At 40.4% G+C, this 247735-nt stretch overlaps 2 protein-coding genes, 1 non-coding gene and 1 pseudogene across 4 annotated transcripts; 1 reads left to right on the forward strand and 3 right to left on the reverse strand.

Annotated features, from left to right (window-relative positions):
• Positions 1-567: 567 nt before the first annotated feature.
• INTS12 (integrator complex subunit 12) lies at positions 568-28202 on the forward strand. Of its 2 annotated transcripts, XM_028158605.2 has the most exons (7): positions 569-759; positions 9052-9216; positions 12961-13113; positions 17305-17492; positions 19065-19224; positions 22830-22976; positions 27515-28202. In XM_028158605.2, the coding sequence occupies exons 1-7, from the start codon at positions 658-660 to the stop codon at positions 28097-28099; spliced, it is 1500 nt and encodes a 499-aa protein (XP_028014406.2). In that variant the 5' UTR covers positions 569-657; the 3' UTR covers positions 28100-28202. The 2 variants fall into 2 exon arrangements, with proteins under 2 accessions (XP_054582818.1, XP_028014406.2); XM_054726843.1 differs by lacking the exon at positions 22830-22976 and having other exon boundaries at positions 568-759.
• A 7600-nt stretch (positions 28203-35802) lies between these two features.
• Positions 35803-183402, reverse strand: ARHGEF38 (Rho guanine nucleotide exchange factor 38). The gene is made up of 14 exons (XM_008150239.3): positions 183207-183402; positions 134286-134476; positions 110093-110216; positions 84368-84515; positions 76191-76208; positions 65420-65619; positions 61241-61374; positions 55930-56034; positions 53762-53884; positions 49186-49497; positions 46706-46849; positions 45683-45881; positions 45276-45535; positions 35803-36047 (listed from the first exon to the last, which is right to left on the reverse strand). Exons 1-14 carry the CDS (start codon positions 183400-183402, stop codon positions 35862-35864), a joined length of 2340 nt encoding a protein of 779 aa, XP_008148461.2. The 3' UTR covers positions 35803-35861.
• LOC103293859 (fatty acid-binding protein 5-like) lies at positions 52070-52477 on the reverse strand (annotated as a pseudogene).
• LOC114234682 (small nucleolar RNA SNORA28) lies at positions 112550-112669 on the reverse strand. Its single transcript, XR_003620871.2, has one exon. It is a non-coding gene; the product is annotated as a small nucleolar RNA SNORA28 (small nucleolar RNA).
• Positions 183403-247735: the final 64333 nt, after the last annotated feature.

A 247735-nucleotide genomic window follows, 5' to 3' on the forward strand; every position in this document is an offset into this window, starting at 1 on the left:
CTTTGGAGCAACCGTTAAGCAGGGTGCCCACAGAAAGCACTGATTCCTCCCACCAGGAAGGGTTGGAATGGAAAACTAAGTGCCAGTGGAAAAGAAGTTAAAGCGTGATGAAAGAGACCTTAAAATTACAGAGCAAACGGCTAACGGCCTCCCCGGCTCCTACGACTAGAAGCTGCTCCATCCCCCCTACCCGCGGAGGAAGCCCCGAGCCCCGACCCACACCCTCGGAACCTGCGGGCTCTGAGGGGCCAGAGGGAGACCCGAACACCAATCCCACGCCCTGGCCCGTCCCTCGCGGCGTCAGCCCTGTCGCCCGGGAAGCACAGAGCAGCTTTGGGGGTTGGCGGGGACAGCGGAGCCGGCGGCCCGAGCGCCCTCTTTACCTGGTCGCAGACGCGCGGCCAGGCAGGGAGGGTGCGGGAACGTATCGGCCACGCGGGCCGCCTGCGCCTTCCCGCCCCGCCCGGGCCGGGATCCCGAGGCCGCTTCCGGAGTCTTCGCTAGCGGACCCCTAGCTGCCAGAAAGCACCGGGGACCGACAGAAGACTGCGTGTCTGGGGAAACGGCAGTACCCTAGCCGTCATTCATAATCCGGCGGACCGGAAAGGGAGTGACGTCACTTCCTGCCGTGGCACCGCAAAAAACGCTCCCCCCTCGATGGTGCTTCGGGAACCTTTGTTTCCGCCCTCGGAGACTCCGGTGCCGGGACCGGTTCGGAAGGCTCTACGCGGGGAAAGGACGGAGGAGCGGGGCGGAGCGGTGAGTTGTGACGAGCGACCCCTCCCAGCCGCCTCTGGGAGGCTCGAGACCTCCGCGAGGGAAGAGGTGTAGTTCCCTGGGGGTCTGAGTCTCCTCGCTTCTTAAGGGGAAACCTAATTTGCGGGTGGTCGCGTGCCCCCGGCTGCCGCTGTCCCCTGTCAGCGGTGTTGGTGGATGTGCGCGCGGGCGGGGGGCACCGCCCCAAGTTTAAGCCCTGGGAACCCGTCTAGAATCTTCCTCCGAGGGTTTTGGTGACTTGACCGCTCCCTCTGTCCGTGGCTCTCGTCTTCTCTGGGGCTCCCCTCTCAAGAACCTTACCGCGTGCTAGGCCTTGGGTGTGCCTGGCTTCGAGCCAAGGATTGGCATTCCTACTGAGTGCCCGCTGTCGCTCTTCAGGTTCTCCGTCCCTTGGCTGTTTGGGGATTTATGTCCTCCTGCCTTCCCAGATGTGTCCCTAAGGCATCCATCTAGCCCAGGGCCAAGAACTCAGTGGAGGGGTAAAAAGGGCAGCATCTTTAACAAGGATACTTGTTAATTAGAAAGGGGTGCACCTTGCAAAGGCACAAAGGGCAAAGCTTTGTAGAGCCATTATGAGATGGCAGTCCCAATGTTGCACTCTTCCTGAGTAGGTTTGAGTGAAGTCATGCACTGCAGATGATCAACTTTGGACTTCTTTTAAGAGTGCCATGTAGGGTGGGAAAGGAGATCCTATGTAATAAAAGCCTAATATGCAAATCGACCCACGGGGCAGAACAACCAGCTGCTATGATGCACTGACTACCAGGGGGCAGACGCTCAACGAAGGAGCTGCCCCCAGCCCGTAGGCCCTAGCCCGGCCAGGGCAGGTACCAGTGGGGGTCCCCTGATCACCCCGGTTGACCTGCAGAGGGAGGTGACTGCTGATGGGGGGGGGGGGTGTCCGGTGAGTAGGCGGTGCCAGGCCGGCCAAGGTGGGTGCCAGCAGGACCACCCCCCCCCAATCACCCCGTTGATCACCCCACAGATTGGCCCTGATCGCCAACCAGTCCATGGGACCCTATGATGCACAAATTTCATGCATCGGGCCTCTAGTATACTTATATATGCAGATCCAATTTAGGTTGGAGAGATCACAGAAGCCCTAGAAGGTGTTAATTCAACAAAAATTGGTAGTTCATGCGATAAATATATTTGAGTACCTGTTAGGTACCAAGCACTAGGTATATAACTGTGAATTCAAAAAAAAAGGGAGGGGGGGAATAAAAGGGTCCCTGATCTCATGGAGTTTACAGTCCAGTGGGATTAATGAATTGAGGCCAGATGAAGGATTGGGAAGAGAGTATTGCAGATAGTAACATTGTACAAGTCCCCAGTCATGATGAAGGTGTTTTTGTTTCACTTTTACTTTATTGATACTTAGGGTTTTTTCCCCAGGGGGAGGGGAGTAGTGATAGGTTTGAGTTTTTGTTGTTGTTTTTGTGAAGGGACTTTGGAAATGATTAGAATTGAGTAGGAGAGAAAAGGCCATTACACTCTACTTTGATCACTTACTAATTCTATAGCCATTATTTTGTGGCACTTTGCAAAGTAGCAAAATAAATATAAACACTCCCCTTAAAGTACTCAGAGTTGTATAGAGTATAACAGTTGTGTGTGTGTGTGTGTGTGTGTGTGTGTGTGTGTGTGTGTTTTGGGGGGTGGGTATAGTTCAAGTTAGAAAGTCCCAGTACCATGAGAAAGCACTAAAAGACATACCAGGAGGGAGAAATTATTGGTTGTATTTGGGGCAGAGAAGGACGCACCAGCTGTGAGTATAGTCCTCATGAGAAGTTGTGTTTGAACTGGGTTTTGATAGGATTTGGAAATCTAAAAATGGTTAAAAAGCTTTCTGGGCAGAGAAAAATGGGAAGTAGCAAGGCCAGGTATTGACTCTTGTAAGGAAGATCAAGATGAAGAACTAAAGTTTTTTCGCTATCAAGAATCTTCTTAAATGCTAGGCCAAGAAATTGGGCTTTATGTTGAAGGCAGTGGGAAGCCTTAATTTTTGAGGAAGAAAAAAATGTTAATAAAAAATGTTTTGGAACATTAATATGGCGACAGTATTGAAGTCAAGGAGAATACTACTTTTGTAATACAAAAAAAGCTCACAAAGACCTGAATTTGAGTAGTAGCAGAAGTGAAAAACAGAGAAAATATGAGAAATGTTACAGAGTCCGAATCCACAGGAAAGGCCTGCTGATTGTTTGTATATAAGGAGCAGGGGGAGGACTCAGGATAGAGATTTAGGCCTCAGACCTGAGTAATGGAGAGTTGTGTCATACATGGAAAGAAATTGCAGAACGATAAACTTTTGGGGAAGATATTCATAATCTGAATTTTAGTCATAACTGAATTTGAGATACTATTAGGATAAGCAGGCAGACATTTCGATAAAGCAATTGGAAATGTGAAAATTGAGTTTAAGAAAGATTGAAGAGGGGAAAAACACGAAACCATCTGCCTAGATATGATAATTGGAAACATGATATTCAGGGGTGGGCAAAAGTAGGATTATAGTTGTGAGTACATGAGCGTTAATAAAGCTAGTGCAATAATCATCACCTACCTGTCTTTTTCCATATGAACAACTGTAAGCCTACTTTTGTCCACCCCTGTACATACAATTGCCAAGGAAGAAATTGGTTCCAGAACTAATGAAGATGGACAAGGACAGATACTTGGGCAACACCAAGAAAAACAAGGATGAGAAGATAAGCCAGAGAACGAGTTGTCAGAGATAGAAGAGGAAAATCAGAAAAAGCGGAATATAATAGAACTCAAGGAGGAGAAAGTTTTTTGAAAGAGGAAGTAGATAACATATTCACTTGGTCAGCATTTACTGAGTACCTGCTATCTGTCAGGCACAATGCTAGATATACCTTTACAGCAGCAGGTAAGACCAATCTAGTGCTGACCTCATGGAATTGACATTCTAGTGAGGGTGACAAACACTGTTTACATGATTAACAGTGTAGTAACTATTATAAATAAATACAGGATGTTTTGGGACCAGTAAGAATATGGGCAGAAAATGAGACTTGAAGAATGAATAAGATGGGGGATGGGACACTACTAAAGTGCTGAGGTAAAAAAGATATGTTGAAAGATTTGAAATATCAGTCAGTCATGTGGATACAACAGAGTGGGAATAGCTTGAGGTACTAGGTAACATTTAATGAGCATGTGCTCTGTGCCAGGTACTGTCATAACTGCTTTACATGTGCTATCAGATCATATAGCACATTGGAGACCTTGTTAAGAATCTTGTTCTTTAACCTTTGGACAGTGTGAAGTTTAAGGAGCATTTTAAGCAAGTGAGTGATATGAAATGATTTGGAGGGGACAAGAGTGGTTGTGGGGAGAGTGATTAAGCTATTGCTGTGACCCTGATAGTAGATGGAGATGGTAGCTTGGTCTAGTGTGGTGGTAATAAGTGTTGATGAATTTCAGATGTACTTAAGGTTTGGTGGTTAAATGGGGATGGGGGGTTTGAGGGAAAGCAGAATCTGCTAGGTAGGCTAAAGCACTTGCCTCCAAACTTTTCTCATCATTGAGTAAAAAAACCAAAAAAATTTTGAGCACACTTCCATATATGTGTATTTAGTTATCAATATATGCATATCCTAACTAATAAAAGAGTAATATGCAAATTGACCATACCTCTGCTACACCCACAAGCTACTCCCACCAGCCAATCAGGAGCGAGTATGCAAATTAACCCAACCAAGATGGCTGCGGCCACAGAGAGAGCAGGAGGCTTGGGTTTCCCCGGCAATGGAGGAAGCCAAGCTTTCTGCCTGCCCTGGCTGGCCCTGAACTCCACTCAAGGCTACAAAGTTTCAATTATACAAGATAAATAAATCCCAACAAAAATGGCTGCGGCCATGGAGCGAGCAAGAGGCTTGGCTCCGCTGAAGGTTACAAAGTTTCAATTATAGAAAATAAATAAATCCCAGATACCAAAGCCTCCACTTGGGTTGCCAGAGGGCGTGGCCAGCCTGCAAACCACCACAGGCCCCTCACCCAGGCTGCCCCATGCCCCAAGGGAACCCCCACCCTGATCTGGGACACCCTTCAGGGCAAACCAACCACCCCCCACCCGTGCACCAGGCCTCTATCCATCTAATCCTATCTAATAAAAGAATAATATGCAAATTGACCGCCACTCCAACACACAAGATGGCTGCCCCCATGTGGTCAAAGATGTCTGCCCTCATGTGGACACAAGATGGCTGCTACAAGATGGCCAGCAGGGAAGGGCAGTTGGGAGGGACCAGGCCTGCAAGGGAGGGCAGTTGGCAATCAAGCCTGCAGCGGAGGGCAGTTAGGGGTGACCAGGCCGGCAGAGGAGGGAAGTTGGGGGTGACCGGGCCTGCAGGGAAGGGCAGTTGGGGGGGACCCAGGCCTGCAGGGGAGAGCAGTTGGGGGGTACCAGGCCTGCAGGGGAGGGCAATTAGGGGTGACCAGGCCTGCAGGGGAGGGCAGTTAGGGGTGACCAGGCTGGCAGGGGAGCAGTTAGGCATCAATCAGGCTGGCAGGGGAGTGGTTAGGGGGTTATCAGGCTGGCAGGCAGAAGCGGTTAGGGGCAATCCGGAAGGCAGGCAGGCGAGCAGTTGGGAGCCAGCAGTCCTGAATTGTGAGAGGGATGTCCGACTGCCCGTTTAGGCCCGACCCTACTTGGATCGGGCCTAAACGGGCAGTCGGACATCCCTCAAGGGGTCTCAGATTGGAGAGGGTGCAGGCTGGGCTGAGGGACACACACACACCCCTGCACGAATTTCGTGCACCAGGCCTCTAGTACTACTATAACTGTATATTAATAGTTTATTTTAATAAAAATTTAAAAAGAAAAGGAAATTCTAATATTTTTCTTCTTGTATTCCACTGTAGAGATCACTGGGCTAGAGGGACATGTTAGTAATTTAGGGCACGGATACAAAGCTTTTAGTCTTATAATGTAGTTGCTGACTCTTGCCACTAGTCTGTAATGTAAACATTTAATCTCTGATTATGGAAATGCATAACAGTAAATACTTTGCTTCTGTTTTTCAGCATAGAATTTTAAGTAATGGTTTCTCTAATTTGTTATAAGCATTCTTTTAAGTATCAATCCTTTGGTCAGTATCTTATAAAATACTAGAGGCCCGGTGCATAAAATTTGTGCACGGGGGGGGGGGTCCACTCAGCCCAGTCTTAACCCTCTCCAACCCGGGACCCCTCCGGGGATGTCCGACTGCGGTTTTAGGCCCGATAGGACAGTCGGGCATCCCTCTCACAATCTGGGACCACTGGCTCCTAACTGCTCACCTACCTGCCTGCCTTATCACCCCTAACTGTGCCCCCTGATGGCCTGGTCACCCCCTAACTCCCCCCCCCCTGCCGGCCTGGTCACCCCAACTTCCCCCCCCCCACTGGCCTGGTTGCCCCTAACTCCTCCACTCCCTGCTGGCCTGGTCACCCCTAACTGCCCCTCTTGCCGGCCTGGTTGCCCCACGCAGCCTGCTGTTCAGTCATTTGGTCGGCCCTCACTAACCACCCTTCCAGCCTGGTCGCCCCATGCAGCCCGTTCGGTCATCCATTCAGTTGTTTCAGTTGCAACGGTCACTTAGGCTTTTATATATATATATATATATATATATATATATATGTATATATATATATAGTTTCTGGATAAGTAAACTACTATGCTCTTTAGGTATGAAAAGTTAGGTCAATATAAAGACTAGGCTGTGTACTCAGGAAGAGTGGCAATTTTACCCTTTTCATCATGGATATTTTAATGAGGAGCTGTTTTCTCCTCAATATATATGATGACCAGCTCCATGAGCAAATTTTAAAATAACCTTTCTGTACTTATTATTATATATTGGTGATGTATGATTAATACAGTTTAAAAAATGACAGAGGTTGCTTCTCAATTTTTGTTAAATTCTTATTAATATGGCTGAGGTAGGTTATTGTAGGTTATAGTCCTTTTGGTATTTACCTTTGGATTTCTTCTCATGGGTGATTCAGATTTTTAGTAGAGCACAGAATTTGACAATAATTTTGAGGCTATTAAATTGGTATCTAATACCTTCTAGAAAACTTTAAAAAAAAACTTGGGGTGTGTGTGTGTGTGTGTGTGTGTGTGTGTGTGTGTCCTGTCAAAGTTGGAGAGGGCTTAGGGGGGAAGTGGATGGGGAAGGAACAAATAAAATCCATTTTCAGGCTGAGCTTTCATATGCCGAGATTCAACCTACAGCAAGTTTTAATGGCTTTATAAATTCCTGAAAATGAGAGATTACTGTGGAATTGCTGACAGATTCTTAACACTAGCAGTGCAAGTGTGTTGCATTATTTTAATAGTAACCTCGAGGATTTCAAGCCCTAGAATATTGATCAAAGGATTGAACTCATAGTATATGTTTTTATTTTAACAATTCCTTGCCTGGAGAAATATTTGAAAAAGTGACAACCAGAAGTAGAAGCAAGCACGTGATAGCATTGGTATTATAATGGAAAACGAAAACTTTTTAATGTTTCAGAACTTCATACGCCTTTGATATACATCTTTACTATTTTTAAGCTCCTTAGACACAGAGCATTATCATAGGCACTATAGGTAGATATGGCACCATCCCTCAGAGACCTTGCTTTTTAAAAGTAGGTTAAGGCATGTGATACCACAATCTAAATGTGATCCAATGAGATTATCATTAGTATATTTTTTTGAGGCATTCAAAATTGGAGATGAGAACTAAGGAGACAGAGAGATAGCTGAGGTGAAAGCTGCAGCAATGCATCCTTTAACCATTACCCTGCTACCACCCTAAGTCTTTTTGTCCCTGTCATATAAATAAGGGTTGAGAAGACATTTTTATGTAAAATAAACTTTATCTAATACATCAAGTTCATGTATACAGAACTGTAAGTGTATATTTGTTTTATTTTACATATATATACATATATATGTATATATCCAATGTTTTATTAGTATCTAGAATCTCAAAAAATGTGTGTGTCTTATTAACTAACAATACCAAATAATAGAAAAAAGTCATCTCTAATTTATGAAATTAACTTGAAAATGGCAAGCGCAAGTCAGGAAAATGTTCCTGGGTTTTCAGAAAGGTGACATTTTTATGCTAAAGGAAGGCTAGTTACTCCGTCCCAATCTATATCATAAAAGGCCTGTGGTCGTGACGCTGTAACGTGCAACGACCAAACTACCGGTCACCAGGAGGTGCTGGAGCACCTCTCGGGCCCTCCTCCCCCCCTTACCCCGGGCACCGGCAGCATCCCTGGAGCGTCGTGGGGCACCGGCAATGTCTGCGGAGCGTGCGAGGCATCGCGGGGCGGGGTGGCAGCAGCATCCGCAGCGTCGCAGGGCAGCGGACATGGCCCTGATGGCAGCCTAGGCCTAGTGGACCCTACACACGTACAATTTAATCATGTGCTGGGCCTCTAGTCTCTTATATAAAAGGCCCGTGGCCGTCACGCCATAACGCCGTCACAACAAATGAGCAGCGGCTCTCGCGAAGGGCGGGGCAGGGCACGAGCTAATAGCAGTGGAGAGCTATGAGTGGCGGAGGGCAGGGCTATGAGCAGCGGATGGCGGGGCAGCGAGCTATGAGCGGCGGAGGGCGGGGCAGCGAGCTACAAGCTGTGATGGGCGGGGCAGCCAGCTGAGACAAGCTGAAGTGAGCTACTCACACACAGTTTCATGCACTGGGCCTCTAGTAAGATAATAACACCAGAAAAGGATTTAAAGAATAGTGGTTTAACTTTTTTGGAAAGCTAATCACTGTGTTTTAATAAAATAGCTCTTATGGCTAAGTAGGTCATAAAAATGAATGAAAATCATACCTTAACATTTTTCTTAGTATCTATTTTCACAAATTTAGGTAACCCTTTTCTTCACTGGTTCTTAATTTGGGTTGAGGGGGGGTGGTCAATGAAAAATGAAAGATATGTTCTTTCTCCTCAGAAAAAATACATTTGCATATCTGTAAGTATATATTTTAAAATGAAGTTAGGAGGGGTCTTTGTAGCATGGAGGAGCTCATCTGGATTTAAAACTTGGATATGGATACACAGAAAACTGATAACTCTTGCTTCAGGAAAAAAGAACTAGATATACCATTCAGAAGGATATTTACTTCTCTCTCTAATAACCTTTTGGATATTTTTAGTTTTGTATTATATGCACAGCATTACTTGTTATAAACAAAATAAATTGTAGATAAACTTTACTCATTGTCTCTAAATTACCTCCCTCTTTTTTTCTTTCAGGTGTTTGCAATGGCTGCCACTGTGAACTTGGAACTTGATCCCATTTTTTTGAAAGCACTAGGCTTCTTACATTCAAAGAGTAAGGATTCTGCTGAAAAGCTAAAAGCCTTACTTGATGAATCTTTGGCTCGGGGCATTGATTCAAGTTACCGTCCATCTCAAAAGGTACCTACATGAATAAAAAGCTTAGAGGGAGTTTTAAGGCCTGTGGTAGTACAGTTTTAACATTTAGACTATCTTAAAATATTCTCTCTGCCAAATGATCTTCCCTGTAGCTGAGGAATTATAGTCTTTAATTTTGTTTTCTTCCTTCAAGCTTTTAGAGAACTGTTACTAGTACACTACATAGAAAAATTAGTTGGGTGTAGGGATAGTCTGTTTTACTTTATGTGTATAGAAACCAACTTATTTATGATACATTTTAATTTCAAATTCTTTATGATCAGAGGGGTTTATAATAAAACTGTACCTTGCTTGTAATTATCTTTTAATATTTTAGGGGCAAAAAAAATGAAGTAGAAGGACAAGGGTTTTGCATTGAGGTGAATTGAATATTTGTGTAGGAAAATTTAAAGGGGAAAGGAGGTATGGATGAACTATGAGAACTGCATAGCTCCAATCCTGATCATAACAAAATGACCAAGCAGCTTTATGTGTAAAGAATAGACAGTTTGGAACCACACACACCTGTTTTAAATCCCAGCTTGCCTCTTACTAGTTGTGCGGTAATAGAAAACATATCCTGAACATTTACCTCGTCCCAGGTACTTTTCTGAGTGGTGTATGTGTATAATTATTTTTAATTGTGATAACTGTCCTTTCAGATAGGTATTATATATTTCCCTCATTTTACAATAAGGAAACTGAGGTAGATAGTAGCTTTATTTCATTAGACTGTTTCTTTATTAGTAAAATGGGGATAATAAGAACTGTCTTGCAAAATTGTGAAAATAAAAGAGATATATAGTGTGTAAGTCACCTAGTGTAGTATTTATGAGGTACACAGTAGGCATTTAGTGAATGATAGCTATTATATTCTCTAATACCTCCTAAAGCATTCTTTCATACCCTTCTAAATCTCTAGCCTGGAACTCCAAGTCATCCAGGTCTGTGAAACTAGATACCAAACTGAAAAGGTGGGGACAGAACTAAATGACTAGCTCAGTCTAATTCAGCTTCTCAAACTCAAGACAGGGCCAAATGTCAGGCTCAGGACCCAAGTAAATAGTGGCATTTTGCCCCCAGCCTTCTTTTTACATTAGCTCTACAATTCTCAGGACTTGTTATTGTGACCTCATTTTTCTATCATTCTCATTCTGGTAGGTTCAATGAGTGCAAACCAGCCAAGTTAATACAACTCTACAAAACACTACCAAGATTATTCCGCTCTAAGTATTGGTATTTTCCAAGTAAGAAAAACCTATTATTACTAAAGAAGCAGTATTTTGATATTCTAAAACATTGGTCGGCAAACTCATTAGTCAACAGAGCAGCAAACCGTGGCTCGTGAACTGCATGTGGCTCGCAAGCCGCGGTTTGCCGACCACTGTTCTCAAACAAAAGAAAGTTTATTAAAGTACAGGAAAAATTTGTGATTAAAAAGTCTGCTGTCCTTAAGTTTCTAGCTAGAAGTTACTTCTCTTGGTCATTTACAGAAAATACCCTGGGAGGAGGGGTATTTAAAAAGCACAGGTTCATTTAATTTTAGCCTTCAGCTGAACATTTCCATCTCTAGAATTGTGTGAGAATGATCTGTACCAGAGTTTTTCAAACTTTAGCATGCATAAGAGTCACCTGGAGACAGTGGTGTGCTTATAAACACTAACAGCTGGCTCTTCGAGTGTAGTTCAATGTAAAAATTGGTTGATATTTTCATTTACATCAGTAAGTCAAATCGTAAATAATGAAATTGGAACTTAAGTCATCTATTGATGACCTGAGCAACTTCTTTGCTGAATTAGATGATAGTTTTCAAATACTGCAAGACTGTGTTCTCAGTTTTTTATGTTGCAGATGCAATACACTTTAAAAAAAATCCTCACCTGAAGAGTGAGGATGTTTTTCTCATTGATTTTTTAGAGGGGGGGGGGGGGGGGAAGAAAGAGAGAGACAGAGACATATCGATTGGGTGCTTCCCATATGTGCCCTTACCTGGGACAAGGATCAGACTTGCAACCCAGGTATGTGCCCTTGACTGGGAATCAAACCTGCAACCCGCAGGTGCGCAGGCTGACGCTCTAATCACTGAGCAATGCTTGCCAGGGCCACACAACACACTTTCATATTTAATCTACATTATTGACATTTTCTCCGTCACTCTTAAGTCTATAGGAGTGGTCACCAAACTTTCTAAAAAGAGTCAAATAGTAAATATTTTAGGTTTTGTGGGCCAGGTGGTCTTTGTCACAGCTATCTTATTCCTCCTGATAACATGAAGGCAGCCATAGATATCCACATAAATGAGTGGCTATAGCTGTGCTCTAATCTAATTTTATTTATAAAAACAGGCAGTAGGCCAGATTTATCCTACAGGCTTTAGTTTTCCAACCCCAGTCTAGACAATCAGCTCAAGAGTAAACCAAGCCCTGCTACCAGTGAGTCTAGAGCCCATTTCTCATTGCTTCCTCTGCAGAGGCACCACTATTCTGAAGATGATAAGTAGCATTCCCATTTATATTTTTATACTTTTATGTATTATCATAGAAAAATAGACCACATTCAGATGTTTTACTTAGAATAGGGAAATGCACTCCTTTGGTGGGAAGGGGTGAGGTGCATATATATTAGCAAAGCTTTAGTGTAAGAACAAGGCTTAGAAGCTTAAAACAAAATGAAAAGACAAGCCACAGACTTGGAGAAAATATTTGCATATCATATAACTGATAAAGGACTAGTATCCCGAATCTATGAAGAACTCTTTAGACTCAATAATAAAACAAACAACCCCATCTTTAAAAAATGGACCAAAATTTTTAACACTTTACCAAAGAAGATTCATGTATGGCAAATAAGCACTTGAAATGTTCAATATTATTAGTCATTAGGGAAATGTAGATAAATTCATAATAATATCCTAGTATATACCTATCAGAAAGTCTAAAATTAAAAAGATTAGCTATACCAAGTATTTGTGAGGATGTGAAGGAACTGGGACTGTTGTTTAACCCTGGTGGAAATGTAAAGTGGTATACCATTATGGAACATGGTTTGGCAGTTTCTTAAAAAGTTAAAAACATATACTTACCACATGATTCAGCCATTTCAGTCCAAGACATTTATTCTAGGGAACATGGTCTGATAGTTTCTTAAAAAGTTAAAAACATATACTTACCAAATGATTCAGCCATTTCAGTCCAAGACATTTATTCTAGGGAAATGAAAGTATATGCCAACAAAAGACTTGTATATGAATATTCACAACTTATGTATAATAGCCCCAAATGTTATACATCCTAAGTGTCCATCAGTAGGTAAATGGATAAACAAATTGTGGTATATCCACTAAATGGACTGCCATTCAGCATATAATTTCTAGGAAATACAAACTGATTCATTGTTACAGAAAGTAGATCAGCGGTTGTCTGAGAATGAGAGGGAATAGTTTCTCTAGGTTGATACCTCTACCTCTACGAGTTGATACCTCTAAGGGCCACAAGGAAACTTTGGAGGGTGAAAGTATTGCTTGTAGTGATGGTTTTGTAGATGTGACTTATCAAATTTTACACTTTAAATAGGTGCAGTTTATATATCAATTATTTCTCAAAAAAGCTATTTAAAGAAAAGGACGTTACATTGGTCACAACATGATGTCTTAATTTTTAACTGAAGATTATTTAGATCTATGATCTTCTTTATGATATGTTAAATCTAAATATTTAATTATGGGTATCCTTTTATTTCACCTTTTAGGATGTGGAGCCACCCAAAATTTCAAGCACGAAGACTATTTCCATTAAGCAAGAGCCCAAAACATCATCCAGTCTTCCTTCTGGCAATAATAATGGCAAGGTTCTCACAACTGAAAAGGTAAAGAAGGAAGCTGAGAAGAGACCTGCTGATAAAGTAAGATTTTATTTTAATCTAGTAAAAACAATCAAACTGTGTAATCAGTCCTTTATAGGCAGAAACAATAGTTTGTGCTTACTTCTTTTAATAATAGTGCCCAAAAAGTACTTAATAACCTTTCAGTAAGTATATTTTGATAATTATAGATATTGATTTTTTTTTTAAATGGGTAACATTTGGAAATATTTTGAACTATTTACTGAAGTCATTGCCAACAAATATTTGAGCCAGGGAATGTACTAATTTAAAGTATAAACTTTAATCCACAACTCAAATATTCTGAATGAAACACTTGACAAGAAGAGATAGAGAGGAAAGAATAAAGAGTAAAGGAATAAATAAAAATTAAAAAGTAAAGATATAAATGACTAAACTGAAATTTGTTACAAAATGGCATGTACCTTAACAAGCCTACAAATAATTCTTGGATTAATCTATTTTGAATGATTCATGCATATAATTAATTTTTAATATTTTAGCACTTAGTAGTAACTACATTAAAATTTAATAACCCGTGACCTCAAGGGGGGTATATTAGTCCCATATGTTTTCATACAGTATTTTGCCTATTCATAAACTATATTGTTTGCTGTGCTTTTAAATTTATATAAATGCTATACTGTATGTATATGTGTGTATGTGTGTGTATCTCCATTCTTGGTTAACTTAAATTTTCCTCCACTCAACAATGTGCTTTTGAAATTTACCTATGTTGATACATGTAGATCTGAACATTTCAGTTACCATATGCTACTAATATTCATTTCATGAATAAACCAGCTTATCCATTCTCTAACAAATGAGTAATTAGCTATTTCTCCTTTTTCTCTGTTATAGTGGAGCTTCCATAAGCTGTTCTATACTTATTTCTGCACACATGATGATAGCTTCAATAGGATGTATATCTGTATCAAAGGATGTAATAGGACAGGTACATCTTCAACATTACTAGGCTGATTTCTATCCAAAGTATATTACACATATACTCTCACCAATAAAGTATAAGAATGCAAATTCTCCATGTCTTGCCACATTATTTAATTTTTGCCAATCTGACAAGTATATCTACAACACTTATATCTTAAAGCCAGGAGACAGAATTTACTTTGAAGCAAATAGAGCAGTGTTAAGTCTCCATGACTGGTAGATAGTTCATTATTTATTACAGTGGTTCTCAACCTTTTTAATGCCATGACCCTCTAATGCAGTTCCTCATGTTGTGGTGACCCCCAACCATAAAATTATTTTCGTTGCTACTTCATAACTGTAATTTTGCTACTGTTATGAATCGTAATGTAAATATCTGTGTTTTCCGATGGTCTTTGGCTCTACAGCAGCGGTTCTCAACCTGTGGATCGCGACCCACAGGTTGAGAACTGCTAGCAGGGTCGCCTAAGACCATCGGAAAACACAGATATTTACATTACGATTCATAACAGTAGCAAAATTACAGTTATGTAGTAGCAATGAAAATAATTTTATGGTTGGGGATCACCACAGCATGAGGAACTGTATTAAAGGGTCGTGGCATTAAAAAGGTTGAGAACCACTGATTTATTATTATTTATTTTCAATATATTTTATTTTACTATCTTTTTTTCAATTACAGTTTACATTCAATATTATTTGTATTACTTTCAGGTGTACAGCACAGTGCTTAGACAATCATACTTTACAAAGTGTTTCCCCGATATTTCCATTACCCACCTGGCACCATAGTTATTACAATATTATTGACTATATTTCCTATGCTGTACTTTATATCCCTGTGACTATTTTGTTACTACCAATCTGTGCTTCTCAGTCCCTTCACTGTTTTCACCCAGCGCCCAACACCCCTCCCCTTTGGCAACCATGAGTCTGTTCTCTGGGTCTATGAGTCTGTATCTGTTTTGATTGTTCATTTATATTGTTCCTTAGATTCCACATATAAGTGAAATCATATGGTATTTGTCTTTCTCTAACTGACTTATCTCATTTAGCATAATACCCTCTAGGTCCATCCATGTTGTTGCAAATGGTAAGATTTCATGCTGTGTGTTTTATGGCTTTTGTACCACAGCTATTTTACCATTTTGTATATTGATGAGCACTTGTGATTCCTCCATAGCTTGGCTATTGTAAATAACGCTGCAGTGAACACAAGGTGAATATATTCTTTTGAATTAGTGTTTTAAGTTTCTTTGGATATACACCCAGAGTGGAATCACTGGGTCATATAGCAGTTCCATTTTTAATTTTTTAAAGAATTTCCATACTGTTTTCCATAGTGCCTGCACCATTCTGCACTCCCACCAACAGTGCACAAGGGTTCCCTTTTCTCTACATTCTTGCCAACACTTGTTTGTTGATTCATTGATGATAGCCATTCTGACAGGTGTGAGGTGATATCTCCTTGTGGTTTTAATTTGCCTTATTATGATAATTAGTAATGTTGAACATCTTTTCATATGTCTGTTGGCCATCTGTGTCCTCTTTGGAGAAGTGTCCATTCAGGTCCTTTGCCCATTTCATCCCTTACCAGATGCATCATTGGTAAATATGTTCTCCCATTTAGGTGGATGTCTTCTCATTTTGTGGATGGTTTCCTTTGCTATGCAAAAACCTCTTAGTTTGATGTAATCCCATTTGTTTATTTTTTCTTTTGTTTCCCTTAACCATGGAGATCTATTACAAAAAAATATTATGAATAAAAATGTATGAGATTTTATTGTCTATGTTTTCTTCTAGGATTTTATGGTTTTGAGTCTTACATTTAAGTCTCTAATCTATTTCAAGTTTATTCTTGTGTATGGTATAAGAAGGTGGTCTTGTTTCATTTTTTGCATGTATATGTCCAGTTTTCCATTTATTAAATAGACTGTCTGATTTACCTTCTTTGTCAAATATTAATTGACCATTCTGTGTATGGGTTTATTGCTGGGCTCTCTGTTCTGTTCCTTTATCTATTTGTCTGTTTTTATGCCAGTACCATGCTGTTTTGATTACTATGGCCTTGTAGTATAGTTTGATACCAGATAGCATGATACCTCCAACTTTGTTCTTCTTTCTCAAAATTGCAGGGCTAATTGAGGTCTTTTGTGGTTCTAGTTCTGTGAAATACTCCATTGATATTTTGATAGGAAATACATAATCTATAGATGGCTTTGGATAATATGGGCATTTTAACAATGTTAATTCTTCTTATCCATGGGCATGGTATATGCTTCCATTTATTTGTATCTTCTTCAGTTTCTTTCTTCAGTGTCTTATAGTTTTCTGAGTACAGGTCTTTTACATCCTTGGTTAGATTTATTCCTAGGTATTTTATTATTTTTTTGTGCAATTGTAAATGGGATTGTTTTCTTCGTTTCCCTTTCTGATAGTTAATTGTTGATGTATGAAAATGCAACTAGTTTCTGGATATTTATTTTGTGTCCTGCTACTTCACTGAATTTATCAGTTTTAGTAGCTTTTTGGTGGAACCTTTAGGGTTCTCTATATACAGTATCATGTCATCTGCAAATAATGACAGTTTTACTTTTTTCTTTCCAATTTGGATGTCCTTTATTTCTTTTTCTTGTCTGTTTTCTATGTATAGGACTTCAGTACTATGTTGAATAAAAGTGCTGAAAGTGGACATTCCTGTCTTGTTTCTGATCTTAAGGAAAATGCTTTAAGTTTTCCCCATTGAGTATGATGTTAGCTGTAGATTTGTCATATATACCCTTTATTATGTTGAGATATGTTCCCTCAATTTCCACTTTGCTGAGAGTTTTTATTATAAACTAGAGGCCCAGTGCATGAAATTCGTGCATGGGCAGGGTCCCTAGTGGCTGCCAGCTGCCGGCCGGGGCCTCCCTTCCCCCCGGCTGCCTGCTGCTGGCCAGGGCTTCCCTTCCTGCAGTTGGCCGGACGGCCCTGCCCCCTGGTCAAACTCCTGGTCGAACTCCATGTCGAGGGGACAAAGAAAAATACAGGTACATACTAAGCTGTTCTGATTTATTTATTTCTACCTTGCTGGTTTCTTTTAACATACTGATTATGAGTTTGTTATAAATCTTCTACAGATCTTTAGTGTGTATGTTTGTCCCTAACTATGTAAAAATATCTGTCAAGTGGACTTGGTCATTGCATGCTGCCTATCTGTCTCTCAGTGATTTAAAGTTTGTTATAACATGTTACTTTCTGATTGGGTGCTTTTTATAGATGAAATCAGACACCACTGAAGGAGTTGACATTCCAAAGAAACCTAGATTGGAGAAACCAGAGACACGGTCCTCTCCCATTACCGTGCAAACCAGCAAGGATTTAGCCATGGCTGACCTTTCCAGTTTTGAGGAGACCAGTGCGGATGATTTTGCCATGGAGATGGGATTGGCTTGTGTTGTTTGTAGGTAAGTTGTGCCTTGCCACAGATTCTTTTGTTTCTTTCTAAAGAGCAAACAACTAAACAATAAAATGTCAGACCAATTATTGAGTGTTTATTTTGTTTTTATTATTTGTATGTGGGTAAGAGGTAAGTAGATTATTCCCTATGAACTGCCAATATAGCAATTTAACATCTTGAAAATTGTCTAATATTTTATTTTCCTGACTGTGGCATATTTAATCTCTTATGTTATAGTAATATTTTCTGCATTTTTGGGTTCTAGAGAGAAAGCAATTATTGCTGTATTCTTTAGTGAGGAAGAGTCTGTTCAGCAGACTCAATTATTTCCATCATTCTTTTTAAGAAGTCGGTGTTGCTTTTTCTTTTCCCTGAATGGTTGATAGTACTTATAAAGTAAACTGATATATATATATATATCTTCTTAAAACACCTTTAAATCTTTTCCAAAGGATAATGGAATGGAAGAAATCAGTGGGTCACAAAGGTTATTCTGAGTGTTGTTTTAAAACATGGATACATAGGTATAAAAACACAGATAATTATGTTTGTCTATAGCAGTACATATATCTTTACGGATAAGTGTTTTCAGATTTTTCGGGTTGATATTCAGAAGAAAGATTTCTGAGTTGTACAACTGAAATGTATATGATATTATTAACCAATGCTACCCCAATAAATTTAATTAAAAAACCAGAACAACTTAGATTTTAAATTCTTTGATGCCACAGCTATATTTTTAATTGCTAATGGCTTTCACTGCCTATCACAGCAGAAAAGATTGCTATATATTTTGTACTTTTATTCATGAAAACGTTAAATTCTGGTGTACTGGGACTAAGTAAATAAATTTTTGTAAACTTTAGACCCGATCTTGTTATATGTACTTTTGAATGGGATCATTTGTTAGGGCTTCATTGTTTTTGCATACATTTGTTTCTGAATGTTATTATTTTTAAATAAAGAAATAAATTGTAAAGTAATAACAGGGAGAGAATTAGTAACCTTCCTTCAGGAGACCTATTATGTGATGATTGCTTTTTGTGCTATTGGAATTTATACTTTTTTGATATACATATTGCTACATTCTGTTCAGTTGATAAGACATTTATTTATTGAACACCTTTGTTTGCACAGTAATATGCTAGGCACTGTATGTTAGGTCCAGTTCCCACTTTTAGGCAACTCATATATTAATGAAGATGATACAACAACCTGTAAGTAACAAATACAAAGGAATTTAACAGAGGTACAAAGAAAATGTTATGAGATTGTTGGAGGACTAGCCAAAGTCTACTACTTCTAGGAGAAATAAAAATATTATAAGAGAAAGGCAAGGAGAATATACCCAAATGTAGTTGCTAAGGCACCTTATATATTTGTTAATGGTTGAGCATAGCTTTAAAAGAAAGGAAGTGTTTGTATAGGCTACATGTTGGGGTTTGTCATTTTGCTTTTTTGTTTTCTGGTGTTTTTAATCATCTTTTATATATCAAACTTTCCCAAAACCACCTTAAAATGACTTTAAATTATTGCATACACTCAAATAAGTGCAATGTTTAATGTTATATTTCCTTAGGCAAATGACAGTGGTATCTGGTAATCAATTAGTAGAATGTCAAGAGTGCCATAACCTCTACCACCAAGACTGCCATAAGCCCCAAGTGACAGACAAGGAAGTGAACGATCCTCGCCTTGTGTGGTATTGTGCCCGATGTACCAGACAAATGAAAAGAATGGTAGGAATAATTTTTTTCTATTTTAAACAGTCTCTGTCAGTATTTTTGTTGCTATGGCTTTTCAAAATAAAAATTTGATTATTATATTGAAAAAAAAATAAATCATAAAGCTGATTATTTAAATGTTTGTTTATAAAATGTATATGTTTTATTTATGTGACTAGCTTAAAGACCGGACCAGGTAATATGCACTTTTCTCTTTCTGCTTTTACTTATTCTAGTATAACAACAAATAAACAGGATTGGAGATCCATAACATATGAATATTTCTTATTAGTATTTCAGTGTACTTCTAAACATTTAAAAATACTATAATGCATTGTGGGAAATGGTGAGATAGAAAGCCTGTCTTTGGTGATCTGGTAGGGAAATACTGAAAATGTGTTCCTGAGTAAGCTTGGACCACTACACTTGTAGTTGTGTACAAAAAATGTGTTTGTATGTGCATTGACAGATGTAGTTACTAAGAATTGGTAATAGACAAAATAACTGATTTATGATAGTAATGTGTCTGTCTTTAGTATATCTTCAGAGTTTTTTAAATTATTTTTATTTCACTGTATCTTAATAATCACTGTTCTCTAAGTTTTTTGCTCCCCATTTTTTATGACTTATTTTACACCAAATCTATGTTTATAATTCTAACCCTCTTCCCGGAGCGAATTTTGGCAACTGATAGGATAGCTTTCAGTTACTTTAAGTTTAATGTTTTTAAATTAAAATTGTTCTCTTTTCCACTCAATTTCCCCCCCAATTGCTTCAATTAGAAAACATTATCCTGTATACCTCCTTTAATTCCATATCCTGTTGTTTAATTCTGCTTCTTATATATTTCTCATATCTGTTCATTTTGCTCTTATTACCCTACTCCACAAATCTCTCATTTCTTGTCTGTTGCTTTAGCCTCTTAGGAGGTCTTCTTGCCTCCCTTCAATCTACTTCACTCACTGCAATATTTATCTAATTCTATTTGTTTAAGTATACCCAGGGGCTTTTGATTATTGATAGAATGAGATTATACTCATTAGAGTAGATATATGGGCCTTCTCTCTTTGACACAAGTCTAGTTTTGTATCCTCTCTCCTACCACCTCACCATATCTCATACATTCTGGCCATGGCAGACTAAGTGTATCATTCCCTGAGTATGTGGTGAACTTTCATGTCCCCATATGTTTTACTTCTCAGATTCTCTTCATCTGGGACACCCTTTATTCTTTATCATCTTTGTAAATAAAACCCCCAATTTATTTATCAGTAAGACCATGTCTTATTCATTGGCATAGTGCCAGAGCAGAATTCAGGACTGGACATGTCTTACATTCTGTTGTTCTCATTTTAAGATATGTATAATGGTGAAAATGTGGATTAGTTCCAGAAATCAATAAGTTTAGTCTGTGTGTCCAATAGTCAAAGTACTCAATGGGGAGCCATGACTAATGTTAGAACATTATTAGAATACACCAAGGATGGACCTGGGGAAAACCAAAAGGCATGATCTGAAGTTAGCTTGAATATCTGGATCCAGTAAACACAAGGTTTATAAGAGGAAGAAATCTGGAAACATTGGGGATGCTAAATCCGGTCAATCTAAGTATAATTGCTTTCAGTGAGATCCTTGTATGTGCATTGGTTATTTCTCCAAAATATCACAAAGATACGATAAATAATATCTTATATCTCCTTCCTCCTTGCACTAACTTCTCCAACTAGGACAGGTTTTGCAGTACACATTATTATAGGAAGACCTAGATTAAGAATGTTATGATAGTATCTGGCAGAGTCAAGGGTCCTTCTTCTCGTCTAAAATTTTCTCTCTACCAGGAAATGAGTTTTGCCTCAACACTAGCTAAGAGACTCATATGATTTATTGCAGTGGTTCTCAGTCTCAATAATAACACACACCTACTTAGCAGCATTTAGAAATATGTGGTATTTGTGATTGCTGCTTTACTGGCAATTATTGCCCTGAGTGGAGAATTACATACTTTCTGCAGTGTCTGAGGTAGTCACACAATGAAAATTGTAGTGCCTTTGTTGAGCAGCACTGAGTCAGTGATAATATCCTAGTTCCCTAAACTAGTATTACTAACAAAGGACAAAAGCTTCTGGACATTTCTTATTACACTTCTAAGACAGCTAGGTGAAATAGAGGAAGCAGAAGAACTAAACATGGCTTCTAGGCAGAGGCCCTGTCTGGGCTTCATTGTAATGAATCTTCATCTGCTAAAGCACACACGTTAGGTCAGTCTTCAGAGCCTAACCGCTGCAACAGTAGATGTGGGTGGATGGATGTGTAAGATGGAAAGCTGTGGTTACAGAACCATGTATTTCTGATTTACTCTGAGAGTGGCATTCTCAGAACATGGTTTTGCAGTCGAGTGAGATGGGCCCTCCTTTCCTGCAGCTAGGAGATGTTTTACCACAGATAATCTTTTAGCTTCTTAACGATATTCTTGACCTGAATGTTACTTTATAAATGATGTTTGAAAGTAGGTGCACTTTCAGTGGAAAGTATGTGATATAAAAAATGGGATGAATGGAGACTTAAGGACCAAAATTAAATATAATACATCAACCACAGCACAAAAAGTTTCCACAAAAAGCTCCAAACAAGGATAAAACAGTCTGTATTCAAACTTCCAGAAGTGGGAACAAATTATTAATAAATTTCCTGGTATAGTCCTATATGACCTTATTAGGTTTGTCAGAGACAATTGAATGGCTGGGAGCATTTTTCTCCATTCACTGTGTATGGGTTCTTCCAAATTCCTTATCCTTTGTAAATAATTATAATGAATAAATAGTAACTAATATTGTCAGCAACTAAAATTGTCAGCATTCAACATATTTCATACAATGTGCTAAACACTTACATGATCATAATTGATCCCCATAACCCACATTTGAAACAGATCAAATGGTAAAAAAAACAAAAACCTAGTTATATAAAATAAGAAAAAAATATTTATTGGTCAAAATAAAACTGAATATGCTTATAGAGGAACAATGGATGCAAATTTGTCTTTAATAACATAGAAATTTGTATTTATGAGCTTTCTCTAAGAATTCAGTGTGCTTGCTTCTATAGTGTGGAGAAACCTCAAAAAGCTTCCTCACTTATCATTAATAATTTTTCTTCCCAGTCTGTATTTGAAACCATATAATTGATCTGAATTACTTTTAACTTATTCTCAGTTACCCAGAGACTTATGCCTGAACCCCAAGAATGAAACTCCTAAGTCTTTACCCAGCCATAATAAGAAATAAATATACTGTATTATGGTTACAAATAGTTTGTGATTTTCCTTTTCTTAAAAAACAATTTGATTTGTCTTATTAAAATGGTATTTAGCTAACCTTAATCTGCATGGTTTTTAAAGCTTTTATTATCTTTATTGTTTAGAAATTAATAAAATGTATAAATGCATTAATATGATAAAAATAATTTGTCTGAGTCTATACTTTTAGTGTGATCACAACATTTTTTAATGTTCAACTATATTTCAACTTAATGAGTACTGTGATAGATTTTTTTTTATTGTCTTTTCTGTGCATTCAACTAAGATTTTATAGCTAATTTAATTTTAACACTAATTTCTACAGGCTCAAAAAACTCAAAAGCCACCACAGAAACCAGCTCCCACAGTTGTTTCTGTAGCTCCCGCTGTCAAAGATCCATTGGTTAAAAAACCAGAAACTAAACTCAAACAAGAGACAACTTTTCTAGCATTTAAGAGAACAGAAGTCAAGGTATAGTACATTTCATTTATATCTAAGACTAGAGGCCCAGCTCACGAATTCATGCACCAGTGGAGTCCCTCGGCCTGGCCTGCAGGATCTGGCTGAAACCGGCTCTCAGACATCCCCCAAGGGGTCCCGGATTGTGAGAGGGCACAGGCTAGGCCAAGGGACCCCACTGATGCAGGATTGGATCTGGGGAGGAACATGGGAGGTTGGCCAGCTGGGGAGGGACCGCAGGAGGGCTCCAGGGCGTGTCTGGCCCGTTTCACTCAGTCTCGAATAACCGGACCCCAGCAGCAAGCTAACCTACTGGTCGGAGCGTCTGCCCCCTGGTGGTCAGTGCACGTCATAGCAACTGGTCAACTGGTTGACTGTCTGCCCCCTGGTAGTCAGTGCACGTCATAGCGAGCAATTGAGCAGCCTTAGCATATCATTAGCATGTTAGGCTTTGATTGGTTGAATAGCTGACACTTAGCATATTAGGCTTTTATTATATAGGACTAGAGGCCCGGTGCATGAAATTCGTGCACTGGGGGATGGTCCCTCAGCCCAGCCTGCCCCCTCTCACAGTCTGGAGCTCTCAGGGGATGTCCTACTGACAGCTTACGGGAGCAGGCCTAAGCTGAAGTCTGGCCTCCCTCTGCGGGAGGTGACCAGGTTGATCAGGGGAAGGCGCTACCCCTATCACCCCGCTGCTGCTGCCACTGCCGGCCACCGCAGCCACCAAGGTGTTTTCATCAACATGGACTCCAGTCCCTTCACCACGAAAAAAATGACAACTTTCTTTAAGCATTTTCAAGATGTCTCTTTCATAAGATATGACATTGCTTTCTTTCTTTTCTTTTTATCCTCACCTGAGGATATTTTTCCATTGATTTTTAGAGAGCGTGGAAGAGACAGGGAAAGACAGAGAGAAACATCGATGTGAGAGGGACACTTCGATTGGTTGCCTCCTGCATGAGCCCTGACGTGGGCCCCGGCCAGGGAGGCGCCTGCAACCTAGGTACATGCCCTTGATCAGAATCGAACCCAGACCCTGCGGTCCACAGGCCGAGGCTCTATCCACTGAGCCAAACCGGCTAGGGCAGGATATGACATTTCTTAGCTCCTTCAGCAGCGGATTTTTGTTTTTTCCTCCAGAAATGAGGTGGAAAAATCCTAGGTCACCTTCTTGGATTCTTATTATCCAAGTTACCAAGAACACTGCGAGTGGCGTACCGGGAGCTTAGCCAATGAGCGGTCAGAAAAGGTATTTCCTCTGCAGCTCATGTGCAGAGGCAGGACTGCTGGCGCACTGCGGCTGGCACGCCCCCGGTCTCCGCTCTGGGCCTGCTCGGGCTGCAGCGGTAGCTTGGGCACGTCCCCTGGTCTCCTCTCTGGGCCTGCTCAGGAGCTGGTCGTGACTGTTATGGTGTCCTGGCTAATTTGCATATTATCTCTATATATATGTATATATATGTGTGTGTGTGTGTGTATATATATATATATATGTATATATATGTATATATATATATATATATATATATATACACACATATATATATATATATATGGAGAGAGAGAGATAGATTATCTAATATTTCATTTTTATTGTAATTTAGTTGATGAAACAATAGTTACTTGAAAAAATATTGAGGAATTTTTATATACTAAATGACCATAGGTTGGAAACTACGGTTGCATTACTATTAACATTAGGTAAAAATTATTTAAATTTTTAATATAATTATTTAATCTCTAATTATATAAATAATCTTAAAGTTTTTATTATCTTTACTGTTTAGAAACTAATGAAATGTTTAAAATCATTAATATGTTAAAAATAATTTGAGTCTATACTTTCAGTATGATCACAGTTTTAAATGTTCAACTATATTTCAACTTAATAGTACTGTGATAGATTTTTTTTAAAATATATTTTATTGATTTTCCACAGAGAGGAAGGGAGAGAGATAGAGAGCCAGAAACATCGATGAGAGAGAAACATCGACCAGCTGCCTCCTGCACACCCCCCACCGGGGATGTGCCCGCAACCAATGTACATGCCCTTAACCGGAATCGAACCTGGGACCCTTCAGTCCGCAGACCGACGCTCTATCCACTGAGCCAAACCGGTTTCGGCAGATTTTTTATTCCAAATTGACATTCTATGTAGTCAGACACTTAATCGCCATCAGGAATTGGCTTTAAATTCTAAATACCTCTGCCCTCAGTAGCAACAGTTTTGCTCCGCATATTACTTGAGCTGATTGACCTCATAGCTTTTTTCTCCCTACCTATTAGCTATTGAATAAATTTTTTTGCTTTGTCTTTTTTTATTTTTTATTACAAACTTTCATGGTACCTACCTCTATACTAAGGGACCAGGTTATTTAGTGAGAGTATCACCTTTCTCATTCCTAGGTTTGCATCCTTTAATTCACACTACATTATTATTAATATCCTGGCATTTTGATTTCATGGAATAAAATGCTTTTCTAATCTAATTTTATAACATAATTACTGCCTTTACTGAGTTTCACCCAATTTTAAGCAGTGTACTAATGATGGGGGGAAAAATATTAGCTAACCCCAGAAAGTTCTAAAGTTGACTATATTATTCCAAGTGACTGCTATATAAGTAACAAAGATCCAGAACCTTGGGATGATGATAAAGAATGTAAATATAAAGTAATCTGAGAAAGATACTAATAATTTTATTTGTAGATCATTTTTTAATTTACTAGGTAAGAGTTGATATCCAAGGGATATCTATTAATGATTTGTTACATTGAAACTTGGTGAGTTGGAATAGAGGTAGGAATAATTTATTGAAAGTTATTAGAGTTGCTGTATTCTATATTTAAGACACTTTTAGGTGGATATTTATACTAACCTGTTAATACTAAAGTTTATTTTTAGTCAGTCCAACATGAAATCATTTTATGGTAAATCAGTTAAGGCCTTGACTATCATATTTGCTCTGCTTAAGGGATTTTGTTGTATTTATGATAAAAGTGGGTAAATTTTTACTGTGAGAAAAATTGTTCTCATTCTTATATAAAGAATAAATGGCTTTCTAACTAGGATAATGGGCAAGAAAATATTTATAGTTAAAAACAGTTGAGAAATTTATACACTAAAGTAGTAAGGAATTTCTTGATATCCATTATTGTGTTCTTTACATTTGAGTGTTCTCAAGTGTTGTAAGCCATCTGTCATTGAAAAGCAATACCAGTAACAGCAAGCCATTAAAATAAAATGCCATGCATACAGAATTTACTTTCTTGTTTGTACTTCATAAGTATTGGTCTTTTTAATTACTTCAGATGGGTTTTCTTTTGTGAAGTCTGTTGAAAGATCATTTAGCCATATGGCAGACAGTTTTATGTTTAACAGAAAGAAAAAGGAAAAAAAATAGATCTTTCAGAACTGAAAATTAAAAGTTTACTGCACCTGTGTCTTTTAGCTTCCTTGAGTAACTTTTTCTCATTACCTATCTTCATTTCTCTAGGAATTTAAATTTATGTAGTTTATCTTCTCAGGATAAACTTATGTGATAGTTATTGTATGATTTTGTAAAAAATCCTATCATTTTCAGAATATGTGAACAAAAATCTAGATTCCTCTTAAAAAGTAAAGATATCAGAGTATTCTATTTTGACTATTTTTCTCATTGATTAAAAATGTTTACATGCAAACAGTATTGAAGGCTACTTTGTAAGAACTGAAATTACTTTATCATTTGATAAAAATCATTTTATCAACTTTTTTGAACTTCAGTTCTAAAAGACAACTAGATGTATTTTAGACATAATAACTACCTAATTTTTAAGTAAGATACTACTTGTAATGCTTTACCTTTTATCTCTGCATGAATTTAACACTTTTGTGAATCTTCTTAAGAATCTGAAGGTAGCCCTGGCCAGGTGGCTAAGTTGGTTGGAGTGTCATCCGTACACCAAAAGGTTGTGGGTTCGATTCCTGGTCAGGGAACATACCTAGGTTGCCAGTTCCATGATCCCCAGTCGGGGCCAATCGATGTTTCTCTCTCACACTGATGTTTCTCTCTCCTTTCCTCTCTAAAATCTTCATGTTTTTTTAAAATAGCCTCGAGTGAGGACTGAAAAAATAACAAAATATAAAGGTAGGAAGAGTGCCAATGAGAAGTTCAATTCTTAATTGTGTCAGCCTGCAGACTAAAGGGTCCCAGTTTGGTTGCGATCAAGGGCACATACTGTAGTTGCAGGCTCTATTCCTGGCCCTGGTCTGGGCACATGCTGGAGGCAATCAATTGATGTGTGTCTCTCACATCAATGTTTCTTTCTCTCTGTCTCTCCCCCTTCCTTCCACTCTCTCTAAAAATCAATGGAAAAATATCCTTGGGTAAGGATTAACAAAACAAAAAAAGAACTTAATTTTGGTAGTGTGATTTAAATTTCCCAAATCATTATTTTTGTAAAGAAGTCCAACAATTAAACTTGTTATATATTCAGAATATTATATTAGGTGTTAAATATACTTGGCTTTAAGTAATATTTATCTTTTATTTACTTTTATTTTTTCAGACATCCGGGGTTATTTCAGGAAATTCTTCTAGCACCAGTGTTTCCTCTTCTGTAACAAGTGGCCTAACTGGATGGGCAGCGTTTGCAGCCAAAACTACTTCTGCTGGTCCATCAACAGCAAAATTGAGTTCAACAACGCAAAACAATAGTGGGAAACCTGCTACCTCAGCAGCTAACCAGAAGCCTGTGGGTTTGACTGGTCTGGCAACATCATCCAAAGGTGGAATAGGTTCCAAATTAGGTTCCAGTAACAACACTTCACCCACTGTACCATTGAAACCACCTCCACCTCTAACTTTGGGCAAAACTGGCCTTAGTCGCTCAGTTAGTTGTGACAATGTTAGCAAAGTAGGTCTTCCTAGTCCAAGTAGTTTAGTTCCAGGAAGCAGCAGCCAACTAAGTGGAAATGGAAATAGTGGGACATCAGGGCCTAGTGGAAGTACCACCAGCAAAACCACTTCAGAATCAAGCAGCTCTTCCTCGGCATCCCTTAAAGGTCCAACTTCACAAGAATCCCAGCTCAATGCCATGAAGCGATTACAGATGGTCAAGAAGAAAGCTGCCCAAAAGAAACTCAAGAAGTAATGAGGCCAAGTAGGTTTTAATATCACATTACCCTAAAGATTAAAATCTTATTAGAACATAAACTGTACTATACTATAACTTAATAAAAAATTTCATAATGAAAGTTCTATTATTTCTTACCTTAAAATGCTAAGTATTATTTAGAAGAATTTGGAAATCTTTGTTATTTTAAACCTGTTGGACATTTTTATTTTAACAATTTCTACAGTATGTGAAAACAGTGATTAGAATAACTGATTCTTGGTGAGAACTTCCGGAATCCCAGAAGACTGGTAATATATGTGAATTAAAACAAAAAAGCAGTAGTTTGTTCATCTTCTAACAAAGCCCCAAGATTGATCCTGCTGAATAAGGTGCCTTACAAGGTGGTAGGGATGACCCACTAAAAAGTTTTCTATATTACCCCAGTATTCTTCATAATCAGTGTCAATCCCCAGCTTGATTCTCCCTATTCTCCCCAAATACTTCATCTCTCATTTTTCAATTAATCAATTAATTTTTCATAATTGATTTCTGACACCCCGATATTTTTACCTTTTTTATCACCCTATATCAATTACTTATCTATTTCTTTCAATAGATTGTGATCTACCATGCCCTTTTAATGCAATACTTCTCTCACATTGTCCACATTTCCTTACATTGCCAACGTAATATATGTACCCTAGGCGCCCAATGCACGGAGATTCGTGCAGAATGGGCCTTCCTTACCCTGGCTGCCGGCACAGCCTTTGCTCAGGCCCCGGAGCTGCATTTCTGCCTTCGCTCCGCCCGGAGCCGCCCTTCCACCTTCCCATGCTGCCCAGAGGCCCGGAGCAGCTGGGGCAGTGCAAAACGCCTGCGTCGTCGCCATGGCGATGGCACAAGTGTCCCACCCCTGGCCACTGGGCACCTGTGCATGCAAATTAACCCACCATCTTTGTTGGGTTAATTTGCATACTCCTGATTGTCTGGTTGGCATTGTGAAGGTACGGTCAATTTGCATCTTTTTCTTTTATTAGTGTAGATAGTACATATTTAATACATCTTAAATTTTGATCTATCCTGGTTACACACATCCTGAGAATTCTTGAGAAAAATACCCAAAAAGTCTTTGGGTGGATCATTTCTACTTGTTCACATACTGATAGCTTCTTCCTATACCATGAAAAATAAGGCTGTTTTGTTTTCACTACCCCAAAATGTTATAGCATTCTATCAAATTTAATTAACTTTCTTTAAAAGTAGCTCCTGTACAATTATTAAGGTTGTTTTGAAGTATGTATATATACATTGTTAGGTCAAAATGAGTGAAGGATCTTAGTTGCCTTATTTGCAAGCTAACACATTAGCCTGCGATTGTTTCATGTATACTGAAAGAAGACATGAGGCTTTCTGGATCATAGAAGCAGTTTATTACAGCAAAATACAGCAGCCATTTTGTACTCCCTGAATACATCATTTCATCAAAACTGGAAGTCTAACAAATTCCCACATTCACCAGACTGTAAACTAGAAGTCCAATAAATTCCCACATCCCTTCAACCTTGATGTGTGCCACTAAATCTTCACTCTATAGCCTTTGAGCTCAAATCCTTCCCCTTAATCCCTACAACATCATTATTCTAAAATATGTTGATAAATTATTTTTGTGAAGATAAAGCTCTTTAAATTGAGCTTGGTCTTTTTCTAAGAAAAGATTACTTTAAAACTACCTGTTAAATAATGGGACTAAATTATTCATGGTAAATTAGAATTCAAGATTGAGATAATCCCATTACTTACAAAGTGGAGTAATCATCTATTTACATGTTTAAAGTCTGCCTGCAGATGTTTTTGTTTTGAGAAGCAGATTGCTGTTGATTAAATATCAATTTGGCATCAACCTCAAATTCTCTTTAGGGTCAAAAGACCAAAAAAGATATATATACCCATCATTATTTGTTTATAGTTTATAGTTTGGACTAAACTGAGCAAAATGACCTGACACAAGCTCAGCTCCACAACTGTAACAGCTGATGTAACCCTGGTGCATAGGAAACATTAAAGCAGTCATGCAAACAAATTGCACATTGGCACTTGAAATGGAAAATTTTATCCCGTGTGTGCTGGATAGACTTGAGAAGCAATTATCTTAATTCCTACAGTACTTCAGAGAGGACTTTATAAGACTTGTTTAAGAAGTCATTTTTTGTGTAGCATAGCTCTTTGTGCATACGAATGTATATTAGAATCTGCACAAATGTATAAGTATACATACATCTAGTAATATAAAACTCATTTTGATATTTTTATACATGTGTATTTGGTGTAAGAGTTGTCTCCAATTGGCTCTTAGACCTTGATTTTTCCATATCACTAAGTTAGCAAGGCTTTTTAACTGAGCATGTGATGAAATGGCCAGCTTTATATTAATAGTATTTATCATTTATTTTGTTTTTCTTACTATTTAAGTTTTATGAGGGCAGGGATCTTTTTTGTCTTGCTCACTAGGGTATTCCCACTACAGTTCTCAATAAGTATTTATTGGCTCAGTGAATGAATACACAAATAATTAGGTGAGCCAGCAAGTAAGCTTTTAGGACTGTCAAATCCTATTTTAGTAGGAATCTGTTCAGTATCACTTTTCTGTTTTGTGTACTGTGCTTATTGTAAGATTATTTAGTCATATATTTTAGTAACTTAAAATAGGAAAGGAAAACATTGAAAGAATATATTAGTTAAAAGTCTGGAGACAGGGTTTTGAATCCCTGTCCCTCCATGTATTAGCTGTGTGAAACTCTGTTTTCTCCTCTGTAAAAACAGATAATAATTAATGAGATAAAATTGAAGGCATCTAATGTTCAAAGGTTAGGTGATTCTGACTTAACAAAGATGTGGTAGTACTGTTAGTAACTGATATTATAAATTATGATAGCCATAGGTTATAGGAAATACATCATTTTACAGAAATTTTTATTCAATAATTATAAAAATTATATAAGTAGAGAAAACCAGAAATGCATTTACATACCATAATCTAGCTTTTTAAGTAAGATAAGTTTATTTAATTTACTAAGAATCCACCCTCTAGACTTTTTTTAACAAGAACATCTCATTCCAGAATATGCTAAATGTGGCTTGTTTAACTGAACACCTAAAGCAAATCTTGCCCAGAGTGTAATGTCTGGCTTCAGAGACTCAGCTTGAATTCTAGTAATCTTGGAGTGCAGATTCATTATATTGGAATAATTATATATATATATATATATATATATATATATATATATATATATGTTATGCAGTATGTATCAAAGGAGGGAGGTAATTGAAAAATTAGACTTTAAAAACATTAGCATTCTATAAATAGAAGGATATCCCTAAAGACTGTAAAATCAAGTGTCCTTCCAGTTATTGAAATTTAATTACTTTCTCATTAACTATAATGTAAACATATGTGTCTAATTTAGCTTGAATTTGTGAGGTATAGATGTATTTAGTGTGGGGCAGTGCACTGAGTACCTTAAGAAACCATCGTTACAACAAACAGGATTTAAACAAAGTGGGTTTTTTGGCCATCTTAGAATATAAAGATTTCCTCTCTTTATTCACATGGATTTAAGAGGTTTTTACAGTGGACAAAAGGAAGCTTATGGGAAAAGTAAAAAGTTTTACATTCCATGTTTCAATAATGAAAACTGTAATTTGTGTAACTCATCTGAACTTTTCATCACAGATAGTGACAGGCACTTAAATGGTCATCTGTAAATGTCCAAATTATATTTTAGACAAAACATGGACTATGCTAGCAGTTACAGTATTTTATATAGTGCTGCATTCATATAGTTAACAATGTGCATTATATCTCTTCTGCACAAGGAACCTTCATAGAATTGTTTTATACTAATGAATACTAAAACAAGATATTCTGAAATACAAGGAATGTTCAAATAGTGGCTTTGTGATTCTTCCCACCCCCCCCCCCCCATGATTTAAGCACCCATGGTAATTTTGTATTACGGGGATTTTTATAATTTCTAAACTTTATTATATATATTAATTTAAATCATGTATTTAAAAATAAATGCTAAATAAAATGTATATATACACTTATTTGTTTTACAAAGAAAAATAGCTACAAAAATTTTCCCTTTGTTCTTGGCAAAAAGTACCTATTTCAGAGAATACTGTACAATAACATTTAATTTTAAAAATATAAATAATTACATTAGCATTTCTCACCAACAGCTTTATTTATGAAGACTTTTGAAAACTTATACACATCTTAACTATTTTGGGATTTTATTTCCCTTAGGCCCAGTGAAATAATGCCTGGCCTTAAAATTACAGTGACTTGATCTTAACATACTAAAATAATGAGATTATTGTATAATGTAAAAAATATTTTTTTTAAATAATGAAATGTAGTTGGCAAATGAAATGTAGGTTGTGGTTTTAAAATAGCAACAACATAGTTTTACAGTAATATATGTTCAGCACGAGAGTGGGGGACTGCAGTAGATGCTTCATTACAACTCTTGCTCAGCAGCTGACTGCAGCTATGATTCTAACGGCGTGGCTCCTTCGTAGATGAGACCAGACAGGAGGCATCGGTCCTAGGCCCACACAAATGGACAAAGCTTCTCGCATACATCTAGTCAGAATTTCAGCCAGAAAAGCAAATAAATGTGCTACTCATATAATTCTGCATTGGTGGTGGTGGTGGTGGGGGGTGATGGGTGAGTATTAACATCACAATTTAAATCGCATGTATATAAATTATAAATACATACATAAAATGTTCCCACTATCTTGGTTTTGGGGTATGTTCATAGTTTCTACAAGTAGCAAATTTGGATTTCCTTTTGCTTTACCCTAAGCAAACTGGAATTTACTTATATTTTATTATTGGGTACAAATAACCATTTCAAAGAAAAAGTTTCTGTACATTTAAAAAAGAGAGTCTTCTTTTGGTACCCAACTCAAAACAAGAAAAGAGTTCATGCAAAAATGAGTTACCAGTAGAACTTTATAAAACCATATTTAGATTAAGAATTTTAAGAACAGTACTCCTTCTTATCTACAGTTTCATTTGCCCGCAGTTAATCACAGTCCAGAAAATATTAAATGGAAAATTCCAGAAATAAAAACACAAGTTTTAAATCATGCTCCATTCTGACTAGTGTGATGAAATCTCATGTCATCCAGGTCTGTCCCGCCTGGGATGTGAGTCATCCCTGTCCAGCATATTTGCGTTGTTATTCTACCTACCTATTACTCACTCAGTAGTCTTCTAGGTTATCAGATCGACTGTTTAGTATCCCAGTGCTTATAGTAGCCTAATGCTACATCATAATACCTATAATGTCACCCATTCACCTCACTTCATCTCATCATTGTATAATCTTACATCAATAGAAGGGTGAATACAGTACAATAAGGTATTTTGAAAGTGAGACTACATTCACATAACTTATTAGAGTATTGTGTTAAAATTTTCCTATTATCGGTTATTGTTTTAATCTCTTACTGTGCCTAATTTATAAAGTACATTTGATTATAGGTACATATGTATAGGAGAAAACATAGTATATATAGGGCAGGTGTGGGGAATGTTTGTCCTACAGGCCCCATAAGGCCCACAATATCATTTGGTCTGTCCCTGCCCCAAAGCATTAGGGGTGAGTTAATTAAATTTTTGATCAAATATAGCAGGCTAATTTTTAAGTTGATAATTTTGTATGGCCCATGAATGATGTTATGAATATCCAAATGGCTCCTGGCAGAAAAAAGGTTCCCCACCCCTGATATAGGGTTTCATACTATCCGAGATCTCAGGCATCCACTGGGGTCTTACAAGATATTCCATGTGGATAAATTTCTGTCATGTAAATGTCTTATGACTATCTGTAGGTGTACATATATGTACACATATTAGTAAGTAAAAGTCAGCAACCCTTTGAAAAGCGGCACTTTCATTTTGTTATTTGTATTCCTCCGGAATAGATGTTACTGTACATTATACAGATCAAACCTTTTAAAATAATTTTAATCTTAAAGTTTGATGTCATATTAGCATATTTTATGTGGACAATGAAAGTCCACCTTATTTTGGTTCTTAAAGGAAACCACTAAGTCAAATTTAATTTAATGTTTTTTTTCTGTTCCATAGAAGCATCTTTAGTTTAATAAAATATCTTGACAAACTATGCCTGAGATCTTAGGGGACTGTTCTGAGCTAATCCTAAATTAAAGTTCAGTGTTCTAGGACATTGTGTTACAGCAAACGTTAACCTCAGTGCCTGCCTTGTCTTAGTACAAATCGGCAACCAAAAATATTTGCATCTTGGCTCAGAACAGGGAACACACATTCCCCATTCATTATCCAAATAACTGAGTGATCCAAAAATATTTTCTCATTAAAATATCATCAGCAATCATGTAGGATAGCTTTTAAACAATTATACTTTCAAAAATGTTTAAGCAAAACAGTAAAAATAAATAACCTAGATATGTCATTTTCTCTAGGCTAGTATCATGGAAGTTCTTGTAGCCCTTGATTTTGAAAAACTCCTCAATACTTAAACATGGACCTAAGAGGAAAATGTCCATTCTTTGCATCACTGAGTGCTTTGTGATAGCAAATGTCTACACTGAGTGGCCAGATTATTATGATCTCTGAACGCATAATAATCTGGCCACTCAGTGTATATATACAGTATATATATATTAGAGGCCTGGTGCATGAATTCGTGCATGGTTGGGGTCCGGCCAGCCTGGCCAGGGGGAGGGGACATGGGTGGTTGGCCGGCCTGCCTGCTGGTCGAACTCCTGGTCGAGGGGACAATTTGCATATTAGCCTTTTATATAGGATATACACTGAGTGGCCAGATTGTTATGCATTCAGAGATCATAATAATCTGGCCACTCAGTGTATACTCCTAGAGGGTTAGGACAGTGTAGTGCAGTGTGGACCCCAGAACCAGACCTAGGTTTGAGGCCCCACCCTACCACTTACTAGCAATGTTACTTGGGCTAAATTCACCTCTTTGGGCCACAGTTTCCTCACAATGTTATATCAAATAGGTTACCACATATGAAGCTTTTAGGGCAATGTCTGACATTTGGTATTCATTCAAATGTTATTCAATTTTTTTTCATTCAAAACTTAAAGAGAGGCCCCACATCAGATTTCTATTTGCAGTTAATTATCAATTCCTATTTTTATGTATTTAGTATACTCCCTGGTTCATGTATATATGTGTATAATCTATACCATGTAGTACACATATGTATATATAAACCATATAATGAATATGGTATACTAGAGGCCCAGTGCACGAAATTTGTGCATGGGTAGGGTTCCTAGTGGCTGCCGGCTGCCAGCCGGGGCCTCCCTTCCCCTGGCTGCCTGCCTGCTGCCGCCGGCCGGGGCCTCCCTTCCTGTGGTTGACCGGCCGGCCCTGCCCCTGATCAGGGTCAGGGGGGATCAAGGGCAGGGCTGGCCAGTGGCGGGGGGGGGGGGGGGGGGCTGCAGGTGGTTAGTGGGCCAGCCCCGCCCCCTGGTCGAATTCCCAGTTGAGGGGACAATTTGCATATTAGGCTTTTATTATATAGGATATGTGTGTGTATGCATGTGCAACAAAGAGATGAGAAAACATTTTTGAGGTGAAATACATAATACAGAAAAATAAAATACAGTAAATTGAAAAAAAAAACCTTGTCCTTAGAGTCAACCTTTCATGATGGTAAAGAACACACTCAGAATATCTCCACTTTTAAGTAAACCAGAAGTCTGATTTTCTTAAGCGTAAGTCATCTTTCCAAGGTAGTTAGCTGGCACATATCCTTTCTGCCCTCGAGCTTCAGCTAACCACCACTCTTTATTGCCACTTAGGTCACAAAATCTAAGTATGTGGACTCTTTGGTATTCCTGAAGACTGAGTTCACAGTTACTCCGTGCTTCAAAGGCATGAACTGCATAGAAAATCTAGACAAAGAAGCAAATGACATAATTAGAAACAGAGCCTACAAGTGGTGATAAATGTTAATAAAGATTGCCAACCTTTTAGAAGGAATGCTAGTTTTCTTACTTTCCCGAAATGATATTTCCTCAATTCCCACTGGATGTATTTTGCTAAAGTGTGGTCCAGATATGAATACAGTGAAATCAGCATTCTTATTGTTCTTTTGGGAGGAGTCTGAACTCTGCTTGAAGGCAATTTGGCAGTTTCTGTTTAAAAATTTTTTAAATATTCTTTTTAAAGAATAATAGCTCTAAGAATCTCTGCTACAGAATAGAAACATTGACAGATTTTTACACAATAATGTTACTGCAATACCCATTTATAAGGTGAAAAGTGGGAGAGGAGTGAAAATAACACTGAAGATTCAGCAAGAGAATAAATTCTAGACCATACACTAAGGAAATCAGTCGTCATTACAAGTGACTAATAATATGGCAAATTATTATGATAAAATAGTAAGAAAAAAGGACATAAAATCAGATGTACAATATAAGCCTAATATTGTTAGATTCTTTGGTAGAGTTAGAGGTGATTTTCACTTTCCCTTATTTGTTTCCTTATTTTCTAAACCTATATAATGACAATGTAATAAACTTACAATATTTAAAATATTTAAGTGATCTAGAAGAAACTAGTAAAACACATTTCCATCAAAAGAAATTTTCTCCAACCTCAAAAGAATACTTCGCAATTAGTAGATGCATAAGAAGCCCCTAAGTAAATGTTTAGTCCCTCTTCCACTAAAATCGTTAGACTGTTAATAAAAATGTTTTTCATTTTGGCATAAAATTAAACAATCTACTAATAACATGTATTCATTCATTTAATCAGAATTTATTAAGTACCTATTAAACACCAGATATGTTATCATAGAACTTGTAATGCAGGTAGGCGGGAAAATTAAAGAAAGGAGAGAGAGAGAGAGAGAGAGAGAGAGAGAGAGAGAGAGAGAGAGAGAGAGAGAGAGAGAGAGGAAGAAAGAAAGAAAGAAAGAAAGAAAGAAAGAAAGAAAGAAAGAAAGAAAGAAAGAAAGGAAGGAAGGAAGGGAGGGAGGGAGGAAGGGAGGGAGGGAGGGAGGGAGGGAGGGAGGGAGGGGGGGAAGGAAGGAAGGAAGGAAGGAAGGAAGGAAGGAAGGAAGGAAGAAAGAAAGAAAGAAAGAAAGAAAGAAAGAAAGAAAGAAAGAAAGAAAGAGAAAGAAAGAAAGAAAGAAAGAAAGAAAGAAAGAAAGAAAGAAAGAAAGAAAGAAAGAAAGAAAGAAAGAAAGAAAGAAAGAAAGAAAGAAAGAAAGAAAGACACAGGGGGAGGTGGAAGAGGGCAGAGAAGGGATAAATAGTGATGAAAAAGAGGAGGGAGGGAGGAAGGAAGGGAGACAAAACAAGAAAACACCCTATGCATGCAGGTGATATATCAGCTCATTATGAGCTGGTTTTTGGAATAAGTAATCTTTTATAGGTGGCACAAGGGGTGAATATATCATATTCAAAGGTACAGAGATGAATATATGAAAACAGTATATGAGAACGGCAAGCAGATTAACTTGCTCAAAATTTAGGGTCAATGTAAAATGAAACTGAGAAATAAGGTGACTTGTTGAGCAGGGAGAGACTGGGCGATGTGGGGAGGGGACTGTGGTAACAGTTAAGGTTGGATTTTGAATCTTACACTGTTATTTAACTTTTGGTAAAATTCTGATAGCACTGATTTGTGTACCATCTCAACAACGCAGCATGAGCCCACCTCCAGCAAAGGCGCCACATTTTCCCCATTGAGCGCATCAGAGTACACAGTAGTAATTCAAATACATGTTGATTTGACTTGAAAGTTAGCCTGAAAGGCTTATCATACAAGAACATATAAAAGATCATCTTGCATCATGCGAGATACAAGGCAGATTGTTGGGCATCGATTATTTTGTAATTTAAAAAGTAAAGAAAACAGCCTGGTTGGTGTGGCTCAGTGGTTGAGCATCGACCTATGAACCAGGCGGTCACAGTTTGATTCCAGGTCAGGGCACGTGCCTCGGTTGTGGGCTCAATCCCCAGTGGGGGCCATGCAGGAGGCAGCTGATCAATGATTCTCTCTCATCATTGTTGTTTCTTTCTCTCTCTCCCACTACCTTCCTCTCTGAAATAAATTTTAAAAAAATATTTTTTAAAAGTAAAGGAAACAAAAAGGGAGGTACCATAAATTTTTGAGCAGTGGAATAGCAGCAATAATAACTACTTTTTATAGCGCTCGTGAAAATTTACATGTCAAATGTGCTTTATCCTCAACGGCCCTGTGAATTGTGATTTGGAGAAGTAGCAACATGCTCTCAATCACAGAGCTAGTGGGTGCTGATAGGACCATATCCTTTAGCTCCTGTGCTTGGTCCAGTTCTCATAATACTTTAGGAGCCAAACTCTTGTTCTAGCAAAGATGTGCAGAGTGTATTCTTACAGAAAGAGATTGGGCTCTCTATTATGTTGCTGTTCTGTTTTGTTTTTTGTTTTTTGCCTTTTGTGTGTGTGAGTGTGTGTGGTTTTTGTTTTGTTTTGTTTTGTTTTGTTTTTTATTGTTTAAAGTATTACATATGTCTCCTTTTTCCCCGATTGATCCCCCTACCACCACTCCCCTCTTCCAGGACAAGCCTCCACCGCCCCAGTGTCTGTGTCCATTGATACTGCTCTGTTTTTGTTGTTGTTCAGAAAGTGAAGACCCTGAATAGATCCCCCAGAGCAAAGTGGAGGATTTGGCTTGCAAAAGCATTCAGGAGTATGATGTACCATAATACAGCTTCTGAGAAATAATCTGTTAAGAGCCCACATGAGCAGTTGCTAGCCATCTTTTGTAATTTTTATACATAATATATATGTTTTACCAATGCAGCTATAGATTTTTTTTAGCAGGTTGAATCACCTACTAGCATATTATTCCTAAATACAGTTTACCCTTGAATAATGTAGAGGGGGTGCTTACAGCACTGACCCCCTCCTCCTGCAGTTTAAAATCCACATATAATTTTTAACACCCGCCCCCTCAAAACTTAATTACTAAAAGCCTACTGTTGATCGGAACCCTTAACATAAAGTTGATTAACAAATATTTTGTATGTTATATGTATTACGTGCCTCATTCTTATCAAAAAGGAATCTAGAGAAAAGAAAATGTTAAGAAAATCATAGGGAAGAGAAAATACATTTTCTGTATTTATTGGAAAAAATCGGCACCTAAGTGCACCTACACATTTTAAACGTGTTGTTCAAGGGAAAACTGTACCTATGGCCATCTTTCATTTCAGCACATGTTCTTTTAACGGGAGTATTTAAACTCTTCCACCTTGACCTGTTTGGTCTGAAATTGTAACAGCTTATATTTTAAACACTAAATATTAATTCTCATGAAACTAAATTTTAACCAGGAGGTCACAGTTTGATTCCAGGTCAGGGCACATCCCTCGGTTGTGGCCTCATGGCCCTTGGCTGATGACCAGCAAGGAAATAGAGGCCTCAGTCCTACTGGCACTGAATATGTGCAAAATTATAACATATACTTTCAATAACTTAGATGATCGTGGTTCAAAATTAATATAGGATGAGCCGTTTTCAGTTTTTATATATGTTTATGCCCCCATTTAACATAAGATAGATACTCAAAATGGAAATAAGTCTACTTTCAAAGAGACAACAGTTCATAACATTGGATTGCAAGTTAGAGGTTTTCAACCTGTCATGGACTTAAAGCTAACAACTTTCTTATATTTAAAATATTTTAATTATTCCAGAATGTATCTTTCTTTCAATGTTAATATGTTTTTGTCCAGACACATTACAATTCAAGTCATAATCATCTGGTTCTTTTTCCTTGGCATTCCTTTCATTTTATTTTTTCCATCACCATTTATCCCCTCCATGCCCTCTTCCAACTCCACCTCTGCCCTGCTGCAATCTGCTCCACCTCTGCCCTGCCCACACTGTTGTCCATGTTCCTTGGCATTTCTTAAAATAATATCTTATTGTTGGCTTCTTTTTAAAGTTCTGGCTCATTTTAGGTACAATATTCTATGAATGCAATCCAGTTGTCCACAGCATTTGCTTTTTTAATAATACTTTGTATTATTATATTATGGACTCATACCCAATTTATTACCCACTGTTTATAACCACCAGATCATTCCCAGTCAGCATTTCCTTATTCTATATTAATGCATTTAATCATCCCTCCCTTAGTGATCCAAATTACCGGTCTTCACTGAATCTCATTTTTTTTTCCCATCCCATTTCTCCAATTAGCAACAACAAAAATCATAATATATTTTAATAAGCCTTTCCAAAACTAAAAATCAACTATAAGCCAGTATTTACCGTATTATAGTATATAGAGCTCAGGAAGCCAAAATAGTTATCTCACATTTTTTAAAATGCTCATTTTTCTTCCTTACCCTCCAGGACAAGCTCTCATGTACCTTAGTTAACAATCCTATATTATAAAAGGCTAATATGCAAATAGACCAAATGGTGGAACAACCAAAAAACCGAACAACCGGTCGCTATGACGTGCGCTGACCACCTGGGGGGCACGCGCGGGACATGGTGGGCATTGGCAGCAGGTGGCAGAGCGTGGAACATGGTGGGCATTGGCCGTGACAGGATGGTGGAGCAGGTGAGCGGGGGCACCATACCAAGATGGGGTGCTAGTCGCTGTCAGCGGGGTGAGCCCCTGGTGGTTACTGAAAATTCTTTGCTCCCACACACCGCGGTCCTGCCTGGTGTTCACACCTGCTGCTGGTGCCAGCCCTGCTCGCACCTGCTGCCAGCGCTGGAGCTGCCGCTCGCACCCGCTGCCAGCGCCCAGTGCTGGCCCTGATCGCTCAGCACTGTCAGTGGATGTGAGAGGTGGCTGCCGGCCCCAGTCACCCCTCAGGGCTTCTCCACCTCCCCCTGCTCCTGAGGGGCGATCGGGGCCGGCAGCCGCCTCTCGCATCAGCTGATAACACCAGCCCCAATCACTCCACACCATCAGTGGGTGCAAACAGGGCTGGCGCTGTCAGCATGTGGGAGCGGGGCTGCCAGCAGACAGGGGACCGGGAGGCTGTGGTGGTAGGGGCTAGGCAGGGGAGTGGAGGATGGGCCGAGACCTGCTCCTGTGCCCACGGCAGCCTCGTGGCCAACAGTTCTTTTCAAGGTGCCCTAATTCATGCCTGGGCTCCTAGTTATGTATGATTGTTACACAAGTAATTTTTATTAAAAAAATAATTTTAAATAAAGGTAAGCAAAAAAGAAAAATCATCCAACTGCTATTAATACCTTGCTTTCTTTGCTTACATCCTGTCTTTCTTTCTTTGTCCTTTATTTTCTCTTTTTTTTCCCTACCTACCCACCTGAAGTGCTAATAAACATACAATTAGAGTACACATAATTTTTGCAATCTGCTTTTTCACTTGAAAATATAGTAAAAAATCTTCTCATGTCATTAAAACGTTCTAAAGCATAATTTTAATGACTACTTAAATACATTAAGCTCCAGCCTGCTGACTTTTGAAGCATTTCTTAAACAATAATATACTACATATATAGCATTATTATTATTACTATAAGTAGTTGAAAATGTAAAGATGAAGGGCCAGACAATGAATTTAGAATTAGCAGCCAAAACAACTAACTTCTAAGAAGTAAAAAATTACGTCCTCAGCATTATGTATGTGGGGGGAAAAGAAGTGCACTTATTCTCAGACATTGAAATTCCCACCAAAACTGGGTTCTAGCTATTATTAAACCCAGTCCTTCTGAGAAGTACCAAAGATTGCATCACAGTAGTCCAGCATCCTGCTTGCCACACAAGGCATCTTAGAGGCTGTGGTGTTTGTGAATGTGATGGGCATTCCTGTGGTTATGTTATATGGCAAAGGTGAAGGGAATTTGCAGAAGTGCCTAATAAATTGCCTTTGAGTTAGTCAAAGCTTATCTTGAATAGCCTGACTTGATGAGAGATTTGAAACCAGAAAGATGCTCACCTGCTGGCCTTGAAGAAGCAAACAGCCATGCTGTGAACCGTTTGGAGATCACCACATACACATTTCTGAGAGCAGCCTCTCAGTGATGAGAGGCCTCATGGCCCTTGGCTGATGACCAGCAAGGAAATAGAGGCCTCAGTCCTACTGGCACTGAATTCATCCAACAACTGCAAACTTGGAAGGGAACCTCAAGTTTCAAAGAGCGCAGACCAGCAAAAGTCTAGGCTGCAGCTCTGTGAGATGCTAAGCAGAGCCCCCAGCTAAGCTGTGCCTGGATTCCTAACCATGAAAATGGTGAGCTAATAAATGTATGTTGTTTTAAGCTACCTATTTTGTGATAATTTGTTATGCATCATAGAAAATTAATACATATCATGCTGTTACTATTTGATGAGCAAAAGGGGGAATACATTATAATGGGAAAGCATATTTTTTTACTGCTTTTTGATATAGCATAGAGAGTAAAGAAGTTAAAATTTAAGTCCCTTATTATAAATCAGTCCTACCAGTTTGTGAATATCCATTGTTTCATCCCCATTATTCTACAGAGTCTCTGGATCATAAATTAGGAGAGCTTCTGAAACACTCAGAGAAAGTCCCTGCTTTCTGCCTGTGGTGTGCATGTAAGATTCCGAATGAGTTGGTACTGAGGCCCCAATATGTAGATTGACAATACCTCCCAGTTACACCTGTTTGGTGTCTCATCTGGTAAGCACTGTCTCTCATTAACAAAAGTTTTTCATTACAGGTAGCAAGTTATATTTTCACCCTACCTTAAGACTTCTGATCCACTATAACCATTCTAGGAAATGCTGAAAGCTCTTTACCCAACAATTTCTCTTGATTGGGTGGAAGAATTGATAAATAGAAGTTAAGCCTCCAGAGCAGTGGTTTCTACCCTTTTTCAATCAAATTTCCCTTTGAAAATCCAGTGAAAGATATGGACTTCTTTTACCATAGTTATACACATAAGCAGACAGTTTGGAACATATTTGAGGAGATTCATGAAACCTCCCAAATCCCATTCACAGAACCCTTTTATTTTTTGAATTCTTCCAGGTTAAAAACAGCTTTAGTGTAAAAGTCACACAGCCAATAAAGTCTTATGTCAATCAGAATTTGCCTGTTTCTGACTGATTTTTAGGCCCCACTGAATCCCCTGAATATCAAATAGAGGCCAAGGCCAACCATCCATCTGTCTTTCTTGCCAGGATTCACTACAACCAGCAATAAGGCTAGATTACAGCTGATAACCTCCCTTGACAATGTGCTGTTGCAATTCTGGAAGAGAGCAAGGCAAGTGTTGCTGCCATGGTAGGAAAGGATAGAGAAAGAAATGCTGACGCCAAGTGTCATCCAATTAAGGCAGTACAGGTTTCAGTTGATATTCCTGATAATAAAATAAAATCAAGAACAAAAGTCTAAATAGTCACACAAAAAAACTGCTTTGTAGGATACCTCAAATGTGCACATTACAATAAACAGTGTATTCTCACTGTTCACAAAGATGATACAATTTACTCCCACCTTTCAATCACTATATAAAATCAATTTATTAAAAATGGAGGTAGATAGTTTCTGTTGCCTAAGATAAATTGTTAAGTGAAAAAAGATTATTTAACACATGCATGTTCCCACTAATATAAATATGTGTTTGTATATGCACAATGTCTGAAAAGATCATCTGAATATTGCCTCTGAATCAGAGTATAACTGGGGAAGGAATTAATATATATTATATATACAACTAGAGGCCCAGTGCACAAAATTTGTGCGGGGGGGGGGTTGTGTGTGTCCTTCAGCCCAGCCTGCACCCTCTCCAATCTGGGACCCCCTTGAGTGATGTCCGACTGCCCATTTAGGCCCGATCCATCCAGGACTGCTGGCTCCCAACCCCTCACCTGCCTGCCTGCCTGATTGTCCCTAACCACTTCTGCCTGCCAGTCTGATCACACCCTAACCACTCCCCTGCCAGCCTGATCGATGCCTAACTGCTCCCCTGCTGGCCCGATTACCCCTAACTGCCCACCCCTGCTGGCCTGGTCACCCCCAACTGCCCTCCCCTGCAGGCCTGGTCACCCCTAACTGCCCTCCCCTGCAGGCCTGGTTCTCCCCACCTGCCCTCCTCTGCCAGCCTAGTCACCCCTAACTGCCCTCTCCTGCAGGCCTGGTCACCCCCAAAGCCCTCCTCTGCCAGCCTGGTCACCCCCAACTGCCCTCCCTTGCAGGCCTGGTCCCTCCCATCTGCCCTTCCCTGCAGGCCTGATCGCCCACAACTGCCCTCTCCTGCTGGCCATCTTGTGGGGGCCATCTGTGTCCACATGGGGACAGCCATCTTTGACCACATGAGGGTGGCCATGTTGTGTGTTGGAGTGATGGTCAATTTGCATATTACCTCTTTATTATATAGGATCTTTCTACTTTTTAAACTTTTCACAAATACCATGTATTACCCTTATAAAAAACAAAATTAATTAATAAAAAGCCACTAAAGAAAAAAGCAACTTAAAAAAAGAACCAGGTAATTGGGTAGTTGATCACCACTTGAGGATTAATAGTTAAATATATTGAAACTTTCTGAAGTAGAAAAAAGGAACTCTACATTATAGTTAACTTACCATTTTGCAGAAGAATCATCCCAATTGCCTTTGCATTGATGCATTGAGGGAAAAGTAGCTCTTAAAAAATGTCATTATATGTTATGTGACATTTTACAAGATTAAAAACAGCCAATTCATAGATAACTCAATGAAGATATTGCCCTCAGAAGATTTAGGAACCGTTTTCCACAGGCTACTGATGGCGGCAATCTGCTCAGTGTGAGCTGTTTTCCTCTGATGGGGGGAGTATCAGAAGACCATCTTCACTCTAAGTGCATCACAGCAGGGTAAGGCAGCACCACCACTTACTGAGTGTCACTCTGTGCCGGGCACTTTACATACCCACATTATCCCTACTCCTCACATAAACTCTGCAAAATAGGAACTACTGTCCTTATTCCTGCATTTGAGGAAACAGACTCAGAGAATGAATTCCCTGCAAATACCTGCACAGAGAGTAAGCGTTAATAGAGTTAGGTCTTGACGTCAAGGCTGATGCTCTTCCACCAAGTCTTACAGTAAGAAACAGCATCATCAGCGAGAACATCTTTCATGATTTGAACAGCCAAGCATCTTTACATCAAGGTTGAAATTCTTACCTGCTCATCTACCTCTTGAAAACTGTCAACATCAGTGCCATTTGTTTCAAACTTTCCACATGTGCCACTAAGAGATGAGCTGCTGTCACTTATGCTACCTTCTGGGGTGCTTGTGACACTGTCCCTAGTTGGCCGCGAAGACACAAAGAGGCTGATGTTATCAAAGTCATCATCACAGGACCTGATCTCAGCACCCACCTTCTGTGCTTTTGCCGGGTTGTAGGGTTTTAGGAAGGAAGAATACACATATCCTTTAATAACTAGACAGGAGTAAAAAGAAAGAAGAAACAAGGTCATTCGTATACCCTTTCCAAACATTTGTGTTTAGAGAAGCACACAGAGGTCCCTGGGAAAGACTCAACCAGAAGAGAGGCGATCGTTCCGTGCATCTTAAGCAAATCACTTACTTCCTGTGTCAACAAGCCACCTGCTCGTACTCCCCAATGGATCTTTCTGCTCCATCACAGCCACCAACTCCCCTTCCAGAAGATTGATGTCATATTCTTGTGTAGCATTGCATTTACGCTTAGCTTGGTAGAGTTCCTCTGTACTGTATGTGGACAGAAGTTTGGAGCGGTGAGTGTCAGTTTGACGTGGCACTTCTGGCTGGGAGAGGTAAGGAGAAATTTTGGTTTAGACAGCTGTGTTCTAAAATCCTCATTGGGTTGATAAATACTTCTCTGGAATTTTTTTAAATGTTGAAGCCATACATGGATCTGGGATTATTTCAGTGCTGAGGCATAGATTGGGCTATTGTTGTGAAGTATCCAGCTGAGTTATACAGTGAAAAAATCTCTAGTTAGCACATGAGGGCAGTGTTGTAGAAAAGAAAGAAAATTCAAAGAAAATAAGAAGGCAGAGGTTCTAATCCCTCTCTTATGCTGAACGTGTTTTACTTCTTTGTCATACTGTAGACATGTTCTTGAATATTAAGCACTTGATAAATATTTAATTAAGTAAATTTTAGATGTGTATGTCTTTTTCTGGGAAATAATATCAGTAAACTAGGCAGGAAGGAGTCAAGAGGCCTAGTCCCGTCCCAGCTCTGCCACTAAGTGACTTTGAAAAGGCCACTTCATCTCTGCAGCCTGGGATTCCTTATCTGGAAAAAGTGAAAGGTTTGAACTATACAATTTAGCTCTATAAAATTCTATTATTTTCTCAACAGATACTTATAAAGTATCTAGCTTATGTCAGACACCATTTTAGTTGCTTGGAATAAATACATCATGTACAAAACAGATAAAAATCTATACGCTTAGAGTTCATAGTGTAGAGAGTAAAAAGAGACAAAAGTGTCTTGCATAAAATAAGTGTGTAAATGACAGGATATTAGAATGAGGTAAGTGATATGGAAAATAATATAAATTATAGTTTAAATAAGGCAAAGAAGTGACAGTCATCATTGGCATGAATGTTACCAAACTCACCAGAATTTGCACAGGCTTCTTCTTTTCAAAACTAAGTTTTCTCTCAATAAATGTGGCACTGTTGTCCTTTATAAAATTCAGATTTTGAACCTCTTCTAGTACTCTATTCTGCATTTCAGATATGTTTGAAACCAACAATGGTACCTATAGGCAGAAATAACATGACATTGTTCCAAGACAACTACTTAACCAGGTTAGGTACTGAGTTTAGTAGAGCCGTGGCGAACAGTTGAGAAAGTACAGGGTAGTTCCACAGTGAACAATTAGGTCAACATTAGAATCAGAAATAAAAATGGCCTAATTTTCCATCTCCATAAATCCCATTAAAATGATAGGGATAATTAAAAAGAAAAAGATTCAAGCCCAATAAAAGGAGAACAGAAGGAAAAATAGCAATAAAGTTTTGAGGAAAAGGCTCAGGAATTGATGGCAGTAGTCACGTTTAATGTGTTGGGCGGGATAGTGGGAAGTGGAAAGAGGCTACATGGTTTTAAAACAAATCAGCAAATTTTTTGACATGCTTCCCACCAAGAGATGGAATCCATGTCCCCTCCCCTCAAAAACAAGGTGGGCCTTTATGATCACCTCTAGGAGTAGAATGTTGAAATGAATAGAACAATGGAAAAGATGCTGTCTGACTTTCAAGATTTGGCTAAAAAAGACCATACAGTGTCTGCTGGGTTCTCTTGGGACACTCATTCTTGGGAGACATTCATCACCATGGAAGAAGTCCAGCTGCACTATGCCACTGTACCAAAAGGCCATGTTGAAATATCAGTGAGAAGAGTGACAGAAGGATCTTGAATATTTATAGGGGCACTTCTCATAATAGCCCAAAAGTGGAAATAACCCAAATGTTCAACTGATAAATGGTTAAATAAAATGTGGCTTATCCATACTATGGAGTATTTTGGGGCAATAAAAAGAATTAAGTACAGAAACACACTAAAACATGGATGGACCTTGAAAATATGCTGAGTGTGAGAGCCAGTCACGAAAAAAAAAAACAAAAAACAAACCACAGATTGTATAATTCTGCTTATATCAAAAGTCCATTTCTGTCGATACAGAAAGGAGATTGGTGGTCACCTAGGGCTGGGAAGTGAGGGGGCAAGGTGGAGTCACCACTAAGGGTTCAGAGCTTCTTTTGGGTGTGATGACAATGTTCTAAAATTGACTGTGGTGATGGTTGCACAACTCCTGTGAATATACAAAAAAAAAATGTATATTTTAAGTAGATGGGCTTTATGGTATGTAAATGATACCTCATTAAAGTTTTTACCCTCAAAACAGGGGGCTGGTCCTGTACTATGTTACAGCTATGCAGTAGACCAGTGTAAACCTGTAAAAGGAATAAGGCAGCTCTCTGTGTGTGGACACGGATGCCTCCCAGGATGTTAAATGCAAGTTGGATGGGGGCGGGAGCTGGTGGGGAGAGGTCAATGGGGGAAAAAGAAGACATATGTAATACTTTCAACAATACATAATTTTTTAAAAAAAGCAAATTGCAGAAGGGTGCTATGACATGCTAGTTTTGTGTAGGGAATAACAATATATATGCAGATGTACTTTTAATGACTCAAAGGATCCCTAAGTGAATAAAGATAAACTAATAACCATGGGGTGGGAGCAGGAGATGGGATGGTTAGGGGACAGGAGTGGGTGTGCAACTGCTTATATATTTTACATAGTTTTGCCTTTTGAACCATGTAAGTGTAACAACTGATTATTCAATATAATTTAATTCAAAGGATAAGTTAGACACCCAATAAAAAAATAAAGTAGGAACAATTAATTTTCCTCCAAATGTCCATTAAATACCTAACCAGCTGAATGAGTACTAATACATGTGAAATTAGGGGCCAGGAAACCAAGATGATTTTCTAAAGTTGATATTAAGATGCAAATACTTTTCTTTCTCTTCAGAAAATAATTATAAAACCATATTCTAATGGAAGGCTAAATGAGTTATACACACATATTTTTACACACACACACACACACACACACACACACACACACACACTTTGGAGCAAAGCAAAATGAAGACTGGTTTGACAATTATCCTACCTCGTCATTCCACTGAGATGGGCTGCTTTTTGAACCTCATCTTAGTCATGGTTAACACTGAAAAACTATTGCATGGGAAGAGAAGGCAAAATATGAATTGAGAAGCTATAACATAGCATCAGGCAGGTGGAGCGACATTGGTGTCACCTGCAATAGCTGAACGTGGGTCGGCATTTGAAAAGGAATCTCCAAAACAAACTGCAAGTGTCTAAGTCATAGCAAACCCAAACTAGGAAACTATCTTTTCCCAGGAGCTTCCTATGGAAAACCGCACAGGCACTCACACGCACTCGCAGGCACTCACACGCACCACACTGGTGCAAGCTATGGACAGGGCTGTTTTGCACGGACACTGTCTCTCTCCAATAGATGCCCAGACCGAGGTGGCCAGGTGCTGGTGCTGTGCTTACCGGCCCCGCCGTGGAATACAGCTGCTGTTTCACCAGCGTCAGGTCCCGGAGGAGCGTGATGAAACTGCACAGACAGTTCAACAGAATCTTGCGTGCGGCCTGGTTGAACACCTGGAGCTCCTCCACAAGCTGGGCGTTGAGGGCCTCATACTCCTTTTTGGCCAAGTCTGACTCCTCCCCCGCTGCCCGCTGCAGGTAGCTGTTGTAGTCCAGCAGCTTGTCATAGCGTTTCTGGATGAGTTTCTGAGGCCCTGGGAACAGGGACAGCAGGGCTGACAGGGGCGTCAGGACGAGCTTCTGTAAGTGAGCTGCCTGCGGAGAGAGGAAAGAATCCGGTCACAGAGCAGCCAGCGCTGCTATCCATGGGCTTCCTTCCTCCCTGCAGGAGCAGCAAGGTATCTAGCCAAGTTAAAGAAGGGCCTAATCATTTTCCTGGCATTGGGATCATCTCCGTCCACGCTTCCCCCTTCCCTCTCTTTCTAATCCCCGTGCCAGCACGTGGAGGGAGGGGGTGGCCTCCAGCCTGTGACCGCCCAGACTGCATAAATGATTCACCTGTCATTTTGCTGGCAATAAAAGAGAGTCCATCTTAGAAGAGACATCTGCCCTGATTTCCTGGCGACCCTCGTAGCTAATTATGGTAGTGGAACTGTATCCCCTATACAGATAGTACCCCCTTGTTATAGGTATTTTGCTCCCGTGATAGAAACGACCACAGAGAGCTATTGCTTCCTCTTTAAATACACGGAAGGATTAAGCCAATGCTGATTCTGTGTCCTAAATTGTTTCATTTTTAGGTCTGAGGCATTGAAAATGAACGTCATATTAATGCCAAACCCCATGCCAGACCCTGAGCACCCTATGTTTCACTTCTCCTCTTTGCATTTCTTTCCTACCCTTCTATTCTGAAGGGCACTTGTACCCTAGGTTCACTGACCATCCTTTACCACACATGCTTGGCTTATGTGACTATGTTATGGCAATTTGGAAGCAGGTTTCCTTTTGTACCCCGAAATATGTCCTAGGGAATCAGACTGAGCAGCAGCTGCTATTAATTAACTTAGATGGCCTCTGGTAACTTTCTCTGAACTCATGGGAAATCTGGGAGAGAGGAGAAACCCATCTTTATTGGCACGAGCAATAGCCAACCCAGATTAAATTTGATGTCTAATTTATAAAATAATCCATATGCACCTGCAGACTGTTAAATGAGTCCTTTGGCTAAGCAAATAATCTGTTTCCTGTTCTGGAATAAATTGCTGTGTCTGTGACATGAATGGACTGTATAGGTAGTCTACTTACAATACTGCACTATAATTACAATATACTAGAGGCCCGGTGCACGAAATTCGTGCACGGAGGGGGGTTGTCCCTCAGCCCAGCCTGTACCCTCTCCAATCTGGGACCCCTCAAGGGATGTCCGACTGCCCGTTTAGGCCCGATCCCTGGGATCGGGCCTAAACGGGCAGTCGGACATCCCTCTCACAATCCAGGACTGCTGGCTCCAAACTGCTTGCCTGCCTGCCTTCCTGATTGCCCCTAACCGCTTCTGCCTGCCAGCCTGATCACCCCCTAACCACTCTGCTGCCAGCCTGTTTGCCCCCAACCTCCCTCCTCTGCCGGCCTGGTCACCCCTAACTGCACTCTCCTGCAGGGTTGATCACCTCCAACTGCCCGCCCTTGCAGGCCAGGTGCCTCCCAACTGCCCTCTCCTGCTGGCCATCTTGTGGTGGCCATCTTGTGTCCACATGGGGGCAGGATCTTTGACCACATGGGGGCAGCTATATTGTGTGTTGCAGTGATGATCAATCTGCATAGTACTCTTTTATTAGATAGGATAGAGGCCTGGTACAGGGATGGGGGCCAGCTGGTTTGCCCTGAAGGGTGTCCCTGATCAGGGTGGGGTACCCTTGGGGCTTGGGGCGGCCTGAGCAAGGGGCCTGTGGTGGTTTGCAGGCTGGCCACGCCCCCTGGCAACGCAAGCGGAGGCCCTGGTATCTGGAATTTATTTTCCTTCTACAATTGAAACTTTGTAGCCCGGAGCAGAGCCAAGCCTGGGGCTCCCTCCGACGCCCGAAGCCATTTGTGTTGGGGTTATAATTGAAACTTTGTTGCCTTAAGCGGGTGGGCCTGGCCAGGGTGTGTGGAAAGCTTTGCTTCCCCTGTTGCCGGCGGCAACCCTGGCCTGCTCTCTCAAGCTCCATTCTGCCGCCATTTGTTTGAATTTGTTTACCTTCTATAATTGAAACTTTGTAGCTTGAGTGGAGGCTTAGGCCTGCAACGGCTGGCAGAAAGCTTGGCTTCCTCTGTTACCTAGGAAACCTTGCTCTCTGTGGCTGTAGCCATCTTGGTTTGGGTTAATTTGCATGCTCGCTCTGATTGGATGGTGGGCGTGGCTCGTGGGCGTGGCTTGTGGGTGTGTTGGAGGTATGGTCAATTTGCATATTTGTCTATTATTAGATTAGATATGTCATGTGACATGGACATGAGCCAATTCACTGTGCATGGGAATTGTAGTCAGAACAACTAAGAATCAGATTTTACTTTAAGATTTTGTCCTATAAAAATGTGTAGATAAGTATCTCTCATGTTTAGATAAAAACAACTTCTGTGCTTTCAGATAGATGTTTGATTTTTAAACAGAGTTCAAATATATGCTACCAATAAAAAGTTACTTTCATGTTGAATATATATATATGGCATAAACACATTTATTTACTAACGGGAGAGTCGATCCTAATTAAACCAACTCAGAAATAGTTGCATGTAAAATGTTTGTGACAACTGAACACAGTAATGGGAAAAAAGCGTGGAGAGATTTTCTCATTGAACTGAGCTTGTTTATCCTCATGGCTAATTCCCATCCAGAAGGATGATGGCATTTTTACTCCACTTTCTCATAGATCCGAGTACAGTTGACGTTGTTCACGACGCCTTCCACCGCTAACTTCCCGCCTTCCCGCCTCCTGTGATGGTGCTCTCCTTCCCCTCCCGGCCCACTCCTGGTGCTGGACCAGAGCGCCTTGACAAAGTTGCAGACGGTCTGAGCTTTTCTCCCATCAGCTGTGGTGTCTTCAAACTTCTCGCCCAGGTTTTGTGAGAACTGTGTGATCTTCACTGTGCTCTCGGTTTTGATGGTGAGGTTTTTGCCATCGGAAGTGATGACAGTCTGGCATGGCCATGGCGCCCACTTCCGCAGAGCCGTTCCCACGCCTAATTCCCTCCTGTACTCCTGGGAGCCTTTGCTCTCCACTAAGCGCCACCTCCCTACCAGCTGCTGAATGGAGGCCATGGTGGGCGCGGGGTCGTGAGGGGACCTGAACAGAGCAGAGCGCGGTGATGAGAGCATGGAGGTCTCTGGAGCCTTCTTAATGAGGGAGAAGCTATATGCCATGCTTTTATATTGTGCTCAATAAATATTTATTGACTTAGTTAATGAATTGAAGTTAAACTAAAGAGCAAACCTTTAAGGACTTTTCTAAAATATGCTTGCTCCAATTAAGCCTAATGTATAAGAACTAGCCACACTCTTTCCATTTAACATGTCATAAAAACTTCTCGCCCTCCTCCCTCTCTCATTTACCTAACCTAGCATCTTAGTTCAGATGTAATCCTGACTTTCCATTTTACTGTGCTTGGAAAGCAAGGTGCTTCTCAATGTTTTTCTACTGTTGTGGAGGCTGTATCACTTACCAGGACTTGGAAATATGTGGGGTTGCTCATTGGATGTCAGGACTTGAGAAGGAGGGACATTATGGAGATTTAGGACCTGGTACATCAGGAATGCTAAACACCCTCCAACACAAGGGCCACTCAATGAAGATTTGTCTGACCCCAAATGCCAGTCATGCCAACACAATAATGCCACCTTCACGGACCTTCAAGATGATGACGGAAGCTATTGTATTTTATATGTAACACTTGAAATACTGTTATGAAATAACAATATCTATGGAACACAGGATGCTAAGTTAAAATTAGTATTATTCAGACTAGTTTACCACCCAAATATTTTATTGGCTCAAGTATCTCTTTATGATTACCAAACTCTGTTTCATTATGATTCTGTATATTTTACTGAACTCTTAGAAAACAAGTATTTACCACAGAACAGGAGATATAATATATGACTCTTATGTAAAAGCCCTTTCTCAATAGGAAGGCTTTACTGTTGAGCCTACAGTAGGTTAATAAAAGTCACATTTTCAGAGATTGTCTTCACACCCACCTGCGTAAGGACTCTAAGAAAATCGCAGCTTTCTAACTTCATAAATCCTCTCTGTATCACATGCACACTTAAACTAAATGTTGATTTTAGTTGCTCAGACACTTACTACCCCTAGAAACACAGTCTGGGACCCTCTTAATTTTTGGTTATAGTGAAATCTACACTAATCCACTTTAAAATATTTAATGATAAAAAAAAATCTCCTGTTTAAAATCTACTAATGTTGACATTAGTATTTGCTTTAGTGCATGTTTTATTTCTAATCAGAAAAAAAAAATAAGTGAAAATCGGCTTTTCTGTTAACCGTACTATTAAATTTGCATTTACCTATGAAGATAAATAACTTACAAAGTCATCACAGGGATATGGGGCATTCCTTGGGGCCTCTGGATGCCCCCCCTCTTCTTCATCTTTGGTGCTTGAAATCTCCTGGAGCTCCAGCACACTCTGCAGGGCAAAGTGCATGGCATCCTGAAACCCAGAGCAAAGGTACACAGAGGGCAAAGTTCCAAAGTTAGTACAATGACACTCATCCCAAATGGGCACTTTATCAGCATCACCCTCCATTCCCACCGAGAGGTAAGAAGGAAAAAAAAGAAAAAGAATTCATCATGAGTACTCCGTACAAGGAGGTTACCTGTAGCAAACTATTTCCTCACTTCCTCCCATGTCACTTTCTCCTACTGCTCTTGATGATCCCCTCTTTTATTAAGAGTCCATCTATTTGTTGTTGTTGTTGTTTATGTTAATTCTCACCCGAGGAAATCTTTCCATTGATTTTTAAAGATTGTGGAAGAGGAGGGTGGAGAGAAAGAGACACATTGAATGGTTGCCTCCTGCATGATCCCCAACCAGGGACGGTGATGGAACCTGCAACCGAGATACATGCCCTTGACTAGAATCAAATTCAGGACCCTTTGGTCTGTGGGCCGATGCTCTATCCACTGAGCCAAACCGGCCAGGGCAGGAGTCCTAGCAAGAATCACTGGCGATTCTTCAGCATTCAATTATTATAGATCCCTTATTTTAAAAATCACTCCTCTTTTATGTTTGTCTTCCATTTTCCTTAGTGAATTTAATGCTGTCTTTAAGTGAAGATGTTCACTTTTCTGTTGAATCAATTAGTGGAAATAGAAGACTTTCCTCTATTCCCAAGAGGCATTTACTCCTTGAAATTTACATCAAGGGCAAGGTTCCCACTGCCCTTTTACAACTAAGTTTTGGGTTTCGTTTTCCCAAATGGCAACGCTTTAGGAAAAGATGAGCAAACCTAATTGTAAAATCAGGCTTTGCATCAGTCAATAAATAAGGAAAGAATGTGGCTTGTTGGTTACATAGCATAGAACCTTGTCACCAAATCATTGTGCCTGACAATCCTCTGTTGTGATAACTTATCTAAGTGTTCATCTGCCTCTAAAAACTGGAAAATGGGAAGGGGACCATTGAACTGATATACATGTAATTCTACTAACTCTCTATGTTTCATCGTAATGACCCTGGTCAGGATGCTGTTAAGGACACTGTCTTCTTTATGAGATCCATCAGAACAAACTCCGGCCTGGTCTTCCTACTGAATATAATTATCCTGTTCTCCAATTGGTTTGTTTAAGTCTGATTCTCAACCAGGGCACCAAAACCTCATAGGGGACTGGAAATCTGTGGGGGTATTTTTGTCTTTTACTATGGTTGTGTAGGAGTATTTGTATATTTTAATTTGAGTTATTTTGTTAGAATTTATTTTCACTTATATTGATTTTCTTTTATGTATGACTACCTACCGAAGGTTGAATTTCTTTCAGAGCTGTAAAGGGCGCATTATGAAACACTGGATGTAAAATATATGCAGGCACTCAGTTTGTTTTAGGATTGTGTGATCACATGCCTTTTTGGAGGGTCAGCTGCTAGGTAGCAACTGCTAAATGTGAGACCCACCTGTGAGTTTTGTGGGTTTTTGAAATGGCCTTTATGTTATGCACTTTTTACTTTAAAACTTCTCTTCTAATTTCATTTTATGTGCCTCTTTGGTTTTCTTTCACTTCTACTCTTAAATTTGCAAATATGTGTTTCTAGTCCCCTCCGAGGTTTGCGTGCCCTTGTTGAAAATCAGACTTAAACCAACTGGAGTACAGCCTAGTTACATTCAGTAGAAAGGCCAGTCAGGAGTTTATTTAGTCTAACAACATAAACAACGAACATTTGTGCCTTGTCCGGAATTTTGAATTAGTGAGCTCATCTCCAGGGTAAAGAAAGCCTGTTGCTGACTCGCACCATGTGGCCATGGTGTGAGCCAAGGTCCCACAGTCTGGCGAGATGGATGGGGGGAAGATTGAGCAGGTAAGGGAACAAAGAACAAAGCCACAGCCTTTATACTGGCTTCCTTCACCAGCAGTTTGCCGCACCCCAAATTGGATACAGTAGGTGTCATCGTATAATGAATGCACAGTCGATTGACTCTTCAGAATTACCACGGACATCGGTACCTGCTGGTAGAATCATGGAAGTCATGTCTCCCTTACCTGTATGTGCTGAAGACAGAATGAAATGTTCTTCACACAGTGCCTCGCAGTCTTTTCTAAAGATCTAAATAGCTTTTCTTCTCTATTAAAGGTGCTGTCTTTCACCTAAAATGTAGATGAGATTATTTATTTTTATAACTCAAATGAATCTGGTGTTTAAAGAAAAACATCACACACCGTATTGGCCAGCATATTACTGGAAACTCCCGGCTGGGATGAAAATTTCTGCGCACTAACCCAATTTAATGAAAACCTCTGGTAAGCTGCCGACTGCCTCTAACACAGCTCTCTCTGCGGACTGCCACCCGGCACAGCTGAGGTGCAGCGAAGCCACGTGGCACAGCTTCACTTGCCGTTCAGTTGTCACGCAGCTTCACCTATGTCACAGCAGCGGTAGGAGGTCAAATGTTTCTCTGCTGCTCTTAATGACATGCATTATGTATGTGCCCTTAAATTATAGTATATCTGTGAGCTTATAAAATAATAAAAATAAAGTGAGAATTAAAAAGTGGAAAATAAAAAATTTGATCTACTGCCTGGAATTTCTTGTTTTGCTGTTATGTATGACGCATTCCAATTTATTTCATGGTGGTCATTTAGAAAATATTCTTAGGTTCTTGGCTAAAGAAATGTGATAATTTTTTATCAACTCAGATTTGAAAGATCATCTTAGCAAAACTAGCCCTCTCTTAAGAAAACTCGGCAGTTAAGGCACTGGTCACATGTATCCAGTTATTTTTTGTTATCTTATATGTTAAGCTTTCAGAAAAAAAATATGCTTTTTATATACTTGTAACCGTTTCTAGGAATGCACACCTATTATTGCCCTTAATGGTGAGAAGAGTTTCTTGTCAATCAAATGGCTAGAACCAGCCCCGTGTTGGCAAATCTGTGTGAACAGCAAATGTTTCATAGACTGTGGTATGTATTCTTCAGTGTGGCACTGGCTAACAACCCTAGCTGTCTTCGGTTCATACATTTGTTCATTTAAAATTATTGACCTTAGAACTGAATACATAGAAAATGATGACATTTTTATTTTTAACCGCCTTAATAATGCTCATCTAAAAAGACTTTTGCTTAAATGGGCGGCATAGTTCTTTGTAATCCACACAAAATTTAACTCTTTGCCTTAGGATTTCTGCGCACTAACCCAATTTAATGCATATAACAATACGCTGTGGTAGATTGTTTTAAAATGCAGTTTTAAAAAACTCATCCCCAGCTATTTTGTTCAGTATATCTTGGCTGGTACCCAGATGGTTTATAAAATAAGAGGCTCAGGGATCACACTATGAGAAATATGGCCCATTTCTCCTTCTCTGTAGTCAAAACAGGATGCTTTGTTTTGCTGGAATATGCTACTGTCTCTTTTCTGCTAGAAAAATTCTGTTTATTTTTTAAGGACTTGCTCAGTTGTCACCCTTCTACGAATGCTCCCTATCATTTCCATGCTCTCCACTGAGAAAATGAATTACTCCCTTGTATGTGCTCTCACAAAACTAGTCAATCATTTAAGCTATTCTCTCCAGTGATGCATCACAGGTATTTTGTCTTAATAATAATAATAACAGCTAACATTTATTAATCACTATGTTCCAGACACTGTGCTAGACCCTGTCATCCATTTGCTCATTTTAATTCTTATACTGTACAACTCTATGGGTAGGTGCCGCGATTACTCCCATTTTGGAAAAGAAACAGGTTTCAGAAGTAATGGCAGAGATGATTAACATTTTCTCTGTCATCCACTTTACTGATGGAATCGGCACCTCTAGTTTAAGGGAGACACCTGGCTGCCCTGCCAGTGCCTACCCTTCCCAGATTCCCTCGCAGCTGGCTCTGTCCTTGGAACTGGGTTTTTGTAAATAGGACGTGAGCAAAAGTGATGTGTCTCATTTCTGAATCTTGACCTTCGAACACCGTCCTTGGGGCTTGAATGAAGACCTGGCTGTGTCTCAGCTTCAACCAGGAAGATGAAGACAGTATGTTTAGGAGACAGCAACGCACACAATTGGGAGAACTGGGTTCTGAAGCATCTCAGGCAGAAGAGCCCATCTGGACCCACACGCAGGACTGTTACAAGAGGGAGACATAAATGACGGGCTGGCGGAAGCTTATGTTTTGGAATCTCTTGGTGACAGAAGCGTGGCCTTTACGCTAACTAACACAGGGAGTTAAAGAAGCTTGCGATGTTAATGGGTAGGACCAGGATTCAAAGCTAAGTGGTCTGAGATCAGAACCTCTTTGTATTCCCAGTCTCTCATACAGACCCTGGCACCTAAGAGTTCAATACATGTGTGATGAATTGAATAGAATCTTCCTCTTGGGTAATAGTTTTATATCCTAACTCCGCCAAATATTTCCCCTGAGCTGCTGACAAGTGCAAAATGGGCTGATTTGAGATTTATCTCTTCCTCAGTCCAGCCCATGCAGCTGATTTTCTGATTAACAGTAAAATGCTTCATTGCTGACAGGCCATCCTCTCAAAAGATTAAGGGGAAAATCTAATTAATATCCCTCCAGGCCACTTTCATGACAAAGCACGTTTAGCTCATGATTGAAAACTATCAGAAGCTGATGATAAATATGTTAAGGAATATAACAGCTTCTACAAAAGCCTGCCCAGAATGAAGCCGGGCCTATTGTTCCTCAGTGGAATTGTCTTAAATCAGAAGCAACATGTCAAAGCGTAGGGAAGGGTTGTTTGCACATATTTCCACACGCCTATGGAGGCTACCATCTCTTCTCACATGAATTCTCAGTTCAATTTTATGGCTGTTGTTTTTAGTGGCAATGTATTTTTTTAAATATTCACCCAAGGATATTTTTCCATTTATTTTTTTTAAGAGAGAGAGAGAGAGAGAGAGAGAGAGAGAGAGAGAGAGAGATCACTATGAGAGAGACACATCAATTGATTGCCTCCCACACATACCCAGATCAGGGGCCGGGGATCAAGCTTGCAACCATGGTATGTGCCCTTGACTGGAATCAAACCCAGGACCCTTCAGTCCAGGAGCTGACGCTCTATCCACTGAGCAACACCGGCCAGGGTGGCAATGTCTTGATTTTCCTTTCCCTGACCTGTGACCACACACCATAAATGTCCCAAACATCCCATATTATACCTCTACATTGAGAGGAGGGGCCTGGAGTTACCTCCTGTATGCAATGCACCCAGCGAGCCCCTAGAAAAATATAAAGATGTAAGCAGAAGGATAAATGAGCCATGTGTTCCCAGAAAGTCCATATTGGATACGGTATGGGAAAGTCATCGCAGCCGGAGGAGGAAATAAGAACAAGGCTCGGACAAAGTGCATTTACTCGCAAGTCCTCCCCAGCATGCAGGGTCACTAGGCTTGGTTAAGTGGCAGGAAGAAGCAAAGAGAGAGTCTAAGCCAGAGTCTTTATTGGAGTTTTTGTGGGGAAACCCGACAGACACAATGGGCAGAGTAAGCAGTTTGAGTAATTGTCCTGGGCTTGAGGCTATCCAGGTTGTCTCTGATTGCTTGGTACCTGGCCCCGGTATCGAGGGCAGAGGGATACTGGTGTGTGAATGAGATAGGGAGGTGGTGGGGGCTACGGATCCTGGATTGGTTGGTTTATGAAGGAAAGAAGTGATCCCCACTGAGCCCTCAGCCATCTCTAAAAACAGGCTAGTCCTGGGCTCGGCTCCCTCCTCAACCAGCAAGCTTCTTAAAGATGTCAAAGCACCATAAAATACAGAAAGTAAAAGACCTGATTAATACGCCATGCATATAGGACTTTGTATCCATGTGGCAAGTGAGAAGTCTGAGCGTTATAAAAGGTAAATAGTAATACAAGGTAATGATATAAAATCATGATGATGTTGGTGGTGATGATGAGGATGCCAGTATTTATTGAGGGCTTCCCCGATGCGTTAGGTACTTTCTTTCTATGCATCATTTCACTTAATCCTCACAACCACTCCATGTGTTAGGTCCTAGTATAATTCCACAATTTACAGATGGTTACATTGAATTTCAGTTATTTGCCCAAAGACAAATATTAAATGACAGAGGTAAGGTTCAAACGCAGGTATGGACGATTTCAAAGATTTTGCTCTTAATTCCTGCCCTGTGCTACCTCCTGTGATATGAACAGGGCCGCAACCGGGATCCACTCAGTGAGTTTGCCAGGCGGTCAGAGGAGGAAGAGGCCACTTTTAGCTCAGTGGTCAGAGAGCTACTGAGACCATGGAAAACGGAAAAAGAAGAACACAGCAGCTAGAGAGTGGGTCAGATAAGATGAGCCACCTAAAACCAATGCTGAGCCACCATCCGCTTGCCTCTAGTTAAAATTAAAACCTTTAGATAGAGAGGTTAACATAATAAGAGATGAAATCATGCAAATGAGAAGGAAAATAAAAAGTACTATATAGTATCTACTACTAAGTAGTATTTGCTACTTCCTGCCCACTTTTGGTTAGAAGCCCACTCACTGTATTACCACCTCCAGGCCATGAACTTACTATCTTGCGACTCTTGAAATGTGTCCCATGGATCACATACTTCAGGGTTATTTCCCTTCAAAACACTTGGAGTCTCTGTAAAAACACAGACTTCTAGGTTGTAGCCTTGAACCAGGTGGAGCTCTGGAATCTTGGAGCAAGCTCCCCAGCTCATTCTATGCACATCAATGTTTGAGAGCCTTTGCTACTTCATCTATTATGTATTAGGGGTCGAGGTGAACAAGGTTCAAGTCGGGCTAAACAGCTGACACAAAACAGTAACCTAGTAATAGGATGTGCATCTGGGAGTGGGAGGAGAAGGGGAAGGGGAAGGAGATACGTGGCAGGGGAAAGGGGGCACTAACGCGTGCACCTGAGCACTGTTTGCTCCGGGTGAAATGAAGAGAAAATGAATATCAAGGGAGCCCTAGAGGCAAGAGAGATTTTTAAAAAGTAGAAACAAGACAGGGATGAAAGGAGGGCATTGCCTTGGGTGAGATTATGTGCGGGGTGATGGCGAGGGTCAGGACTCCTGGGCAGCCCTGGTTGAGCTCTGTCTGTATGTCCTTATCTCTGCTTTGCCTGCTTCTGAGTGGAAGTACCACAGCAGGATAGTGTCAAACCCACCCTCACTCCACTGAGAGAGAGAGAGAGAGAGAGAGAGAGAGAGAGAGAGAGAAGGAGAGAAGGAGAGAAAGAGGAACAGCATAACAACCTTGGGCAATTACCTTGATTCACAGTGTTCTAGAAACAGCTGTGTACCAACAAGACAAAACCTCACACAAATACCAGCGTTCATGTTCCCAGGAAAAATGTATGTGGCCCTAGAAGAAACATTACCTGTGATTCTCCTCTGGTCAGAATCTTGAGATAATTTGTCACTCTCTTTGATTTCTTGCTAATTGAATGAATACTTAGTTTCGACAATTTATCTTTAAGTGATTCCTCCTCATCATTCTTCTTGTATTTTAGAACTAAAACAAAAGAATGCAGTGACATATCTGGGCTCGTGCGGCATAGAAAGTGTGTTTTACCCAAGCATTCAAGATCAACATTTACGTTTAAGATAAAAATCCACATGATGGTTGGCTCTCTGTAGCAGATGCCATACGCTCCAGCCCCACTGCCCAATCATAACTCCAGCCGCCCACCTCCTCATCCTTCAAAACTGCTCTCTGAGGGTGTGAGCCTCAAAAGCCCCAGGTTCACTTACCTCCCACATTAAAAGTACCCCAGATACTGAAATGAAGCTCTTCCTCTCTTCTCAGATAATACATTTACTCTCTGGGGTCTCCAGAATGAAGCATCAAGACCTAACTAATGAAAAGACAGCCAACCCAAGGAGTCCTCAAGTCCTAGAGTGGCTTTCTACTAGCAGACAGTTTTGGGGTAAATTGAGTCACCTCTCTGAGGTTTACTTTTTATATTTTATTGACATTTTTAGAGAGAGAGGAAGAGGGGAAGAGAGAGAGAGAGAGAGAGAGAGAGAGAGAGAGAGAGAGAGAGAGAGAAACATTGTTCAGTTGCCTCCTGTATGAACCCCGACCCGGGGCAGAACCAGAAACCTAGGTATGTACCCTGACTGGGAATTGAACTTGAAACAATTTGTTATACTGGCAGATGATGCTCCAACCAACTGAGCCACCAGGCCAGGGCTGAGCTTTACTTTTTTTAAAAAATTTAATGTATGTTTTTATTGATTCAGAGAGAAAGGGAGAGGGAGAGAGAGAGATAGAAACACCAATGATGAGAGAGAATCATTGAGCAGCTGCCTCCTACACAGCCTTCCCCCGCTCCCCGCACCGGGAACCGAGCCTGCAACCTGGGCATGTGCCCTGACTGGGAATCGAACTGTGACCTCCTGGTTCACAGGTAGACACTCAACCACTGAGCCACATCGGTTGGGCTGAGTTTTACTTTTTTATCTTTAAAATCATTTTTACTTCTCATACTGTTCAAATGTTAAGTATTCCTAATATTCCTTTTTGGTAAGGGTGTGAAGAGATGGGCAATCTCATATACTGTTGCTGAGGATTAAACTAACACAGTTTCAGTACAGAACAATTTGGCAGAATCTTATAAAAATTAAAATATTCATAGTCTATAACCAGGAAGTCCATGCTTTTCGTAAGCATACAAAGTTTGGTTTGCTACAGCAATTTTTTTCTAATAGTGAAATGTTGGAAACAATCTAAAAGTTTATCTAGGACCTAGAGGAATAGTTTAATAAATTATGACATGCTCATAAATGGAATACTATGGAACCATTAAAAAGAAGGCCACATTAACTGGAAGAATGTTCATGACATATGATTACGTTTTTTAAGAACCCAGCAAACTGTGGTATCATGCATGTTGCAGGAAGAAAAGAAGGAGAAGAGAGAGAGAGAGAAAGAAAGAAGAAAGAGAATAGAAAAAAAGACAGAAAGTCTGAAGAAAACTTGATTAAAAACTATGCAAATTAGAATCATGGGAGAGGAAAAGCTTTTCTCTTTAAAACTTTAAAATATTTTAAGCAAACACAAAAGTGAAAATAATAATACAACAGCTTTATCTCTGTCTCTGAGCTTTGTCAAATCTTAATTTTTCCTTGTTTCCAATCTTTTAATTAAAAAAGAAATTACATAACAGGTGAAGTTTCTCTGAACTCCATCTTTAATCCCTGCAGGAATTGTGATCTTTAAGAATGGGTTTATTGCCCTAGCTGGTTTGGCTCAGTGGATAGAGCATTGGCCTGCAGACTGAAGGGTCCTGGGTTCAATTCTGGTCAAGGGCACATGCCCAGGTTGTGGGCTCGATCCCCATTGGGGTGTGTGCAGGAGGCAGCTGATCTGTGATTCTCTCTCATCATTGATGTTTCTATCTCTCTCTCCCTCTTTTTTTCTGAAATCAATAAAAATATATTTTAAAAAAGAGAGAATGGGTTTATTATATCTGTATCCATTTTTATGCTTTTATTGTGTGTTTGCAGTCATACAATTCATAGTATTCTTTTGAATGTCAATCTTTATTAAAATGGTACCAAACTGCATATATTCTTCTGTCACTTTATTTTTTTTAAAAATACCATTTTTTAATTTATCCAATTGATGAATATACCCTAATTAATTTTTATAATTTTTATGTTCTCTTGATATCACAGTGTATAATACACAGTTTATCCATGATCTGAATAAATATGTAAGCCATTTTCTCTTTTTTACTTATTTGCTATTATGAACAATGCTAATTACTTATGGGCAAGAGTTTCTCAAATATGTAAAAATTGATTTTCTGGGTCTTTGGTGTGTGAATCTTCAACTTCACTAGAAATTATCAAATTGTCCTCCAAAATGGTGATTCCAATTTACATTCTCACCTGCAGACTGAAATTCAGCACTTAACATTATCCATTAAAAATCTTTTTGCCAATATTATAGGCTGGGAATAATATGTCATGATTTTAATTTGCATTTCCCTGATTATTAGTGAAACTTAGCATTTAAAAATGTATTGGTCTTTCTGCCCTGGCCGGTGTTGCTCAGTGGTTGGAGTGTCAGCTGGCAACACTGAAAGTTCGCAGATTCAATTACAGGTCAAGGACATATACCTGAGTTGCAGGTTTGATCCCCTGTCTGGTGGGGGGGCTCGTGTAGGAGGCAACTAATTGATGTGAGATGTATTTCTCTCATATCGATGTTTCTCTCTCTCTCTCCCCTCTTGTCCTCCCTTCCACTCTCTCTAAAAATCAATAGAAAAAATATCCTTGGATGAGGATTAACAAACAACAACAAAAAAAAAAAACCTTTATGGGTCTTTCTGTAAAATGTTTATTTTTATTGTTAACTTTTTTATTATTGATTTAATATCAATAATTATATATTCTAGATAGTAATCCTGTGGCTATGGGCTGTCTTTTCATTGTGTTTATGGTGTCTTTTTCTCTGCAACTTTCACTTTTTACTCAGTGCCCTTCTTTATAATTTATTAATACAAATACATACCACTTTTTGAATTATTAATACAAATACATACCACTTTTTGAATTAAAAAATTAGAAAATAAGTGGAGTGGTTGGACCAGTTGACTCCAAAGTCCTACCATTATTTTAATGTTGAAGTGAGATTTGATGTTAGAAGTACAAAGCCAAAAAATAAAAATAAAATAAAAAACCCAGAAAAAAACTTATGGGAACAAATCCCACTGAGAGATGACCCACGATCTATCCCAATGCACTACTACAGGGATGGTGTAATTGTGCCTCCTGATTTGAAATCTACATTCTATGTTAGACACTAATTTTACAACTCAGCTAACAAAGAGTTAACAGTACTTTGTTGATGTGAGAAAGAAATACACTTGCTCCTTCAGTGGAACCACTATTGCCCCCTAAATCTCCCTTCTTTGTGTGCCGGAACCAGGTGAGCTGAAGTCTTAGCTGGCGCCCCTCACTGGATCTGCACCATTCACCACCGATTGAAGGCTCTAGCTTCTCACTGCTCCAGCTAGCCGGTCTTGCCATGTCTCCTTCTCACCACATACATTGCCAGACACAGGAGGACTAGAGGCCATGGGTGTCTTTAGCCCACAACATGTCATCAGGCATGCAATGGTCACAGGAGGTTAAGTATAGGCCTGTTTGATTTTTCAAAAATATGTTTTTGTTGATTTCAGAGAGGAAGTGAGAGAAAGACAGAAACATCAATGATGAGAGAGAATCATTGATTGTCTGCTCCCTGCACGCCCCCAGCTGGGGATCAAGCCTGCAACTCAGGCATGTGCTCTGACCAGGAATCAAACCAGGGACCTCATGGTTCATAAGTCGAAGCTCAACCACTGAACCACACCAGCCAGGCCGATTTTTATTTTTTTTTAATGGTCATTTTTGTGCCGTACGATCTTCTCCTGAACCCAGCTGGCAAGGCTACACTCTCTTCCTGATCACTCCAACTGCTCTCACCGCTCAGACATGCTGATTCTCTGAAACAGAAACAGAGCACGCCAGTCGTGGAGAGCACCAAATTCATCGTGTCTTCTTACCCAAATCTTTCCGTCTTTTAAGTTCATTGATGTTTACATTGATGTCTTTCACCGCAGTAAAGGCATCCTCCAGGGCTCTGAAGTCGGGGTGAGCGGGAGGGGTAGAATTGCGGAGTTCGCACAGTAATAGGGGGTATTTCGTCACACGCTGAATTGGTTTGATCAACAAGGAGCTCATGTTAGTTAGGTTCGGTTTGCCTCTACAATAGAGATAAGTAATGTCAGTTTTGCGAACATTGGTTTTATTATCTCCTTTTAAGGTTTGTGATTTTTTTTAATGTTTAATCCCAAGCTGTTTTTCCTCCCTACGCCATCCATTTGGCTATGTACAATTTCTAAGTGAAAGCAAGAGAAGTGAGTGACTGAACGATCATACTACCAAACAAAAACTTAAAAAAAACACACACCCACACAACAAAACAAAACCACACAACAAAACAAAAGCTGAGTACATCTGTCCACCAAAAAGGATTCAAAGCATCGTTTCCATCCATGTCCCATTTACAGGTTTTTGTTAATAACAGGCTTTATGATAATAGCGGGAAGCAAACAATGTCAGAATACATTTTTCCATGACAACCAAGAAAAATTCTTTTACCAATGGCACTTTTCTGATTATTAGTGAGGAAAGTAAACTCAATATTTTAAAATCTAAACAGATGACTTGCCAACTATAGTCAAAAGAAAGCACTGTCTTCTCCCTTCTACCAAACTGAGAAGTTGCCTTTATATTATTTCAGAACTTCTATCAGTCCCCAAAGGAGATTTATAAGAATTGCAATAGTTCTCTAAATACTATTAATAGTATCACTGTCACTAATCATTGCTGTCCTACAATGACATGCTGTGTGGAATTGTTCTTAGCCAGCAAATCTTCAAATGGCTACACAAAAGTGAACCCTCATGCCTGACTACAAGCTTGGTCATGTCATTGTCCAAGCCACTGTCATTCATTTTTCAGCCAGAATGTAGTAGTTTCTAAAAACCTCTGTGCAAAGAGGCAAGTAAAAAGACATTGTAAATGAAACATGGATGAAAATCATACTTTGAGTACCTTTTGGTGGACAGATATATTTGCTTGCTTTACTTTCTGTTTGTATTTAGTAGAGAATACAGACACTGTTTTCAAATACTGATAGGTAGATTTTCCATTCTTCAAATATTATTTTTAAGTACAAATATGGATAGACAACAGACCACATGACTGCAATAATGAAATAATCTAAAAATCACTGAACAAAATGAGAAAAGTTGCCTGTTAAAAAAAGATCTGAAGTCACCTTAGATACCATCTAATTGAACTCTTCATTTGAATAATGAGAAACTAAGGAACTTTGATTGTTATTTGTATGTGCATACATGTGCCTGTGCGCACATGCACGCACACACACACACACACACACACACACACACACACACACGTCACTATCAAATTTTCCATCTTGCTTCTTTATTTGGTAGTTTATGCTGAGTTTTTCTGTCACCACTGTATCTCCAGCATGACATATAGTGTTCTCTCAATGAATATTGGTAGACTGAGTAACAGATTTCTCAGATTTTTTGTAATGTGCTTTTATTTTACATTGAACTTATTTTTCTTCCCAAAATTTCCAATGGTCCTAATAACTGAGGAATTTTGTTCATGTACTGAGCAAATGATGATACCACGATAGAAGCAAAAACTGAAGCAGACCAAAAAGTAGCTTTCTTTTTTTTTCAGGAAAACCAAAATAAAAAAGCTTTTCAAGGGAGTAAAGGGTTGCTTTACATGACTTATCTTGTACTTTCTACCCATTGGCACCAAATCTATTAAGGAAATGAGGTAAGGAGACAGGGTAGCAAAAAAGAAATGAGGGGGAGAGGAAGAGAGAGATGTTATTGGTTTCCAAGATAATTAGGTGAAGCAGATGGAAGAAAATATAAATATTATGAATACTAAAAAAATAACAAGTAAAAACATATTTCCTAACTGATGCTGTATCAATAGCTGAACCTTTGCTATGAAGAACACATTTTATCACATTTCTTAAGCAAAGATGCTTTAACAATACAACAATGTAGAGACTTAAGTAGACTTATAAGTTCCTTAATTAAGAACAAATTAGAAATATAGAAGGTATTAACTAGAAAAAAAAGTATTATCTATATGAATATGATCAGAATTACTTCTGAGTTTTTCAACTATCACCAAGTATTAGTTTATTTAATCTGCTAAAAATCACTGAAAATACCGTCAAAATATAAATATAGTCAACAATTCAACAAGAAAACTCAGTTTTAATAAGACAGTTTATCAGTGTGGTCCATTGTTATATATATTTTTATTTTTAAATTCCCCAAATATATTAAAGCATACCCTTGTTTTTTTGAGCTTCCCTTTCTTCTTTATTAAGATCTGTCAAAAACCAAAGTAGGCCCTTCACTACTTCTTTTCCCATCACTCTTTGGCATCAAAGTTCTATTCTCTCCCTTTTATGTTTCAAATGACAATAATAACAATGATAAATGATTATTGTTTCTCTTAAAAGCATCACAAATGCAAATATTAAAAAGGCTCTTTCAAAAACAAGAGCCCTCTTTTGTCTTCAGACTTGCACTTTGGACAGTTGCCCAAGTGATGAGCAATGATGTTCTGATACCCGCATCACACAAGCAACGTAGTTAAGAAAATAGAGGACGTGTTAAGATAATGACACTCCAGGCATTCGGTGCCACAACGCTCACCCATCTAAACCCTCCCAATAAAATTAAGTTCTGATAACTTTCAGGCAGTGTATCCTATGTGTGACACCACCAGGCTCAGCCAAGCAGCCAATTACCACATACCTCCCCCACAGAAAGTAGCTGAATGTAACAATTCCCCAGATACATTGAGTTGAAAACTAAGGTGGTTACTAATTTATAATTCTGTTTCATCTTCCTCCTTCTTATCATAAATACTTTGGCATATATTTGGTACCATAAGTAGCTATACTAATCCTACCTAATAAAAGAGTAATATGCAAATTGACCGCACCTTCGCTATACCCACAAGCCATGCCCACCAGCCATACCCACCAGCCAATCAGAGTGAGTATGCAAATAAACCCAACCAAGATGGCTACAGCCACAGAGAGCAGAAGGGAGGCTTGGGTTTCCCAGGCAATGGAGGAAGCCAAGCTTTCCGCCTGCCCTTGCGGGCCTAAGCCTCCACTCAAGGCTACAAAGTTTCAATTATAGAAGGTAAACAAATTCAAACAGAAATGGCGGCAGCCATGGAGCTGGAAAGAGCAGGAGGCTAGGGTTGAAGGAGGAAGCCAAGCTTCTGCAGCCCTGGCCGGCCGACGCCTCCATTCCAGGCTACAAAGTTTCAATTATAGGAGGTAAATAAACCCTAAACAGAAATGGCTGCTGCCGTCAAGCGAGCAGAAGGCTTGGCTCCACTCCAGGCTACAAAGTTTCAATTTTAGGAGGTAAATAAATTCCAGATACCAGGGCCTCCACTTGGGTCACCAAGGGGCGTGGCTGACCTGCAAACCACCACAGGCCCCTCGCTCAGGCCACCCCACGCCCCAAGGGAACCCTCACCCTGATCCGGGACACCCTTCAGGGCAAACAAGCTGGCCCCCACCTGTGCAACAGGCCTCTATCATATCTAATAAAAGAGTAATATGCAGATTGACCATCACTCCAACACACAAGATCAAGATAGCTGCCCCCATGTGGTCAAAGATCCTGCCCTCATGTGGACACAAGATGGCCACCACAAGATGGCCAGCAGGGGAGGGCAGTTGGGAGGCACCCGGCCTGCAAGGGAGGGCAGTTGAAAGGCACCAGGCCTGCAAGGGAGGGCAGTTGGAGGCGATCAACCCTGCAGGGGAGGGCAGTTAGGGGTGACCAGGCCGGCAGAGGAGGGAAGTTGGGGGCAAACTGGCTGGCAAGGGAGCAGTTAGGCATCAATCAGGCTGGCAGTGGAGTGGTTAGGGGGTGATCAGGCTGGCAGGCAGAAGTGGTTAGGGGCAATCAGGAAGGTAGGCAGGCGAGCAGTTGGGAGCCAGCAGTCCTGGATTGTGAGAGGGATGTCCGACTGCCCATTTAGGCCCGATCCTACCGGGATCGGGCCTAAATGGGCAGTCGGACATCCCTCGAGAGGTCCCAGATTGGAGAGGGTGCAGGCTGGGCTGAGGGACACCCTCCCCTCCATGCACGAATTTCGTGCACCGGGACTCTAGTCTCATTATAAATTATTATTGGGACTTGACAAAATAAAGTAAACACAGCTGGCTTTGCTTTCTTTTAGCAACATCCAGTTTTGCTATAAAGAGCTTCACATATAATACAAGAAAATAGTTCCACAATGAAAATAAAAATGACATTTAAACAAAGTAAAAACTATGATGGGAAACAACACTGAGGCACATCGGTATTTCTTAATTAGAAGGAGAAAATGAGAGAAAGGAAAAATAATCATGTAACTATTGATCATATTAGTTTGAATTTCCTCTATTTTACGACCATAAGTATCCAAAATTTAATATTTAATTTACAGTAGCCACAAACCAACTACATTAGGATTGATTTTTTCAATGTACAGTGTTCTCCCTTTAAAACACATTAAGTCAATTTTAGAGGAAACTGTATATTGCTACTAATAACAACCAAATAACATTTGCCATAAATTAAAAATAGCTGTGAAAATACAGAACTATCAGTAAATGTTAGAAGATGTAAAGAAAATGAATGAATGATAAATTGATATAGCAGACCAGAGAACCAAAAATATGGATAGGTAATAATTTAATTATTCTTCCAAAAGTTCATTAATTAGAGTTCCTGAGAACCTATGGTAGTAGAAAGAGAGGGAGGTGGGGATTATGATAAGAAGGGACTAGTTGAAAAACTGTTTAAGAAACAACCTTTTTTAAGGGTGCCATACAAATAAAGGGGATCATCTGAAGGACTAAGAAAGACCTGTTGGAAATTAAGAGATAATAGCAGAAATAAAAACTCACAGTGTTAGGGGAAAAAATATTCAGGAACTTTCCAGAGAGAAGAACAAAAATATAAAGGGATTGAGAATAAAAGGAAAATACAGAAAATTAGAGGACTGTTTTAGGAGGGCCAATATAAAAATAATAAGAGTCTGAAAGAGAGTAGAGCTTATATGGGGAGGAAATCATCAGAGAAGTAACTTGAGAAAAGGACATGAGTTGGCAGGTTGAAAGACCTCACTGAGTATCCAGAACAATGGATGAAATGGATTCATTCCCTGGAATTCATGAAACTTCAGACTTTTGGGAACAAAGAGAAGATCCCACAATCCTTCAGAGAAACATATAAACAAACAGGTATAAACAAATGATTAGGAATCCAAACAAGTTTCAGATTTCTCATAGCAACACTGAAAACTAGAAAACAATGAGAAATTACCATTAAAATTTGAAGATGAATGATATTCAATTTGGAATTCTCTATTGCTTAGAATTCAATAGTTTAGAACTCAAACTATAAATTAAGAGTGAGGATACAATAAAGATATTTTGGATATAAAAGTTATCAAAATTTTACTTCCCATTCATTCTTTAATGAATAGAAGAAACTATTGTAGGACATCCTCTACAAAAACAGGAAAGAGGCAAAGAGAATTTCCAGGATTATGGGAGGGGAATTCCTGAAAGACAGTTGTGCCCAGCGTCACTAGTCCAAACCAGCAGGCCAGAGGCCCTGGGAGAAGCTTCCTTAGGGAGGTGGAAGTGATAGTAGACAGAACGTATTTGGGTGTCTTGAAATATGTCTGGCTGTGAGTTTAGCATTAATGATTAGCAGAAAGAAAACTAAGAGGGAAAAAACAATAGTTAACTCACAGAAAGACAAGTAATCATTTATTTCAAGGTTTAGCTCTGAAAAGAACTTACTCAGATATCCGCAGATATAATAATTCCAACACTGATTATTCCTCTACTCCAAATTATAATGCAACTACATAAAAAGAATGGAGAGGTGGGAAGAATGTGCATGTGTGTGTGTGTGTGTGTGTGTGTGTGTGTGTGTGTGTAGAGGAGATGGGGTAGAAAAGAGAGATAAATTATTGTCTTCAACAGGGAAAAGTCAATACATAATACTCAAATAGGTGAAACCAAACATGTTTTCAGAGTCAGGAAGATAAATTCCAAAAGAGTCAACTAAAAGATGTGTTCCCGTGAAGAGCATTAACAGCAGGAAGAAAGTTGACTACTATTTTTTCTTAAATTCTGCCTTTTTAAACCATGGCACATATATAATTTTAACAAAAGAGAAACTTTTTAAAGAAAGAAACATGCAGGACTATCCAAGAAATTCTGAAATGAAGAGCTCTGAGCTGGGATAAGGTTGAGCTGGTATCTTACCTAATAATAGACAAACATGTAAATTGACTGTACCTCCGCTACGCCCACAGCCAATCAGAGTGAGTATGCAAATTAACACAACAAAGATGGCGGGTTAATTTGCATATGCAGGCACAGAGTGGCCTGGAGGGGCGGGATGCCTGCTATAAGGGGGAGGGAGGGCAGCAGAGGGAGCTACAGGAGCAGTGCTCCAGACAGAAGAGAGGACTTGCCGGCTCCCAGGCGGGCCGGGAGCAGGGCCGTGCCAGCTCCCGGGCAGCTGGGAGTGAAGCCAGGGGAAGGAAGGCCTATTCTTGCACGAATATTGTGCAATGGGCCTCTAGTTAAAACATAAAACTGCAAAAACGAAAGCAGTTTGCTATGGGTACATCCATAGGCAGATGATTAGCACAAAGTAGAAAAATCAAGAAATATATACAGGTCTGTATGAAAATATGTACACGGTAACTGTGACATTCCTACTCAGTGGAAAAATTAACTATTCAATATCAGGTGTTGTAATAATTAGCTAGCCACATAGAAAAAATAATAAAAAATAAATTCTTTTTTTAAAAATAAATTCTTTACACCAAAATAATTTATAGCTAGATTGAAGATTTAAATGTTAAAAATGAAACACTTCAATAATTTGTAGAAATCAAAGGATTACACTTTGAAAACATTCTTGGAGTTTCTAAGTAAGACACAAAATCCAAAAACCACAGTAGAAAAAGTGATAAATCTTTTAAAAAATTTACTCTATAAAACTGTACAGATAAAATCAAAACAGAATGAGCCATAAACTATGTTAAAAGTCAAATGATAAGCTGGAAAAATATTTATAGCACATAAGACAAAAAGGGGTTAATACATTCACTAATTAAAGAACCATTATCAATCTATTAGAAAAAGATGAACATCTCAATAAAAGTGAACAATCAATAAAAATAATTCATTAGATGAGAAGTGAAAATGATTACACATTCATGAAAATGCTAAAGATCAATATTAATGAAAATTAAAACAACACATTACTATTTTTTTGTCTATTACATTGCCACATGTTGCAAGGATACAAATATTAATTATATCTAGGGCTGGCAAGTAGCAGATAAATGGAAACTCACATGTGGGCAGTGGGAATATACACTGAGTGGCCAGATTACCATGATCTCTGAATGCATAATAATCTGGCCATTCAATACATATATATATATATATATTTTTAGAGGCCTGGTGCATGAATTTATGCATGGGTGGCGGGGGGAGGGGACATGGGCAGTTGGCTGGCCTGCCTGCTGGTTGAACTCCTGGTAGAGGGGACAACTTGCATATTAGCCTTTTATTATATAGGATATACACTGAGTGGCCAGATTATTATGCGTTCAGAGATCATAATAATCTGGCCACTCAGTGTAAATTAGTTCAACTTTTCTGAAATTCTCTGGTAATAAGTATCAAATGCCCTTTGGTCTAATAATCCCACTTTTAGAAATTCATACTAAGAAAATAATCAAATTATTGCACAGAGATCATGTGTAAGAATGAACACACAGCATCAATCTTCACAGGACAGATATACACAATTCAAGAATCTATAAGGATTTGGTAAACTAAGTTGTGGTCTGTACATCAGATAGAATATTGTGCAGTCAGAAAGTGATGGGGGTTTATGTTTACTGCATAGAAAGGTGTTTGGGATGTATCAAGTTGACGTACAAAAAATACATACATAGGTGTCTTATTTTAGTTAATATGTGTGCATGTACAGAAAAATATTGCAATAAAGTCAGAAAATTCACATTGTAACAATGTTACAATGGTTAACTCTGGAATGTGACCACCCATTGTCTTTACTGTCCTCATTTTAATTTTCTGTATTTTGCAGTGTTTCTTCAATAATTGTAAAAATACAAAGCTCGAGAAAAGAGAAAATAACTTACAACATGCTGAGATATATAGAAACTTTGAGATCCAAAGGCTGGAATAGCTGGCCAGACAGAGAACACATACAGAAAAGTGTAAAAACATGAAAATCAAACCCTGAGGTTGAGAAGAGATTTAAATAGGCATGTTTTTCTTGCTTTAGAACAGGGGACTGTACCAGACACTTTTTAGGGAGGGTGATTTTTGGTTGGAGAATCTTTGATTCTTGTCACTTTGATTCTTTGATGTTTACATAAGATTATAATTCAAAGTAATCACTTTAGAAGTTATATTATCTTTGCCTTTCTCTGTACTTTTAAAAATGTAGATTAGAAGAAAAAAAAAAAACAGAAAATTTACAGTTTCTATAAGGGATTGTTTTTTAAACCATTAAAAAAACCACCCCTGCCCTGCCGGCATGGCTCAGTGGTTGAGCACTGACCTATGAACCAGGAGGTCCCGGTTTGATTCCCAGTTGGGACACATGCCCGGGTTGCTGACTCAGTCCTCAGTGGGGGGGGGGGGCATGCAGGAGGCAGCAGATCAATGATTCTCTCTCATCTTTGACGTTTCTATCTCTCTCTCCCTCTCCCTTTCTCTCTGAAATAAATAAAAATATGTATATATTTTTAAAAACCACCCCTCCTAAATGCACTCTGGGCTGCAACCTTCCTGGCCTCAGCCGCTAAGGAGCTGAACAATTACACAGCACTTGATGCGGCCTTTTACCCTTTCATGTTGCAGCTCGTGTGCCTCCTGACCCCCGCGAGAGAAACAAGAAGGAAGACAGGGCAGACATGGCTTTGATGTTCATCCAGCCACACACTGTGAATACGCGGCCTCTTTTCAGTTCCTGATGCACAGAATAGGCCAGAGGGGCCACACACAGCCTGGTAACTCCCGCGCCGCAGGAGTGGCGCAAAAGCTAGTGCAACTTGTTAAGCAAGTGTTTCAATACAATGTACTGTTTGTTCCAGGTTTTCTGTATGGAGCAGCCTATGCATGCGAACTGTATTAAAATAAGTTAATCTCTCACTGTCCTCCTCTGAATATCGCTCGCTCTCTCTCTCTCCATTTTTTTGCTTATAAACATCTAAGCTTTAGGAAAAGAACTCTAAGCAGAATTTGCAGCATATTACGTGCTGTACTCATCCAGCTCAGTGACTCTCCACTCCTAGTACCATGATGCCAGGGGCATAGACTTTATAATGAGACCCCATTCCCTACCCCGCCCCCATCCTCATCAACTGTCATCAGAGAGAGACCAGGAAGGCCCTGGTGTGTGGACGGACAAAAAGCAAAAAGCCCTCTTGTCCTCTTACCCATATCTTCAAATTCAAGTGATTTGGGAACTCACTGAACAAACTTATTCATATCTGTTTATACTGTAGGATTTTTTCCCTTTGGTGAAAACAACGTATAAAGTGAGAGGCCTGGGTGCTTGTTTGGTATGTCAAAAGCTAACTTCTCAGCCTGGTTGAGGTATAAGGCCTTAGCCCGCAGGTCTCCTGGACGATGCCTGATGCCCACTTCGTCCGCTCACTCTGGAATTCTGTCTTTTGTCATGGTTGTTCTGCACCAAAGCATGAAAGACAGGTATTTACAGGTTAAATTAATATAATCTTTACTTCGTAAATTTTGTATTTATCCATGTAAAGTTTCCAGAGTAGAATTCACACACACACACACACACACACACACACACACAGAGAGAGAGAGAGAGAGAGAGAGAGAGAGAGAGAGAGAGAGAGAGAGAGTAGGAACTCAGGACCCTCATAGTTGCTGACCACACTAAGCCAAGCATGTGCTTTTTCAAGTCCTATAAATTTGAGTTTGTATGTATGTCAACACCATCCTTTCAGTAGTAGGCCAAACGTGCTTTTCTTATATAAAAATGGGCATCTTCCAAAGTGTGCATGTGTTTGTGTTGTTTTTGAGTGACCAACTATTTCATCTTAATATTTCATTCTCCTGCTATATATGTGGGTATGATTTTTTCTTTATAAATCATGTGAGAGTCCAATGAGAAGAAACCCAATATTTTGCTATAATGCATAAGGAGTCTTTTCTTTTGTACATTAATCAATGGAAACTTCAAAAACCTTACGGTATTAACCTGAGATTTTTTTAAAGACTATTGTTGCAGTCAGGAGAAAGAGTTTTGAACACATTAAGCTTCCTAAACATATCTATGATAAGTAGTTTCTGAAGAGTTCCTGGCCCCAGCAAACATGTGATTTAAGTGAATTACATCCCAGGATTCTTCTAAAAGTTAAGGAAAGTACATGTAATAAGAATTTAATATATAAGATCATCTCAGACAAACTGGAAATAAGTGCTCTAATAATATCTATGGCAAATGCCTTCAAAGTCTTGATTTATTTATTAAAAGCAATAAACATAATTGTAAAAACTAAAATGTCTGATTTGTACAGAAATATTAACAGCTTTTCCTCATGATTTTTACATTTGATTTTTATTATTAAGATAAAAATACTTACTCTTGCATGTATATGTTCCTGTAAGAGAAGAGAAAAAAGTAAACTCATGTAAATCCACATATGTGAGGTAATATACAAGCATTGTAAAATTTTTTAAATTTTATTACATAAAATAAAGCAATAAGTCATTTTTGTGAATGTTTTATAGAATCGGTCTCATTGTTTTATAATCAGGTCACTTAAACTTTATTTTAGTATATTTGCACCATTTTTGCTTTACTCCTTATAGTATAAGGTTAAAAACCATTGATCCAGATTATAGTTAATACATTTTCATTATTTGAAAATGGATTTAAAGATCAATTTTTGTTTACATTATAAAAAAGAATCTATTAAACATAATAAGAAAAACTGAGATTACAAGATTACGAGGGAAGGGGGTTGACTTGCAGAAAACCACACGTTCTGTAACATCTTTGTATATAGTGTGATGCAGATTAAAACATTATAAAATTCAACCAGGGAATTCCACGAAAACTTTCACGAGGCGTTGCTAGCTTTCTCCATTTTGCTCAAGTGAAACTCAAATCCTTCCCAGGCAATGTCCCCTGCCTCTCCTCCACCTCCTCTCTACCCCCTTTCCTGCTGGTCCTCGCCTTTCCCCTCCGCGCCAACCAACAGGCCTCCCGCTCTTTCTGCAGCTGGAAGACGGCTCCTGCCTGCAGGCCTTCGCAGCGCGGTGCTGCCTGCTCTTCCCCCAGGTGCGGCTCACTCCTCATCGCCTTCAGCTCTCTGCTCAAATGCTCCTTCCCAGTGAAGCCTTCCCTGACCAAGCCTGCCTCCCACCGAGCTCTTTATCCTCACCCTCTGCTTTATTTCTCTCCCTTATGCTTTGCCACTTTCTAATAGAGTATATCCTTCTCCCGTTCACTGTCTTTCTCTCTCCACTCACCGCTCCCAACGAGGCAAGGATGTATGCTTGCTTTGCTCTTGGGTGTAGCCCCAGGACCTGAAAAAGTGGCTGGCACATGGCAGGAGGGCAAAACATATTTGTCAAAGTAATTAATTAACAATAAAAAAGTGAGAATCATCCAAGTTAAAATTTCAGGAATAAGAGTAATGAAGTTTTCTCTAAAAGCCTCATGCGGCTCTAGAGAAGTCAAGTAATGACCGGTATTAATAACATGATCCCCTTGCTCTCTGGTTTCCAGTCTTTTAGAATACAATAAATGTTTTCAGTATAGAACACATTTTAAACCCATCCCATAACTGTAGATGGTCTTTTCATATTCAGTGATCGAGAAAAATTCAATGATAAATCCCTATGCTGAACTCAGTAAGTTTGAGGAATGTTTTCACTTCCATGAAGAATTGCACCCCCACTACCCCTTGCCCAATGTTCCCTTCCATTCACTGCCTTTAAGCTTACATTCTTCCCCCAATTTCTCTCCCTTTCTAATGAGGAATTTTTGTTTTTCCAGTATGCGCTGTGGATCATACATCAGAAAATTTGGGAGTGAAGTTGACTAAAAATAAAAATGCATTTTTCTATGGGAACAATCAAGTGAGCAAGGTGATCATTTGGGAACCAAAACACATACTTGAAAGTTTAAAAAAAAGATTGTTCTTTTCCCTCCTAGAGACAACATGGAAAAATTTTCTCCTTCTATTTTATTTATTTCAAATAAAATTTAAATATCATAACAAGTTAAATGCTGTGTTTAATGTTAAGTATAACATTTTATGAACCTCAGAGATCTTCAACACATTTTCCCTGTTGGTGTAGTGGCATAATGGTCCTACATTATCACATCTTTTTATGTTCTCTCTCTCTCTCTCTCTCTCTTTTTTTCTTCTAAATCTCTCTTTTAGGATAAAAGTTTCCTAGAAGTTAACCCCAGCCAAGGACAATTCAGGAGAAAGTTAAATCACTTACCCCTTCTGGTAAACTAACTCAATACGTCCACTGCCACACCTCCTACCCTCATGGGTTTATTATAATTTGACTCACAATTAACAGAAGTTTTTATGTGACTATTCCTTACAGATTAGTCTTTCATTGGTTCAAACATAATGCCACATAACAAGGAAATGAAGGAATTTCCAAAAGTGCTTTTAATTTTTATGTGGAACATTCCCTTAGAATAATATTAAGAAATACAAAATGTGGTAAACAAATTGAAACCTATTCCTTTTGAGTTTGCCTTGTGTGAACTTTTAACTTTCCCCCTGAATGGAGAAGTTTTTGCTGGAATATGATCAGCCAAAACATCCAAATGACTGTAAGTTAGAAGTTTTCCTTCTATGGATGATGGACTTAGGAAGATACATTTATAACAACTAGCGGTAAAGCTAGAAATGTGTCTTCCAGCTACCAAAAATTTTGGGGGAAAAACCCTTCATTCTTTATTATTATTATTATTATTATTATTATTATTACAAAATACACGCAGGGGAACACGCACAGCAAAAAATACTGCCCTAACATTCCCAAGGGATTCAAAATCATTTTCTGGATACAAATATTATTTTCTCTTTTGAAAGATACCGGGCTTCAGAGAATAGCCAAAGGTTATGAGCTCACATCTGTCACAGAACCAAACAATCTCTCTGCCATCTTCCTGGAAATTAGTCCTGAATCTCACCGTGCCCGCTCCTGCTGTGTTATTTACATTAACGCTGGCACTGTCCTTCAACTTTCCAGATGCTTTTGTTTATCTACCCAAGTAGAAGCTGTGTTCCTAGGAGGCAGGAACTACCTATGCTTATGCATATATTTTCTAAGTGACTTCAACATTATGTAGCAGTCTTAATAAATACTTATGAAGCCCTCAATAAGCTTATTTTAATTTTGGTTAAAATTCAACCTAAGTTTCTTAAAATTCCGCTTTAACTTCTGAAGCGTGAAACCACTTCTTTCATGGACATTGCTTCAAACCCACTTATTCTGATATCCCTTGCACGGTAGAAAATGGAGGCCGCACCTAATATTCATTAGACATTGGCACCTGGGCACTTGGGCTCTGTTATTTAGCCACAAGGAAAAAGGCAGAGTCACAGTAATAGCTTTGACTGATTACTTGGCAAGGGAAACCAAGCCCTTGGGTGTTCCAGACTCTCTTTGGCCTATAAACCTGTTTGAAAACCTGTTTCTCAGAATTTAAAGCTTAGCTCAATTGAGGTCAGTATTATAGTGATGTCAATAATTCTCCTGCTCTCCAACTACAGGCAGACCAGTACAATTCATCATTAACTTTATGTTCATGGAAAGGCAACTTTTGGGAAAAGAGCTCTAACTTAAGCTACTTTATTTTGATTTTCTTTCCCTTAAAAAATAGTCCTGCCAATATTAATTTCTTTAGATTTTGTGCTTTCTAAACCTTAGCACCTTCCAGTGCCTGAAATTATTCTCTAAAACCAGACTGGTGCTGAATACACAAGATTTGGGACATCACCAGGGCAATAACTTGAGGCTTTCAGAAAAAGATCAAATAAACCATTTGGGGGTCTGAAAGTAATTTTCAGTAATCCGGACTTCATGAAGTTTGAAGATTAACCTCTGCCTTTAGCTAGTTTTTAAGGGGTCTGATATGGAGCTCTACTGCCTAGTGGAATATTCTGGCAGGGTCGATCTCTTTCTCGGAGGACTCAAAAGCTTCACAAATAATACACGAATGTTCATCCCCTCTGAGCAGACAGCTCCACCTCTGGGCAGCTGCGAACAGCACCTGCCAAAGTAATGAACGGCATCCTCTCCCCGTATGGAGCGCCATTCCTGGGGTTGGAAATTGGACTGATGGTCATTAGCTGTTCTGCTACCATAAGATTTCTCTCTTTCATTCTAGAATCTGAGGAAGGGAAATGGCTCAATATAGACATTTATTGGATCAGATAGAAAAGGTGTTCATTCACATCCAGGATAACACCATTATTTCTCCCTAGGAATAAAAGGTATCTTTATATTTACAAGAGTTTTCTCTTAATATATTAATTTTTTAAATAAATCTTTATTGTTCAGATTATTACAATTGTTCCTTTTTTTCCCCCCATAGCTCATCTCCACCCGGTTCCCACCCCACCCTCTGCCCTTACCCCTCCCCCCACTGTCCTCATCCATAGGTGTATGATTTTTGTCCAGTCTCTTCCCGCACCCCCACACCCCTTTCCCTCCAAGAATTGTCAGTCCACTTCCTTTCTATGCCTCTGATTCTATTATATTCACCAGTTTATTCTGTTCATCAGATTTTGTATTCACTTGATTTTTAGATTCACTTGTTGATAGATATGTATTTGTTGTTCATAATTTTTATCTTTACCTTTTTCTTCTTCTTCCTCTTCTTAAAGAATACCTTTCAGCATTTCATATAATACTGGTTTGGTGGTGATGAACTCCTTTAGTTTTTTCTTATCTGTGAAGCTCTTTATCTGATCTTCAATTCTGAATGATAGCTTTGCTGGGTAGAGTAATCTTGATTGTAGGTTCTTGCTATTCATCACTTTGAATATTTCTTGCCACTCCTGTCTGGCCTGCATAGTTTCTGTTGAGAAATAAGCTGACAGTCATATGGATGCTCCCTTGTAGGTAACTAACTGCTTTTCTCTTGCTGCTTTTAATATTCTCTCTTAGTCTTTTGCTCTTGGCATTTTAATTATGATGTGTCTTGGTGTGGTCCTCTTTGGATTCCTTTTGTTTGGGGTTCTCTGCGCTTCCTGGACTTGTAAGTCTATTTCTTTCACCAGGTGGGGGAAGTTTTTTGTCATTAGTTCTTCAAATAGGTTTTCAGTATCTTGCTCTCTCTCTTCTTCTGGCACCCCCATAATTCGGATGTTGGTACACTTGAAGTTGTCCCAGAAGCTCCTTACACTATCTTCATATTTTTGGATTCTTTTTTCTTTTTGCTTTTCTGGTTGAGTGTTTTTTGCTTCTTTGTATTTCACATCTTTGACTTGATTCTTGCGATCCTCTAGTTAGGTCTCTGTATAATATTTTTTATTTCAGTGTATGCTTAATTTCTAGTTGGTCCTTTTTCATATCCTCGAGGGTCTCACTAAATTTATTGGCCTTTTCTAGAAAATTCTTGAAAAACCTTATAACCATGGTTTTGAACTCTATATCCAGTCATTTGCTTTCCTCCATTTCTTTCATTTGTGATCTGCTTCTTTGTCTCTACATTTTGACTGCTTCCCTGAGTTGATAGAGTGGCTTTGTGTGCTTGGTGTCCTATAGGGCCCAGTGGCTCAGCCTCCCCAGTTACCTGAGGTGGACACTCTTGGTGCACCCCTTTGTGGGCTGTGTGCACAGTCTTGTTGTAGTTAAGCCTTGATTGTTGTTGGTATCACTGGGAGGAATTGACCTCCAGGCCAATTGGCTGTGAGGATCAGCTGTGTCTACAATGGGAGAACTTCTGTGCTGGAGACACCCTTATGAGGCAAGACTTGTTTCAGTGGGGCATTGGTGCTCACTGAGTCTGCCCCTTGAGTGTGTCCCTTATAGATCTGAGGAGTTGTAATCTGGATGGTCCTACTCTGACCCCTTGGTACACTGGCTCTTGGATCTCCAAGGAGGCGCTAATTTAGCCTCTGCTGAGGCCACCCAGCAGGAGCTACAGAGAGATCTGCAGATTCCTCTTCTTTGTTTGGGTTTTGGAGGTGCCCAGATGAGGCCCAGCTGTGAAGCAATGCAAGCTGCTGTGGTTGCCTTGGGCCTTCTTTTGGATGTTCTTGGTCTCTCTGACTCAGCTGCAGTTTGTTAAGTTTAGATTTCAAAGGACCAGGTCATTCATATGCAATAGCCTCTGCACACAGCTTGGATTGGGGTGGAGTCTCAGGGCGGAGTAAACAGCAATGGCTTCCTGTCAGCCCTGCCCTAAGAGGCCCCTGGGTCTCAGTGTCCCTTGATAATCGCTGTAAGCACCTCTGAGAGAAAGCCGCCCTCGAGTTCAGCCCAATGCCAGATAGTCCAGTTTCTCCCCGTATGAGTCTGGGTCCAGAGTCTCGCCTGGAACTGGACTTCAGAGCAGTTGGGAGCTTGTGTCTCCCTCCGGATTGAAAAAGACAGCCGCGTACTCAGTTGCCAGCCCTCTCCGCGCTCGCACCTCCGTACTTCTGCACTTTACTTCCGCAGCTCTTCTGAGTCTCAGTGTGCTTTTCTCTTCCCTTCTAGTTGTAGAATTTGCACTTAGCCAGCCTTCCTGTGGTTCTGGATGATGTCCGTTTTGACTTTTAGTTGTAGTTTTGAAGTTGTTGTGCGAGGCAGCAAGTTCAGATGTTTACCTATGCCGCCATCTTGGTTTCTCTCTTAATATATTAATTTAATAATACAAATACAACTTCAAACTTTAAGGTTTCTGTGAATTAATTTGCTAACATTGAACTAATTTTCAAATAGTGGAGAAATAATGAACTGGAGCTGCTCATTACATATTATCTTTAAGAATTACCTGATCAGCCCTAGCCAGTTTGGCTTAGTGGATAGATAGAGCGTCAGCCCAGGGACTGAAGGGTCCAGGATTCAATTCCGGTCAAGGGCATGTACCTTGGTTGCAGGCTTGATCCCCAGCCCTGGTCGGGGCCTGGGAGGCAACCAATTGATGTGTCTCTCTCACAACGATGTTCTCTCTCTCTGTCTCTCCCTCTTCCTTCCACTCTCTAAAAATCAATGGGAAAAATATCCTCAGGTGAGGATTAAAAAAAAAAAAAAGTAATTACCTGATCATGTTGAGCTCCTACTGGTCAGGGTCTAAAACTTCTTTATTTTTGCATTTTCAGCACTCATCCCAGAATGATGCTTGGTGCATCACAAGCAATAAGTAAATTACTTAGATTTAGTGACTTAAATATATTTTCTTTTCCACAACATGGGCAGAAAAATGGTTAAAGAACTGTAACAACTTAATGACCAGTAGAGGGCAATAAACTAAAGTGGGTTTAGTTTTTAAACCCACTTTCAGTTCCAGCTTTCATCTGCAAAGACTTTCTCTAGAGTAGTCTCACTTAGTTTCCTGATTTCACTTTAATTCAGCTACCAGCCTTTTGTACTCTATCAGGACCCCCATTTGGGCCCCTACAATAGTGTGTGTATAAGGGGATGCACCAGAGGGTCAGACTGGCTGGTGTGCATTGATTTATACACCATAACTCTCTCTGTTTGGTTAATTCTCGGCCTAATCAAAACCACCTGACAAGAAGTAATCCTGAAAAAATGAAAGACCACAGCAGAACCACTGGGTATGATGTGGGCTAGGGCAGACATTTTGGCTTTAAGCTTCATGCGGTAGAAAACTGTATATACAATAAAATACCCAATTTCATGTAAAAGAATCACCCTCAACACATGCCCACATGTATGCTAATAGATAAGATCAGAAGAAAATGCAAATTGTGGTTATTAATACATGGTTTAGTGAGGAGTTAATACATGCAATAGCAAGGGTTTTTATCTTATTCATGTTTTCTTATTTCTTTCAGATTTTTATAGTGCATATATATTTCTTCTAGATAAAAAACAAAATATTATGTGGCACCTCCCACCAACAATTTAGGAACGAGGAGGAAGGCATGACTAATTTTCCAGAAACAAACTTTCACAGGGCCTGAACACTTTAACAGTGTTCGCCAGTCTCCCCTCCGTGGGAAGGCGAAGGCTATCTAGAGAGTCATGGACATGCCACTGACTTGATTATCCCATGTTCCCCAGGGGTCACGGAGCCACGTGTTGCCTCACACATTCCTCCATCTATGTGGAGCCGGCAAGTAACAACAGCTGTAGGGAGGAACTTTTCTCCTACATTTCACTTTTCTTTCTTTCTTTTTTTAGAGAGGGAGAGAAAGAAATATCAACATGAGAGCAAAACATGGATTGGCTGCCTCCTGAACACCCCCTTCTGGGGATCAAGCCCGCACGCCAGCATGTGCCCTGCCCCGGAATCGAACCCTGATCTCTTGGTTCCTGGGTCAATGCTCAACCACTGAGCCACACTGGCCAGGACATTTCACTTTTCGATGTTGCATTATTCTATTTCCACAGAGCCCGAGTTTTCTCCCATGTTATTTTTAGTCATCTTTGCACAGGGGGAAAAAAAGTCAATCAGGGTTTCTGGCACGCCAGCTTTTCATAAAGAGAACACAAAGTAGAGCTTCCCGCCAGTCCCATAAAACCCAGGATTTACGTGAGATCTTTCATCTGCATCCAGTTAAAATGTTCCCTGCTAGGAAATCATCATTGGAAAAGGCCTTACTGTAAGGACTGGACGCAGAGGCTCAATTGTTGCTTCAGCTCCTCCTCCTTTTCATAGGACTCGAGGACACTGTGCGCTTTGTCGTGGTGATAGCAGTAGATTTTGTAAGTATCTTCCAGTGGCCCTTTAATCTGCAGGAACACTTCTCCTGACGAATGTAAAACAAAGGCAAAATGATATCAAGTCAGACCCCACGGGGACTTCACATACTTATTATTCAGCAACACTAACTAGTTGGATGGGTACCAGTTTATCCTGAGGTTATTCAGCAGGGGTGGGAGACATTAGTGACCTTCCCCCCTTTTCTTTCCCTTTTCGCCTCCCTCTTTTCCCTCTCCCTTCTTTTCCCCTCCCTCCCTTCCCTTCTTTTATAAGCCAAGGATAATGAGCATAAGGGAGGGAGGTGGCCAGCGGAAGCTGGTTTTCTCAGCGGTGACTGTGCACCTGGCTGGTGTGCAGGAGCCTGGCGAAGGGCAGCCTTTTAGGGCCGGTCTGTGTGGGTTCGGATTGGGCTGTGCTGCCAACGTGGACAGGTTATAACTTGGACAATTTATTCTCACCTTCTGAGCCTATTTCCTCACTTATAAAGTGGGAACAATAACAGACCCAACTTCCTAGGGTCCTTATTAAAATTAAAGACACTGTGTGTGTGTGTGTGTGTGTGTGTGTGTGTGTGTGTGTGTGTGAAGTTCAGAGTCCAGTATTACATAGTAAATGCTCAACACGGAGCAGCTATTGTTATTTAATGGAAGTATGGGAAGTGACAGTTTAGGCACTGAAATGACATTTTCATATATATTCCACCAACATTTCCTGAGGTTCTCTGAAAGGCAAGCAATGGAGTTTAAATAAAGTATTTCTTTAAATGTTATAATAAAAAGATTTGGCCATTATTTCTGTTAAAATAAGGGACATAATAAATAATGTAATTGGATAATACTATAAACAAGGGTTATGACCGTCTTCTTCATAAAGTAACTTGGGCGAATTGTGTCCCGGCATTTAAGAAATTATTTTGATACTATGATAAAATTGGGTCTCTAACTGACAGCTCAAATAGGTATTGAACAATGGTTTGACTTAATAACCCACTCCTTCACTTAAAAATGTGTATTAAGCATTCATTACCCTACCCTGCACCTTGCTAAGTTGATTTGGGATACACTCAAAAGAATATGTGATAGGGTGTGCTCTCAAAAGCATTGCAGATTTGGGCTTGATAATGATTTGGGCTGAATTGTTGGGAGCAATATGGACTTACTAGTCTGGCCCTATTATACAACAACTAGTCACTCTTCCTTCAGAAATAGAAGTGCCATTTGTATGTATTTTCAACATGTTTTCCTCATATTAACCGCTCAACTCTCTGTAATATGAAGAGATACTAGTAAGAGGTTATTTGCCCTTATTAAATAAGAAGAGACAAATCTAAATTTAAAAGAAATAAATGATTTTCCCTAAGTCCTAGCAACAGGAACCTAAATTCCTAGTCCAGTACTGCTTTGGTTGGTGTTAGTGGAATAATTAGTGTAGATATTAGGATGATAGGTAGCAGGCGATTTATTCATTTTGTGTTCACAAATTGTCATTTGATCTTCATGATTTTTGTTGTTGGCAAAGCCAGGATTAGAGATTATATTCTTCTCTCTCTCTCTCTCTCTCTCTCTCTCTCTCTCTCTCTCTCTCTCTCTCGGCATTATCCCTCCACACTACAAAGTGATGCAGTTAGAAAGAATCAGAAATCACTGTCATGTAGCATTTGTGTGGTGACTTGAGGAATGACTTTAAAAAATTCTTTCCACCTCAGTTCCATCATTTGTAAAATAGAAATAAGTAATAGCATCTCTGGAGATGAGTTTGAGAATTAAATGGGATGTAAAGCGTGCCCAGCATTGACAAGTTGCTCAATTAATGTCATTTGTCTCTTAATGTTGCTCTATCTCTAGAATTAAAACACCAGTCCTTCTCTAATTCATATCCAGCCAATGAAAGGCTTTTCTTTCCTTTTCATTGTATGGGATTTCCCTGTGATTGTAGACTGTGTGTGTGTGTGTGTTGTGTGTGTGTGTGTGTGTGTTGGTGTGTGTGTGTGTGTGTGTTGGACTTCGTCAGAAACTTAGCAACTGTGAGAATCTTTGGAACTGGAGGTATGAAGAATTCTTGTTTTGTCCCCAGGATTGTACTGAGTTGATTGTTCTAGCAATGTAGGTCTTGTAGATTTGCTCTTCAAGACAGCAACACACACAGTAAGAAACAGAGTAGTTATAAGAAGAGAAAATAAAATAGGATAGTGACTAAATTTAGTTGGGCAAAAGATGCGGAGAGCCTCCCAGGGACAGAGCGGGGTGGCACCTGGGAGTGAGGCCTTGGGCTGGGCGGAGGAACTAGGCCCGGCAGTGGGCGTGAGCAGAGGCTCTGAGGATGCTCAGGAGCGAGTGGGGAGAGAGGCTCTGAATGTACACAGCCCAGCACAACATGTACGTTCGCTGCACAGCAGCATAGAAACAAAAGAAAGAAAGAGGCAAGGACGCTCATAAATCCACAATAGAATCAAGTCAGAAAGTCAAAAAACAAAGGGAAAGACATTTATTTCACACACAATGAAACCATTAATTGTAAATTCCTTTGTATTTTCTTTAACACAGTGGTCTTGTTTGAAAGAATGTATATCTCCCCTTCACAGCAGTCAAAGGTTTTATTCTTTCCCAAGGAAAATTCTCTTGGGGCTCTAATAATAATTATTAAAGTTAAAAGGTATGTACGTACTCTAATTGAAGCCGTTTATTCACCCAAAGGCCACTTACAGCACTGGCGGGCAGAATATTTGATTTCCTCCCAGCCCTTCCAATGTATTCTGCTTCATAACAGTGCAGATGAAGCCATGTGTCTGGCAGCAAAAAAAATGATTTCGTTTCCACGGTAACATAACTCGCGGCTGCGTTTCTTTAGTGGTGAAGGGCAGCTCCTCTATCTAATGTATGTGGGTTTGAAGGGATGATTGGAAGTGGTGAAGGGACTGAGCCAGGACCAGGGAAGGTAATTTCACTTCTGGCTGCCTGTCACAAAGGCACCAGAATCCTCTAGAATAAATATGACTGTCGTGTGCTTCTTTTTAAAAATTCTACAGCCCGACCTTCTGCACTGGCTGGCACGCAGAAGGAGGAAAAAAAGAAAGCGCCCTTTTAAATATCCTATTCATCTCCTTTAAAAACAAGTCCCAAGGATGTTGAGTGCATTTTCTGTCTTGGTGTCATTACGCCTGTGTGGCAGGTTGCTCTCTTCACTAATTGTAAATATATTCATATTCCTCTTGCTGGCCCATCTCTTCTTTACTTCCAGACCAGCATGTCCATGCCAGGATGTGCCAGACCAAACCAAGAGGCCTCTGAATTATCCTGACCCCACTCCAAGATGAACTTCCCCTCAGGGAAGTAAAACAGGGTAATCCAATGATAATCGAGCAATCTTCTTGTCCTAGGACAGTGGTCGGCAAACTCATTAGTCAGCAGAGCCAAATATCAACAGTACAACGATTGAAATTTCTTTTGAGAGCCCAAAACCGACTTCTGCGCATGGGCCACGAAGTTTCAATCGCACTGTATGTGCGCGCCCGCACGTGGTAGTTTGTGGAAGAGCCACACTCAAGGGGCCCAAGAGCCGCATGTGGCTTGCGAGCCGCAGTTTGCCGACCACTGTCCTAGGAAAATGGCATCCAATCAAAAGAAGTAGAGCCTTTGTCCTAATAGGTTTGGCTCAGTGGATAGAGCGTCAGCCTGTGGACTGAAAGGTCCCGGGTTCGATTCCGGTCAAGGGCATGTACCTTGGTTATGGGCACATCCCCGGTGGGAGGTATGCAGGAGGCAGCTGATTGACGTTTCTCTCTCATCGATGTTTCTAACTCTCTATCCCTCTCCCTTGCTCTCTGTAAAAAAAAATCAATAAAATATATATTAAAAAAAAAAAAAAGAAGAAGAGCTAACTCCATCTACCACACGATGTGGAAAGTATGTCAATAGAGCTATGAAACACAGAGGGTCACCTATTCTGCTCTTTTATTTTTTCAGCTGCTGGGAAGTCAGCATCTTAGCTGAATAGTATCTTTAACAGAAAAGTTTGTCCACATGTTATTTTAGTTGTTATTGTTAATCCTCACCCAAGGATATTTTCCCATTAATTTTTTGAGAGAGTGTGAGGGACAAGGAGAGACACAGAGAGAGACACATCGATGTGAGAGAGACACATTGATTTGTTGCCTCCTTCATGTGCCTGAACAGGGCCGGGGATGAAGCCTGCAACCAAGGTACACGTCCTTGACCAGAATTGAACCCGGGATCCTTCAGTCCTCGGGCCCAGGCTCTATCTGCTGAGGCAAACCCGTTAGGGCCCATTCTGTTCTTGAAGACCTTGAGCTATTTCCATAACAGTCTGCCCTTGAAATAGGAGCTGAGTGAGAGCAGAAGCACACAGACACATTGAGGGAGCAAGCTCTATTCAGAGACTGCAAGAGGGCTCATGTAGCTGCCGATGCCATGTTCGTGGGAAGTTTCAGAAGAGGCTGCACTGGCCGGCAGCGGCAGGTCCAGAAGGACCTTGCGTATCAGCAAGGAGCTGGAACTCCAGGCTGAAGGTGATGGAGAAACACTGATGGATTTTAGGCAGCAGCCTAACACAATTGGACTGTCTTCCAGAGAGATTAGTCTGGGACCCAGTCATATGAAAGTTGGAATTTGGGAAAGAGTTAGTGAGATAGGAAAAGAGAAACCAATTGAAAGGCTTCCATAATAATACAAGAAGTTAGCAATGAGGGCTAAAACAGGAAGTTATAGCAGTTAGGAGAGAGTGCTCGATTACCAACAACCATCCTCCAAATTCTGGTTTTACCGTTTACTCTTGTGACATTTTGGGAAACTGACTTGACTTTTCTGTTTCTCAATTTCCTCATTGAGAAATTGGAATAATAACAATTATAGGGTTGTGTGAAGATTAAACGAGTTAATGTATTTATATCAGCAGCTTGAATGTGCGAATGCTGAATAGTTGCTAGCTATAACCACTAAAGCAAAAGCAGGGAGGGTGGAGAAGAGGGAAAGAAAACGGATGTTAAGCACATGTGAGAGATGAAGAGGGCAAATTAGGTGTCCCTCAGGATTCTGGTTTCAGTGACTGTACGGATGGACAATGAGGACAAGATAAGGAGAGAGTTTAAGTGGAAAGATAATGAGTTTAATTTTAGATGGACTGAGTTTGAATCACTCAGAGTATATTCAAGTGGAAGAATCCTTGTGGACTTGTATACTGAACTCTGGGATTCAGGGGAAAAGGATCTGGGAAAGAGATGTAAATCTTGGGTAGTAGGATTGGTATCAGCAAAGCCAATGACAAAATAGTGAGAAAGGCTGCAAAGAGACGGAACAAGTTTGCTGGTAAGAGAGCCTGCTGTTGTCCCTTAATGTCAGCACTCCCCTTTCTCTCTAGCAACGGAATTTTTGCTGCCGCAAATAAAAACTACAATTACCAGCCTGCCTTGCAATAGTTGTGGCCTTGTAATTAAAGTCCTACAATGGGATAGAAGTAAACGTGTCCTGTGATAATATCCAGGAACTTGCTTTAAGAGGCAGCTGGCTCATCCTTTACCCCTCCTTCGCTGCCACACTTTCCTTCGTTCTGCTGCCTGTAACTTGGATGCTACCTTGTCCATGAAGATCTGGGGCTGGAAGAAGCTTGCATCCCAGAAGACTTTGTGGAGCAGAGCTGCCATGCAGGTCTAGACTTGAAATGCCTTTAGGCTTTTACATAATAGAGAAATGAACATCTTATTTAAGCTAGTGATGTTTTGTTTTGTTTTATGTTTCTCCCAGCTCAACTTAATTCCAATCAACACACTATGTTGTTTTCTTCTCTCATAGGAAAATATTTGGAGAGAAATCATGACTAGTTGAAAATCCTCTCTTTATTAGCCATGAAGTTTAATTTTTAAAAAATCTATGAAAATATCTCATGAACTCGTACTTATGAAGAGTGTTATGGACTAAATGTTTGTTTCTCCCTGAAACCCATATATTGAAGCCCTGACCCCCAGTGTAATGGTATCCCAAAGTGGGGCCTTTGGGAGGTACTTAGGTTTAGATGAGGTCACGAGGGGGAAGATCCCACAATGGGCTTGGTGCCCCCAATAAGAAGAGGAAGAGACACCAGAGCTTTCTCTCTCTCCACCAGGTGAGGATATGGGGAGGAGGCTCACTGCAAACCAGGGAGAGGGCTCTCAGCAAGAATCAGGCACCTTGACCTTGGTCCTCCAGCCTCCAGAGCTGTGAGAAGTAAATATCTCTCATTTAAGCCACCCAGTCTATAGTAATTTGTTATGGCAGCCTGAGCCGAAAAGACGGAGTTTAAAGTAGGAAGTTACTTGTATTAACAAGAAAAGAAAAAACACCCAATAAGTTTAATTCTGAAAACCAACTACCATGGTGTTAAAAGAGAATTTTAGTTAAAATAAGTAAAAATTAAGGTCTAAAATATATTCCAAAGGAAGTTCTGTGGTTCTAAAAAAACTTGTTGAGACAGTATTTAGAAGACAGAGAAGGGGTGGGATGGCTCCAAGGACAGAGGGTGGATATGGCCCACTCCCTGGAAAGAAAGTCTGAGATCAGGTGAGATCTTAACAGCCTCTGGCTGTCACTTCCCTGAGTGCCATACACAAGTGAAAGGAGTTTACAGCAGCTTTTACCCAGGAGTGCCAAGGAGAGCTCCCCACATCCGCTTATCCTTCGTGGATGAGCCCCGCTGCTGGGACCAAACAAGGCAGTAGGTTAGCCTGCCAAAATGCCAGAACACTTCTGTGATTTCTCTCTTTGAACAGCCTCCTTCTGTTCTCCAGCGGAGAATAAGGTGAGGAGGGGAAGTGAGAAGGAAGAGGATGAAAGGGTTAAAGATGCTTGCAGAAGCCACCATTCTTTGCCCTTGGTCTCATTTAATTCCTACCTCACTTGGGGACAAAACATACTAAAAAAAGATACCCCAGGAACCCTGATTAAGGTTATGAAATTCACACTAAAGGCAGGTGCCAGGTAGTGGTACATGCAGTTATGGGATTAAAGCAAGCAAATCCCGACTTCAAGATTAAGATGGCGACCGGCAAGAAGGTAGGGAGAGAGAGAGTGTGAGAGAGTGAGGGAGCGATAGATGAGTGTGTGGACATATGTGGTGTGTGTGTGTATGAGCTAGGGACAGTTAGATCCTGCTGGTCTTCCAAGGGGCTGCCAAACCGGGCAGTCTTAGATGGCAAAACTCTGCTGCCACCATGGACACTCCAGGGGCAGCCAGCACAGTCACAGAGACCATGCCATCTTGAAAAAACAGAGCTGCTTGAGACTAGGTTCCTGGCCTTAGCACCACCCAATCTGGTCTCAGTCACAAACCAGGACCCTACAGCCACTAGGGACAAAGACCTGCAACCACAGCTGCAGACCCACAGACAACAAAAATCCAGACATCCCAGTCACAGATTTCTGTGAGTCACAGAGCCCATCCCACTCCCCGCAGGCTCACTGCAGCACCATAGGAACTGCTAGACCCGCCCCTCACATGGGGCTGCAGCTCCACTATGGGAATTTGAGCCTGAGAGTGTGCAGATACTGGGAATCTGTTCCCAGCAACGCAATCAGGCGACCAAACCCCACGCCCACACTGGGCGGCAGTGCCACCTGACTTTGATTCTGGGCAAGCGCACACGGAAGTCTGTTTTCCACAGCACAGGAGTGGACCTCCTGCTGACACAGTGTGACTGTGCAACCAGTTCCCCAAGAAGACCCGGGACCCTGCTTCTCAGTATGAGAGGCAGCACTGAACACCACTGACTTGACTCTGTTTCTCATCGCATGCTCCTGGGATCCCTGATTCCCAGTGCATTCACACTAAGAGCCAGTGATTCTCCCAGTGCATTCACACTAAGAGCCAGTGACTCCAATTCTTGGCGCATGCACACACAGGGACCCTGATTCTCAGCACAAAGCTGCACAAAGCAACAGAGATTCTGATACTCGATTCTTGGTGCAGGCACAGGGGGTCTCTGACTCCTGGCATGCACTAAGGGTCTCTGATTTTCAACACATGCCAGTGGGGTCTCTTTTTCAGCGTGGCACAGGCAGGGTGCCTGATTCTAGGTGTGCACACGAGGCCACACTGAGCACCAGTGACTCTGAACCTGGGCAAGCCTGGCTCCCGCCAACTCATGGCAGCCACACATCTTGGTGTCTGAGCTCTTCAGTGACACTCGGGTGGTGTGAAGTCCCCACTGCACATGGCCCAGGCACACCCAACTGGACGTTTGAACCTTCTGGTGATAGTAAGAATGGGGAGACAATGAAACAATCCCTAGTGGCAAGAAAAAGAAGAATCGCCAATAAAGGTGATAAGTGAAACGGAAGCATACAACATGACAGAAAAAAGAATTCAGAGTAATAGTCGTACAGTTCATTCACCGGATGGATGAGAAAATCAACAACCTATGCAAAAATCAGGAAGAAAGCAAAAGTGATATAGCTACAATCAAAAACACCATGGAAGGTTGCAACAGTAGACTAGAAGAATCAGAGGACCAAATTAGTGAGTTAGATGATAAGGTAGAGAAACAAGCCCAATCTGAACAGCAACTGGAGAAAAGAATTAAAAAGCAGGAGGAGAGCCTAAGGGAGTTTTGGGACAACACAAAATGAAGTAACATACGTATAATAGGGCTGCCAGAAGGACAAGAAGAGCAGCAAGGATTAGAAAATCTATTTGAAGATATAATGACAGAAAACTTCCTGGATATGGGGAAGAAAAAAGTTACACAAGTACAGAGAGTTCCAAGCAAGATGAATCCCAAAAGACCCACACCAAGACATGTCACAATTACAATGGCAAATGTTGACGACAAAGAGAGAATCTTAAAGGCTGCAAGAGAGAGACAGAGAGTAACCTACAAAGGATCCCCCATAAGATTATCAAATGATTTCTCAACAGAAACACATCAAGCTAGAAGGGAATGGAAGGAGGTATAAAAAGTGATGCAAAGCAAAGGACTGAATCCAAGAATATTCTATCCAGCAAGACTATCAATCAAAATTGAAGGGGAAATCAGGAGCTTCCCAGACAAAAAAAGACTAAGGGAGTTTATCACTACCAAGCTAGCAATGCAAGAAATTCTAAAGGGAATTCTGTAAAAAGAAGAAATAGAAAGGGAGGAAGGAACACAGGCATAAAGCACAGAAATGGCTACAAACAAGTACCTATCAATAATAACATTAAACGTAAAAGGATTAAATGCTCCAATCAAAAGACATCGAGTGAGTGAATGTATAAGAAAACATGACCCATGTTTCCTACAGGAGACCCACCTCAGAACAAGGGACTCACACAGCCTGAAGTGAAGGGATGGAAAAATATCTATCAGGCAAACGGAAAAGAAAAAAAGCGGGGGTAGCAATACTTATATCTGACAAAATAGATCTCAAAGTGAATACCATAACAAGAGACAAGAAAGGCCACTTCATAATTTTAAAGGGATTGATACAACAAGAGGATATAACTCTGGTAAACATTTATGCATTCAATGCAGGAGGACCCAAATACATAAAAAAACTTCTGGAAGATATCAGGGGAGAGATCGACAGCAACATAATCATAGTAGGAGACTTCAATACCCCATTAACTTTACTGGATAAATCCTCTAGACAAAAAATTAGCAAAGAAACATCAATCCTAAATGACTCACTAGATGAGATGGAATTAATCGACATCTTTAGACCATTCCACTCCAAAACTACAGAATATACATTTTTCTCAAGCACACATGGGACATTTTCAAAGATAGATCACATATTGGGCCACAGGAAAAGTCTCTCCAAATTCAAGGGGGTTGAAATCATATCAAGCATCTTCTCAGATCACAATGGCATAAAATTAGAAATCAACTACAGTAAAAACAATCACAAAAATTCAAACACGTGGATGCTGAATGGCACACTATTAAACAATGAGTGGGTTACCAAAGAGATCAAAGAAGAAATAAAACACATCCTGGAAACAAACGACAATGAAAACACAACAATCCAGAATCTTTGGGACGCAGTGAAAGCAGTTCTGAGAAGGAAGTTCATAGCATTACAGGCCTACCTCAAAAAAAACAAGAAAAACTGGTACTAAACCATTTAACTCTGCAACATGAAGAATTAGAAAGAGAGCAACAAGAAAAGCCCAGTGTTAGCAGAAGGAAGGAAACAATAAAGATCAGAGCAGAAATAAATGACATAGAGACCAAAAAAAAAACAATACAAAAGATCAATGAAACCAAGAGCTGGTTCTTTGAAAGGATAAACAAAATTGATGAACCTCTAGCCAGACTAACCAAGAAGCAAAGAGAGAAGAACCAAATAAACAAAATCAGAAATGAAAGAGGTGAAATAACAACAGACACCACAGAAATACAAAAAATCATTAAAAAATATTATGAGCAACTCTACTCCAACAAACTGGTCAACCTAGAAAAAATGGACATATTCCTAAAAAAATATGACCTTCCAAAACTCAACCAGGAGGAATAAAAAAATCTGAATAGGCTGATATCTATGGAGGAAATTGAAGCAGTAATTAAAAATCTTCCAACAAACAAAAGCCCTGGACCAGATGGCGTCACAGGGGAGTTTTATCAAACATTCAAGGAAGAACTAAAACCTATCTTCCTCAGACTATTCCAAAAAATTCAAGAGGAAGGAGCACTTCCAAGCTCTTTCTACAAAGCCAGCATTACCCTAATCCCAAAACCATATAAAGAAAATACAAAGAAAGAGAATTACAGGCCAATAACCCTCATGAACATAGATGCCAAAATCCTCAACAAAATTCTAGCAAATTGAATTCAGCATTACATTAGAAAGATCATACACCATAACCAAGTGGGATTTATTCCAGGATGCAAGGATGGTACAACATCCGCAAATCAATAAATATAATACACCACATAAACAAATTGAGGGATGAAAACCATATAATTATATCCATTGATACAGAAAAAGCATTTGACAAAATCCAACACCCTTTCTTGATAAAAACTCCAGCATGGTGGGAATAGAAGGATCATACCTCAACATAATAAAAGCCATATATGACAAACCCACAGCTAACATCATTCTCAATGGGCAGAAACTAAAACCATTTCCCCTAAGAACAGGAACAAGTCAGGGATGCCCACTGTCACCACTCCTCTTCCACATAGTACTGGAAGTACTAGCCATTGTGATCAGACAAGAAGAAGAAATAAAAGGCATCCAAATTGGAAAAGAAGTAAAACTGTCCTTATTCACAGATGACATGATATTGTACATAGAAAACCCCAGAGACTCCATCAAAAAACTACTAGACTTAATAAATGAATTCGATAATATAGCAGGATACAAAATTAACACCTAGAAGTCTGTGGCTTTTCTATACACCAATAATGAACTCACAGAAAGAGAAATTTAAAAAGCAATCCCATTTACCACTGCAACAAAAAAATTAAGATACCTAGGAATAAACTTAACCAAGGAGACAAAGGACCTGTACTCAGAAAACTTCAGGATGTTAAAAATAGAGATAGAGGACAACATAAACAAATGGAAGAATATACCATGTTCATGGATTGGTAGAATCAACATCATTAAAATGTCGATACTACCCAAAGCAATCTGTAAATTCAACCCAATCCCCATTAAAATACCAATGGCATACTTCAAAGACCTAGAACAAATTCTCCAAAAATTTATCTGGAATTAACAAAAATTCCAAATAGCACAGTAATCTTGAGAAAGAACAATGTTGGAGGGATCACAATACCAGATATCAAGCTATACTACAAAGTCACTGTTCCCAAAACAGCCTGGTACTGGCACAAGAACAGACATATAGACCAGTGGAACAGAACAGAGAACCCAGAAATCGACACAAGCCATTATGCTCAATTAATATTTGACAAAGGAGGCAAGAGCAAACAATGGAGACAAGACAGTCTCTTTAATAAATGGTGCTGGGAAAACTGGACAGATACATGCAAAAAAATGAAACTAGACCACCAACTTACACCATACACAAAAATAAACTTAAAATGGATAAAGGACTTAAACATAAGATGGGAAACCATAAAAATCTTAGAAGAAGCCATAGGCAACAAAATAGCAGACATTTGTCGTAGCAATATATTTACCGATACAGCTCCTAGGGCAATGGAAACTAAAGAGAAAATAAACAAATAGGGACTACATCAAAATAAAAAGCAAAAGAAACCAGCAAAAGAAACCATCAACAAAACAACAGGAAAGCCCATTGCATGGGAGAACGTATTTGCCAATGTTATCTCTGATAAGGTTTTAATCTCCAACATTTATAAGGAACTCATACAACTTAACAGAAAGAAGATAAACAATCCAATCAAAAAATGGGCAAAGGACCTAAATAGATACTTTTTGAAAGAGGACATACAGAAGGCCAAGAGGCATATGAAAACATGCTCAAAGTAACTAATCATCCGAGAGCTGCAAATCAAAACAACAATGAGGTACTATCTCACACCTGTCAGAATGGCTATCATCAACAAATCAACATAGGACAAGTGCTGGTGAGGATGCGGAGAAAAAGGAACCCTCCTTCACTGCTGGTGGGAATGAGACTGGTGCAGCCACTGTGGAAAAATAGTATGGCATTTCCTCAACAAATTAAAAATGGAACTTCCATTTGACCCAGTAATGCCACTTATAGGAATATATCCCAAGAAAACAGAAACACCAATCAGAAAGGATATATGCACCCCTATGTTCATAGCAGCACAATTTACAATAGCTAATATTTGGAAACAGCCTAAATGCCCATCAGCAGATGAGTGGATTAAAAAACAGTGGTATAGCTACACAATGGAATACTACACTGCTGTAAAAAAAGAAGGAATTCTTACCTTTGCAGCAGCATGGATGGACATGGGGAGCATTATGCTAAGTGAAATAAGCCAGGTAGAGAAAGATAAATATCACATGATCTTACTCATTGATGGATAATAAAGAACATTACAGACTGTTGAACAAAAATAGAGGCAAAGAAGCATCGAACAGACTGTCAAACTACAGCGGGAAGGTAGGGGAGGGTTGCGGAGGTAAGAGATCAACTGAAGGACTTGTATGCATGCATATAAGCACAACCAACAGATGCAAGACACTGGGGGCAGGGGGACGAGAGCAAGTGCCACGGGGTAGGGGAGGCTGGGGGGAGGTTCGTTGGGGGGGGGTTGAAGGAGACATGTGTACTACTATTTGTAATACCTTTAACAATGAAAAAATTAAAAATTAAAAAAAATAAGCAAGCAAATCCCTTGAGTATCAATTTTATTAAGATATTTTGAGGAAAAACCATTATTTTCATATAAAACAGTAGAATTGAACATGTACATGAATTCTTAAGATAAAATGAGACTACAAAGTTATTTCATGCCTGTGACTTCAGGTCATAATTCTACATTCCCTGGGGCTCATCATATTTCTCTTCTGACAACAGGAATATTCCAGTAAAAGCGTTTCAGAAGCACTACAGAAAAGCATGTTCATTGGATTGGACAGTTCTGAGGTCTCTGGTGACATGGTAACAGCAATTTCAGAGGAGTGGTTTTAGGAGGGAAAGGGAGGTGAGGAATGGGACCAGTGCGGGGAGCTGGACCATACAGAGAAAAAAGAGAGAAAGGAAGGGAGCCAGAGTGGCGTGTGGGGCCTGGCCCATGACCACCACTGTGTCCATTGACAGAAAGGATAGTGTCATAACTGGCATGGAGTCTCTCAAAGGAGAGGCTATTCCACTGCTGAGGCAGCACCCACCCAGCACATCTGGCAGTGGGAGGTGGCCTGGCAGCTGGCAGCACACATGGGCACATTAGTGGGTAGTGAAGATGGATGGTATATAATACATAACATGGCCTGTGTTAGGAAGAGAGCAAGGGTTCCCTTCTGACTGTCCATAATTACTGACGCTCTTTGGGGCAAATCAGGCTCTCACTGTTTGTCTGAATCATGAGGTTGGACTGGATGCTCTTTAAATCCAGTGCTAAGTTCGAGAATACGGCTGTTTATGTTAATGGTAACTCACAGTCTCTTCCTGCAACTTTCTGACAGCCTGGATACTTTAACTCTGATAGGGATTGTGATAGCAACTGGCACATTAAGAAAACATTGGCTCTTAGAGGTTGGCTAGGCTTACTGTGGTGAGCATTTTGCAATGTATACATGTAAGGAATCATTATATTATACATCTAAAACTAATATAATGTTACATGTCAATTATACCTCAACAAAATAAGACACTGGTTCTCTGAGAGTTGAAAGTTAAGGTTTCCCCTGGCTGGCTTAGGAAAAGAAACCCTAACTTTTCCCTTCTCAAGGTTAGTAACAGTGAGGTCTCTGTTCTTAGACCAACCCGTAATTCTCCATTCATCACATCTTAGTAAGCACCTCTCTTGAGATGGCTTGCCTCTGCTACAGCCAGTTGCTCTATGCTACCCATCAGCCTTTGAAAACGGCCTGGGAAAAACCACAGGAAGACTCTGCGACAACAGAATAATTGCTGACTTCCCTCTGTGTGCTGGCCAGTATACTGAACACTTCTCATTATCTCCATCTACCATTCATTTCATTCATCCAGGAACTGTCTTTTGAGAACACTGTTTTAGGAGCAGGTGATACAACAGCAATAAAACAGAAAAGAATTCTCCCCTCATGGTTCTGTGTTCTGGAGGGGTGCGCCCCGTGTCTCGTATCTTTCTTCCATGGAGGACTAGCTATCCCCACTTGAAATATGAGCAAATGAATGTGGCATCCATTGTTAGTTGTTTATCCATTCTTCTTCTTCTTCTTTTTTTTTTTTCCCCAAACGAACAGAATTTAGAACAGCAATGTGCCCAGTTAAAAATACGAACTTTTTCCAACTTCTGGTAGGTAGGGGTGGCCAAGTATATATGCAAGTGTGTGTTTTTGTATAAATGTATATGTGCACAAAATGAAATGTGTGTGAAATGAAATCATGAGATATAGGTGGAGGTCACTGGGAAGGGCTTCTGTCCCCACCCCTCAATGAAAAAGCCTTGGGAGGAGGTGGTTTTGCTCTTATTTCTTGCAGGAAGCATGCTTGGCAGTAGAGTAACCATCTTGAGGCCATGAAGCCAAATGCCAAATACTATGAAGGAAAAAGCTGCAAGGAGCCAGTAGGCAGCTGCCCCAGTGAACTACTGAATTATAGATTTACTAGAGGCCCGGTGCACGAAATTCGTGCACGGAGGGGGGGCGTGTCCCTCAGCCCAGCCTGCACCCTCTCCAATCTGGGACCCCTCGAGGGATGTCCAACTGCCCGTTTAGGCCCGATCCGGGATCGGGCCTAAATGGGCAGTCGGCCATTCCTCTCACAATCCAGGACTGCTGGCTCCCAAATGATCACCTGCCTGCCTTCCTGATTGCCCCTAACCGCTTCTGCCTGCCAGCCTAATCAACCCCTAACCACTCCGCTGCCAGCCTGATTGATGCCTAACTGCTCCCCAGCCAGCCTGTTTGCCCCCAACTTACCTCCTCTGCCGGCCTGGTCACCCCTAACTGCCCTCCCCTGCAGAGTTGATCGCCTCCAACTGCCCTCCCTTGCAGGCCTGGTGCCTCCCAACTGCCCTCCCCTGCTGGCCATCTTCTGGTGGCCATCTTGTGTCCACATGGGGGCAGGATCTTTGACCACATGGGGGCAGCTATATTGTATGTTGCAGTGATGGTCAATCTGCATATTACTCTTTTATTACATAGGATTGTTATTTGAGGGGGGAAGTTCCTATTTGGTTAAGTCCGTTGGGCGATGTTTCTATTCCAAGCAGGAAAGTGCAGTCCTAACCCACCCACAGAGCTAGCAGTGACAGCACCAGAATTAAAACAGACCTTCTTGCTCCAAAGGCTGCGATCTTTCCGGGCTATTGTGCGCCTTCAAGGTCTGCACCTCTGCCAACCCACTTCTCATGTTCCCTCGCTGGCTGCTGGGAAAGTGTTCAGGGACTCAGAGGACTCTTGCACTCATAGAATGTAGTACTTTGTTTCCATGTGTTTTCTGTGAAGCATCTGACGTTTCACAGCTCCATTCAAATGGGACTGCCCAGCTACCCCACTGACCTTCATCAGCCAGCCCCAGCAGCAGAACATCCTAGAACGTAACACTCTCTTCAGTTAAGGAAGTGTGGAACTTAGTAACAACCCACCCTACTTCTGTTTTTATCACAAGAAATAAATCCTCATAGTCCTGGGATCCATGCTCACCACACTCCTGTCCTGGTGCCTGCCTTCTGCCGGCTTTCTCTTTCCTGTGTGGATGGATGTGTACTTGACCCAGAAGCCTTCCCTCTTTTTTTCTGTCATATTCCTTGAAGCTGACAGTTTTCCTGTTACTGCCAACCTTTGGAATACAATGCCCTGACCTTTCAGCTGCTGCTTCTGGGTCTCCCCCTGCCAGCCTCACCCATTCCAGCGCGCAGGACTCTCCGGACCTGTCCTAGCTGGGCGCAGTTCACTGGGTCAAGCCTGGCTGTGTTCTGAGTAAGACACACACACACACACACACACACACACACACACACACACACTGTAACAATAATAACAGTAGAAAAATTATTCAGGTGAGCTCATTTGTGGCAACACAACATGAGTTGTCAGTAACGATGGTCTTCTCACAAAACCTGCGAAAGGCACAGATCCTCTTCCAGGGACCTACAGGAGGCAGGGCCTAGCAGAACAGAGTGCTGCCGTGGAACAACAGTACATTACCCCCTACACCTTCAAAGAATGGAAGCCTCTTCAAGGGTACACTCACCCTCAGGAAGGACCTATGAGAAATTGCAGTTCCTGTCCCCCAACTTCTTTCAGCTCTGGTTCTCAGCCCAGTGTGCATTAAGTGGGCACATAAAGTGGACTTTAACATATTTGAACTCGGTTTTTTCGTTAACACTATGGAACATGACAACATTTCTTCAAATGCATAGAAGAAGGCACAGCCCTGTTTTGCTGGTCTATTGCTATGTGACAAGGCACCCTAGAATTTAGGGCCTTAAACCAACACCTGTTTTGATTTTCTCACAGGATTGTGTGGGTTGGCCAGCATCAGCTGTGGGGTTCGGCTCCGCTTGATGTCTCCTGGGGCTGCAGTCATCAGAGGGCTTATCTGGCTACATGGTCCAAGATGGCGCATTCTCAAGTCCGGCGCCTTGCCAGGGACAGTGGGAAGGCTGGGCGAAGCTGGGATGCTGGGACAGCTGGGCCATGGTCTCAGTCTACACACTCTCAGGTCTGATCTCTCTCCACGGGACCTCACTGTGTAATATTCCAGCAGGGTAGCTGGATTTCCAAATGGCAGACTTCCCAAATCATAAAAGTAGAAATCGCCAACTTCTCTTAAGACGTAGGCCCAGTTGTTGACACAGTGAGTCTCAGGGCCATCCACAGACAAAATGGGACTAGACCACATAGCGGTGTGACTACTGGGAGGCTTGGTCCATGGAGGACCATCTTTGGAAAGTGGCTACTGCAACTGCTATCCACTCTACCAAATGTCCAAAGGATGTTTGATATGTTAAATAGCCCAACAAGAAAAACACGTGTTGCCATATTAGGTATGTGAATTACCAAGTTGGATGTACATATATTGGTAGCATTTAGAGACCACACACACCCAGTGAATCTGATTTGTTTGAAAAACATGATTAGGATCTCTGGAAAAAAATTCACATTTTATTCAATTGTTACATACATAAAAAAAATCAAGCTTTGCAGATAGATAATATTCTCAGGATAATAAGTAAAATCCTCCTCCTGGTTTATCTAGGTATCAGGAAAGTTTCCCTTCGATGGTAGAGTTGTGAAACACAAACTCTTATGCGTGTCATCTAAGGACAGAGAAATGGGACACCTGTGTTTTTCATTTTGTGGTAACCTGATTTCGGAATACTTCACTAAGAATCAGTTTATCTTATGAAATGTAAGAACTCTGGTGAAAGATGTTTAGTGATGGAAATTGCCAGTGAACACTGCATTGATATGGCTACCACGGATGGGTCATGGAGGCTCCTTGGCACTACCCTCCAGCCACTTTTAAAAAATATATTTTTTTATTGATTTCAGAGAGGAAGGGAGAGGGAGAGAGAGATAGAAACATCAAATGATGAGAGAGAATCATTGATCAGTTGCATCCTGCACGCCCACCACTGGGGATTGAGCCCGCAACCTGGCCATGTGCCTTTGGTCTGCAGGCCGATGCTCTAACCACTGAGCCAAACCAGCCAGGGCCATTTTGTGTTTATTTATTTATTTATTTGGATAACATGGCCATCCAACTTATTGGTAATCAATTTGATAAATATTAAAAACATTTATTGGGGTGACAGTGGCTAATATGATCATGTAGGTTTCAGTGTGGGTTTCTATGTTACAAGATCTGTATATTGCACTGTGTGCATTTCCCATACTCTCCTGACTTGAGGCCTTTATGCCGTTTGTCATTTAGAAAGTCATTTGTTCCAATATCCACCTTCCTACATCCTTCAAGTCCCAACTCTAAACCCACTTTCCAAATTAAGTTTTTTCTCATCATCTGAGTTGAATTAATATCTTCTCGGTGTATTAATTGGCTATTGCTGCAATCACCCCCAAACTGAAAGGCTTAAAACAACACAGTTTGTCTACAATTCTTTGGGCTGACAATTTGAGAAGGGCTCAGCTGGGATGGCATGTCTCCATGTGCGCTGGGCGAGTTTATTCATACACTTGCAGTCTGTGGCTGGGGGCCAGCTGGCTGAGGAGGGCTTTACTCACATGGGCAAGGCCTTGATTGTGTTGACTGGAATGACTGGGTAATTTGAGCCTTCTCGCTCCCCATGCAGAGAGTGCATGTCACAATGCTGTTGCAGAACATCATTGTTGCCACATTTTATTGGCAAAAGCAAGCCACAAGGCTAGCCCAGATATAAAGGGTAGGGTGTGTGTGTGTGTGTGTGTGTGTGTGTGTGTGAGAGAGTGAAAATACGACTCCTACTTTTTATTTTTCAAAAATGGGCTTAATGTTTTAATATTTTATTTTAAATGATCTTCCTATGTTTTTATAATCTACCTCAAAGTATAACTTACGATTAGTAAAATTGAAATTCTGAACATCTTTGTTTTCTCTGTAAACCATAATGTTTTTAACTCTTTATTTTGAACTAATTTTGTACTTAGAGAAAAGTTGCAAAAATAGTACCAATAGGCTCCAAATATTCCTCACTCAGCTTCCCCAATGTCAACATCTTACACAGCCCTTGTGCCGTTGTCAGAAAAAAGAAATGAAGGTTGCTTCAGTACATTTAACTAAACTACACACCTCATTTGAATTTCAACACTGGTGTCCCTTCACTGTTCTAGAATCTATCCGGGCTTCCACTTGCGTTTATTTGTTACTTCTCCTTAGGCTCCTGCAGCCTTTGAAAGATTACAGTTTCTCAGTCCTATCTTATCTTTAATGACTGACATTTTACCGTAGAAGAGTACTGATCAATAATTTTGTCAAGTAACCCTCATGTGAGTTTGCCGATGTTTAGTGTGTTCTCATGGTTGCGCATATTTTGGACAGAAGTACCACAGATGTGATTTTTTTCCCCCTTTAGCACATCGTATTACAAGTTTCATGATGTGAATATGTGTTCTTTCCTGGTATCATTGACCTTGATCACTTGGTTAAGATGTTCTCTGTCTGGTTTCTATTGTAAAGTTACCACCTTCCTTCCCCTTTGAGATTAATTAATACTTAGGAGATACTTGGAAACTATTAAAAGTATATTTCTCCTCAAACTTTCATCCACTAAATCTAGCATTGATCAGTGGATTTTTGTATGTAACAATTATGATTATAGAGTTTGTCTAATAGTAACTTTCTATTTTCCTCTTTCCTTATACATTTATTCATTGAAATATATCATAAGGAAGAGCTTTCCTTTCTCCTCATTTATCTGTGTGGACTCGCTATTTATTTTATCCAATGGATTAAAATCTAATACAGGCATTATTTATTTTGCTGCTTAAATATGTAAACCATAATATTTTAAATTTGGAAAATACTCCCCTGTGAGCACAGAGGCACCTAATAAGCTCAGAGAAAATTCTGCTAAATAGAAGATATTCAAATTATGATTACAAATCTCTCTATATTAAAATATGTAAATATTTGGGTGCAAATGTTTTGACAGATACTGTCTTTGCCTCCATTTGTATGTGTGTGTGTGTTTTTTTGTTTTGTTTGTTTGTTGTTGTTTTTTTTTGAAAAATTAAGTTCACCAAATAAACTGTTTTTATTTATGGTTTTTGAATATTTTTCCAAACATAGATATTATAAAACCTGGTACAGAATATTAAATAGGAGCTCCATCAAGAGCTTCTTTCCATAAGTCATGCTTTCCAAAATATAATCACAAAATTTCAAAATTAAATATTTTATACAATATGAACTCTCATTGTTTAATTTTTTAAGTTAATTCCTTTTTCATAGGGATACATTTCCTTGTCTTCCCATTTGAATTTTTTTCAGTAATTGCAATTATAAAGATTAAAAAGCTGAAATTACTCTTTTCCTTTGCGTGTTGAATGTTTTAACTAAAAAGTTTTAAATAATTTTGAACAAAATGCAATTTCTAAAAGCTGATTAGTGACCACCAGCAAAGAAAATGTGACATGAATAGGATTATTTTTTAAATTAACATCAATTTTATCTTCCAAATATTGTATGTAGCTCTTTCTAACTTTGTACATATAAAACTATGTGTGAAGTTTTACTAATTACTATTTCAGTTAATGTAATAGCCCAGCTTTGTTACATGAGCACCATCATCAATCCCAGTACATTTCTGCTCCATAGATTTATTTTACAGTAAAAAAAATTATTTTACTGTGATGCTGAATTCCATCAAAATATGCATTTGTATTATCATTTGCATTCACAAGTTTAATTTTTAAAGATATGGTAGCCTTTACAATAACGTCAGAAAATTCAACTTTGACACAATCAACTTCCAATAGCTTTTCTTTGATTCTGTGAATTGAGTTAAACACTTTTAAGTTATTATTGGAATTGATTTTCTATTTTTGTAAAACTGTCATAATTGGACTGTCTGCAAACTTCTGATTATGATGTCAACTCATGAACAGCCATTGCTTTATATTGCTCACAGGCCCACCCAAGGAAACTTGGAATAAAAAATTATCTAAGTATAGGTCCTTTGTCTCCTTGGTTAAGTTTATTCCTAGGTATCTTAATTTTTTTGTTGCAATGGTAAATGGGATTGCTTTTTTAATTTCTCTTTCTATGAGTTCATTATTGGTATATAGAAAAGCCATAGACTTCTGGGTGTTAATTTTGTACCTGCTACATCGCCAAATTCATTTATTAAGTTGAGTAGTTTTTTGATGGAGTCTCTGGAGTTTTCTATATATAATATCATGTCATCTGCGAGTAAGGACAGTTTTACTTCTTCTTTTCCAATTTGGATGCCTTTTATTCTTCTTCTGGTCTGATCACAATGGCTAGTACTTCCAGTACTATGTCGAACAGGAGTGGTGAGAGTGGGCATCCCTGTCTTGTTCTGTTCTTAGGGGAAATGGTTTTAGTTTTTGCCCATTGAGTATGATGTTGGCTGTGAGTTTGTCATATATGGCTTTTATTATGTTGAGGTATGATCCTTCCATTCCCACCTTGATGAGAGTTTTTATCAAGAAAGGGTGTTGGATTTTGTCAAATACTTTTTCTGCATCAATGGATATGATTATATGGTTTTTATCTCTCAGTTTGTTTATGTGGTGTATCACATTTATTAATGTAAGATAACTATCACTTGACCTAAATGAAGTCAAGCTGCATGGAGTGACTTGTAAATACACCTTCTGCAGCTGCCATGAAAACATCATGTGCACTTGGACTTAAAGATATAGGTCAGATTTCAACAAGTTGGTACTTCCTCAGCAGATTTCTGTATTTTGATTGCCTTATGGACCCCATGGTGGATGGTGGTATTTTGTGTGTTCTTTGTTTATCATCAACTTTCTTGAGAAACAGAAAAATCGATACTTAATTTTTTTAAACATGTGTACACTAAACCTTGTTTCTGAATTGGTTTATTGCCAAGTAAAATAGTTATAAATTTTATAGACAATAAAAAGTTAGATTTAGAGCATAAGATAAATTACTAACCTACTGTAGTAGCAGCATCCAGATGCTCTGTAGCAGGACAGCTCAGCCCCTGCCACCCATACATATTGCACTTACACCTAATCTTTAATTCCGTACATGTCCCACTCAACCCATTGACTGTTATCCTAGTGGTTTCATGCCTCTTACAGGTCATGGCATGGGCCACCCAGCATGGGCTATGACACAACTGGCTGCTCAATCAGCGGACAGCAGGATCTGCAGCATCAAATGTCTCTCTCATCCCCAGAAGAACAGGTTACAGTTAGCTGTTGCTAGCTGTTCATGTTCAAATGCCGTTCTATCAGCCAGTGCCCTGCATGCTACACTTCAAAGGAAGATGTAAGTTTCCTTGAGACTAGAAAAGGTGGGGAAAGGAGAGATGGGCTGTCTTTTAGCGTTTACCATGTGTTGCAGCGAGAACTCTGTCAAATGCACTTGCCTCTTACCCTCTACTAGGAGACACTGTGTCAGAAGTTGAAGTACAATGTAGAGGTCTTACCAAATCTCTTGAAATGCAACTATTAATAATGATCCTCCTTTAAAAAGGAGAAAATCCAAGGCAAATGCCAAACTGGACTGAATGCTTGAACAATAGCCTGAAACCAGGATGTTCTAGGCCCGTGGTCGGCAAACTGCGGCTCGCGAGCCACATGCGGCTCTTTGGCCCCTTGAGTGTGGCTCTTCCACAAAATACCACGGCCTGGGCAAGTCTATTTTGAAGAAGTGGCGTTAGAAGAAGTTTAAGTTTAAAAAATTTGGCTCTCAAAAGAGATTTCAATCGTTGTACTGTTGATATTGGGCTCTGTTGACTAATGAGTTTGCCGACCACTGTTCTAGGCAAATTAGGCCACATGTCTCCTTCTGGGAATCGAACCCTGACCTCCTGGTTCATAGGTCAATGCTCAACCACTAGGCCACCATGGCCGGGCTCCTTAAACCTTGAATTGTCTTTGACTCTGGCATGTACAGTCAACCACTGAATCATCTTTATGCTTTCTTTATTCTTACTGTGTCCACCTTAGCCTAGATGCTGTTACCGCATGCCTGTATTCCTTATAATTACCTATCCATTGGTCTAGGAATCATTTCCTCATTCTATCCATTCTCTTCACAGCTACCATAGTTTTATTTATCCAGAAACTTTGTGTCTCATCACACCCTTGCTGAAAAAACTTTTAATAGCTCCTTATTACCTGCAGAGAAAATTCCAAACTTTGATTCTGAGTATGGTCTGTTCCTACTCTATACTTACAGATGCATTTGTCATTCCACCCTTGCATGAATTCCTCACTCCAGCTTGACTTGATCACTCCCCAAGTCCTAAATACACTTGGCATTTGGCATTTGCTGTCCATGCTTTTGTTCATGCTTCCATTCAGTCTTCTCAAGCTATACCTCACTTGTTGAAATCTGACCTATATTTTAAGCCCAAGTAATATCTTCAAGAGTCCTGCTCTGATTCCCCATCCAGGAATATTCTCTTTATCCTCTGAAGGTCTGCAGTTGTATAGAAACTACTCTGGTGGTGTATTATACTACTACCTTCAATTCAAGGAGCTGCTTGATTGCAAACTTTTGCAGGATGGAAATGAACTCTTTCATCTTTTGATACTGAGAATGCCATGCAGCATGAGTCTGTGAACATGCTGCTGCTTAATAACTATTCATTGAGTGAATTAATAAGTGAATGGCTAATAAATCCAAACTAAAGAGATAATGAATGAAGTCTTCACTCTAGAAAATATTTTTACAGTGTATTGGAAAATACATTAATTAACCCAGGCTGCCACAGCAAAATAACAAAGACTGGGTGACCTACACAACAGACATTTATTTCCCATGGTTCTGGAGGCTGTAGAGTCCAAGCTCAAGGTGCCAGCAGATTCAATTTCTGGTGAGGACCTCTGGAGGTCCTCACATGGTAGAGGGACAGAGGGAGGGAACTCTGGTCTTTCTTCCTCTCATTATAAGGACACTAGAGGGAGCGCCCCTTTGGAGTTCATCTAAACCTAAATTACCTCTCAAAGGCCCCAGCTTTAAACATCATCTCATTGGGATTAGGGCTTCAACAAATTAATTTTGGGGGAACACAAATGTTCAGTACATAACGAGGACATTTAATCACAAGAAATGATTGCATTTAAGCTTGTCTGTGGGAGAATCTTTTTGAGTGAATGGGCATTGTGATCTGTGAAGTCCTACAAATAGCCAGGTTGATTCACCCTTCATATAAGATCAGCCTTGTTTATTAATCTTTGGGTCATCCATAAATGCTAAACAAGATCAGTATCATGCCATTTTTATAACTCTGATTTTCACTAACAAATAAAGACACAATAGATAAAGACATAAGGTGTGTATTTGGGTCTCTGTGTCTGTCTCAAACAAAAGGATCCAGATCAAACTTATAATAGTGGCTTCTTATGGGGAAGACAGTGGCATTGCAGAGGTATATCACCCCGTGTGCTCCTGAACTGTTTTGATATTTTTGTAATGAGCATATTTTACATATTATGTTGAAACAGAAAAGTGATTTTTAAATCTTTTAAGAATTCTTGGCCTACATGGAACTATGTATATGAGATCCTAATGTGGCAACTGCCTTCAACGAGTTCATACACAGTATTCCTTTGGAAGCCCCAAGAAATGAAGAAAATAAAAACTTGGCTCAATGTATTTCCAATGATAGCTCTATTGCAGTGGTCGGCAAACTGTGGCTCGCGAGCCTCGGTTTGCTGCTCTATTGACTAATGAGTTTTCCGACCACTGACCTAGACTCTCGATTCCAATAATTACAGGCTGTTGTTGTTCCTTGTGATTAAGCCCCTATCCCAGTGGTCGGCAAACTCATTAGTCAACAGAGCCGCAGTTTGCCGACCACTGCTCTATTGTTTTCAAAAATCTTACCAGAATAAGAAAATAATCTTACTGTGAGAGTAAAAACATATCTGGAAAGCAAATATATAGGAAAAAAAAAAAGAAAAGGCATGGAAAAAGTTGAACTTGTGTGTCTCACAAATCATATAAACTCTTCACACAAAAAGAATTTACAATCCCCAAATGAATGGATTCATAGGCATAAATCTGAAAAACATTGTGACTAAAATCAGTAAAGCTATTAAAGTATTTAAATATTTAATTCTTTTAAGGATCAAGTACGTGTTAACCATAAAACAAAATGAGAACATCTGGAAGGCAAAGAGGTTGAAAGATTGAAAATAAAAAAGCAAATGGTGTGTATAGTGTTACTGAGAGACTTCAGCAAATGGATATCAACCCATTTCAAAATAAATACAGAGTTTGTGTAATTACAATGAGCCTGAAGAGGGGTTTACATTTATATACCTCCTGGGAAATTGGATGAGTCAGAAACATAAAACCAAAGCAAAGGAAGGGTATTGAAATATTATTTCCTGCTGCATTGTAGAACAGAGAAGAGAATAAACATACCGATTACTTGCATGGCCGGTTCCACGTCTGCTGTGGCCTCTTCCAACAATGACAGCAGCTTGGCTGATATCTGATGTACGGATTCAATATTGCTAAACAAGCTATCCACGTCCAGCCGATCAATCTGAAGAAAAACAAACACTGAGTAGCAGCTGATAGAAAGAGACCCACTGTATTTAGGATGTTATCTCTCACAGTAAGCATTTATATGCCAGCCCAGGCTGCTTTCATCAACCTTTTCTGTAAACACCCTTCTTTAGGATTTCTAGAGGAACTGTGTAGTTTTTCATGCAAGAAATTGGGATAGTGCACTTGTTACCTCCTTTTTATTTCTTTATTTTAACTAAATTTTTGTGAGAAGAGTGTACACCTACATATGCTTATAAGAACCAGAGTGTGAAGAAGACGTGGGCCAGCTAATTGGCATTTTTATGAACTGCCCTCCAGGAGGGTGTGTACCTAGGCATATACATTTCGAACACTGTACTGCTCACAGAGCAGAGGTCAGGCCTTCCTCTAGGCAAGAAATTATTTTCAAAGCTGTTTTAAAACATACATGTTTTCAAACTGATGACAAGTAGTTGTGCTGAGCTGTTCCTGTTTTTTTTTAAAAAAAAATAAGAAATGTGAATAGAAGTCTTTAACAAACGTGTTCTGCTAATTAAAGATTCATCATATCATTTCTTCATGCACACCCTCAAAAACTAGTGTTATCATTCCCAGATCTTATGGCTGGTATTTATAATAATTTTCCTGTTCTTTCATCCATCCTTTTATTAACTATTTCCTGAGTACCTTGTATGTACCAAGAATTGTAACAGAAGCCATACTCTGTCAGAGGCATTGGATGATTGGTGGAAGGATGGACAGCTATCCTAATCAATCTAAGTGGAGTGTGTCTGGAGTTTGCTATATCTTGCTCAAAATCTTCCTCTTGAGTTTAAGTTAGATCTTGCATAATCAAACAGTATCTACTTGGGTCAGGAACAGATCAGTATAGGCTCCACTGGGCAACTACGGGGAACAGGAGTAGGTGTCTTCTACCCCTGGTTTATTGTGCGTGAGGTTGTAGGTGAAAAAGCAAACCATCAATAATCAAGTCATGGAGGTACTTCAAAGGTGAAAAGTAGAGCTGCTAGTCAAAAACCCAGGTCAGCAAAATTCGATGTTAGAGAGTGATAGAAAGTTGAGCTAAGGATCAGAAAGAAAGAAGCTGAGAAAGTAAGGGAAATTGGCAACACTAAATCCTATATAATAAAGAGGTAATATGCAAATTGACCATCAAGCCCTTACAAGATGGCTGCCTACAAACAGGCCAGCAGGGGGGTTAGTGAGGGACAACCAAACAACTGAACAAGCAGGCTGCGTGGGACGACTAGGCCCGCGGGGGAGAGGGGGGTTGCAGGAGACAACCAGGCCAGTGGTAGGGGGAGGGGCTGTGAGGGGCAACTAGACCAGCGGAGGGGGGCAGTTGGGGGTGACCAGGCCGGCATGCAGAGGCAGTGAGGGTGCGATCAGGCCAGCGGGGGCGGGGGGGCAGTTAGGGGAGACCAGGCAGGCAGGCAGGTGAGCGATTAGGAGCCAGCGGTCCAGGGTTGTAAGAGGGATGTCTGACTGCCCGTTTAGGCCTGATCCCGGGGATCGTGCCTAAACCGGCAGTTGGACATTCCCCGAGGGGTCCTGGATTGGAGAGGGTGCAGGCTGAGCTGAGGGGACCCCCCCCCACCCCCACCACCACTCTGTGCATGAATTTTATGCACTGGGCCTCTAGTATAAAATAAGAAACAGACTTGGAGGAATTTCTGAAGATGAGGTCCAACAACTGCAGCTTCTTTCTCATGCTCTCAGCATCAGTTTCACTGGGTGTGCTAGATCCATTTAGTGGGGAGGGAGGAGGCAGACAGCCATCTTCTCTTATCCTTTTTGACATTGAACTATCTATTGTTCCCCATACTGGACATGGATAATATTGATAAGGATATTCTGTTATTGAGCATAGAAGCATCACTTCACATTGAGCCTTGTTTAAAATTTGGTGACTATGTCAGTTATTTCTTATGCAATATGGTCTGACTGTACGTTTTTTCAACCATCTTGGGAAATTCTTCACTTTTCTATCATCAGTCTTGACCTCAATAAAACTTCCATTCTGATTTGTAATCAAATTCTATATGATTGTATGTAATGAGTTTATTTCAATATAGTGCTATACAACTTTTTTCCTATTTATGTATTCTGAAACTATCATTATCTCTATAGTACAGTATTACATTACAATCATTATTAGCTGATAGGGTCTTTAACTCAGTATCTCACAAAATGTTCCTTCATTAAGCACTCACTTTACCAGGATAGGGCATATGTGGCTCTTCTGCCTTAAATCTATGATATTATTATATAAACTACCTAAAAGCAGATGACGGTTCTATGGCTCTTTGCTAATACTTTTTTTTTTTCACTGTCTAAATCTACATAACGGCTTGTCTCATAGAGGAGAACACTGGAATAGGTTAGATTTTGATGCTATAGCACGCTCAAATTGTGTCAGTGTCGACCATCTGCTACAGCTAATACTTTTAAATGGCTAAAATGTCACATATCTCTGAGTACCATGGATTGAATGAATTATTTATTCTGAGTTGTTTTATGCTTTGGTTATTAATTGAATCACAAAGGTGTACCTTTGCCTAGTGCAAAATGTTTCCCAAAAGTTGTATATGTGTCAAATTTTTTGTAGGTTGAGTTATTTTAGATGTACTAGTAAAATATTTCTTAAAATCATATTTGAAATGAATCCTTCTAATATGTAAAATTTCATCCCTAATTTACTTGCTTTGTAAGATTAGATGTAGTTCATACAGTGTACCCTATTATTATTTCATTTTGTTGTGGAAACTTCATTCTGAGGAACTTAAAGTATTCCATATTTGTTATTTCACATATCTTGCCAACTTCTCTGTAAAATATATACAGTTTGAATGCAGAGAAACTCATGCAGAATAAAGAAAGGTGTCATGCTTAAAATGATGAAGTTCAGGCAAGAGCTAGAAATGGAAATTGACCTCTTAATGCTATGCCTTCGTCAATTACCAGCAAATATTATGAATAGAATACTTTGCCATCTCTGTTTGGATTTTGTTGGTTTGTTTCTGAGTTTTTCACTAAGTTGTCACTTTTATAAATTATTTCCCAAGGTCAGAATCTTGTATATCTAATTTAGATTTTAAATTCAGTTAGCAGGGATCTAATTCTATATCTATCTCTAATCTGAACTCAATGCAACAAGTATTAAATAACAAAACAGGTTTTTAATTCATTTCTATCTGAAAGATAGGAAGGATGAAACATCAATTGGCCCGGTTTCAACTGCTGGTATCACCACAGGCCCATGGGGATTCTGTGAATCATAAAATGAATTCACAGTCAGTCACTGCTATGCCAAGGGACAAACAAAGGTCTGGTCTAAATAAGCTTTTAAAAGTGGTAGATGATTTTATAATTACTGATATAAATTCAAGGAATCATTTATGTACAGTTACTAAACATTTACTAGGAAGAGGAAATGCTCTAAGAGCTTAAGTTGAGTTATATTTTAAATGGATTAAAAATTCATTATTTTAAAAAAGATTTAATTTGGGCATACATTATTCTACATTTAATAATTTAAATGTACAAAGCAGAAAATTAAAGGTCAGTGTGTTTGGTGATAATTCTTTGATTTACATAAATATTCATCACAGAATCTATTTCAAATAGCAAGTTCCCATTACATTTAAATAATTTTTTGCTGAACATACAGTTGCATGTATCCAACACCACTCAGGTAAAAATGTCTAAGTAAAGAAAAACATCTATAAAACTTTGTCAATTCAAAGACTTTGCACCTGACAAGCACCGTATACTCCTGTTTTCGAAAACATTCCTTGCACTTACCCACATTTACATCCTAGCCCAAACTCTTCCCTTTCCTCACAAATGCTTTGCCTCATATTACTTTACCACATTCTACCCATCTGAAATGGAATATGATAATGACAGTGTTTGTCCATTAGTTTTGCACATGTCTCTGCCCTATCGGTTGCATTTTTTGGGAAAGCCCCAGCACCTCTATCCGATCAGGTGGAACTGTCAGTCATGATGCCCTTCCCCCTATCCCACTCCCTACAGGGATGGACATGTGACATAGCTGGCCACCGAGAATGGGCAGGTTCCCAAGCAGAGCCAATGAGACTCCTCACTGGTTTTTAATACATGGTCACTGGGAAATAGAAAGGCTTGGCTTGTAAGCCCTACATATGTAAGTTTCTGTCTTCAGCAGTCATCTTTGTGCAGAGTTTGAATGAAACAAAATCAACAAAGAGAAGGAAGCTAAGCCTGACAACCTCATTTTAGTTCCTGGATCAACCTCATCTGAAGCAAGACATCCTTACTACAGAAGTTGATAAAATGCCTTTTTATTTCCTTGAGTTTAAATTTGGTTACCTATAACCAATAAAGAACTTGTACACTTTTCTTTATTTCTGGCCGAAATCTCACTTCCCCTAAGAAACCTTTCCTGCTCCCTTGGTTAGAACTAACCTCTCCCTCTTCTGACCTTCCATGACACCTGCTTCATGTTACTCAGTGCTTATATTGAAGCTCATTATCTATATCAGAGATATCATTCATTAACCTATCTCTATGTCAAGCCTGTGAGATCCTCCAGGACATTTGTCTGTGTGCATTATTTGAATACTCCATGGTGTCTAATCCAGTGATGGGCCCATACCTAGTTACTCAATAAAAGTGTGACAATTTGAATTGAATTGAATCACTACAATTCATATGATCTATTTACTCTGTGGAAGCCATCAATAAAATGTTATTTGTACTCACTCTATTGGACTCTGAATAGGAAGTATGCAGAGATCAAAAGTGATTTAAAGAAAGAAATCAAAATCACCTAATTTGGTTGATCAAAGTATCATATTAAGTGAATATTTTATAATTTTCTATTTTATTTTATCAAAAAAGACAAACTGTTGTGCTCAGTTGGACCATTAGTGTATTTAGAAAATTTGCTGACAGGCCAAATGTCCCTTTAGTTTACACTTGGGAAATCACTGTTTATTGTTTTCTGTTTAAGGAGCCTGAGGCACCCAGCTTGAGTCACAGGGAGGAATAACCAAACATTCTTAGTTCCATGTGTTGTGGAGACTTCCAACCAAGAACACCTTTAAAAGTGAACATTGAAAAGACATCTAGGAATAATATTTTTTTAATAAACGATTAACATAAAAGTCATTTATGCCTACTGTAGAAAATTAAAGATTGATAAATAAGTGTAAGAAAGAAAGAAAGAAAGAAGAGAGAGAGAGAAAGGAAGAGAGGAAGAGAGAGAGAGAGAAAGAAAGAGGAAGAGAGAAAGAGAGAAAGAGAGAAAGGAAGGAAGAGAAAGGAAGGAAGGAAGGAAGGAAGGAAGGAAGGAAGGAAGGAAGGAAGGAAGGAAGGGAGGGAGGGGAGAGAGAGAGAGAGAGACAGAGAGAGAAAGAAAGAAAGAAAGAAAGAAAGAAAGAAAGAAAGAAAGAAAGAAAGAAAGAAAGAAAGAAAGAAAGAGAAAGACTCAGTGGTTGAGCGTAGACCTATGAACCAGGAAGTCACGGCTTGATTCCTGGTCTGGGCACATGCCCTGGTTGTGGGCTCAATCACCAGTAGGGGGTGTGCAGGAGGCAGCTGATCAATTATTCTCTTTCATCATTGATGTTTCTATCTCTCCCCTTTCCCTTCCTCTCTGAAATCAATAAAAAATATATTAAAAAACAACAACAAAACCCTCAGTTGAATATTACTGCTCTGACCTCACTTTGGAAATCTATTTTTAGGCTTCTAATTTGACAATCAAAATCACTCAACTTTAAAGTTTCAGATATATATACAGAGCATATTTATAACTGTAAAAAAATAGAAGAAAACAAAAAGCATCACTTTTTGTTGTTGTTAATCCTCACCTGAGGATATTTTTCCATTGACTCTTCTTTTAGAGAGAATGGAAGGGCGGGGAGAGACGTAGAGAGAGAATCGTTGATGCGAGAGAGACACATCAATTAGTTGCCTCCTAAACGCATCCAGACAGAGGATGGAGTCTGTAACCAAGTTACATGCCCTTGACCCAGGACCCTTCAGTCTACAGGACAACGCTCTACCCACTGAACCAAACCAGCTAGAGCAAATAGCATCACTTTTGAGTGCCATAGTGATCACCACCAACAAAATGCTTCCCTGGAATTTGCTTCCAAAAAAGACTTCAATGTTTCTATTGGGTGTGGCTTGGCAATAAATCTGGGTTCCGCATATGAGCCAATTCCAGACTCTATTAGAAATCGATGTAAGGGAAATCCACCTTGGATATCATTTGTCTTAGATTAGCAGAGCCTTTGTCCCTCTACCCCTTCCAGAAGGCAGTTCCATTAGGACAGAATGGCATACCCAGTTCCAAGTGGAACTGCCTTCCAGAAGGGGTAAATTCCACAGCATCAGAGGCCTGGCTGCCTTCCCTAAGGTTGTGTGCTCCATTATTAACGGTGAAGCCTTGTAAATCCAGTGATATAAACACTGCAACTTTAACAAGTAAGGTGAGAGTGGTAGAACATTGAAAATGTATTTTAAAAAACTGCAAGAAGTGGCGACCCATTGGACATATTCTAAAAGGAAAGAATTAAGTCTTGTTTCGTTTTTTTTTTAGGGAGGCAACTGAGAAGGGGAATTGTAGCAAGTGGAAAGAGATGTTGGCAGAAGGGCCTGGCAACTGCAGGGCTAGAATAATTATCTAATTACTATGGCATTTACTCAGTTGGCTTCTAGATTACGAAGCTTTTCAGGGTAAACTAGCCATTATTTCATCAGGTTTCACAAAACTACTCATTTGCATGTGTGAAAATTCCTGCTGTGAAACTAGATTCTAAACTGACTAATTGAGTCAAACTACAAGTTGAATCGATATCACTGCCAGACAGCAAGTCTTTTAATTAATCTTGAGGCTAAATGTCCAAGTTACCTGATAACTGCCCGGAAACATTCCAGGACAGGAGGCATTAAGGGGGACTGACCTATGTCACTGCAGAAATGTCAGTCTCTTTATAGAAAGTAAGGTTGGGACTCCGGGACAGACATCTCAGCATGTGCCAGAGGAAGAGCAGAGCCAACAGAGGTGAATTAAGGGCAGACCAGAGACTGTGGTCAAATTTGAGAAGTTCCTGAAGTCTTGAGAAAGAGGACTGAGCCCTACCTAGAAAGAGAATTGAACTCTGGGTGGTTTGGCTCAGAGGTTGGAGCATCCGCCCTCAGACTGAATAATTTCAGGTTTGATTCCAGTCAAGGGCACTGACCTGGGTTGCAGGCTCAATCGGGGTACGTGCAGGAGGTAATTATCATTCCATGTGTCTCTCACAAAAATGTTTCTCTCTCTGTCTCTCCCCCTCCCTTCCACTATCTCTAAAAATCAGTGGAAAAAATATTCTCGGGTGAGGATTAACAAAACAAAAAACAGAGAGAGAGAGAGAGAGAGAGAGAGAGAGAGAGAGAGAGAGAGTTGAGAAATCCATCCCAAAGTTTGCTTGACTAAAAATAAAAAGTAAAGTGCTTATATTGATATTCTTGGATAAAAGGTATAGAGTTGACCAAGGTTCCTTGCCTTTGGTTCTCTTATCTGCCTTGACACAGGAACACAGTTACTTGGGAGAGGAGTGTTGGAGGTGGTATGCAGGTTTGCTATCCTTTCCTCCTTAGAATTTTATATGAAACTAGTGGCCTGGTGCATGAAATTCATGCATGGGGAGGGGGGGGGTTCCCTCAGCCCAGCCTGTACCTTCTCCAACTGGGGACCCCACAAGGATTGGCCCTAAACCGGCAGTTGGACATCCCGCTCGCAATCTGGGACCGCTGGCTCCTATCTGCTCACCTTCCTGCCTGCCTGATCGCCCCTAACTGCCTCTGCCTGCCTGCCTGATCACCCCTAACCTTTCTGCCTGCCTGCTGGATCGCTCATGTATCCTAAGCAACCAAAAAAGTATATTTAAGGCTCTGGGCTGAGCACAATGAATAGGATAAACATTTTTGTGCTTTTGTTAGGGGCAGAAATAGAATATTGGGGATTAGCTATAGTTATAACAAACATGAATCATGCTCTACTAACCTTGATTGTTTTATTCTAATTAAAGAAAGCACATTCTAACCTGGCTGGGTGTTTTAAACCCTCCTCCCCCTCCTCTCACTCCACCCCCTCCACTCAGGACCTGGGAGTCAATCTTGGACCTGGGAGTCTTGGAAAGACTAACAACCTTGTTATCAGAACAATGGAGTCCATCCCACATTGCCTGTAACCTGCAACCATTTATACCCATTCTTATTCCTTTTGCCTACTCCCCCAGGTAATTCTTGTCTTATCCAGCATAAGAAGCTGGCTTATAGGAGGGTGCAGAGCAGATTTTTGTGGGTGACCTGCTGCTCTCCCATACTGCCATCATTATTGGAATAAACACTCATATATGATTCAACCCTCTCTCTGCTTAATTGGCTCAAGGAGTGACAGACAGCCCGGACCCCTTGGTTGTCCGGTTTCACTTTGATCACTTGAGTAGTTACTGTCTGTTTGAGTGTGTGCATGTATATACACATGTGTGTTTATTCTTTTTTTCCCCTGCATATTCAAACTCAAATTTGATGAGGAATGAAAAACAACCAGCAGAAAGCCAATGGTGGCCTGGTATATAGCAGGAACTAGGAACAAAATAAATCTAAATAAATCTCTTAACCGAGTGGTCAGCAAACTCATTAGTCAACAGAGTCAAATATCAACAGTACAACGATTGAAATTTCTTTTGAGAGCCGAAAACCGACTTCTGTGCATGGGCCACGAAGTTTCAATCGCACTGTACATGCATGCCCACACGTGGTATTTTGTGGAAGAGCCACACTCAAGGGGCCAAAGAGCCGCATGTGGCTCGCGAGCCACAGTTTGCCGACCACTGTCTTAACCTGTCAACAGAACATCTATTTTCTTTAGATCAATATCTGATAGAAACAAATGATATTAGAAATTGCTTCCTAAACATTTACAAATTATTTTTTCACTTCATAACACAATTTACAAAGTTCAAAGTTTTAATAATACAAGTAAAGACTAGAAAAGTCCTCAATTTGCTAAAAATAATTTTGAAAAGGTAGAAGAGATTTGAAAGGGAATAAAAGACATAACATTTGTTTGAGATGACAAATATAGGAAGAAAAGAAGTGTGGGAAAAAAGATGTGGTGGGCAGGTATGTAATGGTGGCCTGGTATATAGCAGGAACTAGGAACAAAACTGCCGGAGAGAGAACAAATACCCAGGAAATCTATCTGTGTCATAAATTCTGGAGTTTCTCAGGATTTGGTCCTTCCACAACTGGCATTCCCACACATTCTCCCTCAGGAAATCGCACTTATTTTGGGCACTCTGATGACCATGTCTAGATTAATCATGACTCTGCTTAAAATTTTCCCTAGTTTCCCATCCCAAATGCATAAAGTTGGTACTTCTGGCATGCGGTCTCTCACACTTAACTCCAACAACTTGGTGCTCCAGACACATACCCAGCCACTGCATATCATGTTTCCTTCCTCAGGCTATCTCCTTGGAATCCAAGAATGGGAGTCAAAATACAACAGAAGGTTAAAACCAAACACTTCTTGCCTCAATTTCCCTTGGAGTGTCAATTTCTTAAAATACCAAATTCCAAAGTGAGTATGAGATGTTTTGTCACTTGTAGACCTTAAAAAAAAGCAAATCTCAGTGAACTGTTTTAAAATCACCTATGCGGACCTCATGCCTGAGAAACCTAAAGGAGACTGTGGCAGTAGCAACGTGGTGGCCAACTTGGGAGGAACTTCACTCCCTCAGGCTTTGGGGATAAATGATGCATGAATGTTTCCCATGGACCGGATGTGGCCCCCATGCGGGAGGGAACTGGTGTGAGCTCATCTCTGATTCTGCCTTCAGGACTGAAGGGCAGAATGAGGAGGTAAACCCTGATGTCGAGGAGCTGAGGAGAGAGTTACAGGCCACCATCTAGAAGAGATTCAGTCGGGATCAAGAGACCTTCAGGAGAGAATGTCCCACCCCCTATCACCACTGTCATGGAAATTTACACAAGAACACACATTAGGGAAGCATGATTACATCTGGAAGGCCCACAGAATGCAAAGCCAGTCTATGATGGCACCAGTCCAAGTGGACCTAACCCTCTTCCCTCAACTTGCCTCCCACCCACCCTCCCAGGGTCCGCAGCTCTCTGGGGTCTGGTGTCTGGGGATGAGAAGAGAAACAGCGGGAGGAGAAACAGCAGGAAGCCACCCACACTCCCTCCTCCCACTGCAGGGTTCCCCGTGAAGCAGGCCTGCCAAAGTACAAATTAATATCTGACTGATATTCTAATGTGTGAAATGAGACTGTGTCTGTCTCAGGTCTATTATGTAAGAGAAAAAAGGCATAGGCCTGCCACAGTTTTCATCCAGAGGCAGAAAGCACGATGGAACCTCACTTCTCGAACTTAATTCATGCCAGAAGGCTGTTTGAAAACCGAATCATTTTTTCCCATTAGAAAACATGTAAATGAAATTCACCCATTTCAGACCCCAAATGATTCCCTGTTTTAACCTTTCTTAAATACAGTACATGTCTAATGTATTGTTTAATCTATAAATAAACACTTTTAAAAAACAAAAAGGACATGAAATGTAAACGAAAATTTAACAAAAAGAAAAGAAAATGAACAGTAAAAAATGAAATTTAACAATAATAATAAGCACCAACAAAAGCAAAAAACCACAAAAATATTCACAGTGCGATATCCTGAGATTTTAACAGTGGTAAACTGACTCATATTCCTTTGTTTGTCACCTGAGAGACTTGTGGCTGATCAGATAGCTATCAGCATGACAAAGGTTGTCAGGTTGAGAAGCAAATTGTTTGAGATGGGTGATGTTTGAGAATCGAGGTGTGACTGTAGTTCCCCCACCATAAAGTTCATGGATGTTCCTCAGAGCATTATGCCCCACTCTGAGTCCCAAGAATCACACAGAAAGAGGAAGGAAGCAAGAGTGAGTGTTGATTTTAGAAATCAGAGCCAGTCCCCACATTTTTAAATGGCTTGCAATTTCTCACTTCTCTCACTTATGAGAAACTACCTCTTTGTTAAGAACCCAAGGTGCCCAGCCAGCCCCGTGTCCTTAAGCCACCTGTGTTCCAGAAGAGACTCAACACGCAGCAGAGTTTGGCTGTCACAGGTATGTCCAGAATGATGGAAACAAGAATGAGTCTTGGAGTGGGGGAGGTGCAGGTCATTGGAAATTCCATGTATTAACTGTGCCACCAAATTCCAGACTCCAAATCTCAGGGTCACTCTAGGTCACTCCTCTGTCACCCTGACCTCAGGTACCGAAAGTTTAACCACACAATCTCCAACATTCAGTGAGCTCTTGTTTTTTTTTAAAAAAAAAAAAAAAAAAAAATATATATATATATATATATATATATATATATATATATATATATATTATTGATTTTTTACAGAGAGGAAGGGAGAGGGATAGAGAGCTAGAAACATCGATTAGAGAGAAACATCGACCAGCTGCCTCCTGCACACCCCCCACCAGGGATGTGCCCGCAACCAAGGTACATGCCCTTGACCGGAATCGAACCTGGGACGCTTCAGTCCACAGGCCGATGCTCCATCCACTGAGCCAAACCGGTTTCGGCACAGTGAGCTCTTTTTGGAACTCAATGAAACACTGTCCAGTTTCACTTTGTGCCTCTGAAAAGGCTTTTAAGTTCATCTTTATTCCCTATTCCCCAAATTAGCTTGCCTAATACTTGCATTTTTCCAAAAATGTAAGTTTTATGGGGCTTACAACACAATGGTCACCTCCCTTCCTTTAAAACATTCAGTTCTTCCCAGTTGCCTACAGAAAAGACCCCACATTCCTCATACTGGCAGTTTTGTCTGGCCAAGACCCTGTCTTACTCCAATTATTTTTATTCTTATAAGAACCATCTGCTCCAGTCAAAAGGAATGGCTTGCTCTCAGGCTTGCCACACGCCAGCTCACTCACCACATTGGCTCCTGTGGTTCTCTGCTCTTAGCCTCTTGCACTGCTGTCCTGACCCTGCCTTTGCCTAACCAGTGTTCACCTGGGGCAAGGTCTATCCCTTCTCCTGGACTTCCCAGACCACTTACCCACCATTCGTAAACAGTCGATAGTTATTTCTGCTCATGTTCCAGGCACTAGAGTAGGTGCTGGGGACTGGAGATACAGCAGTGACAAAAATGAGACAAAACTTTGTGTTTCATATAGGAGACAAGTAAATGAGATAAATAAGTAAATTACATAGTACGTAAACATATGGTGGAAATGTGTTAGGGATAATCCAGCAGGGAAGGGGGCATAGGGAATTGGGGGGAAACTACTGCACTGGGGGTGCTCACCCACAACCCTTTGGTACTGAAAGTTCTTGTGCACATTGAAGGCCTTCTACTGCAAGAAATTTGATTCTCTATTTAAAGGTGTTCTCTGACCACAGATGCCTACTCTGTCTACACACAGGGCAGTCTAGAGTATCAGGAATGAATACTTCTGTAGCATCCCTCAACCAATGTCTAACGGGAATTGGAGGATGAATACCCCTCACGAGGAACTACTCTGAGGTATGTTCTGTATAGTGTCCTAGGGCTCCCAAGGAGATATCAGCTTCAGGTCACAGGAGTAATCTGCTCATGTATGCCCCCTATATTGTCTTCCTTTCCTTCTCAGTCTCATTTCCCCATTTCTTTACAGCCGTTCCAGGGGATCAGCTCCCAAATAAATGACTTGCTCTACAATGCTTTTATCTGGATCTGTGTAGAGGGCCGCCTAGGAGGCACCTGGGCATTTCCTTAATTATCATCAGCCGAACTCAGGGCTTAGGCCGAGTCAAGCCCTGGGAACATGCTTCCCCAATGAGGCTGGACATGTCAATCAGTTCTGACTTCATAGCAGCCCAGGTGTCAGCAGGGGCGGGTCTAGATATGTAAATCCAGTAATGCTGGGGCCTAGTTAAGAATGCAAATAAGCTCCTTTGATCCTAAGTTTTGGTGTTACTTCCTGGATTTTGGGGATATAAAATAAACCTGCTGGGTGGCTCAGGGTCGTCGTCATGCTGCCTCTCCATCAGAGAGGAAAGATGGCGTCCCACCCAGCCCCAGCTTCATGAATCTATTTTTGCTTCTTGTTTTCTTTATTTCTATTATTTCTCAATCCCTGGCCGCCTCCACTTAGAACCGGTTCGTTCATCTCTCTTTCCGTGTGGGACACGGAAAAGGGAGATCCCCGCCATGTCTGGCCCCCGCCGCTTCAGGCCCCCGCAGATCTGCTCACAAGCCAGTATAAGACAGAGTGATGTTTCACTGAATAAAGGCTTGGAGAGGTAAAGGAGCAAGCCCTTCTTGGGGCAGAGGAGTCAAGTCAAAGAAAACAGCAGAGCAAAGGTCTTGAATCAGTGGTGCTCCTGGCTTGTTCAAGGAACACTGACAAGGCCAGGTGAGGGCAGAGAGAGGGAGGGGCCAGCTCATACTGGACCTCGTAGATCATCGTAAGAATGTTATGTTTTAATCAGAGTGAGATGAGAAGCCATTGGAAGGGACTGGAAGAGGGACATGATCTGACTGATATCTTAATATATTTTTATAGATTTCAGAGAGGAAGGAAGAGGGGAAGAGAGATAGAAACATCAATGATGAGAGAGAATCATTGGTCAGCTGCCTCCTGCACACCCCCAACTGGGGATTGATCCCACAACCCTGGCATGTGCCCTTGACGGGAATCGAACCTGGGACCTTTCAGTCCGCAGGCTGACACTCTATCCACTGAGCCAAACCAGCTAGGGCTGACTGATATTTTCAAAAGAATCACTCTGGCATAAAAGCAGATCCGATTCTCAACCGAGTGAATGTAGCAGACAAAAGAGAGAAGAGGGCCACAGACCGAGCCCTGATCTACCTGAGTGTTTAGAAATAAGAACCAATTAGCAAAGGAGCCTGAGAAGGAGGGGTTGGATCCGTTGCAGGGAAACCAGGTGAATATGGAGTCGTGGAAGACAGAGAAGAAAGCTGTTCTTTCCAATGCTGTTAACAGGTCAGAAAGTGAGTGCCTCATTCTGCTAATGCCAGGCAATTGTTTGCTGCATAACCAATTAGCATAGCTAATCATGAACTGCCTTCTGTCACCATCATTTCTAGCATCGCCTTGAAATATATCTTTGATTGTTATTTGGCTTTTTATGTGTTTATATGTCATTTTCTTGACCAGATTATAAACTCTTCTAGGGGAGGACTATGACATAAATTTCCTTGATTCCCACACAGAATTCAGCAGAGGGCATTCATGTAATAGACACTTGACAAACATTTAATCTTTTAATTTGCGTATTCCACTGAAATATCACATTCTTCATGAAATATAGCCTAGTTAATCTGTCTGGAAGTGATCTGTCCCTTCTGTGAACTCTACTTTTAGAACTTACTTTCTGCATTAACAATTATTGTTTTGCATTTTCCATTGCCACCTCTAATTAGAGATTCATACTCTTTTGAGGGCAACGGATGAGTTTCACATGTTTTAATATACTCAAAATGCCAAACAATGAATTAATTAGTTGACTCATAATCTTGAACTTATTAATAAATACCTGTTTCCCCAATATGTGCTTCCTTTCTGACCCAGAATTTATTCTTTGGAGCCCGAGATTTCTGGCCCTGCACAGCTACGTTGCTCTAAAGCTGAGGAAAGCTGCCATTCCATTAGAGAGGTTTATGGCATCATTAAAATAATCACAGCCACTGAAATTTGTTGTTTATTTTCACAAATAAAACTAAATTAAAATAATGGTTTATGCCTCTCAGCTTCAAGAAGGAAGTGATAAGCACAAGGTCATGTGGCCCAGGCTACAGGCATGACCATCCTGAATATTAAAATAGATCTGTATATGACATTTCACTTTTCCAAGGCTGGGCATTCCAATGCCTGCATGAACTGGAAAATGCACTCATTTATCTCCTCATTTGGTCCAGCAGGTTTTGATCTACCAGAGAGAGAGAGAGAGAGAGAGAGAGAGAGATTATAAAAATTAGAGAAAACTGAAGTTGATCTAATATTGAACATATGAGGTCCTTGTAAATGGAACAACACAGATGAGAGTTTCATCATAAAACTGCAATACAAGGATAAAAAGGACGAAGGAGATCTCTCCGTTTTTGAGCTGAGGCTTTCTAAACAAGCCAAGGTAAGAGATTCCTCCTCGCAAGTAGAAGTTTCACATGCTAGAATATTGTTGTATCACTTCCATACCCAACTAAATGTGAATCCAATTTGACAGCAAACTTCTTGTCTTCCAAGATGACTAAACAGAGATGTCCTCTCAGGGGAGATGGGAAAGTGAAGCACAATGGTTTGGTGTCAGCACTTAATAATGAGGTTCGTTAGAAATGATACATTGTGATCGGCAGCACCATTCCTTGTGTGATTTTTATTTTTAAATTTAACGTTTTACAACTATAATCTCCAGCACGTAAGAACTGCATCGAGTTCTAACCTGCCGTATGACCATGGGATTCTTCAATGTGATATGACCTTACCAGCCATGAAAATGAGTAGTTTTAAAGGACTGAAGACTATACACTTAATATTTAAATCAAACTTCCAGCAAAAGCTGCCTAGAAAAAATAAAGCAGATCTCAAGTAGGAATTTTGGTCACTATAGTAATGAAAAGTCTGAGAAATTGAAGCAATTCTTGCCAACTATAATGGAGATATGGGGAACAACAAATGACTCAGAAGAAATACACTTGGAGAGAGGTGTTAGCTAATGCTCTGGTGGTAACTGTATTGCTTTTGTCTTCATGTCATCGGTCTGGCTTTGATCTCTGCACTCATGACGTCTGTGAGGTCCTGTGACTGAGGGGTTTGACCGCAGGAAGTGCTGGACACTACAGGGGAAGAGGCTGGACTCAGTAGAATGTAGAAGTGGAGACAGGGACTTAATTGGATTTTTCCTGGTTTGTTTTAGAAACTAGGAAGATTTCTAGTATTCTATCAATCACATGAGAAAGAGAATACACAGGAGATTACTTTACCTACAAAGTTTATTCTAAGCAACTGAATGAGTATCTTTACACTAAAAATGCAGTGTGCACCTCTCTGTGATCACAATAAGAAGGGAATTAATTAGAAAGTTTTGGAGAGTAACCAAGGTAAAGAGAAGAAAAGTTTTTATCCTTATACATAAAATGTCATCAGAGAAATGCAAATTAAAACAACAACAAAATACCAATATACCTAGAATGCCCCAAATCCAGAACACGGGCAACCCCAAATGCTGACAAGGATGTGGAGTAACAAGAACTTCCATTCATGGCTGGTAGGAATGCAAAACGATACAGCCATTTTGGAAAGCAGTTTCACAGCTTCTTACAAAACTAAACATACTCTTGCCGGCAGCATGGCTCAGTGGTTGAGCGCCAACCTTTGAACCGGGAGGTTTTGGATGGATTCCCAGTGGGGGCATGCAGAAGGCAGCTGGTCAATGATTCTCTCTCATCATTAATGTTTCTCTCCCTCCTTCTCCCTTCCTCTCTGAAGTCAATAAAAATATATTTTAAAAACAACAATATACTCTTACCATGTGATCCAGCAAATGTGCTCCTGCGTTTTTACCCAAATGAACTGAGTTTATGTCCACAAAACCTGCATGTGGCTGTTTATAGCAGCTTTATTCATAATTGCCAAAACTGGGAAGCAACCATGCTGTCCTTCAGTAGGTAAATAGATAAATAAATCGTGGTACATCCAGACAATGGAATATTTTCAGCGCTAAAAGGAAATGAGCTATCAATCCATGAAAAAACACAGAATATCTTATATGCATAATGCTAAGTGAAAGAAGCCTATCTGAGAAGGCTACGATTCCAACTATATGACAATCTAGAAAAGGCAAACTATGGTGACAGTAAAAAGAGCAGAGGTTGCCAGGGGGTAGTGGGGAGGGAGGAATGAACAGGTGCAGCACAAAGGATTTTTAGGGTGTGAAACTACTATGACAATGGATACTTGTTATGATATATTTGTCAAAACCCATAGAAGGAACACTACCAAGAGTGAACCTATAGACTTTTGGTGATAATGATGTGTCAATTTAGGCTTTATCAGTTGTAACAAACTTAAACACTGGTGGGGATGTTGATAATGGGGGAGGCTATGCATGTGTGGGGACATGGAGTATGTGGGAAATCTCTGTACCTTGCCCCTTAACTTTATTGTGAACCTAAAAGTACTTAAAAAAAATAGTCCTAAAGGAGTAACTGGGTGATAGAAAAAAAATGAGAGGGAAAAATTGCATAGTCGTCTATTAAACAAAAATGAATGACTATTATTTCTGACAACAGTAGAAGCCTTTTAGTGAAGCTGACAGCTAGAGAAGACAATCCTGACAAAAGTTTTTCTGTGATACTTTAAAATTCGTGACAGAAGATATTTGATCACCCATGTTTTTCTCTATTTGTTAAGCAGGCAAAGTTTTAATAAATAGCTTTGAAAAGCTGGATTTATCTATCTATGTATCTGCCTACAAATGAAAGCTGGGCGTATTTTAATAATTACTAGATGTAATATTACTGTCTTGATTCTTTTATCTTGTATTTCAGTGAACTTTCATAACTGTAATTCTGTCCTTTGTTCAGGAGAGTAGCAGAATTTCATTACATATCATTGTCTGAATTTCTCTTATGGAGAAGTGGGACTCTGAGAGCTGGGCTGGGAGGGGAGATTCAGACAGAAGTGAGAGTAATTTAGAGAGTGCATCCACAGAGCAAAACTGAAATCCAGAGCCGAGCCAGCAGTCCAGCTGCTGCACAGCCATGGGCAGTACCTGCTGGGAGCACAGTTCACACAGTAGGGCGGCCAGGGGAGGGACTCTGACATAGAACCCAGCGTTGAGGTTTAGTACAGACCAGGAAACTCCCAACCAGAAGCCTTAGAAGGGAGAGCAGGAAATGAAAGACAAGAGATTCCCCGAATGTGTGCTGAAGCGACAGGCCCCTTATATAGGAGAGCAACGGGGCTTGCTCTGGTGAGAAGGGTGCCATTTGAAACACAGAAAACTCCACAGGGATTCACTGGAACACTACTCGGCCATAAGAAAAGGTGAAATACTGCCATTTGTGACAACATGGATGGATCTTGAGAATACCATGCTAAGTGAAAAAAGTCAGAAAAAGTCAGCCATGTGATTTCATTCATATGTGAGACATAAAACTGAAAGCAAAAAATGAACAAAAAAGAAAAACAAGCAAACAAAAACCCATGGGGGAGTAGTAAATGGTAAAGGGGACCAAGTATAGAGTGTCTGAACAAGATTTGACTTTGGGTTGTGGGCACACAATGCAATCTACAAATGATGTATCATATGATTGCACACTTGAAACCTATATTTTTATTTACCAATGTCACCCCAATAAATGTAATTTAAAAATAAGAAAATACCATTTTTCACTTATGGTTGGTTGAATTTGCAGATGTAAAACCCATGGATATGGAGGGCCAACTGTATGTTTATAGAAAAAAATTCACAGGTAAGTGGGCTGTGACCATCTTTGCATTATCTGCAGATTTTCATGGTATTACAATACTTGATCACTGGTTCCATTATTAAAATGCATTTACAGCTTCCCCCCGCCCCTGTCTCCTTTTAGAGGTGGTAGATCTACACTGTGCTCTTGGGCTCAGTGAACCCCCTCACTGTGCTCTGGCACTGGTGAGCCACCCTCAAGCCCTTCAACCCCAGCTGATATGATAGTTTAAGCTACAGCAACTCCTCTCAAGTCAGGGCAGGAGCAGGAAGCTGAATGTCCCGGGCCTTGTGATCGATCCTATTCTCTCCTCTGACCCTTTGAGAAAGGGATTTGTCCCCCCTAATTCCCTCTCCTTCATGTTCCCCCATTCCCAGGCTTGCCTCACACATTCTGGACACTGAGAGAGAAGATTGGTAGATTGTCAATACAGCATACTACCGTATTTTCCGGCGTATAAGACGACTGGGCGTATAAGATTTTCCTGGGTTAAAAAGTTGTCTTATATGCTGGAAAATACGGTACCTGACGCTCTATTCATGAGAGAGACTTGGGCGAAAAGCCTATTTACTATTACCATATTTTCCGACGTATAAGACGACTTTTTAACCCAGGAAAATCTTATATGCTCAGTCGTCTTATATGCCGGAAAATACAGTATTTGTCACATGTGTCACTCAGAATGGTTGCTAGACATTGTCTCTGACACTGAAGCACCCAACTGCTAACCTAGACTTGCATGAGAACACTGGTGAGCACCATTTTCCATTTAAATTCGTATTTGTTATTTATGGTTAAAAATGAAACATGTAAACATATTCTCCAGAGGAAAGAGGTTTCATAATGATATATTATCTATGATTCCAATTTCACAAAATATTTGGGTATGTGTGTATTTGTCTAAACAATAAACCAGAATATTTACAATACTTATTTCTGAGTGGTAGAGATTTCTGAGTGATTACTTTCTTCTATGTATTTTTCTAATAAAAATTATTGACAAACTGTTGTCTTATACTGTATCTAAATTTTAACAAAAAATTCCTATTGAGCTCTTGCCAGTACAAAGTCACAGATTATTTTTGCCTTTTTTTAATCAGAAAATAAAAATGTCAAATATACTGCACAGATCAAACTTGAGAAAATCCAAAATAACTAAATATAATTTTATATCATATATAATAAAAGCCTAATATGCTAAGTGCCTGGTCATCCAGTTGTCCGCTCAACCAATAAAAGCATAATATGCTAATAATATGCTAAGGCCACTCAACCGCTCGCTATGACGTGCACTGACCACCAGGGGGTAGATGCTCTAACCGGTAGGTTAGCTTGCTGCTGGGGTCTGGCTGATCAGGACTGAGTGAGAGCGGCCAGACACGCCCTGGAGCCCTCCCACGGTCTCTCTCCAGCTGGCCAACCTCCTGCATCCCTCCCTAGCCCCGATTGTGCACCGGTGGGGTCCCTTGGCCTGGCCTGTGCCCTCTTGCAATCCGGGACCCCTTGGGGGATGTTGGAGAGCTGGTTTTGGCCTGATCCTGTTCAACGCAGGAGCTGCCCCTGGTGGTCAGTGCGTTCCCACAGGGGAGCACTGCTCAGCCAGAAGCTCACGGCTGGCGAGTGCAGTGGCAGTGGCCTCTCCCACCTCTGTGGCAGTCGGACATCCTCCAGGGGCTCCCGTACTGTGAGAGGGTGCAGGCTGGGCTGAGGGACACCCCCCCCCCAAGTGCACAAATTTTGTGCACCAGGCCTCTAGTAAATAAATAAAAATCTACCAAATGTGCATCCAAACATATATACTTATTCATAGAATACACTAGGAAGGGTGAAAAGAAGCTGGTAATGGTGTTTGTCTCTGGAGAAGGAAATTCGGCAGCTATAAGAGCCTATCACCTCCTTGAAATATTTGGTACTTCAGTGCTACGTGAATTTTAGAAATTAAAAAAAAAAGTAAAAGAAAGAAAAATCCCACATGTATTTAAATTCCAATTCCTCTATTTTTTTTTTTTCCTATCAGCTTTTGGTCCATTCCTTACACATAAAACCCCTTTCCATTGTTAGATTGATATGATTTTTGTTTATTTTGACTTACTGCCAAAAATGTAGTCTCTCTTATTGCCCTGTTTGGATAACAAATAACTAGAACCTGTTTTCCCACTAAATGTTTCAACACTGACTGTTGTGGAAAACTCCTGCCTTCTTTGCAAAACGTCTCACAATGCTGCTATTAAAGATGTAACTGCTGAGCTTGGCCCTGCTTTCAGTTAGGTGAAGGTTTGTTTATAGAAAACCTTGAATTAAGAATAAGATTTGTCACAGAACAGTTATCAGTCAAACATTGGGTCTAGACATTTATTTGTCCAATGATCCCTTCATGCAGGTTCACTCAGATAAGCTCCGTGCTTTTCTCAGTTTTCAGCTTCCTTCTTCTAATTCTCACCTGCATAAATGGATTTGTTTCTTCTGGGAGTGAAAAGACATGGGAGCAACACAATGGAGGGGGACAGTCTTCTCAACAACAGAAAGGACATGCACAGAGAAAAGGCACAGATCAGATGACTTCCAACATCTCTCCCAGCCTAACCTACGCATGGAAACTATTTGCTTATGTTGTCTTGGGTTTAGCTAAGCATGGTTTGCAGATTATCCCCATGGTTACATGACAACTGTATGTGTTAATTTATACATGTTGACACTAACTGATGTGCAGAGGCCATGGTATTTACACAGTTAGGAGGGAAGTGAGGACATGAAGGAGCTAATGAACATTTTAAAGTTGGTCAAGTTCATGATCTGGTGGCATCAATTAACTACCTCAGCACTCGTATAAATGTTTGTAACAGTCATGTGAGTTCCTGAGCACTTATTTACTTAATCAAAGGTTAAGAGCATTAAGAAGTGGAGGGCGGGGAGTGGATATGAGGTGAGAACTCTGAGAAACCTTAAAATAATTGCTATTACAACATTAGTGGATGGGAGCAAATAGACTACTAGACTGAAATTAATTCTGCAATGAGGAAGACAGAGTATTGGGAGAAAGCCAAGCAGAGAGAAGTGTCAGATATGATAAATCAACAAGTTATAGACAATAGAATAGCAAAGGAAACATGAGTTAGAATTCTGAGAACTATAATTCAAAGCACTGAGAGCAAAAGTTAAACATGCTAAATAAATAAACTACATGTTATCATAATGGTAACATTTTATTTTACATGGTCCGAAACACCAATTCTGAGGATTGCTTATGAGTTACATAGAAAGCAAAAAATAAGAAAAACAACAAAAACAAAAATTAGAGAGCATCTATAAGAGTACAGCCCAGCAATGGCATTTATATCTATGGGGCCAGTTTAACTCACCTGTGTAGTAGGTGGTTTAAAACTGAAAACATTTTTATACTTAATAAACTTCTTATTCAATTTGATACAAAAATAGATTATGAATCAAAAGGAATATTTTTCTTATATATTTAGTCTTTTTTAATACTGATCATTGATTCATCACAGAGATAAATTTTTGGTAAAATGTGCTTACTTTGAAACAAACATGTCTTAGTCACATATGCTTTTATATATATTAAATATTTTATATTCAAGTTAAAAGAGAAAGAAATAAAGGGAAAATACAGACAATTCTTTATGTTTTTGTTGTTATGATAGCAGATAATGAAGATGAAAAAGACCCAATAGGAAGGGTAAAGTCCGTTAGGCAGGAGGGCAAGGACACTGCAGGAATGAAATCCTTGAGTAAGCCCGAGGGGATAGAGGTTATCCTTAATGAGGAGCAGAAACCATTAGCCAAGTTATACGAGTAGAGATTCAGGTAGGTTGGTAGATTTGGTGCTGAGGGTATGTGCATTTTCTGATTGTGTCTATTTTCTCAATGAAATGATGGGAAAGGACGTTAGCTGAGAGTGAGGAGATAAGAGAGAGTGAGGTATGAGGAGAAAGAAGATGTGAAAGAAGCCTTTCAGAGACGTACCAGAGGCCTCACTTGAAGAAAATATCCATGAATTTTAAGAGATTGGTTCAAACGTATGGGTAATAGTGTGAAGTAGGCAGAAAAAATGACCTTCATGAAGTGTTTTTCAGACGTGTAAATGCAAAGAGAAAGACAAGAGGGAACTGAGTTCATCTGCCAGGAGTAATTATAATGAAGGACGCATGCAAACTAAACCAAGTGTGAGCTTGATCGACAGTGAAAAGGAAGGTGGTGGTCAGATCAATAGCTTGGAGGTCCTGGGGGCATCAAAACATTTCAGAGACAGTGTTCCAGTGGGAGTGGGCTGTGAGCGAGGACGTGAGGGCTGGAAAACAGTAAGCCTGAAATTCAGAAGATGAAGTTATTGGTAATGGCAGTTCGAGGGTATGTCCCCAGAGTGAGATAGGTTTGAGGAAAGATGACTGGACATGAGCAAGGCAAGGAACTGACTGAGAGGCTTGGAGGCTAGGTGGACCACTTGCCTGAATATTAAAATCAACTAAAATTTATGTCTGAATTATGGGGGGGGGGAGAAGAGGGGAAGGGAGGAGAGGGGAAGAGAGGAGAGGAGAGGAGAGGAGAGGAGAGGAGAGGAGAGGAGAGGAGAGGAGAGGAGAGGGGAGGGGAGGGGAGGGGAGGGGAGGAGAGGAGAGGAGAGGAGAGGAGAGGAGAGGAGAGGAGAGGAGAGGAGGGGGGAGGGGAGGGGAGGGGAGGGGAGGGGAGGGGAGGGGAGGGGAGGAGGGAGCAGTGGGCTAGGTTCTGAATTTTTCAAAGAATAGAAGTGACTGGTGGGACTGCAACATAGGGAGGGTAGATAGTGGTTGAGTCTGATGCCATGTACATTTAAAATTAATATTTTAAAGAGATATATAAATGAAAACATTGTTGATAAGCATTAATATCTGCCAGATTAGAGGTTACATCACATGCAGCTAGTTTATATTAAATAAAAAACAAAACACCAAAAATTATTTGATATACTTAGCAATGAAACTAGAAAGCAAATTTTTATCATGACTTTGAATGTTATTCCTACTCTTACGGAATCAATAAGAAATTTCCAGTCATAGCCAGTTTGGCTCAATGGATAGAGCGTCAGCCTGCAGACCCAAAGGGTCGGGGTTTGATTCCGGTCAAGGGCAAGCAGGTACAGAGGTTGCAGGCTCCTCCCCAGCCAGGCCCTGGTCAGGGGCATGCAGGAGGCAGCCAACTGATACGTTTCTCTCGCATCCATATTTCTCTCTGTCTTTCCCCCCTCTCTTCCACTCTTTCTAAAAATCAATAGAAAAATATCTTTGGGTGAGGATTAAAAAAACGAAAGAAAAAAAAGAAAGAAATTTCTAGATTCAGGTGTCCCTCTGCTGACACAAGAAGTGAGTCTGATGATACCCTCTGCCAACCCAAACCTGGGGACCCAGGGGAAAAGGCCCGTCACCCCGCCCCTCCCTGCGGCAGAAGCTACCACTGATAAACGTGGTGCTTTGATTTCCTGGAGCTGGTGATCCCATTTAGGATGGGCGGTGGGGTTCCAAGTTGCACTTACCTGTTTATTTCTCAAGGGCTGAACCACTTCCTTAATGCACAGCTCTAGGTCCTTGAGATAGTCCCTTTCCGTCTGCACCAGCTCCTCGATGATTTTGGAGCGCCTCGCCATCATTCTCCGCGTCCGATGCTCCTCTTCCTCCTCCTGAGTCAGGGCCTCCGCCGCACACCCGGCCTGCGGAGTCATCTTTTCTGTTCAGTGGAAACAGGGACATGTGAGGCACCCTGTGGGGGTTTCTTGCTCCCTCACTACGCACAGGCCACTGCAGGGATATCGTTAGCAAGGAAAGATGCTTAGGGTGTCATCACGGTGTGTTCCTAGAAAGGGATGATGTGTGCTGGATCCCCCTAAAGTCAGAATCCTAGGAAAAGGTGAGCATGAAGGGATGTGAGAATGGACTACTTTTGACCAAGTATTTAAATGATAGTCCAACTGCCATGGTTTGTCTTTAAAATAATCTCATTGCTACCATCTGTGGTATAAACCGGTCTTCAGGCTAGAGCCAAAATGTATAAAAACACAGTTCAAAGCTGCTTCTGGACACATCTGCTTTATTTAATATTTGTTTTTAATTATTGTTGGCATGTAATATTGTATTAGTTTCAGGTGTACTGATAACACAGTGATTAGATGTAAATATACCTTGCAAAGTGATTGTCACAATAAGTCAAGTAAGAAATTTACAATACGGTTATTACGATATTATTAACTATAGTAGAGGCCGGATGCACGAAATTTGTGCAAGGGTAGGCCTTCGCAGCCCTGGCTGCCGGTGCCCTTAAGGTAAGGTGACCAGACGTCCCGCTTTTGGCGGGACAGTCCCGATTTTCAACTATTTGTCCCGCGTCCCGCGGCGTTTTAAAAAAGTCCCGATTTTTGGAAAGAATGCACGACAAGCTAGGGAACGGCGGGAGAACGGGAAGGGAATATACGGTTTTCGGTGGCCATGTGGCTATTTAGCCAGGATATGAGTTTTATATTATTTTTGTTAATTTTATAATGTTAAACTTTAATAATAACAAATAATTGTTGAGAACTGATTATCGAGAACTGCTTATCAAAGTTCGCATTGTTGTTCAGTTGTTAGAATTCGACCACCATTGTTTGGACTTAATGAACAATGGCATTTTTTGGGATTGGCAACGACGAAAACATTTTGTAACTGACTCTCAGACGATACACATCGTACTGCGTGCTAGTAAGCTAGTTAAACAAGTGATGTCATTACAAATCAGCTATTCAGATAATTTAGGTAAGTAATTTATTTATTTATTTCATAAATACATACATTTTCTTGAATTTAGCAGACAGTACTCGTATTATTTATATTTTATAGTGGAGGCAAAAAGTCTAGCGCCGGCCTTGAAAGTGACTTATGACTTACGTTACGGCAAATTCAGAGGAAAAATAATACAAGTTAGTAATGTTATTATTTAGAAAGAAATATAGGATTAAAATAATTTTTAAAATAAAGTTACTTTATAACAATCAAATTAATTTAATTTATAAACTAACAATAAAATATGTTCATGTCATTATGTACCTACTTACTGTGTTTTTAAGCAATATGTATATAATAATTTATAATATAATTTTAAATTATTTTTTTAGATTTTTAACATACTGAGTAAGAAAAGAGGATGCAAATTCAACGATGATCTAAGAAGTGAATTTCCTTTTATTAAAAAAAACAAAAGCGATTACAATATAGACCAAATTTTTAATCAAGAACCCCACCCCCCCCCCCGGGCTGAAACCGGTTTGGCTCAGTGGATAGAGCCTCGGCCTTCGGACTCAAGGGTCCCAGGTTCGATTCTGGTCAAGGGCATGTACCTTGGTTGCAGGCACATCCCCAGTAGGGGGTGTGCAAGAGGCAGCTGATCGATGTTTCTCTCTCATCGATGTTTCTAACTCTCTATCCTTCTCTCTTCCTCTCTGTAAAATAATCAATAAAATATATATTTAAAAAAAAAATAGAACCCCCCCCCCCCCCCCTCCGGTCAATGGTGTCCCGCTTTACCAATGTTAAAATCTGGTCACCTTACCTTAAGGCCCCAGCTGCCTGATGGCCCCGTCTGCCTTGTGGCTCCAGCTGCCTTGCCTTCCTGCCCACACCTGCCTTGGCCTGGCGCTGCTCGCATCTGCCGCCACACACTCCCAGTTTGCCCAGTTCCTCGAGCCCCCTCAATTGATCACCCTGCAGAGGGTGGCCTGGGCCTCCCTCTTTGGGGCGATCGCAGAGCCCGCCCCCTCCCATTGATCATCCCATTGGCAGGTGGCCTGGGCCTCCCTCTTTGGGGTGATCTTGGGGCAATGGTGGGCCCCCCAACCAATCGCATTGCACCCGCCTTTGCTGGCCTGGCACCAGTGTGTGTCATAGCGTGGTCATCCAGAAGGTCGTCCGAATGTTCCTTCTGCTTTTCGGTTGTACAGTCGATTTGCATATTATGCTTTTATTATTAGAAAAAGATTCCCTGCCTTGTACATTACATCTGTGACTTACTGTATAATGGCAGTTTGTACTTCTTAAGCCCCTTCACCTTTTGCCGTCTCCAAACCCCTCCCATTTCTAACCTGCTAAGAGGGACACCTTCCACGTTTGTTTGTTGCTATTATTAAAACTAATTGCTGCCAAATATGAATGGATAATATGTAAACTTTACTAAAATGGAAAGAAACTGCACATGAGTGGGATTTTTCTTTCAATTCACAATCAGAATCCATGAGAAGTGAGAGAGTGGTGGATTAAATAAATATCAGCTAATATTTTTTTGTATGGCTTATCTTCAATATGGTATTATCTCAAAATTCTTGAACTGCAAAATAGAACATTTTAATTAAAAAATGACTGAAGAGCTACTGCAATAGATGGGCATCCTCACATATACCCAAGGTTTTATATGAACTACAATGTAAGAAAGCAAAATATTTTCAAGGATGAGCTCCACACAGTAACATAAAATTTTGGAAGCCACAAACTAGATTACAAATGAAATCAGAGCAGGGATAGAGAGCAGGGCAGTGTTTTGTGTGTGTGTGTGTGTGTGTGTGTGTGTGTGTGAGTGTGTGTAAATGAATTTGTTTCAAGCTCGAGGTCATCACAAACTTAATTTTTATCTTAGTCTCTGCAGTTGCAAAAGTAATTTCATTTCTTTTCAAGCTAATGCAATTTTAGTAACTGATATGTTAGACATCTTTGATGCTGACACCACTTCCTGAGAATGTAGAGCTTTGCAAAAGGCTTCATACAAACTCAGGATGGAAGAACAAAAGTGCACAGGTCACGATGTATGGAAAGAGAGAATATTGTCTTGGGTGACTGCAGAAATGAAGCTGAGAAAACTGGAGAAAATTTATAGGAAAGGAGTTAACAGTTCCATGTACGCCTCTCTTTCTGGCCCACTAATTTCAGGTGTTCTGACAGTAGCTCCATAATCAAGCATTTGTGGAGAACGGTGTGAAGGTAATTCCAGTGATCGTTGGCAGGTGCACTAGTTGATCTTTGGCCAATCCTGACTTTCAGATAAATACGCTTCTGGACCATTTCCTGGTAGCTATCTTTCCTTCATTGGGAAAGAAAATGGATTTGACAGATGCTATCTGAGTTTTACAAGACTTGGGCCATTCAGTGCCAGAGGAATAATCCACCTGAGCTCTAGAAGAAGAGAGAATCTATACAAAGAGAGAAAATGAATGCATGAGGAGTTCTGAAGCCTGTGTATCTTACTTTATGTTATGAGCATTTTTGGATGCTTGCTAATTTATAGCATTTTTATTGGAGAGTAGAAGAAGCCTGCCTTTCAGCACCCCAAATTTGAAAGAAAAAGTTATAGTCAGGTGTCATTATTATTAATTATTTTGAATATAACAGAGGAAGGCAGGCCACTGGAGAGGGGACCTGCAGTGAGCAGGCTGTATACACATGACCTCCTCCGTGAGCCTCCTTTTTGTCTGTTTCTTCTAAAAGGGTGAAGGTTGGCGATCACCTGGAGATCTGGAACTCATTAAGGCTTTACCTACCCTCTCCACCACTATGAAACCACGATGGGAGGGTCCCTATCCCATAATTTTATCCATCCCACTGCAATCAAGGTCAGTGGAATTGACTCCTGGATACATCTGTCTCGAGTAAAGCTTTGGCCACCAGCCTAGGAGGACGATGAAGCTGTAACACCCTCAGCTGAATCACCGGATTCCTATTTGTGTGAGCCTCTAGAGGACCTGAAACTTCTCTTTCGAAGGGATTCTGGCGAGTCAATGAGTGCCAGATAAGTAATACTCTGGTATTTCTAGATAAACAGTGTTTTCACTTTTTAATAATTCTTATTCTGTCTTTTTATAAGTGTCATCTGAACCCTAGGCTGGTACCTGGAGACCATCTTCTCTGCCCTTACTGGGACCCAAAAACACCATAAGATGCTCCTACTTATAGCTCCTTTTTGTATCCTTAATGTAACAACAATTTCAGCATACGGGCCCCCCAAATCCCTAACTACTAAGTATGTTATACGCAGCCCAATTCAGGGTCAAATAATCTCAATTATATATATATCTCCCACTTCTTTTTCAGAGTAAAATGTGCTAAATCTTAGTCTATAGGACAACTTATGTTACCACTACTACCAACCAGACCAGAACCACTTCTCAAGCCTCTACAGATTTTTATTCACAGAGCAGGGCAAAGTCTGTGCCATGAATAACACTTCTTGCTGCAAACAGCTTAGCCAAAAGGAAGGCCTCATAGCCTCTTTCCCCAGAAGTCTGGGCACCAATTAAAGATATAATGCCATCACTATTAGCTAGCTCCCCTTCTCAGACCTTGGTTTATACTTTTTTTTAATTATTATTATTATTACTCATCTTTAATCATTGCCAGTTTAACCTTTGGTATGTTTCCTATCCTCCCATTTAGAAGCCCTAAAGTTACAACTGGTCCTCTGCACGGAACTGCAAATGGAGGCTGCTACATACATCTTCCATGGACCCTTAGACCAGCCACTTCCGATGGACCTGACAGCTGCCCCAACTACAGCCCCTTTGCCAGCAGGAAGCAGCCAGAAAGAGCCGGTGTCCCCAGTCCCTAACAGTAGTTGGGGTTTCCTAATTGGAGGGGGGAATGAAATAGGAATTTTAGGGGGATATAAGCAGGTTTAGGGAATTTTTAGAATTGGGAATCCATGGAAAAAACACAGGGCTACAGATTGGGAGAAGTTACATTTCCTGTAAGACAAGAGAGCTGGGAGAAGGTGCATTTCCATAACAAAAGGGAGCCAGGCTCAGTTACCTTTTTATGAGACATGGGAGAGGCAGCAGGTACATTTACATAAGACAAGGGAACTGGGAATAGCCAAAAGGTTTATATTTACAAAATAAAGGAGGAAGAAAGCCCAGAGGACAATGAGGGAGGAGGGCCTCAGGAGTTACTATAGTAACCAAATCAAAGGGAACATTTCCAATCAGAGCACAGGAACTGCAGCCTTTATAAACTCTGGAAACAGGAAGTCAGTGGGACTCTTTCCCACTCCCCACATGGGAGTCTGTGCTGTGAGATTCTTTCCCCTTCCCCAGGTGGGAGTCTGGACTTATTCTTCAATAAATTTCCATCTTTGCTATACCTAAAATAAAATAAAATAAAATAAAAGGGTGGAGGTTGGGAGACAGGGCAGAGGGGAAGTGGTTGTGGTTGATGTGTGTGGTTTTTTCTCTCCTGGGATATAAGAGGTAGCTCACAGAAAGAAAAAAAACCTCACTAGTACAGATCTGACAAATCAGTGTGCATAGTATCCAATTCTTAGTTAATATTACCTTAATAATAAAAGGGACACTGTTGAAATATTGCTCTGATCCATGTTTGCTTTTCCAAGTTCTAAATCTGTTGTGCCTTATAAAAAAAAAAAATCTATCTATTATTTGTGGGCCTAGCAGAGAAAAGTGAGTCCCCCCTGATCTTTGAAAGAAATATTCCCCAAATACATTATCAGGTTCTGAATATAGGACTTCTTTTAGTTCTGAATATAGGACTCAATTACTATTTCAATTTAATTCATTTCACAGATTTCCTTTTGCTACCCTTTAAAATGTACTACATCAGATTTGATCAATTTAAATTTGCTTAGATTTTCTAATACTGCTCAACAACTTGTTCAGATACAATTTTGGGGCAATGGTAGCAGAAATAAAGCATTGGTCATGGTATTCAACTTCAGAAAACTATCCCCAGAGATCTGAAAACCTTTTCACAGAATTTAGAGTTGAGCAAACAAAATATATTTGTTCTTTGGACTCAAGTTTATTGCAGGAACAAAGACTTGACTTGCATCATTTATGGTCATGTCTCTGAATACATTTTATGTTGATATCTCTTAAACCAACAAACACTCTGCAATGCATTGTGGGCACAGGTTTTGTTTTTATAAGGTCCTCTCTACCTTTAAAAACTTTTATTTTTAGTTATACTATGTTTTCATTTCTAAAACTACTAGTGTCCCAGTGCATGGATTCATGCACATTGAAAGGAAATTAATTAGAAGAAATATTTTAATATCGCTATTCGTGTCTTGCTAATGAAAAGAAAATAGACCATCTCTGGCTGGGCTGGGCTGGGCTGTGGCCTCATTTTGCACCATGGGGTCTTGGCAGTGTTGGCTGCAATTTGGTGAGGTGTCGCTCTGGGGTGGTGGCGGAGCCTATGTCCCACCTGGGGGAAGCTGAGTGTTGATTTGTCAGCGCCAGGTCCATGGTGCCTTTTATTTTTAAATGGCCAGTGCATGTCATGGCAGCTCCTGTGTTGAGTGTCTGCCCCCTGGTGGTCAGTGCACGTCATAGCTACCGGTTGGATGGAAGGATACTTAGCCATATGTGTGTATGTATATATATATATATTGGCAACACGTGAATATTACCATCCTGTATCACCCAAAGCAACAAAATGCTATAAATTTTTTTTTAGAGATAAAGCAACAGAGGAACTAAGCATTTGGAAAAGAAGAAAATATAGAGCTTTACAAACACTTTTCAGTAGTTAGCATAAACTAAAAGACTGTCAAAAACTAAAGTATAACTGAGGCCAAAAGTTCATGCAGGTTGCTTTAACCAAAATATGCCACTGAATGGAAGCAATGCCATGTAACTGGCTCCCACTGCCCATCCTTTAGTTCTTTCACCCTCAAGCTTCCTTTTGCCAGGAGCGATGATGAATTTTCACTGTTCTAGCCACAAATTTCATTTGTAGCATATGTGGAAATTTCTGGCCAACCAAGTTTACACAGAAGGAGGTTGCTGTGGCTTGGGGAAAGGATGATCAGGCCTAAACCTTGCTTTTTCAACTTTAACAGTATACAGTGGGTATCTTTTTTTTGTAAATATATTTATATGGTTGTCAGACACTGTTATTTACCTGCCCTATATCTATTCCGCTCTGCCACTCTCATCAGTGAGAATGAGGTGGAAAGTTAGTTACCCTCACAGAGTCCCCATTTCCTCATCTGTAAAATAGGAATGAAAACCATTGCAGTGTTTTCATGGAAGACTGAACTGAATGAGCAGCATAGGGAAGCTCCTGAGAATCTCCAAAACAGAATGAATGTTAGTTATTTCCCTGGATGCAGAAATGATAGGGTTCCATTCTCGATTCTCTTGAACTTCTCCATCATCTGGGGCAAAGAAGTACCATTATAAGTTATTAATTGTCAATGCCCAGCTGGTGTTGCTCAGTGGTTGAACACAAACCTATGAACCAGGAGGTCACGGTTTGATTCCTGGTCAGGGCACATGTCTGGGTTGCTGGATTCCCAGTAGGGAGCATGCAGGAGGCAGCTGATCAGTGATTCTCTCTCATCATTGATGTTTTTATCTCTCTTTCCTTCTCCCTTCCTCTCTGAAATCAACAAAAATATATTTTAGAAAAAGAATGCATGACTCTTGGCGGACAGTTATATTCAGGTGAGAGAGGAAGAGGAGAAACAACAGGCAGCACTACTCTCTGGGGAAAGTCAGAGCAGAGCTGGGATTTGCAATGCTCAGCAGCTTTCCTGGGATTGGTATACGCATGTGAGAACCCTGGTCTTACAGAGATGAAAAAGCCTCCAAAGGTAAGGGAGTGTTTGAGGAGGACTGAAGACAATCTCCTTCGATAGCCCAGATTTTGCTTAAGACTTTGTGTATGCTCTTTCTGCTTTATTGTTGTTGCTATTGCAGCTGCTGTCTTGGGTGAATTTTGCTTTATTTTTTTTAATTATAAAATAGTACATATTTGCTTAAATTATAAAATAATATGTAGCCTGGCCAGTGTGACTCAATTTGTTGAGCATCATATCATGTGCTAGGAGGTCACCAGATCAATTCCGTTCAAGGCACATGCCCAGGTCAAGGCATGATCCCCATAAGGGGTGTGCAGGAGGTAGCCAGTTGATGTTGCTATCGCTCCCTCTCCCTTCCTCTCTCTGAAATCAATAAAAACATATTAAAATTTTAAATATATATATATTTACTTTATATATATTTTTATATATATGTATATATATTATTATATATATAAATATATATATTTTATATATATAAAGCTGGGTTCAAGCTCCACCTCTAACACTTATTAGATCTGTGACCTTGGACAAGTTATTTAATTCTTTGTGCTTCAACTTCATTTGTAAGTTAAGAATAACATTAGTAAACTTTGTAAAGTGGTTGTGAAGATAATATGAGTTTATGTTTATTAAACATAACAGTGTTTGGCGGTATAGCAGATATTGTGTAAATGTTTTATTAGATGAAATCCCTATTTATTATTTGTAATATAATATTTACTGTATTATTAGCTGTATTCTAGTTTAGTGTATAACCTTCCTAAAATATTCCCATGCACGTACAAACAAACATACAGCAATTCATTTTATTTGTTTTTTTTTAATAATAGGTTTGCTTACATATCCTTATAAACCTTGCTTTTTCAACTTTAACAGTATACAGTGGGTATCTTTTTTTTGTAAATATATTTATATGGTTGTCAGACACTGTTATTTACCTGCCCTATATCTATTCTCCCTTTCGTTTTTTACAAATTAAACCCTGAATACAGGGTGTCCCCAAAAATGTATACACACTTTGAATGATTATAAAGTCAGTGTTTATTAATATACAGTTCATTTTCAAAATTTAAAATAATCTACAGAAATGAATTTAAAAAAAATTTTTTTAGGGGGGTCAATGCCTGTTTCAAACTGATGATCATTCTGGTCCAGGCACTGCTGATAACACAAAGCAGTGGAATTGCAAACATCAAGAATCATTTCAGCCCTAGCTGGTTTGGCTCAGAGGATAGAGTGTCCAACTGCAGACTGAAGGGTCCTGGGTTCAATTCCAGTCGAGGCCACATGCCTGGGTTATGGGCTCGATTCCCAGGGTGGGGTATGCAAGAGGCAACCAATCAATGATTCTCTCTCATCACTGAGTTTCTTCCTCTCTCTTCCTCTCTGAATTCAATAAAAATATATATTTTTAAAAAAGAATCATTTCATTCGGTATTTGTGCCCTCAATTCATCAACTGTTGCCAATTTTGTACTTTGTCTTTTATGTATCCCCATAAAAAAGTCTAGTGGCACTTAAGGATAAATTTTCTTTGTTCAAAGCTTAGTCTGGCTTCACCCATTATTTCAAATCAGTTAAACCTGAAAAGCAGTGAAAATTAAGTGAGTTATCAACTGTTAAAATGTGTATACATTTTTTGGGGGACCCCTATAAATAAATAGCTTAATTCTTAGGTTCTTAAATAGCTTAATTCTTAGGTTCTTTTTCTACTGATGGCCCACTTATGGCCAATGATTTGTAAACAGAAATCTCTGAGAGGTGTTTCTGGAAGTTTGTAAAAAAAAAAAAAAAAAAAAAAAAAAAAAAAAAAAGATTGTGCTGGGATGTTCCATCCTCCATCCTCTACCTGCCCCCACCCCAACATGGCTCTTGCTTTCTTTTTCATGCCTGAAATGATGCTGTGACTTTGGGGACACAGTAGCCATGCTGGGACATGAAGTGGTAGCTGCAGGGATTAAGACCTACACACAATGGATGGCAGTGTGGAAAGACATGAAGACCCTCCCTACTCCTAGTCTTCTTCCTTGAGACACATACATTTCTATGTGGGAAGCCACACTTTTCTGTAGCTTTTAGGATAATACAGTCCTATCTTATAGGGATTTTGGTATCTGAAAATGCAAGTGCTGTAAGTAATGCAATTTAAAATGTGAAAATGGCCTAGGGGAGGAAGAATATCAGAAGGATATTTGGTGACCATTCCTATCCATGGAAGGTTAGTGACCATTACTATCCAATAGCAAAGTATTTGGTAAACCTATACTTCTGTATACAAAGGCATATAATTAGGGGAAATGGTAGAAAAATCAAAATGCTGCCATGTACTGAATATTTCTTGCTACTTTCAGCAAAATTATACACATGAGAGAGGAACTCAAACCAATTTACAAGGAGAAATGGAAGAAACCACCTAAAAAAGATACTCTGCTGATAGTCTGAAATCTAAATAGACCAAGAGTCCCACTGTTAGATTGAAAATGCCAACTGCAAGGAGGGGTTCTGGTCAAGATGGTGGAGTAGGTGGATGCTGTACTTACCTACTCCCTAGAACACACCAAAATTACAACTAAATTGTAGAACAATAAACTTGCATAACCAAATGAAAAGTAGTTGAACATAGTCCTTTAACTAAGGATGTAAAATAAAATAAAAAGCCCCATAGAGACTGGTAGGAGGGGCTAAGACAGGAAACAGGCTGGCCTCACACCCCTGTGCAGTGATAGAGAATCAGAGGGCAATGCCAGCTGCTGAGATCCCCCCCTGAGGAGTGAAGGGTCTCACTCCTCCAGCTCCCCAGGTCAGGGATTCCTCTGCCCACCCCAGAAGGCTGCTGAAAACCCAGGTGTCCTCTTAAAGGACCAATACTCAAAAGCTCACAGTCACTCACCTGAGCCTTCGGAGGAACAGTGGTTCGGTGGGGCACCAGACATATGTAGGGAAAGACTTAGTTGTGTGACTTCCGTGGCACAGCTGCCTCTGTCCCTATGTTGAGTCCTTCTCCTGTGCAAACACGTTGTCATTTTTCCTGTGTCAAGCTCTCGTCCCCCACCAGCCAAATCTGAATCTGCATTAACCTGGAGAAGTCTACTAGCTCCCCCTGAGGCCCCGCCCCTCCCAACGTGTCCCAGGCCTGAGGCTCTTTCTCCAACAGTCTAGGCCCGCATTGCAGTTTTCCTTAGAAAACTTCAGTCAAGCTCAGGGAATGTCAGAGACATAGGAGGATAAACTGATTATGTGGCTTCGGGGTGAGAGCTGAAGGTGTCCCTGCCATTTTCTGTGTTGAGCCCTTCCCCAACACAGTCAAACTTTATTTTTCATTAGCCTGGTACCCTCCATTATCTCCACTTGTTAACTCCTCAGACCTTGCTTCACCCAAGTCACATTCTGCTCAAGGCTCTTTGAGCAGGTGAGCCTTGTAGGGGCAGCTGGCAGGTGGCAGCAGGCCTCAGAGTACCTTGGGCCTTTTACTGACCTGCCCCAGGCTTGCAACTGGTGGCAGCCAGCCATGGTTTACAGCATGGCCCATCCCATATACATCCTGGCCCAGCACAGGTAGCTACAATCTATGGAACACTTTGTAGCTCCTAACAGGGAGCCCCAGGCCATTCTCAGGCAGCTTCTGACGTTGATCTGTATCTGAGGCTGTCCCAAGAGGCCCCACAGCCAACACACCCAGTGGCCAGCATCAGATGACAACAGAACACCACCCAACTAGCTCTACAAGCAGCACACCTAAAGGGAGGTCATGGCAGCCACCAGATCTTGCTGGGGTGAATCCTGCTCCATCGGGTAAGCCCCCACACAGTAGCTTCTATGCTGTGGTCGTGGCAAATCCACAGAGACAGTCAACCTGGGGGTTAATCCCATCCACTGACATGCCACCTGAAATCAAGACACAGCTACAACAGAAGGACACACACAACCCACACAAGGGGCACTCCTGTAGCACCTGGCTCATATGATCAAGGAGACTGTGTGATTGGGCCCCACAGGACAACTACTACATAAGGTCATCCTGCCAAGAGTAGGAAACACAGCAGATCTACCTAACACATAGAAACAAACACAGAAAAGCAGCCAAAATGAAGAGACAGAGAAACATGTCTCAAATGAAAGAACAAAAGAAATCTCCAGAAAAAAAAGAACTAAAAAAGAACAAGCAGTCTACCAGAGACAGAGTTCAAAACACTGGTTATAAGGATGTTCAAAGAACTTAGTGGAACTTCAATGAAGAGATAATAAGCATAAAAAGGACAAAGAAACCATAAAAAAGAACCAGAAAACTATAATAACTGAAATGAAGAATACACTAGAAGAAATCAACAGCATATTAGATGAAGCAGGGAATTGAATCAGTAATTTAGAAAGCAAGGTAGCAGAAAACACCCATTCAGAATAGCAAATAGAAAAAAAAAAAGTGTAAAAACAGAGCATAGTGTAAGGGACCTCTGGGACAACATCAAGCATAACAACGTCCACATTATACAGGTACTAGAAAGAGCAAAGGAAAGAGACCAAAGGATTATGAACTGATTTGAAAAAATAATGACTCAAAAATTCCCTAACCTGTTGAAGAAAAAAGACACATAAATCCAGAAAGTGCAGATACTCCCAAACAAGGTGAACATAAAAGGACCACACCAAGACACACTATAATAAAAACTAGAGGCCTGGTGGGGTCCCTCAGCCTGGCCTGCACCTTATTGCAATCCAAGACCCCTCAGGGGATGTCAGACTGCCAGTTTCAGCCAGATCCCCGCAGGCCAGGCTGAAGGACCACACTGGTGCCTCTAGACCTATATAATAAAAGGGTAATATGCACATTGACCCCTCCACCAGGAGTTTGACTGGAGTTCCACCAGGGAGTGGGGCCAGCCTGTCAACTGCCTGGGGCCCCTCCCCCCAGCTGGCCCCACCCCCGATCAGCCCTGATCAGGGTGGGCTGGCCAGACCCCACCTGTGCACAAATTCATGCACAGCGCCTCTAGGATGCATGTAAGATCTTTGGTTAATCTCTTCTCGCCCTCCTGCCTCCTCCCTTCCCTCTGAGATTCATCAGTCTGTTCCATGTTTCCATGCCTGTGCATTGAGCATCTTCCCCCTGGTGGTCAGTGCGTGTCATAGCTAATGGTCAAATGGTTGAACGGTTGCTTAGGCTTTTATATATATAGATGCCAAAGATTAAAGACAAAGAGATAATCTTAAAAGTACCAAGAGAAAGACAATTACCTACAAGGGGCCTCCCATTAGAATGTCAGCTGATTTCCCAACAAAACTTTGCAGGCCCAAAGGGATTAGCACAAAATATTCAAAGTGATGCAAAGCTAGACCTACAACAAAGACTATTCTATCCAGCAAGGATATAATTTAAAATTGAAGGAAAGATAAAAAGATTCCCAGACAAGAAAAAGTTAAGTGAGTTCATCACCACCAACTAGTATTACAAGAAACCTTAAAGGGACTTTTCTAAGAAGAAAGAAAAAATAAGAACATAAATATAAATAATAAAATTGCAATAACTATGTAACTATCAATAATCACTTTAAATGTAAATGGATTAAATGCTTCAATCAAAAGACATAGGGTGGCCCTGGCCAGTGATTCTCAATGGTTAGAGCATCAGACCTGCACACCAAAGGGTCTTGGGCTCAATTCTTAGTTAAGGGCATGTACCCGGATTGCAGGTTAGATCCCCAGCTCCAGTCAGGGCACATGTGGGAGGCAACCAATTGATGTCTCTCTCTCTTCTTCCCTCCATCCCTTCCACTCTCTAAAAATCAGTGGACAATATATCCTCGGGTGAGGATTAATAAGCAAACAAAAAAAGACATAAGGTGCCTGAACGGATAAGAAAACAACACTTAAGCATATGCTGTCTACAAGAGACCCACTTCAGATTAAAAGACACACACAGACTGAAAGTAATGGGATGGAAAAAAGATATTTCATGCAAATAGAAATTTTTAAAAAAACTGGGGTAACAATACTATGTCAAACAAAATAGATTTTAAAACAAAGACTATGAAAAAATAAAATAAAATAAATAAAACAAAGACTATGAGACAAAAAGTGTATTTTATAGTGATAATAGGATCAATCCAATAAGAGAATATAACCCTTGTAAATATTTATGCACCCAACATAAGAGCACCCAAATATATGAAGCAAGCATTGATGAACATAAAGGGAAAAATCAACAGTTCCACAGTCATTGTATGGGACTTTAATATTCCATAGACATCAAAGAATAGATCATCCAGACAGAAAATCAGCAATGAAACAGTGGCATGACAAGATACTATTTATATAGTATTCTAAAGATAACACACACACAAGCACACACGCACACATGTACACATGCACACATACACACTACTGGCACTGGTAAATGAATTGAAATAAGTAGGATGTAAAATAAATATTCAGAAACTGGTTGCATTTTTATACAGGAACTAGAGGCCTGGTGCATGAAATTTGTGCACGGGGTGTGTGTGTGTCCCTCAGCCCAGCTTGCACCCTCTCCAATCTGCAACCCCTTGAGGGATGTCTGACTGCCCGTTTAGGCCCAATCTCACAATCCAGGACTGCTAGCTCCCAACCACTCGCCTGCCTGCCTGCCTGATCACCCCCTAACCACTCCCCTACCAACCTGATCAATGCCTAACTGCTCCCCTGCCAGCCTGATTGCCCCTAACTGCCCTCCCCTGCAGGCCTGGTCACCCCCAACTGCACTCCCCTGCAGGCCTGGTCCCCCGCAACTATCCTCCCCTGCAGGCCTGGTCCCCCCCCAACTGCCCTCCCCTGATGGCCCAGTCACCCCTAACTGCTCTCCCCTGCAGGCCTGGTCCCCCCAACTGCCTTCCCCTGATGGCTCAGTCACCCCTAACAGCTCTCCCCTGCAGGCCTGGTCCCCCCAACTGCCCTCCCCTGCAGGCCTGATCGCCCCCAACTGCTCTCCCTTGCTGGTCTGATTGCCCACAACTGCCCTCCCCTGCAAGCAGGCCATCTTGTGGTGGTCATCTTGTGTCTACATGGGGGTGGCCATCTTTGACCACATGGGGACGGCCATCTTGTGAGTTGGAGTGATGGTCAATTTGCATTATTACTCTTTTATTAGATAGGATAATAAACTATCAGAAAAAGCAATTAAGAAAATAATCCCATTTAAATTGCATTAAAAGATATCTAGGAAAAAAATTTAACCAAAGTGGTAAAAAACCCATACTCAGAAAATTATAAGACACTGAAGAAAGAAATTGAAGAAGATTCATACAAATGCAAGCATATGTTATTTTCATGGATAGGAAAAATTAACATCATTAAAATGCCCATACTATCCAAAGCCATCTACAGATTCAATGAAATTTCTATCCAAACACCAATGAATTTTTTTTTACAAACTAGAGCAAATAATCCAAAACTTTAAATGGAACCGTAAAAGACTCCAAATAGCAACAGCAATCTTAAGAAAGATCAGCACTGAAGGTATTATGCTACCTGATATCAAACTGTACTACGAAGCTATGCCGATCAAATAGCATGGTCTTGAGGTAAAAACAGACACATAGATCAATGGAACAGAACAGAGTTCAAAAATAAATCCACATCTGTATGGTCAATTATTATAGAGGGTATCCCAAACAAATGTATACATACACTTTGAATAGTTATAAAGGCAGTGTTTATTAAAATATATTTTATTTTCAAAATTGAGCCATCGGCTGTTAAAGTGTTTGGGACACCCTATATAATGGGGTGAGAAAGTCTATTCACTAAGTGGTGTTAGAAAAATTGAACCAATACATGCAAAAAAAAAAAGAAAGAAAGAAAAGAAACTGGACCACCTTCTTACCTCATATACAAAAATAAACTCAAAATGGAATAAAGACTTCAATGTAAGACCTGAAACCATAAAACTCCTAGAAGAGAACATAGGCAGTCTCCTCAGGCAAGGAAAACAAAACAAACAAATGAGATTACATCAAATTAAAAAGATTTGCACAGCAAAGGAAACCATGAATAAAATGAAAACCAGACCTACTGAATGGAAGAAGATATATTCAAAATTTATAAAGAAGTCATACAACTCAACACTAAATACCCCCCACCCCAACCAACAATCCTATTAAAAAATGGGCAGTTCTTGAATAGACACTTCTCAAAGAGGACATAAAAATGGACAACAGACATATGAAAAGATGCTCAACATCACTAATCGTCAGAGAAATGCAAATTAAAACCACAATGAGATATCACTTCACATCTGTCAGAATGACTATTGTCAATAAATCAAAAAACAAGTGTTGGTGAGGTTATGGAAAAAAGGGAAATCCTTATGCACTGCTGGTAAGGTTGCAAATTGGTGGTAGACAGAATAATGGACCCACCGGGGATGTCTGCTCTAATTCTCAGAACCTGTGACTGTGTTACCTTACATGGCAAAACAGACTTTGCTGCTGTGATTAAGGTTATAGGTTTTGAGCTGGGGAGATTATCCTGGGTTATCTAAGTGGACTGCATCTAATCACATTAGCCCTTAAAAGAGGGAAGTGAAAGCAGAGAACCCAGGAAAGGTGAAGAATAGGAGGGACTAAACTCATATGCATATAGGCATAACCCATGGACACAGACAATCTATAATAATAAAATTAGACCAGACATCCTTCCTATGAAGCTGGGGCTGCAAGGGAAGCCTGGGTCCTGGGTGCCAGAGGGAAGCTGGTGCCGGCGGCCAGGGGAAGGAAGGCCTACTCTTGCACAAATTTGATGCATCGGGCCTCTAGTGGTGCAATAAAGCCCTGGGAAGGGGAATGGGATGGAGGGGGTCAATGCGGAGAGGGACATATGTAATACTTTCAACAGTAAAGGTTAAAAAAGGGTGGGAGGGACTGAACCCACCATTGTTTGTTTTGAAGGTGGAGGAAGAAGGCTAAGAGCCAAAGAACAGGGGAAGCTTTTAGAAGATGAGGACACCCTTTGGCTGATACCCAGCAAGGAAATAGGTTCCAACAACCGGAAAGAGCAAGGAATTTCGGATTCTCCCTTGAACTTTCAGAAAGGAGCACAACTATACTTTGATTCAACCTACACTTTGCTTTCTGCCTGTGGGACTCCAAGCAGACACACAGACAAGCCCTCTGGACTTCCAAACTATATAAACTTTGAGGTAATATATTTGTGTTATTTTAAACCCTAAATTGTGGATTTGTTACAGCAGCAATTGGAAGCTGATATCCCCACACATGCTAATACCTAAAAGATCACAGTCACTATGTTGTAGACCGCCCTTTTTAAGAACTTGGCACTCCATGCTTGTAAGAGTCCTCCTACCTTTCAGTGTTCCTCAACAAATCTTCCTGAACTACTAGCCCAAGATCCCGGTGCACAGTAGCTTGAGGTTCAGTTCTGAAACTAACATTGAAGAGACTGCCAGTTGGACTTTTTCTTTCAGTATAGTTTTCTGCCTTTGTTCAATGTTTTGGTTTTCAGTACAGGTAAAAAAAAAAAAAAATTAGTGTAGGGTTGGACAATGGTTTCAATTAGATAAACAATAAACCAGGTACTCCTTGTGGTCTGATGCATTATTGCCTTGAATTTTTTTTTTAATAGTTTCCCGAAGCAGCCACACAACAGCCCAAGGGGCAGTTCCAGTTGTGGCAAGGGCTCTGAAGGTCATGGCAGTGACAACAGTGAAGAGACGAAATAAACGACTGTGAAAAAAGGCATGCCACTAACAGTATGTTTCACAAATCTCACAAATCGTGAGAAAGGAATCCCAACCTGCCTGATAGTCATCTAGAGACATTTAAAAATGTCAGATAAAGCACTTTAAAATTTTTTAAATATATTTTTATTGATTTCAGAAAGGAAGGGAGGAGAGAGAGAGATAGAAATATCAATGATGAGAGAATCATTGATCAGCTGCCTCCTGCACGCTCCACACTGGGGATTGAGCCTGCAACCTGAGCACGTGCCCTGACGGGCAATCAAACCATGACCTCCTGGTTCATAGGCTGACGCTCAACCACTGAGCCACACCAGCCGGCTTAAAAATATTTTTAAAGGAATGATGAGCCTTCAAAAACCTGTAAGAAATCCTTTGAGGACAGGAGCACACTCTGAGTGCAGTCCATGGAATTAAGTGAAGCTGAAACCACCTAGTACTCTGGAGGCAACTATAGACTCTGGTAGATTAGGAAGGCGGAAATTTTCTGTTCCTGAGATGAGGAAATAGGACATAGTAGAGATGGGATCTGGGCAAGGTCTCTAAGGTCCAGGAGCCTGATTATAGAAAGAGCCTAAAGGCAGGAGCAGGAAAAGAAAAGAAAAAAAAAAAAAAAACAGAGGAAAAGGTGAACTAGTAAAAAACAATGCTCCAAAGGGAAAGTCATTAAAAAAGAACAGTCTGTCTCAGCCATGGCCCTGGGAGATAATAGAAAAAAGGGATGGGGCCAGGGAGAGGCTACTAATTCTGGGATACTAATTTGCTCTCATATGGGCTTGGGAACCGAATTCATTGAATGTTGAACAATTATTAAACACCTCCTATGAGCCTGAGAGTGTGGTAGGAGCTGGGAATATAGCAGTTTAAAAAACATCAAAAGCAAATAGTGTTCCTCATGAAGCTTATGTTCTAGTGGGAGAATAAGAACATAAATAAAATAAATGCTTCCTAGTGTACTAACAAATGATAAGTGGTAAAAAACAAAGCTGTGAGAGTCACCAGGAAGTGTTCCAAAGGGGAGCAATAGCAAGTAAGATGGCAGGGAGGGCCTCCAGTTAAGCAGACTTGAAAGGTGAGGAAAGGTCTTGCAGAGGAGCCAGATTTAAGGTGAGAACGTGCAGGCCTGTTCAAGGATCCGGGAGGAGGCCAGGGTGGCTGAGGTGGGAGGGCCAGGAGGAAGGTGGCAGGAGAGGAGTCAAGCAAATTGGAGGAATGGGCAGCTTGGAAGAGATGGCGGAGCTCTGTAAAGTATTTTAAACATCTTGTTGTTGTTCATTCTCACCAGAGGATATTATTTCCATTGATTTTTACAGAGAGTGGAGGGGCCGGGGAGCGGTGCAGGAGGAGAGAAACATTGATGTAAGAGAGACACATAGATGGATTGCCTCCTACATGTGCCCCAACCAGGGCCAGGATCGAGCCTGCTACCAAGTTACATGCCCTTGACTGTAATCGAATCTGAGACCCTTCAGTTCATGGGCCGACACTCTATCCACTGAGCCAAACCTGCTAGGGCTAAACATTTAAGCATCTTTGTAGTGTTGCAAAAAATTAAAGGCATTGATGAACTTTAGTTGTTTTAAAATTAAGGATACATATTAAAATTTCAAGGCCAAACATTGAAATAATAGAAATAGTATGTAAAATTTCAAAGGCAATAGAGGCAAAAACATAATAAAGTGGAAAAAATCAATTCAAAAGAAGAGAAGAGAAGAGAAAACAGAAAGAGAGGAACAAATACTGGGTAATAGATCCAAATATATTAAGTAATCATAATAAATCAAATGACCAGATTACCAAACAGAATTTAAAAAGAAAGTTTTGGGCTATTTATAAGAGAGAGAACATAAAAACATGTATGTTTGAAAGTAAAAAGATAGAAAAAGATATACTAAGCAAACTAATTAAAAGAAAGGTGGGGAAGCTTTTATATTAGATAAAATAAACTTTAAGACAAAAATAAAAGTGGACAGTATATAATAATAAAATGTCAATTTTGCCCAGCCGGCATGGCTCAGTGGTTGAGCATCAATCTATGAACCAGGAAGTCATGGTTCAATTCCTGGTCAGGGCATATGCCCAGATTGTGGGCTTCATTCCCTGTGTGGGGTGTGTAGGAGGCAGCTGATCAATGATTCTCTCTCATCATTGATGTTTCTCTCTCTCTCTTTCTCCCTTCCTCTCTGAAATCAACACAAATATATATATATATGTTTTTTTAAATATCAGTCTATAAGAGAGAAAAATGCTGTGTGCACTGAATAACATTGTTTCAAAACATGTGAAGCAAAAATTGAGAGTTGTAAGCAAAATTTGACAAATCATCTGTAATAGTAAGCTTGCAAATAAAACAGGCCAGTTAGGGTACAAAAATTGTCACTCAATAATTAGAGATTTCACATTCTTTTTAAAGGCACATGTAACCTTTATGAAAATACACCACATTTTAGGCCATAAAATTGCAAAGAATCAGTACATAAGAGCCACAACTAAATGTAATTAAGTTGGAAATAAATAACAAAAATAAAACTTAAAGGCTCATTTGTTTTGGAATTTTTTTAAACTTTTAAGTAACTAATAGGTCATAGAAGAAATCACAAAAGTAAATAGAAGATATTTATTCTGAAGAAAAATATTACATGCATATGAAATGTAGCTAAAGCATTACTTGTAGAATATTTATCGCCTTAAATTTATAGGCAAGAAAAGAAGCCAGACTGAAAATTAATGATTTAAGAATCTAACTAAAGAAGTAAAAAGAAAAATAGGAAAATACAATAAACCAAAACGAAATTAAGAACAAAACTTAATGAAATTGAATAGAACTTCAACTTAGGCTTCAAATAATTTGCACAGGTAGATCATAAAGGAACATGAGATCATACACACACACACAGTATCATGAGTCAGATATAGGGAAAAAATAGCACAATTATATCCACAAAGTCTTAAGATATTGGAATTATTAAGTAGATATTGAAAATGTACTTAATAGATCTAAAGAAATAGTGGTTTGAAATTATATGGAAGAGGCTATAAAAATGACCAAATAAATTACATATATATATATATATATATATATATATATATATATATATGTGTGTGTGTGTGTGTGTGTGTGTGTGTGTACACTGTGTGGCCAGATTATTATGATCTCTGAATACATAATAATCTGGCCACTCAGTGTATATCCTATATAACAAAAGGCTAATATGCAAATTGTCCCCTCGACCATGAGTTGGACCAACAGGCAGGCTGACCAACTGCCCATGTTTTCTCCCCCTGGCCAGGCTGGCCGGACCCCACCCATGCACGAATTCATGCACCAGGCCTCTAATATATATATACTGAGTGGCCAGATTATTATGCGTTCAGAGATCATAATAATCTGGCCACTCAGTGTGTGTGTGTGTGTGTGTGTGTGTGTGTGTGTGTGTGTGTGTATCATGCACCACATGTCTGCCGCATCAAATTTCCCGGGGAAAATGTTATTTCAAGGTAATGTGTATAATAAAAATGTTCTGTTGGTGTCACAGCAATATTATTTCTCTTTATATATATATAAAGTTCATAATAATTAAAATTTTAAACTCAATGAAAGGGTAAAATAGAAAATTATACAAAGCTGAAGGGAATGCAATAAGAAGAGGTGAAGACCTGTAAAATATGCAACATAGATTAGGACACATGGCATTGAATGAGAAAATCTAACAGGTGTTTAATTGGAGTTCTGCAGGATACAATAAAGAATGCAAGGAAGAGGCAATATTTGAAGTGTTAATAGCTTGGGACTTTTCAGAACTTTTGAAAGACACATCCTCAGAATCAGAAATTATAATGAATTCCGAACAAGATAGATAAAATTAGAAAACCACACCTAGCATTTTAAAGTCTTAATACAGTAAGAATAGAAGATTTTAAGACTCGACAGTGAGAAAGACAAATTACCCACAAAGAGGTAACAATTAGATTCATGGCTGCCTTCTCAACAGCATCGCTAGAAGCCAGTAGATAGTTGAGTAATACCTCCAGAGGTCTGAGAGAAAGTAACTGCCACCCTAGAATTGCGTGTCTACAAAAACATTCTCAAAAATGATGGTAAAATAAACTCATTTTTAGAAAAACAAGAATTTTACTTTCCCACTAAAAGATCCTCATTAAAAGTACAGTCCACCACTGAATACTGTGGGGGTAGGTGTGCCGTCTCCCCTTGCAGTTGGAAATCTGTGTATAAGTTTTGACTCCCCCTAAACTTAGTTGTAATTTAGTTCCAGGATCTCTGAAGATCTAAAATCCTTGCATGCTAAAGTCCCTGTATAAAATGTTTCAGATTAATGCATACAATTAAGCTTCCGCATCCAAGGATTCTGAACAGCAGTAAAAAATAATGCAGGTTTTTACTGAAAAAAAATCTGCTTATAAGTGAACCAGCACAATTCAAACCTGTTGTTCAAGGGTCAGCTGTAATGCCAAGGGACGTACCTTACCCAGAGGGCAAATGGTACCAAATGGAGACTGAAATGCAAAAAAGGAATAGGATGGAAATGAAGAGGGGAAGATAGATAAATCATACAGAAGATTAATCCAGAAAGAATGACTCTTGAGCAGGCGAAGAGAAACAAACAAGTGTAAAGCCATAATCAATGAAACTGACAAAATTCCTATCTGAAATATTTCATTGTTTTTCACATATAAAAGACAACACAATGTAAATAGGAGCACACGTAAACATATTCTGGAGAAATTTCTAAATTCTATGGATAAAGAGAAAATCTTACAAGCTTCCTAAAAGAAAATATTGGGGCAAGGTTAGAACTTCAATTAAATCTCTTATGTGTAATATTTGATGCTATGAGACATTGGAATAATATATTAAAAACTCTGATAGAAAATTTTTTATTGTTATTTATATTTTAGGACAAAATACTACCACTTTCAAATAGAGGAGAAAGTAGCTCTTGTCCTCTTTCTGAAAACATTATGTAGTAAGAATACCAGTCAAATAAAAATAAGATCCAAATATCTCAGGACCAGTGGAAGACCAGATATATAAGAAGCAAAGGCAGCCAGCCGGCATGGCTCAGTAGTTGAGTGTTGACCTATGAACCAGGAGGTCCCGGTCAGGGCACATGCCTGGGTTGCAGGCTCTATCCCCAGTGTGCGGCATGCAGGAGGCAGCCGATCAATGATTCTCTCTCACCACTGATGTTTCTCTCTCTCCCTTTCTCTTTCCCTTCCTCTCTGAAATCAATAAAAATATATTTAAAGAAGAAGAAGGAGGAGGAGAAGGAAAAGGAGGAGGAAGAGGAGGAGGAGGGAAGGGGAAGGAAGAGGAGAAGGAGGGGAAGGGGAGGAGGAGGGGGAGAGGGAGGAGGAGGAGGAAAAGGAGGAGGAAGAGGAAGAGAAACAACAGTGGCAGAGACTACCTCTCTCCAAGCTCCTGATAAAAATATTCAACAAATATCAGTATCCTGCTCACACATTTAGAAATCTCAGAGCGTTGAGGGTAAGAGCTTCTGAGAGATCAGGGAAGGGCAAATACTATTGTGCCTATAGAGAAAACAGGGACTTGGAGGAGCTTAGAGCAGACTAGAGACCAACAAGTCCTTCCTCTGCCCAGAGGAAAGGAGGAGGACAAAGGTGAATAATTAGAGCTGGAATTTTATTGAGGCAGAACTAACGCCAGAGATCAAAGAGAACTTCAATCAGTCTGAGTGTAATGACACTGTGAAACAGATGCACATAAAGCAGATATGCACAAGGTCTTCTGGGTATATTATAATTTCCCCAAAAAAACTCAACATTTATTATAGTAGCTGGAAAAAAGCGAGGGGGGGAAAAAAAACCACCTTATGGAGTTTTAAAAATCACATAGAAAGGACAGCTTAAAAATAAGGTGTAAACAGCATAACGGAATACATCTTTGTTCCAAATTTTGTCCTAGTGATGGAGTGACCTTCATAGTTAATTACATCCTTGTGTTCACAGGCTGTTGGACTATAGATCATGTGCACACACAAGACTGATGTACTTTAGCTCGGCTACTTTCTATCATGCACCACATGTCTGCCGCATCAAATTTCCCGGGGAAAATGTTATTTCAAGGTAATGTGTATAATAAAAATGTTTTGTTGGTGTCACAGCAATATTATTTCTCTTCTGACAGCATTGTTAGAATAATATCCATGTTGATTAATACTCACCTGCCAATTCAAATAGGAACATATGTTGTGGATAAGAATAGCCATGCACACCTCACTCTTCTGAAACAAAAAGATTAAAGTGACTTCTTGGTGGAATTTGACATAAAAGATAAAAAATATTGCTCAATAAGCAGAAGCTGATCTTAAGATCATGATTCTCATTTCAATAAATTTCAATAATAATGTCTTCCTCTTATCGAAGGATACGAATTTATCTTCTATTTTTTATTATGGTAAAATATACCTCACATAAAATTTACCATAATATATATATAGTTAATCCTCACCTGAGGATATTTTTCCATTGTTTTTGTTTTTTGTTTTTTTTGTGTGTGTGTGTTTTTTTTTGTTTTTTTTTTTTTTTAGAGAGTGGAAGGGGAAGGGAGAGACAGAGAAAGAAACATCGATGTGTTATGTGAGAGAAACACATCGAATGAGCCCTGACCAGGGATAGGGATCGAGCCCTTGACTGGAATCAAACCTGGGACCTTTGAGTCCACAGGCCAATGCTCTATCCACTGAGATCAGTGGTTGAGCATGAACCTATGAACCAGGAGGTCACAGTTCTACTCCTGACCGGGTTGTGGGCTCGATCCCCAGTGTGGGTCGTGCAGGAGGCAGCCGATCAATGATTCTCTCTCATCATTGATGTTTCTATCCCTCTCTCCCTCTCCCTTCCTCTCTGAAATCAATAAAAATATATTTAAAAAATAAAATAAAATAAAAATGAGATATGACTCCAATTTTAGAGATGAGGAAACTGAACACAGGGGATGTGAGTAAAACTTATCCAGTGACACAGAGTATGCAGCGATCTGGGATTCAGGCCTGGTGTGCTTAGCTCTGAGGCCTGGGCTCTCTCCCCTCCAGCACCTGACTACTTGGGCTGTGATCAGGGTACATTGTGTTACACGTAGTGGAATTATACTGGACAGGCAGACGTACAGTTCAGTTCTGACTCTGCCTCCCACTAGCTGTGTGACCATGACCAAATCATTTGGCTTCACTAAATTGCTTCATCGGTAGAAGGGGAATAAGAACAGTAGTGGCCCTAACAGGTTTGGCTCAGTGGATGGAGCATTGGCCTTCGGACTGAAGGGTCCCAGGTTCGATTCCAGTCAAGGGCATGTACCTTGGTTGTGGGCACATCCTCGATGGGGGGTGTACAGGAGGCAGCTGATCGATGTCTCTCTCATCTCTCATCGATGTTTCTGACTCTCTATCCCTCTCCCTTCCTCTCTGTAAAAAATCAGTAAAATATATTTTTTTTTAAAAAAAAGAACAGTAGTGATAGTAATGAGAATAAGAGCTATTAATTTTGAGTACTAATAATTGTGCTAACAACTGAGCTTGTCTTATATTAACTCTTCAATCCTTAGGAAAACACTATAAGGCAGATTTTTTTATTCATACACAAAATACTGAAATACAGAGATAAAGTCCAAGGTCATGCCACAGTAAATGGATTTAAACCCGAGCCAGGCTGGCCCCAGCACTGGCATTTTAACCAGTATCCACAGCTGGAGGGTGTGAGAACTGAGCGAAAGCATGCAAATTGCTTACCTCAGTGTCTGACACAGAAACCTCTCAAAAACTGTCAGCCACTGTTTTTATGACCATGATTTACTTGCCATTTTTCTACCTCTAGTTCTAAATGGCTGCACCTGCTTTTCCTTTTTTCCCTTGGAAATGTCCAAAGGTTGGGAGGGGAGACTGAGCATCCATCAAGAAGTTGCCCTCCTTGGCTCTGGACCTGCTCTAAGAAAGAGCAGAAAACAGCAAGGACTTGTACCAAGCTGGGTCAATACCAGGCCTAATGTGCACTCTTATTACTTAGGCAGAATTTAAATGAGGTAAGGATGTTGTTTTTGTGTGCTGTTTGGCATAATACAAACCCCTGAATTTAAAAAATCTGATTCTCTCCCATTTACCCTGAAACTAAATCACCAATGCAAATAAGTTTTGGAGAAATTCACTGAAAATGTTGTGTTTCTCAAAAGAGCTGAAGAGTAAGATGATGATTAAAATAATATATGTCCTCCTAACATACATAGCTTATTATGTTATTTTTAAAATTCTGGATTCCTATTTATTTAAATTAAGTTCCCTTGATACTATTTATCATTGACTACCAATAAATTTATTCCCTGTATGGGTGCATATGGGAGGCAATCAATCAATGTTTTTCTCTCTTTCCCTCTCCCTTTTTCTCTCTCTAAAAAAATAATAATAATTCAACATCTAAGCTGCATGTTTTCCAAGAATTCCTTTGTTCAACAGTAAACATGATTATGTTAGTTGTGCTTCTTAATGTAATTGCATTAACTTAATTAAACATATACAAATCAGTATTTCCATGAAAACTGCTTAAAGGTTTTGAAATGATTTAATAAAGTCAAGTTGCCAAAATATTGCTGCTCTATTAGGAGGTGAGTGAGAGAACTGTAAAAGATCAAAGAGAAAATTATTCTAGAAAGATCTGCAATCAAATCATTTCATAATTTAGAATATCAGTCAATATTTAAAACTGGTGTACAAATACAATTACAAGAAGTTGTGACCTAAGCTGAGCATAGCACTGCCTAGAGGTCAGGCCTACCCAAGAAATGCCACATAAATGAAATCCGAAAGAGTAGCACCAGGCAAGAAGAAGGGAAAGTGTTGTGAGCAGAGGAAGTAGCATGTCCACTGGGTGGCAAAAAAAGATTCGAAAAAAGCTCAGTGTGATTGAAGCACAAATGTGAGAGCAGGTGATAAGGAAGTGACTCCAGGGAAATGATCAGGACATAGATCGCGAGGCCTACTTTAGGAATCTAGAATTTTTTAAACAACAGGAAATCAATGAGGAATGTTTAAATGAGAGTGATATGGTCAGATTCTCTTTGTAAGATCTCTTTGGCCCCAGTGAAACCAGATTTTATGGAAGAGGGTGAGGAGCAAGCTTAAAGGCAAGGAGACAGTGGAGTGGCAGTGACCCTGGGCAGTCGAGTTGCTAGGGAAGAGTGCGGGCAGTGAAGCTTAGTCTTGTTGCCAAGAAGAGAGAGAGAACTGAACAGATCAAGAGAAATTTAGGAGACAAAATTAGCATGAACAGTCAGTATAAGGGGAAAGGAGATGGAAAGTCAAAGCTGACTCTCAGACTTCTGACTTTTAACAGGGTAGTGGTGCCGTTTAAAGATACAGGGAACAATGGGAAAAGAGCAGGCAAAGGAGATAGGTGATAAGGTCTACCTAGTTCTATCTCATTATATTAAAAAGGAAGCTAATTTCTAGAGAAGGTTAAGTCTTTTACCTTAAGTAACAGAGTCAAAAATTGAGTTCGGATCTTCTATCACCCCCCTGCCCACCTCACCTGTCCCTTTCTAACCGTCCTATATAATAAAACCCTAATATGCAAATTGACCGAACGGTGGAACGACCGGTCGCTATGATGCACAGTGACCACAAGGAGGCAGACGCTCAATGCAGGAGCTGCTCCCTGGTGGTCAGTGCGCTCCCACAGGGCGAGTGCCACACAGCCAGAAGCCGGGCTCACAGCTGGTGAGCACAGCAGTGGTGGCAGGAGCCTCTCCTGCCTCCCTGGTAGTGCTAAGGACCTCTGGAGAGATGTCCAACTGCTGGTTTAGGCCCGCTCCCCACAGGCCTAAGCCGGCAGGCAGACATCCCCCGAGGGGTCCCAGACTGTAAGAGGGCACAGGCCAGGCTGAGGGACCACCCCCCTCCCCCATCCAGTCCACGAATGTCGTGCACTGGGCCTCTAGTATGGTATAAACAGCCCCATTTTTCTATATAGGGTTTTATTCCAGACAGATTGTTACCAAATCCCCAGATATGATTATAAATGTTCTGTCATCCCTCTCCTTGCTATATTTCATGTCTGCCCACATAAGCCTAAAAACCTTGGCTTAGCAATGTACAGAACCCTACTGACTTAAGTTTCACACCGTAAAATCTTTTATCAGTTTCAATGGAAAGCCAACCCCCCAAAAAAAGATGAATGGAGCAGGCCTTCTGTGAAATAGGTTGGAAATAATTGCATGTCAGATAGGTTTGGGCAAGGAGCCAGTGAAGTATTAAGTGAGAATGTGAAGGAGCAGACCCTCCACTGCTCTGAATTTGAAAGCTCAATCACTGGGGCAGGGCAATGTTTCATCCTCAGTCCAAGGGCACGGGATTCATTTCCTCTAGCTGTTAATTGCTGCAGAAAGTAGAGAAGTGGATTTCAAAAAGGAATTCAGCAATTACCTGGCTTGAAAAATACTTAAGTGTGTGTGGTTTTATTTTTTAAATTGGTTTGAATTTACAGGCTCCTACAGTGATTGACATAGCACAGCCAAAACAATTAGGAGCTAAATAAATGGGTACTTTCTGGAAATGTCTTTATTCAAAACCTTTAGCAGAAGATGAGTGAAAGAAGATAAATTTTAAGCCCTGAAATGAAAGGGAACTTTACTTGGTAAAGTCTTCTTTGTATTTAATTTTTCTGTTGTAATTGTTCTATTGTTGAGAATGCAAAATTTTGACTGCGTAAAAAAGTACTGGTTTTATCTATTTGTTCACTCACTCAGCAAGTATTTATTATGCCAGGCATTGTTCTAAATCACTGGTTCTCAACCAGCAACTTTGCTCCCTGCACTACCTGCCCCTCAAGGGTATTTGGCCATGTCGGAGTAATTTTGGATTGCACAGTTGAAAGGTTGAGGTGCTGCGGGAATTCAGTGGGTAGAGATGAAGGATGCTGCTGACGTCCTACAATGCACAGGAAAGTGGTCTGCAACAAAGAATGATCTATCCCGAAACATCTGGAGTGCCATGTTGAGAAATCCACTTCTAGGTACTAGCAATATAGCCATGAAAAACACAGAGAAAAACCTTAGCTTTCATGAAACTTATATTTTAGTGATGGGAGAGAAACAATGAGTTGATTAATAAGGAAATGCATAGCATGCCAGAAAGTGATGAAGCACGATGAAAAGAATTAAGCCGGTGGTGGGTAGTGGTTGCTACTGTGTAGAGAGAAGTCAGGGGAGGCTTCACTAATAAGGTGATTTTTGAGCAGAACCTAGAGAAAAGCAAGTTGTGGTATGAAAGCGAGGACTGATCCTATCATTGTTCATTAATATAGCAGATTGCCAATCATGCATGAAGTTAGGGTAATGATAAATTTAAGGAAATTTGTGAATAAATTATCTGAGAAACATTGCCCACACCCTTTTTTTTTTTTTAAATGTTTATGCTGGTTTAGATATAAGAATAGAACATTCTCCAATATTAGACAAATGAGAAATAGGGTCTGCTTTCCTCACAACCAATTAAAACAGACTCTTTTAATTTAACTTAATCAACCACTGCAGTACACAAGTTCCAAACAGCATACACAAACAGAGAGCCACGTGCCTTATATTCAATATATATGGATATAGTCCAGAAGTGTATAGTAAGTGTGCACAGGTATACACCGTGTATACATGAATAAGATCTTACTACATATGATGTAATCTGAGGAAAGTGAAAGAGATCAGGGTTTAAACACAAATATAAACATGAAGAAGGATATTTTGAAAATAAGGTCAAATTGTGGTTTGAGTGTTTGATTATTTTGATTGTTGTTAATTTGGACATATAGGAATATACAGAAAAAAAAGTACAGGACTTGAGCTTTTCTGATAGGTTTATCCCAATGAATCCTTAAAATTACTTAATTAATGATTCATTGAAAGAAAAATTTAACTACAGTTATATGTTGATTATATGCTACATATAAAAATGAAATACAGCCTTAGCTGGTTTTGCTTAGTGGTTAGAGGATCGGCCTGCAGACTGAAGGGTCTTGGGTTCAATTCCAGTCAAGGGCATGTACCTCGGTTGCAGGCTCAAGCCCCAGCCCCATCGGGGAGATTGAGGGAGGCAACCAATAGATGTGCCTCTCTCACGTGGATGTTTCTCTCTGTCTCTCTACCTCCCTTCCATGTTTTCTAAAAAAAATACACACACACACACACACACACACACACACACACACACACACACACACACACTAGTAGCCTATATAATAAAGATGTAATATGCAAATGGTCATTTTGCCATTTGTGAAGCATAACGACCGACCGCGTAATGACTGACCGCATAACGACCAGATCACGGATCAGCAGGAGGATGGGGCAACAAGCTACAAGTGGACAGCGGAGAGCTACAGGAGGGGGCAGGGCAACAAGCTATAAGGGGGGCTGGAGGGAGCTATAGGAGGGCAAGGCAGCAGGCGGAGAGCTACTGGAGGGCGGCAGCGAGCTACTGGCACATGGATTCGTGTGCAGGGCTACTACTATATAAATAGTATATCAATGGAAAAAGTATCCTCAAGTGAGGATTAACAAAATAAAAAAATTAAAAAAAGAAAAAGGTAATCAAATACATTTAAAAATTTCACTTGCAATGTAATGAAGCTTCAATTTTGTCAGGGAAGTATTTGTTAGGGTTTTGACCAGTGACATGGACTGTGAAAGAAATCAAAACTATAAGAAGAGATACAGAGAGGAAATTTATTTTGCTTTCCAGGAAGGGAAAGGGCCAAAAGCTGCTAATCAATATAGGGCAAGAAACAAAGGGGAAGCCTCCCCCTTTAAGTCTTGGTTGTTGCTAAGCGACAAGGAGGATTTGGGGCTGAAGTTGAGTTTGTTTGTTTTTCAAGAGACAATCCAGGCAGTTCTAGGGAGGTCTTATCAGTATTTTTTCCAATCGTGTTAAACATGCTTAGAACAAAAGTTATGAAGAGTTCAAAAGAGGCTTGTTTGAAGGGAAGGGGGAAAGGGAACTTCCTACTAACTAAGACTCTTTGATGTGAATTATCCCTGAGTTGTGAAAACAGCAGTGAGGAGTGGTGTGTAAGAATGTAGCTTTGAGAGTAGTTTATCTTGCCTTGCTGTTTGAATCAGAGGAGCTAACAATCTTGGGGTTTAATTACCAGGTGCTTCTCATAAATTGTGGAACGCCATAGCAAAGGAAAAGAAAGGCCTTTTTTTTTCTGTCCTTACAATATTGACTTTGTTTTCTAAGAATTCATTTATTAAATGAATTAAAATTTACTTATTTGATTTCACATTTTAATTTAATATTTAACTTCTGTACAGAAATGCTCAGTAAAAATAAGTAAAGCACTGTATGAGCTTATAATTGCATTATTTTTAAAATATTCAGTTAAGTTTTGAATGTTTTAAAAACAGTAATACCACTGAAACATAATGACAATCTTATATGCTGATTGGTGTGGCATTAACAAGGAAGTCAAACTTAGGAAGAGTCATTTCAAATACATTATTTCTGTTTTTAGATGTACAGAGTTGGTTAACAAAAACAAACAACAACAAAATAGAATAGGAGTAAGTCACTCTACTTAGAATTTTTGATTAGCCCAGAACAAAAAATAATTTTTAAAAATTTATCTCTGGTTATAAAATTATAAGATAACCGAAGTTCCTTCAGCATGAAATAGATGTTATTTTTGTACGTCCTTACTAATGAGGGCAGAATTGTAAAGGGTGATCCAAAAACACACAATATGGAGGCGAGAAACATGAGATATGATAAAAATTGATAAGTAATTCCCTTGTCTGAGCTAGATCCATACCCTGAAGCCGGTGAAGAGATTCTCAAGATCTGGTTGCAAAGGAGCACCCCATGGAGAAGAGTCTCCTCGCCTGCTCATGATAGTCATTGCACAACTGCCATAGCACCCATTTATTGTTCATGCCGTCATTCATTTACTCACTCACTCATTTACTCAGCAAACATGATTACTGAGCACAGGCCAGCCTTTTCCTAGGTGCTGCAGGTAGAAATTTTCCTGTCCTCAAGAAGTTCAACCAAGTGAAAGAGACATTGGCACATAAATAATAAATGTGAGAAATGCATAGGGAATGTAATATACAAGTATATTTTGGGTAGAATGATGCAGGAGGATAGACTTAAAAAGATGAGCAAGAGTTTATTTTTTTAATATGTTTTTATTGACTTTAGAGAGAGAGGAAGGGAGAAGAATAGAGAGATAGAAACATCGATTGGCTGCCTCCTGCAGGCCCCCTACAGGGGATCGAGCCTGCAACCCTGACCTGGAATCAAACCAGTGACCTTTTGGTTCATAGGTCAATGCTCAACCACTGAGCCACACTGCCAGGCAATGAGCTGGAGTTTATAAAGCCTCCAGGGTAAGGCCAAGCATTCCAGCCTGGAGAAACCGTACAAATCAAGGCATGCCTGTGCAAAGTCAGACTGTACCTCAGGACAGAGATGAGAATGAAAAGATGGAATCAGGTTGTATATCCATTTTAATGTTATAACCTGGGTGTCCAAACTTTATTTTTTTTTATTGTGGTAATTAACATAACAAAATTTACATGTTAATTATTTTTAAGTATACAATTCAGCTGCATTAAATACATTCACACTGCTGTGAAACTGTCACCACCATCTTTTTCCAGAATTTTTTCATCTTCCTGCCAAAACTTTGTACACATTAAATACTAACTCCATACTCTCCATTTCCCTAGCCCCTGTCTCTGAATTTGACTATTCTAGGTACCTCATGTAAGTGGAATCATAGAACATTTGTTCTTTGGAGCCTGGCTTACTTCACTTAGCATAATGTCTTGAAGGTTCATCCATGTTGTAGCATGTGTCACAATTTTATTCCAAACTTTTTTGATCATGTGTCATTTAAACAGTTTTAAGCATATACTTGCTATATATATATATATATATATATATATATATATATATGGTATTAATGTATTATATACATTACAAAGCATACACAAAAATAAATATTTTCAAAGGCTAAGACTAAAAAACAAACTTTATTTTTTCTTTCCTAATGGGTTGTCTTGAAATGCCCCTGAGGTACCTATACCTCTTTTAAGACAACTATTGAAGAATAAAAGAAACCACTGAGAAGTATTAAGCAGAACAGCAATAAGTTTGATATTCTGACCCATTTTTTTTATCAAATATTCTCATCCTGCTGTGTGCTCTGTAGTTAGTGATAAGAAGTAGGTTTCAAATACTAGATAATTCAAAAACTCAGATTCGCATTTTTAGAGTGGGATAATCTAGTGAAGCTATGAGATACATACCTCATTCACTGTAATTGCATATATTTCTAACATCCATTCACAGAAAACACTTTGTTTAAAAGCATAAAATAATACAACTTCTGGAAAGCACTTGTTGGTCACTGTTATTTCAAGATTGCAGATGAAGGTACTGATAGAACTTAAAGGTCTCTTGATGTTTTTGAGTATTGCTCAAAATCTTATCACAATCAGTGGGTTCCTTGAAAACAACATACCAGGTATTACTAAAAACTAAGGTTGGGAGCTTCCCCTCAGGATGGTGAGATACTCGCACATTCCTACAACCACATCAAAATGACCACTAAACTCATTCAGAACTGCTTAAAATCTAGCCGAACAGACATCCTATAACTAAGAATATATAGAAGAAGCCACATAGAGACTGTTAAAAGGATTGAAGACACTGAAGGGCTAGTCCCACACCCAGGTGTGGTGGTTAAAATTCAGGAGGGCTATCTCCGCCTGTGGAGGTACCCTTGAGGAGTAAGGGGCCCCCATAGCAGACACTCCCACAGCCAGGGTTCCTATGCTAAGAAGAGAGGCTCCCATAACTTCTGGCCTATGAAAACCAGCAGATTACAGCTGAGTGAGACAGAAGGCTGCTGGAGTCCCAGGCATTTCTCTTAAAGGGCCCACAAACAGACTTAACTTGGACTCACTTGCTCCGGCACAGGGCAGTAACTCAATAGGCTCCAGGGACATACGGGGAGGAAATGAATTGTCTGGCATCAGGGCAAGAGCTGAAGGAGCAACATTCTTCTAGACAGAAATGCTGGCAGAGGCATTGTTCCCTTTCTGAGCACCCCTCACACACACACACACACACACACACACACACACACACACACACACACACAGAGCCAGTAGGCAAGCACCATATCTGAGTTTCCATCAACCTGGCTAACTGATTCCATGAGATCCTGCCTCACCCAACTTGCAACCTGCCCAAGCCATTTCCAGTGGCTCTTCCATACAAATGCCGTGTCTTGGCTCATGCTTCGGATTTTCCTAAAAATCTCTTAAACAAGCAGCATTTGGCCTTGACATGCCCTATACCTCTTGCTAAGTCACCCTAGGCCTGGCACTAGTCGCAGCTGGCCTTGTTTCGCAGCTTGGAATTGTCTGGGCACCTTCTCGCCTAGCATAAATAGCATCCATCTGCAAATTGCACTGTAGCTCATTCAGAGCACAGGTGGCAGCTGATCTTGGCCTGCAACTCCCAAGAGGCCCCAAGGTCAGAACACCTAGTGGCCACCAATCCAGAGCACCACACAACCACCTACACCAGAGACACACTCAAGGGGTAGACTCATCAGGCACCAGAGCCCTGCTTTGTGGAGTCAGCCCCTGCACAGAAATTCCTTTGCTGTGGTCACAATTAGTCCTCACAGCCAATTAGCCTGGGGGTAAATCCCTCCCTTTGACAAGCCAACAGCAATCAAGGCTCAACTACAACAAGAGGGTGCACACAGCCCACATGGGGTTGTGGGAGAACATACCTGGAGCACCTAGATTGGGTGACCACGGAGTCTGCACGACTGGGCCTTATGGGTCACCTATTACATAAGACCCCTCTACCAGGACCAGAAGATGTAGCAGCTCTACCTAATACATAGAAACAAACACAGGGAGATAGCCAAAATGAGGAGACAAAGAAACATGTCCCAAATGAAAAAAAACAAAAAAAAAAACACAGAACAAAACTCCAGAAAAAAACCTAAACAAAATGGAGATATGCAGTCTACCAGATGCAGAGTTCAAAGCACTGGTTAGGAAGCCTAAAAATATATATAGAAAACCTAAAAAGCATAGTCAAAAATGAAGACTACAATAATTGAAATGAAGAATATATTACAAGGCATCAAGGAGAGCATCAAATCAGTGATTTGAAAGATAAGGAAGCAGAAAACATCCAATCAGAATAGCAAAAAGAATTCACAAAATGAGGATAGTATAAGGAACCTCTGGAACGACTTCAAGAGTACCAACATTAGCATCATGGGGATGCCAGAAGGAGAAGAGAAAGAGCAATGAATTAAAAATCTATTTGAAATAATAATGATGGAAAACTTCTCTAATTTGGTGAAGGAAATAGACATACAAGTTCTGGAAGTGCAGAGAGTCCCAAACAAGATGAACACAAAGAGGTCCACACCAAGGCACATCATCATCAAAATGTCAAGGGTAAAAGACAAAGAGAGAATCTCTAAGGCAATAAGAGAAAAGCAGTTAGTGACCTATAAGGTAGCTCCCATGAGACTGTCCGATGATATTCTCATCAGAATATTTAAGGCCAGAAGGGATTGGCATAAAATATTCAAAGTGATGAAAAAGCAAAGACCTATAACCAAGATTACTCTACCCAGCAAAGCTATTATTTGGAATTGAAGGACAGATAAAAAGCTTCTCAGGCAAGAAAAGGCAAGAGGAGTTTATCACCACCAAACCAGTATTACAAGAAATGTTAAAGAGATTTCTAGAAGAAGAAGAAGAAGAAGAAGAAGAAGAAGAAGAAGAAGAAGAAGGAGGAGGAGGAGGAGGAGGAGGAGGAGGAGGAGGAGGAGGAGGAGGAGGAGGAGGAGGAGGAGGGGGAGGAGAAGGAGAAGAAGAAGAAGAAGAAGAAGAAGAAGAAGAAGAAGAAGAAGAAGAAGAAGAAGAAGAAGAAGAAGAAGAAGAAAAGGAATAAAAATTATGAATAATAAAATGGAAATCAATACATACCTATCAACAATTACTTTTAATGGGAATAGATTAAATATTCCAATCAAAACACATATAGTGGCTGAATGAAAAAACACACACACACATAAGACCTTACATAAGCTGTTTACAAGAAAATCACTTTTAATCAAAAGACACATTAAAAGTAAAGGGATGAAAAAGATGTTTCATGTAAATGTAAACAAACAAATAAAGCTAGGAGAGCAATACATGTACCAGACAAAATAGACTTTCAAATAAAGCCATAACAACTGAGAAAGAAGGACCCAGCAATTCCACCACTGGGTCTTTATCCAAAGAAACCAAAAACACTAAATTAAAATACATATACATTAATATGTTCACTGCAGCATTATTACTATAGCCAAGATATGGAAAAAACTTAAGTGTTTATCAAAATATGAATGGATAAAGAAGAAGTGGTATGTGTATACAATGTAATATTAGCCATTAGAAAAAAAAAGGAATGAAAACTTGTCATTCAACAACATGGATGGACCTAGAAGGTATTGTGCTGAATGTAATAAATCAGACAGAAAAAGATACATTCCATATAATTTCACTTATATGTAGAATCTAAAAACCAAAATAGGCTCTGGCTGGGTAGCTCAGTTGATTAGAGCATCGTCCAGAAACGCCAAGTTTACAGATTTAATCTCTGGTCAGAGTACATACAAGAATCAACCAATGAATGCATAAATAAGTGGAAAATCAAGTCTCTCTATCAAATCAATCAATAAATAAAATAAAAATTAAAAACAAAATAAACAAACAAGCAGAAAAGAACATTCATAAATTCAGAGAACATTTTGATGGTTACCAGGTGGGACAAGGGTTTACAGGATAGCTGAAAAGATAAAAGAATTAAGAAGTACAAATTGGTAATTACAAAATAATGATGGCGATGTAAAGTACAGCATAGCAGTGATGGCGAACCTATGACACGCGTGTCAGCACTGACACGCGTAGCCATTTCTGATGACATGCGACCGCTGGTTTATTAAATACAATTATATATAACAATTATACATTTATGTTATTTAAACTATAAATATCGCGAAATAATGTTTTTTCCTCAAAGTGACACACTACCCGAGTTATGCTCAGTTTTTTGGTGAAGTTTGACACACCAAGCTTAAAAGGTTGCCCATCACTGGTATAGGGAATATAGTTAATAATATTGTAAGAACTATGTATGGTGTCAGATGGGTAATAGATTTATTGGGGTGATCACTTTGTAAGTTGTATAAGTGTCTAGTCACTTGATAGTATGCCTAAAACTAATCTAATATTGTATATCAACTTTAATTGAAAAATAAAATAATTATTTTAAAAAAACCACTAAGGTTAGAAAAATGGAAACTGCATGGTGGGTAAAAAAGTCTGATGACTTTGGTAAAACTCTGACTTCACCACTTACAAACTTAGTTTAATCATCTGTCAATATATGATAATAATTTTTTTTTCTACAAAGTTGTTAAGAGAGTGAAATGATATAATGTACCTATTTGCCTACTATAGATGCTCATCTTTTTCATTGATGAACCCCCCAGATAAGAAAACAAATATTATTTATTACCTTGCTCCATGTATTAGAACATGTTTACTCCTTATGTCTAGAATAACCTCTCCCCCCTGACCCCCCAAATTCAAATTAGATTTCAAGTGGAATCCAAGATGGTTGTGGAGTACTTAGAAGGTATACTCACCTCCTATCAGACAAAACTGGAATTATAACTAAAATATAGAACAATAAGCCTGAATAACCAAGTGAAGACTAGCTGAACAGAAGTCTTATAATCAAGGATTTACAGAAGTTACACATAGACTAGTAAGAAGGGTAAAGATGCGAAAAGGTCTGGACCTACTCCCATGGAAGGCGTCTAATTTCACAAGGATATCTCACCTACTCCCCCTGAGAAGTGTGGGTTCTCAACCCCAAGCCAGGCTGACAAACACACAATACAATATATAGATGATGTATTTTTGAATTACATACTTGAAACCTATATAATTTTATTAACCAATGTCACTCCAATAAATTCAATAAAAATACTAAAAAAAAATGCATTTCAAGATTCAGATTTCACATCTCTTGACATTTTAGTGTACACTTGAGCTTTCTCATCACAATTCTTATATCACTTTGTGTTTCTGATATAATAATTACCATTAATATGTGGGGATTGCTGTGATGAGCTGATCAGTTCACCTCAGGAACAAAGGACTTACTGTCTCAGTTCCTGGGAGTGCCAGCAGCAGACAGGTCCTCTTTAATAATTGTCTCAGATAGGAGCATCTCTCAAGTCATGCGCCCTTCCCAAGGTGACCCCATCCAATAACTTGAAAGGTGATAAAAGGGCCAAGGTCCTTCACTGGGCTGAGAACAACTCTAAAGGATCATCTCATCTTCAGAACTCACCTTGGAGTTGGCTACTCTTCCAGTGAGACCACATCACACTGCAACCTTTTCCTATGCCCTTCCTTTCTCTTCACCAAGTGGTAGTCACAAGGACACTCCCTAATAAACCTCCTGCAACCTCATCTCCATCTCAGAATCTGCAAGCCAAGAGCTCAACCTGTAGCCATATTTCAGGCACATACAATGTTGCTAAAATTATTGGTTCACTGAATGGGCTGGATTTGCTTCTCATTTATTTTTATAGTCTCAAGATCTAATCAATACCTGGCACATATGGACACCTAGCAAATGCTTGTTAAATAAATGCATTAACCCATTGTACACCATAAGCATCTGTAGGTGCAAGTGGTAGACCTTCCCCACATGCCACGCATGTCTATAAAAAAAAAAAAATGTTTTCCCTAAATGGCAGCCCTGACCAACTTTAAAGTCATTTTTTTTGTGTGTGAGAATTTTCAGCTGAAAATATTCAAGAACACCCAAATTGTGAGTAATATATTTGTTTTTATAATAGACATTGCAAATTGATTTTTTAAATTAAATTAAAAATATCGTGGTGTGTGGGGATAGTTTCCGTTTTGGATGTGCAGCAGTTAACTGGTTAAAACTGAGATCTCATGTTTGTGAGAATAAACAATTTTTTCTGTCAAAGAAAGGAGTTTAGGCAACCACCATTTTGGCTTGGGTGACTTGCAGCTCTCCTGGAGGCTGCTATTTTGAAATGGCAAAGGTCATCCCCTTCTTTTTTCCTTTAAGTTAGCCAATCACACAAGAATGTGAGCCTAAGCTCTGACCAATCAAGAGTGAGGGACAGGTGACGTGTGTGAGACATAAAACCCGAGTGGACGGCCTGCTCAGTGTGCAAGCGGCCAGACCCTGTGCATGTGCACCCTCCTGCAGAAGTAAAGGCATCTGCCTTGTTGTCTGGCTCCGAGTATCCTGGTTTTGGGGCTCACCTTATTTCTAACATGTTGGTCAGCCAAGAAATTCAATTTTCTTGTTTAATCAAATTTATTTACTTATGTTCTCTCTCTTACAGAAAAAGAATTTAAAACTGTTTACCCAAGAGTTGATTATAATTAAGTAGTGGGGAAATGAGAATGACAGAAGTGTAAAGGCCAATATACCTAATCATAAGGGTCAATATAGCTGTAATTAGTAATTGAATATCTTTTCATCAATAGGTAAGTAGTCATTGACCTGAGCATCTACCATAAACCAGGCATTACTTAAGTGCTAAAATAAGTCTCTATCCCAAAGGAGAACTACATTCAAATAGACAAGAGAGGCAAAAATAGAATTAAGTAGCAAAATTTTAGAGAGCAATGGGTGGTATGAAGACCCTGAAGGGGATCAGAACATAACACCCCCATATATGCTGCTTTGACATATTGACTATTTTGATCTGAAGGCTACTGAGAAACAGCAGATTCAGGAAGAACTCTCTGCCCTCCCCCTTTCTACCTAAAAACAAGGTAAAAAAATTTTTTTGTAAGAAAAGTGTCATCTCTGTATCAGGAAGAAGAGAACATTCTTATCACTGGCAATGGGGAGTTAACATCAAGATGACTTTATGCAAGTAAACCTCACTAAGGCAGCCCTTATCTTTCAGGAGTTTCCCATATATTTCTTATTCACCCCCCCACAATTTAACACCCCTAGGCTACTAGATCTTATCACATCGCCACAATTTATCACTCACTTTGCGCTAAAATGGTATAATAGCCCCTGGGTCTAATTGTTTCTTTAGGATTGTCACTTTTTTTCCTATCAAGTTCTCTGTTTGACCCCCAGAGCAAGGACAATGGGCCAGGTACTGAAACACACCAGGGCAGAAAGCTCTGCGTGCCTAGCAAGGGGCAAAACTGGAAAACAAGAACCTCACTCCCAGCATATCCTTTCCTAGCATATCACACGGCCACGCAGTTTAGACCCTCTGACCTTTTCCTCCCTAAAGATTACATCGAGGCCTCAGGTGTATTTCAGCTCCAGGCCCAGAAAGGCAGCAAAACCAGACAAGTGACACCATGGCTGCCACAGGACCAGCTACATTGATTAGTGACCCCCTGCTCTGGCACTGACCAATCAGTGGAGACCAGGACCCTGAAAGAGCACACCTGGAAAGCTGATGAATATTCTATTAAGACCCTCTCCTGAGACCTCCCCTAAGATTTCCAGGACAAAGGACCCAGTGCTCGCTCTCCCTCCAAGGAGCACGCCTGTGCCATTCCCCCATGAGACTTGCAACCAGGGGAGCAATGGGCAGTTGGCAGCTCATTCCAGGCTAATCCCTTATCTCTGACTTCTCTGTGAGCCAAAGCAGCCAGCCTCGGCTTTCCTGTGGCTTCTTCTATGCCCTTCATTGTTTCACTGTCCTAAGTATATTTTTGCTGCTGTCATGGACCCAATACGCTTTGGATCAGTGCTGAGTAGCCCTCCCCTTTGTATATCCCCATCCCCCAACCCTTTTCCTTAAATAAATTAATTTTCTCTTTAATCACTGTCTGTGATGGCTATTTAGCCTGCCCGCACACCATGCACCACTTACTTTCATCCTCCATGCCATGTAGAAATAGTAACCTCAAATAAAATGCATACGCTTTTTTCCTTTTTAATCTCTCTTCTGTCAGTTCAACTTGCAGGTCTTAGTCATAGAACCTTAGAGGATAAAGGGGAAGTTTTTCTCCCCTATACCACAGTAGGTAGGACAGTCAGGGGAGGACGCTCCAAGAAGGTGAGTGAGCTGGAACCTCAAAGATGAGAATCCATACTTGCTGAGATTTGGGGGAAGAAAAGTTAAGGCTATGATAAAGGCCGGGCATTAGGTACAAATTTGACTGTAAGCAACAAGCAGCTAAATAAGTAGATTGCTTGTTTTTTACCTGGAAGGGGGATATGTTCTAATTCTTAAGGGAAACCAACGCTTTTCCTTGAATAAAACTGAATAGCGCTGAGAGAGGTAAGCAATGTCTTCAACTATTTCCCAACAAAGACAGAAGCAGAAATCTGTGACAGCTTTTGGTAGGGGCGCTGGAGACCTAGCACTCAGATGCACTTGGGAGAGATGATTCTGTGAGGGCTGCACTGACTCCGTGTACTTAGAGCAATAGCTGGATGACATGACCTTGAAGTTTTCTTCTTTAAGTAGGCGCTGGGTGTCAGACAGTCAAGATTACCTTCCCCATCAAGGGCCTCGGTGCAGGCATCCGAGCGAATTCATTTTATTCTGCCATTCATTAATCAAGAAAGAAATTGTTCAAAACAACCTGGGACAAAGGCTTTTAATCATAACACTCTATTTTCCTGCTGCACGTGTAAGACTCACAATTTAGGCTGACTTCATTGAATTCTATTGAAACATTCCTTACCCAGATAAAGAGCTGCTTGTTTCCATTCTTTTCACTTGCAAATGCATATATATGACAACAGGCATAAAATTAAAGACATAGTATCAAGATATTCAAACAAAGTGGGAACTGGAAATCATGAAACCATTGCTATAGGAGCAGGTTTGCTTAACCTAACTTCGTAATTTTGTTTTCTGACAAACATAAAAACAAAACATTTGTTCAATAACAACACTGTGTCAGGGGAATGTCACAATAATTTTTTAAAAATGAGTAGTCCAAAGTGAAAAATTAGGCAGGTCAAGCTTTATCATAATAGTAGAGGAATGTCATCCTATTATATAGCACTTGCTGCAACCATCACATTGCTTTGACTTCTCACTGCTTGTAAACCATGCAGTTAAAACACCTACTAGGTCAATGAATTATATACATTCTATTTTGCAAATGTTTAAAGCACCTGAGTTCAAATCCAAATTCTACCACCTGAGGAGTCAGAACATGCCATGCCAAAATATGCCATGGTCCCCGATACCCTGCACTTAGTCTAGAAATGATGGTAGGGATCCCAGGTTATTGGTAACCTTGGCCCCAAGGACTCCCCACCTACTTGGTGGAGAGGGGACTACAGAGGGATGCTCTAAAATACAACCTGAAGCCAAATTTTGCCTGGTTCTAATGGTGATATTGCTAACAAGTCTAGCAATTCTTGCAATAATTTCACCTTCACCAGGAAATCAATACCCACAAAAATAATGAAGTAAATATGATTATGACAGAAAAAGTAATTCTATAAAAAGAGGTGTTTTTTTTTCCTTTCCTGTCCCAACAGAAACAAAGGTAAATGTCCCCTGAATGTTTTTCCCTTACCAATCTTTCCCCAACTATGTCATTATTTTAAGGTACATTTTATAAATATATATATATATATATATATATATATATATATATATATATATATATTATTTATCTCAGAGAGGAAGGGAGAAGGAGAGAGAGAAGGAAACATCAATGATAAGAGAGAATCATTGATCAGCTGCCTCCTGCACAACCCACACTGGGGAGCAAGCCACATCTCAGGCATGTGCCCTCACCCAGAATTGAACCATGACCTCCTGGGTTCTTAGGTTGACACTAACCACTGAGCAAAGCCAGCCAGGTAGGTACATTTCTCATTATGCTTATAGAAGGGAAAAATTTCCTGTCATAATGTGGTCTAGTGAAATAGCTACAATTTAATTTCTGGGACTCACACTTTATTTGATTCATGTGTCTCTTTTAAAAACTTCAAAACAACTTTACAGAAAGAAAAGGAAAGTAAAATATCATGCTTCTTTTTGGTTTCTATGCATGCGACAAGACAGAAATAATTAGTTTTAAAATTGTCTTACTGTTTATAAACACAGTTGCCCTTCAAACCATGAAGCACATCTTGTTTGTATTGGTGTCACATTACGGACCCAAGTCCTTCCCATTTCACTAAAGGGAGTGTGGAGCCACGGGAAGGGGAAGGAGTGCCTTAGTGCTGAAAGAGCAGACAGGAACAAAGAGAGAGGGCTTGGAGCGCTGGGATAGAAACATGCACAGACAGCAGGACAACTCGTTTTATTCCACCCTTCACTGGCCTTGAACAAAACTCACCAAATCGTCCAGTGTTAACAACTCCTCCTGCTCACGTACTGATTGGTATGTTTTCTTAAAAATCATTACAAGTTAAGTGGCCCCATAATCTTACAAGTCTAACTTTTTATTTGAGCTATTTAATCTCATATTGCAAAATATGTTATTCTGTATAAAGTTCATGTGGTCAACTGGTTCCTTATGATCATCATAGTGAGAAAACTTCAGGCTTTCATAAAACAACCAGTCAATCATTTCTTAATGAGAATGACATGATAGCCTTTGAAAAAAAATAAATAATAATAGTACATAAAGTACCATGGACCTAGTGTGATTCAGGGATGTGATTTTTGACTTGTCTTACCAGCAGCAGTAATGACATTTTACTGTTCACTCTTACTCTTTCACCTGGCACTTCATAAGCAAAAATATGCATTGGCCAAAAAATTAACCTGAAGCTTAGTGTGGCCACTGTTTTAGTTTGGGTTGCTATAATAAATATACCATAGAATGGGTAGCTTGAACAACAAACATTTATTTCTCACAATTCTGGAGGTTGAGAAGTCCAAGATCAAGGTGCCTGCAGATCCGGTGGCTGGTAAGGGCAAAGGGAGAGGAAGCAAGCTCTTTCAGGTCTCTTCCTGTAAGGGCACTAGTGCTATTCATGAGGGCTCTACCCTCATGATGCAATTATTTCCCAAAGGCCCCACCTCCTAATACCATCGCACTCAGGATTAGGCGTCAGTATATGAATTGGGGGGTGGGGGGCATAAACATTCATCCCATAGCATTTATAATGTCACTAATATCAATTACATCGGGTTTTCAGAAAAGGCTGCTGAATGTTAATCAATACACTTTTTTATAGCAATTTTTAATTATTACAGAAATACATCTGAAGTACACACACAACTATATGTATCTACATACAATAGATTAGATTGGGTAATCTGCATACACACAGACACACTTGTGCATAACTGTTTAAATCAAGCAAATGTCAAATGTAAAACTCACACATATAATCATATACCAATCATCCCCCCCCCCAAAAAAAAAAATAGTTTACCAACTCAGTCATTAAATTTCCCTTGCTTGGATCACTTTCTGTGGCTCCCATTCAAATGCGGTTGAGCTAGCTAGGCAGCTGAGATGATGTCCTCACATTCTGTATGGAAGAAGAATGAACTGAGGTGTGGTCTGGTGTGCTCTAAAAGGTAGAGTCGGGAATGAGATAGGCTTCCACTAAGGAATTATTTGTTATAGAGTCAATTCTGTACATTTTAAGCTCTGCTATGTTAATTTCTTTTTACTGAAGAATCATCTTTATTAATGGAGACCTCTATCCTCACATATGAAGACACAAGTGTTCATAATTCAGGGCTTGATGCCTTGCCTCACACTCATTTCCATCCTGAAGCAGATCATTCCAATCATTCATTCTGCTTGAAAGTTACTGAGTGCTCACATGTTCTGGGAGTGATTCTAAGTTCAGAGATGGAACAATTATGTAGAGTGTTTGTGGGGTGAAAGATGGGAGAAGAAATAAAAGTCAGTAATAGGCAATAAACAAGTGAAAGGAATTTTAGAGAAAAGACAGGGAGTCTTAGGAAATAAGAGGGGTTCATGGGAGAGGAATGCATAAGTGGGGGCTTGGAGACACCAAAATGCTTACTTTACTTTTACAGAGGATAGAGAAATGTTATAGGAGGTAGGCATATTTTCACAGAGGATAAAGAAAAGTCATAAGATACAGGGAAGAGGGAAACATATTTTCACAGAGGATAGAGGAATGTTGCAAGATAAGGGGGAGATCAGGAGGGGGACACCACATGGGCTTTGACCTTTGAAACTGATACTGTGTAACAGAGTGACCAATGAGGAAAGCATGGGGGTCCTAAATTAAGGAAGGGTCCAATTAGAAAAGGTCATGTTCAGACAAAGAGCTACAGCCCTTATAAAGAGACTCGGCAGATTTTAGATTTTTTTTTTTTCCATTAGAGAGAGAGAACGAGCAGATTTTTCCTATTTGGGGACCCCTCCTCAGGGAGAGTTTGTATAGACTTACAATAAACTTCCACATTTTTATTAAATAAATCTTTTAGCCTGTGAATTTATTCTTCAACTTTGTAGGACAAAGACTCACAGAAGAAGAATCTGCACCTCACGTTTCACAAAGAAACAAGCAACATATTTTTAATTTCAGACAAAGGTAAGTACAATGAAGAGGTTAAAACATGCTTCTCCCCCAATTCTGCCCCTTTGTCCTCATCCCCACCTTATCATCTGTTAATGTTTTCTAACAACTTCTTCCACTCAATCCTGAATAAATCACCTCCTGCTTTTGTGGACCCACTGATCTCACCTCCACTTCTGTCCTGTCGCTTTATTATATTTGTTTACCTGTCTTATCTTTCCCAAAGAGACTGTTAAGCTCCTGTAGAGTAAAGGTCAGACTTTTTACCTATAATGATTTTGCAGTTGGAATTCCTGGCATATGTATTGGTTTTGCTTTACCATATCACATCTCCAATAAATTAACTGAAATAAAAAAGCCACTAACAATAGGCTGGCACTGTACAACTTGAGGCTTAGTAGGAGTGACTATGCCGATGTGACCACCATATCATAAAGATTTTATGATATTCTCATCAAAACCATGTTCTATTGTTTAATCTAGTAGCTTTTACCCAGTGTACCTTTTTTTAAAAAGTTACAATTTAGAATATCACACTACTAAAGTGATGTCTGTCAGAAATTGAACTGAGCAAGTAGATAGAGTTAAGAGGCGAGCCCAGGGGCACCAGAGAAAAGATCTTATATTTCCCAGAACACACGGAACTCCCTTCCAGAGAGAGAGAGTTAGAGCAGCTACTTGTAATACTCAGATAGCAACGTAGCACTGACAAGTGACTAAACAATTTGAGGCAGCCTTCCAGTATATGAAAGTACACTGTGACCCCCACATGGCTGCAGGCCATCTCTCTGAGAGCTCTAACCAGTTCAGGTCTTCATTCAGTGCCTCCCAGGGAACTACCTAGTCTAAGGTGGGCAGAGGAAAAACTCTCCACATTGCAGTAATAAAGAGCTTCTTAGGTGGTTAGGACTCATCTTCATGATAATGGATCTAGTAGGAGCAGAGCGCAAACCCACAGAAATGATTGCTTTGAAGATTAATGAGAAAGTGCCTTATATTGTTGCCAAAGGAGTTAGAGAAGAATCATGCTAAAAGCTGTATTACCCATTAGATATCACACTTAGGTTTTATTAAGAGCTACAGTCAAACCTCGATTCTCAAACATCTCCCATCTCAAACAATCTGACAACCCTTTCAGGCTGATACCTGTATGGTCAGTCATGTGTTCTCAGGCAACAAAGGAGAGAATGTGTGTATATGAGTCAGTTTACCAATGTTAAAATCTCAGAATATTTTTGTGTGTTTTTTTTTTTATTGCTGCTTTAATTATTATTAAATTTTCATTTTTTTACTGTACATTTCCTTTCCTTTTTGTTAAATTTTCATTTACATTTCATGTTCTTCTTATGTGTTTATTTATAGATTAAACAGTGCATCAGGCATGTACTGTGTATAAGAAAGCTTAAAACGAAATCATTTGGAAGTCTGGAACGGATTAATTCAATCTAATGGGGAAAAAATGATTTGGTTTTTGAACAGCCGTCGGAATGAATTAAGTTTGAGAAACAAGGTTCTACTGTACTTCTAAAAAAAGTTACTTATTAGGAGGCCAGTCTATCCCTACAGGTCTGATGTGCTCCTGCAAACTCCCTGATGATTTTCCTCCAGCATAGGCAGTTCTAGGAACACAGCTTCACTCCTGAGTCTTTTCTTTCACCTTCAAAGACAGGATCCAACAGAGTACAGGACAGTAACAAATCCAGTGGAGTGTACAAGAAACCTGAAGTCTCTGCTTGCAGAGTAACTAACAAACATTGGCTGTATTTTGTGGTCATAGACTTATTTTTTCAGTTAAGTTTAGGAAGTAAATAGTGAAAAGTATTTCCATTTTTACTTTGCTAATGGAAAATCTGAACCAAAAAAAAGATGCTAAATCAGTGAATCTCAGAAGAAGAAACATGTTATTAGGGATACAGCAGTGGGCTTTGCCAGAATCGCTCTATGTGGTCTCTTCATCAAGGATAGAAAATAGTTGACAGATTAGTTGAAGAGGAAATTTGCATTAGTAGAAGGTAAGTCTTGTTCTATCATTATGGTATCCATTGCTCCTAAAATTAAAAATAATTACCGCTTATTGAGCACATACCATGTGTTAGCCAATATACGAGATGTTTCATTCAATTATCTAATTTCATTTTCCTAATAGTAGTACATAGTTTCAATATCCCATTTTCACAGGGAAACTGAAGCTCAGAAATCTTGAGTAATTAGCTCAAAGCCTTACAGGCGATAAATTAAAGAGACAGGATTAGAAACAACTGTGTCTGACTTTTAACATTTGCATTCTTCCCAAAGTATCAATTGCCTTGAGAATAATTAATTTCAAAGATCAAATGTCATCCCTCCCCCATTTAAAAAAAATTTACATTATTGTTTAAGAATAAGACTTGGCTCTACATTTTACTTCTGAGCTTTCGGGTTTTTTTTAAAAGCACGAACTCACAGTAAGAATTTCAAAGATTTAACTCTTTTAACTTAACCTGCATAACTAAGTGCAAGCATGTTTTTTATGAAAGAGACCAGCTAAGTACAAGCTTGTCCCATTGGTCATTCTGGCCTCATTCCAGTGTTTCAATCCAGAAGGACACTTGTGGTGGGATTCTGAGAGCTCACACAGTGTGGCCACAGAGGAAGAGACAGGTTCCGAGGCTCACATAACAGGGAGGGCCGTGGGTACTTAAAACATTGCACAATATAAACATTCAAGTTAAGTTTCCTGGTGTAAGTGACCTTCAAGAGAAAAAGAGGAGGAGGAAAGAGAGGGTAGATGGGAAGGGATAGAGAAATTCAAGGCCTGAAACAGAGGACATGTTATAACAACTGTGTCAAATTATCTCACGACCATCACAAGCTACACTGAAGTTATTTCCTCAAAAGTCATTCAATCCAAGCATGCTAAACATCTCTTACCATACTTGGATGTTGTTTGATTCACTCTAAAGGAATGAACACCTAAGTGATTTTCAACAAATCCTGTTACACACCATCCTGCTGACAAGTCTTTATTTTTCACAGACGTGATTGTAGTTTTGTGCCCCTTTTTAATCACAGTTCAGTGCAATTACCTAGATGGATCTCATGGTGTGACACCTCACACCTATCTATTGAGATAAACTCTCCTTTGCAGCTTTCTAAATTATTTCCTTTCTAGTGCTTTCCACTCCTCGAGTTGGGTGGACAATGGGGAAGGAAGGAGGGGAGGAAGCAGAAAAAAAATGTTACTCTTATCATGAGAAAAAAAAAAAACAATAGGAAGAATAATTCAGAATTGGCTTTTGAACTATTGAAGCAGGTAATCACTTGTTCCAATCATTTATGAATTACATTTACTTCCATTTTATTTTTTCTTATTTTCCTCTTAGAGAGGAGGTAATATTCGATTTCCTCCTCTGCCTTAAGTGCTTTCTTTGCAGATGGAAGAGTAGGAGGAAACAAGCTGGGAGGGCAGTAACCTGGGACAATGGATTTCTCTTGGTTACCTTGTAGTTTCTGGTTGTACTCGGTCCTGTCAGACTGGCTCCTCCTCAGGGTACCAGCGTGGTCCCCAGAAACACTGCTCTCAACCACAGTGTCAGTCTTCCTTCTCTCCAGCATGTAGAGCCGGGACCTCAAGAAGGTCAGGTTCTTTTTCTTGGTGCCCATGTTTCCTTTCCCAGTGGCTTCTTCGGGCTCCATCTGAGGCAGAGACACGCTTCAGAGGCTTGCAGTCAAAGGCTGGTTGGTACCGTGCCTCAGGGCGAAGGGTTAAAGCCACCAGAGTGACAAGTTTAGCTGCCTCCTAACTAGCCGGCTTCACTCCAGGGTTACCTGGTTGTAACTGCCACCTGTTCGGAGTCCCAGAGCCCCGCCCCTATGAGGTCATTCTTCTTTATACCTAGAATCCAACAGGGGAAGTAGCCACCTGTTACCTGAGAGACCTGCAGCACAGAGCTAGGCAAAGCAGGGACTACTCTGTCACATGCTCCTGAGGCAAACAAAAATCCCATTGTGTGGGGCGAGGGCTGGGGGTGGGGGCAAGGAGAGGTGGGGGAAGGAAAGAGAACAAGGTGAGGCCGGGAGCAAGGGAAGTACAGAGTGTAACCTGTAGCTGATGGGTTTCCTGTGTACCGAGGGGTGTGGACAGGTGCTCTGCTGCCTGGAGGCAGACGTGGGCTTGGGCATGACCTTTAGCTAGAGTGGCCACGGAGTTGGTACGAGGCTGAGAGTTTGCATTTTCATCACAATAGTATCATTTTTCAGGATCACTGTGCGCAGTCAGTCATGAACATCCATCCGGAGATTAGGAACTAAAAAATATACTTGCCAAACCCCCTGATCCGCATTCCTGAGGAAACAAGGATTTGAACTTGAGAGAGGTCTGTCGCAGGCACAGGAAGAAAAGAGAATGTTCAAAGAGGCTGCCAGAGCCTTTGGGATTTCTCATTTCCCCGTGCTGCCCCTGCCTGAAATTAGTCGATTCCTGGTCCCAGCCCTGTCCCTCTGAGGCCTGGTACTTAGGAACACAAGCACCGTGTCAAAATGTGATTTCTGTATAATCTTTTCCCCATCCCTTTTGCAGATGGAGTGAGAAAAAAGGCAGCTCGCCTTGGGGAAAGAAGAGGAAAAATGTTTGAAACTGAGAAGAGACATGTAGAAAGTAGAAAGTGTGGAGGGCAAGGACTGGGAGAGAGGCAAACAGCGATGGGCCTTTCATTAATTTTTTAGCGTTGTTTTTCGTTGTACTCACTGAGATTTCTCAAGGGGGAGGTTCTAAGAAGCTCTGGGGATGTGCCGAGTGGCTTGTATGCCCTCGTTAAAGAAAAAAAAAAGACCCTAAGGAGGAAAGCAGGTTCATTTTTTGTGTAAAGGGAAGGCCAAAATTCAGCTCTGTGCTGCCCATTCTGAATCATGGTTAACTCTTGTTAGATGAGGTTTATAAATGAGGAAAAAGAGATAAAAACCACTTTCCAACTCAGGATGTGTGGGCTGAATACAATTCACATAATTTCCTTCAAAGATAAATGAGAAATCATCACCCATTTTAGAAACACCTATATATACCCCGGCATATTGAATGGCTTTTATTTAATTCAATTGATCATCTTTTTAAAGCAAGCCCTTCCAACTACATTTAATAAATATTTTTTTAAAATTTAATAAATCTTTATTGTTCAGATTATTACAGTTGTTCCTCTTTTTCCCCTCATAGCTTCCCTCCACCAGGTTCGCACCCCACCCCATGCCCTCACTCCCCCTCCCCCACTGTCCTCATCCATAGGTGTACGATTTTTGTCCAGTCTCTTCCCACACCCCCACACCCCTTTCCCCCGAGGAATTGTCAGTCCACTCCCTTTCTATGCCCCTGATTCTATTATATTCACCAGTTTATTCTGTTCATCGGATTTTTTATTCACTTGATTTTTAGATTCACTTGTTGATAGATATGTATTTGTTGTTCATAATTTTTATCTTTACCTTTTTCTTCTTCTTCCTCTTCTTAAAGAATACCCTTCAGCATTTCATATAATACTGGTTTGGTGATGATGAACTCCTTTAGCTTTTTCTTATCTGTGAAGCTCTTTATCTGACCTTCAATTCTGAATGATAGCTTTGCTAGGTAGAGTAATCTTGGTTGTAGGTTCTTGCTATTCATCACTTTGAATATTTCTTGCCACTCCCTTCTGGCCTGCATAGTTTCTTTTGAGAAATCAGCTGACAGTCATATGGATGCTCCCTTGTAGGTAACTAACTGCTTTTCTCTTGCTGCTTTTAATATTCTCTCTTTGTCTTTTGCTCTTGGCATTTTAATTATGATGTGTCTTGGTGTGGTCCTCTTTGGATTCCTTTTGTTTGGGGTTCTCTGCGCTTCCTGGACTTGTAAGTCTATTTCTTTCACCAGGTGGGGGAAGTTTTTTGTCATTATTTCTTCAAATAGGTTTCCAGTATCTTGCTCTCTCTCTTCTTCTGGCACCCCCATAATTCGGATGTTGGTACGCTTGAAGTTGTCCCAGAGGCTCCTTACACTATCTTCATATTTTTGGATTCTTTTTTCTTTTTGCTTTTCTGGTTGAGTGTTTTTTGCTTCTTTGTATTTCACATCTTTGACTTGATTCTTGCGATCCTCTAGTCTGCTGTTAGGTCTCTGTATAATATTTTTTATTTCAGTCAGTGTATGCTTAATTTCTAGTTGGTCCTTTTTCATATCCTCGAGGGTCTCACTAAATTTATTGGCCTTTTCTAGAAAATTCTTGAAAAACCTTATAACCATGGTTTTGAACTCTATATCCAGTCATTTGCTTTCCTCCATTTCTTTCATTTGTGATCTGCTTCTTTGTCTCTACATTTTGGCTGCTTCCCTGAGTTGATAGAGTGGCTTTGTGTGCTAGGTGTCCTATAGGGCCCAGTGGCTCAGCCTCCCCAGTTACCTGAGGTGGACACTCTTGGTGCACCCCTTTGTGGGCTGTGTGCACAGTCTTGTTGTAGTTAAGCCTTGATTGTTGTTGGTATCACTGGGAGGAATTGACCTCCAGGCCAATTGGCTGTGAGGATCAGCTGTGTCTACACTGGGAGAACTTCTGTGCTGGAGATAACCTTATGAAACATGACTTGCAAAAGCCTCTGTGCTCAGCTTGGATGGGGCGAAGTCTTAGGGCGGAGCAGACAGCATTGGTTTCCTGTCAGCCCTGCCCTAATAGGCCCTTGTGTCTCAGTGTCCCGTGGTAATCGCTGTAAGCACCTCTGAGAGAAAGCCGCCCTCGAGTTCCGCCCACTGCCAGACAGTCCAGTTTCTCCCTGAATGAGTCTGCGTCCCCAGAGTCTCGCCCGGAACTAGAATTCAGAACCGTCGGGAGCTTTTGTCTCCCTTCCGCTTGAGAAAGCCAGCCGCGTACTCAGTTGCTCGCCCTCTCTGCACGCGTGTCTTGGTGCCTCTGCCTTCTGCAGTTCCTCTGAGTCTCAGTGTGCTTTTCTCTTTCCTGACAGTCCAGTTTCACCCCGTATGAGTCTCAGTCCCCAGAGTCTCGCCTGGAACTGGAGTTCAGCTCAGTCGGGAGCTTCCGTCTCCCTCCCGCTTGAGAAAGCCAGCCCCACACTCAGTTGCCAGTCCTCTCCACGCACGTGTCTCAGTACCTCTGCCTCCTGCAGCTCTTCTGAGTCTCAGTGTGCTTTTCTCTTTCCTTCTAGTTGTAGAATTTCCACTCAGCCAGCCTTCCTATGGTTCTGGATGATGTCCGTTTTGTCTTTTAGTTGTAGTTTTGAAGTTGTTGTGTGAAGCAGCAGTTTAGGTGTTTACCTATGCCGCCATCTTGGTTTCTCTCTAATAAATACTTTTAATGGTGCACTCACCACTAAGATGTAAAACAAGCTTTCTAGATTCATGTTTAAAATATATAAATTGTATTCTAATATTGTATATACATACTGGTATCCTATCTAATAATAGAGTAACATGTAAATTACCATCACTCCGCTACGCCAACGATTGGGCGGCGGGAGGCTGGGGGGCGGGACTCGGGGTGGCCTATCCAGCCATTGAGAGGCACGGACCTGCTGCCACTGAGGGGGGCTACCCTGCTGTTGAGAGGCGCCCCCCTGCGCCTCTCAACGGCCAGATCTGAGGCCGCTGAGGGGGCCTGCTGCGGACACCCAGCTGTGCCTTTCAACAGCAGGGTAGCCAGGTGTCCACGGTAATGCCTCTCAACAGCAGGGTAGCCCCCCTCAGCGGCTGCGGACCATCAAAAGCATGGGAGCTGGGTGCCTGTCTGCTCCAGCACCAGGCCTTTCAGAAGCCTCCGCTGAGCCAGAGGCTTCTAAAAGGCCTGGTGCACCAGCGGACAGGCACCCAGCTCCACCGCGAAAAGCGAAAGCGTGTAGGGGACCCTACATGTGCATGATTCAATCATGCACTGGGCCTCTAGTATGTATATAATATGTTTGTGTGCATTCACCTGGTTTCTAACAGACATACTATTAGACATAGCACTACTACAAATTTTATAATTAAAACTACAGGACTGTCCTGACCCAGTGGCTCAGTTGGTTGGAGTATCATTTGGTACATCAAAATGTTGTAGGTCCAATTTCCAATCAGGGCACATACCTGAGTCACAGGTTCAATTCCTGGTCGGGCCACATACAGGAAGCAATTGATTGATGTTTCTGTCTCACATCAATGTTTCTCTCTCTCTCTCTCTCTCTCTCTCTCTCTCTCTCTCTCTTTCTCTCTCTCAAAAATTAATAAATATCCTAAAGTGAGCATACAAAAAAACAACAAAAACTACAGGATTTATAGGAAATATGGGATTAGACACAGCACTCAAAAACTTTGTCAGTGACTCATAAAAAGCAGATAGAAGCAAACAAACAAAAACTTATAGTATAGCTTTACATGTGATAGGTGGTTAAGAAATACATAAATATTACAATAAATGTAAAACTTTATCTTGAAAAAGAACTGAAGGTTCAAAAGTAAAATTAAAAAGTTAAAATTTAAGAAAGAAGTCATAGGATCATAGCTTATGAGTGAAGTGATAGCAGAAGAGAGATTTGAAACCAGATGGGAAGGTACACTGCCAGCAGTGAGCAGGTGTGGCTGGGGCCACAGGCAGTAAACTGAAGTCACTGGTCATTTTAAAGGGACATACATGTGTGAGTTTTGTGTACTTCTTTGTGGCTCAGGGCATCTGGATACAGTTTTCTGCATTCACCTAGTGTTTCAAGTACATGGAATCACACATAAGCAAATATGAAACTGTATTAGGCTCAAATAGTTCCTCTTTATTGGTACAAATTTGTGTTTTCAAAATAAGCATTATAGAGGAACTAACTGTAGTAGCTTTATTATGTTTTTAAATTTCATTATTTAAGAAGATGCATATAATAGCTACTATGAATTCATTAGTAAATCTATATTCTATTTATTCACAATAATTTCTATGTCAACTTTAAAAATATAGACAAATTCTTTTCGAGCTATCTTTAATCAATCAATAAATGGTCACTGTTCGTTGCTGATTCATTCCTACCACCTCCTACCCCCATGTCATTCCTTACCAACAGAAGCCTTATTTTGTCCAAGGCAGCATTAAACTTGGCCAATCATAACAATAACTTTGTTTTTACTTTTTCTAGTCTCTCTTGCCCCTAGCGTGTCCCTGTAATCCCAGTCCTGGCAAATGGGACCCTATGGTAGTCTGTTATAATGGGGGATGTGGCACTGATTCTGGGAAAGCTTTTGCTTCTTCAATGAAAGCTGTGGTAACAGCTTCAACATTCCCCCTTTTTCTAGACTTGAGCACAAGTATAATGCACAGAGCAGTTGTAGCCACTGTGGGCCCATAAGAAAAGTCCAAGAGAAGCATGGGCTCTGATACCATTGAGCTGCTGAACCAATACCAGCAGAACCCACCTTTAGACTTCTTGATATGAAGGTAAAATAAACTTCTCTTCCAAAAGCCATTGTTAGGCAGAGTTCTTGTTGTCAATACATTTCCAAAAGATTCAATAGACAGTGCCATATATATATATATATATATATATATATATATATATATATATGAATTCATACATATATATATGAATTCACAGTTCTCTTGCTTAACATGTACATATATGAATTCACAGTTGTCTTTTTTATCTCTTTGACACTTTAAAATTTTATTTATTTGAGAGAGATGGAGAGAGAGAAACATGGATTTGCTGTTCCACTTATTTATGCATTCATTGGTTGATTCTTTTATGTGCTCTGACCCAGGATCCAACCCATAACCTTGGCTTTTGAGGAAAGCACTCTAACCAACTGAGCTACCCTATCAGGGCTTCTCTCTGACACTTTTTAGGCCAATGTGTTTAGAATCATCAGCATAAAACAAGAACAGCCAGGTTAGAGAGATTTTGTCACTGAGGCATCTTGTTAGAACATGAGTGAGACTGGAGGAACAAGGCCTCTTATTTGTCTCTCTGTGTGTGTGTTTTTAATTCTCACAGTAAGTATTTAATGAAGTCCTATTTTATTGTCATCTCTTTTTTATTTTCTAGATTAACTTTATTTTGTCACTACCTAAGTGTGGTAAATCTTTTTTTTTAATTCTTTATTGTTTAAAGTATTACATGTCTCCTTTCTCCCCCATTGACCACCCCCCAGCACATGCCCTCACCCCCTACTGTCTGTGTCGATGGGTTATGCTTATATGCATGCATACAAGTTCTTTGGTTGATCTCTTACCCCAGACTCCCCTTCGCTCTAAGGTTAGATGTTCTCTTTCGATGCTTCTATATCTCTGGATCTATTTTTGTTCATCAGTTTATGTTGTTCATTATATTCCACAAATGAGTGAGATCATGTGATATTTCTCTTTCTCTGACTGGCTTATTTCACTTAGCATAATGCTCTCTAGGTCTATCCATGCTGTTGCAAATGGTAAGAGTTCCTTCTTTTTAACAGCAGCATAATATTTCATTGTGTAGATGTACTGCCATTTTTTTAATCTACTCATCTGCTGATGGGCACTTAGGCTGTTTCCAAATCTTAGTATTGTAAATTGTGCTGTTATGAGCATAGGGGTGCATATATCCTTTCTGGTTGGTGTTTCTAATTTCTTGGGATATATTTCTAGAAGTGGGATCACTGGGTCAAATGGGAGTTCCATTTTTAATTTTTTGAGGAAACTCCATACTGTTCTCCACAGTGGCTGCACCAGTCTGCATTCCCAGCAGCAGTGCAAGAGGGTTCCTTTTTCTCCACATCCTCGCCAGCACTTGACTGATTTGTCTATTTTATATTTTATTGCAGAAGTACAAAACCCTTTTCATACAAGGATTTTATATTACTGAAAATAAATAAAATATTGACATTGAGATGTAAATTAATTCTATTGTGAGTGGAGAACAAGTGGTTCCTAGTTCGTTATTTTAAAAAGACCCAGTTTTAGTTTTGGCTATGATGTAAATAAGCTCCATGACATGTGACATAATCTCTAGGTGCCACTTTTTTCATTCATAAAATGTAAGGATGAGTCACTAGTAGTCACTGAATATTTTCAGTTATCCATTTATGTAAGTGGGAATATCACTACCCTGTACCATTTCTTTATATATATTTTATTGATTTCAGAGAGGAAGGAAGAGGGAGAGAGAGAGAAACATCATTGATGAGAGAGAATCAGTGATTGGCTGCCTCCTGCACGTCCCCTACTGTGGATTGAGCCCATAACCCGGGCATGTGTCCTTGACCAGAATCGAACCTGAAACCCTTCAGTCCACAAGCTAACACTCTAACCACTGAGCAAAACTGGCTAGGGCTACCCTGTACCACTTCGATTTAGGTGTGGTCACGTAATTTGCTTTGGCCAAAGAAACTGATTAAATATAATATATGTCACTTTTTGGGAAACTGTTAAAGACTGGTGTCTGCTTAATTATAGCTTTCTTTCCCTCATCCATGGTGACTGGCACAATTCCATAGTGCCTCCTTCATCAGGATGAATCATAGAAAGTGGATGACTGAGACTGGAGCCACCAGCCACCCAATAATGGTCATATAGTTTGAGAAGAAAGAATTCTTTGCTTTAAGCCTATAAGACTTGGGGCTTTTTTTTTTTTTTCCTATTACTTCTGCGTAACCCAGACTATCGTTATTAATGTTGGATGTAGATTAAATAATGTATAAATCTTTTTTTAAGTCTAGCATTATATGATTTCAGGATAAAGACTTGGGGTGCTGTTAGGTTGTAAAAATCCTAATTTCAAAAGAGAAATCACATGTCTTGAAAAGTCATGAAAAAACTGGATGGGAGAAGGAAAAGACCTCATTGTAAGTCAGGAACTAACAGGAGTTTAGGGAAGAAATGCTTGGACTAGGCTAGTGGTGCTATGGTTGGAGAAAAGTTGATCATTCAAATCATTTAAAAAGTTGAACTAACAAAACTTTTGTATGGTTTGATGGAGGTAAATGAGTAAAAAGAGGAAAGAAGGATAAATTCTAGGTTTTAAGACTGAATGAATGGGAGGATTTTGGTCTTGTATACTAATAGAGGAAGAAAGGACAGGAGGAAGAGGAAGTCTGGTGGGGTTGTCAAGAATTCCATTAAAGGTTAAGATGCCTGCAAGATATTCCAGGGAAATGTGGGGTAGCCTTCGCATTGATAAATTTGGAGTCACTATTTAGGTTTCAGATGAAGAATTGGGAGTCATCAGAATATACATAACGTTTAAACCCTGGGTTAATGAGACCATTTAGGAAGACAATACTATATCCAGGTGGCATTGGAGACAACCCAGCCAAGAAGGCAGAAGAGGGCAGCCATGCCGTGGGAAAGCAGGGGCACGTGGCACCACAGAGGTATGGACGCAAGTTTTTTCAAAATGGAGGCGTAGTCAGTCTGCTGAGATGCAAACAAAGTGGAAATAGAAAGTAATTATTTTCATGTGGCACAATGTTGGTCATTTATAAACTTTTCTAAAGGAGTTTCAGTTAACTGGCAGAGATAGATACCAGCATGGAAGGGATTTTATTAAAGGAGGTAAGAGAGTTGAAACGTGGGAATAATACTTCTGAGAGCATTTGCAATAATGTTATTGTTGAGAAATTACTGTAGGTAAGGATTAAACCTCAGTAAAGTAGTGAGGGAGGCAGAATTATGCCCGTATATTACAGATGTGGAAACAGGTTCAGAGCAGCTGAGTAATTTTCCCATGAGAACTTGGAGATGATGGAGTGAGGACTCGAACTCACCTCTCTTGTAGCAAAGCCTGTGGTTTCAGCCACTCTGGCAGATGTCCAGTGCCTAGCAAACTGCCTGGCATACAGCAAAGGCACCACCAATGGGCTTTTCTTTTCTCTGCTGAAGGCATCTTGGAACCAGTCTCCATTATCTAGCCTTTATTCTTTGGGATGAATCTGAGGGATCTGAAATTTTATCTGGCACCTGAAGTGATTTTTATGCACAATTCAGCTTGGAGAATTCCTGCAAGCATTCTTATCTCCAGTCACTCTTTACTCCCATTTATCTTGCCCAATATCTCATGAATTTCCTTTCTAAACCATAAATCAGATCATGTCATTCTTTAGATTAAAAAGCTTGATGGATTATTTCCCACTGCATATAGAAGGAAATCCAAATATTCTTTAGGCCTCAATCAAACTTTTTTCATTTTAGATTACTTACAATTCTAATTAATTGCTAAATAACAAATCACCCCCAAAACATAGTTGCCTAAAGCAATGATTATCATTGCTTTAGCTCTCATCAATGATTATCATTGCTTTAGCTCTCACCAATTCTGTGGGTGGGGAATTTGGAAAGGCTCAGCTAAGCAGTTCTGACCCAGGTTTTGATGTAGGTATAGGCAGATGTTGGCTGGAGCTAAAATAGCAGGCAGCTGGAGCAGCTGTGAGTTGACTAGGCATTCTTCTCTATTAATAGTTTTAGGGCCTCTCTGATCTCTTCACATGGACTAGCTTGGGCTTCCTTTATAACATGGCAGGCCGAGGGAAGTCAGACTGCTTTCCTGGGCTCAGAGCTCCAAAGGGGAGAGTCCCAAGAGAACAAGGCAGAAACCATATCATTTTTTTATGTCTTGTCCAACACTGTCACCTCCACTATATCCTCAAAACCTACCTAGACTCGAGGTGAGGGAACATAGACCCCATCTTCTCAATGGGAGGAGTACCAAAGTTAGGTTAGAAGAAGAGCTTACAGATTGGGAGAAATTGCCATGGCTAGCTTTGGAAAATGCAATCTGACTCATATGCCCATTATATATTCCATATCTCTTTTAGGATTGATTTTTTTAAACCTGTTTCTTTCATTTGGAATAGCCCTCCCCACCGTATGAAATCCTACTGATCATTCAAGACCCAGCTTAAATATCCCCTCCTCTATATTTCCCTCCTGTCCCCCGAGAACAATCCCTCCCTCCCTCCTCTGAAATCACAGAGCAGCATGCCTCTGTCATAGGAGAGAGACTCATTAGATTATGAGTGCTTGAAGCAATTTGTTTTGGAATCCTGATGACTAGCAATAGGAGATCAATACATGTTTGTTGCTGTGGGGGTCAGGCATAGCTGCTTTGGTGCTGTGCAGCCTACCAATTTATGGGGAGAGGCTTAGCTGTGAGCTGCAGTATTTTTTTCTCTCTCCCTCTGATTAGAGAAAAGATCTTTTCCTGGAAAGGTAGGATATAGGTCTGGAAACAAAAGAGCAAGTCAAAGATATTACTTCCTCAAAGATGAGGTCATTAATGCATTTGTGAGATGACCATAAAGTCAGCTTTGAGAGCTCCCTATTCAACTGTAAATTGTGCACAGCGGCCCTGCTATCTTGTGGCTGTGTTTTTATATCCACTGCTATGCTTTCTGAAAGCAACAATTTCGGTTAATGCACTGACCAAGCAGCAGCATAATAATCCTGTCAGCAAACAATGGATGGGACCTGAGGTTTGGAAGGAGGTAAACCTCCTGTTTTTATCCTCTTGACAGAAGTAATTTTAGCAATGACATATGATTATATTTGGGCCTTTGCCTCAGCTATACGGAATCATCCATCACAAGATTTTCAAGGTTGTTGTTGTTGTTGTGTGTGTGTGTGGGGGGGGGGGGGGTTATCTTGGGAAGGGGAAGAACCTTTGCAAGTGCTTGGAATAGCCTGGCTATGATCAAAACAAGCTACATAGCAAGAAAAAGTGGTACTGGAATCTTAGAAAAGCATCTATTCAATGATGCCATTATCTCAGTCAGAGCATTGGGTTCAATTTCCAATAGTTCATTATTTTCCAGAATTCATTTAACAGTTATTCCAGCAGAAGAGCAACTTGAGTCACAATTGAAACTGGAGGTGAACTATTTTCATTTTCCAGGAAGAAGATTTAGATTTTTGTTGTTGTTGCCTTCTCTCTCCAATTTCTCCCAAAATATATATATTCAGAGAGGAAGCAAGAGGGAGAGATAGAAATATCAGAGATGAGAGAGAATCATTGATCGGCTGCCTCCTGCACACGCCACACTGGGTATTGAGCCCGCAACCCAGGCATGTCCCCTGACCAGGAATCGAACTGTGACCTCCTGGTGTGAAAGCTGCAACCTGCACGGCTAGGGTTCAGGATCTGGAGAAGGGCTGCGCACAAATGAATACACTAGACAAGAAATATGCCAAAACCGGTTTGGCTCAGTGGATAGAGCATCGGTCTGCGGACTGGAAGGTTCCAGGTTCGATTCTGGTCAAGGGCATGTACATTGGTTGCGGGCACATCCCCAGGTGGGGGGTGTGCAGGAGGCAGCTGGTCGATGTCTCTCTCTCGTCGATGTTTCTAGCTTTCTATCCCTCTCCCTTCCTCTCTGTGAAAAATCAATAAAATATATTAAAAAAAAAAAAAAGAAATATGAATTTGGAGATCATGGGGGCCAGACAGAGAGTCTTTCTCTAGTGGAAATGATTCACTGGGGGCCCAGGCCCTGTTAGCTTTTATTCCATTTTAGAATACATATCTTGCTCTTAGTCAGGCAGGGAATCCGGTAGCAGACAATCTTAAAGGTCAGTAAATATTAGTGAAGATTTACTTTGAGACTATTAGATCAGGAAATTGTTTGAGCCACCATTGTCTCAACAAAACAATTGGTGCATAGCTTTTAGCCCTTGCCAAAGCTCAAGGTCCATCAGCCTTCTGGGTTCCCATAGTGTAGACAGTGCATAGCTTCCAGCATCCTGCTTCATAGGTCGATGTTCTACCACTGAGCCATGCTGGCCAGGCTTTCCCATCTTTATATCCTAAAATTTGAACCTAATTTGTGTTAACCAGCTTCTATGTATGAGATAGAACTATAGGTACTTTTTTGTTTTAGTTGTAAGCAGCTGGCTTCCTGTTTCTTTGATTGTAATTATGAATAATTACTAAACATTTATTGAAAAATAAAATTTTATGGTTGAATATTTAAATTCATATAGTACCATGTTTTATGTGCAGGACTCTATGCTACAGACTTATAAGTAATATATGGCAATTAAATGATCCCAGACACTCAAAAGAAATGGCTCTTGTCCCAGGCCAGTGTGGTTCAGTTGGTTGGAGCACCATCACATACATGGAAAAGTTTCAGGTTTGATTCCTCCATCAGGGCACATACTCGGGTTTCAGGTTCCATCTCTGGTCTGGGCGCATGTGGGAGGCAACTGATCAATGTTTCACTTTCATAGCAACATATCAAAGTTTCTCTCTTTCTCTTCCTCTCTCTCTCTCTCTCTCCCTTCCTCCCTCCCTTCTTCTCTATCTAAAATCAATAAAAGCATGTCCTCAGGTGAGGATTTTAAAAAAAGAGAGAGAAAAGAAATGGTCCTTTGTTCTTCTACCTCCAAGGCATATTCTTATATATTTTGCTTGGTTTTCTTTTGTGCTTAAACCTGTTTATTATGAGAACTCAGTATATTGACCCCAAATGCTTGTGCCTTTTTAGTCTGGAGGTGGAAAGCAATAGTTGTAGACAACTAGGAGAAGAGTGTATCCTATATAATAAAGAGGGAATTTGCAAATTGACTGTCACTCTGCCACAAAGATGGCGGTGCCCACAGCAGAGGCGGGGTTTCCATAACACAAGATGGCTGCACCCACAGCGGATGCTGAGTTCCCATAATGAGCCTTAATGAGCAATCAGCAGGGACCTCAGACTGTGTCCCCCACCCTGGCGCCAGGCCAGGGGACTTCAGGCCATGCCCCCACCTGGCGGGGCTTGATGGGGCACCTCAGGCTGCGCCCCCTGCCCTATAGGGCTTGATGGGAGACCTCAGGCCACACCCCCCACCCAGGTGCTGGGCCGGGGGACCTCAGGCTGCTCCCCCCACCCCGCTGCCAGGCCAGGGGACCTCAGACCATGCCACTGCCCGACAGGGCTTGACAGGGGACCTCAGGCCACACTTCAGCCCAGATGCTGGGCCAGGGGACCTCAGACTGCTCCCCTTGCCCCAGGTCGGGGGACCTCAGGCCATGCCCCCCACCCAGCAGGGCTTGACAGGGGACCTGAGTCTGCGCCACCCTCCTGGTGGGGCTTGATGGGGGACCTGAGGCTGCATCCCCCTCCCGGCATCGAGCCAGGGGACCTGAGGCTGCGTTCCCCTGCCCTGGCACAGGCTGGGGGACCTCAGGCTGCACCCCCCACCCCAGCACTGGGTCAGGGGACCTGAGGTTGCACCCCCCCACCTGGCGGGGCTTGACAAGGGTGGGACTGGCCGGGTCTGGATCTAGCCCAATGTGGGGGTAACGGGGGGAGGTGTCCAGCCGGGTCTGGGTCTTGCATGATTTTGAGGTGCACGTGGGTAGGCGGAGATTTGACTCTGGGTCCCATGGTGCATCCCAGACTCTGACAGGAGGAAGATTTTCATATGCATTTTACTAATTTTCTTTCATCTCTGACACTACTATTATAGAGAAAGGGCAAATAGCAATATTAAAATATTTCCTCTAATTAATCCCCTTTTTGTGCATGAATTTCATGCACCGGGCCACTAACCTATCTATATAAAAGGCTAGTATGCTAAGTGTCTGACAGTCTGGTAATGACATCAAGTAGCAACACCTGGCTTCCTTTCCCTAGTGATGACTAGCCTGATGACTAGCCTCAGGTGGAAATACTTTACACTGTAACCAAATGTCTGTGAAGCATTTTCTCATGCCTCATCTCATTTGATCCTCACAGAAGTCCTGGAGTAGGTAGATAGTAGACTCAGTGGAATCCTATTTTCTTTTCATTAGCCGGAAAACAGAGATTTAGAAAGCTTAGAAACTTGACCTGACTGAAAAGTAAGAAATGGTGGACCTTGAAAATGACTTCACGTTTTCTCACTGCACAGAATATAGTCAAACACTGCTGCAGTTAAATATTTTACTCTTTGTTCTCCCTTCATGATCTACAATAATAATCTGCTTCATGTTGATATTTGCTGCTGTATTGCTGACAATTACCTGAAAGTGAAGTTGGGGTGCTTCAGTGGGCTGGAAAAAGTTTAATTACATCAGAAAGCAGGTCTAATTAAGTGGTTTGTTCTATCCTAATATATAAAAACCCTAGGTCTGTCACATCCACAATGACTGGAGGCTCAAGCTAATGTCCAAGCTGTGCATGCAGCAGGCTCTGGTGGGTGGGGACTTGTGGCAGTGGAGACAGGGATGGGGGAGGCAGGGCTGGCACTCACACTCACTCACAACTGCACACATGCACAGACACACCCAATGCACACCAGCTCACAGCCTTTTCTCCCTTTCTTTCTCTCCCTCCCAGCTCGCTCTCGGAGCCTCTCTCAGAATGAGGAAACAAAACAGACTGGGCCTGAAGAAGCCTGGATGGAAGGTAGGGTGGGCAGAGGGTGGAGCAGCCCCCACTGGCCCCACCCCCTCCCAGCCAGGAAAGAGGAAGAGGAAGAGAGGGAGGTTTGGAGGACTGCTGAGAAAAACAAAGAGAGACAGAGACTGAGCGAGATCAGGCAGGCAGGCGAGGACAGTTGGGGGCAACAAGGCCAGCAGGGGAAGGCAGTTGGGGGTGAGATAAGGCTGGCAGGGGAGGACAGTTGGGGGTGAGATCAGGCCTGCAGGGCAGAGCAGTTGGGGGCGAGATCAGGCCGGCAGGGGAAGGCAGTTAGGGGTTATCAGGCAGGCAGAGGCAGTTGGGGGTGAGATCAGGCCAGCAGGGAAGAGCAGTTAGGGGTGATCAGGCAGGCAGGCAGAGAGGTTAGGGGCGATCAGGCAAACAGGCAGAGGGGTTAGAGGCAATCAGGCAGGCAGGCAGAGGCAGTTAGGGGCAATCAGGCAGGCAGGCAGGTGAGCGGTTAGGAGCCAGCTGTTCCAGATTGTGAGAGGGATGTCTGACTGCCGGTTTAGGCCCGATCCCTGTGGGGTCCCCGTTTGGAGAGGGTGCAGGCTGGGTTGAGGGGGAACCCTCCCCCCATGCACGAATTTCATGCACTGGGCCACTAGTATATATATAAAAGGCTAAGTTGACTCGCCCATTTGCGATACATATAAAGCTCTCACTGGTTCCAATTGCACAGGTGTGTTTCCATCTGTCATTGTCGATCGTGAATTTGGTTGTTTTTGTTGACATTCTGAAGCTGAAAGAAAAAGGTGGCGTGCATGGAAGTAACAATGGCGATTAAATATGACCATAATAGTGATCCAGGTAGATATAATTATCCCTGTGTAATTGAAGTTGCTGTCATTATTCAGAAATGAAGATGGAGGACCTCCTTTTGAAAGGGACTTGCTCATTCATTGTAAAACAGATCCCAATAATTCGAATGCCACTAAAATGAAACAAATCAGTATCCTGTTTCCTACATTAGATGTAATGATGTATCCTATTCTTTTCCCACATGGTGAAAAAGGCTGGGGAACGGATATTGCATTAAGACTCAGAGATGACAGTGTAACCAACAATAATACTAGATTCAACGGATGATGCTGAAAAAGAAAAATTTCCCATTGAATTTCTTAAAAGTATTACTCCTTTGGGAATGCCATGTCATAAATTAGAATTGAAAGTAGGTGCAATCATCATGCTACTGAGAAATCTTAATAGTAAATGGGTCTTTGTAATGGTACTAGATTTATTATCAAAAGATTGCGACCTAACATAATCAAAGCTAAAGTATTAACAGGATCTGCAGAAGGAGAGGTTGTTCTGATTCCAAGAATTGATTTGTCCCCATCTGACACTGGCCTCAGTGTTAGAATAAGCTTAATCAATTTATCAGTCATTGTTTTTATCAATGTTGTTTTTATATCATGTTTTTGTTGTTTTTATATAGTGTGTTCTTTTTATATCATGTTTTTGTTGTTGTTATATCATGTTGTTATTGTTTATTTATTAATCAATTTATATATTATTTTCATATACATTTTACTAATTTTCTTTCCTCTCTGCCACTTCTATTATAAAGGGCGAATAGCGATATTAAAATATTTCTTCTAATTAATTTCCTTTCAATGTGCATGAATTCGTGCATTGGGCTACTAGTTTTGTAATAAATGCAACAAAAGCTCACTCAGGTAAACCACAAACTAAGAAGCATTTTTCATGAAGTGAGTGGCTTTAAAAAGCATGTGGGCACTGAACTCACAGAGACATTAGGCAAATGAATTCTGAGATTTCTCTGTGAATCTCCTGAGTTCTCTCCTGACATGGTGTAACCACTCAGCCTCTCTGACTCCAGTTCTTCACCTTTCAAGGCTGAGGCTCAGATGGGTCTCTCAGTATTTTTGTAGAGCTGTTTTGCTACTCCTTCAGAGAGTATTATTAAATTCACAATTATGGTATCCATAGCAACCCTAACTAGGTCAGTTTGCACTTGGTGTAACAAATAACAGCAGAGAATCTATGTCCTTTTCCAACAGCAGAGAATTTATGTCTGTGTTTGCAAAACTTTGTTAGGTTGCTGGAAGGAAGTGTCTTAACAGGAAAGGGCCTAGTAGTATGTCGGCAAGTTATTTTCTTATTCATTTGTCATCCACACACTCAAAAATCTTCATACAGTTTGTACAATGTGTATGTAATTTTACTTCACCCAACAACATGAATATTTGAATTATGATTTTAGTAGTGAAGGTTTAATTCTTGTAAAAAAAAACAAAAAAACAAAGAAAAACACTGGAGTGACATGAAGATGTCTCTTTCCACTTTGCTCACAGCTAAATTTTTCCCAAAAGCTACTGTTTTCTTATTAAACCAAGAAATATTCATTATTCCTTCCCACTTACTATTCAAATATACTTATCTAACATTATAACATATGGTTTTTATTAAAGTAATTATATTTATGCACCTACAATTTCACATTTAGAAATAATCTAGACAGATATATGTGTGGACAGTGGTTCTGGAAGAAGAACAAGGGAATTTTGACTTTTTACTTTAAACATTTTGTATTGGACACTTTTAAACAATCTACCAATTACTGATTTCTTTATAGCACTGAATTCTCCCAGTCAAAACACAGTCTCCTCTGCAAACCAACAAGTAGAAGAACAGTGTTAAGAATAACTTCCATTTATAGGTCATCTACCATGTCCATGCCATTTGCATACTATGTAGCTCATGCAATCCTCAAAACAATCCTGTGAGTCAAATGTTATTGTTCCTGTCATAGAAGGTGTATCACTCACTCTGGACCATCTGGTAGAGGGCAGAAGTGAGATCCCAGCCGAGGTGAGTCAGGCTCTTGAGCCTGTATCCTCTCATCAACACACTTTTTTCCCCCATAGAAAGGGTAGTCTCTGCCTTTTCTGTAGTCTCTGAATGGGTGACTACAGAAGAAAATCATTCCTGATCATCACAGCGAGTGAATATTGAACTAGATTTTTAACCTTCATTTACATATTCACTTTTTTAGGAAACTGAGATTGAAAAAGCTTAAGTGATCATGAAATATCATGCAGTTGGTTAGTTGTAAACTCAAAACTAGAATGGAGTCTCTTGATGCCTAAACTGTTATTCCTTTCTTACTAAAACATGTTAGTTGTTAATCCAGACACATTTCTCATCCAATTCACTGTTGCAAGCTGTGGCACACTTTGGCTAGATTCTTGCAGGCAAATAGCTCATTTAGTGGGCCTTCTGCACACAGATACTAGTATGTCTCTCCTCCTTCCCTTAAGATAACATATATGTGGATTAGGAGAAACCCAGAACAGCCAGAGACAAACTAAAAACAAATAAGCTATCTGCTTTTAAATATGCTAAATTATATCCTAATGTTGCTATAAACATTGTGTAAACAAAATGTACAGACATTTTGGGGTGGAATTATAAGGCTGGAAATCCAGGATTGTAAAGAAACAAGTTTTTAGACTACAAGTAGGTAGAGAAATTAGAAGGAAATTCGGTGAGACCATAAAAGGCAAGAAAGGAGAAATAGCTCAGAGACTCTTAACTGAGACTGTATTCACTCCCAAAGAGAAGTTTGTGCAGGGAATTCAATAAGCAGACTGTGCAACAGGATGATGTTTAGCCCAGTGATAGGCAGACTATGGCTGCTTTCACCTATTTCCAAGGAATGAAGCTTGATTTACACAGGAGGACTTTTCACTCCTCTGATTATGAGTCAAACATCCTATATAATAAAAGCCCAGAGACCATAATGGCAGAATGACCAGAAGACCGCTCGACTAGTCACTATGAGGTGCACTGACCACCTCTCGATCCCTTTCCCCAGCCGTCAGGCTCCCATTGCCTGATGGCAAATGGGGAACCAGGGTGGGTGGTGGGGGATGCAGGTGGTGCTAGGCCAAGGCCCCACACACAGAGGGCAACCCGCAGGGGGGGTGGAGCTGGCGCGGGCAGAAACAGCCAACCTCTAGGTCCCTCCCCCCAGCCTGCAGGCTTCGGGAACTGAGGTGAGTGGTGGCAGGGGGAGGGACTGGTGAGTGGGCGGAATGGCCGACCTCTTGGTCCCTGCCCCCTCAGCCCACAAGCTCTGATAGCTGGATGGTGAACGAGGAATCCGGGTGGGTGGTGTCAGGGGGGCGGGGCCGGCTGCTGGCAGCCAGTGAAGATGGCTCTGATTGCAGGATAGGCCTAGGGACCATATCCATGCATGATTTCATGTACCGGGCCTCTAGTCCTATATAATAAAAGGGTAATATGCAAATCTACCGAACAGCAAAATGACTGGTTGCTATGACACGCACTGACCACCAGGGGGAAGACGCTGAATGCAGGAGCTTCCCCCTGGTGGTCAGTGTGCTCCCACAGGGGGAGCGCTGCTCAGCCACAAGCCCGGCTGACAGCTGGCCAAGCGCAGCAGAGGTGGGGTGGTGGGAGCCTCTCCTGCCTCTGTGGTAGCGCTAAGGATGTCTGACTGCAGCTTAGGGAGCGGCCTAAGCCACAGTTGGACATCCCCCAAGGGCTCCTGGACTGCTAAAGGGTGCAGGCCGGGCTGAGGGATCCCTACCCACTCCCCACCAAGTGCACAAATGTCATGCACTGGGCCTCTAGTTTAGTGTATAATTATGGCAAGATGTGTGACTGTGTGTACTAGAATGACAGGGGTAGCAATATGTTCAATAATTTAGAAAAAGTCTCAAGAAAGCCATATGTAATTGTAAATTTCTGACAAGGTAAATTAACCAACATGTATACATGTATTTTTATCTTATCACGTTTACTGATACTAATTTTGATTTTAATTTCAAGAAATTATTTATGTTGTTTAAATCATTTATTTTGAAGGTAAATCAAGATGAAAAGTGAAATTAAGTTGGTCAATGAATAGAGTTATTGAGTGTCTACTATTTGCCTGACACAATAGTCCTTTGCCTACTCCCAGGCAAGTTATAGACCACAATCTCTCAGAATTCTGATCTAGTTGGGGTTGCCAAAGTGAACTCAGGTAGCAATTATATGGTGAAATGCTCTTTATTTGTCCTGACATAGGTTCATTTGGAGAGTGTTATGACCTTGGTGATATTGGTCATAGTTTTGGTGGGTATAAATACACATAACCTGTCAAAACAAATTGGATCTAGGACATAACTAGACTTTGCTTTTCATCATTGATCATCACTCCAAAAATTAAGCTTTGCATGGGGATTCCAAACTTTTATATTTTCCTGAAAAGTATGTATTGAAAACATGCAATTTGCTGATATTATGTTTTATTTAGTCTTTTACCTCATCACCAAAGTGCCTCTCTTAAGCAGACTGATTCTGTGTTTCCCCATTGATAAGCACCAAATCTCATAAAAACATAACAGAGCAGAATAGTCTCTCTTAAATTATTTAAGACCCACTACAATTGACCCTTGAACAACATGGGTGTTAGGAGCATAGACCACCCATGATACAGTCAAAAGTCCATGAATAAGTTTTCATTCCCCAAAACCTTAACTACTAAATAGCTTACTGTTGACCAGAAGCCTTGCCAATAACATAAACAATCTATTAGCACATATTTTGTGTGGTATATGCATTATAAACTGTATTCATACAAAAAAGTAAGCTAGAGGAAAGGAAATGTTATGAAGAAAATCAACAAAGAGAAAATACAGATCGGCCCCCTGTCAGGGCACATGCCTGGATTGTGGGCTTAATCCCCAGTAGGGTGCATGCAGACAGCAGCCAATCAATGATTCTCTCTCATCATTGATGTCTCTATCTCTTCCTTTCCCTTCCTCTCAGAAATCAATAAAAAATATTTTTTTAAAAATAAAAAAAGAAAATACATAAATACTGTACACATTTATTGAAAAAAAAATCTATGTATAAGTGGACCCAAGCAGTTCAAACTCTTGTTGTTCGAGGGTCAACTGTATATAGTTCCGCCCAGATGGCACAGTCCAAGGTAATTAGAAATATTCATGCTAAACTGTTTCTTTCTATGTCCCACTGACCCACCTCCATAGTATATCTGAAGATTTCTTAAAATGCCGCTTGTCGAGCTAATCAGATCATGCTCTGCATGCTCTGATATGCCCTGAAGCCAGCCACTGGGCGTGTTGCATCTGGTGCTTCTTAGAAGGGACTTCAGTGCAGGTCAATGTCATATGCTGCCTCTGATCAGCCCTGGGCTACCTGTTAGGACAGTGATGGCGAACCTATGACACGCGTGTCAGCACTGACATGCGTAGCCATTTCTGATGACACGCGGCTGCATGCCGAGGATGAAACATTTGCGAAATAATGTTTTTTTTCCCTCAAAGTGACACACCACCCGAGTTATGCTCAGTTTTTTTGGCGAAGTTTGACACACCAAGCTCAAAAGGTTGCCCATCACTGTGTTAGGAGCTACAAAATGATTTATGGTTGGTAGCTGCCTCTGCTGAACCTGGGTGCATGTCAAAGGGTCCAAGCTGCATACCAAGCCTCGCTTCTACCTGTTCCAGGCCTGGGGAAGCTCAACCAAAGGCCCAAGGCACCTCAAGATTCTCCTTAACCTGCCTCTGCCTGGCTCCAACTACTGGTTGCCTGTTAGGTTCCACTAATGAAATAGCTTCTTGCAGTAGGTGAATTGTATAGACAGGTGCTCAGGTGAGTCACCAGGGAAAGACAAATGGTATTCACCAGGTCAGTGGTCGGCAAACTCACTAGTCAACAGAGCCAAATATCAACAGTACAACGATTGAAATTCTTTTGAGAGCCAAATTTTTTAAACTTAAACTTCTTCTAACGCCATCTCTTCAAAATAGACTCGCCCAGGCCTGTGGTATTTTGTGGAAGAGCCACACTCAAGGGGCCAAAGAGCCGCATGTGGCTCGCGAGCCGCAGTTTGCCGACCATGGCATCAGGTTAATACAGGTTCAAACTCAGTGCCAATGCTGAGTCCGAGGTCACTCAACCAAAGTCTCTGGTACACCAAAACCAGCCCCCACCTGCCTGCAGCCTGCCAATCTTTGCAGGTGGGCAGGGTTTTAGGGCATTTTCTGGGTGGAGCCAATAGAGTTCATCAGGCTAAGATTTGGCCAAGTGGAAAAGAGTTCTCTGCACAGGAACTGTGGTGTCTGCCGGGCACACAGGGAAAAATATGTCCTTCACCCTAAAGCCACGCCACACAGTTTCTCTCTGTGTGTCTCTGGTACCACCTGAGTTTGCTTGGATTTTTCTCGAGAGTTTTTCAAGACTGGGTATAGCCAGCAGATTACTCTGGAGGGTAGAAGCTTGGCAGGACTAAACCTCAGGGAGTCAACAGGGTTGGGCTAGTGCATATCCTCAGAGTGGTGCTCTGAGAAGGTTGGGCCCAACATAGGTATGGTAGGGCACTTAGGGGAAAATGGCCCTTTCCTAAAGCCACACAACTCAGTCTCTCCTTGTGTGTCTCAGACACACCCTGAGTTTTCCCAGATTTCCTCAAGGACTTTCCATGAAAGAGTGCAACCCAGGCCGAGGCTGGCTGGAGCCTGCAAATTCCTCTGCAGGGTGCAAGCTTGGCAGGGTGGGGACTCAGCTAGTCAGGCGAATGTTGTATAGAGGGAAGTGCTCCACCCAGGAAAAATGGCATCTGTAGTCAATGTGGAAAAGGGACTCGGCACAGGGACATAGGTCTCTGTCCTTCCAGCTGTCTTCCTAAAGTTACACAATCTCTTTCTGTGTAACTCCAGTCCCGGCTGAGCTGCTCTCCTGCTTGAGCCCAGGGTGAGTGCTTGTGAGCTAGATTTTGTGCAGTGGCTCTTAAAGAGGGCACCTGGGTTTCCAGCAGCCTCCAATTTCACCCTGGTGGATGGAATCCCCATTGATTCTCACAGCCAGATATTTTGTGGGCTTCTCTTCCAGGCATTGGTGCTCAGGCTGGGGAGCACAGTGTGGGGTTCAGACCCTTCACTCTTTAGGGTGGATCTCTGCAGCTGAGATATCCCTCCAGACTCTCAATTACTGCCAGGTGGGTTCTGGGCCAGCCCTTTTTGCTTCTCGGCTTTTCCTATCAGTCTCAACATGGCTTCTTCTGCATATCCTTAGTTATTAGACTTCTGTTCAGCTAGTCTTCATATGATAATCCTGGTTGATTGTTCTATTATTTAGTTTTTATTTTGATATGGTCCTGGGAGGAGGTGAGTGTAACTTCCACTTACTCTGCTGTGATCTTGAATCACCCTCTATCTATTTCTTATTTTCTATTTGTGCTTCATTTTGGCTAATTTTGTTCAATGCTTGCTTCTAGTTCACAAATTCTCTCTTCAGACTTATCTAATTTGCTATTGAACTAATCCATTGAGTTTTGTGTGACTATATTTTATTTCTAAAAAGCAATCTAACTCATCAAATTTGACAGTCTTTCACTTAAAAGGAGGGTCTCATTCTTTTAAATCCCTTTTTAATAGTTGTAATAATGTTAAGCTTAATTATTCTTAACCTATTTTATCTTTTCTACTATCTGAAATTCTTAAGTTTGCTCTTATTCTCGTTTATTTCCTTGTATGTTTTACAATTTTAGATTCTAAGCTTATTTTTAGTGGGGTTTTATTTTCTATAGAAAACCTTAGTTGAAAATGTGTTCTTTTGTTAATTTTAGGCTCTCCATGGGTGTTACAATATGGAGCAATTTTTGTGTAAATTTCTTATCTTGGAGGTTTGCAAACTTCCCATGTGTTTTCAATTCTAACTTTAAATCCCAAAATTTATCTGAGAGGAGGCCAATGGTTAAAATTCAGAAGGGAGACTTTTTCCTCTTCACTTAGAGCCCAGGCAAAGATATTCATTCATTCATTCATTCATTCATTCATTCAATAAACATTCCATAAGTTCCTGCTGTTTGCCATCACTGTGCAAAGGACTAGGAAGTTAGCAGTGAATTAAACAACCAAAGATCCTACTCTCATGAAAATTATGTTTTGGTGGAATATTTTTGTATTGGTGAGAAATTTCTTCTAATCCCCTAGCAGGACTCTCAATTTCAACATTTTGCTTCCATTGGGCCCATGGCCTCATTTCTTATCCCACAGGGTTATTAAAATGCATACCTTTGATGACCAACTCTAGTAATATGTAGTTTGACCTTACCACTTTAATGTGCCCCCTTTGTTTTTGGCAAATAGGGACTTTACTGATTTCATCTTTAAAGTCAGCTATTCATTTCAAAATAAATATGTAATATTACACTCATCGTTTTTATGTGTTTGGTGGTAGAGAGAAGTACAATATCTGGTCTACCACATTGCCGTACGGCACATTTCCCCAGAGCACTAACGCTTCAGCTAAATGTCTCCTTTCTTTTCCCAAACATGCCAAACTTGTTTATGCCACAAGTGGAGATTTAGTTGCTAATTTAAAAACATTTTTTTAGGCAGTACTCAAATGTCACCACTTCATAGAGACCTCCCTGGACCAATTAGAATTCTCTATCTCGTTTGCTAATTGTTTATTTATAACTTCACTGCTACCTGAAATGACTGTATTTACTTACTTACTTGTTTCTCACACTTTATAAGGTTAGAATGTAAGCTCCAGGAGAGCAGGGGCCTTTTCTGTACTGTCTGCTGCTGTTACTCTCGGGTCAGGCTGCCACCACCTGAACTCAAAACACAAGTCTTAGTGTCACTATTGGCAGGATGACCAAATGTTAGGTTATATTTTTGCCTGCTTGCTAATAGGTATTGCTTAATAAAATGTGTGTGTGTGTGTGTGTGTGTAATACAATTTGGTATAAGATGCTATACAAAAAGAATAATACACATTACCAATAATGGCTTCTAACCAAGACTTTACATTTAAATTCTAGATGATAGACTTTGCAGGTGTGGACGCACCAAGTAAATGACACCAGAAAGAATACTTAAAAACCTGAGAGGTGGGGCATTCCACAGGATAAAGTGTCCTGCTTCTTCGGCGAATAAGAGTCTAGTAAATCCTGTAGTTAGCTCTTTAGTGATGGTGCCTGAGGCTTGATTGTTAAATGGTAACACATTCAGTAATTGGCTCTTAGCATTCTGTTTGTTTCGAGCAGATAATAAATTAACTGAATCTTGCCTCTAGAGGATGTGCTCTCCTCCAGTAAACCTTTAATACAACATGTCTTTAAAGCACCCACAGTGGATATAGAACAGACATACCCAATTTTATACAAGTTATATTAATTATTTTTTCCTGCCTTCTAATAAATGTTATTTAATAAAATATATGTCTGTGATGGAATTTGTTGTAGGACCTGTTTCCATAATAAACCTCCCCACCTTTAGTTATCTGTTACTATGGAAACTATGAGAAAAAGCGTAATAGTTTTAGAATTAGATGATAAGATTGCTTTAAGGTATATTTTCAAAGTGGTATAAAAGTTTAGTAAACATATAAAGCTGAATACATATAACTTTACCAGTGAATATATATAATAACCATCATAATAGTTAATACTTTTCCAAAAGCATATTGTTTATATTAAATGCAAATCAATCTTTCTTTTAGCCAATAAAAAGCTTATCTTAAACATAACTGCTGAGTTGCTTGATCCCATTTCACATTAAAATATAATTTTTAATTTTAGAAATTCCTTTCTTTGAGATTAAATATTCCCCAGAGTACATACAGTCCCTAAGCTCCCTTTTCCTTCCTTTAATAATCTAGAGGAAAGCACTGTTTTAACTATAAACACTGTGGAGAAGAAATAATTTTCAGACTGGTAACTTTTCTTTCTCTTCAACCTGCGACTTAAAGACATATACTCCACATATTTGTCTACAAAAAGAACGAAGATATCTATTTGTATGTGAACTCAAAAGAAACAAAAATAAATATTACCTGAAATACCATCTGATTTCAGTCCTGGACCAAAGCAATGATGGTTATTGGGACAATTATGAAAGCTTGAGATAGACAGAATAGAAATAAAAGCTTATCATTCCTAAAAGTTGATGGCTCAGCCTTGTGATTTAAAAAAAAACTCATATCAGTAAAGAACAACTTCCAAAGTTCTCCTTTTTGTCAGGTTAAGCAAGCATTCCAAACAAGTCTCTGCTATGACTGAAGGACCCCTAGAAAATAGTGGCTTCAAATTGGCACCATGACTGCAATTCCACTGACCATAATATATTATTTATCTAACATCTATCTATCTATCTATCTATCTATCTATCTATTTATCTATCTATCTATCATCTATCTATCTACCTACCTATCATTTTTGTTGCAGGGTGGAGGTTAGGGCAAGTTTTTTTTTTCCTCAAATAAAAATTCCTGTGTACCCAATATGTAAAAGAAATATGAGTACAATGTGTCTCTAAGGTACACTAAACTTTTTTTTTTAATTAGTGGAAAAGATTCCATCATTGCCAATCCTAGGAACACATTCTCAGAACTCTATGGATCTGATTCCAAACTGTCACATACATTGAGTAAGTTTAGTTTAGATGGCCTGAAGATATTGACTCTCTTAGCACTCTTTTAGCCCTGACTTAGGAACACCTGCTTGAGAAAAAACACAAGAGGTTGTGTGTGTTTTTTTTAATCTTCACCTGAAGATATGTTTTTTTTTTATTGGTTTGAGAGAGAGAGAGAGAGAGAGAGAGAGAGAGAGAGAGAGAGAGAGAGAGAGGTGAGAGAGAAACATCGATTGGTTGCCTCTGGTATGTGCTCCATCCCTGAGGGGATGGAATTCACAATCTAGGTATGTGCCCTAACCAGGAACTCTGGGAATTAAACCCACAACCTTTTTTTTATATGGATGACACTCTAACTAACTGAGCCACCTGGCCAGGGCACACAAGAGTTTTTAATGCTTGTCACAGAAAGTTAATGTCTTACCTTTTCTATTTAGTATATTGCATCCCCAAAAATGAGAATAGTTGTCCCATAAGTACATAATTGAACAAAAGAGGATAAAAACATACACAGAGGTGTATGTTAGATGGCAAAGATGCTATGGAAAGGCATTACTAATTAACATTTATTGAGCACTTACCATGTGCAAGGCACTCTGAGTACTTCTCATGGGTTGTGGCACTTAATTCTCATAAGAGCCTCATGAGATAGTTATAACTCTTTTATTTTATAGAGGGATACTAAGATTAGGGAGTAATTTTCCAACATCATTAAAAGTAAGTGAAGGAATAAGGAAGGCCAAGAGACACATGAAAACATGCTCAAAGTCACTAATCATCCCAGAGATGCAAATCAAAATGACAATGCAGTACCATCTCACACCTGTCAGAATGGCTATCATCAACAAATCAACAAAGGACAAGTGTTGGTGAGGGTGCAGAGAAAAAGGAACCCTTGTGCTCTGCTGGTGGGAATGCAGACTGGTGCAGCCACTGTGGAGAACAGTATGGAGTTTCCTCAAAAAACTAAAATTGGAACTCCCATTTGACCCAGTGTTCCCACTTCTATGAATATATCCCAAGAAACTAGAAACACCAACCAGAAAGGATATATGCACCCCTATGTTCATAGCAGTGCAATTTGCCATAGCTAAGATCTGGAAACAACCTAAGTGCCCATCAGCAGATGACTGGATTAAAAAACTGTTGTACATCTACACAATGGACTACTACACTGCTGTAAAAAAGAAAGAACTATTACCATCTGCAACAGCATGGGTGGAACTGGAGAGCATTATGCTAAGTGAAATAAGCTGGTTAGTGAAAGAAAAATACCTCATGATCTCACTCATTTGTGGAATATAAAGAACATTATAAACTGATAAACAAAAATAGATAGAGGCAAAGAAGCATGGAACAGACTGTCAAACTACAGCAGGAAGGCTGGGGAGAGTTGGGGGCCGGTGTGTGGGGGGGCGTGGCTTAAGAGATCAACCGAAAGACTTGTATGTATGCCCATAAGCATAACCAATGACACTGCGGGGGTAGGGGTGGGGGAGTGAGGGCATGTGCCGGGGGGTAGGGGAGGCTGGGGGAAAGTCAATGGGGAAAAAAGGAGACATATGTACTACTATTTGTAATACTTTAAACAACAAAATTAAAAAATCAATGGAAACAATATCTGTAGGTGAGAATTAACAAAAAATAAATAAATAAAGCAAACACTAAGCAGTATTATTAAAAGTATCCTCTGGTGAGGATTAACAAAAAAAAAAAAAAAAATGCAAACACCAAGCCATTATTATTATTAGAGAAGCTTTACGGATGAGTGTGATGAGGCCCAGGGAGGTTATGTAATTTGTTCCAAATCACAAGTTAATAAAGAATGAAGCTGAGATTTGAACCAAAGCATGACCCTTTGGGGAAGAGATGCCTGCCCTGCCAGGAGGCTCTACATGTGAGTGTTGGCAGGCAAGGCTGAGGAAGAGCTGCAGTCAGCCACAGAGAGGCGGTATAACTAACAACGGAAGGGTTCTCCCTCGCTCCGGCCCAGAATGCAGGACTCAGGAGCTCTCTCTGTAAGATAGGCAAGGCCCCCAGTTCAATCACAGTGTCAGAGGGCAGCAGCAGCCTGGCAGAAGTGGAGGGGGAGCCCTCTGAAAACCCAGATGTCCAGGGAAGACTGTGGCAAATGTGATCACAATGAAAAAGGAACAAATATTTGAACGGGATGGAAGCGGTAAAAAAGAAGGAATTCTTAACATTTGCAACAGCATGGATGCTGGAGAGCATTATGCTAAGTGAAATAAGCCAGTCAGAGAAAGATAAATATCACATTATCGCACTCATTTGTGGGATATAATGAACAACATAAACTGATGAACAAAAACAGATCCAGAGACAGAGAAGCATTGATCAGACAGTCAAACCTCAGAGGGAAGGTAGGGGAGGGTGGGGGCAAGGGGGAGAGATCAACCAAAGGACTTATATGCATGCATATAAGCATAACCAATCGACACAGACACCAGGGTGGGTGAGGGCATGAGTGGGGAGTGGGGTGGGGGGGCAATGGGGGGATAAGGACACATATATAATACCTTAATCAATAAAGAGAGAAAAAAAGAAAAAAAAAGTAAGCGATGGAGTCAGAATTCAAACTCAAATACAAGTTCCTAACCATTATGCCACATATGACATTATTGAAAAACACTTATCTTTTTGAAGAAATTGTGTTCTGTGTTTTGGCCTAATTAACTTCTCATAATTAGGACATCTCCCATGTGACACTGGCAGATAGTCAATAATAAGTAAATATAGTTATTACTATAATTTTCAACAGATAAGAAAGTCACATGCTCAGTGATCACATATTTCTTTTTTTTTAATAAATATATTTTTATTGATTTCAGAAAGAGGAATGGAGGGGGAGAGAGAGATAGAATTACAGGCCAATATCCCTCATGAACATAGATGCCAAAATCCTCAACAAAATTCTAGCAAATCGGCTCCAGCAGTACATCAGAAAGATCATACACCATGACCAAGTAGGATTTATCCCAGGAATGCAAGGATGGTACAATATCCGCAAATCAATAAACGTGATACATCACATAAACAAACTGAGAGATAAAAATCACATAGTCATATCAATAGATGCAGAAAAAGCATTTGACAAAATCCAACACCCTTTCTTGATAAAAACTCTCAACAAGGTGGGAATAGAAGGATCATATCTCAACATAATAAAAGCTATATATGATAAACCCACAGCAAACATCATATTCAATGGGCAAAAACTAAAACTATTTCCCCTAAGAACAGGAACAAGACAGGGATGCCCACTCTCACCACTCCTGTTTGACATAGTACTGGAAGTATTAGCTATCGCAATTAGGCAAGAAGAAGAAATAAGAGGCATCCAAATTGGAAAAGAAGAAGTGAAGCTGTCCTTATTTGCAGATGACATGATATTGTACATAAAAAACCCAAAAGATTCCATCAAAAAACTAATAGACTTAATAAATGAATTCGGCAATGTAGCGGGATACAAAATTAACGCCAAGAAATCTATGGCTTTTCTATACACCAATAATGAACTTACAGAAAGAGAGACTAAAAAAGCAATCCCATTTACCATCGCACCAAAAAAATTAAGATACTTAGGAATAAACTTAACTAAGGAGGTAAAAGACCTATACGCAGAAAACTACAGGACACTGAAAAAAGAGATAGAGGAAGACGTAAACAGATGGAAGAACATACCATGTTCATAGATTGGTAGAATCAACATCATTAAAATGTCCATACTACCCAAAGCAATCTACAGATTCAATGCACTCCCCATCAAAATACCAACAGCATATTTCACAGACCTAGAAAGAACTCTCCAAAAATTCATCTGGAATAAAAAAAGACCCCGAATAGCCACAGCAATCCTGAGAAAGAAGAATAAAGTAGGTGGGATCTCAATACCAGATTTCAAGCTGTATTACAAAGCCACTGTTCTCAAAACAGCCTGGTACTGGCACAAGAACAGACATATTGATCAATGGAACAGAATAGAGAACCCAGATATCGACCCAAACCACTATGCTCAATTAATATTTGACAAAGGAGGCATGAACATACAATGGAGTCAAGACAGTCTCTTCAATAAATGGTGTTGGGAAAATTGGACAGATACATGCAAAAAAATGAAACTAGATCACCAACTTACACCATACACAAAAATAAACTCAAAATGGATACAGGACTTAAACATAAGACGGGAAACCATAAAAATACTAGAGGAATCCACAGGCAACAAAATCTCAGACATATGCCAAAAGAAATTCTTCACTGACACTGCCCCTAGGGCAATGGAAGCTAAAGAGAAAATTAACAAATGGGACTACATCAAAATAAAAAGCTTTTTTACAGCAAAAGAAACAATCAACAAAACAACAAGAAAGCCCACTGCATGGGAGAACATATTTGCAAATGCTATCACTGATAAAGGTTTAATCTCCAACATCTACAGGCAGCTTATGCAACTTAATAAAAGGAAGATAAATGATCCAATAAAAAAATGGGCAACAGACCTAAACAGAATATTTTCAAAAGAAGACAGAAGGAAGGCCAAGAGACACATGAAAACATGTTCAAAATCACTTATTATCCGAGAGATGCAAATCAAAACAACAATGAGGTACCATCTCACACCTGTCAGAATGGCTATCATCAACAAATCAACAAACGACAAGTGTTGGCGAGGATGCGGAGAAAAAGGAACCTTCGTGCACTGCTGGTGGGAATGCAGACTGGTGCAGCCACTGTGGAGAACAGTATGGAGTTTCCTCAAAAAATTGAAAATGGAACTCCCATTTGACCCAGTAATCCCACTCCTGGGAATATATCCGAAGAAACTAGAAACACCAATCAGAAAGGATATATGCACCACTATGTTCATAGCAGCACAATTTACAATAGCTAAGATTTGGAAACAGCCTAGGTGCCCATCAGCAGATGACTGGATCAGAAAACTGTGGTACATCTACACAATGGAATACTATGCTGCCATAAAAAAGAAGGAATTCTCATCATTTGCAGCAACCTGGATGGAATTGGAGAACATAATGCTAAGTGAAATAAGCCAGTCAATGAAAGAAAAATACCACATGATCTCACTCATTTATGGATAGTAAAGAACATTATAAAGTGATGAACAAAAAGATAGATACAGAGACAGTAAAGCATCAAACAGACTTTCAAATTACAGGGGGAAAGTTAGGGAGAGGTGGGGGAGTTATGAAATCAAACGAAGGACTTGTATGCATGCATATAAGCATAAACAATGGACACAAAACTCTGGGGGGTGAGGGCATGAAAGGGTGTGGGGTGGGGGAGGGTAATGGTAAGATATGTACATATATAATACCTCAATAAAAAAAGAAAAAAAAAAGAAATATCAGTGATGAGAGAGAATCATTGATCAGCTGCTTTCTGCATGCCCCACACAGGAATAAAGCCCGAAATGTGGGCATGTGTCCTGACAGAATCAAACCATAACCTCCTGGTTCATAGGTCGATGCTCAACCACTGAGCCATGCTGGCCAGGCTCATATTTCTTATCTTGAAAAAAGAGAATTGCTTTTAAAATGCTAGAGTTTCATTTTAAAACTCAGAATAGGTACTAATACTAACAAAGACAAATTTTAATAACCTATTTCTAAGCAACATTATTGACAGAGCAAAGGCCACTCTGATTGGTAAATACTAATCTGAATTGGGCAGCTAAACTATGGTATAAAACAGTATGGTACAAAAAAAATAATCCTAAAACCAATAATAATTCAATCTCAATTATCCATCACAGAAATCTCTTAAAGTTATGTCCTAAAGTTCATCCACAACAGTTTTAATTTAAAATATGTGCTATTTTAAAAAGTTGTTTACTCAAAAATAAGGCAGAAAAAATATTTGAAATTTTGACTTAAAGCAGAAGTGTTCAAATTTGTATTACAAGTTCACTTCTTTTTTTCAAATATTTATCCAATCAATTAAAATCCAATGGCATAGTTCTTTATGAGACAAATAGGCAATATTTCTTGTATTTAGCTTTGGCCTTTAATTTAATTTACCGAGTTATGCTCAGTTTTTTGGTGAAGTTTGACACACCAAGCTGAAAAGGTTGCCCATCACTGCTTTACAGACTTTGTGACTACTAAAAATTTGTAATTATATGTGTTACATATTAATATGTGTAATTTGTATAACAGTTGTCTCAAGTTAGAATTTAGGTATTTCTATATTTTTATTATAAACTAGAGGCCTGGTGCACAAAATTCATTCATGGGTAGGGTCCCTAGGCTTGGCCAGCGATCAGGGCTGATCTGTGAGGCAACCGGCGGGGCAATTGAGGGGCTCCCACTGGCAACTGCCTTGGCTGGCCTGGGGCCTGTGGGCTGGGGCAGCTCATGCATTGAACATCTGCCCCCTGGTGGTCAATGCGCATCATAGCGACCAGTCATTCCACCTGTTGTTCCACCGTTCAGTTGATTTGCATATTAGGCTTTTATTATACAAGACTAGAGTCCCAATGCATGAAAATTCATGCACTCAGAGGAGTCCCTCAGCCTGCACCCTCTCACAGTCCTGGAGCCCTCAGGGGATGTCCAACTGACAGCTTAGACTGGGTGGGCCAATCAGGGGATGGCGCCGGCTGGCGAGCAGCCAGCCCCATACCCCCTCCCTGATCGCTCCTCCACCACCGCTGGTCACTGCCACCCCCCCACCCTCTGCCTGCTTGCATGTGCCTTGCCTGGCCTGGCACCGCCTACTCACCGGCCCCACCCCCCTACCCACCAGTCATTCTGCCGTTCGGTCAATTTGCATATTATGCTTTTATTATATAGGATAATATGACATTAAGCATCCTCTCACATAAATGCTTGTGTGTATGCTCTTTTTTCACCTTTCCAGAAACTAGAGTGGTCTTTCAGGAAACAAAAATATTCCAGAAACACTAATCTGTTAACCCAGGGACATTTTATAAATTACTTGTTTATACTTACAGTTACACAGCATCCTTCCTCTAAGCATTTTGAGCAGTTTTATGTGCATTAAAACTTACTTCCTATTGTTTGATGAGTCAATTCTTTTAAATTACAGAAATGAAAGAAAGTGGCATGAAATAGTTTATTGTGTGAGAAGAAAGAGAAAGGAAAAAAAATGGGAAAATGTGCCTGATTCTTTTCCTCTTGCTGTTTCCTTTTCTCAGAATACTTGTCCTTGCCTTGTCTACTCAAGCAAGCCTTCTTCAGCCTCCTAAATTTACATTCAGCTGTAAATTACCTCCCAGGAAGCTTTCCATCATTGCCCCAGGTGTATGTAGTGGTTCTATGTGTGTGCTCTCTTAGCCACTTTTTACAAATTATGGTTCTTTCCTTTACATATATTCTAATGTGTCTGACACTGCCATAATAATATTTTAACTCTGACTTGTCCTCTGGAAAGGACTCAAAGGCAAGGCTTGTATTCTATTCGTGTCTGTATCTCTGGTGACTGAAAGAGAGCTAGCATATAAAAATTACCCTGTTTATAGAATAAGTAAGTGAATGGCAAAGTCTACCATTTCCAAAAAAAGATGATATACACTGTTCTGATAGTTAGAAACTAGGGAGAAAGATTAGAATAATTTATTGCCTGGACTCCTGAATTTCTGCTTGAAGGAACAGAGTTGTAAAAAATAAAATTAGTAAAAGAAAGAAAGAAAAATAAAGAGAAAAGAAGAAGAAAAAAGAAATTCTACTAGTATACGTACAACCATTAAAACACACTGCAAGGCCTCTACATTGTCTGTGTCCAGGGAGCTGACATACAGCCTGCTCAACTAAATAGACACAATTCAAACGTTAGTAATGCAAACAAAATTCATCAAAATGATGGAAGTTTTAAATCCAGGGAAAAAGTTGTGTATCTGGGTCCTTAGGAAAAATTTGTGTTCCCTTTCTTTTTCCTTTCACAAAGAAAACAAAGACGAACAAATATTAGCTGCCTGCAGCTACCCTATATTTTTCTGGCTTTATGTGCCTGCCAAGCTTCAGAGTGTTCCCTTGATTGCAGGGCACAATACATTGTAAGGGACTGTAGATACTAGGAGGAAGAGATCCATGAATGCTTTCTTGTGGAAACAGATGCTCTGTGGTTTGTGTTTGCAGAGCAGCTGTATTAATAAAGCTATGTTAATATAGCTTTCCCTAATGCTTTTTAATGATTTTGCTATTTGATTTTATAGATTACATAGCAGATCATGTCTGAAACAAAGGGTCAGTTTATATTATTCCTTCAGTCACCAAAATATTTTGCTACTAGAAGCCTGGTGCACGAAATTCATGCACTCAGGGGGTTCTCTCACCCTGGCCTGAGCCCTCTCACAATCTGGGAGCCCTCAGGGGATGTCCGACTGATGGCTTAGGCCTGGGGAATGGTTCTAAGTCGTCAATCAGACATCCTTAGTGCTGCTGTGCAGGTGGGAGAGGCTCCCTTCACCGCCGCTGTGCTGGCCAGCCATGAGCCTGGCTTCTGGCTGAGCCGTGCTCCCCCTGTGGGAGCACACTGACCACCAGGAGGCAGCTCCTGCATTGAGTGTCTGCCCCCTGGGGGTCAGTGCACGTCATGGCAACCAGTTGTTCTACCGTTCAGTCAATTTGCATATTAGCCTTTTATTATATAGGATAGCTGCCATGGAAGTCCTAGAAAAATGTGACTTATGATCAATAAGATTTCTTCTCTGCAAGTTGTATAAAGGAGACAGTGAAGATTCAATGTAGTGGAGGAGGGGGGAGATTTCCTTTCTCTTTTCCTTTACATCCAAACAGCACACTATCTTAAAGAAGTAAAAACATTGATTGAAAACACACCAATATACATATACAACCTGACACAATGCTATGGAAAAACTGAGAAGGCATGAAAAGGAGAGGCATAGTTTAAATGCAGAATGATGTAAACTATGTTTACTGTTCTACCCTTTCCTTTGTACTTTATGCATGTCTGTATGATTTGCACTTGTAGCAAGGAATATAGATTTATTACATTCATAATGAAAAAATGACCCAAAGATATAAAAATAAAATCATAATGCAAATAATAAACTGGTAGGAAATTAATTACCAATGTGAAAAATAATTAAGATCTTTAATAATATCTTAATGAAATGAGTTCAAGTAAGTGGAAGAGAAAGGCACCGATACCTCAATAATAAAATAAGGGCAAAGGTCATGCACAGACAGATTTTACAGAAAAGAAAATGCAACTGGTTGTTCTGCTATGACTGTGTCCCCTTTCATCTATTTTCTCAATAGATAGTGGAATAAATTTTCTAAGACATAATCGTATTTACTCTCCTACTGAAAAATATTTCCCCATTTTTTTTCTGAGACTATTGTAAGAAGAAGAAAGTCATAGTATCACAATTTCAGAGAATGTGAGTTAGAAAGCGGTCTGTGATTGACGATGACTGAAGATTATTTTCCGAAGAGTGAAATGACAGAAGTCAGATTTCAGGAGCTAAAAAGGGTAACTGTGGGAAAAACAACTGCAGAATAAAGTGCAGACTATACATTCAAGAAGCCTGTCAGTGAAAGGGAGTGAAATGTAACAATTGCTTCAAGGAGAAATGGTTATTAACCTAGCCCTGTGTCTAGTAGATACTGACTGTTGATCTGGTTTTGACTTATCTTTATATCAGTTTGTTTCTGTTGTTGTTTTTTTGAGGGATTAAACCAATTTTAATTCATACTCGTGGAAACACAGGTAAGTGTAAGGAAGGAGGAAAAAAAAGACATCAACACAAGTCTCTTTTTTAAAATATATATTTATTGATTTCAGAGAGAAAGGGAGAGGGTGAGTCAGAAACATCAATGATAAGAGAGAATCATTGATTGGCTGCCTCCTACATGGCCCCCACTAGGGACCAAGCCCGCAACCTAAGCACATGCCCTGGCTGGGAATCAAAACGTGACCTCCTGGTTCATAGGTCCACACTCAACCACTGAGCCACGCTGGCCGGGCTCAACCCAAGTCTTAACAACCAGAAACAATAGTGATATTTTAGAGAATTGTCCTTCAGCATCTCCTGTCGGATACCTTTATGTTTTCATGTGTATGCGATATTGTATTTCTCTATAAATTTAAGAAAATGTAAGGTCTCTTTTCATTTTGTGGTATTTCTATCCCTTTCTATCCAAACTAGTGGTGTTTCTGCCATACAGTCCTTTTAAAAAATGTTTTGTCTCCCATGAATCATATTGGTGTTTGCCTCATTAGACAAAAGCCATTCACACAACCTTTTTGAGATAAGCTTCTGCTAAGACTGCCATATGCTTCTTAAAATCCTATTATTTGACATAAATTTTTCCTTAGAGTTATCTGAGGTTTTACTAAAGGACTTTGCAGTTACATCCTCAACTTTATCTTTTGAACATGTTTTGTTTTGTTTTAAATATATTTTATTGATTTCAGAGAGGAAGAGAGATGGAGAGAGAATGAGAAACATCAATGATGAGAGAGAATCATCGACTGGCTGCCTCCTGTATGCCCCCTATTGGTTTGTAGGTTGACACTCAACCACTGAGCCACACAAGCTGGGCTGAACATATTTTTCTGAGTGGTCAAATTTAATGTTGGCCTGGCAGCTATTTCTTAATTTTGGCATATTTTTTTTTATCATGGTGTATTATTATACATCTACTAGAGGCCGGGTGCATGAAAATTCCTGCACTCGGGGTGAGGAGGTCCCCTCAGCTTGGCCTGTGCCCTTTTGCAGTCCAGGAGTACTTGGGGGAATGTCCAACTGACGGCTTAGGCCCACTCCCCAGGGGGGCGGGCTTAAGCAACTGTCTGGCCTCCCTCTGCGGGAGGCGACCAGCAGGGCAATAGGGGGATGGTGCCAGCTGGCAAGCAGCCAGCCCTGCCCCCAGTGGCCCCTCTGCCACCGCTGGTCACCACCGTCCCCGATTGCCATGACCTTCTTGTGCCCACTGGTACCCGCCTTTGCTGGCCTAGTGCTGCCTGCTCACCAGCCCTGCCCCCCGCTGACCTGTCTTTCTGCCATTCAGTCAATTTGCATATTAGGCTTTTATTATATAGGATTATCCTTATATATTTATTGATACGACAACACGTACATGTTTTATATAAATACTAGAGGACCGGTGCACGGAATTCGTGCACAGGGGCGGGGTAGGTATGTCCCTCAGCCCAGCCTACACCCTCTCCAATCTGGGAGCCCTCGAGGGATGTCTGACTGCCCGGTGGGATCGGGCCTAAACAGGCAGTTGGACATCCCTCTCACAATCCAGGACTGCTGGCTCCCAACTGCTCGCCTGCCTGCCTTCCTGATTTCCCCTAACTGCTTCTGCCTGCCAGCCTGATCACCCCCTAATAACTCCAATGCCAGCCTGATTGATGTCTAACTGCTCCCTTGCCAGCCTGTTTGCCCCCAACTTCCCTCCTCTGCCGGCCTGGTCACCACTAACTGCCCTCCCCTGCAGGCTTGATCGCCTCCAACTGCCCTCCCTTGCAGGCCTGGTGCCTCCCAACTACCCTCCCCTGCTGGCCATCTTGTGGTGGCCATCTTGTGTCCACATGGGGGCAGGATCTTTGACCACATGGAGGCATCCATATTGTGTGTTGGAGTGATGGTCAATCTGCATATTACTCTTTTATTAGATAGGATAGAGGCCTGGTGCATGGGTGGGGGCCAGCTGGTTTGCCCTGAAGAGTGTCCCGGATCAGGGTGGGGGTTTCCTTGGGGCATGGGGCGGCCTGAGCGAGGGGCCTGTGGTGGTTTGCAGGTCAGCCACACCCCCTGGCAACCCAAGCAGAGGCCCTGGTATCTGGAATTTATTTACCTTCTACAATTGAAACTTTGTAGCCTGGAGTGGAGCCAAGCCTCCTGCTTGCTCCGTGGCCGGCAGCCGTTTCTGTTGGGGTTTGTGTATATCTTCTATAATTGAAACTTTGTAGCCTTACGCAGAGGCCTGGGCCGGCCAGGGTGTGTGGAAAGCAGGTGGAAACCCTAGCCTCCTGCTCTTTCCAGCTCTGTGGCTGCTGCCATTTCTGTTTGGATTTGTTTACCTTCTATAATTGAAACTTTGTAGCCTTCAGTGGAGGCTTAGGCCTTCAATGGCACGCGGAAAGCTTGGCTTCCTTTGTTACCAGGGAAATCCAAACCTCCCTCCTGCTCTCTGTGGCTGTAGCCATCTTGGTTGGGTTTATTTGCATACTCGCTCTAATTGGCTGGTGGGCATGGCTTGTGGGCATGGCTTGTGCATGTAGCGGAGTGATGGTTAATTTGCATATTACTCTTTTATTAGGTAGGATATATGTAAAATAATTAATGCTACAGCATATTCAATTTCCCATGTTATAAATATTTTACAAACAACATTTGAATGATTGCTTTTATACTATATACTGTTAGTTGTTAAATCATTCCCCAGATATATTCATTGGGGTCATTGTTTCCAAGTTTTGTATTTATAAGCCACATGTTAAACAACTTGGGCATGATAATTTTTCAAGTTTCAGACTTTTTTCTTAGGGCTACTTCTTAAATGTAGAATAACTAGATAAAAATATTAATACTTTTATTACTTGTTAAATATTACAATGCTACTTTCCAAAGAGCTTGAATTATTTTTCACCTTTGCTTTCATTCTTATTACTTCAGGCTTATTACCTATGTCATCTCTTTCTTTTTTCTCAGAATCTTTCTACCTTCAGCCATTCTCTGTGGTTTTTATTTTGTTCTTTCTGGTGCCTTATATTTTAAATTATGATAAGGACAGTGTTTCTTTGGTTTGTCATGCTCTCTGGGTTGCTCTTCTTTCCTACTAACACATCAGTCACCACTTCCTTTATCTCAATAAATATATATCATGAGGAAACCGATATCATACCTTGTCTCTTCTATTTCATCCAATGTGGGAAATAGAATACTTAATTTTGAGGATTTTGTTTTGTTTTTTGAGAATCACGTTTTAATTTATTCGCATTGTCAACTTAATATTAAACCATTTTTAATAGCATGAGATTATTTTTCAATCTGCCATAATATATGCCCACATATCTTCACCTTGAAAATGTAACATTTCAAGCTTTAATGGGGCTACATTATTCATTTTTTACATTCACAATTTTTACAATACTGCCAAAGGCTTTCTCAGCATTTGCTTTGACTTGAGTCTTCAATGCATTTCTGATTGCTTTTGCAGAGATCTGAGTTTTAATTCATCCACCATGAGGTCATGAGGGCACTGGTGTGTCAGCCCAAATCATGAAGATATACTGAACGGTGGCTCAGGCATCTGTGTAGCCAGCCTGTTGGAAGACCGGGAGCTGGAAAAAGAACAATAACAAGCAAAGTCTTCCTTTACTGAGGCTAATAGGAAGGTAAAGTATAAATGCTTCGGTGAGATTTGATAAAATGACTGGTTTGTGTTTGGGTGTCCTTAGAATGTGGAAATCTGCTAATGCAAAGGCACAGTAGGTTTAGGCATTGCACATCAGTGGCTGCTAATATCACAAAAAGAGAGACAAACAGGAATTGTGTCTTCCTGATGGAAGAAAACAATTTGCCACACACAAAAGATTTAATATAAATCTGGTTCAATTTATAGGAAATGCCAATGACATGGAAACATTAGCAATCAGGAAAGTAAGGGCTTGATTTATTTAACAAAAAATTACAAAAAAAACACAAGTTGAAGGGGGAAACCTAAAGATGTAAAGACGCTTAGAATACACATTAACTAATATAATATAACTATTTGTACCCTGATTCAAAAGAACTATTAAAAAATTATGATGTATATGTGATAATTGAAAACTTGAACAGTCACTAGATATTTGATTATATGAAGTAATTGTTGGTAGTCTTGTTTTGATAATAGTGTTGTTGTGTTATAAAAGTAGTCCTTAACTTTTAGAGATATATACTAACATATTTATGGATAAAGTATGTGATGTTAGGTATTTGCTTTAAAATAATATGGAGGGCCCTAGCTGGTTTGGCTCAGTGGATAGAGCGTCAGCCTGTGAACTGAAAGGTCCCAGGTTTGATTCCTGTTAAGGGCACATGCTCAATCCCCAGTGGGGGACTTGCTGGAGGTAGCTGATCCATGATTCTCTCTCATCATGGATGTTTCTATCTCTCTCTCTCTTCCTTCCTCTCTAAAATCAATAAAAATATATTTAAAAAAAATAATAATATGGAGGGAGGGAATGAGTAGAGAGGCATATAGATGAAACAAGGCTGAACATGAGTAGCTTCGTAATGGGAATGTGGGAAATGGCTCAGAAGAATTAGTTGAACAGGATTGAGAAGAGTCTCACCATTGGAACCCAAGCAGAATTTATACTTCTCTTGAGAAAAAAGTGACACCTTTAAAGTTTATTGGAGAGAAAGAAATCAATAATAAATGTGCTTTGCTCAACTGTTTCTCAAAAGTGAGAGGGTAATAAAGATATTTTCAGGTGCATGACAATTACAAGAGGTTCTTCAAGGAGAAGACATAATCTGAAGGGAAGGAGATGCATAAAACAAAAATTTTCAGAAAGAAAGAAGCAAAGTATTTTGTAAATCTAATTTAAAAAATTGTAAAAATTATAACTATTTTGTTTAAACATTATATGGAAAATTGTACAATAATAACAGGGAAGTGAGGAGGAGTGTTGAGTGAGAAATTAAAGCATGCTGAAGTCCTCCTTTTTTGAAGGAGAATGGAAATATTGAATAACTTTAGAATTTATGGAAAAAATAGCTATTTGAGTTTGTTAGTTAAAAGTGTAAGGGTAATTACTATAAGCACACAATTGAATCTTCGTGTTTGGAATCAACAGAGGAGAAAAATAAAAGACTGCAAAATGTATTAATATAACAAAAGGCAAGGGGATTTTTTTAAATGAAGCAAAGAGTACATATGATAAACAGAAAATAATATAATGAATAAAATTAGAGAATATATCAGTACTCAAAGGCTGTTAAAGTGGAAATTTACCTATTAAAAGACAGAAATTATTACCTAGCTACTAGAAAAAAAATGCTACAAGCTCTTTATAGGAAGCATACCAACAGCAGAGTGATTGATTACAGAGGAATGTGAAAATATATACATCAGCTAAATGCTAACCAAAAGATAGATGATGAACATCTGTTTCTGGCAATTTGCAGTTTAGATAACCTGGAAAACTTTCTGCTCCCAAATATCTGGAAATTCATGATAAAATATTATAAACATCTTCTCAGTTTACAAGAAAGAAAAAAAGTACTCAGGAGCTTAAAAAAAAAAAAAAAGAAGGAAGAATAAAATGCTGCATGGACAAATTACCAGTCTCAGTAACCAGTAACCATGAGCCTTGGGGTTAAATCAGGTGAAAAGCTTAAATTCAAGAAAGGAGGAGTGGTATGAATATTTGAAACTCCCGATCCACCCCACCACCCTACCTAGAGCTGATAACCAGAAGAGCCAATCCATTGGCACAGGATACAACCACAAAGCTGATCCGTCTTGGCTAGGACTCTTTGGTTTGGAGTTTTCAAAGTCTCCTTTGAGAAATTGAAATCTCAAGCAAAGTTGGAGTTAAAATTTACTCCTAAACTGAGAAATTAACATAAACCTGACTGGCATGGCTCGGTGGTTGATCGTCAACCTGTGAACCAGGAGATTACAGTTCAATTCCCAGTCCAGGCACATGCCAGGGCCGGGGGAATAGGTTCCAACTCAATCCCCAGATTTTGGGGGTGGGGTGGTGGAGAGTGCAAGAGGCAGCAAATCAATGATTCTCTCTCATCATTGATGTTTCTACCTCTCTCTCCTTTTCCTTCCTCTCTGAAATCAATAAAAATATCTTTAAAAAAAGAAATTAACATAAAAAGTGGATCCAGGTGGCAATACCTGTAGCAGCCAAACAGGAGCAAATGTAAGACCTCTCTGGAAGTTTATAACTCCAGAGAGCACTGAAGTCATAAAGTCCACAGAGATGCCTTACTTAAAAGGAAATGCATCTTTTCACTGATTTTTCCAGTTCAACTGGAAATTTACATTTAAAATTCAAGTTTCAGACTTTTTTCTTAGGGTAACTTCTTAAATGTAGGATAACTGGATGAAAGTATTAATACTTTTATTACTTGTTAAATAATGCAATGCAATGCAACTTTCCAAAGAGCTTGAATTATTTTTCACCTTTGTGTACCCAGAACGCAGCAATCCTTCACCCCCATCAGGATCTCTGACATTGATCCTATCACGTTTTTACAATTCAGCACCCACAGAATAACCCAGTCACTCCACTCGTTTGTTACTCATGGTCAGGCATTACAGTTAGGTATACAATGTCAACTCCGCTGCCTCTCTCTGCTTCTAGGGTGTTCACTGGGCAGAACGGCGGCTCTGGTTGAAGCCACCTTTCTCTGCACCTGCATCCTACAGCTGAACATGGCTGAGAATAACACTGACACACCAACTGGTATTAAATTCATGACCCCGACTCTCAGGTGGCCCCTTAGTGCTGCCGAGGAATTAAACTGCACACCCCTAGTCCACTCTTCATTCTTTCCCTCTTCTACACCATGTTCTGTACTTCCTCTCTTCAAACCCTCAGTGCCTTCTCTCCTGTCCTTTCAGATGATGACGTTGCTTCTTCCCTCTCTAAGAGTGGCTTCAGAAAAAAACATTTTCATAAACCTCCATCATCATATCTTTTCACACTAGTCAGACTACCAGACATCCTTCTCCAACTGTGGATGAAAGGTTTATGCCTTGACCTGGACTAGACCTTCAAATTGTGCCCCAGACACAACCCGCTCCTGATTACTTGAAGACATCACTTCAGCATTTCCTCTTCCCTTTCCCACAACAAGTTTTCCTTTCTTCGGGTTCACATTGGAGTAGCAAATATGCTGCTATCACTCTCATCTTAAGACACATGCACACAACACACACACACACACACACACACACACAACACACACACACACACACAGAATGCTCTCGCGATCTGTTTTTTTCTGAGCTCTTTTATAATGAAACTTCTAGAAAAAGTTGTCTATACTCACTGACTCCAATTCCCCTCTTACTATCAGGCTTTTGCTTCAATGGCTTCCTTGTAACTCCTCTCATGCTTACTTGTTATCAAGGTGTGTAAGAAGATCACTGTGTTGGTTAGGATGCCTTTATTATTATTTTTTAATCTTTATTGTTGAAAGTATTATCATGTGTCCTCCTTCTTCCCCCATGGACCCCTTCTAGCCTGCCCCCACCCCCAACCTCAGGCCTTCACCACCCTATTGTCTGTGTCCAGGGGTTATGCATATGTGCATACAAGTTCTTTGGTTGATCTCTTCCTTCCCACCCTCCCACCCACCCCCACCTTTCCTCTGAGATTCGACAGTCTGTTCCATGCTTCTATGTCTCTGGTTTAGGATGCCTTTAGGTATAACAGAACCTAGCTTAAATAATTACAGGGATGTATTGATTCAAATAACTGGTAAATTTAACAATAGGCCAGGATAAGTTTGACTCAGCAGCTAAAAATCAATCAATCAATCATTCAATAGCAAATTTCCCTTTCTCAATTCTGCAATCCCTGGGAGGTCAGCTCAGCCTCACTCTACTGTTGGCTCCCTTTGTGATGCTGGATGGTTACTAAATACAGGCAAATTTCACTTTACTGTGCTTCACAGATTATGCGTTTTTTACAAATTGAAGGTTTGTGGCAATGCTGCAAGTCTATGAGCACCATTATTCCAAAAGTGTATGCTCACTTCATGTCTCTGTGTCACGTTTGGGTAATTCTCAAAATCTTTCAACTTTCTCTTTCATTATTATTACATTTGTTATTGTGATCTGTGACCAATGATCTTGGATGTCACTGTTGTCATTTTTTGGGGTGCCATGACCCAACCACTCCAGTATAAGACAGTGAATTTAATTGTTAAATGTTGAATGTTGTCTGAGAAACAACACTATTGCAATTAGGCCAGTTAATAACCCTACGGTGGCCTCCAAGTGTTTAATGAAAGAGAGAGTTACAGGTCTCTCACTTTAAATCAAAGCTAGAAATGATTAAGCTTAGTGAGGAAGGCATGTTGGAAGCCAAGATAGGCCCAAAGCCAGACTTCTTGGTACTAACCAGTTAGCCAAGTTGTAAATGCAAAGAAAAAGTTCCTGGAGGAAATTAAAAGTGCTACTCTCGTGAGCACACATTTGGGTATTAAATATCATTCTGATATGATGAAACTAATATTTTTTAATTGGCTGGTGACCTGATCTAGAGGACATTTCCAAGAAAATATTACTAAAAGTGTTTAGAGTGAAGGCCCGGGGATGGAAATAACTGTGTGGCAGCTGCCAATAAGAGACAAATGCTTATTAGAATGTTTGTTAAAAAATAGGATTAAACAGTTTATCGTCTCTCTTGTCCAAAGTCTGAGAAAAGACTCCAGATTCACTTCTAGGATGGTGAAATTTGAATTTTACTGGTGATTAGTTAAAAGAAAAGCCAACAGAAATTAGGTAAAATGATTATATTTACAGCTAAGGACCAACTGTAGATTTCTAAAAGGTATAAGAAAATCACTTTAATTTAGTCACCTCTGTATTCATCTTCTTAAGGTTAAATTACCTTGACATAGTTTTTTACTTATATATATTTTTTCCTTTTATAATCTTGGAGAACTTGCATGGGAAGTTTTTTTAGGTATTACTTCTGAAGTTTTCTTTTACTTACAAAAAATAAATAATTTCTTAGTCACTGAAGTCACAAGAAAATAACAAGGAAAGTAATTTCAGCAAATGGGGCTAATCATTTGCCAGCATTTTCTTTCTTAAAGGTGTATGATAGCAGTTGGTTTTTCTCTCTGGGAACCTCATGTATCTGTAATAAAGTAGATGGCACTGTGGCATCAAAGCCAGCCAGAAAAATTCTGAACACACTAGTTAGGTAATTTTGATATTATTTTTATTTAGAGGAAAGATTAGGGCAAAAAAATGTTTTAAAAGAGAGAAAGATAAAAAATAAAATTATGTATAATAAGTAATATTCCACATAAATTATACGTATGCTATAACAGGATAGATATATTTTATTAGTATGCATACTAAAATTTGGTCAGAATTTTTATAAGTGTATATACTAGAATTACACATTCTAGCTGGTTGCTGACTGTCCTAAAAAGACCACTGAAGACTATCTCATATCCATCCATTTCTTCTTAAACCTGAAAGGCAGTGAACAGCTACAAGAGATAATTGGTGGTTTATATTCTGCTTGTCTTTGTGGCCTCAATCTAACTTCAGTTGCCTTTTGCCCTTCTTCAGACGAGGCCATATTCAGTCCTAGATGGTTTAGACAGCCACAATCCATTGCTGAGTGAGCTGCAGACTCATCCTGCAGACAAGGAGGATCTGTTTGTTGGCATTAACCTGTGGACAGTTATGAGTCTGGATTAGCCTCCTATGAGGTCTGGGGAACGTAGGACCCATGAATTACTCTATAAATGAAGTTGGCTTCCACAGCAAGGGTAGGATGTATAATCCGCTCTTTGTTCCAGGTCCTTAGAGAGTGCAGATTCTAACCTGTAGGAGACTTCTCCTATGGGCTTCTAACCTGAGACCCAGATGGGACTGAGGAGAGTCACTTATTACATGAAATTGGTAACTTCAACGATGGCTACTACCACAAAAGTTTTGATTCAAAGCATGTGAATTAAGGCATACTTTGTGTTGCATTTATTATTGTTTATCTCATTTGTATTAGAAAAGTTCTTTATCTTAAAGAACATAATAGTGCCGAAACCGGTTTGGCTCAGTGGATGGAGCGTCAGCCTGCAGACTGAAGGGTCCTGGGTTCGATTCCGGTCAAGGGCATGTGCCTTGGCTGTGGGCACATCCCCAGTGGGGGGTGTGCAGGAGGCGGCTGATCGATGTTTCTCTCTCATCGATCTTTCTGGCTCTCTGTCCTTCTCCCTTCTTCTCTGTAAAAAAATCAATAAAATATATTTAAAAAAAAAGAACATAATAGTAAGAGTCTCTCTATAAGAAAAATTACATTTTAGATTAAGTAGCTTAAAAAGCAAGTCAAAAAAGATAATAAACTAGCTTCACCAGTGTTACCCTCAACGACAAGATGTCTTCATATGTGCTGCATCACACCAGGCACCACTGAGCACATGAGTCATGCCATTCTGATATTTAATACCACAAGAGGAACTCTTCAATGACAGGGAAATAATTAAAACATGCTTCAACAGAGTGGCAGATATTGGTGTCCCTAATTTAAAAAATTTAAAATCATATACTACTTAGTTGTTGTTTTTTAAGTGCACACATTTTTAAATTTTTCTTAATTGGTGCCCAAAGATATAGACCACTATGGTTTTATGGCCTCCAAATTACATCCCACACATCTTCCTAACTTTATTTCCGTTTTATTTTGAGCTCATTCTTCCTCAGCTTCACAGTTCTACTTAGTCCCTTTTCTCTCCATACTCAGTCATCTTTGTCCTCCTTCTTCTTAGACTCTCCTGTATTCCTGTGTGCTGAATTTGTTCTTTCCTCCACCCTGAAAATCTCTCTCTATCTCAGCTTCTCTACCTTTTCTCTATTTATTTTGCCATTTTTGCTGCCACTCCCAATGCCATTGTATCTTGCTTGGATTCTTCCAGGGGCCTCCTAATTGGACCCCTAGATGCCATACTTTTACCCCTCTAGTTTGGCCACACTTCAACCAAGGTGATAGTTATAAAACAGAAAAGGAATCATAGCACTCCCTGCTTAAAAACCCCTTATTGTTGCCCATTGTTTATAGGATAAATTCAAAAATTCTTAAAATGTCCCATAAAGCTCTGCATGCTCTGCCTGCTACTGTCCTGTTACTTGCTGTGATCCACTCAGTGTGGACTGCTTTTTGTCCTATCTTCCTCCCTTGCTTTCCTTCTGTCTACATTTTTTGGAGGGGACGGTGTCAGAGTGGTGATAATTTTTAATGAGCCTCTTAGGCTCATAAAAAGACTGTCCACATGGGTTTAGATGAAGCTCGACAATGGTGAGCGATTGGAGGGCTCAGAAAATGCTTAGCTATACTGGAAGGCATCACTTTTTCTTGGAAAATCATCCAAACCCTTTGTTATTTTTTATTTTTATAAAATAATTTTTATTGATATTTAGAGAGAGAAGCAGGGTGAGGAAGAGAGGAGAGGGAGGAGAGAGAGAGAGAGAGAGAGAGAGAGAGAGAGAGAGAGAGAGAGAGAGAGAAACATCAATGTGAGGGCAAAACATCAATTGGCTGCTTCCTGCATGCCCCCTACTGGGTATCGAGCCTGCACCCTAGGCATGTGCCCTGACCAGGAATCAAACTGGCAACCTTTCAGTGCACAAGATGATGCCCAACCAGCTGAGCCACAACAGCCAGGGCTAAACCTGTTTTTTTTTTAATATGAAAATAATACATGCTTGTCTGGCTGGCATGGCTCAGTGTTTGAGTGTCGACCTATGAACCAGGAGGTCACGGTTCGATTCCTGGTAGGGGCACATACCCAGGTTGCCAGCACGATCCCCTGTAGGGGGCATGCAGTAGGAAGCCGATCAATGATTCCCTCTCATCATTGATGTTTCTATCTCTCTCTCCCTCTCCCTTCCTCTCTGAAATCAATGCAAATGTATATTTAAAAAAATAATACATGCTAATTGTAACAATTAAAAAAACCATAGAAGTGAGCTTCAGAGATGCCCCTCCAGATTTTTCTCTGCATTTAATTAGCAAATATGTTAGTAAAGGTAAATTCTCCAGTGGACAAACAAAAATTATAATTCCTATCCCAGCAATAGCTGAACCTCAGAATAGAAGACTAGAAATTGAAATGTATTTATGATGAACCCCTGTAGAAATATGTTTGCTTTTCCCATGGACTGTGAAGACATTCACATGAATCAGTCCATTTAATAGTTTAATTTTGCCACCCCCCTCCACCCAGTATGGAAATTAGTTTTGGTTACTGCAAATTCTGCCACACTGTCTAACAAGGCTGCTTCTGCATCAAGGAAGCTGTCCCACACTGCAAGGGACCAGTGGCCAGGAATCCCAGGATGAACAGCAGTGTAACTACACCTTACTCTACTATGGATGTTATCAGTCATTAAATTTTTGCCAAGGCAATGCACAACACAGACTTCTCATTCTAGTTTGCATTTTTCTTATTGTTAACTAGTGGCCCGGTGCACAAAATTTGTGCAGGGGGGGGTGTCCCTCAGCCCGGCCTGCACCCTCTGGGACCCCTTGAAGGATGTCCTACTGCCGGTTTACAGGGATCGGGCCTAAACCGGCAGTCAGACACACCTCTCGCAATCCGGGACTGCTGGCTCCTAACCGCTCACCTGCCTGCCTGCCTGATTGCCCCTAACCACTCTGCCTGCTGGCCTGCTCACCCCCAAATGTCCCACCTGCCAGCCTGATCACCCCCAACTACCCCCCGTGCCAGTGTGCTCGCCCCCAACTGCAACCCCTGCCAGCCTGCTTGCCCTCAACTGCCCCCCCCTGCTGGCCTGCTCACCCTCACCTTCCGTCCCCACTGGCCTGCTCATCCCCAACTGCCCCACTGCTGGCCTGCTCATTCCAAACCACCCCCCCTCCACTGTCTTGATAACCCTCAACTGACCCCCAACTGATGGCCTGCTCACCTCAACTGGCCCCCCTGCTGGTCTGCTCGCCCCCATCTGCCCCCCCCCCCCCACCGGCCTGATCACCCACAACTGCCGTCCCATCCTGGCCTGATCACCCACAACTGCCCTCCCCTCTTGGCCTCTATCTGCCTCTACCTCAGCCCCACCAACATGGCTTTGTCCAGAAGAACGTCCGGAAGGTCTCCCAGTCTAATTTGCATATTACTCTTTTATTAGTATAGATAGAAGTCTGGTGCATGGGTGGGGTCCGGCTGGTTTGCCCTGAAGGGTGTCCTGCATCAGGGTGGGGGTTCCCTTGGGGCATGGGGCAGCCTGGGCAAGGGACCTGTGGTGGTTTGCAGGCCGGTCATGCCCCCATGGGGTGAGGGTCTCCGCTAGGGGGGTGTGGCCAGCCTGGGTGAGGGGCTGATGGCTGTTTGCAGGCTGGCCAGGCCCCCCAGCAGGGACTCTTACTCCATGAGGGCATGGCCAGCCTGGGTGAAGGGCTGAGGGCCGTTTTCAGGCTGGCCATGCCCCCTGGAGACCCAGGCTCCCAGCCACTCCTTGAGCAGATGCCAGGGCCGGCTGGAAGCTTGGCTTCCTCCATCGCTGGGGGCAACCCAAGCCTTCTGCTCTCTCTAGCTCTGTGGCTGCCTCCATCTTTGTTGGGTTAATTTGCATACTCGCTCCTGATTGGCTGGTGGACATAGTGGAGGAACAGTCAATTTGCATGTTCCTCTTTTATTAGTGTAGATGGTTGAGCATATCTATATATATAAAAGCCAGTGACCAGAACACTGTAATGACCAGAACAACCGGTCACTATGACAACCACTGTGGCCAGCAAACCGGCCCAATGGGGAGGTGGGGCTACTGGACAACCTCCTGGGGTCCCTCCCCTGATTGGCCCACAGCCCCTCCCCCTAGCTGGCCCCGCCCCTGATTACCCCCCCACCCCAATAGGGGGCAGGGCCAGAGGCCAACCTCCTGCAGCCCCTCCTCCCACCCGGCCCCACCCCAGATCAGTCCCCCCAGCCCGATCAGGGGCAGGGCCGCTGGCCAACCACTGGCAGCCCCCCTGGCTGGCCCCACCCCTGATGGGTCCCTATCACCCCAATGGGCCTGCATCCCCTCCCCGCAGTCAGCTCTGCCCCCGATCAGCCCCCCCACTCTGATCAGGGACAGGGTCAGCCAACTACCCATGGCCCCTCCCCGAGGCCGCTGGCCCCCAAACCACCCCTCCACCCCATTCGAGGGCAGGGCCAGCCAGCCCACAGCCCCTCTCCATGGCCGGCCCCATCCCCGATCAACCCCCACCAGCCAGATAGGCCTGTAGCCCCTCCCCCCAGCTAGCTCTGGCCCTGATTGGTCCCGCCACACCAATTGGAGGTAGAGCTGGCTAGCCAACCTCCCCCGGTCCCTCCCCTGGCCACTGACCCCTGATCGGCCCCCCCACCCAATTCAGGGGTTGGGCCAGCCAGCCAACCGCTCACAGCCACTTTTCATGACTGCGCCACCCCCAATCAGCCTCCCACCCCAATTGGGGGTGGGTCCCACTGGCCAATTGCCCTCAGCCCTCCCCCTAGTCAACCTGGCCCTGATCGAGCCCCCAACTGGGGCGGGCCAACCAGCCAATCTCCCGCCGTCTCCTCCTCCATACAGGCCTGGCCCTGATCCACCCTGATTGGGGCCGGGCTAGCCAGACTCTACCCATGAACGAATTTGTGCACTGGGCCTCTAATGTTTATATATTTGTGATTCTTCTGTGAATTGCCTATTTTTGTCTTCTACTGTTTTTATTAACAGGTTATTTTTCTTTTTATGAAATTATAAAAGTTTTTTGTAACATTGAATGTTACAGAGGTATGCCACGCAGCTCCCCCTTCAAGGATGGGCTTACTGCCTGCAGTAGGGAGTGCTGTGAGCAGACAGCCTTCACTGTCAGTCCCTCCAGGGATGGCACCAGCTGCAGAGCCACCTTGCCCAAGGTCACACCCTTACCCTAGTGGCTTACATCAATGACTGCTGTGAGGAAGGAAGGTTATAAAGGTCCAGCTATGTTGGCACAGTAGGGGACAATTCTAACAGGCCATTTACCTCTAGACCTCCCTGTGTGATCAGCCAAAGCTATTATTTGGGTCTGCGTTACAACTGGACTTCTCCCAAATCCCGAATCCTTCCTTTGCCTTCCACAGGGATTGATCCTAAGGAAACTTTCTTATAAACATTAGGTTCTGCTTCCTGGAGAATTCATCCTGTGGAAAATATATATTTCAGATATCCTAGCAAATATTTTCTCAGAAAATATCTATTGGCAAATATTGTGTCAATACCTTTGCACAATCTCTTCTTATGCCATTTTCCCTTGGCTGTCTCCTACTTCTCCTTTAATTATCAGCTGAAGTGTCATATTCTTACTGAATCTTCAGCAAATCAAATCTCTGTATCTTTACTCATAGCTTCCTATATTTTTCTTTACAGCACTTATCTCAGCTTTTAATCCTCTCAATAAATCTATGTGTATATGTAACACCTGAATTCTTCACCAGACACTAAACACCATTAGGACAGATAATTTTCCTATTTTTTTCATCATTCTATACCCAGTTACTGATACATAGTTCCTGCTACATAATGCATGTTTAGTAAATATTAGTTGCATGAATGAAGGGATGAATAAAGGAGGGCATTCAAGGATGAGTTTTCTTTTTAAAAATGACTTCCAAACAAGGAAAAATCAGCAACTGAGTTTGTAACACAAGCATCACCAACTGAAATTATGAAACCATTCTGCCTTCTTTTTTGGTGCCCTGAAACTTTTTTGTGGTGTGGTAATGATTATTGATATAAATTAATCCTGTCCTTATTTTCTTAAAATGGATTACTTAAAATTTATTTTAAGGAATTTCCTTTGGAACCCTGAGTTCTTTTAAATCCAATTTGAAAACCATTATTCCATATAATTAGCATAGTAAAAAAAAAAGAAAAGTTCTATGGTTAAACCTTTTAAAGACAAAATTAATTTCCACTGCTCAAGGCCTTAAGGGAAAATTTAGAAAGTGGAGAGAGAAAATGGGTTGTCTCATTAGATTTTGTTCAGGACCTATTATTACCAATTTACTAGCTCACCCTTGAATTGGATTAGAGTATTACCATGATTACTGTATTTATAATATTACAAGGGATTTATAATGTGGCATTTGGAGCTGAAATTTCTCATGATTATTTTAGCCTACAAGCAGTAATAATACTTAATCAAGCAAAACTTTCTATTTTTTCATGCTATTTAACAATGTGTAGTTAAATCACATGTGATTCTTGTATGATGGATAAATTTTATTACATCCAATTTAGTAACAGGAAGACTCAAAGCTTAACACCAAATGTATTATGCACATCATTGGGACTTGGTTAAAAGCAACTTGATAGTCTTCTATTTTTAAGAAGTATATGGGCCTTAGGACATTGGCTTACTTTCACATACATGCAATCATTCAGAAAAAAATTGCTACATACTAAGGACAACTTTCCCCCACCCCAGACAAAGAGGGGCTAAAACTAATTTCTCATCTTTCAATAAATTATGTCTCTGTATGCTGGGTAAGTTTGCTTCTTGAACCATTTGTTTCTTCAAAATTTGGATCAAAATCTTTTTTAAAACAGGGAAGAAAAATATTTTTACAAATCAGTAGAGGACAGACAGACCTCTTATCTGCTCTTCAACCATGGCAGTCTTAAAGAATCCAAAGGCAAAGGAGAAAGAATATATGCCCCTCCCTTTAATAGATGTTTGCCACCAGGGGTTCTAAGGTAGACTTTAGAGGGTCAGTGAACTTGGATTTTAAAAAAGATTACATATTTATTTTCATTTACTTCTAACTAAAATTTAGTTAGGCAACAAACTCCAGAGTAGTGTTAGTAGTATCCATGATTTTTGTCTCCAATATACTAGTAAATGGTATGTAATTGTTATATCATTTTCCTGATGTTACTGATGCCTCTAAATATCATTTACACCCATCACTACTTCAAATTTACATAGTTATTAGATCTGCTGCTAGATCTAGTCATTTGATGTCTCGGTGAAGAAGCAAGTATGTTATTAGGCCACATGTTTTTTAAAAGTATTTTTAAAAAACATATAGGCCAATATATTTATGCATTTTGTTTTATGCATTTACAAACATTATTTTGAGAAGAGTTCATAGGCCTCATGTGGATACTAATGGGATTAATGGAACAAAAAATGGTCAGAAATACCTAACAGTTATTATCAACCTTATTAGACCTAAGTTTTCCCTTTTTAAAAATTGAGGTGAATTTCACATAACATACAATTAACCATTTTAGAGTGTACAACTCATTGTCATCTGGTAGAGTCACAATAATGTGTAACCAGCCCCTCTCTAGTATCAAAACATTTTTATCTCCCCAGAAGAACACCCCAGATCCCTTAAGCAATCACTCCCCATTCTTCCCTCCCCCCATTTCATGACAACCACTAATCTTTTTTCTGTCTCTGTGGATTTGCCTATTCTGGACATCCTAATATATAAAAACCCTGGGTCTGTCACATCCACAACAACCAGGAGGATCGACCAACTGGAAGTCAGTCCTTCAGTCAGCACTGGGTTGCCATGGCAACCCAACACTGACTGCTATGGCTGCCCACACAGTGAGCCAGCACTGACTGCTGAGGGGGCTGCAAATCAGGCCCGTAGAGAGGCCTGAAGAGAGACGCAGGGTCTGATCTGTAACCTCGGTGGCAGCTGTTGATCAGCACTTGCCTCTCTCTTTCTTTCCGGGCCTGGTCAGTAGCCATGCCTCCATTTCTCTCCAGGCCTCCACCAGGGCTGCTGATCAGCACCACCTTTCTGATCAGGCCCCATTGATAGGCTCAGAGATGCTGACTGGCATAGAAACCAACCAATCAAAACCAAATCTGGATCAACTGTAAGGAGCTAATGGCTGCCTAGGAGGTGGAGCTTGTGATGCTGACTGGCATAGAAAATGACCACTCAGAAACAAATTGGCAGGCAGAGAAGGGCAGTTGGGGGGGGAGATCAGGCTGATAGGGGAGGGCAGTTAAGGGTGATCAGGCAGGCAGGGCAGGGCAATTGGGGGCCATCAGGCCAGCAAGGGAGGGTAGTTGTGGGTAAGATAAGGCTGGCAGAGGAGGGCAGTTGGGGGCAACCAGGCTGACAGGGGAGGGCAGTTGGGGGGGGGGACCAGGCCTGCAGGGGAGGGCAGTTGGGGTCCATCAGGCCAGCAGGGGAGGGCAGTTGGGGTCGAGATCCGACCAGCAGGGCAGGACAATTGGGGGCCATAAGGCCAGCAGGGGAGGGCAATTGGGGGTGAGATAAGGCTGGCAGGGGAGGGCAGTTGAGGGTGAGATCAGGCCAGCAGGGGAGGGCAGTTGGGGGCGGCCAGACTGGCAGGGGAGGGCAATTGGGGGCAATTGGGCTGGCAGGGGAGCAGTTAGGTGTTAATAAGGCCGGCAGGGGAGCAGTCAGGGGGTGATCAGGCTGGCAGGCAGAAGTGGTTAGGGGCAATCAGGCAGGAAGGCAGGCAGGCGAGCAGTTAGGAGCCAGCAGTCAGGGATTGTGAGAGGGATGTCCGACTGCTGATTTAGGCCCAATCCCGCAGTCCAACAGTCCAACATCCCCTGAGGGGTCCCAGATTAGAGAGGTTTCAGGCTGGGCTGAGGACACCTCCCCCCCCCCCACAGTGCATAAATTTCATGCACCCGGCCTCTAGTATCATATTTTAAAAATTCTACAAAAAAAGACCCCGAATAGCCACAGCAATCCCGAGAAAGAAGAACAAAGTTGGAAGGATCACAATACCAGATATCAAGCTATATTTAAGCCATGGTTCTCAAAACTGCCTGGTACTGGCACAAGAATAGACATATAGACCAATGGAACAGAACAGAGAACCCAGAAATTGACTCAAGCCATTATGCTCAATTAATATTTGACAAAGGAGGCAAGAGCATACAATGGAGTAAAGACAGACTCTTCAATAAATGGTGCTGGGAAATTTGGTCAGATACATGCAAAAAAATGAAACTAGATCACCTACTTACACCATACACAAAAAGAAACTCAAAATGTCTAAAGGACTTAAATATAAGACGGGAAACCATAAAAATCCTACAAGACTCCATAAGCACCAAAATATCAGACTTATGTCATAGCAATATTTTTACCGACACAGCTCCCAGGGCAATAGAGACTAAGGAGAAAATAAACAAATGGGACTACATCAAAATAAAAAGCTTCTGCACAGCAAAAGAAACCATCAACAAAACAACAAGAAAGCTCACTGCATGGGAGAACATATTTGCCAATGATATTTCCAATAAGGGTTTAATCTCCAAAATTTATAAAGAACTCATACAACTTAACAAAAGGGAGATAAACAATCCAATCAAAAAATGGGCAAAGGACCTAAATAGACACTTTTTGAAAGAGGACATACAGAAGGCCGAAAGACATATAAAATATGCTCAAAGTCACTAATCATTTGAGAGAAGCAAATAAAAACAACAATGAGATACCATCTCACACAAGTCAGAATGGCTATCATCAACAAATAAACAAATGACAAGTGCTAGTGAAGATGTGGAGAAAAAGGAACCCTCCTTCACTGCTGGTGGGAATGCAGACTGGTGCAGCCACTGTGGAAGACAGTATGGAGTTTCCTCAAAAAGTTAAAAATGGCCCTAACTGGTTTGGCTCAGTGGATAGAGTGTCGGCCTGTGAACTGAAGGGTCCCAGGTTCTATTCCAGTCAAGGGCATGTACCTTGGTTGTGGGCACATCCCCAGTAGGGAGTGTGCAGGAGGCAGCTGATCAATGTTTCTCTCTCATGGATGTTTCTAACTCTCTATACCTCTCCCTCTCCTTCTTCCCTTCCTCTCTGTAAAAAATCAATAAAATATATTTTTAAAAAAGTTAAAAATGCAACTCCCATTTGACCCAGTGATCCCACTTCTATGAATATATCCCAAGAAACTAGAAACACCAATCAGAAAGGATATATGCACCCCTATGTTCATAGCAGCACAATTTAAAATAGCTAAGATTTGGAAACAACCTAAGTGCCCATCAGCAGATGAGTGGATTAAAAAACTGTGGTTCATCTACACAATGGAATACTATACTACTATAAAAAAGAAGGAACTTTTACCATTTGCAACTGCATGGATGGAACTGGAGATCATTAGGCTAAGCGAAATAAACCAGTCAGAGAAAGATAAATATCACATGATCTCACTCATATGTATGATATAATGATCAACATAAGTTGATGAACAAGAATAGATCCAGAGACAAATGGTAGGGGAAGAGGGAGGGGGGAGGTTAGAGAGCAACCAAAGGATTTGTATGCATGCATATTAGCATAACCAATGGACACAGACACTAGGGTGGTAAGGGCTTGTCTGGAGTGGGAATGGCTGGGTGGGGGGGAGTCAATTGGCAGAAAAGGAGACATGTGCAAAACTTTATACAATAATAATAAAAAAAAGGAAAAAGGAAAAAAAAAGAAGAGTTGTACAACATGTGACCTTCTGTTTCTGCCATCTTTCACTTAGCAGAATGCTTTTTATGTCCATCCAAATTATAGAATATACTAGAAGCCCGGTGCACGAAATTCATGCACTCGGGAAGGGGGACATCCCTCAGCCTGGCCTGCACCCTCTCACAGTCCATGAGCCCTTGGGGGATGTCCAACTGACAGTCCAACAGTCCGACATCCTCAAGCCAGCAGTCCGACATCCTTAGCGCTGCAACGGAGGCGGGAGAGGCTCCTACCACCACTGCTGCGCTCACCAGCTGTGAGCCCAGCTCAGGGCTTCTGGCTGAGTGGCACTTCCCCTGTGGAAGCACACTGACCACCAGGGGGCAGCTCCTGTGTTGAGCGTCTGTCCCCTGGTGGTCAATGCACGTCATAGCAACTGGTCATTCTGCGGTTTGGTCGATTTGCCTATTAGCCTTTTATTATATAGGATAAGAACTTCATTTTTAATGGCTGAATAATATTCCGTTGTTTATGTATACCACAACTTGTTTACCCAACTCAATAACAAAAAGTTGTGCAGTTCACCCATGCTAAAGAAAGAGCAATGAAAAAAGTAGCATTCTCCATAAGAGCAAATGTGTGTTATAAACAGCATCTAAAGGTACTTAAGACACTCTTACAGGCACTATTAGAAAGTTAAAATAAAATATCATTTTTATTAGATGAATTCAGATAATATAAGATAACATGAATTAAATATTTTCTAAATTTAAATTACCATACTAGATACTGTTTCAAAAGTTTTTGAGATGTTGAGTCTCTTGAAATCATGTCTATTTTATTGACTTTATTTTTCAGACCAGTTTTAGGTTCACAGCCAAACAGAGCAGAAGGTACAGGCTTCCCTTATACCCTCCACTCTGCACACAGGCGCCCTCCCCCATGTCAATATTCCTCATCCCAAATCAGTACATTTGTCACCATCAAACTTACACTGATACTTTCACTACCACTTAAATCCCTTAGTTTACATTACAGTTCACTCTTGGTGGTGTACATTCTATGGGTCTTGACACATGTACAATGACATGTATCCATCATTATGGTATCAGATAGAATAGTTTCGCTGCCCTAAAAATCTGTGTTCTGCCTACTCAACACCCGCCCCCTCCCTTCAACCCCTGTCAACCACTGAAATTTTTACTGTCTCCATAGTTTTGTCTTTTCCAGAATTCATATAGTTGGAATCATACAGTGTGTGGCCTTTTCAGATTGTTTTCTTTCACTTAGTAATATGCGTTTAAAGTCTCTGCATGTCTTTCCATAGCTTGACTGATCATTTCCTTTATAATACTGAGTAATATTCCATTGTCTGGATGGGCCACAGTTTATTTACCCATTCACCTCCTGAAGGACATCTTAGTTGCTTCCCAGTTTGGACACTTATAAATAAAGCTGCTGTAAGCATCCACATGCAGCTTTTTTGTGTGGACATATGTTTTCATGTCTTTTTGGTAAATACCAACAAGCATGATTGCCGGATCACATGGTTGAGTATGTTTAGTTTTGTAAAAAAAAAAAAAAAAAAAGCCAAACTTTCTTCCAAAATGGCTGTAGCATTTTTCATTCCCACACACAGTTAATGAGAATTCTGGTTGCTTCACATCCTCAAAGCATTTGTTGTTGTCAGTGCTTTGGATTTGGACTATTCTAATAGGTGTGGTGGCATCTCATTGTTTCAGTTTGCAGTTCCCTAATGGCATATGACATGGAGCATCTTTTCATATGCTTATTTGCCATCTGTATATCACCTTTGGTCAGGTGTCTATTCAGACCATCTCCCTATTTTAAAATCGGGTTGTTTTCTTATTGTTGAGTTTTTAGAGTTCTTTGTTTATTTTGGAACCCAATCCTTTATTAGATATGTATTGTGCAAAGATTTTTCTGCCAGTTTGCTTAAATTCTCTTTCAATACCATCCGAATTGGCTTTAAGAGTTGAAATTATTACATATTTTTCCTTAATAATGCAAGTAATTTCTTACTTTAAATAGATTATAAGTAACAGTTCATGGCAATATTTTTACAGCATTTTTGAATGAAATGATATAGGTAGTAAAAAGCGGCCTTCAATTAATTAGAATTTCTCCTAAAATATTTTCTTATGCAAGAAGAAAAAAAGATTAAATTAAGATCAAGTGGGAGAACTAGAAAACAAAAAAAATAATATTTATGGCTTATATAATATAAGTATTTTTTCTCTCTCATGAAAAAGTCCAAAGATAAGTGTTCTGAAAATGTATGTCAGCTCTGCTCCACAGAAGTCCTCAGGAATGCAAAACCTTTCAGCTCAGAGCTCCATTCACCAAGGGGCAGCACTTATCTTCCTGGACATCCAAGTTCCAGGAAGCAGAATGCAGAAGATGATGAAGAGGAAGAGGTATAGGGTGAGTTAACTGCTGCCCTGCCCCCAGCTTTATTAAGATACTAGTGTCCCAGTGTACAAAATTCATGCACGAGGGGGGGGGGTGTCTCTCAGCCCGGCCTGCACCCTCTCCAATCTGGGACCCCTCAGGGGATGTCCGACTGCCAGTTTAGGCTTGATCCCACAGGCACGGATCGGGCCTAAACAGGCAGTCGGACATCCCTCTCGCAATCCAGGACTGCTGGCTCCTAACTGCTCACCTGCCGGCCTGCTCGCCCCCAACTGCCCCCTCTCGCCAGCCTGATTTCCCCCAGCTGCCCTTCCCTCATGGCTTGATCACCCCTAACTGCCTCTACCTTGGCCCTGCCACCATGGATTTGTCCGGAAGGACATCTGGAAGGTCTCCCAGTATAATTAGCATATTACCCTTTTATTAGTATAGATAACTGACATATAACATTGTGTAAGTTTAAGGTATGCAATGTGATGCTTTGATACATATATATTGCAAAATTATTACCTTGAGATTAGTTAACACCTCCATACCTCCATCACCTGACATAATTACTGAGGTGTGTGTGTGTGTGTGTGTGTGTGTGTGTGTGTGTGAGAGAGAGAGAGAGAGAGAGAGAGAGAGAGAGAGAGAGAGAGAGAGAGAGAGAGAGAGGGAACTTTTAAGGACTATTCTCTTAGAAATTTTTAAGTATACATTATGGTATTGTTAATTCTAGTCACCATACTGTGCATTAAATCCCTAGAAATTATTTATCTTATAACTGGAAATGTGTACCTGTTGAATAGGATCTCCCCATTTCAAAATTTATTTTGCTATAAATGAAGGGGAATACTGATATTGGGGGTCAACAAACTTATTCCATCCCTTTGCAATCTTTCTCACTATTGTGTTCTTTCTTTCTTTTACCTATTTTTAAGTCAGGTTTTTATTTTTATTTTAAGAGGTCTTTGTATATTTTGATAACAGTCTTTATGAAATATGCCTATATTATACTGGTCTCAGCCTATGGATAACCAATGCTGCACCTGGACCAGCTCTTGTAGTTCTATTGTGATTGCAAGGCACCCTTCAGCAATAACCAGGAAACTTTGAAAAGATGCAGGTTTATTACTTACAAGACCTAGAAATAACAAGCATGTCTGGGGCCACAGAGCAAGGTTGTAGAGACAGAGAACATGAGCCTGGACCTGGAGTTCTGATTTCATTAGGGTCAAGGGTGGGGGCGTAGGGTTTCTTGAGTTCATTCTTTATTGGTGAATTTAAAACATAAGAATGGGCCCTGGACAGTGTTGCTAACTGGTCAGAGCATCATTGGTGCACCAAAGTGTGGCAGGTTAGATTCCCAGTCAGGGCACATACCTAGGTTGCAGGTTCGATCCCCCAGATGGGGTGCATATGGGAGGCAAGATCAGTTTCTCGCTCACATTGATGTTTCTCTCTCTCTTCCCCCACCTCCCTCTCCCTCTCCCTTCTTCTTTCTCTAGAATCAGTGAAGAAAACATATCCTACAATGAGGATTTAAAAAATCATATAAAACGTAAGAATGGGGATTTAAAATTTAAAGCATGGGAAGACAAAACAAGTGGACCACATGGGCAGTTCCTGAAATTAACGAAGAGCTCTAAAACAACGGAGCCTCGGTGGGGAAGGTAGCCTGGCTCTCTATCTAGCACTGTGGCTGGCAATGTGTTCATCTGAGATAGCCAGGCTTTGAAGTGGATGGCCTTGGAAGTGGATGCCTTGCCTGGCAATTGGAGCTTAAGTTAGGCACTTGCATTATAAAAATGATCAGGGCTTACACTACAATGCCTTTTGGAATTATTTCCTCTAAGTCTATGGCTTGTCTTATTCCCTTGAGGAATCATTGCTTTTACTAAGAAAAATAAATTTATTGCAGCATAATCCTAATATATAAAAACCCAGGGTCTGTAACATCCAAAACAACCAAAGGCTCGACTGCTGCCACTGCGAGTGCCCTGACCCAGCACTGACTGCCGAGGAGGCTGCGTACGTGACCCGAAGAGAGGCCTGGAGAGAAGAGCAGGGTCTGATCCATAGCCTCCGTGGCAGCTGTTGATCAGCACTTGCCTCTCTCTTTCGCTCTGGGCCTGGCCAGCAGCCAAGCCTCTCTTTCTCTCGGGCCTCTGCTGGGGCTGCTGATCAGCCCTGCCTCTCTGATCAGGCCTGTTGATAGGCCTGGAGACACTGACTGGCATAGAAACCAACCAATCAGAACCTAACCTGGGTGAACTGCGAAGGCAGAACCTAAGGTGCGGGCTGAGGAGGGGTTTTAAGGGCAACAGCTGTTTGGTGTAAGGCAGTGATGGCGAACCTATGACACGGGTGTCAGCACTGACACGCGTAGCCATTTCTGATGACACGCAGCCACAAAGGTGGCTGCATGCTGAGGATGAAACATTTGCTGCTCCTGAGGGTGAAACATTTGCGAAATAATGTTTTTTCCTCAAAGTGACACACTACCCGAGTTATGCTCAGTTTTTTGGCGAAGTTTGACACACCAAGCTCAAAAGGTTGCCCATCACTGGTGTAAGGTGTAAGAAAGCGGTTCAATTTTTTAATGACTGGTTTGGCAGTATAGTGCATATGGCTGGCTATCAGTCCAGATATAGGGATTATGTATTTTTGTCTGCCAAGAGCATCTCCTCCTGCTGAAAAAGGCTCCCCCTCCCCCATTTAAGCAATCCTATTCTATATAATCTATCTATACTACTAAAAGGGTAATATGCTAATTAGACCGGGTTGACTGGCCATCTTCCAGATGTCCGACTTCCTTTCGGACAAAGCCATGGTGGTGGGGGCTGAGGCAGAGGCTGTTAGGGGAGGGCAGTTAGTGGTGATCAGGCAGACAGAGGCAGTTAGGGACGATCACGCTGGCAGGGGAGAGCAGTTAGGGGCAAGATCAGGCCGGCAGGGGAGGGCCATTGTGGGCGAGATCAGGCTGGCAGGGGAGGGCAGTTGGGGGCGAGATCATGCTGGCAAGGGAGGGCAATTATGGGTGAGATCAGGCTGGCAGGGAAGGGCAGTTAGGGGCGATCAGGCAGGCAGGCAGATGCAGTTAGGGATAACCAGGCAGGCAGGCAGAGAGGTTAGGGATGATCAGGCAGGCAGGCAGGTGAGCGGTTAGGAGCCAGCGGTCCCAGATTGTGAGAGAGATATCTGATTGGAGAGGGTGCAGGCTGGACTGAGGGGACCATCCCTCCCCTGCCCCCCCCACCGGTGCGTGCCACTAGTTTCAAGATCTAAAGTTAGCAGACAAAGTTTCTTTTGTTCTGTCCTATTGTCATGATGATAACTTTGTTTCTCAATAGAATAATAATTAATATTTAAATGAGAAATGATATAGAACTTTGATGTGTATTTAGCCAGAAAAATGTAGCTGGTAAATAATGAATAAACATGAGCCTTAGGTAACATTTAGAAATATTTTTGAAACATTTATTTGATAATATGACAAATATTTTAAACTAAAGGTCTGATGCACGATATTCATTTAAGGGGCTCAGCCCTCACAGCTCTGGCTGCCTTGAGGCCCTGCAGCCCCATGGCCCCGCCCACTGATCATTCTGGAAGGTAGTCCGGAAGGTTGTTCCAGAAGGTCGTTCTGCCATCAGGTTTAATTAGCATATTAGCTCTTTATTATATAGGATGTTTGGTAACATGAAAGTATTTTTCAAATTCCCCTTTTAGATAAAGTATTCAGAAGGCCAGTGAAATATTATAGTCTATGTGTCCCTAAACAGGTAAATTGGAAAATGTTCAAAATTGTTTTAAAATTCTCATCACTTTTATTAAATACAGCAATATTTCCTGGCCCAGAGCCCCAAAGCTAGCTTGGCTAGCAAGCATGAGCAATGAAAATTAGAAAAAAAATTAAATTTCCTTATTTATCATGTTGTAAGGAAAATCGTTTTCAAAACACATGTTGCTTTTATAAAAGTTAACACATAAATGACTACTTCACAATTCTAAAATTCTTTTATTTCTCATTAGGAGCATCCAGCATTTCTGAAAATGACAACTATAACCATGGTAGACTTTGTGTTCTGCTTCCGAATGCTAAAAGTAGAAACAGCCCAGACAGCATGGTTCAGTGGTTGAGTGTTGAGCTTTGAACCAGATCAGAGTTTGATTCCCAGTCAAGGCAAATGCCCTGGTTTTGGGCTCCATCCCCAGTAGGGGGTGTGCAAGAGGCAGCCAATCAATGATTCTCTCTCATCATTTATGTTTCTCTTTCTCTCTTCCTCTCCCTTCCTCTCTGAAATCAATAAAAATATATTTTAAAGAAGAAAAGCAGAAACAGAACTGGGATTCACTAGTAATTTTTCTTTAGCTAAAATTCCCATCCCCACCCCAGGTTCATAGTTGTGGAAATCACTGTGATATATGGCACTTTAATGAAGGACTTTTTGAGTTAGCTGTCAGTCTTTTCAGGGATGGCCTTCATGCTTTGTCCAAATTATGCCTTTCCACAGAGGCCCCCGTCCAATCATTTGGGGTTATGAAGACCCAGTGATTTTGGCACTACACTGGCCAACTCTACTGGCCATTCAAACTCCAGAGTGTTCTACAGGGTCAGCTGAGGTTATGGTAGTTACCCAATCTTGCTTTTTACCTTTACTTCCACAAACCAGTCCCAAGGATACAACCAAATAAACACAGCACATTCTAAACTTGACCTCAGAGTCTGCTTCTCAGAGAATCCTAAGGATGAAATACTCTTACCTTCCCTGGGAGCTTTCTGCATTGTTTCCAACTCAACATGCCCCAAGGTAAGTGTATCACCTGTCTCCAAAGTTTCTCTCCCATTGTTATTTCCTAATACCTGAGAATAACACCACATGCCTTTGGGTTATTCTGTATAGAAAATAGAGTGATTTTTTTTTCACTCTTCCATTGTCATTTCCCTACTTCCAAATAGGCATCATATATTATAATTTTTTTTCAAATCCAACATTCCTTTCTGTTTCCACTGCTAGAACTAATGTCTAGGTCCTTATGTCCTATATTTGAGTTACTTTCCTGTTCTGGTCCCTCCTACATATTATTTATAAATCAATTTTCCTAAATCATCCTATATAATAAAAGCCTAATATGCAAATCGACCAAATGGTGTGGTACAAATGGTGGAATGACCGGTCACTATTATGCCCACCAGGGGTCCGACACTCAATGCAGGAGCTGCCCCCAGCCCACAGGCCCCAGGCCAGCCAAGGCTCATTCTTTGTCTCTTCATGCGCCCTTCTAATTGGACCCTTTCCCCATTTTATGACCCTGTGCTTTTCTAATTGGTCACTCTTTTGCAGAATATCAGTTTCAAAGTCCAAAACTTACACGGTGCCCTCCTCTTTTTTCTCTCCCCTATCTTACAACATTCCTCTATCTCCTGTAAAAATATGTTTTCCCTCTTCCTGGCATCTGTTGACATTTCTTTATCCTCTGTGAAAGTATGTTTCCTTCTTCTCTGTAATCTGTGATTTTTCTTTATACTCTGTGAATATATGCCTTCCTCTCCCCTTATCCTGTGGCATTTTTTCTATTCTCTGTGAGTGTATGCTTTCTGGCAGCTCCAAGCCCTCACCTATGCATGGACCCTCTTTATTCCTTAAACCTGCCTATTTTGTCCCTAGA

Source organism: Eptesicus fuscus, chromosome 2, assembly GCF_027574615.1.
Source record: "Eptesicus fuscus isolate TK198812 chromosome 2, DD_ASM_mEF_20220401, whole genome shotgun sequence".
Classification (NCBI taxonomy): domain Eukaryota; kingdom Metazoa; phylum Chordata; class Mammalia; order Chiroptera; family Vespertilionidae; genus Eptesicus; species Eptesicus fuscus.

Bases quoted from the DNA above. Each gene is read 5' to 3' on its own strand.
- INTS12 (XM_028158605.2), top strand. From the start codon at position 658: ATGGTGCTTCGGGAACCTTTGTTTCCGCCCTCGGAGACTCCGGTGCCG. The intron at 9,217-12,960 runs GTACCTACATGA...TTCACCTTTTAG, and splicing joins GTTACCGTCCATCTCAAAAG to GATGTGGAGCCACCCAAAAT. The intron at 22,977-27,514 runs GTATAGTACATT...TTATTTTTTCAG, and splicing joins TTAAGAGAACAGAAGTCAAG to ACATCCGGGGTTATTTCAGG.
- ARHGEF38 (XM_008150239.3), bottom strand. From the start codon at position 183,402: ATGGAGCCCGAAGAAGCCACTGGGAAAGGAAACATGGGCACCAAGAAA. The intron at 49,498-53,761 runs GTAAGTTATTTA...CTCTCTCCGCAG, and splicing joins CATATCCCTGTGATGACTTT to GCAGCTCACTTACAGAAGCT. The intron at 45,536-45,682 runs GTAAGTGATTTG...ACTCCTGTCTAG, and splicing joins GTGGCTTGTTGACACAGGAA to TTATTAAAGGATATGTGTAT.